Genomic DNA, 288,358 nt, shown 5'->3' with positions numbered 1-288,358 from the left:
AGACTTCTCCTTCTCAAAGCACTTATGTTTTGTTGAGACAGCACTTGAGCCTTTCTAAAAATCTCATGAGTTTCTGTTGGTAGAACAATGTAGTGCATATTAATGTGACTCACTTCATAATTGCATCCTTATTGTAAGTCCAAAGGCTTCTTGTATACCAGCAAGAACTCTAGGACCAGTAAACTCCAAAGTCTATTTACTGTACTCCAAAGTATGTTGATTTTCAGTGAAAATGCTTTTTTTTTTTTTTTTCCCCTCTTTCCTACAGCTTTGGGAACTCTTTTATAAGTTGAGATTTGTATATACCTACATTGCTCCCTGGCAGATAACATGGGGATCTGCCTTCCATGCTTTTGCCCAGCCTTTTGCTGTGCCACGTATCCTTTGTAATTGCTGATTTTTTGGGGGGGAAGGTATTTATTTATACATTCTGAATGTTATAATCATTATGTATTATGAGATATATCTCACGAATGAGCAGGTTAGTCCAATGAACATTTATGAAAAACAGCATGCTTTCTACCTTGCTACAATATTATAAGTTGAACAGCAGCAGACAAAGTAGAAACAGAATTCTAACATAAAAAGCATAGGAATTAAACAACTGGGAAAATAAGTTTTCCTTTGACGTTCCATTCCTTTTTTCAAGAGTCACTAACCATGTGATTTCAGGTTGTGAGTATTGTTTGTGTAGGCGGGATTGAATAGAGTATCAATTTAGTGTCATGTTAGATTTGGTGGTAATTATCTGAAAATTCTACAACAAATACCGTTAATTATTTCTGTTTTCAAAAGCAAAAGTAATCCCTTTGACAACTGGAGAAACTGTAAAGATACTTTGCTGCACAATATTTCTTGGAGTTTGTTTTCTTTTTTCTTACTTGGTGCTGCTGTATACTTCACGTATTGTTACAGAAGCTTGAGGAAAGTTTTTGCTGCTTTGTTTTCCTTAATCCTGTTATCCTACAGATTCTGCAATGTTATTTGTCCAAGCAGCTGTGTCAGCATTCTTCTCTACTCCACTGAATCCTTTCCTGGGAAGTGCAATATTTATCACTTCTTATGCCAGACCTGTCAAATTCTGGGAAAGAGACTACAAGTAGGTGAAATAAGACTTTTAAAGACTGTGTCCTTTGTTTTACTTAAATGTGGAACTAAGGCTAAATGAGTGTTCACCTTGAAGTGCTGCTATCTTATTTTTCCTGAAGAAAATTAGAGCACTAATCTTCTTTCTGAAATGGCATAGCAATTGTTTTTATTCTAGCAGCATTTACATTGGCTTCATAGGTAATTGCTACCGAGAGGTATGCAATTTTGGTATTGTTTTTTAAGCATCAAAATTATAGCTTTATAAAGTGCAATTGCATTCGAAGCATGAGTTTGTTTTAAAAAGACTGTTGGGAGAGTACATTAACTGTATTTGACTTCTCCTCATTATTGTCCATTTCACAGCTAAAACTGGTTAACCTCAATATAAAATCTTAAAATCCTTGCATGATCAAGATGCCATTAGAAGATTATTCATGTCAGATTACCTCTTTGTGTTTTATTTCTCTGAAGTCCCCCATTTTTGACAGAATATTAGTTATGTTAGTAAATTATTTAAGTGTAGTTGTCACATCTAAAGCTTTGTGATATCTAAGAAAACAGTTACACTTAGTTCTACTGCTAAAGATATATTGTGACTGCATACAGTGGACAGGCTTCATTAATTACAGAGTCATAATGCTATTATAGGCAGAAAATAGAATCGTAGAATCACCAAGGTTGGAAAAGACTTCTGAGATCATCCAGTCCAACTGTCCACCTATCACTAATGTTTCCCACAACTATGTGCCTCAGTGCGACATGTAAATATTTCTTCAAAGCTTCCATGGACAGTGACTCTGCCACTTCCATGGGCAGCCTGTTCTAGCACCTAACCACTCTTTCAGAAAAAATGTTTTTCCTAACATCCAACCTGAACTTTCCCTGGTGCAACTTGAGGCCATTCCTCTAGTCCTATTGGGGAAAGAGCTGACCCCCCCGCCTCAACACAGCCTCCTTTCAAGTAGTTGTAGAAAGCTATAAGGTCCCCCCCAAGCCTCCTCTTTCTCAGACTGAACAATCCCAGTTCCCTCAGCCACTTCTCATAAGACTTGTGCTCAAGACCCCTCAGCAGCTTCATTGCCCTCCTCTGAACAAGGTCTGGGGCCTCAGAGTTTTGAGTTCTTGAGTGAGGGACCCAAAGCTGAACACAGTACTCAAGGTGTGGCCTAATCAGGGCTGAGTACAGAGGGATATAAAATACTTAAAGAAGAAAAAAGAAAAATTTTTAGAAATATTTCACTGGGAATACTTCTATAAATTTCTGTTAGCAGTAGTTTCTTCCCATAGATTTTTGTACAGTAATAAATTTCATTAAGAACACTTCATTTTAATTTCAGCACGAAGCGTGTGGATCATTCAAATACAAGATTGGCTTCGCAGCTTGATCGAAATCCAGGTAGCTTTCATGTGTTTTTGTTCTGTACTTACTAACACGCTCACAAGGAACAAAGATACAAATGTTTGTTTCTTGTGGGATTTGTGGGATTTCCCAGTTTGTCTTCTGAGTTCTTTTTTGGTTTTTTGTTGTGTTTTTTTTTTCCAAACCCTACTGGACCTTTGTCATCTCCTGTTATTTTTTTCCTTTGTTATCTCTCTCCTTACTTCGTTGTTTCCTTTTCTATGCACTTTTCTTGTTTCTTTTTTTACCTTTGTGTATCTCTGCTTTACTTTTTCTTCATCTATAATTGTAGTATTAAGTTGTTTTGCTTCTTTATTCTTAAGCAACCAAAAAGCTAAACATTATTTGAGGACGTCTCAATGTTATGATGATGAGACCTATACAGCAGTTGTTGTTGAGATACTTTTGTGCATATTTGCTTTTGCACATTATTATATGGAGTAGATTGGTGAGAGATGCATGAGTTATACTGAAAGAATAATTTGGAAAATGGAGGAGTAAGAGGGAAAAATTTTTGTCAAGAGTATTGAACTTCACTTAGCAGTTATTCAGAGTAGTTGTCTTGAGAGCTGGGGTAGGAACAGAGGGCACGAGGTTGATAGCCTAGAAACAACGCTGTTGAGAAGAATGTAAGACTCGGTGTGGATTCATAATTGACATTCCAGCTTGAGTTTTTCTGCAAATGTAGATGATAACCAAAATTCAATCTTCCTGCAGGTTCAGATGATAACAATCTGAATTCAATCTTCTATGAACATTTGACCCGTTCCCTTCAGCACAGCCTATGTGGAGATTTATTGTTGGGTCGATGGGGAAACTACAGTACTGGGGACTGCTTCATTCTTGCCTCTGACTACCTCAATGCACTAGTACACCTTATAGAGATAGGAAATGGTTTGGTCACCTTCCAGCTGAGAGGGCTTGAATTCAGAGGTGAGTGTGTTGCCCTTCCTTAACTGTCTATACCACAAACAGGTCTTTTGGTCTGAAAACTTCAGTTATTTTCTGTTCCATCCTATAAATTATTCGCTTTGAAAATTGAGCTTCAGGGCCACTTTATGGTATCTGACCCGTGAGGAAAAATAACCTCTAACAGATCTGATGCTAAGCCTCTCTTCACATTTAATGCAATATGGCTATGATAACTGATTCATAACTACCTAATTAGAATGTGTGTGATCCTACACTGATAAATTAAACTATCCAAATCTCTAGTTCACTGTCAAGTAGTTAACTTGGTGTTGCAGAAAAATAATTGGACTCTAATATGATTTGTAAATTCTTGTAAATGCAAGTCAACATTAAAACAATTGTATGAAGCATTTAATTTTATTATTTTCTCTTTCCTAAGGAACTTATTGTCAGCAAAGAGAAGTAGAGGCCATCACTGAAGGCGTAGAGGAAGATGAAGGTTTCTGTTGCTGTGAACCTGGTCACCTTCCTCACATGCTTTCATTTAATGCTGCATTTGGGCAGCGTTGGCTGGCTTGGGAAGTGCTTGTGACAAAGTATGTTCTGGAGGGTTACAGTATCACAGACAACAGTGCGGCATCCATGCTGCAAGTCTTTGATCTCCGTAAAATTCTCACCACTTACTACGTGAAGGTATGAGTCAGATAACTATAAACTCTGGGGGAGCTAGGCTGGATTATAGCTGGGGGTGGTTTTGTGCATTGAACTTCCACTAGTTTTCATGGGTGTGATATGAATTATAGCTTTCTGAACAGCTTCATCAAAAGAGGCCAGAGTTTGCTGTACTGGCAATTATAATTGATATTTGGTTGTAAGAGCAGAAGAATGACCAAGAGGCTGTTCTTTCTTACTGAAACTGAACTAGAAACTGAAAGGCTATTACCAAAATGCTATAGCCATTGTAAATGAAATGGTAACTGGTATGACTCTCTTGGAAAGAGCCAAAGTCATTTCTTTCCTTTATTTTTGTTTTACTCAAAGAAGGATCCTATTAAATCTGCAAATTTTCTGTATAGACTTTAGGTCCCTTATATGATCTATTTCCCTATTTGTGATCTGTCATGAAAAAATTCAAGTTTAAATTTTTCTGAGGTACATTCACACAAAGTTTTTCTCCAAATATGACTATTAAGCTGCCTCACCTTTAAATTTAGTATTTTAATTACTTAGAACTATACTATCCATGTTCACTCAATTAAGAATTCCCATTTATGTGTTTTTCTGCAATTAGCCTGCTCCATCCATTTTTCTTTCCCTTGCTCCTTAAGTGTATGCTTTAAAAACTTTTGGGAGTCATTGAAAATATTAACATACACAGATCTATATTGCTGTTGAATTTATTGCATCTGGGAGCTAAGTAAGCTCTATTGTGTATCATTTTTCTTTGTTATCAAGAAAGTCTGTGAATGAGTTGAAAAATTTTAGGTTAATATTTTTTTTTATTGTAATAATACTGACTCATGGATTTTTAACTACTATTTCAGGGAATCATCTATTATGTCACAACTTCCCCCAAGTTAGAGGAGTGGTTAGCTAACGAGACAATGCAGGAAGGACTGCGGTTGTGCACAGACCGCAATTATGTTGATGTAGACCCAACATTTAACCCCAATATTGATGAAGATTATGACCACCGTCTAGCAGGAATCTCAAGAGAGAGTTTCTGTATGATTTATTTGAACTGGATAGAATATTGCTGCTCTCGAAGAGAAAAGGTAGGTATGAATACGTGAGGATAGGTATTCATTATTCAAGAATTGTCTCATTTCTTCCTTGTTGCCTCTGATTAGTGTTTTAATACTGATCTTTTAGAAAATAAAAAATGGAAATGTTATTTTGTTTTGATGTTCTACTCTAGATACGTGAATTTAATTCTGTAAGTAAGGAAGTGTACAGTGTGACCTGTCTGCTACTGCCTTTTCAGTTACCAGCTTAAAAGAATCAATTGAAATCTGGTCCACCATTTGTCTATGTAGATGATTCTATGATGTTGCATATTTAGATGTCACTGTCCACAAATGAACCCTAATATAATCTTGTGACAGGTTTTTATAAGATTGCCAACTTGTTAGTGATTATTACTATAACTTTGCTTTGGACAACTGGAACTGTTTGCTTGTGAAAGCGATCATCCCATCTCTAACTCTTTTCCCCTCCAAAGCCACCTTTTAAATAGGAACACTAGTGTGTTTGCAGGAGAGTGCTTTCACTGTTCACAAAAAGTTGTATGTACTCTAGTCAGGTAGTGTTTAGAAATGAGCAAGAATTGATTAACAATGAAGGATGGAATATAATTTGATTTCACTTTCTGCGTGAACTGTTGGAAGCTTCAGAATTTTTTACTTCTGGAGCTAAAAGATTAGGTAGCAGCCCATCAAAAAGGAATTAAGACTTAAAGGGTTTTGTAGTCAGATGACAAACAGCAGCCAAAGAAAATCATTTCCTATCAAGTGACTGTTTTGTGAAACGTATTGTGGACGTATTAAAATCCCTTAAATGCTGCTACTATCATGTGGATCATCATGCAGCTCCAAATGGCTTTGAGCTTAGGGTGAATTCCCCTGAATAAGCTGTAGTCTGGGCAAGTTTTCAATTGACTCAGAATTGTATACTCCTAACCACTAAGCAAGAATCCAGCTTTTTCACTAAGAATACTTTTGTTGTAATGTCATACTCTTGCTAAACAACAGTTTGCATACAGGGTGCACCATACCAATGAAGAAAGTGCATGTATCCCTTCAAATAACAATTCATCTTATTTAAAATATAATGTGTACATATCTATCTTTACAAATATGTAGAATACTTGCTTTTTTTTTAATTCATAGTGAAAGTCTGAATAGAGTAGCTGATGAGGTAGGTACATGTACAAGGCCTGTGTACCTTTGTATGCATTTGGGTGTTTTATTCCTTAGAGCAGTTTTTTAATGTCAAATGTTTAACTTTTTTTTTTTTTTTTTCTTACTGCAAGCCACTGGATTCAAGTAGAGACTCACCCCTGGTTACACTGTGTTACGGGCTTTGTGTTCTGGGGCGGAGAGCATTGGGAACAGCTTCACATCATATGTCTAGGTAATAAAATCTTGTTGTAAACTCTGCTTTCTCAAATTCCCTCTGAGATTCTAAATTATGTATTGGATGAGTACTTCAGGAAAAATGGTGAGAGTTAGTTAATTTCATCCTTCCTTAACCTGGGCGGATAGGCTGTGTGACCTGTCTTCATGTTAACAGCCAGTGAAACATAACCAAAGAACAGCACATGAGGTAGAACTAGAATTTGAGCATTTTGTTTTATAGAACAACTGGAAGGTCAGCTTTCTGATGTGGCTAAGCTCCAACGATAACCAATAGAAAAAAAAACTCGAAGCTGATGGAGTTCTGAAAGTAAAGAAACTGTTTTACTTCAGTTTGATGGAAATGTTCTTCTAAGTACCAGTGAGCTTCCCCAAGAAGATCTTAGAGATATGCAGTCACAAGAGTGATCAGAACGTTTGATTTTTCACTAGACTCCCATTAGCTTAGTAAAAGTAAATGATGTCACTAAGTATGAGTTATCTATCAAGACTTGATTTCGTGCTAAAACATCCACGACTGAGGCTACATCTTATTCTTGATTGGTCCACTGAGGTGTTGTACTCCCCAAAAAGCCTTTTCTTTTAATAATCTTCAGAATAAAATCAGGTGTTCCGTAGAGTTCCTGTTTACTCCAGTCCATGTAAATAGTCACTTGCCTATATAGTTTATTCATCTTCACTTTAGTGCATGTAGACACCTTGTGTCAAGACTTTACTTACACAAATGCTCACTTGTATTTTCCCTTCCGTCTTCTCTCTTATTTATAGAGAAGAGTGGTATGCCTTCATGTACAGCTTAGTATCTCCTTACCTTATTAATTATACGGACAAACTTTTTTTTTTCCTCAACAGTAATCTGGAATCCTTCTTGTATGGCTTGCATGCCCTTTTTAAGGGCGACTTCCGTATCTCTTCAATTAGGGATGAATGGATCTTTGCTGACATGGAATTGCTGAGGAAAGTAGTGGTTCCTGGAATACGAATGTCACTTAAACTACATCAGGTGAGGAATTTGATGGAAAGCTGACTTTTATTTCTGCACGTTCTTTCTTTTAAATGTTAAGTGCTGGGAGAGAGGCACTCAGCTCTTATTGTTTGCTTTGGAGGACTATTATTTTTCTTCCCTTAAAGAGATGTCTAAAAGAAGATGTGCAGATAGATAATGAGTGTATGTAAAGGGTAGCCAGTGTCATTGTCAAACCTTACTGCTGAGATTCAAGTTTCCAGGAAAGTTAGGGAGGTCAAAATTAGAATACATAGCTTCAGAAAGAGAGGAGGAAAATAAAGGGGAGGAGGTGTGTGGTAGAGGCAGACAACTGAAAATGAGTGAATATCCTGTCACATCTTTCATCCTTAGATGTTCATGGCCAAGCCAGATGGGACTTTGAGCTACTTGGTCTAGTGGAATGTGTCCTTGCCTATGACAGGAGGATTGGAACTAGGTGGGCTTAAAGGTCCCTTCTAAGCCAAACTGTTCTGTGATTCTACAAGTCTAGTGTAAAATTCAACTGAATAAATAATAGGCTCGTCCTTTGAATGATTTCTTTTCCAGTTAAAGGAAGCAAATTTTCCCTGAGGTGCAAGTTGCTTGCTTTTTATACATAGTTACACCTGAAGTATCAGTCATAATTTATCAATTGTTCTTGGAAACAGGATCACTTCACTTCTCCAGATGAATACGATGATCCTTCTGTTCTCTATGAAGCCATAACAACCCATGAGGAAAATCTAGTTATAGCACATGAAGGGGACCCTGCCTGGCGGAGTGCTGTTCTTTCCAATTCTCCCTCCCTCCTTGCTCTGCGTCATGTGATGGATGATGGTACCAACGAATACAAAATTATTATGCTGAATAAGCGCTATCTCAGTTTCAGGGTCATTAAGGTAAGTTTTGTGTATATTCCACAATGGTATAATTAAGATATACCACTACATACTTTTAACTCAGATAATTATTTTGGTGTCGCTGGCCTGTCACTGCTGGGGCAGCTTCTTCTGTAGTAGAAGTGTTTCATCAGGATATCAGTTCCTGACTTCAAATGTTTTATTTCTCATTCAGTTCTTACGCTCTCTTTATTCTTACTGTTGCAGGCTGTGTCCATCAGGTCAGCCCTGTCATGAATATGAATGGTTGTGGTTCTGTAGCACAATTACACATATGTGTGTAAAAGTCTACATATGGAAAGCAGTTTAGTCATGTTTTGCTTGCTGATACAGCGTTTTTACTTGGCTTCTGTCATTTATCTTTTGCAGGTGAATAAGGAGTGTGTGCGTGGCCTGTGGGCAGGACAACAACAGGAGCTTGTCTTCCTGCGTAATCGCAATCCAGAAAGAGGAAGTATCCAAAATGCAAAACAAGCTCTGAGGAACATGATCAACTCCTCCTGTGACCAGCCAATTGGTTACCCAATCTATGTCTCACCTTTGACTACATCCTATTCTGATAGTCATGAACAGCTTAAGGAGATTCTTGGAGGAGCTATCAGCTTAGGAAATATCAGAAACTTCATAGTGTCTACGTGGCACAGGTGAGCTGAGAAAATGAGTTCTCACAAGTATATGTTTGTGCTCTTGTATGTCATTAACTAGTCTCAGGCTAACATACATGCTAACCAGGGTGTAATTTTCTAGCATTCAGTTACATGCAAATAAATAAGTAAACTTTTATTTCAAGCGCATCTTAGAATATGGCAAGTGCCCTGGCACAGAGTTAGCTTTGAAGGCTTGTAAACATTAAAGCACAAACTGAGTGACAGCTTAGAAAAATTTAGAGAATAAAGTTTGTGTGCAAGAATTACAATTACAGTTCTTATTTCTGGTCTGATAACAAAATACAATCCAACTACTCCGTTACTTTTTTTGTTATCATTACTTTCATTACTTTTGCTGTCTTCACTAGGATGAAAGTGCAGTGTGCAGGTGTAATGTTGGTGTGCCTGTGCACAGCAACTCAAAACTTTAGTTATTGCTCAAAGTTTTAATGTATAATATATATATGTTTATCAAGGATGTCAGAGCTAGAATATGCAGCTAGTGATGTTAGTGTAATCCACCCTGCACATAACCTTCAGGTTACCCGGTACAAAATATTGCTGTGCTGTGTTTTGTAGACCATTAGAACTTTTACTTCTGTCTCCTTATGACTGTGGCTGTAAAAGCAACCATGGCAATTTGCATGGCATTCAGAAACATGTTCTTACCAGTTTCAGGAGCTGGTCCCATATTGGAATAATACTCTTGCTTTTCTATGGTCATGTGTACACATAGGCATCTACAGCACATCTAAACAGAACATATTGAGCATGTGCTACATTTACTGTAGTCTGTGGCATATGTCTTCTGTCACCATCTGCTTGTCTGACATGTGGGTAGAGCAACAGGTGAACATATAATACAGGACAGTATTTGGATCCAAGCTGTTCTGGATCCCAGGGGCAAAGGAAAAAAAAAAAAAAAGATTTATTGGTGTATTTTCAGTGGGACCAAAAGAAAAAAAAATGGACAGTAGGAATTGAAAGAAGGAACATGCTGTGTTATGTGTCTGTCTGAGGTTTACCAGTGCAAACAATATGGTGAAAATCTTGCATGATTATATATGCTGGAAAATGTCAGTTGCCATCTGAATGTTCAAAATTTGCAGAAGTATTTGATTCAAATAATTGCAACACATACTTGAAAATTATGTCACTGAAAGTAACAAGAAACCAAATTAAAAAAAAATTACTCCTCATCTAAATAAGTTTTTGCTGTATGAGAGTGTGTATGACTAGTATGTTAAGAAGCATGAATTAACTAAACTGTCGCTAAATAACAAGATATTCTTCTAGCATTTTGTATTTAGAACTATTGATTCAGAGGTCACTTTTTTCCTTCTCTCTTCCAAGGGCTGTTTTATCTCAACTCTTAGTTTATCACAGCTGTTATTTGAATGGCTCTCCTGAAGAAAATTACGATCTCCTAGAAAATGACATTCATACTTACAAAGCCTGTTCTGAGAAAATAGCATTGTCTAAAAAATCTAATTTAAAAAATCCACAAAACTGACTTTACAGACTGTGCTGAGTGTGGTGTTTCTTAGATTCCTTATGCTCAGATGATGTGACGTAATGTTAATTGCGTTGTGTTTTCAGACTAAGGAAAGGTTGTGGAGCTGGCTGTAACAGTGGTGGAAATATTGAAGATTCTGATGCTGGAGGTGGGGCTTCTTGCACAAGTAACAATGCCACTATCAATGAGTCGCAGAGCAGCGTGTCGCAAGGAGGAGTGAATGCACCTACAGGGCAGGGACCTGGAGCAGTACAGCACCCTCCTGTGGCACCTCATCCCGGGGCTCATCCCACTGCTCTTCCTGCAGCTCATCCACCAACTCATCCATCCACTCTGGGTAATGTTAAAATACAGCTATAACAATTTTTCGCAAGTACAATCCTGTAGCCAGAACCGGTCTCTCCGCTCTTTGGATCTGGCCTAGGCTAATAGGAAGGACAGAACAGATAGATGTACAAACCTTGATTATTTTATTAACACCTGCTTGTGTTCCTCTCACACAGCAGTGCTGTTCTGTCCCATGGAAAGTTTCCAAACAGAGACTTATCCTGTTAAAGTTTAGTTATTTTTGCAAAACAGGCTACATGACTTTGCAGCAAATCTCTACAGATTGATTCATCTTATGTCTTCTGCCTTGTTGATTGTTAACGTTAAGCTTGCTGGTTTTTAATGTATTTGTATTTTTCTTATGTGTACATGGGAGTGGATCATCTATCTCAATTGTATTTTAGCTAAATCCCAACAGAATGCTGATCTGAATCTAGTGAGGCAATAAGCAGTAAAATAACAACAAAAAAAAAAAGCTTTATAAATACTTCCTTTGATCAAAGAATATAAATGTGCAAGTAGCTGTTCACGCTGGGTTTTTTTTAAAGAAAACTTAAAGGTAGCATGAGTACCTCTGCAGCTCTGAAGAGGTTTATACAAGTTCTTCATTTAGGAATGACACTTTAAATATTCATAAACTGCTATTTTTTTACATTAAAATTTTCTTAATGCTTAAAAAATATGCTCTGTTTTCTGATCCAGTCTGAGTCTTTGAACATCCATTGAAGCATATTAAGAAAGAATATTTGCGTTTTTGAAACACTGACATCTCTATCTCCTGTACTGTCTTCAGTATTGGGAACTTAAGCGTTAATATTAAGAAACAAACTGCTAACGTGGTGAGAGCAAGGCTGAAGCATTTTTCAAGTGATTTATCTCACAGGGATTGGGAATAGAACAGAAAATGAGATTCCATGATAAAATGAGTGAAACACACTCAAATGCTCTGCTACATTAAGTGCAAGATACCTAATCCTACAATTCCATTGTTTTAGATGCTGTTGATCAGACCCATTAATTTTGTATTTAATTGCTAAAACGACTGTATATCATAAACCTAACGTGTGCGGGAGGTTTTATCAAACTCCTGATTCTGTATCTTTTATTTGTAGGCACCAGTCACAGCTCTCACTCTGTGCAGTCGAGCCTTGTCAGACATTCCCCTGCCCGTGCCTCAGTAGCTAGCCATTCATCCTATTGCTACGGCAGTCGTCATTCATCTCTTCGCACATCCACAACAGGCTTTGTGCCCTGTCGGCGCTCTTCCACCAGTCAGATATCCCTTCGTAACCTCCCATCATCCATCCAGTCCCGCCTGTCGATGGTGAACCAAATGGAACCTACTGGCCAGTCTGGAGTCAGCATGCAGCATGGTCTGCCCTCTTCCAGCAGCTCCAGCCAAAGCATCCCAGCCTGCAAACAGCATGCCCTTGTGGGCTTTCTAGGGACAGAAGGAGGGAGTAATGCAGCTGAAACTCAGTCAGCTGGTAATGCAAGCCCTGCAAATCAAATGCAAGCCAAAAAGGATGACGTTATTTACAGAATTCAGGTGAATAGTCCAGAAGAAAAAGTTAACTTAAACTTCCTTAGTCGTGTGCTTTTGTTAGTGTTATCTTGTGTGTTGCTGAAATCATGACTTTTAAGTATACACACAGCACTTGATATGCCTCTGTATACAATAGTTGTGCAGTTACAAGTGGAGGACTAATATGAGGAAATGCTTTTCTGGACAAGCACTCTTGCTGCATGTTTAGACATCTCTGTTTATATTACTTCCTTTATTTTTCTGTAGTACAGGCTTGAGAATGTCAGCTGAACTCAGTTTTTCTCCATGCTTAGTCTGGTTTTATTCATGACGATGCATAAAGCTAAAGAGCTTCACCTGCAGGACTGAAAGCAACTGGTGTTCTTTTCTACCAAGTAGATTGTCCTCTAAAATAGATGTTAAAAGTTCTGTTGCTTTCATTTTATATGTGTATGTGTTCTTTGGTTATTGCTGTAAGGGTGGCTTACTGAATAGCAAACAGTATTCCGTTGATTAAGTTAATTATTGGCACCTTGGGAGTTCTGTGAAAAATCCAGAAATATTCTTGCTCTTGTAGCTTTTAGTAGCTGCACATACATGTTCTTGGCAGTATTTTACTGGGAAAGACCAAAAAGTATTTAATAGGTCAGATCGTAACAAACTTGGCTTCACTGCTGACATCACCTCCTTTTAAGAATAAGTTGCATCTTTAGTAATAGTTAACTAAGTTAGTTAACGTAGACAAAGTTAACTAATTTTGCAGGTTTCTGCTTAGTAGCTTTTGTTTACAGACAAGGGCACTTCTATGAAACTTTCCTTCCTTTTTGTGAGGAAGGCACAGACGAGGTTGCTGTATGCCATGGGATACTGGATGTTATGCAGTTCTCTCTGTCCTTAAGTTGGAAGAAGTTTTCAGGAGTCTCAACAAACCATGCTAGTAGGAAGATAGCTTTTCAGCCACTAGTGAATTCTCTAAGCCCATGTTTCTTAAGGTTTAATTCTCTAGAAGTGATGAGCCAGTCCTAAAAGTCTGTTGTCACTCAACTCTTCCCTGCTACTGGACCATGTGCTGCTATTTTGTACTTTGAGCTGGCTCGGACTCTTCTGTGGACCAGTGCAACTGAATGAAGTGCTGGGGAAGGGAGGCAGGCAGCAATGAACCAGTAGATTGTCAGCTGTGTCTGAAACTACAGCCCAATTTCCATCATTTCTGCTGCTCAAGTATTTTTGGAGCTTGGGCTTGCAGCATTGAAATCAGATATCGATTTCTGTGTGGTCAAGTCAGTACTGTGGAAGTATGCAAAAGGCTACAATTAATTCCCTGTCTTTTTAAATTTTGGCTGAACTAACAGTCAAAACTCAATTCCTACTTATAGTTAATGGATCCCAGTCAAGTACTGGAAGGGATCAACGTGTCAAAAAGGAAAGAGCTGCAGTGGCCAGATGAGGTGATACGGCTAAAAGCTGGAAGAAACAGCTGGAAAGACTGGAGTCCTCAGGAAGGCATGGAAGGCCATGTAAGTTTTTTTTTTGTTTAGAAGTTGACAAGCTAATTAATTTAAAAGAAAAAAAGTGTCTTGACGAGGCAGCCTGTCTGGGTGTCGAGGCTAATGACATGCTACTAGTAAGTCGGATCAGCAGCTGTCTTCTAAGTCAGTGTTGCTGGAAGAGCAGTTCTAGAATCCTAATTTGGAGCAGAAGTATATTTCTGCTACTGTACTGAAAAGATACAAGACAATTCAAATGTTGTCAGCCACTTCTCCTTCCTTGCCTTCTTTCAGCTCTTGTCATGAACTGTTACCTCAGGCATTCTGCTTACTCATCCAGCCTTCGTTTTCCTTTCCTTAAACTGTCAATCCCTTAGAAAATACTGAAGGTCAGTTTGCAAACCAGTCTTTAATTGAATGGTTAAGAGTATTTGGCTTTTAAATTACTCTGAAAATTGAGCCAAATTATCTTTGTGTTTTTGTTTTGTAATAAGTACTTAATTGATGTTTCCTTTATGAAGGAAATAGGCTACAACTAAAACTTGCAAAAGCATATGACTTGAAACTCAGTCTCACTTTTCCCTAGGGATGTTATATCTGCATATGAAAATAAAAATTCACTGATTAGTTGGAAAACATCTCCCATTGTAGATTCTTCTAGTTTTTTACCCAAGGCATACTGTTTATAGATCTTCTCGTCTAAAAATTATGCAGTGAGTATTCTTCCAGTGGTAAATAGTACAAGGTAAGAGCTGCTGACTTTGTACCTGCATTGGTTTACTGATGCCACTGTATTTTCACTTTAAATGTGTCTGTTCTGACACTTAATAAGAATCATCTTTTGATAGTCTGCTTATTTCAGCTGGAGATGTCATTCAAATTGTGGGTACAGGACCATTACGTTAAGGTAGATTTGGAGTATATTGTTATGTGTATGTGAAGGAAGGGCCCTGAAAACAAGTTCCTTCCACAAATAACTATCACAGTTGACCACCCTAAGGGCTAATTTGTAGAACTAACTTGTATGTAATGTGTAGGAGAATGCTGTTGTAAATATTCATAATTTAGCTGGGATTAGACTGTATGCTTTTTGAGATTTCCTTATGAGCTACTGCAGATAAATAATGTCATAAAGATGATGAACCTAAAAGGACAAACTGAAGTGTATTCTGGAGTCTGAGTCCTTTTGTTCAATACTGGACAGTTTTTTACTTCTGTGGTTCTGCAGTTTGTCTTGCAAGCTGCACCATGCTGATGTACAGTGGCTGTTAACAAAGATTGAGAGTCAGTGAATGTTCCTTGTCTATTATTGGTGCAGTATACTGGCAGGGTTTTAGAAGAACATTTTTTAACCTTGGATGATCTGGTGCTTTCTCCCTTTCTTCTTATGTCTGATTGTGAGGAATGGATTTAACTTGAATGACATAGTTTCTGCCACTTGTTATAAGCATACATCATCAGTAAATCCATTACTTCTTAGGACAGTCTTCCCTTTTTAATCCTGCACCTTCTCCAAACACACAGAACTGATTCCTACCTGTTAGGCTGCTGCTCATCAAGCACTCTACCTGCCATTGTTCTATCAGCATCCCTGTATGAAATTCAGCATCAGAAAAATACATATTCTGGTAACAATTATGGCCACATTCTGAGAGGCATATAGACTTCACTACTGCATAAAAAGGGAAAAGAAGCAGTAGTCAAAAGCAAAAGAAAGCAAAAGAGGAAGCAGGACAGACTGGTTTAAGACAAGAACAAAGAGAAAATGGATAAGAAGCAACAGCCACATTGTCCCTCGTGTTTTTGTTGTTATGGGTTGTTTTTTTCTTTTGTTTTGTTTTTTGTTTTGCATAGGGATATAGGATTCAGGAATTTAATTATGACAGGCTTCGAGTCGTAATAAAAATAGGTATTCAGTGTCTGGTTTCTTGAACTGTAGAAGTATCTAAATGTGTTGTGAGGAGTAGGGTAGGTTGTGTTGATCCTCACAGCTCTAAGACCCTTAGTTAACACTCATCTAAGGGTGATTGTAAAGGAGAAGCATCTAGTTTGTGAGTACTGTCAATTCTCAGTTAGTAAAAATTTCTCAGTTATGTTGAAAAAGCACTTTTCCAAACTTTGCTTTTTATTTTGCTAAGCTGTGCTAGTATATCTACACAAAAACATTGTCGGGATTCTTCAAGGAAATGAAATTTAGCCATCTTCAGATTGGAGCTCCTTCTTTTTTTCCAGGAGTTTAAGGTTAAGGTGTATTCTGAATTATGTTTGTATGTGCTAGAGAGCTTTTGTTTTTTTTTTTTTTGTTTTTCCCCAACACTGACATGCACAAAACAACCAAAAAATTGATATTCAGGCCTTTGGAGTAATAGGCCGCCTTTTACTACATCAAAGACACTGGTTTCATGTTGGACAGCAAGGTTGTAGTGTTTGGACTTGACTGGGAAATGCTTTGCATCTAAGGGTGCTATATTCCTACTCTTGCTCAGTACAACAGCATTTCTCTTTGTAAAAAAATTTAACTTATTTTATATCATCTCTAAGATAGTTTTACAGGTTTTATGCCTAACTCCCGATAAACTTCATTCTGTGCTGTTGTGTGCTGCAAAATGCTGGGATACTTTAGAAGTATTGCGGCTTCAAAATTATGATTTCAGAATGTTCTTAATCTGTGTACAATTTTTTCCAATTGTTATTTACTTTGCATGGTCTATTCAGCTCTGATTTGGCTCGAGTTGTGTTAAAATCCAAATCCAGTGCTGAGTGCCCTCTGGTAAGCTGCAGATCTCAGCAAGACTGAGACAAATAGCTAATCAGAAGGCATGTGAACACTGAAAAATGAGCAGCTAAGTCAGTGTAGCCCTTGTGTTATTACTCCCTTTGCCTTGCAAGGGTCCTGAATTATCAGCTACAACTTTGAAATGACAGCTGTTCCTATGAAGCTCATGTTTTCTTGATTTATTTTATTTTATTTTATTTTATTTTTTTCCAGGTGATTCACCGCTGGGTGCCTTGCAGCAGAGATCCAAGTAGTCGGTCCCACATAGATAAGACCATCCTGCTGGTTCAAATTGAAGATAAATACGTTGCTGTTGTTGAAACTGGAGTCCTTGAACTTGGGGCTGAAGTGTAAATCTCTGAGACTTAAACTTCCCCTTCTCCAACGATTCAGGAAAGAGAAGGGTCCAGAAGCAGCAGCTCCAGGATGTAAAACTTTGGTCCAGTTGTAGGAGAGGACTTGAAACACAGATTTGTCTAAGTCCTTTTCCCCAAATAAACAAATGTAAGAAATTTTTAAGTTGTTAGCTGCTGAAGAAACATTTGCATGAAGGATAGATTTGTTGAGACATATCTTTTTGTTTATAAATTTTGTTTATGCATTGTGTAATGCTTTAAATCAACAAACGTTTCAGTTCTAAGATCAGAGCACCTCATATTTTTCTAATTGTTTTTGCCAAAAATTGCCATGTCTTGTCACCGAGTGTGTGGAATTCATCCACCTTATTTTAAAGACATTGACTACAAACATTCAGTTTGGTGAAACACAGTGTGAAGGTTTCAGGAGTGGCAAGAAGAGACTGAACAGATGTATAGATTCTTATTCCTTATGAGCTAAAACATTAATGAGAACTGCACTAATTTTTTACAGCAATGCACTAAAAACAACCCTGAGATTGCTGAGAACATTTATTTATATATATAAATATAAGTATATAAAATACCATTATTTAAATTGCCTTTGGGATTAATCCCCTCCCTCTCCATATACTTGTTGATGGTAAGGGCTGTGCCATGGGTTTGGTTCTATGTTCTGTATTTCGTACAAGTGCATTTGCTGCATCCTCTTCACAATAAATGGTAAAATAAGAAATACCTAGACATGTACCTGAGTATCCCTGTACTACATCAGAATCTATTGTGGCAGTGGTACCTCAAATCCATACAACACATCCAGCTTTAAAAGTGGACCCGAGTACACTATCTTTCATCTGTCCTCCCTTAGCTAGCTTAAGCTACCTTGCTTCTTTATGCCCAGAACTGACTATGTTGTTTCATTGGCTCTTCTCTGGCAGACAGTTGAGTTCTGTAGGGGAGATACTTGAAGGGGTTTTTTTTTAACTCTATCCAATTAAAAAAATAAAATAAAAAATAAATTAAAAAAAAAAAAAACCAACACTTTTAAAAGGCTTTTATAGAAGGCACAGCCCTAAACTTGTATCACTTCTTCTGCCACCTTGCCTTTTCTTTCCCTTCAGTCTTCATTCTTTTCTATGACTTGAATTTTATTTTCTGTGATTATACATTCTATGTAAGTGTAATTTGAGTATTTATAACTGTGAAGTTGAATTATTCATGTGTTACATATCCTAGGTTTTATTGTATTTTTTTAAATGTGTGTATTCAGGGAAACAAGTAACTCAGAACTACCGTGGGAGTGTGAGAGGGAAACTGGTTTGGTTTTGACTTGCGGTTCCTATGACTCCTCTTAATCCATAAGAAAAAAAAATGTACCTGTTGCAATTGTTTCCTGTTTCTGTAATTATGTAGGATTCTGTGCAGTATCTGCACACAGTCCTAGCTTTTGGGAGCAGCCATCTTCTTCCCAGTCACCTCTGCTTCTTTTTAGACAATGTAATCAGAAGAGGCTTCCGATGTACCACAGAGGTGGTTGCAGTTATTTCTCAGAGAAACCCTGTGCGTTATGTACCTAGTGTAAGAGTGAAGTTATGGGATGAGGGAGGAAAAAACAAAAAAGCAAGAAATGTCTACTTAAAAATTCTTGGTGTTCTGACTCAAGTCGCTGTATGCTTGCTAGCTACAAAAGGGCAATTCGTGTGCCTGGTAGCTAGACAATTGTTAAAACTCCCCAGTGAATTGCACTGGGGCCTTGCTTACATCATACACTATGCAAATTGTGCTCCGAGTGCTGTGCATTCTGCAGATGCATATTGCTAGTGGCTGTATGCACGTGCAGTTGATGCTGGTAGAAATGCACAGTTCTGGATCTGCCACCGTTGACACAGTCTTGCTGTTCCACGTAGCTCATCGTATGTGCACGCTGTAGTATAGTTAAATTCATCTGCTGTGTCTCAGGAGGTGTAGTACAGCACATGAACCTTGGTCAGTAGTCTGGTAATTTTGCTGTCAGGAATGAAGAAAATTTGTATATTTTAGATGGAAGATGTTTTGGTTAGGGTTTTATTCTGTCTTTCCCCGTAGGTGGATTGCAGGGTTTCCTGTATGACTAGGAATATTGCTTCATCGAGATTCTTTAGGAAGGAATTGGATCTTTGTTCTAGAAAGTTGTTTGGTGGTTTTTTTTCCCTGTACTAGAGCCTTAAGGTAAACAAATGACTGAAAAGAAAAATACACCCAGGTGGGTTTTTTTTTTTGTTATGGTGTTTTTCTGTTAAATTAATTGAGGCAACTTTCAGGAAGCTAACCTTGACTCTGCACAATCTATACCATTGTCTTCAATGCAAGGTAACAGCAGCGTCCACTGATGCTGATAAATGTGAAAGGAATTAATGACTTGTTAACATAAAAATTCTAGTGAATATGTTACTGGAATTAAACTAGCAAATAGCAGATGGGGGAGAAAGAAAGGCTTTTTCCTAAGGGATAAAGAGAGTTGATGGATCTTTCTATTTTATTTTATTTTATTTTTTTAATCTTAAGACTTTCAGTGTCTTGCCTGCAGGAGATGGATCTTAATGTGGCTGGATTGCAGGCTGATAGCTTCTTGCAGAGATACTCAGCGAATGCCTGCTGTGCAATCATTGACAGAGCGCTCCCACATGGTTGAGGTCTGCTCAACAAAAGTCACTTCTTGTGATTTTTACTCTTCCATAAGGCTTTGGAAAACTAGTATCTTTTCCCTCAGTTTTCCTGCATTCCAACCGCTGAAGATTGACACATGACTGCATCTTGGCTCCACTGTGAGTGTGACAAAGCATTTGTTCTAACTGCCCGCATGACAGATCTGTCCACGGGATGGAAACTTTTTGTTCTTGTTCTGTTCTCTGTCATTTCCATCTTGACGTAGTATTTTTCCCTTGTTACAGATGTAGAAAGGACGATGACTTTCCAGGTAGTCCTGTCAGTCTAGATTGAGTTCAGCATAGAACAGCATTGTTTCTTCAAAGCTTTCATGAGAACCCATAGATGAGTGCGTGAACTCTGGCCACTTTTCACTGTGTGATGTTCTGTTGCCGTAAGAAAATTCCAGTTAAGATTCCTGTTTTTAGATGTGCATTTATCCAAAAGTTATTTTTTGTTTCTCTCTTTTCTTTGAAGGTGATATCTATGTATACATACATAAATACATACATATTTACTGCTTCCCATGACAAATATTTGATGTCTGAGAAGTGCTTAAAAGCTCCCCCGATTGAATTGTGTCCATCAGTAAACAGGCTGATGTTTAATTTTAAGTCTTTATGCATTTTTCCAGCCTGTGAAGTCTTGAAAATGGTCTGAATTAGAAACAAAAAAGGGTATGTGACACCAGTGATGTGCCACTTACTCTGTACAATAATTGTGATGAATTCTCAGGGGCTCTCTCTTGTGATACAGCATTTCTGAAATTGTTTCAGAGTTGGCAGGAGAACAAGGGCCAAGATTTGTTTTTTGTTTCAGGTTGGTTCCAGATGTGTTCCTGAGTGTTGACCTGTTTTCCCACCTGCAATGTAGTTCATTTCCCCCGCCTCCCCTTCCTTACATCACCCTCATAACCCTGACAGGAGTAGAACAGCTCTTCTGATCAGCCCAGGTGACTGGTGAGCAGCGAGATGGAAACTCACAGCACAGCTCTGTGCCCTCGGCTGCCTGACAAGCAGCCATGGAGCTTTGTGTTTAGCACAGGGTGAGGGGGAGAAGGGGACATCCTACAATCAGATCCAACTTCAGAGTTTTTCTCTGATGATACACATGGCACCATGCAACCTAGGAGTGTAGATAGAAGAACACTGCTTGGACGATCTTTCTCAGTTACAGGACTCTCCATTCACAAAATGGAGCAGGATAGATTGCATTTCTTACAGTTAATATTATTCAGATATTATTCTACCTATATTGGATTTGGGGTTATACCACCACAGGTTTTATGCACTTATTTTTATTAAGGAATTTTATACCTATTATATAGGCATCTATTCTTTTGTTGTCTGGCTTTGTCTTTGATAACCTAAAGCAGTACATTTACTGAGGCTGGACGCTTTCAGAAACTAAACTGGCCATTACTGGTGCCTTAGTAAAAATGTGGGTCCATAACACCTTGGTGGAAAGTGAAGCATGTGGCTTGTTCACCCCAGCATGATATACATATTTCCCAGAAGGTGATTAAGATGGCTGCTCCAAAAGAGTGCAGGAGTGCACGTACATCACTCACAGTTCACAAGCACCTGAATAGGAGCAGTTTTTGACTTCTGCTGTGTACAGTTTGAATAGAGAACCCCAGCCCACGACCCTGGACGCTGGCATTGAGTAGCTGGGAATCTTTATGTAAGAAGTACCCCTGCAAAAGCTTGGCCTCGAGCTGCTGAACGGAGAGAGAGAAGAGGCTAATGGGAGGAGGAGGGCTTGTAATGGACAACGACAATATATATTGCCTCTACCAGCAACCAGCTACCTTGCCAGGCATAGGGATATACGTACCTGTGTGTCTGTGAGTGTGTATGTGTCTGCGTGTGTTACTGGAAACGGCCTGTAAATATTGTAGCTGTTGAAAATGGAAAAGGCAGAGAGTTTTTTTGCAACCTGGTGCAGCAAAAGGACAGTATTGACAGTGGAGAAACACTGAGAAATAAAAAACTTTTTTCACGTGTTGTCATTTATTGCACTGTTACGTTCTCCCCAGGTGTGACTCGCAGGTTCCCTGGCGGCCCCTGAGCTGTGGGCGTCTCTTCCCCCGTGCTCTTCCGGCGCTGTAGGCGTTGAGAGGAGCATGGTTTTCGGGTATTCCTTTTCTGCGGCACCGCTCCCGTTCTTAATGCCTTCCCGTGAGCACAGTGCCACCTGCGCCCTCGCTGCCGTTGAACAAAGATGATACAAACTTTTTAGGTACGGCTTCTGCGTTCCCTATGCTTTCCCGTCTCTCTCTCTTTTTCGTATCCTGCCACGCTGTTATCCCGTCTCTACGCTCGGCGCTTTTCTAGTGCTTCCCCGGAACCTCTTTAAGCCCGGTGTTCTTCAGCGCGCGCTTCCCCACGTCCTCCACCGGCGGGCGGAGCGCCGTGCGGCACAGCTGCCGCCAGGGGGCGGCCTCGTCGCGCCGGGACCGTGCGGGCGCTGCCTCGGGCCGCGCCGCCGTCCCGTTCGCTGAGCCGTTCCGCGGGGCCGCTCGGTGACTGCAGCCTTTGTTCAGCGGTGCCGCTTCGGTCTTCACGTCACCGCGCACGGGTGCTCTTCGCCCGCCACCGCCGGGACCGTAGCAGCGCTCCGTGCCCCGCCACGTGTGCAAAGTGCCGGGGCCTCCTCCGGAGGGGGAGCGGCTCCGTGACGGGAGGCGATCCCGTGGGCTGGGGAGGGACACGTGGGGATAAACGCAATGGGGAAACGCCGCGTCCGTGTTCGGGCAGCAGCGAATGGTTCCTCGGGTGCGCCCGTCCTGGAAACTAAGAACGAAGTCCCGATATCCCGCTGTATCTTACCTGCCCGCTGCAAGCCGGGCTGTGCTCTGAGCTCGGACCTCGCCTTCCCCTGTTTCACTGGGCGCGGTGCTTTTACTACCACCGGGGATGGAGTGAAGGGTTGCGCAGCTGACATCCCTCAGAGCTCTGCTGGGCCTGGCCGCTGCCGTTCTGCAGCTCAAGGGCAGCCTGCTTGAGCTGCTCCTCGCTGCCCTCAGTGCAGCTCTGCCAGAGGGCAGCAGGAGGGATGGCAGGGCTGCCTCTCACAGCCCAGCACACTGCACCGGCTCCCACGCCGAGGTTTCTTCCCAACAGGAGCCAAAATGCATGGATTTATGTAAGCAGATAAATAAAGCCAGGCTGCCTGCCCTGCGTGGCTCTCAGCCCCCCGCATGGGTGTCCCATAGCTAAGCTCCATGTCCTATAGCCTTATTCCACGTCCCCATCCCCATGTCTCATCCTGTGCCCAATCCCCCATCTCCATGTCCTACATCCCAATCCTTTGTCCTTCTCTATATGCTACATCTCAGTGCTGTATCCCACTCCCACCTCGATGGCCCAGTGAGAAATGTCTCTGGAAAATACTTTCATGAGAAATTTATAAAGATCCAGAGGGGCTGAGATTCTGTTTCAGTTGCAGTGATTATGCCCCACGACTGTAGCAAACATGCAGCCACAAAACGAACTGTGCTTCACTCAGTTCTCATATACAATGTCTGGTTGTTGGTGCCCATGTTCTCACTCGGGGCCTTGGCTGTTTCCCTCCAGGCAGGAAGGAGAGTGGTGACACAGAGCAATCTGCTGGCTCCTCCTGCTCCCGAGGCTCTGTGCCCATTGTGGAGAGGTCCCTGTCCCTGGGGGACACAGGATGCTTGGTGTGGATGGAGCCTACGCACTGCTAGCATGGCCTGTACAGTGAGCAGAGCCACCAAAGCCTTTCTGGGCCTGCGGGAAGCCTCTGGTTATCACAGGAGAGTCTGAATGTAAAGGTGAAACTCAAAGGGCCACAAAGATAGATAGCAACTGGGCTGAATTCCTTTCCAGCCTCATGTGGCAGGTGCTCTAGTTTAAAATCACCTTTCCTGAGAGAAGGAAAGAAAGGCTGGCACATGTGACTCGAGATGAACAGCTTACTCCTTAATGAGGTGCAGGCAGCTGCTTAAGGAAGCAGGAGCTTTGCTGGGAGAAGTAATGAGATTAATGAGAAGTCAGAAGAACACCAATAAATGTGACAAACGTGTTTCTCCTCTTTCAGCCCTGAAAGCCCAGCAAAGAGCAACAGCAACAGCCCTTGGCTTGTGGTTCCTCAGGACAGCAGTGAGGTATGGTATAGAGCCTGCCCCAAGGCTCAGCAGTTGTCTTTCCTTGGTCATGTTGAAGTCAGTGAGTGTTTCTGCTTTGTCCTACTTTTTTTTTTTTTTCCTGTTGTGACTTTTCCCAGAAGCATACACAGATGTGTGTGTTTATGACTGGCTCCTCACTGAGCATACAGTTGAGGTACAGCCTTCACTCTGGTGGTTCTTCGTGCTCTTCCTAAGGTCTGTATGGAAAAATATCTTGGAATTGCCAGAGGCAGCAGTAGGACTGGCAGATCTGTTACCTACTTACAGGCAAGCACTTGGCACTTCCTGCTTAGAGCCAGCTGCAAGGACTGAAGATGAAAGTAACCCAAGCCCTTTTCCTGCTTAAGTAGAGCTTCTGTGTTCATTTCTCTGTGCCCAGCTTAATTTTAAATAGACTGAGAAGTGGAGCTTCTGCCACTTTGCTCTGGAGAGATAATTTCACATATCTCTTCCTGATGCTCCATGTTTTCCTTTTCTGCCTTTATCCTTGAATGCTAATTCCAGCCTGGTCTGTTCTGCTAATTGGATCCTTGCTAGAAATCCTTCATAGCATTTAAATCCTCTTTGGTCTTCCGGGTCATCACTTTGCAATGAATGAATGACCAGGGGGCTGGATGCATGCTGACCCCTTCTGGAACCAGGGCTTTCAGATTCCAGCAGGGAATAACAAGGGATAGCTGGTGGCAAATAGCAGGTAGAGAGCACAGGTTTGTGTGGGCATTGCCCTTCCAGCAACATCCCTGTATGAGAGCCCAGTGAGGGATTGCTGTGATCTGGCTGTAGTCCCTCAAGCACGGGGCAGGGAGCAGTGGGCGCCTATGAGCCCAGAGAAGGGAAATGGGGCTGGAAGCATTCTGGTGAAATCTGTGCAAAATGCAGCGTGATGCTGAAGCATGGCAGATTGTGGGCAGCCCCGGGGGCAGGAGCACCAGTGGGTGCTCAGTTTTAGCAGCAATAGCAACGGCTGCTTAAATCTGCAGTGCCACAGACTCCCCCAAGATATTATTCTTTACTTATTTCCATGGTATCTGAGCGCTGCAGCGATTATATAAATAGATGCTTTCTGGAGAAATTCTCTGCTAGGCTACATTTTCTGAATTGTAGTCACAAGCCTTTTTGTTTTGCAGCAGAATGGTGGGCTAATTGAGATGACCAGGTCTTGTAGTCGGGTTTGGTTATGCTGATCAGCCCATTCCTGATGAAAAATGAAGGCCGTATTGATTGCATCACCTCTGCCCTGGTGCAGAGAACGGCTGATAGGAGGTGCGTGGGGTCTGGCTTAGCTCCCACCTTCAGGAGCAGCCCCCACAGCCCCCAGTCCCTTTGTGGCGATGCACGTGTGTGAGCGCCGGGCACTCAGTGCTCAGGTGGGCAGCAGGGTGCTGTGCTCCTCTCTCTTCCTGGGAACCACAGCCTTTGTTCTGGGATGGCATGTGGTGCACTTGTAATGGCAAGAGGTGGTGAGCACGTGGCTTGGTGCTGCCAGCGCTCTGCCCTTCGGGACCAGTGTGCACTGCCACCTCCCCAGTGGATAGAGGGAAGAAACTGGCTGAATGGGTTGCAACCACAGCAACCTGTAGATCATAGCGAGAGACATCAGGGTCCCCCTCTCCATCTACACCCATTGCTAACTATTCCTGTGAGCATACACAAGGGGAAAGAGCTACTCTGCTGCCCTGGGACGTTCTGCCTGTACTGGGTGAACAGTGAGCTGCGTCTGACTGCTAAGGGATGCTTAGAGCTTGGGAGTCGCTGTTTGTACGCAGCCTTCGCTCTTGGTTTTGTTCCAGTGCTTATGTGAAAAGGCACTTGTCAAAATTGCCCAGGAAATAGAAATCACAGGAAATTCATACTGCAGATGTAGCATTATTTTTGTTTTCCCTTTGGTGAAATGCACTTTACAGCCCTGGGGCAGTGCTGTGGATGACAGGCTCTCAGCTGTTAGCAGTGAGGTTTCCCCACAGGTGTAGAGCTGAAGGGAGTCATGGAGGTGACCACCATGATGCCAGTGTCTGCCTGGGGTGTGCAGAGCCCAGCGCTCCCTGCTGATCTCTTATGGTTCAGCCATGGAGGGATGGAGGGCAAAGCTATGCCTTCCTAAGCAGCAAGCAGGCTTGCAGGAAATTCCATGCGGGGTACTGCTGCAATGTTGCCTGCCAAGAAACTTTGGAATCCTTCCTTCGTGTTGTTTGAAAATTCACAGAGAATAAATTGCTTCTGGGATATATTAGTGACTTGGTATTTTCCTCACTAGAGAACGTTTTCTTGCAAAGTGTTCTGCTGTTTCTCCTCATGCCAGGAGGGCTTTTATTTGGTTCTGATAGGAGAAAGGCAAGTGGAAAACCAGAACTTTGCCAGCATTATTTCCAAGTGAAACTGAATGCAGCTCTCAGGACCTGTCTTTGCATGGGCTGAGGCTGAAGCCATGCCAGTGGCTGCAGGTGTGTAGGGCTCCTGCCCACACAAGAGGGATTCTCCACAGGCATCAGGCCCTTGCAGATGCCAGCTTCGAGGCTAGATGTGGGAGAGGAGGTGAGAGCTGCCCTTCTGCTTTGCTGCCTGACCGGCTGCCTAGCAGAGAAGCCTACCTGTGGCTCTGATGCCCAGACTTCTAACAAACTCACATCTCCACCAGCATGCTCCAGATGGGTTGATATGACATCACCGCTGCGTAAATAGACACCACTATCGAGTGGGTTTGCCAGAGTTGTTGTAACCTCAGCTCTAGCGCCAGTGTTCTGAGTCAACTGAAAAACCACAGATCTTCCATGATTAATAACTGTCGGGACTTAATCAGGGCTTTAAAGCAGTGATGGTCAGGCAGGGAAAGTGAGGGTTATCCCCCACAAGCAATACTTCTAGAGAGAAAAGAAAGAAAACAAGATGAGACAGCGCACAAGCATAGGGGCAGAGTGCAGCCTTGCTGGGTTTGTGATACCTCTCTAAGGATTGGAGTGGGGGTGCTTCTGTCTGCTTGTCTTGCCCAATGCATAGGGACTGAGCTGGGGTGCTGCTGTGCAGCCAGTGGGGAGTGGACCTGAGGAGCCACAGCAGCACCATAGCTGTATTTATGTGAGCAGAATGCAGCCAGTCATTGTTGTAGTGCTTCTGGGCTTTCCTTAGGCACAGGGAAAAGTGAGTTGTCATCTGAAAGGAGAAGCTACGCTTTGTGGTTGGAGCAGTGTTTCACAGCCCTGTGGTTAGCACAGTAGCGCTCCCCAAGGGGCCACGCAAACCAGAGGAAAACTGCACGGCAGGTGCAGAAGGACAGGAGAAGCTCTGTGGTGAAGGCATGCATCGGCCGCTTGGGTAACAAAAAGTTTTCTTCTCCTGCTCTGTGACTGTCTCTAGTGGACGTGGTACGAGTTTATCAGGTGGGTGCAGGTTTATCAGAGCAGGCAGCTCCAGGCACCTCCATGGCACTGTAGTTGGCTGCCAGGGATTGCCCTTCACAGGTGTCTTCAGACAGGTTGAAGGTGGCCCTGGAGGAAATGGTGAGGTTGCTGCGGGCACCCTGCTGGCGTTGCCTCTGCAGGCACCTGCAGCTTGCTCAGCCCAGCAGCACTTGAGCACCGTGAGGCTTTGTACTCTGGCAGAGCAGAAAAGAGTTAACTCCCCCTCAGCTCTCCTCTAGAAGAGAGAAGATGGAAATGTTTCATACTGTGCTATTTTTAAATCCTTCAAGAAATGCACTGCTAAGAGGAGAACGGCATAACTGACGTTTCCCAGAATCAGCTGATGAAAGTGCACAACACAGCTCCTCATGGGCAGCCCAGGAAAGGTAGAACACTCAAAATAGATTGCAAGTAGAAAGAAAAAGCAGGAAACCATTACAGATCTCTGTAGGCAACACCCCAAAGTCCATTTTAACTGTTAGCCTTTGTACTTAAGGCAATAGAGAGCAATTAGGCGAGGAGATGACTGGAAGGTTTGTTTCCCCATTGTATCCCAGAAGTGGCTCCGGCCTATTGCCAGTGAAAGGTGCCACTCTGATGTAGCATAGATCTCTGTAACGAGGGTCCTTGTCAATGTGAGAGGGTCCCCAGATGCTCCTGTGGGGCGCACATTTGGGTGATGCTGGTGTCTCCACCAGCTTGCTTCATAGGGTCCAGCCCGTGACTTGTGTCCTCCTAGCAGCGTGTGGCATAAATGAATGTGTGTAAATCACACTTAGAAGCAGGCACAGGTACAACAGCTCCTAATGGCTGTCGGTGAAGGGCTCTGATATGTTATGTGTAACAAAATAGTTGCAGCTGTCCTTAGGTAGCAGACTTAGAGCATCTTATTTCTGAGGGCTTATTATTTCTGAAGGCCGTTAAATGTAAGTTTTGCAGTGGTTATTCCTACTAAGTTTTATGTAGAATGAATTCAGACATGAATGAATCTGAGCTACTGAGTGACCTGCGTTAGCCATGCTGTGGAGCAGGGGCTGCACGAAGGGACTCCCAGCCTTCGGTGAGATCAGAGAGGAACAAGCTCACAAGTGCATGAGCAACGCAAGCACACTGAAGACGTGACTTAAAGTGCCTTCCTCGCTTACAAACTGCCTTGTGTAAATATTTGTGGTGAGCTGGCAGGGGACGGGTGATAATGCATGGAGAGGGGGAAATGTTTCAGTCACCGGTAGTAGCACAAACATGCCCTTGGCACAGTGCAGCTGTTAGGAACTGCCTGAGGACTTGGTGCAGGTTATGCAGCAAGCAGCTGCTATGCACAAAGCAGCAGGTTTGTTTTGATTCCTCCCTTCCCTGCAGGGTAGCCATTAGATATGAAGATAGATATGAAGAAAGATGGTGCTCATCCCATGAAAGGGATCGAGAAGAGTGGTGATAAGTTCAGCCTAACAGTGATATTAGTGTGTTTGCAGAGGGTACTGCCAGAGAGTGCGAGACTCGGTGCTCCTCTTTCAGGAGGCTCATCGTGTGCAAAACCAAAGTTTTCTTGTGTAGTATGTTTCTGTAGAGCATCAGGCAGGTTTGTGCAGGATGACTGGGCCTATTGCCCTGTGGATGGCAGAGCCAAGAGCTTCCAGGTCCAGCTTTGAACTCACTGCTGAGGTGATCTCCCATCCTAGGGAAGGAGCAGCGGGGACAGCTGAGAAGGAACAGATTTGGCGAACTGTGTGTGTAGGAAGAGAGTGAGTATATCCAACTTTATTCTGTAGTTTGTGTGTGCAGAAATGCAAGAAGTGGCGCAATTTACCTACCTAGAGGGAGGTTTCCACAACTGGAAATACTTAATTAAGTTATTTTCTAGTAGTACTTTAAAAGGTTATATACCCAATTAACTGTGCATTAGACCTAGCCTGAGCCCCATTTTGATATGCTCAGTGGACTGTGAGGAATTTACTGTCAGCTTAAGAGAGACAAAAAAAAGAAAGGTAGAAGTCAAATTGGTGGTAAAAGGAGATTCTGGCTCCTTGTCAAAGTGCCCACATGCTTCATTACCTTGGTTTAAAGCCAACAGACTAGCTTAACAGGGCCGTTTATTGCTCCCTCCCCTTCCACCTATGCTGAAAAGGAAGTCCTAGCCACAGATCCCCACTTTTGGCTAAGCCATACTTTTGTTGTTATGGACACATAGTGTCATTAAGTTTTGAAAAGAACTCTAACATCATCCACTCCAACCGTCCACCTATCGCCATTGTCACCCACTAAACCATATGCCTAAGTACTACATCCATACGATTCTTGAACACCTCCAGGGACGTCGACTCCGCCACCTCCCTGGGCAGCCCATTCCAACACCTCACCACTCTTTTGGAGAAGTTTTTCCTAATATCCAACCTGAACCTTCCCTGGCACAACTTGAGGCCATGCCTTCCTTCAGACTGCCGTGCCCAGGTGCAGCATTTGCACCCAGCTGGTGAGGGACTGCTTGGGGCCTGAGCCTGGTAGCCTCCCTAAATAGCACCTGTTCCTGCACCAGCTGCTGCTGCTGGGAACAGCTATGAGAAGAACTTTGCTTCAGGAAGGGAATTACCTGTGACATGACCTAAAATTCAGGTTTCCTAGAAAAATTTATTTTCAGAATGAGTGCTCACACTCTGGCACAGGCTGCCCAGGGAGGTGGTGGAGTCACCGTCCCTGGAGGTGTTCATGAAATGTTTAGATGTGGCATAGAGGGATGGGGTCAGTGGGCATGGTGGGGGTGGGTTGGTGGTTGGACTAGATGATCATAGAGGTCTTTTCCAACCTTAATGATTCTGTGGAATTATCTGCCTGTGTTACGTACAGCAAGTTTTCAGGTGAGGACAAAGGCATTCTACTACAAAGGCTGTGCAGATAGATACAGCCTCAGCATTTCATTGTGGTCTCTTGCTTATCTTCTCTTATTTCTTATCTTGTCCTCAGTGTTGCTTTTTACGTGCCAGCCACAGTGGAGCCCAAACCACAATGTGCAAAGAGTTACAATAAGGGCAATGATTGCCCTAGAACAGCACTGTTTACAAACTCCAGAACTGGGGGCGAATACACAGATGATTTTTTTATTTGGGAAAGTAAGGCCTGAAGAACAGGTGGCTGTTCAGACCCTTGCAGTGGGGGCAGGTGGAGCAGGACACAGAGGTGACTCTGCTCTCCTCACCTATTTCCCTTCAGTTTCAGCAGGGACTCCTGGCAGCTGCGAGCAACTGCTTCGGATTTTCCAAAGCATTGTGAAAGAATGTGATGATGTAGCTTTATTATTTTTAGCCTGTTTTGCTGAGCGAGTTATGCTTACACAACTATGTCTCTGCAGCCCTCCCTGCCCTGCACACACATGCACACATGGTAGCCTCCACATCCATAAGCCAATCTGAAACAAATTTGGCAGGGAGCACAGGACTTTGTGTGGGTTCAGACATGTGGGTAGACCAGAGACATGCTGGTGAAATGTTAGCAGCAGCTCAGCTTCAGCTGCTCCAGGAGGTGGCCCCACGCTGTCCTTGCAGGCACGAAGACAGAAGGGTGTGTAAGGGTCAGGGATGGGACACTGAGGAAGGCTGCAGGGTGTAGGAAGCAAATCTGTGTTGGACTGGGCTCCAGCAATGCTGGCACAGAGGGAGCTTCCTGATTTGTCTGAGGGCAGTTTGATGCCCTTAATACAGGTCTATAGAGGTTTGGCTGGAGCTGCTCTCAGTGGGAATTGATTTTGCTTGACTGAATTAAGGAAACACTGGTGGGACTTGCTCTGGCACATTTGCGGTCTATGTTTCTAGCACAGACAGGACAAAGAATAACCTGAACTGAGGGAAAAACAAGCGTGTGGGTCAGTTTTTCTATCTGTGGGAAGCAAGCTTGAAAATGTAAAAGAAAATGCAAAGGCTTGGAGTCCTAGGCTACATCTCCCAGGTGAAGCTGGCTCTCTTAATGTGCAGAGAATACCAAAGCTGTGAGATGTTTGTTAAAACACACACAAAGCCCCGTTGGGGTGAGAAGTAATTTGCACAGTAATTGCAAAAGCGGATAAGCGCGTGTGTGCCTGCTGCCTTGCTGGGACTTGTGCAACATGGCACGATAGCTGCCTGCAGCCACCTTCCTGCCTATGTCAGGAATGTCCCAAAATCCAAGGTCAGGAGAGGTCCCCACAGTCCCCTTGGCTCTTCCACAGATGAGAATGGCAACTGCTCTGTGGGGTTTGCAGGGGGCTGGTGGTGGCCATGTTTCACAAGGAGAGAGAACCCTCTTGAGAGCTTGTCTCCAGTTTGAGTATTTTCAGAGGGGAGCTGTAGGAAAGAAGGGGACTGACTCTTCAGCAGGGTCTGTTGTGATAGAACAAGGGGAAATGGTTTCAACTAAAAGAGGGGAGATGTAGATTGGTCACAAGGAAGACTTTTACAGTGAGGGTGGTGATGTACTGGTGCAGGTTGTCCAGAAGGTGGTGGATGCCCCATCCCTGGAGACATTCAGGGTCAGGCTCGTGGGACTCTGAGCACCCTGATCTAGCTGTGGGTGTCCCAGTTCATTGCAGGTGAGTTGGGCTGGATGGCCTTTAAGGATCCCTTTCAATTCAAGCAGTTGTATGATTCTAAGAGGAGGAGCAGAGACGTAGTAGTTGGAGGTGGGAGTTCCACTCTGTTCTCACACCCCAAGCCCTCTGTAATGTAAGGCCAGCCTATAAAGCAGAGGCACTGCCATTACATGCCTAACGTTAGACATTTACACTTAACATCTGCCTGAAGAGTGGTGGTTGTTAGACATAAGATTTGCTGTGTACAAAGGATGAAGAGATAGCTAGGTTCAAAGGGCATGTGATGAGTTCATGAGATAAATTGTTCAGTGTGACTACACACAGTATGCAGCATTGATTTATTAACCCAAGTAACCAATGTCATTTTTTTTTGCCCCTTGGGCTCATTGAGAGGATATTTCTTTGATAATATTGGGTACGAGGTGATACTTAAAGGCAGAGCCATGGCCAGTACTACATCTGATTGGATGGTGGCATTAAAGCTAGCTTGAGTATGTATTGTGTTGTTCTTTTTTTTTCTATTTTCTAAGTCACTTTTTCTGGTTACTGTGGCCAATAGCCAATCTTTCAACAATTAGAACATTATTTTGCTTCATCAGACATAAAGCTTAGAGGAAATTCAATTCCATTCAAAGCACTGTAGTGAAGAGAAAGAGATCCTGCCCCAAAACCAGAGTGCTGCTGACTGCCAGGAGACCGGCGCTGCTGTGGGGTCAGCAAGCATGTGAGAGCAGCACTCAGATCAAGCTCTTCTCCGAGTAGTAACCTTTCATTTTGAAAGTCTTGGTGTGCCTCTCTTGAAGGCTCTGATCTCTGTTGTTGAAGTTGCTGACAATTTTCAGAATCTATTATTTTTTGGCTGCTTCCAAAAGCATATAATCCATTTTTTCTTCCAGTTTTTGGCTGCACCAGCTTTATATAATTGTGCTCCCATGAATATATTGCAGTTGACTTTTATAGTTCTGAGAAACTAATAATCAAAGACAAATGTAAAATTACTAAGATATCAGCTCAGTTGTTATTTTTAAACTAAGGCAAGCATCTATGTGAGAAATGTACTTGAGAACATTCAACTCATTCTGACATGGAGATTTTACAGTGGGTCGGACGAAAACCCTATCAGAAGTCTATCGACAATGACACCTTGGTAGCATAAAGCTTAAGTGCTGTTTCTCAGAAGCTAAGTGAAGTTCAAAGGCAGCCCTTTATGCATTCAAATGACAAAATCTGATACAAAATTCTTTAGAAAACCAATCAGGATAAATCAAATCCTCTTTTCCCACCATGAGTGCAAAATATAATGACTCTTTTATATTTAGCCCATTTAGATGGTAAAGTGCCAACCACTGGACAATGCTATTCCAAGGAAGACAAAATACAAGCCACTTAAGTCAAAAACAAGCAGGTAATCAATGACTCAGGCAGATAAAATCAAGGCATTAACTAAAAGTACAATAGCTCATAAAGCCATAAACCACAATGAAGATGTTTCTAACCATTGTAGAAGGTGATAAAGGCTGAGAGCAGACATATATGCCTCCTGCTATCATTGCTTTGCAAAAGGGCCAATTCCCAAAGCAGCCTGGAAAGGGCCGTGCGAATGGGATCTCTTCAGGCAGTGGGAGGAATTGTGGTGAGGAGAGCTGTGGAGGAGCTTCTCCTCCATCTGCTGCACCAAACAGAAGAAGCCACGTGTTCCAGCTCAGCCATACCCTAGCACAAACCAAAGGCAAGCTGTGACTGCTGGCTGGGAGCATCTCTGAGCTGCACATCTAAAATTACCATCTTTTAGTGTGCATAGAAAAGGTGACAGAAAAAGCATGTTCTTCTTGCCCTGGTTGGTCCACCTGCTCCCATGCACTGTTGAGGCAGCACAGCCAGATCCAGAGACACCATTCCTGGCAGTGAAGCATCACCTCTGACAGCTCCTGGGGCAAGTCTTTTGAAGAGGAGTTCACCTTCCTTTTGCTGGGGAAAAGGGACATATTTCTTACTAATGTGGTATCTTCACTGGAATGCTTCAACTGTGTTTGAACATAAAATAAGAAAATCTCCACCTGCTCCCACCTCTATCTCCTAGAGAACAGGTTTGGCTCCCTTTCCCCTCTCTTACAGAAAATGCATAATTATAATCCCATCAGTAAAGGAGTAGGCTCATTACCTAGCTGCATAACGAAGTACGTTAGCAGGACAGATGGACAGCTGGCAGTAGAGGCTGAAACAGGCTAAAATCCAAAGTACTCTGAAATATGCCCTTGGGCTTTCCCCAAAGTGTATTTATTTTCTGAACATTCAGAAGTCCACAGGGAGCTTGACTGCATCCAGAAGGTGTCATTGCTCTGGGCACAGCGGCCCCAACTGCTGCTTGGGTTCAGCAGCACTTGCGAGATGACACCATTTCTTGTCCTGCTGCCAGTGGTGCCTGAAGGTTGCATCACCATCAGTACCCTTGCTGGGGCACTTCATCTGCCTTCCCTATGCTACAGTGGCCCTGGAGCCGACTGGCAGGGAACGCCTAGGCCAGCTGTCCTCTGAAAAAAGCTTCCTTAAAGTGGTCTCCAAATAGTATTTTAACATAAAATTTTTTTCTTAAGTGTTCTGGCAATTATCTGTGTTGTTATCAAGAGAAAAGGGATGTCAGCACTGACAGGCAGCGCAGGGCTGGCACAGACCTGGGAGTTGAATCTTGTCATCCTACAGACAGCCTACACAGCCTACAGTCTCTTTCTTGCTCTGATTATTTTGTTTTCCTGTAGCATGCAGCGATTTACTTGTAGCCTTCAAGGCACGCGAATCATCGTTCCTCGTCCCCTTAATCACTATATAGTGATGTTTCCTGTCATACTGCTGTTTGACTACACAGAAGGTGCCTTGTACAGAGATGTGAGGCATCCTGCACTGCCTACAGGTTCAGGATGAGCTGACTCAGCACAGCCAGCTTTCTGCACTGCACATGGTAAGAGGGTGTCTTCTGCTAGAAAAAGCTCTCTTGAATAGAAACTGTCCTGTTGAATCATAAAATAATAGAAGTTTGAATTGGAAGGGACCCTTAAAGGCCATCCAGCCCAACTCCTCTGCAGTGAACAGGGACACCCACAGTGAGATCAGGGTGCTCAAAGCCCCTCCAGTCTGACCTTGAGGGTCTCCAGGGATGGAGCACCCACCACACCTCTGGGCAACCTATGCCAGCACTTCATCACCCTCACTGTAAAAATCTTTCTTATGACCAATCTATATCTCCCCTCTTTCAGTTTGAAACCATTTCCCCTTGTCCTGTCAGAATAGACCCTGCTAAAGACTCTGTCCCCTTCTTTCTTACAGCCCCATTTAGATACTGAAAGGCTGCTTTCAGGTCTCCCTGAAGCCTTCTCTTCTCCAGGCTGCACAGCCATATGGTACCTCACCTATTTCTCACTGAAGCACATCCCCTTGAGGGCTGGTGGTGGACAACCCCAGTGCCATCACCTAGTTCCTTTACCATTATTTGACCACATGGCTTCTCAAATGTAAGTTCCTTTATTTCTTACTTCAAAAATGCTTCTTTTCATAGTGTTAACTTGATTTAGAGCGCAGGCGTTTCCCTACTTTAGCTGCCATCTGCATGTATACAACTCTTTTGTAGCTTGAATTAATTGGCTTATGTGGCCAAGTGGGCATACTGTGCTGTTTCATGGAGTGGCTGCAGGCTCCTTCTGCAGACCACCCATGGTCATCCATGGACTTCCCAGACAAGTTTCCAGGAAGGAGGAGTAATTTATTCCACAGTACTATTAAGCATCCTTACTGTGCATTTCAGCCTACTATGCAACTGAGGTTTGTGCTAGCTGCAGTCCTGGTGTCACACAAAGGTAGGCACAGGGCTCGTGGTGACCGCACAGTGCTTCTGCTGTCAGGGGTGCCAGACTGAAGGTCTGTGATGTAACTAACTCCCAGTCCACCGGGAGGACTTTGCATAGATACAGCAGCCAAGAGCAGGAATATCTCCATGACAGGTTTGTGTTATGTAACTGACTTGAGAAAGAATAAGAAAACAATAAGGAAATTAATAAAGAAGAAGAGTGCAGCACTTTATTTGTCAAAATAAGCCTACAGAAATACTGAGTAAAATGAAGTACTTGGTCTTGGAATTTGAAGGAGTGTCTAGGGCACTCGCTCCTCTGCCAAGTGTTTGGATGAAATCCTGAAATAATATAACCAGAAAAAAATGAGAAACTCTGTTTTCCTCGAGGGGGTGGAATCAGAGCAATTAGCCTGCCAGAGGCAATGCTCTTCATTACAATGAGTGTTTGCTGTTCCTGAGTGAGGTACTGGGGCGAGTACTTTGCAGGAGACAAAGATGAATTATCTAGAAGAAACAGCAGATGTTGGAGCTTATTAGAGAGGAGAGGGGTCTAGTAGTTTTATCTCCAGCTGGTTCTCTGCTGGTCTGTGAGTAAAGCAGCTAACAATTCAGTGCCACATTACCTAGTCCAAAGACAGATTGGCCACATTTCCCTGTAGTTGTGCATAACGTGGGATTCAAATGTCAGGAGGACAAGGGAATGACTCAGGGTGGTTTTTTCCCCACTTTCTTTGTTTTGATCTGTTTATGAAGTAGTTGTCTGTGTTCCAGTCTGCTTATATTGAACATGCTGATAGCAAGTTAAAAATAATTTTGGAGGAGGGTTTTATGGAAGTATCTGAAACAAAACATACAGAAATGTCACTGTAAAATGGCAGTAATTGTGTGGTGCTTTGTTAGCTGGAAATGGACAGGCTGCAATGAAGAACTGACATGCAGTTCATGGGGGGGGGGGGGGGAGTCCAACCTCTTTGGTATCACCAAAGGATTGATATAACTTACAACACAGATCACATATCAGGAATGAAAACTGAAATTCTCTTGCTTTTCCTTAAGAAAGGAAAATTTACTCTTGAAATATTGCCAAATGATGCTTTCAGAACCTCTCCCATAGTTCAGAAGCCAAAGTCACACTGAAAGTCGGTGAGGTTCAAGATTTTAACTCATGCCATAAATGTGATTTGAAGGCTTTGAGGCTGAAGCCTCTGTCCCTGCAGAGGATCTGGACAAGGCTCTCTTACCTTTCAGGTTCTGGGCTGATTGGTAGGACCAAGAGGTGGGAGAGAAGTCACAGAGGGCTCCTGCCATCTTGTGATATGCTGATCGTAAATAAGTTTTGGAGATGGCTGGATCCATTTTTACAGAGAAGGTTTCTCTTGTTAAGATCTGTCTGAAGATGTTGCTTGGTGGTTTTCCTTAATGTCGTGGTTCTGCAGAGAACTGCCTTGTTGAGCCCTTTACCTTAGGTGTGTTGTTTCCAGGATCGTCTGAATGTGGAGAAGAGTGAAGATGAAGCACAATGGCTCAGAAAGCACAGAACACAGTGCTTCTCATTTTAAGAGTTTGATAATTAAGCCATTAAAGATTGCTGTGACTAGCAATACCATGTCTACGGGGAGCTAATTACTTGTACAACTGGTAAAATACCATGACAACAATAAAGGACATTTTATAGACAAGGAACGCCGACAAGCTCCTGCCCTGAAGCGTGCAGCTGGAGGGCCCAGCCTGTACCCTCCTAAGTCAGTGGAATGTCTCCAGTGAACAACAGCAACTTGGGACCTGCATTTCTGCTGTCAATGTGATTAGTAAGTGAACACTAATAAAATATACAGAGTAGAGAGGTGTGAGCTGGTGAGGATACACTGCAGCAGTACAGCCTGTAAGGCTGGCTGCTGCCTCACTAGCAGAGCACTGGGCCCAGGGGCTTGCTGATTCACTCTTTCCTGTTTTTCATTTTGCTCCTACATGGAGATCGTGGTGTTGTCTCCTAGCCTCTACGAGGGCATCTGCTTTGGTGTTCTTTTTTTGCCTTCTCACCAATACCCCCAAAGGACTTCCACTTATTTCCACTTCTGTGCAGCAACACCAGCAGAGAGGCACTAATCTGTTTGCTGGAAGCATATTTTTGTGGTGAGAGTGGCATGTCTCCCTCTGAGACCTTTCAAAAAGCCCCACCTTGTATAATTGCAGGATTTCAGCTGAGGTCTGGCTGCTTGCAGATCCCTTTTTTATGCAGTAACCTAATACCAATTACATCTTCTCCTAACTATAAAGGCCTCGATTTTTAATTTTTAATTCATGTAATTTTTCCTCTGAGAGACCAGTTAAGGCATCTTTAAAATCTATAACTGTAGTTATTAGTTGGAAAATAATTCAAAATGAATTTCTGCGAGGCAAAAACTTAAATGACAGTGACTGGCAGTAAAACATCCAACTTCATGACATCTGTCCCTTTTGGTGACAGTACCAGTGGGTCTGGATAGCTGTGGTACCAGTCTCTGATACTGGCTGAAGATGCTGTTTGAAGGCGTAAACCTGGCCACTTTCAATAACCTGCTCTCCTTTGAATTTTCCCAGAAGTCCCAGTTATTAATCAGAGTGCTTTATCTATCTATCTAATAGTGCTATTGTATTCTTTGTTGTAGTTTGCATGGAAATAAATAGGAGGCATTACTTTTGGACCAATCTACATGTTACTGCAGAGCAGTCCCTTTGGCCTTCATTCCATTCCTCTTCCTGGTGGGACTGAAGCATCTGAATGGTGTATGGAGTATGTGTATCACTGTGTGCCAGAACAGATAGTGCAGAGCTGCAGCTGATGGCCTATCAAAACAGCACAAAATTCCCTGAGAGATCTACCAGAGGTATATGGATGCCTCTGCAGATTGAATTAGCCATTTATTCTGGTAGCTGCTGTTTTTCAAATGGTGTAAATAAGACAAAAATAAGCTTGAAAACCTGCCTTTTTTTTCCTTTTTTTTCTTTTTTTTTCTTCTTTTCTTCCCAGTATTACAGAAAAATTACGCTCTCTCCATATGGACGCAAGATTGCTGGACACCCTGTTTGAAATAAGGAATTTCTGGTCTTTGAGCCCTGGACCTCAGCCACTCTCTGCTGCTCTCTCTTCCTCCATACTCCTCTGGGCAGCACAAGAGATCCAGAGAAAGAAACACACTGTGGAGCCTAGAACCCCAGCTGTGAGCTCCTGTTTGTGAACATCAGCTGGGAATCTGCTTCAAATCAATACCAACTTATTTTTCTTCTACAGATGATCCTCCAAAAAGGTAGCAGCCAGAAACAGAACTTGTGGCAGTCTCACTTGGCTGAAAACCTGCCTTGTAGGTCTCAGGAGGGAGGCTCAGAACTGCTAGACAGAAAGTTATTGCAAAAACCACACAGTTTTCCTGGCCCACTCCAATGGATTTTTCCACCAAAGAAAGGCATGTGTTGGCCTCTCAGCAGGAACTTGAGGCTCTGTGTGCCTGACAAAGAGCTCTACATTCAGCCTGCCCTGCCTTCCCTCTGCACTGATAGGTGAGTTTCTCCCAAGTTCTCCACAGCTCAGGTGAGATGGGCACAGCCTCACAGACTGTGAGGTGCTGGTGTGCTTGTGCGGTCACGTAGGATGTGACACCCAGGTTTTACATCCCAAGTGAATATAATGCCTCTGTTTTGCTTGCTGCAAAGGATGGTTGGAGTTCCTCCTGGACTGGACTCTGCTTGGCAATGCTAGGGACTGGTGAGCATGACATGAACATGACATCCCATATATAAGTAGTTGTTCACAGTGAGAATATGCACTAGCATCATGAGGCCCCTTTGGCTTTGGAGCATGACATTTATGCTGCATAAGTAAGGCAGGTATTCTGTGTTATGTGTTCAACTCTACACAGTAGCATGTGTCTTAAAGCTACTATTTCACACTGCTGGTAGGCCTCCATAAAAGATTGGATGCAATTATTACAGCGGAGCAATTTTTGGTGAAGCTCTTTGTTTTCTCATAGGCTAGGAAGGATCAGCACTTTACTATTTAACCTGTGTTTAATCATAGAATCATTCAGGTTAGAAAAGACCTGTAAGGTCCTGGTCCTCTAGTCCAATTGTCAGCCCATCGCCATGCTGACTAACCACATCCCTTAGCGACACATTTACGCATTTCTTCAACACATCCAGAAATGGTGATTCCACCACTTCCCTGTGCAGCCTGTTCCAGTGCCCAATCACTCTAATAACCCAGAACCTCCGCTGGTGCAGCCTAAGGCCATTCCCTCTTGTCCTATTTCTGTTATCTGGGAGAAGGGCCAACCCCCCCTCACTACAACCTTCTTTCAGGTAGTTGAAGAGAGTTCTCCTGAGCCTCCTCTTCTACAGGCTAAACACCCCCAGTTCCCAATGCCTATACTGTTTCATGCTTATAGTCTTTCCATACATAGATCTGTTTCTTTGTGCTTTTCACCCTCTTGTTTGTTGGCTGCCGTGCTTCTCTTAGGCATTTATAAATATGTGTAAGTATATGTTACACCAAGCCTCTCTATCATGTTCTTTTTTTGTCTTCTGTCACCTTATGAGATGTATACAAGTTTTCCATCATCCACAGTGCTGTGAGAACCAGAGTGAGCAGCTTCAGAAGTCAGGGACAGCTGAAGGAAGACAACCATATGAAAAAGAAATCATATGAAAGAGCATATAATTCAGGAAAGGGCCACCAGTTGTGTTGGAGCTTAAGGCTGGAAGTTAGCTTTCCAGTAAAAACAGTGGAGAGAATTAACCAGAAATTGAACTCAAGCCTCTGTTTTTCATAATTAAAATCAACTCTTCCTAGTTTCAGGCTTTTCAACCAGCACTTAATCAAAGGAAGAGCCTTCTTGCATCCTCTCTTTTCTCATTCAAGTTGAGCGCTCCATGTTGACCACAAACTATTACTGTCACAGTGATTTACCTTTCTGGCATTAGTTATGGCCTTTGCATCCATTTCCAGCTCACTGGGTGGTGAGTTTAGCCTTCTGGCGTTGAGGGAACAGTCCAGTGAACATGAGTCTCAGTGGTGGCAAATACAAACATTAAAGGCAAAAGAATGAGAAGCTTTGAAAAGGGAGAGGGATTCTCTACATTTAGTTTCTGGGTATGAGCTTTTAGAGTTCACATTATCTAGTCTATCTTCTCAACTCTAAGGGCAAGAAGTACAGGTTTTGTGCTCCATCCAAATAAAATGATGTTATTCCAGTAGCATGATGTTGGTTAGCAAATCTGAAACAAAGCACAGTGGAGCACCCTGTGCTGCCTGCAGCTGGTGGGCATTGCACAGCAAGATCTCCCATCCTGGCACCAATGTTATGCTCCCAAGCCTGACCTTAGTGTGAGCCCATCGATTGCTGCACTGTGCCAGCACAGAGTTGAGCTCCAGTGGCTTGTGGGCGGCAGCACAGCCAAGAGCCTGCAGATTTGATTGCAAATATCATCCACATGGACAATTTCAGTTACTTGTGAACTCTACCATGACTGTATATTATTGAATCCATATTTCAAGAGCACTTTAATCTTGAGCTCTGTCCTGCTGGAGTGTGGGCAGCACTCCTGTGTCCCACGTCCTCTGCTGGACTTTGCAATCCATCTCTCTCTGGCTCATTCCTTTTCATTACAGCCTTGTCTTATTTGACCCTAGCTTTACTTTTATCATCGCCTTTCTTCACCTTATCTCCATTTTGAAAAGTAAATGTTATCTGCTTTCAAAACCTTCACATTCCTCAGAACAGAGAATCTCCACGCTCATTCTCATAATCAGAGCATAAAGATCCACATGGGGACTAAGAAAAACAGGGAGCTTGTTGGCTGAGAGCGTTGTGTATGCTGCTACACTTAGGTGTTGTCTCTTACCTTGAAAGATACACTATAAATAATGTGCAAGAAACAAGAAATAGGAAGGAAGGATGTAGTTTTTTTGTACATTTAGTCAAAAATACTCTGCAGAATTAACTACTTCAGATGGTTAGAAAAGCTGACACAATTTAACATCTGTGGATTTTTTCCCCTGCATATTAACAGAGATAGCAGTGATTGGCCAGGCTAAGCCCAGCCATGTGCGTGTCAACTAAATGCAGAACAGTTGTTATCTCTTGATATTTGCTGAGGAGAGGCTTTCTGAACTCCTACAAAAAGATGCTGACACAAATGTAGCATGCATGATAGCAAGTTCAAAGAATACGACATCATGCCCATGTCCCATATGCAGGCTCTTGCCATTGACTTGCTTTTTAATTTGGCAATTTGAGTCACTAGTCTTTTTCTCCTTTTGGTAAAGAGATTTGGGATCTCTACTTCCTACCCATAAAGTGCATTATTGTGAAACTGTTCCCTTAATTGCCCTTTCCACCAAGGCAGACATTGGCCTTTTACCAAAGGCATATTGTATTTGCATTGATCACACTGCTGCCTATATGACCTTGTCATTAGGAAAACATGAAACATAAAATATGAGTTACTTGGACTCCTTCTTCTAGCATTATTCATTGCTTTACTTTCTGATCTCTGAAAGATATTGCAGAGCCAGCAGGAGGTCTGTTTGAGACCTGTTGACACTATGGAATTCGTGGTACTTTAATTATCCAAATGATCTAAACAAAAGAAGTTAACAACTGAGTAGCATGTGATTGATTATTAGCTGCAAACTGCAAAAATAAATTTGGCAGCTGGAGCAGTGACACAAAACTCTGGTGGTTGCTCCTGCAGTCTCCTTCCACCACCATCCTGGGCAGAACATGAGACTGGATGTGCCGGATGTAAATTAGGCTGGAAACATTCACAGAAGATTGTTGTTATATGCATGAGCAACTTTTTTTTCCCCCACAGCTTTGCTGTAATGAACAATTCAGTCAATGTGGTAGGCATCCTCAGCTGTCTTCACACCAGCATCCAGCCAGTAATTGGGATGCTTCTGGGACCAGGAAAGGAAGACCAATATAAGATCATGGGAGGATCAGGATGGAGGGTAACCTGGAGAATACGTAGAGCCATAGACTAGAGCTAACAATCAGAGTACTCTGAATAACGTAACTCTGTGCCTGCCCTTTCCCAAGCACTCTCAGCATCCTTTACTAGCCCTGAGATACTGGATTTTATCTACCTGACCACTTCTTATGTCTCTATTCTTTCCCCCTTCACTCTACTACCAGGACTGCTCCTAGGAGCCAGGTCAGTGATGTTAGTTGATCTTTGCAAGGGAACGTGAGACCAAACATATTGATGCAGTTTAATAAAACGTTCTTTTCTTTCTGGAAAGCATGATTAAGGAAGCCAAACTGAGCTATGACTTGAGTGCCTGCTGTGATTTTCTTCAGACCTGGAATATGCAAAATATCCTCTCCAAAACCACAAGAAAATGCCATAATACAGCACTTGCAACAACCCCAAGTGACAGGGGTTGGTTGCAAGTGTTATTTGTGTATCTTTAGCACATAAAGAACACGATTGTCAAAGTCTGCAGTGTTGCCAATACATACAACTTTCAGCTCATCTTGCAGTACTGAGTATTTTCATTAGCCAGTATTACTACAATTGACTTCTTAGAAGAAGCTTCACTTCCTGAAAACAGAAACTAATGGGTGGTCATGAAAACTGAATTAAGGGAGGAGAAAGAAAGGAAAGGGAGGAAAGAGGAATCTAAAGCTGACTTGGCACAGATAATAAGTACTGGGAGCTAGGAAGACAGAGCCGACAAGAAGCCAAGATGCAAGTTGGAGTTCATGTTGCTTAGGAGAGGCAGCTAAGGGACTGGCTGAGATGAGTAATGAAATTATACAAGGTGCCCTGGGTGGGAAACTGGAAATTAGCCAGATCACGGGGAGAAGGTGACCATAGGAACACAGGTAAGGTCAGCAGGAGTTCTGGTTGAGGAGGTAAGGAGGAAGAAGACAAAGCAAGGATAATCTGGAAAGAAGGAACAGAGGCTGGAAGCAGGGCAGGAGAATATTTCTGTGAGCCATCACCTTCCTCAGAAGGTCCACCTGCACCTTGGGAAAGACTTCCGAGCACCTTCACTGCTCCACATTTCAAGGCTGATTCTGCAGTTGGATTCTTCTTGGTCCAGGTGACAGAGATCTCCATTGGGGACCTTAGTCTCCCAGATGATGTGCGTTCATTTAATGCCACGACAGGGAATTTCTGTTTTTATAATCTGGATAATTATATGTTACAATCTCTCCGTCTTCTCCCAGGAGATTTCAATCAGGCCTTCCAAAGCTGGCAATGCCAGGGTTAAGGCTGCCTGAATGCACATGTTAAAAGACCACTGTTAATTTGATGATCACACACCACTCGACGGGACCTTGCCTCACCCAGGTCTCAAGATGGATGGCGTGCACTTAATGAGCAGCTGCTTGGTATTTTTCGCTCTGTTGTTCAGAGTGTGTCTCCATGCTTTATTGACTGCATACTATCCATGCCGAAGACAATTACTTTCCTCATGAGTTCTTCTGTGCTGCTTATCACTATAGTAACTGCCTGCTTCACAAATACTAACTGATCTGTTCTCTCACTTCCCCTCTGAGAGAGCAGGCCCCTACCTGTGTTCATGACTGAGGAGCTGAGGAACGAAGAGCAGGAGCTGATGAGAAGTCACTGAGTTAAGCGTCCAGACACAGTGGGACTTCCCATCTCACAGTGCTGGGGGAAGTGCAATACCTGCAAGCCCCAGCTCCTGCTTATCCCACCCTTACTTCTACACCAGCTGTTGTGAGCACAGAGCCCCAGGTCAGGCACCTGCCAAACAGTGTGCACAGAATTCTGGCTGTCTCTGAAAAGCCTCACATCACCCACAGCATCTTTGTCCTGCTCCTGCAGCCTGACATGCACCTGCCCCCAGCCATGCCACCAGCTGGTCCCATGCCTCACGCACTGTGTAGCACCTGATGCTCTGCCGTGGACTGCAGGGGCAAGGAAGAAGCAGCTGATGAAATGGTACAGTGAACTTAAAACATTGCCAAATAAATGTCGCAAACCACAAAACAAGTCCATTAGGTATGTATTAACACCTGATTACTCTGCTTGCCTGCAGGTTTGTCTTTTTCCTCTTCTTAATTATGTGTTTTTTAACTATTTTGTGTTAAGACTGGGACTGTCATTTTTTGTGTAATTGCAAAACACTCTGCATATGCACCAAAGGATTCAAAGAGCCCGTAAGATAGGGAAATACCACCATGGGAGGAAAATTAAAGTGCAGGGTCTTATTTAAGTAAGCAAAAAAAGGAGAAAAGGGTTACAATGATTGCACGTGTCCAATTTGTACAGGTAAACAGGCTACCTGTGAGCATACAACACTGTTCCTGTGACAGGTTGGGCACACAGCTGGGCAGAAGAATGGGCTTCTTGAGTGCAGATGTGCAGAAAGTGTAAATGATTTTGCACATACTAGTTTTGGAAAATATAGATACATGCGATTCAATCAAAGTAATGTTGGAAATCAATCAATCTTCTCACCTAATCAGTATAACAAAGAAAAAATTGTTTCCCTAAAATAGCAAGCAAATAATTTGTGTGAGATACAATGCCTTAAATTTTGCTGAGAGCCTGTAAGTTCCACTAAGCACCGATGTTTTCTCACTTAATTAGTCTCCTTAGGGAGCTACATTGCAGGTGTTTTTCATTATTTTCAGTAGAAGTTTAGCAATTTCTCTTCACGTTGCCTCCTCTCAGGACAAATCTCTGCTTTCCAGCTGGGGGATCGTTTTGTTTCTAAATAGTTTCTCCCTTTATCTCTCCCACATCATTGAAGTGAAAGGCCCTTCCTCCTGTCTGATCCTCCACATGCATCTTCCTCGAGTAGAAAAGGCAATTGTAGGCTGAGGAAGCAGTGCCACTGCCTGAAATCTCATCTACTTGGATGCTTTCCACAAGGACAAAACAGCAAAGGATTTTTTATTTTTTGATCATCAGTAATAGCACAGTCCTGGCCAGATGCAAGGAGAAATAGGAGTGTCCCGCCAGAAGGCTTGATGGAACTCCTGAAAGATTATATTAAGCTGTTTTCAAGGGCTTATGTTTTAATTTAGAAAGTCAGACACTCACATGCCCAGCTGCCCCCTACTCATGCAGTGCAAAGTGGGTTGGATTACTTTATGTGTGCCAAAATGGGAGTGATCTATTTGCTGCAGAAAATATTTGGGGATGTAGTTACACAGAGCACAGTTGCAAGTTTTCCATGGGATGCGTGGAGCATGTTCAGCTTTGACTACTGCTATTACAGTCCTGCCCTCAGGGTGGGTCTCAGATACTCATTTTGTGCTGCCATTATTCTACTTCCAGGATACCTGATTCGAATGCTTTACAGCAAGTTTCAATGTAGAAAATGAGGAGAAAGGAAGAGTTACAGGGTGAGTTGTAAGAAATGAATGCCTTCCATTGACTTACCTAGAGGTTAGGTGCCCCTGAGGATGCTGCTCCGTGCCCCGTGTTTCCAGGCACCCAAACAATCTCAAATAACGGACCTCTTGAAACTATGGAGAGCAGCAAGAAGAGTCGTGGTGAATGCAGTGCATGAGCATAACCCTGTCTCTCCAGCCTGGGAAATTTTTGACATCTTTCCCAAGGCAGGTGAAGCTCCTGCAAGGCTGTAGGCAGGTGCGCGTGACACCAATACAATAGCTGTAGGCTCACTGCTGGCGGTGTTAGCTTTTCTTCCTGGCAGGGACAAAAGAAGCAGCTCTGCTCAGTAAACTCCCCTGTGGCAGGAGGAAATAGCTATACTGCAAGGGCACTTACATCCATGCTTTTGCAATCATGGCATGCATCCCTGTTGCAAAGAAAAGAAATGGTGGGAAAGCTTAATATAAGCCCTTCTTTGCCTGCTGGGGAAGGTGCTGGGCGGCCTCAGCCCAAAAGATAAAGATAGACCCTGACTTACAGATAGAGACTCGGATCCAAAGACATACATTATACTGGTAAATGCTTGATAGCTGCTTTGTCCACACTGTTACAATACATTAGCTGCTAATGCCCTTTCTGCATGCGAAGGTCTCTTTAAAAGCACGTAGACAATGTTCAGGGAATTTCCGTATGTATTTTCTTGGTTGTCTTATGGTAAAGGCATTGGGAAAACCTGGGGTCTTTCCTGTATGTTACGTGGGAAATTTGAAGGCTGAATACAACATAGGCAGTGTATGTATGTTCAGATGTGTTTAAATTAAGGTCCATGGGTTTATGTACACATCAAATATATATTAACTTAATTAGTAACAGAGCAGCAAGATTCACGTCATTTTTTTGAGATCTACTTTATGGGATTTATTTATGACTGCAGCAGCAGCCAGTCTACAGCAGCTAGCTTCCAGTGCAGCCAAATGAGTCATTTCCACCTACACTAACACATGTCAAAATGGCTCCTACTGTGTGTCTACCTAATGGAAATAAACAGAAAATAGTTATATCTCAACTTCTGCAGCTTCTTCTACCTGAACATCTTACAGCACCGTAGGTAGACATCCCAGCTCTGATGATAAGAGACTCGAGCAGTCAAATATTTCAACACAGTGAAATATACCATATATGTCTTCAGGTGAGGAAAGCAAGGCACAACGTAGTTCATTTGGCTCGAGTCTCATAGCAACCCTGCAAAGAGTAAAACCGGTTACCCTCTGCTCCCATAGCAATATTATCTACCCATAGGACAGTATTGCCAGGAAAACCCAGAAATGTATACTTTTTTGCTTTATTTCCAGATGGAAGTGGCACAATGGAGGATTTTTCCCTTCTGTTGCTTAGCTACCCCATGACCTTTGGACAGTCTCCTCTTGCTGAGAGCATGCATTTCCCTGCAGCTGCGGGATGCGGACGTGCCTCAGACCTCCCCTTCCAGCAGGATTCCACCAGCTGCCCTGCCCACACTGTTTGTTTCTCTTCCATCCCGCTGAAAGAAATTTTGTTATTTTGCCTCTGGCATATATCAAAGAGTGCCAGAAAGAACGCAGAAAAAACCTTCAAGATCAACATATACGTTATTGATTTGTTGTTTTACCTTACAGCTCATTGTTAATTAAAGCTAGCCCACCAATTACTGTGGGTCTTCTTCTCTGGACTTCCCCACAACCCGCAGGTCAGTGGGATTTCCTGCTTAAAGCATCTAAAATTTGAGCAGTTGAAACTGGGAACAAATAGGGATCCGAACATGGCAATTTGAATGGGCTCGGTCCATGACCTCACTGCTACTAAAAACTGGCATGAGGAAGTTACTGGATGAAGGGGAATAAAAGCTTTAATTGAGGCACTTGGCAATGTGACTTTCAGTCCAATGATATTGTGGTGTGTGATACCACTACTTCTATGGTTCGAGCCCTAAACCTACCCTCAGCTTTAACTCCTAAAACACAGGCAGCCAGAATAATCAGAACCTATTAGCTTTTCCTAGTCACTTTAGTTGGAATAAAAGCATCCCTTTGTGTTCACTGTATGGTAACTGTTGAGTCATGGCCTGAACCACTGATTGAGCACCTGGGGAAAGGACCCAGCCAGCCCTGGGAGCACAGGTGAAGGCAATTCAGGTGTGTGACCAGCAGGAGTGGAGCCTGGCTGTGCCTCTCTTAGACCCCATTTAAGGGCTGAGTGCCACTGGGGAAGGATCTCTGGTTGGAGATTCCTGCTTGGTGAAGGTTTCCCCTATGAATCTGCAATCATCTGATATGGGTGAGCAATATTTTTCCCTTATTTTATAGTGCCTTCCTACTGCACTGGACCTTCTGTCATCACACCTTTGTTGTTGCCTTTCCTGTTGTATTGATCCGTCTAATTGCTACAGTTTGCTCTTCTTTTTAAATATTTTGCTAGTTACCACTTCTAACAGAGGTGAAGCAGTGACTGGAGTAGTAGATATGTAGGAAAGAGAAGAAATGTGCCTTTCTGGGCCCCTCTGTTGCTTTTATTTGGGTTCATTAATGATGGAGAAAGAGATCAAATGGACTGTGTAAAATCTGGAATCTTATATTAGGAGTGTTACAGACAACATAAGGACAGTTTCCCTCTTTCCATGCAAGGCCTAAACCACCTGAGGATGGAGGTTCCTGTATTTGGTCAGTGGGGAAGTACTGAGAGTGTGTATGTCTTAAATCTAGCTCCCTGGGACTCTCCCAGGAGATGAGATCACTTGACTGAGATGTTCCATCTGTGGCCTTCTCTTAAGCAGCTGAGAAGAGGTCACTCATTTTTCCTAGCTGCCATATGGCATGGTGGTAGGATCTCTCCTTTATTAATGCACACTGCTGAAGAGATGGCTTTCCCTGAGCAGTGGGCACCTGGGGGTAATTCTTACCCCTATCACAAGTCCTTATAACTCTATCCTCACTTCCAGGCTGTTCAATAGTTGTCACAAATCACTCACTTGTGAGTGACTGAGCTTAATTCACAGGAATTGGTACAAACAGCTGAGATCTTCAGATGGAAGGCACTGCAGAACTGCAAGTTATTATACTTAATTTGTAGCTCTCTCAAGACTCTGCTCTTTGAAGCCTAGAGGCATTCATTAACAATGTCCTTGAGTAATGTTGAGCTCTCAGTCAATTGTAATGAAGATATCCTCAGGATGAAGAAGAGTGCTGTATTTTCTCTTTTGGAAGAATACACAAGAACTAGATGTGTGCTTCTAGCACATGCTTCTCTTCAGAGGAGGTGAGTTTGTTTATTTTTTCTGTTGCCAAAGTGACTTTACTAGAAACGTTAAGAGAACCTTGTGATCCTGCTGGTTGGGCTCTCAGGGCACTTTTATTTTTGTAAGAGCATGCGCCCTGCCTCCTAGTAGGCAAGCCCGTGGTCCCAGCATAGGCTTCCCTCCTCTTTTTAGGAATTCATCTCATGCCTTAAATTCAGGCTCCTGTGTTAACATCCTGTCTGCACCACAGCATGAAAAACCTCTTCATGAGGATCTGCTTTCCTGCTTTGAATTTGGTCCCCTGTGATTCACTATGCTTGCAAACCTGTCTGACACGAAGACCCTCTTACTGCAGTTGAATGTGGCACTTGTGTGCAGAGGGATACAGGGGACCTGCAGAGCACCAGCTGTGCTTTGACCTCCTCAGACCAAATGCCTGCAGATGAGTGGTGAGCTGGAAGCTGTCAGCAGCAGAGCAGTGGGAACTGGGCTCCATGTTTAATGCAAACCATGGGTTTGAAACCAACTGACAGCAAAGTGATTAAACAAAGGCTTGATCCTGTCTGCAGTAGGAAGCAGTGGCTCAACCCAGGCTAATGCAGACATTGGTAAAAACCTGCCAGTTATTTTCTTTTCCCTTTGTATTCCTTGCTCACCCCCCCCATCCAAAAAAAAAAAACAAAAAAACAAAGGCAGGAAAGGACTGTCGTAGCATGTTTGCAAATTCTCTTGTTATCACTCTTGTTTGCTTCTGTAAATGTTTCCAGCACCTTATTTCAAATACTGTAAACATGGAAAATCAGAACTAAAATGTGCTACTCAGGGAAGAGTCCCAAGGACATGTCAGTGCCAGTGATCCTTTGAAGCTGCAGGGTCTGTGGGACCAGAACTCAGTAGGATGGGTGTAGGTGCTCCTCTGGGAAGTGCAACAGGTAGTGCGATGCTCTGCAGAGTCTGACCTCAGGCTCTGGCAGGCAGGGTTTGGCTGAGAGTTATGCAGGGGGCTCAGTGAAGAGCAGCTGGGATCTCACTGCTGTCTGCTTGGGGCTGTTGTGTGCTTGTCCCGTAGCAGTCTCAGAAGGAGAGGCCTGCCTGTCTGCGAGGCTGGAAGAGACACAAGGTGGAGGTTCTGCTCCACATTTGCATTTTATTTCTCTCTTCCTTGTTTCATTTTTCCTAGTCTGCAATAAATCACCTGGCCTGCAAGTACATGTTTATCTATTTGCATTTGGAAACTGTTTCTCTAGAGTCTTACCTTAGCATAGAGTGGTGTGAGTGCAAGTGCTATGGGCTATTAAATGTTCCGGGAATTGTTCCTGGGGTTACAGGACACCTGCAGGCACACTTACTGAACAGACAGTGAACCAGCAGAGTGTGTAAAAGACTTTTCCAGGCAGTGGGGTGGTGAGCTGGATGGGGGCTGCTCCCCAGGGTAGGGGGAGGCCTGCAGCCCCACACCCATCAGTGCCCCAACACTGTGGGCACCCTTCTTTAAATCTCAGAAAATACCATTTTCCAACCTCATGGAAGTTATTTTCATGGCATTATAACTTACAGATGATGCTATGTGTCTGACTGGGACTCCAGTTCATGTGGTATTTTGTTGTGTGCCTCTCACAGTGCCCTGTGATGCCTGTGTCATGGGGTGATTCACCACAGCTGTGCAGGGATTAGTGAATGGGTGGGTAGGGTGCAGTGGACATTAGAGCCTGTCTGTGCTCTTGGCAGGCCCAACCTGCTCAACCTTTGTTTTCCTTAGGCAAACACAGTGAGTTTGCTCCAAGTGGGTGGCAGCAGGGTGTGTTTTGGATGCAGCCTCAAACGTGGTGTTCTGAATGGTTGTGTTGGAAGCTCATGGCACATCCAGCAGGAGGGCTGAGCTGGGAGGAGCTGCGGGGCTGTGCTGCTGAGGGGCAGCTTTGGGCTGGTCCACCAGGCCTTGAACTCTGCTGCTGAGACATCCAGGCAAGGAGCAATGCTCCTGCACAGTGCACACAGAGCTGATTCTTTCCCTGGGCTGCACCTTGCCTCTGCATGAGTGGTGAGGCTGGGAAGAAGGCATCTGAAACTGTTCTACAGCCAGCCCACAGTGAGGCAGCTGGGGCTTCAGAGGGCTTCTGTGCTTAACCACAGTCCTGATCTTCTCAGTGCTCTGGGTAGCCAGAATGGGATTAGCAAGAATTAGGGGGAATAATCATTTGGGAGCAAGAGTCAGAGCGTGGTCTGGACACTCTGGAAAATGGTTTCTGGACAATAAAATGATTGTTAAAATGAGAACAAGAAGAAATGTGATAAAAATAATATTAACAAGATGCAAATCCTCCTGCAAGGCAAGAAAAATAAGTGGGGGTGGGGAAAATACACCCACAGGAGGAAGAACATACAGTTTGGAGAAGAGAGATTAGAAGTATAAAAGCTAAGCAAGAGCTAATAATCAAGAATAAGGAGCAACAGAGCAAGGATTAATTCCTTAATGGTATGGAATTGAAGTCTGATACTTAAAGGGAAAGGACAGCTGAGTAGAATTCAGCTTTTTATCCTTCACAGGTAGGGAACTGGAGTTATAGCTGTATTTTTCTGATTTTTTTTTTTTTTTTTTTTTTTTTTTTTTCCCCTAAGGGTTCATAAATTTAATAATAATAAAAGCACCCTGAAATCTTCTGAAATGTTTGTTTAAAGGAATGGGCAGCCTCTGCCATCCCACCAGGGTCACAGACACAACCACAGCCTGCTCACAAGGAGCCCTGGTGACAGCCCAGCCCCCAAAGGATCTAGGCAGCTTCCCCACCCTGCTCTCAGACAGGAATTCTGCTCCAGTACTCTGCTCTCCCTGCTCATTTTGCTCAGGAGTCATAGTTGAGTCAAACCCACCAGGAAGATCTGTGTGAGTCACAGTGAGTTACAGTCACACGTGTTATATCCAAATTGCAAATGAAGGAGCCAGAATTGCTTCCACTGCTCTTCGTTCTCAAAGGCCTGCCGCATTTCATTACAGAGTGTGTGTGGGAAGAAAAGAGAATGAGGTAGAAAACCTGTAGGAAGAGGTTGCCCGAAGAGGTTGTAGATGCCCTGTCCTTGGAAACACTCAAGGTCAGGCTGGGTGGGCTTCTGAGCATCCTGATCTTGCTGTAGGTGTTCATGTTCATTGCAAGGGAATTGGACTAGATGACTTTTAAGGGCCCCTTCCAACTCAAACGATTCTCTGATTCTATGAAAAGCAGCTTGATGATCATATCAACTACCTGAGGGTCTGTCCTCTGAGCTCATTACCAGGTGCAGTGCTCTGTGCTGTAAGCTGGCCTCTCGCAATGGCAAGAAGCACCTGAGGAGCCAGGTATTTGCCATGGCTTTTCTAAGTTCATCTGTATCTATTAAATCTTTGGAGTGTTTGAAAATTGATGTTAAGCCAGCTTCCACAGCCTTTCCCAGCAACAACAAATTAAAAGAAGGCATGGTGCCATAATTTCCCATAGCTGTGTATACTGTGTCACAAATAGAAAGCAGCCTTGTTATTCATACTCAGCCAAATTATAAAATGTCTGAATCTCACACTTTTTTTACATGTAGGTTTCCTTTTATGGCTAGTTCTTTTAATAGCTATTTAAAGCAAGGTCATACTTTAAGATGAATGATGATCCCGCCTCACTGTACTGGCAATTACTTCACCAATTCTCCAAATATGTAATATACCAGCAAGTGAAGATTATATTCAGCCATGAGATGGACTGAATGCTGCAAGGGAAGTAATTACTTTAGAATATCATTTTGCAGATATTATGAAGTCTCTTTAAGATGAATGTTATCAGAGCTGATGTGAGCACATCTGTTACCAACTTTGTCTAACTACACAAACTGCTCAGTGATGCCACTTACATTACACTGACAAATATTTAAAATCTGCAATTCTGCTACTTAAGCATGAAGAGGTATCAGCATAATAATAAACATTTCCATTAAAAGGCAAAACTTGAAACTTTTTTTGAGGGGTTCTGATGATTACTGTTTTGCAGAAGAGAACAAAAAAAGGCGAGGTAATATGCCTTAATAGAATATGTCTGGATAGAAGAGACATCATTATAATTTGCTTGACTGGAAATCCAGTTTTAATAAGGGACTTGGTTTTGGCTAAATTTCTTAGGAAAGATGGTATGTGAAGTTAATTGTTTCCACAAAATTAAAAGCCAACCAAGAGACTTGTTCTGTGAGAATAGAAGGACTTGCACAAGAGATTCATGGAAAAATATAAAAAGGTAAGTGATCCTTTGGCGCACAGCTAGATGCAATCATATAAAAATGTTGATGATAACTCAACTCTTATGCTATAGAAATAATGGAAAGTACGTAGTAACAATAAGTGAAATTGACTGCCACATGAATGCACGTTGTCACCACCCTAAGCTTTAACAAACTGTGTAGGCTCTGGCATGGCTAGGACTCTACCTGACACAGAGATCCTGTAAGGAGTTTGAAGTTGATGAGAGAGTTGTTCATGTGAGAATCTGAGGGATTAAGAGGTGCAACAGTTCTTCACCTGATCACTACAGGAAGGGGCTTGAGTTATGTGTACCTGAAAATAGAGTGCTGGGCTCTTCCAGCCCCATATTCCTGGCTGATTCTGTGCCTGCTGGTGAGAAGCCTGCCCTTCCTTTGTCTCTGTAGAGGAATGAGGCAGTTACAGTTCTGATCTTCCTTTGAGTACTTTCTCCTCACTCTCCTTAGGTCCGCACTATGGCTCACGCTGTAGAGGAGGCTGCTTACCAAGGCTGCTGGTAGCCTAGCATAGCCTGCAAAGATGAATGCTTATTACAACTAGTAGCTATGGCACCTTGACCAAAACTGTAGAATCTTGTACTTTTATTTCTGGAGAGGTTCACGTCAGCTGTTCTCTGTGTTGGTTAGATGTCCTTATGTATCTCCACTATTCTGTAAGAAAGCAAAACAAGTCTGGCCTGTAACATTGTTACCTGGGCACTCCAGACTTCTGCATTAAATTTCTCTTTAGATGATGCTATTTGCTGTCCTTCCTCTGTTTGAATGCTTATCTCTGAAAATTATAGCACTGAGACTCCTGATGTTCTTAGGGACAGTATTTTTTTTTTTCTTTTTAAAGAAAGGGACTCTTCATCCAGTAACTACTTAGGTGGTAGTATTTGTGCTGTAGTCCAAAGAACTTGAGCTCAGATTCCATGAGTCATCTGTAATTTGCTGCATGTTGAGGTATATCTTGCTTTTGGGCTTTGGGTTGAAATGTGAGCTTTCTAATATAAATAAGCATGCAGAGATTGGCTTTATAACTCACAGGTCTTAGACTGTCACTAGCTTTGGATTACATCCAAGTGTGACATACTGTCGGGAACCAAATGCCTTTGAGACAGTATACCAGCACCATAATGCTAACAGCCTTCTAAATGCCAACAGTAGTAGACTTGCTACCAAAACTAAGATGATATCCTGTCAGAATATGCACACCAATAATACACACTGCCTGCAGTGACACCACTCAGCTTCATTTTGTTCTTGCTGTTCCTCCCCTTCTTTGCTCTCTTCTGCAACACTGGTGCCTACCTGTGGGATGGTCACTCCAGCAATGGGAGAGGATAGGGCAGACTAGGGCTGCTGCTGCATCTATTGGGTCTGCAGGTCCCTGGGGGGGCTGTGTTGAGGAAGTAGATCCCATAGTCTAGGAGGAGAGGTCGATCCTGCTGCAGCCTTCTCCAAGGTGTGAAGTTCTCCCAAGTTTCTGATCAGCTGCAAAGCGACAGCAAGGGAGAGATAAGGAAGAAATCCCCTGCCAACTTTCACCACCAGTGGAAAGTAAATGGATTCTGTCTGGAGGAGTTAATAGCACTGAGGCAGAGCTAGTGGTACTGTGATGCCGTGCCTTGGAGTTGTTGCTGGGAAAGAATCAAATGTTATTGCCTGCTATTACTTCTCAGTCCCTGGCAGGCAACACTCAGCACGTGACAGGAAAAAGACCAGTGATTCCAGCATGGAAAATCTGCAGGACTGATCTTTCCCATACAAGAAATAGAAATCCTAGTTTGAATGCCTTCTAGCTCCTGAAAAGTGTCTCTAGACATTACAGAAGTCAAGAGACTGACAGAAAACATTTCTTCTATGTGAGACATGCTGTTTTCCATGTGGCAGTGAGCCTCTCTGCTCACTGAGTACTAGGACATTTTGAGGTAGACCCACTGATACTGATCACAGAAATAAAATGGTGCTAAAGTAATAGACTTGTGCATACATTCAGCCCTGGATTTTTTGGTTATTGCAGCTGCTATGGTTACCAGTCACGCGGCTGGCCACCTTCTGTAGTAGAAGCACAGAGATTGTGCTGTACATTGTGTGAAGAAGTCAGATAGACCGTGGGGGTGTGCAGTGGGTGTGAGCTTCCACCCACTGCAGAAGGAACTGGAATTAAAGTTCTTTGAAGGAAATAATTCTCAGTGCTAACGCTGCCTGAATGCTTGTAAAGCCACTGTCTTTGACTGTTCTATTACTACTTCTAAGAAAAAAAAAAAAGACAAGTAGCAAAACATCTATTCACAACAATCACTCTTGTAGCTAATAGGATAAAAGGTAATGGCCTCAAGTTGTGCTAGGGGTGGTGAAGTCACCATCTCTGGAGGTGTTCAGGGAATTTGTAGATGTGGTACGTAGGGATGTGGTTTAGTGAGTGTTATTGGTGGCAGGTGGACTAGATGATTTGGAGTTCTTTTTTAATCTTGATGATTCTATGATTCTAAAGCGAATTAATGCTGACAACTTTGCCTTAGAGGAAGGCTAGAGTTAATTTTTTCACAACTGTTGCACTCAGAGTGAAATTCATAAATCTATGCTCTCCTGGAGGCTCTAGGGCTTCTGCAAGGAGCTCAGAACCTGTTTCCCAACAACCCTGGCTGTGATATGATGCTGCACCTTCATCAAAGACAATAGCTAGCACGTGTCTTTCTACCAGACATGCAACAATTTCTTTCCTTCTCTTTCTCTCAGCCTTGTGGTTCCAAGGCAGCTGGAATATGTTCTTGACTCTTTAGTGGCTTCTGTACTGAATAAACTGCTGAGTTGACTCTGCTCTGCTAATAAAGGTTTACTGCTGCTCTGGGCAGGGATGCTGCAGTCTTCTGACTGCACACAGACAGGAAAGGCTGTTTGGGACAAGCTGGCGTGGCCCGACAGCCCTGCACAGGCAGGAGGTGCTACCAGGAATATTTTTCCTGGCTTTAAGCTGGCAGCATGCAGTTGATGATAGAAACTTGGATTTTTTTTCTTCTCGATGACATTGCAGCTATTTACAACATCAGCTATTTCCAGAGAGCTCAACATCCTGGCTTTTGTTGCCATTAACAAAAGGTGCTGACACTTGTGCAGCTTTGACTGAACTTCCACAAAAGCTGTCGCTTTGGATGGGGCCCTGCCTCTGACTTTGTTCTTTGTTTGTCAGCAATTCCTCTGCTTGTGGCTTTGCCTCTGGCTCATAGTATTTCTTTGGGTTTCTGTGGCCTCCATCCAAATTTTACACCTGCCCTGACTTAAGTTCAACTGCTGGTGATGGCTTCTGTGAGCTCACTGCCACCAGCAACCCCACCAGCCTTTCCAATTCTTTCTTACATTTCCAGTTTCTTTACTAGGACGTTAGCAGAGTTAAAAGAGTCTTAGTTAGCATGATATTTAAGACGGCTAGCAGTAAACACTTGAAATCTTCTGAAAGATTCTTTGCTTTCTTACCCTACAAAGGATTTTCTCTACACATGCATGCTCACAAAGGCATGATTATTTAACACTTCTGCAGCTGCCTGATAATTAAGCTGGACCACAGAAACCTAAGCTATGTATCTTGCTAGCAAGTGTTTTACAGAGGCAGTGAGAGCCCTATATTCTAAAGAGGATGAAGGTGAATATGTAAAGTTATGTCATTTTACCAGAAAAATTACCTCAAATGTTGAGAGAGAAATGGTAATAAATCCAGAAGAATTTTTCTTTCATTTGTGAAATATTCACGTGCGTTCATCTTGTCAGGTCCTTCCCACCGTGATGATGAGGAAAAATCCTTCTTCTTAAAAATTTCATTTTGCAAGTTTATTTTCAAAAAAGCTGCTGGCAGGTTGTCACAGAAAGGGAAGATTATGATTAACTGAAATGTCATCAGCCTGTTCTTCTTCGCAGAGGCGATATGAATGGGAATTAAGCAATGAACTTCTGCAAACAGATGATAGGAGAAAGCTGTAAGTAACAGGCTGATTTCTTGGTTAATGCAGGGCTTTGCTGAAGGGATTGAAGCACTGAGGTTTTCCTTTTCTCTACTTCATCAGCTCCCATTATCAGAAAAAAGACAAATGTTTTGCTTGTCAAAAAGAAATCTCCAAGAACATATGGAAAGGGAAAGGTGAATTCCTTATTTAAACATCTTGCATTTCTATGCTTTGGGATTTAAGTTGCTATTGCTGTGGTGTATGTGCTGCTGATCCTTTTTCAGAGGCTGCATGATTAAAGCATTGCAATGGTACCTGGTGCTTCTTCCTTGTAGCACCAGCAGAAAGCTGTTTAATTTTATCCCATTGGAAGCTATGCCTGATTGAGTCAGGCATTCTTTAATGATTCTGTTGTTCTACCAAGGGAAAGACAGCGCATGATGTGTTAGACTATTATGTTACACATCATAACTGGAGATGAGTTCAAGCCATGGAATTTGGATACAGATTTCAAATTCCCAGAACAACACAGAAGTCCATTTCCATTATGCTGATCTGGCTGTATGCCTGGTGTTTGAACTGTTGGGGTGTTCTAGGTGTAAAGTTCCAAGAACGGGATGCCCTTCCTTACTGAAGAAGATTCTAAATTTGTAGATGCTGCAGCAGAGGCCGTAGCCCCGGGGACATGATGTGTGGTAGGAAACTCAGTCTCGGTGTATGGCTCTGTAGGTGGCATTCATGGAAAGCAGGTGGTGGTGAAGCTCTGTGAGGGCTCCCCGTGGCCATCCTCCTGCTGCAGGGACAGGGCTGCTCACACAGCTCTCTCGATGGCTCAGTGCCCAAGGACACGCTGCAGCTCTATGTCAAGAATGTAATATTTCTTCCCACCAGCTGCTACTGCAGATTTTTTCAAGACCACGAGTGGCCATGCAGGTGAGATGCAGGTCAGTGGTGACATGCATAGGCAGATAAGAGAATTCTGTTCTAATTGCTTCATATGAAATTTTACCATGACTATTATATAATAAACTCTTATAATAACGTTCTCAAATCTCACTGGATTCAAGTGCCAAGCTTGCATAAAAGGTCATTTTTTTTCTGTTTCTGTTTTTTTTTTTTTTTTTTTCTCTGCTTTCTTTTCTTCTACACTGCAGTAATTAGAATCTAAAGAAACTCCAGGCTGAATAGGGGAATTGAAATCTTACAGTTTCTCACAATCACATATCTTAGTACTTTGAATAAGCCAAATCAATTTGTGACAATGTTGTCTTTGTGATCTCCCCTAAATGCCTTCCCATCCTGCTACCAACCCTAGTGTAACTCTCTTCAAATATTTTCCTTTTCTTTGGTCTGATAAGTAATTTTACATTCATTACTAGCATTGCTTGCTAGTAATCAGAGAGCTGTTCCAGCAGCCAGCAGATGTTTAGAGACAGCGTCTGCCATCCCTAGTTAAACTGGGGAGGGTTTGATCCCAGATGTCCTAGCAAAATCAATGGGTCTGTCTGCTGTAAAAGCAATGCTCTGTGCTAGGATAGGTAGAACCAAGCTGCAGAGGTTTCAAGGGAGTTGCGCAGGTGTAGGAAAAAGAATTGGCACAAACTGATTTCACAACAGTAATTCACTCAGTGGTACTGATCTGAGAAAGCATTTCAGATGTATCTTGGAATAAACTGAGATACTGGTAGCATTCATTCCTGCCTCCTTCCTGCTATGAGAGTAAAATTGGTTTTGGGCAAAGAGCTCCAGTTTCCTATTTCTGTTTTAGTTCCTGCAAAATTACAAAAGAGGGTATACTGTAAAACAGCCTGCAGCAAGGCTGGGTAGGGAGGCTGTGGTAAACAGGGCTGTACCTTTGTAGAAGAGTGCCAGGCTCAGACACTGTACTTTTATATCCCAAGTGACGGTGGGTTCTGTAACTACACTCCCAGCAAGCTGGCAGCCAAGCAACTTCATGCCTGTGGCCGAAGTCTGTAGCATGCACTGCATTGCAGAGTGGTGCTTGTGTGCTTCAGTTGCTGAAATGTGCGATGCAGTGGGAGCTTTGAAAGTTGGCCTGCATAAATATGTGATGAGGGATTTTCACCCATCCTGGTCATGCAGATTCAGCCAGCAGAGGAAATGAAATACTATCTCCTCTAGAGAACCTGCCGAGAAGCATTCAAAGCTTTTAATATATATAATACGTTACACAGATGCCTGTTCCTACAGTTTTTAATAGCCTCCTGTGACCGCCTTGCAGGAATGTGACGCCCACAGGAGGTTTTCTTTAGCTGAACAGGATTTCTGTTAATCCAACTTTATGTTAAAGTCTATCTCATTTGCTGAGGGCCTAATACGTGACAAATATGCCAAGTGAATAATCACTAGGTACACTTTACTGATGCCAGATTGTAACATACAGTTCCAGAAGTGTGTTTATTCAAGTTTACTGCATCTTTATTTGCTTGTTGACACCTTTTGTAGTGGCAACCAGTCACCTGTAGGACCTGCTGCTCCCTTCTGTAGATCTATTTGTCTAATTAACTCAGATAAAATTTCCCAATCCCACTGCTCCCTTTCCTACTTTCACATAGTTTCTAGCCCAGGCATCACATGTACATTATGGATGCGACTCTTATAAAGACTGAGCTGTCCTTCTGCAGTGTTCTGGTAATGCCATTTATTTCCACTTTGCAGGCAGTCAGGACCACACAGGCATCTTTGTGTAATTGACAATCAGGGCCTGTAAACCATAGAGTGAGATCCTCCTGGCTACGGATGTGCTTTTAGGAGTACTGTAACAGAAATAACATGACACAAAACCAGCATCTCTTGGCTCATCCATGTGGCATAGCAGCTCCAAGTGGGAAAGCAGGATGCTAGGGAGACTGGATGTCAGTGCAGTGGGAAAAGTGGGCTCAGTGGGGTGGAGGGGTAATCAGAATGAGCCTTCCTGGCAAGTGCCTGCAGTTAACTAATTGCTGAAGCAGTGTTAAGGACATCTCAGGAGGAGATTACAACAGTACCAGTTTGCTGTAGTGGCAACAGCTGCAGCAATTTCAATTGGAAAAGAGGTTAATTCCTGCAAGTAGTGTTCTTAGATCTCTCACCTAGAGTAAGCACTACTCGCATTACCTTGTTCATAAGCTTGTCCAAAGAAAGCAGATTGCATGGGTGATTGTTCCTTCATGTTTCTCTGCAGCAGCCTTCAAGATGAGCCTTTGCATTTCATCACCATGCCTTGACTTAACCTTGAGCACACAAATTGCTGTGCTTAGATTAAAGCCTGGTGACTACTCATGGTTGAAATGAAGCATGTGTATGTTCTCTAGAGAAAGAGATGTGAGAGGATACCTGGTGGAGAGCCGTGAGACTTGATGTTTGATTAGCCAACAGAGACATCTGCAGAGCAGTGGCTCTTCAGATAGCATTCCTAGAATCAAACAACCAAAACCAAATGTCATAGTAGCTGCACAGAATGCTATCAGTAGACCACAAGGCCAATCCATAAATGCATAGTTAATGACAGTACTTCATGTTTCTCAGATATATCTTTCAAACCACTAGACATGAAAAATGGTAAAAGTCTCAAAAAACAGCAGAAAGAATTTATTGTTCTTGCCTAGTCCTAGGCTTTGATGTCGGTGTGACTGGCAAGCAGTGCTTTAGGGTTGCATCTAATTTTTAAAAGTACCCTGATACAATCAAGATTAGTTTCTTGCTAAGGTCAATAGCAAGGTTACTTCTATCATAAAGCTCTACCGTTTTACCTAGAAACCTTTTTACTGCCAAAAAGAAATTACTGTAAATGGTAAAGGTGTGCCAAGAGCCACAAAGCACTTTACAAACCTGAGGCTATTCCTGTCAGGGCTCAGATGAGTAGTGACTCCCTTTGAATTGAGCTGTGATATGCATTAAGCTGTGACAGTATGTGCATATTGACACAAAAAGGGCCTAGATCAATATAGCTCCCTGCAAAATGAAGGGTTTAGGCTGATAAAGAACTAGTATTATACAGTGTGAGGGAGGAAATTTGAGCTGAAGGCATTAGTGCAAATACTGAAGACAGCCCGAAGAGTTATGGGAAGTTTAATAACCTCACAGAATACAGCACTACAGTTCTAAAGGTCTCACCTGGATGATAACATCAGGAACATTTCACTATATGTGCCTCCATTAATTGTATGTTTACGCTTTTAAAAGGGCAGCAGGGACCTATCTAAAGGCAGACAGAAAAGAATCCTCTGCTGGCGAACATCTTGCTTCTAACCAAATGCGTTTCTCTGATGTTAGAACAGAATCTGATTTCTATTAAACCGGCATCAGTTGCAAAGCCCTCTGTCAGTCAAATCTTATTCTGGTGATGGATTTCACTGAACAACTTTTGTCCCCTATTTCTTAGAAGTAATAAAGAGAGAATGAAAGTAACTACTGGAGGATTTGTAAGAGGAGAAACCTGCAAAATTTTTGCATGTGCCTTTGCAGTTACCATCAGCACCACCATAAACTACTTTAGCTCTTGCATATTATTTTTTCCTTACATAATTGTCATGTTTGTTTCATCAAGGTTTAAACTAATAATAAAAGTGAATTTTCAAGCAGTGGTGTCTACTCCCAGTAGGAAAATCACATTTTTTTTAGGCTGTGTCAGTAAGTAATGAAGAAGTCATGAAGACATGAGATAGAGGAGAAAGCAAATTAGAAAAGGAGGCAAAAAAAATTTGTATGTGAAACAGAATTCCTATTATTTGGAATGGCCCCAGTAAAGGCTATTTAAGTATGCAGGCAAGAAATATTAGTTAGAAAAAATGCACTACTTTTGTTGCAACCGGCCTGTTCAGTTTGGAGGGCATTGCCAATGACACCACCTACAAGAAACTTATCTGCTTAATGATGAATTTTCTAATGATTACCCCAGGGCACCGACCAACTCATGGGATGGCCACGTGTAGGATGTCTAGACATCTAATGCTTACCTCGTTGTTACACGATGCTTATTTCTATTGAGTTCAGTGATCGTAGGAGGCCAAAACATAAAAGTTATTGATCCCTTAAAGTTCCCTGTTTGTTTTGTGAAGGGGTTATGAATTGCTGCAGCGTTGAAATACAGTGACTTCAGGGGTTATCACCAGATGTCTCCCATTAGTGAGTCATAGTTACCGTGATTCAACTGGGTTATGTTTGTTACAGAAAATGAATTGACTTCGCCATATAATATCACAGAAAAACAATTTGTTCACTCCAAATTTAACTGAAATATCTGCCTAGCAGGGCATGAATGGAAGCTCTGCGTGTATTCTGAGTACAGAAATGAACCATAAAATAAAATTGTGGAAGAAAAACAAAAATCAGTAAAATTTTAAGGAAAATGTCAAGACAGGAAGTCCTGCAATCCATGTGCCTCATAAATAGATCAGCAGATCTATCTCTGTCTTTAGATGACTGGAGAAACAGAGCAACTGAAAGGACTAACGTTGTTCTGCTTCGGGCGTTTGAAATTGTTTGTTTTGTAAAATGAAAGCTAAACATCTGTTAAAGAGGGTAATAATTCTGTTAAAACTTGAAACGCTCATGGAGATAGTGATGGAAATATTGGGTGGTTGAGGCCTTTCAACATGGGGGAGAATGTCAAGCACGTCTGGGGTAAGGGAGGAGCAGTGATTTCATTAGGGTGTCTCATTAAGACAGACCAAGATTTTAATCCCAGGAGGGGTTTCAAATAACTGAGAAAGAGACCTAAGGATTTATTCATCAGAAACTGGGACAGGGAATTCTACAGCTACAACAACCTGAAATAAAAGCATGTCGGTTGCTCTGGACCAGAACTGCCAAGAATATCACAAACTTTTCCTCCCCATTTTGACTGAAGGAAATATATACCTACAAATAAAGTAGCCTCATTAATTTCTGAATCAGTTTTGTAGGGCACTAGGTAAGGTTTTAAACTTCTCTTGAATACAAATTGTAGATAATCTTTTCTTTAGTTTAAGTAACTTTTGACTCTTGTTTTCCATTTAAAAAAAAAAAAAAACAAACAAACAGATCTCTGCTTTCAGTGAAATGAAATGTGCATTTTGGCAGTAGGACTTTGGCTGGCATTCTGAGATACAGTTCATTAGTCCTTTGGCAATTGTAGAAGATTGTTTTCTTAAAATACTGTCTCCAGGCAATTTTTTTTCTCAGCTCCCTCTTCCAGGTAATTACCAAAGGCCCCATTTCAGAAGCCTTTGTGTACTTTTTCTGAGTTTCTAACATCGCTGGGATTTGATAGTCCTAAAATGATGTCAGTGCCTCAAATTCCCAGAGCCCCAGCCTGGTGTTCATGCTCAGCAAGATCTGTAGCCATATACGTCTAAGGTTTACACGAGTACACTCGGGCTTCAATCTGTAAATAATTTCTGTATGATTTTATAAGCTAATTTAAAAGACATTCAGCATTCAATGAGCACTTGTACCAACAAACCAGGCTGCTGTACTTTAAAACCACACTGTACAATAGAAATTATTTTATTGATTCTGCTTGTGAAACTTCTGTGAGACTTGAATAAGGATGAATAGGCAAGACAGAGTACATGACATCTGAGGGTAAAAGGTTTATTAAGCAGGAAGAGGATATCCCCAGAGACTGTAGTTTTCAGGCCACGGGATACTTTCAAAGCCTCTGTGATTCAGCAGACCCGGAGGAGCGCTGTGCTAGGCTGGCCCCTCTGTTTTCCTCTGCAGCAGCAAAAATCTATACTGGTGCACTTGTGTTACTGAAAATAATACATCATACATATATGCTCACTGATTTACTTTAAATAACCCCTTGGTTTCTGCGGTTACTCTGGCTGTCGGTTAGGCTGATGTGTTATTACATCATAACGAGTTAACAGAAACCTTGCAACATTTATTTGTAACGTTACAGCATTGTTGAAGAGCTTATCATGAAGAAGTTCTGTGAAAGAAGATGAAGATACAATTCTTCCACTTTCATGTATTTCATATGAAATATAAACTGCAAAGGAGGAAAGAACTCTCTCTACAGACACCTGCAGCTATCCTTTAAGGTTTATTTCAGTTTCCTACATGTTCTTAAATTGAAATACAATTGCAGTTCTAGGTTGAAGTTCAACTGAAGTTCTAACCTGCTCTTTTTTTCAGTGGAGGTTTCTTTGGTAAAAACATTTGGAAGGTGACTTCAAAGCAGCTGAAGCTTGAGGAGGGTTCCTATAACCTTGTCACAGCAAGTGAGGCATTCTCAATTGTGAAAAGATTTAGCAATCTCTTCCAGGAAAACATCTAAATCCTGCAGTAAGATTTTCAGACCTTGTGGAGACAGCGAGGCTGACCTGGACCCTGATCATGCGAGAGTGGTGGCTGGAGGCAAAGTCACTCTTTTTGTAGAAACCCTATGGCACAGATATCAAGGGAGAGGAGACCCTGATTTTTTTCCCCATATCATCATGCTGACAGAGTTGACATGAGATGGGAAGCCCTTCTCCCAGCAGATAAGGTGGCATTCGAGCCTGAGTTGTACAGAACAATCTGGTGATTCCCGGTATTATAGGATGAGCCATGTGTAGCTCCTTTAATAATAAAGTAGTTATACAAAAATAGAAGTATAGCTGCTTAGCAAAACTGGCCTTATTGACTTCATGCACTTCATGTTGACTTTTACAGGGCACATAGTAAAAATAGGTGAGGAAACTCTCTCTCAAAAAAAGAACAAAAAAAAAAACCATGGAAAACAATCTCACGTTTTAGCCACAATCCAGAATCCTTGTGTCGGTTTTTGGATTTCAAGAATCACAATGTATTTTTCCCTCCTCCTCCTGCTATATGAAAAACTCAGACAAGCGACAGAATGACTAACACCCTTTGCTATGGAAAGAATGAAACTGAGCATTCAGAGTTGCCAAATGCAAAATAAGCAAACTGATATACCAATTTCCCTCTCTCTATCTATTATGGTGATCTCAGTTTGAGTTTCAGCATCAGTAGAGAAATCCTCAGAGATTTCTAAACAGATTACATCTCTAAACAGATAACATCTCTTTAAATGTCATATTAGAAGAAGCAACTTACTGTGCTGAAAAGTTAAAGCCACTGATACACAATATTACCCTCCCTTGGAAACAGTACCATCTCCTCTTAAGTAATCAGTTCTTCCACAACAGCTTTAGCCACAGAAGCCTGTGACTGCAATTTGTGATTCTAAGTGAGTTCTCGGAATATATCCCAGAACTTGGTGATTGGCAGCTCTGTAAAAACTGAGAGCTAGCCCAACTATCCATCAAACAAATGAATGGCAAGTCATTTGGAATTTCTCCCAATGTTATTCAGTTTTCTGTAGAATTTAATTCTGTTGTGTGTAGGAGAGATTTCCCAAAGGTTAATAACTATGTCATTTTATATTTTGTTCAGAAAACTGTGAGCTAGAAAACCATATTTCAGACTAATTGCATATAAAATAGTTCAGAAAATAGTCAACTTGAATGATGAAAATCCAAAAATGAAATGTGTCTGTTTCTGTTTTATATTTTCTTCAGAATTAATCATTCAAGTTGGAGAATTCTGCTTAAAATTACTAGACATTGCTAAAGGTACTGTTTATTTGTTTTCCTCTCTTTTTAAATAAGTCACCTATTAAAGTCAAAGATAACACTACGAGATACTTCCATTCTTTAATATTCAGAGCTTGGAATCTTTTGCTAAAGGTGAATGCTTACTGCAAATAGAGAGGTCACTTTCATTTTAAGATGCTGTCAGCAGAAAAGGAGCTGTTCTTTTCTGCCATAGTGGACAGAAGTTGTCCAGGATAAAGGACACTTGGGTTACATTTCTCTCGGGACCAGATGAATCTCCAGTGATGCCTCCCGCTTCCCAGGCACCTGCCTTCAGCATGCTGTTCTGTGCTGTTGTTGGTGGGAGTGTACTCCATCAGTTTGGTTGAAATTCTGCCATTTCCAAGAAAGAAAATGATTTTTTTTTTTTTTAGTGTGTGTGTGTGCATGCCAGTGAAAGAGCATAATATCAGTTTTGAGATACTGTTTGGACTGTTTCTGTGTACCTTCCAGAATGTGTTCTTCGTAATAAAGAGAAGCCACTCTTGTAGGAAGAATCAAAGCACACTTCCTCATTTCAGCTGACGTATCTTAAATGGTACAGTCATTTTCATAATAAAATGTCACATCTTTCTCTAGCTGTAAGCTGCTCTGGATGTGGATGTCTGTGAAGAAGAATGCCAACTTAGATATTAGATTTGAACACAGTGTACAAGCCTCAGTAGTGAAGAAGAATCCCACAGAAGCACTGAGAGGTTGGTCGTCTCAAGGTAAAAGAGCAGCTGAGCCAGAAATGAGACCTCTTCCACCACTACCGTTCCCCGTTCTAGCTTCTGTGTCTTTTTTTGAGTCTAACCTTACATGAAACTTCTTAACTAATGTGTTTGTGCTCCTCCTGCTAAAGCTCAACACTGTTATCCAGAGAATAAATGGCATCATCAGTAAAAAAGGCAATCCTGCCTGCCTGCCTTTCTGGCTGCCTGTTTCTGTGTCTTGTCCTCTCTTGTACAAAGGTATTAGTGAGGCCACAGTGAAAACAGATCAGGAAACTCATCTGACTGAAAGCTACTGGTATTTTTCCTGCTATGTTAGTTTCCAGCTGGATCAGTCCTCTGAGTCACTGCTGTAGAGTCATATAGACAGCTGTGAGGGACAAGGGCTGGGGCAGGAAGAGTTAGCAGCTAGCAGGGAGAAGAAGCAGGGTGTGGACAGATCTGCTTCTTCCATTAGCAGTGGCTGTGTTTGATGTGTCCTACACTGTCTCTTAAGAAGCAGCCTTCCTCCAGGGCCTGGGATTTGATCTGCAAAGGCATTCACAGTTACAAGTGAATTCCTGGAGAGCTGTGCTTCCTTGAAAAAATGTGCTAGCTATTTTATCTGGAAAATGGGGATAATATATCACCTAACAGGAAAGGGGTAACAATGCTTTTGTTACTGTTAGTGTAACATTCAGTTCTGACAAACGCTCTACATCAACTTTGTTGGCAATGCATTCTCCCATCTTGTTAGTGGACAAGAGCGTGCAAGAAAGGAAGATGTGGAGCTGCATTCCGACTCCCCAGGCTTCAGAAGAGCTGTGGAGAAAGTTGTGTAATCCTACAATTACAATTTATATTATAAAATGTGCGTGTCCAAGGAATCTGAAATAATGGCATAAGCAGATGGCATTTGGCTTTTATTGAGTGTTTCTGAGTGTCTGACTTTTCACCATCAATCTGTTAATGTATGGGAGGGGAGTTCTGTGTTAAATACAGTTTACAAAAGGCCTTTGGAGTTCTTCTGAATTGTGTTTGCTGCTTCTGTTACTTTTAAATATTTGAATAGCATGATTTGATGACTGATGCTGCATCACATCAACAGGAAATCTGAAACAACAGAACACTCTCTTCACTGAAGCTCCCTTTGCATTACCATTTTTTTTCAGGCAAAGATTTCTCTAATTTTCTGTATTTTCTTTCTCTTTTTTTCCATTTTCTCCTAAGCCCATATTATTACGACTACTCTAAACATAATGCTGAGCTAGTAGGCTTTGGTCTAACTGGGTACGTCATTTTTCCAGGTAATGAATTAAATACAAAACAATCTTCTATGTACACTGAATTCTATTTATTAATATTAGTCAAGGTTATTAACTGCATCTTTCCTGCTGAAAAGCCTTCTTGATTCATATAATTGATATCTGTGTGCAGTGGTGCCTCTGTAAATGTAGTCTTGTTCTATGTGTATGTATTTTGCAATTTCTTTTCTGAAGATGATATACGTACCTGCCTATGAACTAAGTGGTTCCCATTAGTACTGTTTCTGGGCCTCTCTTTCCTATTCCATGGCTTGGCAGTCACCTGAAATGTCAGAGAATGATGCAGATCCTTGCAAATTATGAGAAAGAGCCTACTGACCACAGAGCAAGACAGACAGGTTTGGCAGGAGGAAAATGAAATTGCATGTGTGCCTCCATGATCCCACAGACAGCTGGTAGGTCACAATTCTGGCCTGTCAGACTTGACACTGATCATTTAATTTTGTACTTCCTACTTACTTTGCACTGGCCTCTATACTCACTCTTACCTTCTTCCATGCTGCTGCTTTGTTGGAAATGCTCATGCATCTTTTCCTTCTTTTCAAATCCTTTTTGCAATAAATTCTTCAATATTTGTACTAAATAAAATGCACCACATTCAGAAACATTACTTTTATTTAAAAATGCATTTTCTCCAATTCTAACTGATGTGTGTTTCTCACCCTGAGTTTTAATGACTGCAAATATTTTATGTCCAAATAGCAATTACCCATGCTAATTAAATGGAACAGATTTACTTCAGAGTGAATTTTTGTGCACTGCAGAGAGGGTTTAAAATGTTGGTATCCCTCCGTTAGAGTTCAGAGTTGACCATACATGTTGCATGGAGTTCTAACTGGTGAAATCAGAGAGCATCAGTATCTACTTCTTGTCAGGAAAGTCCTGTCCATCAGTAAAAAAAAGAACACACAAATTACAGTTCACAAGAACATCTTTTGTGCCAAAGATGGCTTCTTATTCCTGCTCCCCCAGTGCCTCAAAGCAAAAGTGTCCTATGCTATGACAGTGTAATGGTTTATGTCTGTAAACTGTATCAAAGAAATCATTCATACTAAAGAGAATTCTCTAAAAGCCCTGGGCCACTAGTGCTAGAAAATACTCCAAAAACCTTCCCCATATACACTGACTTCCTGAGATGAAGAATGAGAATATGGACTTTTTCCATATCCTGAAACTCACTGACTGATCTTGGGCTTTTGTGAACAATCTACACGTGAATTACCTCATCTATTTTTCTGGTGCACTGTATATCCAAATGGTAATGCTTTCCTTCTTGGAAGAGAGTGTTGTATAAAATTTTCACATGTTCATTGTTCATCAGTGAATAAATAATGCATTCTGTTTCAGGGTGGTTCGGATTCTTAGTCAAATTTTCCCTGTGTTTCCAGGAGCTCTGGCCAGCCCTAATCAGAAACAGTCCTACTACTTACCCTTTCATAACACTAAGCCTACAGAGAGCAACATAAATGTTAATTAATTTACTCTCACCTCACTCCTCTGAGGTAAATAACTATATCATTTTCCCTTTCTGCTTAAATGAGAACATTAAAATAGAAACGTAGTGACTTGCCCAAGGTTACACAGCACATTAGTGGCAGAAGAAGGATTAGCATTCAGAAACTCTTAGGACTTGTCTACACAGGGAAACTGAAACGACAACTGTGCATCATTCATTCAGCAGTAGCCATTGAAGGAGAGGCCTATGTGTGTGTTTTCTAGCAAACGGAAAAGAGCCCTTTTATTCTAGAATTAGTTATGCCCTATTGAGGTATGGGAATTATTTTGGAATAAAACTGTTCTTATTCCATAATAAATGCCCTGCCACTGAACTGTTCTAGACTTGCCATTTTGACCATGTCCTTACTCGGGCAAGGACTAAACCGTAAATTCTTCATCCCTCTCTCCCACAAAACCAACTTAGTTATTACTTAATTACAAAGGCATAAAAATGTTTATGCTTCCTTGAAAAGAAAGAAGACAAGCTCAGGCTATCCTGAGGCCCGTGAGAGCATGCAGTGCTCCTGAGCATTGCTGCTCCCCTAGGTGTAGTGCCAGCACTGTGTGCAGGCAGAGCGCAGTGAGGGGAGTATCTCGGCCAGGCCCCATTTCCTGCAGCCCCACACGCCTGGCCTCAGTGGGTGCTGATCTCAGGCGTGGGGCCTGGGGAGAGTCCGTGGTGCCCAGAGCCCCAGCCTGTGCTGCAGCCAAGGGTGTGGGCCTCTGTCAGGGATGAGGCTCAAATGGTGTGTGCAGGGCTGAGGAATGGTGTCAGAGCATCTCTCCTTGCCTCGCCCTGCTGAGTACCTCTCACATCTTCGGACTGGACACATCAGAAGCATGCGCAGAGAGATCACAGAAAAGGATTTGGAAATGCAGTAGCCCCATTAAACAGCTTGCTAGACATGGCTTTGCTATCTGAATTCTTCTGATAAGGGCAAAATCTGGAATCACACACGCACCATGCTTCCTGATGCTGTGGTCACATCCAGCACTCCTATCAGGTATTTCTAGACCTGAAGACTGAAAGCCAGTTTGTACTTCCCTTGGGCTACCAGTAAGAAAAATTTCTCTTAATTTCTGTAAGATGCACTTAGCTTTTCAGCTGGGTGACATACAAAAAATATATTTAAATGCCTAAAGTGTTCCTGTTTGTCATTTTAGATTGCTAACCCTAAAATGTTCTGTCATTCTAGACTGCTAGCTCATTTTTTTTTTGCGCCAGAGCAGCACTGGGATTATTTCCTTTTCCATCTAGAATATTTCTCCTACTTGGCAAGATGAGATAGGAAATCTTTTGGTGACCCTGTAACACCTGCTGGAGTCGTGACCTCGGGATGAAGAACCCATAAGAGAGTGACTGCTCTTTGGAAATTCAGCCAGGTGATTTTAGAGTAGCTCTCGCTGGGGTATTTAAACATCAGTGCTAAGCATCCGTTAGGAGCATCTTCCAGAGCTCTTAAGTCATTTAGATTGGTGCAGAAATTTTCATCATCACTGTCCACATCTTCCTGGAAAGTGGGTGTATGGTGAAAGTGGAGCCGCAGCAGGGCAGCTGCTCACGACAGCTCCCTTGCTCCAGCAGCTATTGCCGTGTTGCATACTGCTGGAACTTCGCCAGTCCCAGTCTGAGATATTTTCTGGAGTGCCCTAATTTCAGAGGCAGCTCAGGAAAAGCTTCAGTTTCATTAGTTAACTGAGATTGCTAATGTTCTCTCAAGACAAGGGCAGCAGTGACTATCAGCACTGTCCAGAGAGAGTTACCATGGCTCAATTTGTTAAGCTTTTTTGCCATTTACAAACAGTTCCTGCAGAAAAAAAAAAAAAAAAAAAAAAAAAAGAGATGATGTTGATGTATGCTCCTTTTTTTCACATCTAACCACGTCATTAATTTGTTCTCTATGGCTGATATCTAGAGAGAGAATTCAATTTAATTTGGCAGTAAAAGAGCTTGATGTAATGCTATCTGCATAGCACTGGGAGGTTCTGCCTTTGTGCCAGTCACCCTCCTCTCCGCACGTTTCTGGGAGGCTGGAATTTGATCTAATGACAAAACCGATTAAAATTATATGAATATATATAAATGCAGAAGGTTCCGACAGGTGCTACGCCGAGGTGTACTGGGTATGCCCCGAGGAGCCCCTTCACCAAGCCTGCCATGTACAGGTAACTACGTGCAGCGGGAGAGGAGCCGCTAAGCACAGCCGCCAGCCCGGCAGCCGCAGCCAGTCCAGCGCGCTCGGGGCCTCCCAGTCCCTCACCCCTCAGCTCGCTCCGGGCCACGAGGCGGGTTGCATCCTCGGACAAAGCAAGGGCTTTCCCCTCCGGGGCCGACCGGCGGCACCTCCGCCCCTGAGCTCCCCGGGCTTCCAAACTCGCAGAGCCGGGGCCAGCAGATGTGCCCAAGGCAGCGGAGCGTGGCCGGGGAGCAGTGGGGGCGACGCGGGCGCGGGCCGCCCGCTAGGCCCGGCGTTTGGCCGTTGCTATGGGAACGCGCGCGGGCTGCTCGCCCCCGCCCCGCCTCTCCGGCGCGCGGGCGGCGGGGCAGGCCCTCTCGCGAGAGCTGCGGCGGGCGGAGCGGAGCGGAGAGGAGCGGGTGGCGGGGTGAGCTCATCCCGGGCGCGGAGCGCAGCCGAGCAGCGCGGAGGGTGAGCCGTCGGCCGCCACCGCGGCAACTTTCTTGGGTGAGTTGCGGGTGAGAGCGAACGGCGGGCTCGGCACCGATCCCCTCCCGTGGAGCCCGTGGAGCCGGTCGCGGAGCGAGGGGGTGCGCGGGGGGAGCGCGCCCGGCCCCGGGGTCGTCTCTCCGCTCCGCTCCCGCGGAGGGCGCGCAGCCCGGCGGGAACGAGGAGCGGCTGAGCTCCGCGGAGAGCCGCCCCCGGCGCGAGGTCTGCATGCGGGACTCGGTCAGTAACTTGTCCGTTCGGCGCCGCGAGTTGTACTTCTTTTTTTTTTCTTTTTCTCCCCTCGGCTCTTTTTGCCTGTAGCCGGCCGGGCTCGTAGCGGCGTTGGTTCTCCCCGGTGCCGGCAGCACGGCGCTGGGAGGCGCGGCGGTGCGGGGCGCGTGGGAGCAGCCCGGGCCGCGCCGCGGGCAGAGGTGCGGGAGGCGGGAGCAGGGCTGCCCCCCTTGTCTCCGCTCTTCCCCCGTGCTGTCCTTCGTGCGGTCTCGTCCCGACTTTCCCGTGCTGCATTTAAAAATAACTGCGTTATTGCACCGGGAAACTGCGATGCAGCCTCGGCTCGCTTAATGAGGAACGCACCCCGCTCGTGTCTGCGAAGCAGCGACGCGAAATGGGAATTGCTCAACTTGAGCGAAGATCTCCTTGTGTAACCTTGGCTACACCGCCCGCACGTTTCGGCTGCGGGAGGCACGGCTTTGCCCGGGGAGGAATACTGAGATGGTTCTGGGGATAACGCTGCCGACAGAATGGCTTTTTAAACCTCGCCGGCATGTAAAATCCCTCGGCGGTGCCGTACTGCCGAGCCCGGTGCCGCACGCCGAGCGGGGGCACCTGCACGCTGCAGCCCCTGCCTGCTGCACGGCCACGGCTGCGGGGCCGCGCTTGGCGTCTTCTCCAGACAGCAAACCTTCGTGCTGGGATTCTGATCTTCTTAACTGCGTTAATTAATTCTCACTAACTGTAGGAATTAAGCAATTAGCTTCCCTAAATCTAAGGCATAAATCAGTTTTATGGAAGGAAAAATCTTTTTTTTTTCTTTTTTTTTTTTTTTTTTTAAAACTCTCCCTATCTGTAGTGTTGGTTGTTGCCACTGGAAGCACTAACTGGGTAATATGCACCTGTACGTGTTCCGATGGGGAGTTTGGCTGCTGTTTGCTGGGCAGGAATGGCTGGGCTGGTCTCTGTTTGCCTTTGGCTGGAGCAGGAGCGGAAGGTGAAAGGAGCGAGGTGGGAGCTTTTGTGACGGCTGCAATCACCAGGAGAGATCTGTGAACTGTGCTTTGCTGTTAGAGCCGTCCTGCCTCAGGCCGTTGGGTGTCACACCGGCTATTAATCCAAAAAGGCTGTGGGAACTAACCAGTCATTCTTTTACTTGTGAAAACACGTGTGTTCAGTTCAGGTGAAGTTGAAGTTTCATGATTGCATGCTTTGTGTAAATATGATGTCTCCTTATGATTGATTTTTGTTTATAAGTAACTAGAAACGAGATTTTTTTTTTCCTATCCAGTTTTAATAGGGTTTATTTATGGTCAGTTGATTAAAAGCTACGCACTTGGTTACTCAGCAGTGTATTAAGAAGGTGTTACTGATGCTAATAAAATGTTGGTACTTGGGATAGGCGCCTTGTGCTCTCAGTTGTGGTTCATTGAGCCATGAGGTCAGGAACGAGGTGGGACGTCATCTGCAGCTGTGTGTGGGACTGCGAAGTGCTGGCTGGAGGGCCGCAGGTGTAGGGATGGGCAGCAGCACATAACTGGGAGGATGGGGCTGCAGCTGGGAATGTGTAATCCACTGCCTATTTTTTTCTGTGGTCAAGTGTATTATTGTCATTTCACTCCTGCATTCTAGCTTTGAGGAATTCTCATTTTTCTCAGGAAATTTTCTTTAAGATTTGGGATTGACTTCTGGATAGCTGTTGTTTTAATAGCCATGTCCAAGTGTGGCTTCTTCTGTTTTGTTTGTTTTTCTCTCATCAGGTTTTCAAGGAGATGTTTTATCACACAGCATTCTGTTGCTGCTTCAGGAGCTTTTAGTTTTCTTGTAGCTCTTCTTGTCATCTTAGTTTTGTTAATGTATGTATGCCTTAGATTTTCTATTTGAACTTTTCTTCTGTTTTGTCCTGTGTCCTTTTGTTGAGAAGTTTCCCCCGTGTCTGTATTTTAATCCCTTGCTTTGGAGGCTGCTGCTGGGCCGAAATCCCAGCTGCCTTCTGTGCTGAGCAGGCGGAGCTGCTGCCCTCATCTGAATTTCAGCCACAAGTTTCTCTTCCTAATGCTGATGCTTTCAGAGTTCTAAACTTATTCTCATTGATCCTGTGGGTCAGCCTGTTGGGAAATTGTTAGTATCTGTTGTTTCCTTGGCTTTCGTACCTTCATTCATTCCTCAGCAGCTCCTTTAATTAGGTCGATAAGGCATGATTTCATTGTCTATTAGTAACTTCTTGCATCTTTGCTTTGCTCAGTTCCTCGGTCATCTCATATATTTTTGCTTTCTTCTCTCTTGTAGGATTTTGTTCTTGTTGTGATGTGGGCTGAAGTTCTGCCTGCCTGATGTAAGGTTGCTTTCTGCCTTGCTCCTTGGTGGTGGGGTGGAATCACATTTACATCATCTCTAAAAAATCTTAATGCTTTTTTTTTTTTTTTTTTGATTCTGAAACCCTTTGGTTGAACTTCTTGTTAATAAGTTACAGCAGAAATGTGGCACTGGTGAGTGCAGTCACTGATTGATCAGTGTGTACAAATATATTGTAAAATGTGCTAGGTCAGGCCTTTAACCTGTGTGGTATGTAAAATTAATCATGTGTTAATTATCTTGTGAGTGAGGGTGAAATATATTATATTGTTCTGTGTTTTCTTTCCAGGGAGATGCGACTTCAGTGTATCCCTCTAAACAGTAACTTCCAAGCAGCCTGAGCTTTATGTTTTACTAAGTTTAGTGTTGGTTTGAGGACCATCGTGTTGGGTGGTACTCACAGTGGGATGCTGTGGCTCTGTGAGAGTTGAGACACTTTCTCTGTAACGGAAAGCAATTGGTGCTGAGATGGGAGCCATACCAGCAGCGGAGGCGGTTAGCAGAGGGCACAGTTGCAAAGCTGCAGAGGATTGCCACTGGGGAGATGAATGACAATAATTTTGTGGTTTTGACAGGCTCTGATTTCTTGATCAGCTGGCAATGTAGGATGAACACGATCTGTAACATTTTCAGTGTTGCTTTAGTAGTAATTGTGCACTGAACTCCAGGAAGCCCTCTAGGAGTTGCGGAAAGGTAATCTATTTCACTGTTTTTTGAACGTGAATCCACAGCTGAAATTGCTTTAGATGTCCATCTTCTAAGATGCAAAGTTATGTCATTGTCTCAGTCTATTTTAAATCCTGTGGCACTGGTTTGCTGGGTGGATTGCTTGATTTGGGTTCGACCACATGCCTTTTATGTTTAATGCAAAGCGAGAGACCAAGCATTTACATGTCTTTGTTTTCTTTATGGAAGCATGTTTTAGAAAGCACGTCATTTGAATGTGGCAACATAACACTTTCCATTGTCCTGATAGCTGGTGAATTGTGCCCTCACAGGGTATTCTTCAGTGCTGTCTGTGAGCTCCCAGTATGGAAGTGGGTCCTGTCTTGCAATCCCATGTTTGATTAATAGGATCAGCCTCAGTCAGCGTTATGGAAAAGTACAGTGTTCAAGGAAGAGCTGCTACAGAGAATGATGGTTAATGCTTCATCCTGAGAGACACTTGGAGGTTCTTGTTGATCTTAATAATTTTCTCAGACTCTATAGGAAGGCAGGAATGTTTCCTTCACAAGGATGTTTTTAACAATTAGCAAAGTGTTCCTGAAGACCAAGTTTAGTTCAGAAGTTGTCAAAATTTAAACAAGCTGCTGGTATACAGGATCCAGTTGTTCATAAAGTCAGATTGTTCATGATTCCTCGTGTTTGCCTCCACTGTTCAAAAGCCTCCTGGTGGTGTTTATTCCAGTGTTGTTGTTTACCTCATGGAGTAGCACCTTTTTACCTCAACATACAGGTATTTCTAGCTGGATGCTACTGCCTGGGAAACAGGTGTGCTGATGTTGAACTTGTACCATTCTCATAGGGAAATCCTTTCATGTTAATCTGTAACTGATGGTGTTACAATGGATTAAAAACCTCAACTAGTCAGAATCAGCAGAGCACAGTCTTATTCCAGTCTGCTGTACAGCACAGGTCAGAATTTGAGCATAATTAAGAGAGAAGCTACCTGCTGCCTGCTTGATAGATACTGGCCAGTGTGACTCGTCCAGCTCTGCTGCTTGCTCACCTCTCTCCAGTGTCACTCTGCAGCCGGGGCTGGCCCCACGGTGCTGGGGCTGTGGGGTCCCTGAGTTGGGACTCCCCAGTGGCGGGATGATCGCAGCACTATTGGTAACTATCCATCATCCTTTGACTTTTGAGTTTGAATGGCAGGCTTATTGTATGCTGAAGGGAAATGGGATTAACGAAGAACTTTTAGAATTAGTGTCAGATAGTATTTGTGAAATGACTGCTGTGGTTGCAGAACTTTCTGCACAGCAGTTGTCTGCGCCAGCAGCTCTGATGTTTGCCTGAGGTGTTCTTGGTGATGGCAATGCAAGCAGCTCTCTGTGAGGAGTTAAATGTTTTTAAACATCTGCTGTTGTTGGTTTACCTAAACGTTGCATGGTCTCAGGAGCATTTTTTTTTTTTTTTTTTTTTTTTTTACTCCTGGGACAATCTGAAATGGTGGAAATAATGTGAAGTACAAGAGTTCATAGTTTTGTTTTACAAACTTTTTTCTCCAAGTTTTGGCTCAGAGAGCTTTTTTTTTTCCTCCCACTAATTTCTGAAGTGGCAAATTGGTCGCTCAATCTTACTGAAGAAGCAAACGATTTGGTGTGGTAGAAGAAGCAGTGGTGCTAAGACCCCAGCTGTAGACCATTAGTACTTCAATAATTATAGCTAAGGCCCCACTTAGCCAGTCTGTTAAACCAGACATCTCCATCACGGATGGGATTTGTTGGTTTGGACCCTTATGGTTCTTAAAGACTGGACCACATTTGGTGAACTTTGGGGTGGAGAGTAGATTATCTGGTTTAGCATCGTTTTGAAGAAATCTAGTTTGTGCATACTGAAACAACCCTTATATGTTCTGGGTGGACAGAGCCATGGGTGCAGCATGGGGGCAGCCAGCATGGGCCAAGGTTGGCTGGCTGCATCCTGCTGGGGTCTCGCAGGCTGCTGGGTGTTGCTGGCTGCAGCCTCCAGCAGCAGTGAGCTGTGCTCTTGTACACACAGGTTAAACTGTCCTTTAAAAATCAACATCCTCGTAACCTTTTTTTTCTTTCTTTTTTTTTTTTTTTTTTTTTAACTAATGTGGAGCAGTTTTATGTCAGCACAGCAGGCCCAACTTGTCAGGAAGCAGAGCTGCCATTGGTGTGAGTTTATCTCACTTTCCTGGTGCTGGCTATCAGGTTGCAAACTTGCACCTGGAAACTCGATTTCTTTTATCTGTGAGCACTTAAGAAAGGCAGCTTATTTATTTATTTTCCTGGCAAGAGGCAGTGTAACAGGAAACTTACACGTCTTCAACACTTGTTTTTTGGCAGGACCATAGCAAAACTTTGCTCTAGATGAAGAAATTTTGTGGCAAAAATGAGCCTTTTTTTTGGTCACTGTATTCAAATGTCACGTGGCTTTGTCTGTGCTTTGAGGAGTGATGGTGGAGCAAAAGAAAAACTGCGGACTTAAATATGTTGCAAGCTCGAACCTGCTGGCTTTTTGCTGTTACGCATGTCATAAATAGTTCAGAGATAAGAACTGCAGAAGATCTTTTTGTAGACAGCGCTTTTCTTTTCACTTCCAGAATTACTAATCTTATTATTTAGTATTATCAGAACTAAAATGTTCAGCACTATGCTAGGACTCTATTGTTGCATGCATCACATAGAAGACAATGCCAGACCTCACCACCTCTGCCTTGGAGGACTTCCCTGCTTCTGGGTGCAGTTGAGATTTCTGTCAATCTGTTGCTTGTTTGCCAATTGAAAAGGCTGAAGTTGGATTTCATGCTTTCAGTTCATGCTGAAGAAATGCACAACCGTGCAGAATAATGTTATGCTTTAACATTCACATGTCTTTTAGATAATCTTATCTTTATGAATTGTGACACTGGCAATTATCTTTTACTTTGCAAATGTGTTTAATGGCTTGTTGCATGAATCATCGTAAAATAGTTCAGTCAACTCTGTGGTATTGGTTGTACAACCAAAATGAAGAGTGAGACCTGATGCTTTCCCTCAGCTTTAGTTGAAGCAAACCTTTAAAAGTGAGACTAGAAAGGCCATAGTCATGTAGAAGCTACTTACTCAGTCTGTACTTTCCTCGAATGTGTTTTTCTTTGCTCTTTCCCTTCCTTTGCAGTGGTTGAAGAAGGCCATGCTGACAGGAAGCCCGTTGTCTCAACCTTCCACCTCCCCTGCTGATTTCTGCAGCACCTTGCGTGGCAGTCATTGACTTGTACTTCACTTAACTCAGGAAATTCCCATGGTGTCTCCGGTTTTGTATCATGTATGCTTTGCCATACAGAAAGACTGTAAGGATGATCCTTGTTATGATGCCTCTGGTAAATACAGACGAAGGGAGAATCTGAGCGTAATCTCAAAATATGCCCTTTATGCTGAATTGAAGAAGCCTTTGTGGGATTTTGAGTTCTGTGGGTTTTTAGGGCATGTCTGTACAGTGAAATGAATGGCCCTTGATCTTCTGGCGAACTTCCCCAGAGACACTTTCACTCTCCAATTACAACTGTACAAGAAGCTCCATGGAATAATTTCGGAGGCTTATGTTAATTCTTGCCTTGCTGTACAGTTACTGCTCTGTCTAGGCGCAGCTGGAAGATCTGCAGAGCTCCCTCTGTTATAATGTATTAAACCTGTCAGGCCTTTTGTTTTAAACCTGATGTCGTAGTTAACCTTTACGTTTAGCAAAAAAAAAAAAATAAAAAAAAAAAAAAATCAAGGTTAATTAATATTCTAAATAAAGTTAGAAAACTGAAAAGTTGTTATTCTGACTCCAGACAACAGTATTAGAATAGGGTAAGAATGTGTAAGTGTGCACTCCGTGTTCCAGATCTAATCACTTGTATATGTACTGTTGATGCAGTAAAGACTTTCAAATTTGTTGGTAATTTAAAGTACATCTCCAGTAAGACCAAGGTATGATAATAACCAGTAATTAAATGCTGCGAAGGGTGCTCATCACTGTTATTTTAACAGAAGTTAGTCATTATCTGCTGATTGCTAGCATCATTAAATCTCAGTTTCTAAGCATGTAAGTCAGAGCTTAAGTATCTGAGGAGCTGAACTGAGGTTTTCTGTTCCCACGTAGTTGAAGTACTTGGGTTTTAAGTGTAATGACTTGCCTCAAACTGCCTACCAAGGGCAAGCATGTAAATGTGCTCTTTAGCTAGAAAATATAGTACATTTCTTCTGAAAACGCAGTGGTGATGGGTTAAAGTCAATCTTACTGAGAATGACTTAACGGTTGTGCAGAACTGGCCCCAAGGAAAGAATCATATGCAAAGTAGATTTGTAAAAGTATTGAGTGCCCAGATAAATAGATAGATATCTAAAGTGCAGAGGGAGGGAAACTTTGCTGTTCTTCATTTTGCTTGAAAACTTGTGCTTTATTTGTTAATTAACAAACAAAACCAATTTAGCTATATATATATAGCATTTGCCAAACAGAATTGTAGGATCACTATGGACGCTATGGATTGGAAGGGACCATAAGGATGGTGTATTTCTGACCCCCCTGCTGCAGGCAGGGTTGCCACCCACAAGGCTGCCCAGGACCTCGTCCAACCTTCTTGGCAGAACAATGAGCTTCCTTTAGGGCTGGCATCAAAGCATGCAGAATAAGCACGGTGGATAACGTACTTTTTGGTAGATACCAGTACTGAAAAATAAAATTTTGTAATTGAGTTTAAATATTGCATCTGCAATTGTGTGAACAATAAAATGGACCGTTTTTTTTTCCCCATTCTCCTCTTTTGCCTGAGTGTCGTAATTGAGACAGGAGGGGCTCTAAGATTTTATGATTCTAACTTAAAATGAGATAAGAATTGAAGATCTATTCAGTATTGCTCAGTCTAGGTGAAGCTAACTGCCTGAAATTCACTGTTTTCTTAAACATGAGTGGTGCTTTCCTTCTGACTGACTAGCTTCCTTGACAGCATCTTTGGAAAGCATGGCTGGAAGCTGCCTGGCGGTGCCGCAGCCTGGTGAAGTTTCCTGTGGGAACCATTAGTAAACGAGTAAGCATATTGATCTAAACACAGCTTAAGAGTTTTGATTAATTCTTACTTGAAACATAGCTATGAATTAAATCCTTGCTGCTCATGTCTCATAAGTACATTAGTGTAGCATAGGCAGTGTACCTGATTATGTGGTCTTCCACATGCATTTTCTTTACATGGAGAAAGAATCGAACTTGTGGAATGGTGCTCTGGTATTTCAGTAGCATTTTACAGATGGCAGTAAAAGCTTTTGGCTGTGCTGTGGTATGTGGGTGTTATGTGCTTGCATCTAATGTCATTCAATATCAGCTTTTAATAATACTTTTGAAAATGAAGTAATTTTATATGCAGTATAATGTAAAGTACCCTTAAGTAGCGGTTGGTATCTTCCTTACAGTGTTCTCTTGCTGGTGATAAAGGAAGTACAAAAACTGTTCAGTGGCAGAAGTCCAAAGCTATTTTGCCAGGTAGAAAAATTGGCTTTCTGAAGGTGGTGGGTTTGTTTCTATTCAAATCTTGTGTTAGTGCTGAGTGACTGTTCCATGTGCGCTGCAAGGATTTTTGATTTTCAAGTGGTAAGTAACAGCAGTATCTATGTATGTATCTATGGCAATCACGCCATAAGCATTCTTGGTTATCCTCCTAATGCTTAGCTGGGATGCCAAAAGCTGTTGAGGTGTCTGGAAGTGTCAGGTTCTTGTTTGGGAACTGGTACTGTGGGTCAGCAAGGTGTTGTGTTCTGATGTCTCTGTGCTCAAAGCTAGGAAGCAAAGGTGTAGGATATTACTGAAGTGCCACTGCCGTTCCCTTTATAACCACGGTAATTAGCATTGAATATCTGTAAGATGAGTGTGTGCTGTATTAATGAAGCTTCTTGTTTAGTTGTGCTCTCTCACTATTGTCTTAATGAAGAGCTGTACTGAAAAGCTGCTCAACTCTTCCCTTGGAATAAAGCTAGAAGGGCTTACGGGGTGGCCCATGAATCTGTAACCGTCCCTGGAGGCTGCAGCCACCTCTTCTGTGTGTGACAGCAGGCATGTGGCCACAGCTGTGCAAGGGAGAGGCTGTTGTAACAGCAGTACACGATGTAAGCACGCTCTCTCCTTGGGCATTTTTGCTATATTGTGAACTAAAAAGTTGTCCCAATCTCAAGATCGTGCACGGAGAAGGCAAAGGCAGGCTGGTGCTTCCAGTTGAGTCAATATGGTCTGATTCTTTCTGCGTCTTCCTTCCTGGGAATGAAAGAGTGTGAGGAAGGCTATGTAAATCATTTCTAGCACTGGCAGAACTGGTGATTATGTCTGGGGTGGACCTTGATTTTCCTTTTCTTGTTCTGCCAGCAACTGATGCGGTGCAGTGCGGTCGCATGATAATTATGCTGCTCTGCATTGAGTGCACTCAACTTCAATTGTTTGTGGGAACTAATGAGATTGTGTTTTGATGTGACATTACTGTAGGATCAGTACTTCACATTTATTCATTAGTTTACCTCAGTGACTTTGTGAAATAAAGAAATGCCCTTGAGCAAGTCATTTTAACATTGTGCATGAGAAAGCTGTACTAGTGTTCAGAACAGCAATTGTCTTGAGCCTTACATTCCATCTCCCCATGGAGGAATTTATTCACAACTAGAGCCATGCTGCAGGTTTGTGAGCCATATCTGAGCAGTCTGGTGGCTGTGTCTACACCCACCTGCAGAGCCCCATCCTGAGCCCCAAGGTCACTCATCAAATTCCCCCTATTCCGTGCATAGCAGTACCCAAGGCACCATGAGGAAAGCCATGCTGGGGAACATGCTGACTGTGTATTGATGTGGAAGGTTATGGAGTAGTGCTCAAACCCATGCACTGTCCTTTTATTTACTATTACAGTTTTAGCTCAGTGCGTCTGCACAGCATGATGCAGTAGTGTGCTGAGTTTGTAGCTCGTGCCTGGCCAACATTTACACGCAAGCACTGTGTGTGAGCTCACCTTCCTGCGCAGTAGTGCTTGCTATGTGCTGATGTGGCTGTGGGTGGTGGTACTATGAGCTCAAATGTCAGCATAAGAGCTGGTATGCTGCAGGATAAAGTAATACTTGGGCAAATCGGGTTCTCATTCTCTGCTAGGTATCCCTGTCTCAGCAAGCTCTTAGACGTCTTGATCTGTATCAGTAGAATAAGAGATCATCTGTAAAATTGCAAGGAAAATAAAACAGATCACATAACAAATGAATAAAACAATAGTGCAGAAACTGTCAAATCTAATGCTGCTAGGAATTATATATGAAGCATTCCTTTGAATTGGGGTTAATACTCAGTGTGGAGCCTGAGGCTGTGTTTAAGGAGGACTGTCTTCAGAACGTGTCCATGAAGAACTTCCTGGCCATGTCCATGGGTGCCACTTGTCTTAGGGACTTCTGCTGCTGTGCCTGGCAGTCAGAGTACCTTGTACTTTTACTTACTACTCCTGTGCTTTTCCATTCCAGTGGGTGCATGGATAATGCACATCGGCTCTGATCATGCTAAAATATATCTGCACTAAGTGGCAGTGCTGCTGAGGCTGCAATGGCTGTATCCTATGTATCTGTAAATAGATTTGAGGCAAGGTTGCCCACAAAGTTTCTGGTTTCCTATGGAAACCACCTTGTCTGATTGCACTGTGTGTACCTGCCTGTTTGCTGCTCTCTAACTCCTTTTCCTTCTCCCCAGATTCCTCTGCTTTTACTAATGTGATGGCTGTTGTTCTGGCCCCTTCCTGCAGACATCACTGAGATTTCAGATACACCTAGATCATGGCAGGCCTTGTAAGACCAGGCTGCTGAGGGGGAAAGGAGTCTCAGTTCTGGTAAGAGCTGCATGGTGGTGATTGGAGGAGCTGTGGAATTTATGCAATTGCAGAAATGTAAGCTGGAGCATCTGAGTTGTTAAATGTCAGCTTTGGTTAAGTGTGAGAGAGATCTGAAGGTGCCACCAGGCAGGTGGTAGGGGCACTGTCAGAAGAGGACATCTTGACATTTAGAAGAGGTTTGATCTTCTTTCATCGTGCTTTTAAATGTTGGACAGTGAGGCTGCAGGTAAAGCAGCGTTCGTAATGATTTATTCTTAAACTTTGGATCACTTGCTGAGTAGGTTTGTGAAGTGAGATCAGTCCCTTTTTAGTGAAGCAAAATGAAGTGTTTTATGCCCATCTGAGAGGGAAATGTCTCAAATAAGCTTTGTGTTGGTTGACATCAGTGCCTAGTGGTAGAGGCCTCACATGAAGCAGTAATGGGGCCAGGCTCCTCCTCCCCATCTCCCAGTTCTCAGCTTCTTCCTTTCTGTCTCAGCAGCTGCTCTGTGATGTGCAGTTTGGGCTCAGTAGGCCCTGTCTCTCTCTTCATCACTTCTCAGAACAGAGCTCTTTGATCCCCGTTCCCTTAAAACACTGAGGAAGTACAGGTCGCATCACCTGCGGTGACTATTTGTATGACCTGATACTAGACCATAAGGAATCATGACTCCTTTAGGTGAATAACTTGGTTTTTGTCTGCTGTAGTAGCACAGTTTTGCAGCTCAAGTGACAGTGGTCTATCATAAAGTTTGAGTCTTTGTCAACTGCTCTGCATTGATCAGTACTACAGGGCCTGCCCTTTCCTCTGGGTGGGAGAGGGGAGAAATAGAGCAGAGAAAGCTAGTTAGTAGGAACAGCATACCCAAACTTATGGGAAGGTTACAAAATTAGAACACTGGTTAGATACTGTGATCAGGGCTTTAGGATTTACAGTATTGGGTCAGAAGTACAGTGGTCACATGATGGAAAATATTGATCTCATGAATTATTGTTTGCTTTAATTAAAGGAAAAAAGAAGACACGTCAGGTACCAGCTTGCATATTTTATATTAGACATTATCTATTCAGATCACTACTATTTTGTACTGGATTAGATATTAGGCACTTTCCTGCCACTGATAACAATTTGGTATCATGTTCTGGTGCACCTGATAGAATTTAATTGCATGCCTAAGTCTCATTTGATTTAAACTTGCCTTGGTGTGTGATGTGGTAATGCAGATATTTGCTGTTAGGGATCATGAAACTATCATTTCAGTATCTTCTGTGACTTCTGGATGAGTTTACAGATGTTTAAAAAAGCTTACTTCACTTTTTTTTTTTTTACTTCTAAGTAATATAAAAATACAATTTATTTTTGTTCAACATTTGGATTATCAAGGAAAAGATGTGTGCATTGTGCAACCACTATTGTCTAAAATTGTGGAAGGATGCTTCTAGATGTAACGAATGTGAGTCTTTGTCACATTTATCTTCATTTTGTTCATCATTTATTCTTAGTGTTATGCCAAACCCTATTTCTAGTTTTGGAAAAAGAAAAAATAATTCAGCCCTAGTGAAGCAGATTTTTTTCTTGCATTCTCTTTAAGCTTCTTGATAGATTTGTGTGTTGTTTTTCTTTTTTTAAAAAATCTGGAGAATGTTCAGAAATAATGGGTCCATTAAAGGGAAGGATTTTAATGGGATCATAAATGTTCTGTTGGCTCTTTCTTATTAAACATGGTTTAGAAATTGAATCTTCTTCTGAAGCCATTTACATATTCTTCAAAGTTCTCAGTAATTGACCTGATTCTACCACAAGCTGCTGTTTGTCTTTCAGGATGTGAATTGGTTTTATCATCTTTTAAGTCTTCTGACCTTTCTTTAAATCGTTTGGAAAAGGGAGAAATGTAATCTTCTAGGGTTGTGACTAAGTGGAAGCTTTGTGATGGTTTTCTGTTCTACTCAAAAATGTCACTCAACATCTGAGGATGGTTTGTGACGGAAGGGGTTCATGAGCATGTTGTGGGTCGAAAGTGCTGTGAGAGACATGTTACCTGTGGGGAAACAGCTGTGACAAAGCATTTTGTTAAGGACTTGGTTTCAGAGCAATTTTTTTTTTTTTTAATTTCAAACTCTTAGGAATTCCATTTAAATTTTCTCTTTCTATAGTGGTGTTATCAGCAAAGTTTGGAAAAAGAAGGATTTTTTCACACCTGGAATTATGTCTTCTGTTTGATTTCTAGAAGCTGAAGGGCCTTTCTTTGGTGTGATAATGGGTTTTTAATGGCTTCACATACATTTATGATAGGATTGTCTGGAGGCATCATGCAAATAATCTGTATGAGAAGAGCTTAATTCTGCACGCTCATCCACCTGCAGACCGTCATGTGTTTATGGAGTCCCCTTCCCTGGCAGATGCAGTTACCCCTTGGCTGCCAGTGTCCTCCCATCGCAACGTGCTGCCCTAGGCAGAGTAAAGGTGCTTGGGACATTGCCCAGTTTGGGCATCTCCAGAAGTGAAAACTGCAGTTTTCCTGCCTGGCCTGTTTCAGAGTTGTTACCTTTGGTGACATTTTTGATGTTGGCAAGGTGTTTCTGTTGTTTAATGTGCTGTATTTCTGAATGCTGTTTGAACGCAGTGCCTGCCAGGAGCCAAGGGAAAAGGTTCTCCAGTATGCTATTCAGAAATTGCTTTTCATTGTTTGATTTCAGTTCAGTTTGTGAGCCATATCTCAGCTGCAAGCTGGAGCTATTCAGTGGATTTCTCCATTAGTTCAAATTGACTTTTTTGACCTACCAGTCCAATGTGTTAAGCCTTCTAGAAGCTTTCAAAGAATGCCACTTGTATTGTCAGCGTTCTGCTGGCTGGTGGGAACAGGTGGCATTATCCTTCTTCAAGTATGCACAGAGATGTCCTGTCTATGGAGGGTTGGCACACCTGTGCCTTCCGTCTGAAACTTGCTATTGGAGGATTAGTTTTCATGCATACATGCGAGTCACTCTGCTAGAGGCCTGTGGATCCTGTAGATCCAATGTAGTAATTTCGATGTTAGTGTCAATGTTTCGATACCTTGAGAAATCAGAAAGCAGCAGTAAATGTGGAGGTGAATTTTGATGGATAAACTGGAGCTGTAGGAGGTCCCTGAAGACCACCCAGTCCAACTCCACCTCTCAGTGCACAGCCTGTGTAAATCAGAGCTGTATAGTGAGAGTACAGCTGTGGTGAGTTTGGCTCAGTCCTTGCTGTAAATCTCCCTGGAGGGTGGTGTAAAAGCAAGGTGACCCACCCAAACCTCTGCAGAGTAAGAAACCCAGGTGTCCCAGCTCCACCACGTTTATCATGTGCTTCATCCTCAGCCGTGGGTTCTTTGCTGAACCGGCTTTGCCATGACTTCCTAATGCACTCTGAAACTGAGCCACTGTTGCAGGAGTGCTGAATAAAAGTGAGCATCACTTGTTGGGTTTAGATGGTGATGAGCACTGCAAGGCAAATGCTGTTACTTAATCTTTCCTGTGGTTTGAGATGATGTCCTTTCAAAAAATTTCTATTTTCATCCCTAGATGCATGAGGAATTTTTGACTGAATCATTTTTACCATATCACTGTTTCCAGAAAGCATTATTTACATTGTCTAGCTTGAAGGAGACTTTCTAATTTGTAGCCGAACTTGTTCCATGCAGCTGCAGATTTAATCAATATATTTCACTGCTCTTTGAACTTTTTTTTTTCCTTCTAAATTGAACTGGGTGGTTGCAAATCATTTTAGTTATTCTACTGATGTATTTTACTTGGTGTAGCATGTTATGTTGGTTTGTATTGTATTTCTTCAGCCCAGCCATCAAACAAACCATTGTGGTTGCCTTGACTTTCAGTGGAAAAATAATTTTCTGCCCACTTTATTCTTAGCATCTTAGTATCAGCTTTCAATTTATAAATTACTGTTTGCTTGATGTGCATGCAAAGATGCACTTTGCACCATGTTTTAATGTGTTGCCATTAAAATCAATAGAACTTATGCCAGAATAAATTCTTATGGCAGAAATGTGAAAGCAGGCATTTTCAGAAATAGTGAATAGGGACTGCAGTAGTGGTGGTGGGGAGCAGAGAGGAGACAGTGAGTGTACTGTTATCTGGGGTGGGTTGATCTTCCATGTGAAGCCATGAGAAAAGGCACTTTGTCCTTGCTGCTCCTGTCTCTTACCACAACACGTGTGACATCTCGCAGGCTGCGCACAGTGTCTGCAGAGCAGAGCTTGGTGTGGTGGGAGCTGTCACAGTGTAGAGCTGACTTGATGCAGAGCTCAGACCCTTAGCCTTGGGCTTGATTTGGACCTCTCATGGTAAGGCTTTGGTTTTTGCCAGTGACTAACTGCTCTTGCTAAAACTTGCTGGGCCCCAGAACCCACTGTTTTTTTGGCAGCTGCACTGCTAGTGCTTTGGGCTGGCTGCTGGCTGGCTCCATCACTAGCTTCATTTGTAAGGTGCTGTGCGGTGTTCTCAGGAGATGAGCCCTAACCAGCTTGCAGCCTATGCTTGTCACAGCAGTCTTGCCTTTCACCCCATGAGAAAAGTTTTATCTGGGGTAATTTTGTATAATTGAACCGCTCTTTCTGTCTTGCTAATGTTACCTTTTTCTGTAAATACATCAGTGGACACTGATGAGATAAAAATGTAAACTGCCTCTATTTGATTAGTTTTGTGCTGCTTAAATTGTTTCTTTTCATCCACCTTGAAATTAAGTGGCTTGTCATTTGGAATTCTAACTAGTTGTTGTTTCCTACCTCTGGTTGTTTATTTTATCTCCATGAAGAACTTCTTTAATAAGCATTTTTCATACAGGTTTTTATGTGCATTTGTAACTTTGTGTAATTACAAATGTGGACTTCCTGAGTGATGATTTATTCTTCTAGGATCGCTTGTATAAGTGTGCACTGTTCATGGAGCTGTTCTGTGTCAAAACTGTGGTTAAAGCTTTCTTCAGGTTTTTTTTGAAAACTGCAGAGCATGTTGTGTTTATTTCCTCCATTCATTTTCCTACCAAGTTCACATGACCTTTGCTGTTTTCAATTCATCTGAAGAAAAAGTTCATCCCAGTGTATGATTGCATGTCATGATTACAAACTTTTCCTAGTTTGAAAGCATTAAATGTGTTTCTTATGGAAACTTTACTGTTCAGGAGCTTCTAAAACAGTAATGGATGTAGACAAAGATTATCAACTTTGATAAGAGTGTGGCAAATGAGGGTGTCTTTTGCTTTTTTATCAGGCTTTATTCTTGCAGTTCAAATTCCTAACCTTACTGTTGAAACAGTAATAACAATATTTGTAGTGGAAATGGATGTACTAAAACTAGCTAGACCTGCAGTAAGCAACTTGTTGATTTATGTATTGTGGTTCATTTACACCTCAGGAGAAAGCAATGCTGCGTTTCTAGGATGGGAAGTCTTTGGGTTAATTTATATGAAATGCATGGCTTTTGGGATACTCTAGATACATTGCTTTTTGATGAAGATCTGATGTCCTGGATCCTGAAATACCAAACAGTATTTGTATTTTGAGGGCTGAAAGATAGGAAAAGAAATAAAAATGTTTACATTTCTGACTTGAGTTTCCTCTGTATGAAGTGCTAGTTATATGAATATGAATATGGAATTGCTAGTTAACATGGATAAGAAGCTGATGAATATTGTGGTGTGGTAAACTTGAATTAATTTTTCTCTTCTCATCATTCAGTACATTGTTAAATGTTTTATTAAAACTGGATTATTTTAGTGGCAAAATATTGAATATATGGATATTGGATATATATGCATATATATTGGATAATACTTGGTTTGCATCCTTAGCCAGCCCTTGGGCTGAGAGGAAGACACGCATACAAATGGGAATTGCTGTGAATGTGCTTCCTGCTGCTCTCCTCTAAGACAGCAGCCTGTGCTAGTTAAATATTGGTCTGTGCTGGGACTGGAATTTGCCAGATAGTAACGTGGGTCGTTTTGACTTTTGCTGAGAAGGCTGAATCTGAAATTCTCTCTGGCTGTTTTTCCATTTCAGTATAGTATATACTCAGTTCAGGTTTTATTATGGAAACTGAATGTGCTGGAAAGCAACTGTAGGCAAGGTGAGCGCAGCTCTAAAGTTTCCAGCAAATTCAAAGAATTAATCTAGCAGATGTGAATTCGTTTTTGAAATTCTTCACTATCAAAAAACCCAAACTACCACCACTACCAAAAAGCCAAACCCTTCTAAAGAACAAACCAAAACACACCCATCCTTAAGAGAACCTTAAGAGAAATTTATTTCCTTTTTGTAGAATTAAGACAGAATTAACCAAGCCATTGGCTGATGACCACTGAAACAGAAGGAACATGGAATGGGCAGTAGGGGTATGCTGTACCAAGTTGTCTTTGGTTGAGAGACATTACTAAGGAAAAACACTACCAAGTGCCACACTGCTTTATAGGCTGACTTCATTGTTTGCTGCATCTCCTGAGGGGTAAACATTAACTCCAGCCTCCAAAAGATGAAGCAAGAACTGATGGGAATGTGTTCCACCTATAATCAATCACTCTTGCTTATTTTTATATTGAGGTGAGTACTGTGTGTTGGGTTTTTTTTTTTTTTTTTCCTGCTATGATACGATAATGGTGTTCAGTTATATAATATATAAGATGTATTTGTGTATGTATATTTGCTGGGACATAAGCATTTCACTTCTGGAATTTTACTGAATCACAGTCTGGTCACTTGAAAACTAAGAGAGAAATCGACTTTAAAAAAAAAAAATACCCTGAAGTAGCTCTGTGCGTCTAGGTACGTGAGACTATTGTTGTAGCTCTACTGAGAGACTATAGCAAAGGATATCTTAAAAATAAGAGGAAAGCTTTTTAGAGAGAGAAGAAAAGCACAGAAAAACCCAATGGTGATTTCTGTTAATACGTATCTAGATCCAGTGAATTTTTCAAGTGCTATTTAAGATACCAACTTCTTCAGAATCAAGTATGTAAGTTGCTGTGAAATTAATGCCTCTGATTTACTTCCATGGAAATGAACAAATATACAGAGAGCACACTAGCACTACTTGAGAGGGCAAATTCTCATCTATAATACACTGTTTTCTGGCATAGTTGCCGTTATTACTTAAGCATTTTTGCCAGCCGTAGACAAGAGCCTGCATGCCTCACTCTTAAAAGTCAGCACCAACATAGGTGACCCACTGTTTCACAGCTGCTGTGGTGACACTGTTGCCACAAAAATATTGACTGTCCATCTTTCATCAGTCCAAACAGATGGAAGTCAGAAGGAACCAAGTATGGACTGTGCAGTCACTGGGTGTAGTAGGACAGTCCAGCCAAGACTGGCAGTGTGCTTTGTAATCTTCAAATTGGTATGGGTCCTGCTGTTCTCGTGTTGCAAGAGAAAGGTTGACTTCTTCTCTGGCCTGGATCTGGAAGTTCAAGCCTTCAGCTCATGATGCATCAGAGTTGATGACTTGTTGGATGGCAGGAAATCCAGAAGTATCACCCCTTTCCTATCCTAAAAGATAGTGCACATCACTTTACCTGCTGAGGGCTGTGACCTGAACTTTTTCTTCAGTGGGGAATTCACGTGTCTCCACTCCGTGGACTGTTGTTTTAACTCTGACTCACAGTGGTGACACCATGTCCTGTCACCAGTAATGATGTGATCACCTTCAGTTATGTATTGGTTCAGTAGACCCTGACAAGCTTGTATATGATGTTCTTTCTGTAACTGTGGGACCAACTTGGTGCAAACTTGTGATATTCCAGTATTACCACCATTATTTCCAGTGCATTGAAGCTGAAATTCATCTCTGTACACAGTTGTATTCTGCCAATTTGTGTGGATAAGCTAATTGAGACACCCTTTATTTCATGGTGTGACAGCCGTGAATGGCTAGATGGAATGTTGCTTGTCTTTCCTTTTGCTTTTGCCACTGCTGAATCACGCCACTCCCTAAGTGAGAGCCTGTGTTCTCACCCACTGTTTGGTCTCTGTAAATGTTCAACAAGTATCTGTGAATGACAGTAGGTGCAGATTTTACCACATGGAGGAATTCAGTGACACACCTTTGCTTCATATGCACTTCCATGTCAGACACCTTTCTGTCAGACCCCCCATCTGCTGCCTCTGTCATGCAGCACAAAATGCAATGGAATAGTTGGGGGAAGGTTCAACCTCTACTGCCATCCCACCATCATCACCTTTGATGTCATGGGCCAATAAAATAGTAGGCATTACTTTTGAAGCAAACCTCGTTGTTCAGAACTGCTTTACTCTGCGTGTTCAACTGGCTGTTCCTTCTGTGGGATGTGAATGGGGGATGAGTTCGGCAGACAAGTGTTCAAACTGATTGTTCAGCTAAAGGATGATCTTGCCAAAAGGGCTTTTTGTGTTCAGAACAAATTGCACAAATTGATTCCTTTTGTATACCTAAAGGAATATTGAAGCATATGGCGCATCCGTAATTGAACTTGCTGTGCAGTTACATTGACTTTCACAGTTCACTCTGTGATACGCAGACTGAATTGCTTATTTCAGGCATGTCCAGCCTGCAGGCTGCGTGTGGACTGGCATAGCTCACAATGCACCTAATGGAAGTGGTTGCCATTCTTGAATCAAACTGAAGCTTTACTTTTGCAAAAGCAAGGTCACATATCCCACTAGTTTTATGTTTTTGTTGTTCTCCTTTCTGTATGTTTTAATGGAAACATTAAAATTAGTTTTGTTACTTGAATACATTAGCTAGAGTATATATTTTCTAAGAGCACATCTGAAAGTAAAGCCTCCTATTTTATAATGTTGGCCCACTGTGTCAGAGGTGGATGTTGGTGGTATGGCAGTAGAGGTTGAACCTTCCTGACAACATTCTGTTACATTTTGGTGCTGTGTGACAGATGGCAGCAGAGGGGCAGTCTGATAATATGACATCTGACATGGAAGAGTGTATGAAGCAAAGGTGTGTCATTGAATTCCTCCATTTGGCATCCACTGATATTTATTGATGCCTGCTGAGTGATTATGGAGACCGAGCAGTGGATGTGAGCACAAGGAGTGTGGATGGTGTGTTTCAGCAGTGGTGACAGTGGATCGTCTCTGCTCGTGCAGATTTCTACAAGAGCAGCATGCAGGCTCTTGTTTGTTGCTAGTGAGTACACATAGCTAATGGCAATGACTGTTGAAAAAGAGTGTTTTGTTGCTGAGAATTTGCTCGATTCAATAGTGTTATTGTGCTCTTTGTATCTGTTATCATTTCCATGGAAATAAATAAGAGCCATTACTTTCAGAGCAACCTTCATAGATGCAGCCCTGACCAATTCATTTTCACTCAGCGTGGCCCAGGCAAGCCAAAAGGTTTGGTGTTCCTAGCATATATAGTTATAGATGTGGTTGAAATCTTCTTGGTAAGGTTTGTTACAAAAGAAGGATCTTAAATTTTCTTTTCTGTCATGACGTTGCTAAAAATGTCAAATCTCCACCTTCCAGTATGGTTAAGTGAAAAACTATCTTTGTACTTTGCACCAGATATAATCTTATCCCTGTCATAGTTAATAAAGATTTTTGTGAACCTACAGTGGTATTGAAGAATTGATGAGCAGGATAAGAGTTCACTGAGCTTGCATAAAACTTGTGCGAATATTTTGCTACTGTAACGCAGAATGTATTGCTTCTAGTGTGCAAGTGGAAAAAAATGAGGAAATTAGGAAGGGTAAAAGCAAGTCCAGCCTTTTTGTTTCAGCATAGGAAGAAGTGTTATTGTTCTGAATACTTAGTCTATGAATTGGTAGTGGGCAGACATGAGGAGCTTCCACAATACAGACCTTTGGTGACAGAACACTAAGTTTGTGGAGGGATTGTAGATGTATTTTCTGGCATCTGTTTGTTCTGAAATCTAAGAATATGAAGTGCAATACTGGCTGTGAAAGCTGTTGGAAGCAGAGCATTTTTAAAATTGGTTTTAGTCATGGCTGTTAGTATGAAGTAGATCTGAGGAGTTGTTTTGGTTTCAAAATATCCTCGAAGGATTTTCATTTGAGCTTGAAAAACTTTTTATCTTGTCAGGTCTTAAAGTTTTGGCTGATAAATTTTGTGCCACATAGGAGAAAGCTCACATTGTAAAGAAACTTGAAGTCAGTTGAGGAGGAAGCTTCCTGTTTCTTTTGAAGATGAAATCCATGGAGTGCAGTTGAACCACGTCTGGATTTTCTGTGCCATTTCTTATGATTTCTTTTGCTTCGTAGCTGTTTTATTATAATAGTTTCTGACCTCCTATTGTGGAGGAGTTTGTTGTTTATGGAACGGAAGGCAGAATGACTTCAAAAGACAAACAAACAAAATGAACCAAACAAACAAAAACATGAAAAAAATGATAATGATTTGGGAAGGCCTTGATGGACAGGAAGGATCATCTTACTGCAAAATAGATTTAGTACAGTAACTTTATATAGACTTTTTAAAGCTCTTTCAATTTCTGCTCAAGAAAACAACTTTTTTTCCATGCAGTTACAGATTGGATTTGGCTTAAATTTCTTGAGTTCAGCTTAATATTTTTTTAAACATAACATTTTTTCTGTGCTTGACATGATGGAGAGCAGGTGAAAGTGATTTGGCCTGTGTGCTGTATTTCAGCACGTTTCCTAGAAAGAGGATAGCTGAAGGAAGAAGGGGAGCTTTACGTTTATGTAATGTACTCCATACATTTGGAGTTCCAGATAGCCAACAATAGCTTAGGTTCTCTTTTCTTCTGAGAAGTCCTTAAAAAGGCCCTAGTGTATTGAATTCAGTCATTCTTCTCTAAAATGATTTGCACGGGTTCTTAGTTAGAATTTGTGTTGATTTTGATAGAAGAATTTTTCGTGAGTTTTCAACATTTCTGAGGTAGTTGTCACCTAACCTAAACTACTCAGAAGGAACCTGCATTAATCTATTGCATGAAGGAGGATCATTTTTCTGACTGGTAGTGAGCACATTTTGGATGCCTGAAGTAACAGAATGTGGCTTAGAGAGAAAACCTTTTTTCCTTCACTTGCTCTCCTTTGCAGTTTTGATGCAAGGCTTTGTTTCCTAAAACAATTTCTTTGACAGCTGAGGAAGAGGACTGACGACTTGCACAGTGCACTTCATGATGCACTGGAGTCCCCTACTTGTCAGACCTACACCTGAAATTGCATTGTGATAGGTGTTTGTCACTGAAGGTGCCTGCTCCATGAGCCTTGATTTCTCCTGCTCTGCATGGAGCCTGCCCCTCAGGTACATCGCTGTAGCGCTCTGCCTTCTGCCCTGAGATGTGATTGCTCAACTGAGAAAGCAGCAGAGAGGAGAGAAGCTGCAAAATGGTTGCTCATCAAACCACATCCTAAAGGTGGTGTGGCAACTTGAGGTGCGTGTTGCTGTCTCTTAAAGAACAGCAAAGCTGGTGATCTTTGGAGAAGTGTGAATCAAGCTGAAAATGAGAAGTCACTTGAAAGCTGGCATAGCCTTTTTTTTTTGTAAAACAAGCAAAATATAGCAAATATATGTAGCAAATACAGCTTGCAAATATAGCAAAGAAGCTGTCTCGTATTCTGAGTGAATTTACAACTACAATAACTCTTATGTAGTTTTTGTTTTTTATATCCGTATGTGTTCAAATGAGGGTGCTGACTGGGGTTGCTGTGGATCCTTCTGGACATCAGAAGCTGAGATGAGACAAACAGACCCTTTCTTTACACAATGTGCAGCTGCTAGATGAGAATGATCTAGTTATGTTTTAGGCTGTATTTGAAATCTATATGCGACCGATTCTTTGGTGCTTGTTTTTCTTTCTTTCTTTTTTTTTTTTTTTTGCCCCCTGCTGGGGTGCATCACTCCTTTCATTTCTGAGTGCAGTTCTTAGAAGAAAAAAGCCTCGAGCATCAGTAGTTTGATGTATTTATGATTTTTCTGCATGTTCCTGTAGTAAAGCCTACTGTTCACCTCTTTTTCTCTCATCTTTCAAAACCATATTACAGTAGCATGGCCATTGTTGCCCATCTGTGCAGGGCAGATTGTTTCTGTGAATGCATTCCAACAGGTGTGTTGTTTTTGTTTTCCTGCCATTTATTTTGCAATTTAGTACAAACACAGTACTTTACATCTGTATGTCAGTCCAGTTTGAACAAGTTCAGCTCAAGCGGTGGTTGAGTTGTGGTTTTGAAGGCATGACTGCTTGGCAGCCTATGTCTGTAAATGCTTTGGTGCTTTCAGCACATAATATTTTGGGGCAGTCATAATGCAATTGCATAATCTTAAATTATGTGCTTTACAAATAAGAGATGATTATAAGGATTGAATGTAAGCATGGAGCAGTTGAAAACTTGATGCATGAAAAGGAATCTAAGTTCTTGTCAGTACACTGTGCTTTTTTTAAAGAACAGTGTCTTTATGAGGGCATGTCTAGTTCAACCTAACATGAATCTTATGATGCCAGAGGAATGTGAGAGATTTCTTTCAGTTTTTGTAGGATTTCCTTAACACAGTACATTGCTCAACTTTGTGGCACTTTGCACTTCCTCTGCCCCAAATGATGGGCTGGAAACCTTTCATTTACTATGAGGAAGAAAATTAAGGGAAAGTTCCATTAGTGTTCAGTACATATTTTTCCATAAAATAAATGAAACTTTTTTTAGGATCTGAGAGTTGTTTTGTTTCTTATTAATGAAAGCTGTTCTCTCTGTGTCTGTTTTGGAAACCGCTCAGGTTAAGCCTTAGGTAGTGCTAAAGTGGTGGCTAACAGTTCTCCTTTTTCTCTATTTGAGAAGAAAATGTAAGAATTATTTGTATTATTGTATTATTTGTATTATTTATATAAAAGTCATTAGCAGTTTTTTTAAGGTGTTTTCTTAGCTTCAGCACTGCTGGAGTTGGAGATGACAGATTTGAAAATGTTGTATTAAAAACTGTCTATCTTCTGTGTATTTGTGCCACCACTGCTTGAATCAAAGTATAATTTTGGCCTCGATGTTGTCAAGTGGTTGCATTCATTATGCACTGTGGGGAAAAAAATGCTCTTAAATTTGTTTTTCAACATTATCTGTCTGGGATTTCTCCAATCCTTTCATGATGTAATGTCACAGATAATATTTTCCACTTGTGTTTTTACATTGTTTATGCTTTTAGCTCTTTTTCTTATCCCTCCAGAGCCATGAGTTCCCAGTAAGTTTCTTACAAGTTTCTTGTAAGAAAGCTGTACTGCATCTCGTTGGTGATGTTTTCTGTAGTTTTTCTGCCTGAGCAGTATGCATGGAGTTACAAACAGTAATCAGGAAGAGCTGCGGTACATCATGTATGGTGGTTGTTTCCTTTTTGTTTTCCTTTTTAAAATACCCCAATTTCTTCCCATGCCTTTTGGTGGTGTGAAGCTGACCTATTTCTGTGAGTAGTAACTTCAGGTCTTTTCTGGAAGGCTAAAAAATATGAAGTCTCATTATCGTGACAATGCACTTCAGGTTTACCAGTGTGGGTCCAGGCATGGACCCTGGAGTATTTGGTGTATCTTCTTTTTCTCTCCCCCGCTTACCATTTGAGAGAACTTATTGCTTCTGCTCATATCTCGCGTCAAGTTTGTTGATTTGTTATAATTTGCAAGTAATTTTTTCTCTCTCATCCTATGGTTATTTGGTTTCTTTAAGGCCATTTGATGAGGGATCTTGTGGAAAGCTCCTGAAGCTTCCTGTGTGTTGTTGGATGGGGTACATCGAGTAATTTTTTATGCTCATCGTCTCCTTTTGCAAATTGTGAGTGCGGATCTGTGAAAGTCTCAGTGCTTTGCTGTATACCTTCTTCCAAAGAAGTGATGTTGAGCTTTGAACAGGAAAGTAAAACAAGGTGAATAATAAAGGATATCTCTGAGCAGAGCCAAAAGGCACACCTTGAAGTTGTGGCAATGGCATGAGATAACTCTGAATGCGTTTTAACCTGTTTGCATTACGCTGCCTTCAGCCCGAGCTGCGGCACAGTAGAACTGGAAATATTTGAAAGGCACACGTTCCCTGCCAGTTGCAAGGCAACCACGCCCTGCCTTGGGTTTGCTGCACCTATAAAGGTGCATTCTTAATACAGTGTAAACAGTTCCTCATGGTTACTGCGTAATAAGCTGGTTTAATGAAGCCTTTTAAAGGAATAAATACTGTAAAACTCAGCTTTACCTAACAGGCTCCTTTGTTTGAACGCTTCCAGCTGCTGAATAAAATCTGCAAGAGCGGAGAAGCTGAAGCGTGCAGGAGGAGGAATGCTCAGAATAACTCTAGTCTGTTTGCCTGTGGAAGTATTTCTCTGAGACTTCTAGAATACATTAAAAAGCAATCTCTGGCTGAGCTCTGGGGTTTTAAATGCCAACTAGAATCTTGTGAAGCAGTGCATGAATGAAGTTGTTTCTGATAGCGTCTCCTGTGCTGTCTGCTAATTCTCGAATGATATGCTAAAAAATTGCCTGATAATCCTAATGTAATTAGTGTTTCAAAGATGATAATGTTCTTTGTAAGTTCATTTTGCCTTTGTAACAGTAATTGCAAATACAGTACGGAGCTCTTTGGTCCTTACTTCTAAGATAAGTCTGTTCTTCAGTACTGCAGAAAAAAATGTCATGACTGCGAGATAAACCAAGCAAATCCACCAAAGTTTCACAGTGGCATCCATAAAAAGAAAATCCTCTTTTCTGACCTGTTCTTGGGCTTGAGTCGTTGGAATAACAAGGGCATTTATTGCTTTTATTTGCTATTAAAAAGCAAAGGTAATGGATTTTTTTTGGTCAATGACTGCATTGCTTCCTATCAAAGCAGAGTCTTTTATTTATGGGTACTTTTAGAGTTAGAAGAATTCTTGATGGAGAAAATATACAAATGTTTTCTCAAGATGTGCTCCTAAACTTAATTATGGACCAGTAAACAGCGTAAGGACGTTTTTATAATACAGTAGTAATAAACTGTGGGCTGACTGTAAGGAACTGAAAAGGGACTGTGAATTAACTACTTTAACATGGAAGTTGCTTGGAGGCAGAATAGATTTTGAATCAAGGCCCATTTGTTGTGTTTCATTGTGCCACCTGCCCTTTTTATGTCGAGCAGCACTATGTTCTACTGTGTCTTTCTTCTTGAGGTTGGGGAGGAAGTCCAGAGAGTTTGATAGGACTAACCTACATTAAAATTAATTAAAACTGTAGTCGTATAGTGGCACTTTCCCGATTAAAAACAAACAAACAAAAAAAACAACTTACGTGTAGTGCTTTGTTGTAATTAGGTTAATGTAGGTAGCTAATTACACTTCCATTACATTTCTACAGAGTTTTAAAACCAGAGAGGCGGGATTATCTTGGTACACTGTGTTACTGTGTGTAATGAGGTGTAATAATAATTTGGATTTTGAAACAGTGCTCAGAATGATTTTTTTTGTTGTTGTTTTCGTGCATATGAAACCTTGTGAGCTGGTGATGAAATTTTAGTAAGATCTTTGCAGATGAGAAAGGTTTGTTTATTGAATTTGGTAATAACAATGATTTGAAATCAGGGATGTCTCAGATCAGCAGACTTAATCAGGAAAATAAACACAATATGCACACAGTGTTATAATGCTGAATGAGGTTGATCCTTACAAGATGTATGATTGTGGCAGTTGAAACTAGTTTTAACTTACGTAAAATGTGCTCTTGGGACTTTCTTTTGCAAGTTGTGGTTGGTGATTTGTGAGGTTGAAAAATCAAGTATTGCACATTTAGGGGCTGTCAAAGGATCGTTATTTTCTAGGTGTAGCTTGTGAAGGGCTCGGAGAATATGCCCTACGAGGAGAGACTGAAGGAACTGGGGCTGTTTAGTCTGGGGAAAAGGAGGCTGAGGGGTGACCTTATTCCAGCACCTGAAAGGTGATTACAGAGAGAGCGGGGCTGGTCTTTTCTCACTGGTGGCAGGTGACAGGATGAGGGGAAATGGTCTCAAGTTGCACCAGGGGAGGTTTAGGCTGGATATCAGGAAACACTTCTTTACAGAAAGGGTTGTTAAGCACTGGAGTAGGCTCCCCAGGGAGGTGGTTGAGTCACCATCCCTGGATGTGTTTAAAAACAATTTAGATGTGGTGCTCAGGGACATGATTTAGCAGAGGGTTGTTAGAAGTAGGGTAGTGTAGTTAGGTTGTGGTTGGACTTGATGAACTTTAAGGTCTTTTCCAACCTGAGTGATTCTATGATTGTGTGCAAACGGCTGAATGAGTTGGTACAGTGATTTTTATTTACAATTGTACATTGACTTTGATTAACATCTTATCTTACTTTATTGTTGCAAAATTGAGTTTTCACAACCTTTTTTCTCTAATGTAATGGACAAGCAGAATGTTGAATTGCAAAAATGAGTGCTGTCATAGCGCTTGTGCATAATATAATGGTGATCTCATTAAGCTGTGTGGGGAGAAGGGAGAGGGTGGAAAACACAACAGAGTGGATTGTACATTTTGTACAGTTTACGTGTACAGGACTCATCCAGGTCATTTATACGTCTTCTAAAGCTCCATTTGCAGAAGAAATTCTTGAGTTCACAAAAGGTGCTGTGTGTGTATTGAGCAGGAGACAAATGTGTTGGCTGAAAGGGAAAACTTTTACATGGATACCAGTGGACTGCCTTCATTAGCCTTTGGGGTCAAATGTGGTGCCAAAGTTCTCCCAAAGGGGTTATGGAGACTGAGCATCACATGTTGCTGCTCCTTTTCCTGCTGAGGGGCTAATGTCATGAGGCTATGAGTCAACAGGAGCTGTTCTGTATGGCTCAGTTCACTGCTGTGCTGAGCACCGGCCAAGTAACAGGATGGATGGGAGATGTTCTGGGATTGATTGGCATAAATGCATGCTATTTTGTGATGTGGTTCTCCTCGATCTGGAGCTGTTGCTGAGCTGTATCGGGCTCTCACCTTGTGTTTTATTGTGACAAATAGCTTGTGATGACCATGAGAAGTGCTTGGAGCTTTTATTTTTTTGCCTTTACTTTCAGCTGTCCGCCTTCTTTCTGCAGGGAAGCAAGTGGGTGGGGTACAGCCTTGTAGCTTGCTGCAGAGTTTTTTTATTTTGGGGTGTAGAGTAGGTGTAGGAGACCTTCTGGAACTTGAAAGTTTGATTCACATTCTTGTGGTAAGTTCCAGATCTCAGGGAGTCAGCTTTTGAGGAAGCAGGGGATCAGAGATGCTGTGGAGTCTCTGCGGTGCTTTGGTTTGTATGACTGACCCCTGGTCTGCTCTTGCCAGAATTGTGTTACTCTGCAGAGCTGCTAAAACTTGAGACGCTTCCTATGTGTTTATAAGGGAAATAGATAAAAAATTAAAGCACAGACTTCTGCTGCTGTTCTGGTTTCCAATTCTTTGTGGACCAAAAAACAATTCCTCATCTGTTTCCAATGTCAAAGGATAGACAAAGAGGTCTGAAAGCAGTAGTTACTTGAAGGAATGTGAGACAAATATCTTGGACTGGAATCTTCAATCTACTTTTGCATGTATTCTCCATGAATGGTCTTAATTTCTTCTCTACTCTTTAGTGGGTTTTTCCAGTTAAAACTGAAGTGTGAGTCCCTACATGCTCTCTAAGTTTGTTGAGTTAGAAGACCTTTGAAGGCTTTGCTTACTTATCAAATGAAATGAATTTCCAGATGATGGGTTCTGATGCTTGCAGACATTTTTAGTCCTAGGCTTAGCTTTGGGGCAATGTTTCCCTGGCATGTCAGTCACTGCACAGCACAGAGCTGCCTTGTATGGAGCATTGATGGCTACGGAGGCTGCCAAAAAGTGAATGTGGGCTGGCAGCATGGATGCCTGTGTTTGGGTAGAATTTTTGATGCCACAAGGATTTAGCCACAAGAAGTGAAGGGGAAATAATGATACTGAGCCTGTTATTTAGCACTAAAAAAAATAAATAGTAATAAGTACACTAGTCTCTCGGTATAGAGATGCTGAAATATTATAAAAAGCAAGCAACTGCTTGATATTGTCTGACATTTAGACACTTAAGCCTTTTTCAAAACACTTTGGAAAAACAAGGTCACCCTCATGCTTCAGGAAAAAAAAAAAAAATGTGTAGAATAAGGAGGGAAGTTTGGAAGTGAGTATTGTGTGGTGAGTTGACGTGACGTATTTTGGCTATTGTCTTTAAGTGGAATCTTGAAGTTACTAGGTTCAACACCTTTGAACTACTGCTCCAGAGAGAGTAATACCCAAATTCTTTTGTTCTTCACCCAGAGTCCTGTGGTAGTTGGGTAAGGCACTCACAATTTGTGAGCGCAAGAGATGGAGTGAAGGGCAAATTGCCGAAGTTGCTGCACTAATGCAATAGGATTTGTAGGATACTAATATTTTTATTAAATAATTTATTTCCTAACACATAGCTTTCTACTACAAATTCTTATTTCCCAAGTGAAAGAGCATTATTCTAAAACCATGATCACAAAAATAATTTAGCTGAAATTTGGCAGCGTGTCCTAAAATGAAGCCTAAAACCTGTATTGAAAATAAAATTTCAGTCTCTGTGGAAAGTTATGGAGCAGATGCATTCCAGCCTTCTCCAAATGCGCGTAGTGTTCAGCAGGCAGCTGAGGCAGTGTGTGCACTTCAGTGGATGCCCTGTGTAGTTTAGCTGGGGTTTTCAGCTAGAGACAAAAGTGAATCCCATTGATGAGGGGAGGCTGCGCGATGGATGCAACCCAACACTGTGCTGCTGCTGCATGCCTTCTTGCTGCTGGAGTATTCTGCGTACCTTCTTGGCCATGGTATTAGAAGATTTGCTTCCTAGACAGCGAAACACATCAGCTAAAGGATCTGCACAGACATTTTCTTTGACTTCATAGTGTGGTGTTTTTTGTTTTTTTTTTGGTGTGTGTGTGCTTTTCAGCCAACAGTACAGTGATTCACCTTGGGCACTTGGTGTGTAACTGGTGTGGACACAGCAGGATTGAGATTAAATGGCTAAAAGACAATATCTTTTGACAGCAAATGCAGCGTAGATGGTCCTAATGAAGTGAAATTTCAGTATTTTACTGCTTATTGTATAAGGGAATATCACTTTTGAGTATCTCTGTAATATAGCAATGTGAGAATCAAGCCTAATTAATTTAATTGTTCTGAAATCTTTGTAGAAAAGCTTCTAAACTGTAAATAACTCCCTTCCTTCCTTCCCTTTTCTCCTTTAAAAAAATAATCTGCACTGTTATCTGCAGTTCTGTTGCATTAACTTCCTTTCTGTGCCTGATCATTATTTTCAGGAAGCAGAGAGCTATGATAAGTTGATGTATTTCTTTAAAATTTAATAAAATTGTAAGATACAGAAGCATGTATCGGCTGGTAAGGCTTGTGCAGTTAAAATAAAAGTAAAAAATTTTTGGTTCTCATTTTGCAGTAGTGACAAATACAGCATATCAGCACAAAAGAGATCTGTGGCTTGTTCTGTATTTCTGAATGAATTTCTTCAAGAAGTTACATGAAGGAGTTGTATCAATATCTTATCTCCTTTGAGAGGCAGTCAGCTTTTTCTTCATGTTGGGTTCTTTATTGTCTTTATATTCCTGCGTGATATTTTGTTTTCCTTGTTTTAACTCCATAAAAGATGACCATATTACGCATTCACTAAACACCAAACATTGCTTTTTATAAAATGCATTGTGTAACTTGTTTGTTCCTGAGCTTCCTTATGGAAAGGATGTCCTGTGTTTGCTTACGTTTGTAGATTGCTGTACTGTCTTGTAATTTTTGTGAATGCCATTGCATTTTATATGCTAGCACATGTACAGCACGTAAGCGATTTATCAGATTGCTCCTTACGGAGATGGCTTGAAATGAGAACTGGACTAAAACTAGAAGCAGGTGTGACGTTAGCAGATAGTCCAAAACAAGTAGCATATCCGATTGGCAGGGTGTTCTGAGAGGGTAGGTGGTGTCTGCAGGAAGAAGGACGCACATAGGGTGGTTGAGAAAGTGCAAGCATGTATGTAGGGCTCAGGGAGGTGCAGGGGGTTATAGCAGCAATGGCTGAGCAGCCTCCTGCCTTCCTGCTCGTACTTCAAAACAAAGAAGTTGGATGATCAGGCTTTTCAGTAGGGTTTCTTTTAGGTACTTGAGGGTTCTGATTTGGAAAATCAGGATGAAAGGCTGCCCAGGTTTTAAGGCAGTTCTCTGTCCTGTGCTTGGAAGTGAGTGGTTAATGTGAAATCTTGTGATCCTGTGTTGGGAGGAGAGCATGAGTGCTGGGAACGGGGTACCGATGTAACTTAGGTGGAAGTTGAGTTTCTGCTTTGGAAGAAGCACGCATATGCAGGAAAAATGTTAGTACATGTTCATACAAATGATGAATTAATTATGAATAAGCAATTTCACTTGATTTTTTTTTTTCTTTTTCTGGAACTGCATTTCTCAAACTGCTGAAGTTTTTCTGCCCAGCCCTTTGGATAACCTAACCTTGTACTATTCTGCATAACTACGCTATCAGGCTGCAAAATAGAGAAGATTGAGATGGTTTCTAGATAAATATGGTAAAAATAATTTTCCGGGGTGTGGACATAAGTGCTACTGTAATGATCATGCAGATGCTCATGATTGGTTTATTGAACGTGATGTATTCTATCCTGTTTGCCAAAGTACCAACAGTGAAATGTGCTCCAACCCTGGCTTTGCATGCACTATTGCTTTAGGAATTCGCAGTTTTGCTTCGCTTTAGGAAGTAGAGCTGCAGCATGTGACACATCAGCAAACACTAAAGTGACTTTTGGATGGTGTGGGGCAGATGAGGCTATGTCCGGGGTGATCTGCCCTGTGCACTGGTAAGGAGCAGTAAGGTATGAAATCAATATACAGTGCTTAAGCTTGTTCTGAGATGCTCTTGTTGGTGAACTTTTCTTGTTTCCTTGGGTACTTCTCATATTCTAGCCACATTTTGATTAACTGTGGAACATTTTTAAGCTCTCAGTGGATATACTGCATCTTCAACTGCAGTGCTAACATTTAATAGCTCAGACTTGGATAATAGTATAACGAATGTTGTAATGTTTATTATATGTTTTTGAAGTTTTGTTAATGTGCTCAACCTCTTTGTTAGGTCACCATAAATAAAAGGGTGTTGCCTTTTAATTTTAAGTTTAATATCTGGTAAATTACTGCTAGGTATGTGGTTATTCTTAAAATATAAAACATTATAGAATGGTAAAAAGGAGAGTTTGTCTATAGAAAGCTTTATTAGAGACACTTTTGGCCTCTCCTGAGAAATTTTTATGGAGATGGAAGGGATGATGTGGTTTACAGTGCTGGATACTTTCATTAGTGCTGTGTTACGATTTTTTTTCACCTTAGGTGCTTGTGCAGGTGAGAAGTATGTCTGTGCCTGTTGGTGCATACCACTGCAGGATTTTCCAGACCCTCAGACAAAGGCATCATATCAAGACAGACCAAAGGTGTGGATAGATGTGGCCCTCGCTTATCCTGCTGCCAGGCAGTTTCCCCTCCCTGTCTTCACAGTTTTAGCTGGAAAGGGGAGTGTGAGGGCTCTGTCTCTAAGGAGCTGACTTAGCTCTTATCTGGCTGATTTTGCCCTGAGAAAGTTCAGTCTCACTTGTGAGGTCCTTGGTTGTGAGGGAATGCTTTGGGAACTAAGCATGTTCAAAACAGGTCTTGCCTGGGCTCTGAGTTTGTATGGCAAGATTTGGTTTGTTTTTTCTCTCCTGCCTCAAGTAGGTTCTCCTTTAAGTTCCTTCTCTAGCTCTGTAGGACACAGCAAGGGTCAAGTAACCTTGATGTACGCAGGGGTGGCATTAACTCTTCTTGGGAAGGCTGCAAAGTGCCCAGTTTTCAAGACTTCTTTTTCAAGAGACTTCTGTCTCCTACTGTTTTCACATTCAGGAATGGATTCAATATCTAGAGTTATTCATTTTATGTAGCGTTAATTGATAAATATTCATCAGAGTTTTGCTGAATTGAAACCTGCCCAGCTTTATGTTTTTAGAGGCATATTTTCATTCCTTCATGCTTTCAGGGGAAGGGAAGGACAATAAAATCCTCTCTTTAAAATGAAGTTAATATCCCTTATAGCACTTACAGCTTCTACAAATCTTGTGTGTTCCTGGGCACAAGAGCTTGTTTTAGCTGGACTGCTTTTTAGCACTGCTCTCCACATGTAATTAAAGTGCTTTGTGTATTGTGCTTTGGTCCTACTACAAAGAAAGCCCTGCAGCTTGTTTTCAGAGCAGCTTCTCTGCAGCCAGATTGGTCTTCTAAGCAAAGTGGTGTAACTGCACCTGACACTGTGTTTGTGTAGTTAATGTTTGTAGAGCTCTGAGGGAGACCAGAAGCAGCATCTGGGTGAGTGCACTGCACTGGGACACAGACATTGGGGTTCTGCTTAAGACAGGAGCACTCCTTTGTTTGCAGAGATGGAAACTACTGGTTCTTTTATAAGACCTAACTAGATGTTTGTGAAAAGCTTTGAGACACTTTTGATTAACGACTATGCAGTATGTGATTATATCACACATAATAATAGTGGGTAGGAGGAGACAGACTGGCAGTGTAATTCTTGCAGCATTGTGAAAACTTCAGGCTTTGTTCTTCAAACGCTGTCTTTGCATTTAAACACGATTTTTCTCTGCTGCTTCCCCTGGTCTTTATCTCCTCCAAATAAAAGAATAAAAATGAGAAAGCATTTATTTTATTTTATCTACCTTTATTTAAAAAAAAGAAAAAAAGAGGGAGTGAAGGAAGAGAAAGTGTCGGACTGTCTGCTGTTTTGGCTAGTTTAGTTGTATGATACTTGAATGATCAGTGCTGTTCTGCTATTACTATTGTCAGAGTCATGGTCTTCTCCTCTGAGTTTTGGGATTGAGTGGGTGATGGTTTTGAACTTCAGAAATTGATTTTTTTCCCCATTTTTCTGCTCTTCATTTTGCATGGTAACCTCTTGGCTGAAAGTTTTTAGGCATGAGGTTGCTGTAGCCTGTAATGTAGCCCAGGTTTTTGTGACAGAAAGGTTTGTTCCAGGGGCTCATTTTGCAGCTGGGGCTGGGGTTTGGGAGGAGGTGGGCTGTGGCAAAAGGGTCGCTTGGGAGCCTGGCAGCAGCTTGTGCAGGGATGCAGTTTGTTAAGTGTGCCCGAACATGAGATTCTTCTAGATGTCCAGCAGTGCTTTCCAGAAAGCTTACAGCTCTGCAGAGGAACTGATGCTGTTTTCTCCTACAGCTTCATTGAGATGTGGTGCTCTGTAGGGCTCACAGGCCTGTTTCTATGAAGGCAGGCAGGCAGCCTATGCACACTGCAGGCTTGTTGCTTCTGTTCTCCCCAGTATAACTTTTATTGTCAATCATTTGATTTATAAACCGGGATCCCAGGAGCCACGAACAGCATGCTGGTAGCAGAAACCAGTGGAAAGTTAGAAATTTACTCACTAAGATACAGTGTACAATGCTTTCCTAGGCAAGAGGCCTGTCGGAGAAATCACACATGGCTTGCCAGCTGGTTGGAGACTGCCAACAAGCATTTAATGTGTGTGCTCATGTTTTTTCATGTTGTTTCATGTTCTTTGTTACTTGTAATGCTGGACTAATAACTGGGGACGCTCATTTTTATGGGAGCTCACCTGTGTGAGGTTTGTGACCTGCAGTAGGCTTTCCTCTCCGGTGGTTCCATCTTCAGTACAGTTTGAGAGGGAAAGCAGGTTGTTTTGGTAGAAACACTAACTTATTCCCCAAAGGTCTTGTTCTTACAGTCTTTCTGAATTCTGCATTGGTTCTACCAAACAATAAATTTTTCCTTCCACTAAAAATTTGTATTTGTTTTCGAGAAATGCAGTATGGAAGCTGATATTATTGTTAGTGGGTGATATTACTGGTATCACTTACCAGTGGGTGAAGAAATTAAGCAGATTAAGCAGGTCAACCTCTTTTAGAAACGAACGTAACCACCCCCAGTGTTTTCTTGAGTACATGAAAATATGCTTTGTCTGAAGTGAAGTGCCTTCTGGTATTGTCACTAATGAAGCACACTTTCACAGACAGGTTGGCAGAGGGAATTTGAGTAAGAGCTGAAACCCTGTAATCTATAGATGTATTGTGGAAGACATTAGACAGTTGTGGATTGTATTTTGGCCACCTGTTTTTTTTTTTTTTTTTTTTAATATCTAAATTATAGGATTGATATTATATACATATATGGAAATAGATTTTGTTTCAGGCCTTCTAGGTTTGCCCATACTTGCTCTTCAGACTGCTAATCAGACTCAGAGTTCCTTAAAAGTTAATTCTTAATTAAAAAAGTTAAACTGGAAGCAATAGCAGTATACTTTTTTCAGAGGATACAGCTCCATTTTATGTATCTGGCAACACTTCTGTAGAATTCTGTACTATGAAAAATAAGACATCTTTCCACTTGTATGATGTATATAAATTCCAAAACATAGAATGTGGAATAAATATTTCACTTAGTATGGAGAATCTGAGCGCGAAAACAAGAATTTTCAAGTAACTGTGGAAAATAAGTGGCGAATGTTACAAAGGAGTGGAGAGTAAGATGAAAGGGGAGGTGAGCCACAAATGTAAAGGTATGGCATGAACTGCTCTGAAGGGAGCTCAGTGTTCACAATCGTTTTCTTTGGATTGTGACAACATGGCAGCTGCAGCAGAGTTTTTGCTCTTGAATGAGCTCCAAGCCTTCCTTAAAACCTGTCCATCTTTGCAAGTGATAGGTTTCTGAGACCTGGTGTTTCTGCTGTGCTGTAGTTCTTTGTTTAACGGACTGAGAAAGGGTTGTACACTCCTTTGAAATGTAGGTGAAAAAAGATTCCAGGTTAGGTTCACATTTTTGAGTCATAAAATGTATTCTTCGTTGCAGTAGAACATTGGCTGCTTTTTCTTACCAGTCAATACTTTCAGCTGTAATGAACTCTCTTTGTGGGGGAGAATAGAATAGCAGAGAATGCTCTGTTGTGAAAATATACGGGGTTTTCTATAGTAAGGAAATTTTGGTCAGTGGCAGGGCAATGTTTATAGTAATTACAGAAAATGAAAGACATCCATTTCTGATGAAAGATTTGGCGGATGTGTTGGAATTGTTGTATGCAGAGACCAGTGGTAATTACCAACTCACATTTCAAGTCATTGTACAATTTCAGTGATGCCAAAGTTTAGAAACTCTTGGCCAAGGGATGATTAGAAGTTTATCACCAACCATTTTAATGGGTTGGTTTTATACTTTTTTCCAGACTCCTTTTTTTTTTTTTTTTTTTTTTTTTTTTTTTAAACTATAATAATATTAAATTCAGTGAAATTGAAACACTTTATCAGCCTGGTCATTTACATGGTAACCTTTGGCTTCTTTTCCTTTTCTTTTGCTCTTTCTTTCCTTGAATGCCGTACTGAAGTTAAGTATTGAGTTTCATTAATTAGCACTCATTCTTGCTTAAATCTAGCTGATGTTAATCTGTGCTAAAAAAAAAAAAAAGTATCAATTATTTTCTAATGGGATAACTCCAGGTTAAGCGGCAATAAGAGGATTGACAGAGAATACAGTATCACATGAAAATCACTCACAGGCTTACCAACCTTAAGGTATACGCAACTTTATAATGTTTGCCCCTTTCCCCTTCAGTAAAAACAATGTTTTTGATACAGTGGTAGGAGAAAACATGCTCCGTGTGCATCAGCTGTTGATAAACACAACAGACTACATCTTGGTCACCAGTGATGTGTTTGGGGTAATGTCTTAGTAAACTAACTTTTTAAAAAATGAATTGTTTGCTGCAGGCAGGCAAAGAAGGATTAGGTTTTTTTTCTCACGAGAAGCTTTGGTGGCAGTGGTGTTGTCTTAGGCAGTGTTTTTTCTTTATGCTGTTAGAAAACTTCTCTGGCCTACTTGGAAAATTAATTTCTTTATGATTCTGCCTGTAATCTGTCTCACTGTTATGAAATGGAAAGGTAATGCTAGTATTCTCATCTTTCTAAAAAGTGTTTTTTTTTTTTTTTAAACTCAGAGTCCTGAATGCTATTCTGTTGAAGCATGTGTCAGAACAACAGCCTGTGATGTAATGGAGACTTGGAAACACTGCAGTTGTGCACTTTGAAAGTAAGTCAAAAAATTTCCAGTTTCAAAGATGACCGACTGAAAAAAAACCAAGCAAGGTAGTTAGCTTGTGCAGTTTTAACTTTCTGCTTTGAAAGCCATTGCTACTTGCTTTTTTTAAAAGTTTCTGGTTCTTTTTTAATCTTACATGTGTCAGCGTTGCATCTGTTGGTTCCCTTTTCATTTGTGGATTTTGCAGGATTAACCTGTAAATGATACCAGAGAGGCTGTTATCTATATTTCCTCTATATTTCCTATTTCCTCGGAAAAAGATATGAGTTTTTTGGTATTAGAAAGCAACAAATTCTTATGAAAGTGTTTATACATAGCTTGATTAATCTAACTTCATTTGTTTAGAAGTTAATGAGATTTAGCTGATTAAATTTCATTCAATTTGGTTTTTCAGTGTCTTCTGCAGGAGAAGAGTATGGCGAGAGTTAGTGCTGAAAGGAGAGAGTTAGTGCTCTCCCCCACTGCAGGGGGAGAGAATTGCACTATATCATTACAAGTGTTTGAAAACTTTAGAGTGTAGTGCAACTCTTACTTGCATCACGTATGGTCTGATACCAAAAGTATCTGAATATAGCTAAATCTTGTTGGCTTGTTCATATATATACATATATACCCAATAAATTCATTTTCATATATATGTATTTAACAATAATTTTGAGGAAATGCCACCAGCCTTAATGGCTCCATCACCAGAAGAGTGTTTGGCAGAGCTCTGGAGCTGGGTGTGAAAACTTCATTGCAGCAGTATAACTGTTAGACCATTTTCCTAGTTACTCTGCCCGCTGTTTCATGTGCTATCACTTGGCCAAATGGCTGCTGTCTGCATGTTATTTTGCATCTTATTAGATATAGAGCCTTACGGAGGCTGCGTGTGTGGGAGACGGTGGGGAAGTCTCTGTAGAACTGAAATGTGTCCTTAAAACTTCAAAGAATATCTTTTTGTAAGCGTAAGCTAATCTGTGATTTTCTCAGAGGGCATCCTGGCTTTCTCTGGAGTAAATGGAATTAGCCAACAGTGTTTATGGGGATAAGCTTGAAATGATGAGTTACGTGGTTCCTTTTAAAGGTTATTTTCTGATGGCTATCTTAAAGTATCGAAGGACGTAGGTTTTCTTTTTCTTCCTTTTCCTTCTTCTGTAAAAGTTTGTATATAAACAGTAACAGTGTGGAGTAAAAAGCCTGAAAAATAAATAGGACAGCTGCTACTTATAGCAGAGGGGAAAATGTGCTTTATAATTCTTGCTTAAAAATTGGTTCTCTGGGATTTTTCACTAATTAATATTGTAAAGTAATTTTGCCTTTGGGATAATTTTAGGGTGTTGTAAATACTCAGAATATTTGACTCAAATGTGTGTTTTTCATGTATTTGCAGAACTAATTCTTTAAATGTTCTCTTGACAGTTGATCATCTTGAATGGTGGTCATAGTCAGTATTTTGCTTTTTAGAGCTACTCTGCTGCACCCTTGTTTCTGGGAAAAAAGTAAAAATAGTCGGAATAATAGAACTGGACTGAGAAGACCTTGATGAGAAATTGTATGCTAGTTTTTGGGAAATAATCTGTTTTTTTTTTTTTTTTTAACCTTTCTAAGGCAAAAAAAAAAAGTCTTAATTGAATGGTTGTTGAAAGAACAGCTTCAGCTTCCTTTTTTTTTTTTTTTCTTGGAAAAGGGTTCAAATTTGAATAGTATGACAGATTAATTAGAGAATCTGTTGTCACCCACTGGAGGTGAGATATTTGCATATACAAAAAAATGCAGTGACATCTGTGTTACTGGGAAGTTTAGAAGGAGTTTGACACTTGAGTGTGATGCTTCTCAACCAAGCAGAAGCATGTAAGCTTTTAAATTATTTTCCCCTTCTTTTTTACTTTATATATGTAGAAACAAGTGCTGTCACACTTAGGGAATTGTTGGATTGAATGTACTGTGGTCCTGCTGGACATGTTCATTTTTTGGGGAAATGTTAGCTTTGTAGAAGTTCACCTTCAGGCAGCATTAGGTCGTGCATGGTATCTGACCTCATGACAGTCCTGGGCTGATCTTCCTCTCTCTGAGGACTTAAGGTGTCCTCAGGAGGCATTAGTGACTTTCATGTTAACAGCAAGTATTTGTAATTGTTTAGCCAGGGGTTGCCCTCGAAGGGAAGTAGAGATTGGCAGAGGATGGCAGGACATCTGCAGTGTGGCCCATGGAGATGGTGGTGCTTGAGAGTCAGGTCACGGTGCTGTGAGGGAGATCTCAGGGATGCTCTGATATACCCCAGGTACCTTTCTTTTAATAATCCACTCCTGATGTCATTTAAAAATAGGTTTGGTTTTGCTTTTCCCATTGCCAATCAAATATGAGTGTTAATAGCTGGCTTAGGCTGATGGAAAGCATTTCTGGTTGTTTTTGGAGGGTCTTAAAAGCCTGAGTATGCAAGTGCAGTTGTTGGTACAGATTTCTTTTACTTGTGGAAATGGTCATTTTTAAGTCACTTCCAGACATGGCTTTTATCTGCCTGCAGTATTTTGCCTAAGACCAAATCTTTTCTAGCTCAGGTGCATACTACTAGGGAGGCAAGGGGTCTGGCTGTGGCTGCAGCCACTTGAACTAGCTGGAATGTGGAGAATTGCATACTGAAGGACAACTTGACATAGTTCATGAAGATCAGAGAGAAACAAGCAATCCAAACAGGGCATTGCACAACAGAAAATGTGCATCCTTAACTATATGGCATCTTTCCCTCAGGCTGAGACAATGCAGTTTCAATGTTAATGGCCAAATGCTCACAGTACAACAAATAGTTTAGGTAATTATCTCAGGAGTTGTCTTTGTTTTTGCTGCACCTAATGAAGTAGGCTCTGTTTGTGGTTTAATTTGTTATGCACTATGGTAATAGAAATATTTCTAAGTGTTTAATTCATACTATATATGCTCGAAAATCACAATCAAGGGAAGTTTTTATGTCCTTTGAGGAATGTTTTGATGCTCTTATTCCTGAAATCTAAGTACTGTTTTGCAATAAAATACTAAGTACTATTTTGCAATAAAATTAAACACTTCGTGCTACATCCTGTATTTCATGCAGCTTGTTTCCAAGTGTAGTGTTTGTATCAGTAATTGTTCTGTTACTATTCAGATATGATTTATTTTATTTTTGAAATTTGCATGGTATGCCATGTCAATGCATTGATTTATCATATAACTGTCTAAAGACAAATTGCCTTCAGTCAGGTGGCAGAAATATCCATGGGATTTTGTAACTGATTTGGAGAGAGAAGCATCATCTGCTGTAGTTGTGCGTGCCCACATTCTCCCTTCAAGAATTTACCAGTGTGATTATATAATGAATTTCTTGGGTTTCATTGGCTCATTGAGGGAGACTTGGGCACTTCATTGTGACTGGATGGATCTGAATAATGGACAAGCCTCTCTTGCAGAGGGACCTGCAAGCTAAGCCGCTCAAAGTTGAAAGCAAATCTTTCCTCTTCTTTCTGAACTGACATCTGAAAGAAATGAGATTAGCTGAAACTTCAGCCATGTTTCACGGATTTTAAAAATAGAATGAATGAGGGAAATCCCTCCTTGAACCAGAGCTACATAAAGAGATTCTTCACAAGTAGCACATTATCCTTGCTCTTTCTACTCTATGCGTTTATGGTCAGTGTGAAGGTGGAAATGCTGAATGGAATGGCCATTTAATGCATTTTTCTCTCATACCTATGGAAACAAGAATTTAGATAGATAAATTAATTTCACTTTCTTCATATGAGATATTCACTGGTTTCAGTAATTCATTTGAAGTAGGAAACTAGCAGTATAAATGTTTAAAAGGAGAACTGTCCTTATTAATTCAGTGCTCAGAGGAAGGCAATATCTTACTTTTTTAAGGCATATTATAAACTTTTTCCTGTGAGCCTTTACCACAAGTACTTTTTATATAAATTTGTATGTGCCCATGTTTCAGGCTGGGAATGTTATGCCACAGAAAGTGAGAGGTAATCGCACACTGCCAACTGATGATATGTGAAATGGAAGGTGAAACTTAGGGCAGCTCCTGTTAGCTGGAAGCATCAGTTATGCTATGAATGTGTGCTTTAGGTTGGCTATGCCATTCTCTGGCTGCTCAGGAGGACCCCTAGTAGAGTGCTCTTTAGTTCCGTTTTCTAAAGAGCTGAGCTCTCCAGGCTATCTGCTGTGAAGTGACACTAGAAATAAAAAGATACTCCATGAGCTAATGTGATGGCAGTCACAGCTGGGGAACGTTACTTTTTAGATTATCTCCAAAATCCCCCATGTACCTTCTCGCTTCTGAAATGATTGTTCTTTCGCGGCCTTTATTATGTCAATCTTGGCTCACTTCTAATCTTCCCTTCTCACTTAGTGAAATAACATTATAGCTATCCTCTTAGGATCCTCGGAGTTGGTATTGTTCAAAATCTCATGTGACTTCTTTGTTGCTCCCCTTTCAGAGGTCAAGATAATTCTGCGTTTAAAAGCCTTTCAGAACTGTCTCTGAGTGTGTGCAGTTCTAGTGTATACAGCTTTGATTCTGAATGTAGGAGGGGAAAAGGGAAACAGATGCATGCATATGAATATGTATTTCATATATTCAGAGATATATTGATATATACATAGGATTTATGTGGATGTGTGTATGAAATCAAAGCTTCCCATAAAGCATGCAGCTACTGAGATAGGGATGAGTTATGTTGGTACAGGTTTCATTCATGCAACGATCTTTAGGAAGAGTAGGTATTTATTGGTATAAAAGAAAGCCTGTAGAACTATGCGTAATGATAGAGTTTTTGTATAGCACCATGTGGACCTTCTCAACAGCATTACATTAGAATTAGAATTTTAATTGCTTGGAAGAAACTTAGGCAAGCTGGAGCATGGACACTGTTTCTTCTTGTTGGTAGGAGTAGGGTAACAAACCAGTCAGCTCTCTTTTTCTCCTCTAAGGCTGTTAGAGGTGTGGCAGCAGCTACATTGATCCAACCTAAGAGGAAGTACTGACAAAAATATTTTCCTTCAAGGATGACCTGCTCCTATGGATTTGCAGTTTAGGTGAAACTTTGTATAGTGGGAAGCTGAAGCGTATGTTCATAGTAAATGTGATACCTCCCAGCAGAGACAGGTTTATTCAAAGCTGCGTCTTGAAATAGCATTAGGTTTGACATTCAAGGAAAGTACACACGTTTCCATAATTTCTTTGTTCTTTTTCTTTTTTTGGATGTTACAAAATGCGTCTTCATTGATGAAAAATAATAATGGAAAAGTTGAATTGGAAACAGTTGCTTTTCTGATTAGCTATGATAAAAATAAATTCTTGACCACGAAAGTGAGAAACCTTGAATCTAGATTTTTCTTCTTGTCTGTGTATCTCTTGCCCAACGTCTTGTGTTAATTGTATCAGAACTAATATTGCTCTCACCTCTCGTGTATACTGCTCCTCTCTAATGAAGAAAATAGCTATTAGTAATACAATAATGTAAACTAGGAAAATCCATTGTGAGTAGTTGGATGAGAGAAGTAAGTAATTATTGTGGTGATAAACTTACGGTACTAGAATCAAAATAGTTGTAATTTTTGATGCGTTTTTAAAGTGTGGACTGGCAATCTATTGGACAAATTGTAATTACGTGAAAGTTTACTACTAGTCTGGCTAATACAGAGAAAGATGTGGCTTGTTGGAAATATATTTCTATCGGGTGGACATTGAAAATTCCTATGTTAAGTGATTTGAAGGGACCACTGGAGGTCGTGCACTTCAGTGCCACAACCGAAACTGGAGGAACTTGGAAGTCAGGCAAGGCTGCTCTGGACCTTTTCTAGATGAGTGTCAGCTATTTCTAGGATAAGTTCCACCAGGCTCTCCAGGCAGCCTGTGGCAGTTCGTGCTAGGTGTTTCTGTGCTGCTCAGGGAACAAGCTGCTCTGTTTTCTTTTTGTGCTTGGTTTCTGTTTGAGTAATGAAGACTTCTGAATCTTGAGTCTGGAATAACTGTCCGGCAGGGTTCTCTGCTGTTTCTTTTTTTTTTTTCTGCTGGAGCTGAGGAGAAGGTAGCTATGACAGACTTCAGAGCTCATAGGTTTTCTCAGTGCTGGAAATGGTCAAAGCAGGTATTTCATGGATAATGCAATGAAAAGATGAAAAAACCTGACAGAATTGAAAGAAGTTGATTATCTGTGGAATGATATGTTGAAGTTAAGGATTATTTGTAGTTAGAACTTTTCCCACTTTCCCAGAACCACACTTTTCAATCTTTATGACCTCGTATTGTCCTTACTTTTGATATGATATACGCAATATTTATGATACAAAAATCTAGGCTACCTCTTTTTTAATATTCATAGTCACTCCCTTTTACTACTTCTCTTTATTGTTTGGTAATTAATGCTTGACTTAACTTATTAAGAGTTGGAACAGTCAAAACTGAGATTCATGTCAGAAATATATATCTAATTGTTCACTAAAGGTTTCCTCAGCTTTGGTCTAAACCTACTTGCATGGAAAGCAGCACTGTCCTAATGACCTGCTGCTACTCCTTGGATGACTGCTCCTATCACTTGTTAATCCAGAAATCATTGAGGGGCAGGAATGTCTGTTATTTAAACTAGTAAACAAGAAAACCCCTTTTTGTTGTGATTTAGTGGTAGTACATTTGCTTAAGGTAAAGTAGTACTTTTAGCAATAGTAAGTTGCTAAGTTTGTGTCCTGGATTGGTGGTTTTGGGCATACCTGTAAAAAGCATGAGACCATAAGTGTGGAGAACCACACCGCTCTGGTTGTGAACTGCCAGCAACTGACTTTCTTCTTTCTGTCTTGGCAGAGAGGATCTGTTGAGACCAATTTGAGTAGTACTTGTGTTTGAATGGTTCCTGTCTATCTTGGGTTGTCTGCTAGAATAAATTGCAGAATTGTGCTATTATTTGTTAGGCATCCAATTGTGTGACTTGTACAACAGTCAAGTTGAGACTGTCCCACCAAAAAGCCATTCCTAACCTTATGGTGAGTCTCCCATCTGAATCTGTTTGCATTGCCACGTCCAGCACAAACACTGCAGCTCTTGTTCCTGTTCTCCACTGCAGCATAGGAGAGCAGCAAAGCCTGCCCAGCTTCCATAGCTGTCTGAATGCAGCAATGTCAGCTGTAATAGCCAAGATGAGTTCCAAGGGAAAGGAAGCTGCTAAGCTGGAAAATTTAATTTGGCAGTAGATTTTATGTTGGTATTCCTAGGGAACTGTTAGCCAGCATTATGGGGGAGTGGGTAGGGCTGGAATTGCAGTTTAGGAAATGCATGGAGCTTTGAAATATAAATAATAAGAAAACCAATCACCTCTGTGACCTGAGGTGGGTGTGCAGGTCTAGGTTTAAAGCTTAGTCACGAGATGAAAGAAGCCATCTGTCAATTCTTCCAAAGTCTGATCATTCCTGTAAATCACTGCTGGAGCCTGTTCTTAACAGGTGACTGAGCTAAAGCTCTGAAGGGTTCTGTTTAAAATAAGTACTGCAAAAATGTATCTGTAATCTAGATTTTATCGATTTCTAAATACATGTTAAACTTGTAATGCTAGGCATTGTGTTCCCATCTGTTATTGTGATTTTGTAGACAATAACTTTAAAGAGTTTTGGCTTGAAATTTAATCTTTAAATGTTATTTCGTAATGTTTGATACTCACTGTTTTTCTAAGAAACAGGAATTCCAGTATTTAAAAGGACCTCTTTCCCAGGTCCTTTCTGCCACTACCCACATGTACAAACTCACAAACTGCCCATTCTTTCCTCTTTTCAGTGGGGTTCGTACTGTCGAGGCTTCTCGTAGGCTGCCTTGTTACTGTCAAGTATTCCTCTGAAACTGAAAAATTTTTCCTTTTTTTTTTTTTTTCAGTATGAAAATGTGTCTTAGTTTCAGGGTGTTCTAATCTGCTTTTCAATTAAAATGCACCTTAGATACTGCCCTGACTTTCCCACTTTGGCTGAAGCTTTTTCCTAGGAAACATTCAGAAATCATCAGGTTCTTAAGTGAAAGTGAAAGCAACTGCAAATCAAATGAGAGCTAAACTTTTAAGGGGCTGCCCCGCAATACATTGTGCCCATGTGTCTCATGAAAAGCTGTCCTGGTATGTTTGCATTTCCAATTTTTGATTCCTTTTTGTTAAGGAGTGGGTTCCATATTTGATCTACGGGTTATTTGTTTGGGGCTAAAGTTTGGTAATATTATTTAAACATTCAAAAACTTAGACATAGTGTTGGTCTCTAAACTGGCCTGTTGTTTAGCTTACAGTTTTGTGTGTCTCTGGTTCGAATAATTAAAGCTGTTTCATCTTTAGCTTTTTCAACATGAAAATACAAAATAACTCCTTTTTCTTTCATATCTTTGAACCCAATTTGCCCATGTGCATTACAAGTTGGTCTTATTGGAGCTCTTTTTGTAAAAGAATTGTCACTTTTATGTGTTTCTTATTTTGGTGAAAGGCATACCTTGTTGCCCATCAGTCTGCAGCCTGTGTTTTTTTTTCCTGCAGCTCTGTGTTCTTATTCACTGTTTGATACAAATAATTTAACAGTGCAGTAATAAAATTGGGAATAGGACTGCTTTGTAGGGTTTTCTTCAGAAGGATACGGAAATGCAGGTAGAAGGGAGACTGCAGTAAATACAGTAGAATGGTCCAAGTAACATGGATATGAGCAAAGCTAGGTTAGATTTTAGGTCAGCCTAACCGAATGGAGAAGAGAATATCTCACAAGTGGGGACAAAATCCAAGTTAAATAAATACCTGAGTTAAAATCATCTGTTGTACTGGTAATAGAAAAAATCCAAAGTTGATGGAGGCTTCAAGCTAAGTGCTTGGGGTATCACAATCCAAATATTGATTATTCTTGCTACCTGCGTTTTTGTAGTTAGATACAAAATGTATTAGAAGGACCAGAGATGTTGTATTTTAACATGTTAAAATCTCCATTTTTGAAAGATACCTGCTCTCCTTTTAAAGTGAGATTGAAATACCAGCGTATAGGCACTTAGTATCTACAAGTTGGGTCATTTATGGTCAAACAGTTGTATTTATTTGTTTCCCTAACCTGTTTGCTTTTTCTCTTCAACAGAAAGGGAATTGGAAATGCATGACAATCTCAGAGAACAAGATAATTTCAGTGACTCATTTGCTTATGCTGAAATTTACTGTGAATAGGTTCAGTGCTGGTTGACGTGGCATGACTTAAGTGAAATTCTGGCTAGTTGAAAACTGTAGCTAAAAACAATTAGCATGAGGTCTGGTTTTGAGTCTACAGTATATGTTCCACCATGTTACCAGAAGTAACTTTCCTCAGTACCATTAGGAGCGCTTATGCCCCACTTCTACATCTCCTTGTATTAAAAAATGTTCCAAGGGTGAGGCTATGAAAAGCAATACTGCTGTCTCTGTTGCTTCTTTTCTGTCCAACCACAACAGTTCTGCTCTTGAATTCTAGATCAAAACTGCAGCCATAGGGAGTGCCAGGCCTGAGTGATGTGATGGACGCACCCAGGGCGTATGCTCAGGGAGTATCAGGTGTTTATAACTCCTACTCACTGTGTTTCACTGGTTTATCTTAGAAGAGAATAATATCTCCTAACTCACCTTTTTTTACCCTTAGCTGCCTGAAAAAGGAAATACCAAAAATCTTCTAGAAATGCAAAATCTAGAATTATCAGTGGGAGAAAAAAAGGTCAATGCCCTGAAAGTTTTAACTGCATTGGCACTCAGCTGAATCTTATTGGTACAGGGTGTGATATAGCTGCCAGCTAGGAGAGGACATGGGATAGGGGAAGCTGTTTGTACGTGAGCCAAAGCAAACAGCTGCTGCTCAGGTGATCCTGGTAGGGCTGCATGAGCTCTTCTTATACCACACTAGTGGACCTCTACTTAATTGAGTGTGTGTCTGGGATCAGTAGCAGCATGGTATTGCTGAAATTTTTTTTTTTTTTTTTTTTTGCTAAAATTTATTTATTTAAGAGACATGCAGACTTCTACATTTAGTTTTATTAAGTAATAAAGTGTGCTGCTCATTTGGTCTGGTGTGGCTAGTGAATAATTACACTAGAAGTGTCTCCACTAGGCATATCGGGAGAGACTTGGATGGATAAGTGAAGAGAGATTCCTTGCTTTGTTTGTCAGTTAACAGTTATTATAATAAGAGCTCTTTTGTATTACCAGAATGAGTTAGAAAGTTTCAGCCTTTCATGAGAGATCCACCATTCACTAATGTTTTTTGCAGGGTGGTATTTGGATTCACTGTGGATTTTTCATTTACAGTTTGTTTTTTTTTTTAATTTATTAGTCTTTTTTTCCCCAAGCCTCGTATTTGTAAAGGAAAAGTTAGGCAATATGCTTGAGATTATTTAAAAAAAAAAAAAAAAAAAAAAAAACACCAAAAAAAAACCAACAAAAAAGTGAAACAGAAAATCTGAAACAAACAGAAACCAATGAAAAGCTAACCTGCCAGCCTATCTTATTTGAGAAGGACACAGACTTGAAGTTTCTCAGGCTAGTGTATTCTGTGTCTTTCCCCACCGCCACCCAAATTGAAACTTCGTTTGGACCTGCATGATCTCTTTATGCATCAATTGTATGCATAAGGTGTCACTTTTTAATACTTCATAGGCATCATAAAGGATCAAAAAAGACAGGAATCTCTTGGAAAGAGTCCAGCGGAGGGCCACAAAGATGATGAAGGGCCTGGAGCATCTCCCCTATGAAGAAAGGCTGAGTGAACTGGGTCTGTTTAGCCTTGAGAAAAGAAGACTGAGAGGGGACCTGATCCAGGTCTATAAATATCTAAGGTGTGGGGTGCACAGTGGCGAGGCCAGACAATTTTCAGCAGGGTGTGGAGACAGGACAAGGGGAAATGGCCAGAAACTGCAGCATAGGAAGTTCCGCACAAATGTGCGCAAGAACTTCAGAACTTCTTTACAGTGAGGTGACGGAGCACTGGAACAGGCTGCCCAGGGAGGTGGTGGAGTCTCCTTCTGTGGAGATGTTCAAGACCCGCCTGGATGCCTACCTGTGCGACCTACTGCAGGGAACCTGCTTTGGCAGGGGGGTTGGACTCGATGATCTCTGGAGGTCCCTTCCAACCCCTACAATTCTGTGATCAGCACGTACTTCTATGAAAGCTCAGACTTGTGACCCGGTACCTAGTTTATGTAACCTAGATATACCTTGCTTGGTACAGCAAAGAGCAACTTGAGACACTTCAGAGTGTTTCTGACTTGTAAAACCATATTCACAGCTTTTAAGCCACAAATATTTGAATCTCTTCCGGATGAAAGTGGTAGACGTAAGCACATCTGTAACTTCTTAACATCATCACGCTTTTCTAATTTTTCCTTAACTCTTTGTGGTGAATTGCTGTTTACTTGTTGGACAGTGAAGTGAAGCTGACAGTCTGCTGCTGATTGTTTGCAAAAGATTGCTATGCTCTGAAAATTATGTGGTGGGATATTTGTGTCAGGATTTGCTATTAATGCTGTGAAGTATCTAAGAACAGTGTATTGCATTTCTCCTACTTGTCGCTGGAATGTCTTGAAAATTTATCTTTGAGTAAAAACGGATTTTTGCATTCCTGGTGTAGGTTTAGAGAAATAAAATGCAAGAAAATAGAATGGTAGTTGTATTTTATGCTCACTGCATCTTAAAGATAATGTCTCCTGGTAAATTCACTGATTTAAATCCTACTGCAGAGCTTATTCATTCCTGAAGTCGACTTGTGCAGTCTCTCAGTGAATACAGAATTGGGAAATCATGGGAATGTTTTTAATGTTTTATCTGTAGTACATTGGTGCTGATGTGTGAGTGATTGTGTATTCAGTGGTAATGGTAATGCAGAAACAGCGTTGCACTACAGTTGCTTTTTTTATTCCTTCCACAACCCCACATATGTATTAATTTAATATGAAATTACTAACTTTGTCATGTATCAGCTGCTTCCCTGCAAGTAACTTTTGAGCTGCATCTCTGGCGTCACTTCTCATTAGATGGACTAAATTCCATTATATTAGTACAGTGTGAGTAATATTGGAGAACAGAGAAAATACCTTTTAGACTTACTAAGAAAACAGCAACTAATTTTTTTCTTTGAGTAAAGGCTGATTTTCATGAGCGGAGTATTAGAATGCTGTTGCAAATTCCTGATACTCTCTAGGGCTTTTTGTTTCTTTTTCCTTCGTGTATTTCCAAATTACCTGGGACTGTTGCAGAAAACAACAATACTTTCCTTTGACTAACAGAAAAAAGCAAATTGTTCCGTTTTAAAGTATTTTCTATTTTATACAGTTTAGCAGGAATTCTGTTTTGCTGTAAGAGTCATCAGCAAAGCTTAACTAGAATGAAAAGCATGGAATAGTTAGTACAGTGTATTAGGGTGAGTTAAAGGTATTCCAGACAATGTCCATGAGAAGCTTTGAAAGGTCAGCTTTTATGACAGCCTTGTGATTTCTTAAGTCAATTATACACCTTTTTTTCTTATTGTCTGTTGATTCACAGTTTTTTTGTTTGTTTTTGTTTTGGGTTTTTTGGAGAGACGTTGATGTGTTTTTTACAAAGCACATGCTGACGTGTTCAAATCCCATTATGATAATTTTATGGTCAGCTTTAATATTTAGTGTAAATGAGTCAAGCTGGTGCAAGGCAAATTGATAAGCAGATTAAGATTGCTATTTTGGATGTTCTATATATACCTTTTCCCCCCTTCCTACTGACTTTTTTTTAAGATCACAGAGAATTCTCTAAGCTCAGTTTTCCTTTGATAAACTACCTACCCTGGGGATAATGTTAGTTCCTGAATGTGACGGCACTTGTGAACACTCTAACTAACTTCAGAAATACTATGGCACGTCTGTTTTTCGGTCTGGTATTTTAGTAGTTGCTTGTCAAGGGTGAAGTAACATTGTTAGCTAAGATTGTCATAGATGGGGAGATAACTCCAATTTTGGCTGCTGGGAGCCCAAGTTTGAGAACTGTTAATGCTTTCTGTGTTCTGTTCTGTATTTAAGTCATTAGTAGGACCACAAAGATCAGCTGGCAAGCAGGTCTCTTTGAGCCACTCACTTCCCTAATTGCCAGAAGGGAAACAATTTTTTATTCAGTTTTAATCTGACATAAGCTGAGTGTGCAGTTCTTCGAGCCACAAAAGCTAAAATCCTGCACCAGCCTTTAATGTATATTCATACATAAAAGCTGTTTAATTGGTTTTGTTTGCCTGTGTCAGAAATTAAGTGCAAAGTGTCCTGCCTTATCCCTTTCTGATTAGATCTGCAAATCCAATCTTTTATAAAGGGTACATTCTAAACAACTATGATTGCTGCTTTGGTTGCATCTTTTATGAAAGCTTTGTTAAAAGCAGGAGGGCTTATCTTAGATTTAGTTTTCACACATGTAGCAAGTATCTGTACCTGCTTATGTTTCACAGCTTGCTCCAATTTAACCTTAAAGGCTTGTCCCCTTTTCTCTCAGCTGCAAGCACCTCCTAGGCTGTCAGCATGTAGTGTGCTACCAGTGGGAGGAAAAGTAAAACCAGGCACCTTATTCAAAATAAGTTCTTACAAATATCATAGTGCACAAATATTTAATCTCCAAACTGGCATCCCCCGTAAGTCTGGATTGTTTTTTTTTTTCTTTGAACTTGATTGCTAGTTGCTTCCTCTCTATTTTTCTGGAAGTTTGTTTCCAAAATCCTGCTTGACTTTCTGTGCATTATTGCCATCAGCAGGTTGGTTGATAGTGGCATTATAAATGTGTGATAGGCATAGATATCAGCGCCTCTGAATATTTGTATTGTACAACTGTAAGTAACTTTGTTGAACACCTTTGTTTGCCTGCAGACGTGTATAGCTACACAGAGTGGCATGCCATGTAGTGTGGGATTCTTGTTATGCCAGGTAAAGTGTATGTCAAGATGCAAGCAACTATTTTTTGAAATACCTCTGCACACTGGAGTACCCAGTTATCTCTGCATTGGTATAAACGATACTTTTGTTGACTTTCTTTGTCCAAAGAGGCTTTGGACTTTGTCCAAAGTAGTCTTACCTTGTACCTTTGGTTATTATAGACTTTCTAGATCTGACATCAGCCTATGGTGTTTGCTAACTCTGTCAAATACAGCATTTGCTGCTATGACTTTATTTTGCTTTAGTTCAACATTTTTTTTTCTGCTTAGCTTGTTGAGTAGAAGACATGGTAAATCAGCTAATGTAATGCCTTTTTTTTGTCTGTCTGTGTCCGGGATTAGTTAAATTATCCATGTTTTGTTCTCTGCACAGCAAAAGGATGCATTTTCAATAGACGTATTCTTTGGATGCCTGATTAAAGGTTAGAGTGACACAATCAACCTGAGCTGAGAAATCATGTGAAATTTCACATTTTGCTGATACTTAGCCATTTTCCCTCCTGCGTCAGAAATGCTTGTACCAGTGAACATATTATGAATGAAATTGATCAGATTGCATGAGATTTCAGGTAACTGCATTTTCCTTCTTTCCCTTCTGCAAAAGAGAAAATAAGTGGTAAAAGTGAGCCTCTGCATTGTCTTGCATTGCCCTCCAAAACTAATTATTTATTGATGTTTATTTTATTCTGTAAATATAAAGGAAGGCAGCATTCTGCTTATTTGTACTTAGTAAATTTAGTGAAACTAGAAATAAGTGTGAATTTAAGTCAGTGTAATGTAGACTTAGTTAGAATTAAGAATTGGGAAGAAGCTCCTTTTTATAAACAACTTCTTTGGATTATAAAAACCAGAATAATGTGAAAAGAAACTTGCTTTTGTCCATTAGGTGAACTGGCAAATGATGAACCCATAACTTGTATTAGGAATATGACCTAAGCTCTGAAGTGTTTTTGCTTCTGTAATCAAAGCTGTGCAACCGTGACTGCGTGCCGTGGGTACTGCAGTTGTGCCTGGTGCCCCAGAGAATTCAGACTGTCATGGTGGGAACTTTAAGGAGGAGTGTTTGGAGCATCAGGAGAAGTAGCCTGAGAAGTCCTGTGTAGAATTAGTTCTGTTCTTTATTTGAAAATGTATTTATGTTTTACTTGGTTGCATTTTTCAGTCTGCAAATAGCTGCTTTCACCTGCTTTTCAGAGAGGCCATCCGAGACTCAAAGCTTTTGTCAAACTGGCCTTTATTAGTCTTTCTTTTCCTCATTTGAATTTTTTTCCTTCTCTTCTGTTTCCTGAAGAATTGATAGTTGTAGAAAAGTGTCATAAATAGCAGGCTGCAATTTAAACCATCATATGTAAATAAATGGATTTCCTAGGAAAATCCCTATTTAATGCATAGGGACACACGCCACCTTTTGGGATATACTACTTTTCCAAGTGATGACCAAGAAAAGAACCACAGAAGATTGTCCTGACTGATGCTGTAGATGGCTGAGTATCTTCCAGTGGCAGTTCTCCTCCCTAAACATTTGAAAGGGGAATAGCATGGTCACCACAAATGACTCTGGCAGCAGTTGCCACATGAACTGCAGAATGTAAATGAGCTGTGGATGAAATGTCTATTGCACCTGGAATACAAACCGGTATCCACCTCTTCTAGACTGACAAGTCAGCATCTTGTGTGCATGCATGTGCACATACATATACGTATATATATGTATCTATATGTGTGGGGTTAGAAATGCAAGCAGAAGATATCTGAAAGAAACATCTTTGTTTTAGAATTGTGAAACTGGATAACTCTTTTTCTAAAAGATGCACTGAGTACTACACCTCCAGCACCCCAGCTGAAGCTGCAGCTCCTGTCTCAGCGTGAAAGCCAAACTTTCACCTAGCAGCACGCTGGGAGATTGCACTTCCATCTCTTTGGCAACGTTTGCAATGAATTTATGAAGCCATTTTCTTATGCTTTGTACAGGTCATTACTGCTAACTACCTGAATTTGTTGCCTTTAAAACGGAACAAAACAAATGCTGATTCATCATTAAGCACTGGATAGGAAATATTTGGATACAGGTGTGAAAGTATAAACAGTGAAGTAGGAAAAACTTAAATTGGTGGTCAAAACTTCTGTTTTATATATGCTGCAGTCTTTGCATGTAAAATAATCCAGAATGATAAAAAAAAAAAGGGTTTTTTTTTTTGAGTTTCTACCACAGTTGTGAGATTGTTAGTATTTTTAATGTCCTGCTTCTATGTAAATGACTTTAAAATAGTTCCAGGCTTTATATGCCCCAAAGTGTTATTCTTATCCTTCAGTGCTTACCTGTTTTCTTGAATCTGGCAAATATACTGGGATGAAATGCTCTCAACACCTAACCTTAGAATAAGGTAATGCAAGATTCTGAAGGGTATTTGCCAAGACCTTGTGCATTTAATGACAACTTATTTTTTGGTAAGCTATTTTTCATGTAAGCTACACGTCTAGATTTTACTATTTAACTGTATCTAGTTAAGGAATATGGGATTTTCTTCATTTGTGTAGTGTTTGTGATGTTCTGATGTGTCTTTTTTTTTTTTTTTTTTTTTTCTTTCCGGAGCACCAATAATGCACATAACTGAACCTGTCATATTCTCTTTTGATGCACATGACAGTCAAGTGTTTTCAAATGTGTCACTTGTCAGTATAAGTAGAATTTCTTTCTGATCTAAGCCCTCTATTGAGTATACTTGCAGCAATGCTTTAAAATGCTTATTAAACTCAATCCTCTATAACTTTGAAATATGAAAACAATGCTTACTTGCCTTTTTTTTTTTTTTTTTGCTCTCTGCATGTCTGATTTTTTAAATCTGTTATTCTCTTTAGGTGCATAGATGAAGATTGAACTGTATGTGTGTCTCTGTTTATTTTGATTTCTGGAAGTAATTCTGGAATTCTGTTTCACTGATAAAGTGGATGTGCTGCTTAGGTGGCCTTCCATATCTTTGTTACTGCAGCAACTGTGCTCTTAATTGTTTATATTTTTAAAGCCTAAAATCTTCCCATTAATTTGCTTTCCTTTGTATGCTAAAGTAAGTCTTTTAAAGATATAACTTCTATTGATAACTTGAGAGTTAGTGATGTATTCTTGATGCTGTGGCACTGACAAGATGTGACTTATTTGGAAACTTCTTTCAAGAGCTTTGTGTCATCACATAGGAGCCTGCATGTCACTTACCTGTTTCATCTGTCTGTTGTTGATGAAATCAGTAACATGTTAAACTACTGAGGAGCAAATTGAAATCCACTGGCATTATATGTATTCCTTTTCACCACCCCCACTACCCCATACGGTATCAAGTCACTGTATACCATTATAAATTTATGACCTCTTCAGGACTTAGTAGTCTTTGATAAGATCTGTTTTGGTCTACAGGGAAATTACCAGTATTTCAATCAGTAAGAATGATACCCGGTGAGAAGTATGGTAGTTATCCTTACTGGGTCAGAGACAATTAAAAATCATTAATACTTGTTTCATTTCCCTTGTTTTAAAAACATGAATTTGTTCCCTACACCAAAGTATGTTAGGTATTTATAGTTAGCATGCCTTGTACATATGACAGTGAAGTCCCTTTGAGAAAATGTCTATAGTAGACTCTGAAAACTGGAGGCATAATCAAAGCGGAACTGAAAACTACTTTGAGAGTCACTGAACATATTGCCTGTATGATTTCTTCCTGATTTAGTATATATGGCTGAAGGTTTTGGGGAAGTGTGTTAATAAAATAATAGAATGAGCCAAAGAAATATTTTAAAGGGAATTTTAACATCTCATAGAAGAGAGTCTTGAGTAGACAGCTTTATGAGCAGTCAATTTGTGGATTGTCAGCTCAATGAGTAGCGATTGTCAGTCCATGTAGGTTTAAAAAAGAAAAGAAAAGAAAGAAAATGGAGAAAAGGAAATTGATTGCATTCTCCCAAACCTAATAAATGCCTACTTACTCTTTATAACCAGTTCTACCTCCTGAACTTTTGACTACTAATGTCTGTGTTAGTTGTGTTTGATGTGGGTCAAAGTCTTCATGTGTGTTAGATATACTTTTACTAGGCTTTGGTGTCATGACTGTGGATGTTTTGGATTAGACCCTGTTGTACGTGTTGGGGTAATAGAAGAGGATCTTGTTTGAAAATCCTACTTTGATTTTCTTGTTTAGATGTTGTGCACATAATTGAATAGGAATGGAAGCTTGAGGAAAATGACTTGTTGAGATGTAAGTGATTAATATTGTGCTTCCTGGACAATGTTAATGCAGCATGAATGGATCTGAGTTATTGCAGAGAATTGTGCTCTTCTAAACTGTTGCACATTCCCATCTACTATTCTGCTTGCAGAGGCACTCTGGTAGCTATTCAGTGAATTGGCTAAAAATTGTTCTTTATTGATGTTAACTTGGTAAGGAAGAAATATCACCTTCCCATTGCCTTAGTGTTCTTAATCTGGTTCATTGCATCACCAAGTGACTCTTAATCAGAAAGGGCTGAGAGAGTGGGAGAAGACCGGATGACGTTCCAGACGATAAAGTATGCATGGAATTAGACTGGAACAGACAGTTTGACCCTTAAGGGCAAAGCTAGAGTTTCCAGTACCACTTCAGTGTTTGTGTCCAAGTGCTTTTTTAGGCAAGTGTATCCTTTGGCATATTCAGACCTTAGTGTTTTATTGTTTATTTATTTTATTTTATTTTTTTAAGATGTTTGTTCCCTTTCCAGTAGTGAGTAATTGGAGAACTAGCTGAGATCTTGTTAAAATGCAGCAACTCAAAACAGTGAGATTCCCTAGCAGTGACAGTTAACTCGCATTTATTTCAGTGTAGGGTGCTGTGCAGTGATGCAGTGACTGTCTTGGGGGGGGTGCCTGCAGGGGCTGTGCTCTGCCTGCTGAATGACTTTCACCCTCAACTTGTTGACCTCAGCTATGTCTCTAAAATGAAAGAATTGTTCTTGTTTCACGCAAGTGTAATAAAAAAGAATACTTGAAGACTTCAGTAAGGAAGCTATATGTAAAATATGATTTAGTCCTGTGCTTCAGTGTTGAGCAATGCTTTCCATAACTCATGCAAAACCAATATGCTTATGTATTGTTTTTTTTTTTCCCTGTGGTTGGAGTAATAAAGACCATGCAAGTTAGACTGTGACCCAGTTAATTCATTTACCAGACTTGCATTTTGTCTTCAAAAGAAAAAGAATATTTAATCAAAATTGCAATATGAAGACAACTGGTAACTTGTAAATATTTCACTTTCAAACTCATATATCACTGGCAGCTGTTTACTCTCAGTGTTGCTGAGACTGAGAATTTTAAATAGTTAGAAGAGATCAAGTTAAAATTGTATTTTGGGATTTAGAGCTCTATAAGAGTAAGAAGGCATCTTTTCATATGTACAGAAGAATACCGAATATTTTCTGATAGCTTTAATAGAATGAATTACAAGTTCAGTACTTTGTTTACTGAAAGGCATTGTCATGTCTTGCTACTATACTGCCAGCATCTTTAACCTATGAAGTTGGTTGATAAACATCCTTCTTTGCTATAAACATCCTCTTGACCATCTGCCAACTATGGCCTGAGAGAAAGGAGGAGAAAGGTAGAAACTTTTACTTAAGAGCTTCTTTTAAGGCATATATCCCATTATGTGTTTTGCAGAGAAACAGATGGCTTGAGAAATCAACTTACAAATGGAAAAAAAAAAAAAATTCATTTGTGCCTTCTGCAGCATGCTATTTGTCCTATATTCATAGGACATGTTATTCATAAGCATGTTAAAAATATTAATTGTAATAAAAGATAAATTGTTTGAAGACATTAGGTTGTATTTCTCAAATCTAAAGTTATATTCGTAAACTTTCTGTAGTCCACAACATTTATAGGAAACAGCCTGCTCAGGCAGTTATATCAAGACATTCTGTCATTCTCCCACTTCTTCCTTTATATTTCCAGCTCACGACACAATTATTGGTAAATTAGTGAATATGAGCCATAATTTTATTTGGTGGTGAATTAAGTGTAAACTTAGCACTCACATATCTGTAGATGTTTTCTAAGAGGAGTGTTCCTATGCTGTTTTCTTAGTAGTTATCCCTATTTTTTGTTCATTATTACATATCCCAAGTAGCCTTCCTCTACTAGCACATGTAGGAAAGTTTTGAGAGGATCTTTGTTCGGGACTGGTGTTTAATGTTGGCATCACTCCTCTGATGGGCGTTTTTGTTGTTATCTTTATTTTGATGGGGTGTTTTTTTTTTTTTTTGTTAGAAATGCTGACGTTGATCACTTACCTTTATTTGTAGTTACAGCTGTGTCTTTTTCCTGAAGTGATAGTTTCTTGTGGGCATTGGTTGTTTTCCTCTCATGACCTGCCTAGTCAGTGAAGGTTTGATTGGCAAGATGATAAGGTTTGTTTTCTGTAACTTGTGTGACGTGAGTGAGTACCTATGGGGCTGTGCTCTCCTGGTTGTGGTGTGGTGTGTTTTTGTAGGCTCATTGAGTGGGATTGCTGCATGCATGGCAGGAGAAGGTGAGCATTTCCTTCCTGAGATGTGTGCTGGTGAGAGGCAGGTGGGTTTTCAGGAGAGGCTGGTACTAGCAAGGTTCTTTATGTGTTTAGTCTAGATAGGAGGGAAAGAAGCCTTGTGTTTCACTGTGCTATCTGTGCTGGGCCCTCCCCAAATAGGGCAGTGCTGTTTTCTTAACACTTTTGTGCTGTGTAATTGTGGTGGTTGAGACCCTGCTGATGGGGAAGCCCTTTTAGGTCAGTATAGTTCAAAGTGTACGACCCACTGGAATGTCATAGATGTGTATGTTAAGCTTGAAGCTGTTCTCTTGGCAGCAAAAAACCTTCCTGTTTTTTCACTGAATCATAACTACAACATGTATTTATTCTGTACCTGAAGACTGAAGTGATACTTGGGATGGACCTCTATTCTGAATTTCAAATGCTTTTCAGTGGAATATACTGGTAATTTCTATTTGCAATGTTTGAAAATGGGCACCAAACTATTCTTGTATGTAATTGCTGGAGAACCATTTCTGACCTGTCTGAAAACTAGCTTAGCAGAGCATTTTCACTTATGAATTATGAGAATATGTGCCCCAGGTCAGATTACAATATGTTAACAGGGTGCATCAGACTGGGCTTACTTGATTTGTCTCCCATCTCTGGGATATGAGTGCAGAGGCCCCTCATCAGTTCCTGTCATCAGTCACCCTAGAAAGGGAAACCACAATATGTGGTAACTAGATCTGTGGTGTTTCTTTCAAATGCTTCTGCTGAATCTCTTAGACTAAGTCAAACTAAATGATAACCTGACTTTAAAGTGTATTGGTAAGTTTTGAGCTTACTTGTGCCTTATGAAATTAGTATCTTGAAGTTCTGGTATTTTTGCCCTCAAAATTGGTGAATAGCTGGGTGAGGTAAAGTCAGGGGTAACTACTTAAGCCCAGGGGATAAGATTTTTCATTTGTGTGTCTCAGAGCTCAGCCCTCTGTCTTGGCAATTGCCTTTTTAGTAGTCTTGGACTGAATCTGTGCTTTTCTACCAGCATTGAGAATGTTGCTTCCAGGAAGCTCAGGATGTGGTGGTGTGGCCATGCTGGTCTGGCATGAGTCTGTGGAGTCCCTGGGCAGATTCGTCTTGCTTCCATCATCCCCTCTGTTTGGTGTGCTGTGCCTTTCTGCCTCTGGATGTTGTTCCGTACCCATTTGCAGTGGGCTGGGACCAGAAGTTGATCCTGCTGAAAGCCAGCTCTTGTGAAGACAGGGGCACAAGAGCCCCCCCGCGAGCACACGCATGCTTTTATAATGGAATCAAATGCTCTTGTATGGGCCTTTAGGAGGTTACGGAAATCACTTGCCACTTTTGGTACGTCTATATATTTTTTTTATAAGCAGAATTTATTTAAGTTCTGCTTGTGCCACATGTTCCTGCTCTAAGTTGTTTGAATTCTACGTAATTCATTACTGATGTTTTCTTTCTCATGCTCTTCCTAATCCTGTCTGAAGATTACCACTGTGCAGTTGTAACGGCTCTGTCGTGTTGTTAGATTATATAAAAGCCTTTAAGACCTGTCTTTGCCTCTTTGTGGTTGTTACCTGGGGAGATGAAGGATCATGTAATAGCCCTAAAGATTTTCAAAATAGGTATTTAAATACATGGAAAGAAAAATCTGCTGCTGGTTAATTCAAATGGCCACAGTACAGCTGAGAGAATCTTTTCTGAAAATGTTTTCCTATTTTGTAAAGTTGAAACTGTTCTCAAGACAGTGAGTATGAAAGCTAATCTTAAAATTGTTCAAGAAATGCATTTGAAACTTGAAGAGTTTCACAGTAGGTGCACAGACAAGCTTTTGTAGATAAGAATAATGTGGACAGTACCTCAGAATGATAACTTGTTACAAGGACTGCTTGTTTTGTTCAGTGTAAGAGAACAAGCAATTATTTTCAGATGTACTGGTGTCTGTAGATATTCAAAGATGCCCTGACACGCGCAGTCCATAATTTCTATCTAATAGTGCTGCTTACTAGCACTTTTGTTAGGATAGCTCACTGAGCTCTGCAAGTTTCAGTTCGGCAAGTAGATAACCTTGCTGTTTTGTTGTTATTTTAGTTTTCTTTGTAATTTATTTTCCTTTATTAAAAATTTCCTTATCTCAGTTTCCTTCATGATATGGCAGTTTCTTCAGAAACAAGGGTGCCTGGATTTTGATATGCTCATTTAAAATCATGAACTGTTGGGTAGTGTATCTTCCTTTGTATTCAATGCTGTTAACTCAGAAGCGTTTCAAAGAGCAGCGTTTTTGGGGAACCAAATCTGCTATTTTAGCTCCCTCTCTCTTGTCTAAAATAGTGGGAACCCCTGCCAATTTGTTTTATATCCTCACTTGGGTTCAGCCTTAGATCTTGTACTTACCTGATCTACCTTCCGGTCACAATGCTTTTAAAAATGCTGCGTCCACGGACAGGTTCTGCACCAAGATGGACAAAGTCCAGTAACTGCTCCTGGTAATAACTTTGGCAGAGACCCTTTTTCAGAAGATTCTTCAATCTTCATGAAATTTATTACAGACTCCAGAAATTAATTCAAAATACCCAAAGTGTATCTATTGGAAGTAGGCCTAATTTCTTGGTGCTGTGTGTATGAGAAGAGCAGGAAAAGTACACATTTCTGAATGAATGGTCCTATATGATTATGAACAAGTGAATCTCCTATTTCAATATGAGACTTTCAAAATTGCTTTGTTTTTAATGAAAGAGGTAAGGGCATGGACCAGTTGTCTCACTTATAGCCGGTCAGCCTGGGCACAAATGGTTCTGTAATGGCAAGACCACCTTAAGAAAAGTAAACAACCAGTTATGTAGAATGAGGGCTGCTCTGAAAGTAATGCCTCCTATTTTTCTTATATTGCACAAAGTGCTATTATGCTCTATGTTATTAGTCCTGGGTTCATAAATACTTTAATACATTTCTTTTTTAGTTTAGATTTATTAAAAATGATAAGTACAGAATATTACATAATTCTCTTCCCTTTTTTCTCATGGATAAATGAGAACTGAGTTTTCAGAATGTTACATCTTGGTTTATTAGTGAAACTGCTGCAACTTTGGAATGGATGAGAATCAATTCCGAAAGTTGATGTGTGTTCAGATAAAAATCTAACGTTGAAGAGGTTTGGTATGCAGTTTGGGAGAAATTATATTAGCATTGTTTCCTTTATTGTGTGTAGTTTTGTTAATATTCATGCAGATGCAAAAGTAGCTGGTTCTGCTGCAACTCAAATATTTTCTCATTTTAAATTAATGTAAAACGTGGTTTGTTTTTCCTTCATCCTGTGTACTGAGATGCATGGTATTGCATTGTGTTTTAGGCTCAGGATCTTCATGGACTATAATTATTTGGCCGCTGTGAGCGAGATGTTTTCATTAAGGGGAAAACTTCAGAACAGAAAAGTAAAATTGCTTGTTTGAATTATTTAGAGCTCTTAGATATATGGTCAAATTGCTGGACTATGTCTGTTTTCAGTAAATTCTTAACAAAAATTCATGTAAGCCTTAGTAATGCTAAGCAGGTCTACATGTGCTTTTCTGATTTTTGAATTACACAACTAAAAGCATGACCGTGAAATTTTGTTTACAGAACACTTTATCTTGAAATGCAGATAGATGAGCTTCTCTTTGAGAAGAGTACAAAATAGTTTGTAATTTTCTTGACAAAGCATGCAAAGAACCCTCTTTGGTTTTTATCTTAACCTGGCAAAGAACTAACTTTCTGCAAAGAAAAAGTGATTTTTAAAAAGGCAGTATTGGGTAGCAACAAATAAGCACGGCTACTTCTTTCAGGAAGGTGTATGATGAAGTGGGTCCTGCATTTGTTGTTGGTTTTTTCCTTTTCGAACTTAAGTATTTGCTTTGCTTACTTTAGAATGCTAACTGTTGTCACTGACAACATGTTTTCACAATTGTTCTGTGAGTACATCGATGTTTCAACTCAATTGGTTCCATCACAAGACAAAAGTATTAGCTAACAGATGAGAAGCTTTTCAAGCCACTGGTACTTTCTTGTACAGATACTAGTGAGAAGTACAATTATGTTAAAGGTCAATGAGAAGTCTTTTATGCTATTATGCTCATGTGCTGTGTAGCTAGAAAAATCAGCTTCTGAAATTGTAACCCATTGTGATTGTGAATAATCAGGACGGGTTATGGCTTACAGCATTAGGATGATGTGAAATGAGAAGAAGCCTTTTCAAATAAAATGAAAAAAGGAAATTTTATTCTGCAGTCCATTTTGAGAAAAACGCTAGGAATTACAGTAATTGACTCCTGTTGACAGAGCAGTGAAGTGGTTAATGAATTAAATGCAATGTTACTAATTTTGTTTTATGCTTTATAATTATGATGTTTAAACCCGTATTAGACCATAAATCTGTATCAGGTTTCCTTTCTTGCTTTGGTGAAAGTAAATAAAAAACAAACAACGCAAAATGAGAGAACTCGGAACTACAGCTTCCCAAATGTACCAACTTGGAATGAGTCTCCAATCATTAAAAAAATTGAAGCATAATTCCATTTCAAATCTATTTCTGTACTGCTATTGCTAAAAAATAAATGAGAGACTAAAAAGGTTTTACTTGCTCAGCTTTCTTCATTGGCAGTATCACTGTAGAAAATTTCCTAAAGATTCTGAAAAAGCAAAAGGTAAATATCCTCTGCATTTCAATGTTATTGGCTGTGGGAGTCCTTCTGTTGAGTTTTCTTCATTCTTAATGGTTGGTCTCAATGGAAATCTTAGCACCTGAAGGTAGAAGGCAGCCTTCCACATTGCCTCCAACTGTTCTGTAGAATGCTAAGAGAAACTGAAACATCATTTTACCTGAAAAATAAAATTGTGGAAGAATGCAAGATATCAGATCATTCTGGCAGTAAGCCTCAAAGCAAATGTTCTTTAGCTTGACAAGCTAAGCATGAAAGTATATGCCTTATTAGGATGCAAATTCTATGTATATGACTCATTTGTTGTGTAATGTTTTCTTGCTTTTTTTTTTTTTTTTTTTTTTTTTTTTTGCTTTATTAGAATTATATATGTATTACTATATAGAGAGACTTTTAAATGACTCTGTATTTCACTGTTCAAGAGGATGAAGGTCAAGGTGACTATAATTTCAAAGTTTAGTAGCAGTCTTGTATACCTTCTTTTATAACACATTACTCCAGTTTTTGCCAAATGAGGGATTTTACTTCTTACTACTTCACACATCCCATTATTTGAATTTGTTTCTCCGTTGCCTTATTTCTTCTCTTTCATAGTTGTTTCAGATTGTCTCTTTCTCCTGAGGCTCTAATGGTGATGACTTTAACTGCTATTGGTATTCCTATTAACTTGGGAAATGAATGGACTTGGAGAGTGCTTAGGAAGTGGAGGAGATGATTTTTAAGGCATCTGAGAAACACCTGAACTTCTTGCATCTACTGTCAAAAGTTCTGAGTACTGTTAGATTCTGATTAGAACAAACATTGCTAATTCTTATTATTTCTAAAATTTAATTTAAGAGCTGAAACATTCTCTTTGTTTTCTGTGTGTGTGTTGTGTTTTTATTTTTAAGACTTTAGATGTAATTTCAATACATTCTGACGTTATTAATTATGAAAGGCTTCTGGAGCTTTGAACTGTTATTATGCAGGTGAATTTCTGATCTGAGAACAGCTTTTGTGAGAGGTGGCAGAAAGGAGGGGAACTGCTTTTTCCCCTTGTTTGGGAAGCAGGATTCTGGAATGAGGGAGGAGATGAAGCCACAAGGATTCCTCAGTGCTTATGGTGTTGGTATTGACATCTGGAAGGTAGAAAACAATCTAATGAATGCTGTTCAAGTAGCACTTTTTAATTCTTTCTAAGGTGATATAAGAAAATAGCCTTTCTCAGTAGAACCGAGTTCTTTCTTCTCTCCCCCTATGTACGCCTACACCAGTGTTTTTTCAGTTCTGCAAGTGTGTTTTTTCTCACTCACCCTCTGGTGTGTAGGTGGCCTTCCCAATCACAACTGAGCTTCACAGGCAATCTCTTTTTTTTCTTTTTTTTTTTAAAGTCATCTTTACACAGCAGGTCTATAATTTAACATCAAAGAAAAAGAGAATTGAGAGCTCTGGTTTAGAATTATGATGTGTCTCAGTAATGGCTGAGTGGAAGAAGTTCCCCCTGAAGAAAGCAGGGAAAATTTTTCTTGACCAGAAGGCCACCACCTGTGGAAATTTACTCACCTGCTGCCAAAATGAGTTGTCAAACTATCAGAAGTGCAATCACAGGCAGACTTTAAACACTTCACTTGTGTCATTAGACTGAGTTGGGATTGAACATTTCTACTTCAGATTAGAATGTGAATCTACTTGCTTGAACAGGCTTGGTTTGTTGGTCAGTAGAAGTTTAAAAGTAATTTTTCTCTGCCTGTTACTTTTAAAATGAGCTCCATTTATAATTGAGATTAGGCTGTAATTACTTCCGCAAGCCCTGATAGTGCTGCCTGGCACATTTTAAAGAGTTTTGGTCTACACTAATGTTCTTGCTATGAGTATTCAAACTTAACTCTTGAAATACTGTTGGGAGGGTAACAATAGGTGGGTGACTTGAATTCTTCAGCAACCTGACGTTTTGAAGATCACTGTAATGAAAGAACTAATGCTTGTGCCAAGGTTATACTGCAGCTGAAGCTGGCATTGCAGCTGACAGCAGCTGTCCTTGACTGCTTGGTCTGTCCCATGCTGTCTCTACTTTACATCAGTGCAAGTGCTAATGTGGTCTTGCAGTGAGCTGCGATTTTGGGAAACCAGATTGGAGAAATGATCTAGGCCTTCTTCAGGCTCCTTACTTAGAGTGTGGTTTTAATCCTCCTCTGGCATGATTCACTGAGCATCTCTACTAACATATGAGTGTGGTGAGAGCTGAGGATGACAACATTCAGCGGCAGTTTGTGATCCAGCTCCTGCTTGTTCCTCCATGGAGTTCCTGGGACTGCAGCATCAATCTCCATGGTTACATCTGCTCACTCAGTCTAAATATAGAGGGCTCCCTGCATCTACGGATGCAAATTTTTTTTGTAGCAATAGACAGAGATCAGATGGTAAGGTTAATGCTGAAACAGTACAGGCTTTATTACAGTGCAGTGTAAATAGGAAGGACTAATTTGGAAACTTTTCTTGCTGCTCTTAGAGACTTCTTAAAAGTCTGCAGTTGGTGACTTAGATAAATTTGCTCCTGCTGTCCCTTGTGCTTGACGTGTGATTAGCTTTGTGCTGAATAGTGAGGAAAAGTGGGCCACAGCACTCAGAAGTATCCTGGTTTTTTACGTGTAACCAAATGTTTGTTTAATCCCCAAATGTTTGGCAGAATATGTACCAAGAGAAAATCACTTGATTCAGAGAAAGGGTGATAAAAGAAGGTTGGGATTGTTACAGTGAGAAACTTCTCACCTAAGCATGCTGAGAAGAGGGAATCTTAGCTGCAGAAACTGAAATTTATGGTATTGCAAATCTTTGTGGTTCCTTCTGGCTTCTGATATTTCCTAAATATCCCTTTACCTTTTGAGAAAGATTTCACCTTTTGATTTCCTATTTGAATTTTGTTCCTGTCTGTGTGGTCTTTCTGTTTCTGAGTCACTGGCAGCTTTTGTTTGAGCTTTCCTTGTCCCTTCAGGAAGCTGAACAGGTAAGAATGCATGCTCTTACTCCGTGCTGATGGTTATCCTTTGCAGCAGTGCTCCTTGCCATGTGATCAGTGTTGGCTTTGCAACTGCTGACAGAATGCACTGTTTCAAGCAGTGTGGGAGGAGGGTGCTCTCCAGAAGGGTTAATGGGGTAAACTGCCTTCCTTGGAGCACCAGCCCATAGCCACTCTGCAGCTGAATGCACCTGCTCTGTGTGAGAGCTTTCTTCATGGGGGAGATAGGAGGGTACTGGATGATTGCTCCCTCCTCACTTCCTGCTAGATGTTGTGGGTGTGTTCCTGAAAGCAGGTTGTGCTCTGTTCAGGCAGTTACAGAATGCATGGCTTTGTCACATTATCAAAAGCACAGCAGATCTTGTAGGTGGTTTATTTTTATCTACCTGTGAAACTGAACTCGTTGTAAAGAAAAAAGGGATGGTTATTCTGAATATGCCTGCTTGATTCTTGGATCACAGGCTAAAAGCCAGTCTCTGCCATTCTTTCACTGAACCTATAATATACTTTTAGGGAGTTAATGAAAAGATAAAGATGACGTTGCAAGCATGAGATACTACAGTTCTGTCCGTTCAGCCTTGCCATCTGCCTAGTATCTGTACAAACCCATCACAGGTGTGCAATGGCTCTGGTTCAAGAAGGCATAGCAGGAAGATTGAAAAATTGCAGAGCATGGTTTTGGTTTTTGCCAGGGGTTGGGGAGTGGTGGTGGTGGTGGTGGTGGTTTTGCAAAGACAGACGGGGTGGATTAGCATTCTCACTGAGCAGCTTCCTCATCTAACTCAACATGTTGCACAAGTCGTAGTGCTCCCTGAAGGGAAACAGCCAGGGTACTTGTTAGGGACCATAGTGAGAACAGCATTGAGGTCTGGATGAAGATCAGTTGGAGCTGATTTGCAACCAGGCAAGTCATTGTCAGAAGTGCTGTTATGGCCCCCTCCTCCAAAAACATTATAAAAACATTATAATGATGTGTTTATTGACAAATGCTTAAATATACAGATGTGGGGTATGCAAAGGAAGCCCAGATTTGGAAATGGCAAGCACTATAACAAACATTGCTACTAAAAAAAAATAGCCTATCTTGTAACCATCAGTGTGTGGTATGTTTAAAGAAACAAACAGAACTTTTATTTGAGAGAATTAGTTACGCAACTTTTGTTCATTATTTGAAATTGTTTCTGGAGGAATTGTTAAAATTGCTGAATTCCAGCTCCTAACAGCAGTAGTTACAGTTCAGTCTATTCCACTAGCAACTTTTCTTATAAGATTTATATTCCTGTACGCTCAGACTCATATGCTGAAATTGATTAACAAGTTAACCATAACATCAAGTAACTTTTCCAGAAATTTAGATGTGCTCCAAGAAAGCTGAATTTTCCTTGTTTTTAATACCTTTACATATCTGTTTATATTTAGATGGAAGGCATTCAGTAGCTTTAACTTATTGTTGTCTTTAATATTTTTGTGCCATTTTTGATAACTACAGCTTCTATCTGTAAATGGAATGGAATTGGGGAAATGCCTGGTATTCTTACAGTTCTCTTTTGTAAAATGCTGCAGAATTAATGTTACTGATGTTGTCGAGAGATTAGTTGTACTGTACTGGGAAACAATTGCAACTGGACCCTTCAATTGAACAAAACTTGATAATGTTCTTAATAGCTAAGTGTGCCCTTAATAATAGGAAATATGTTCATGAGAAATCTCATGTTCATTTCACTGTGTCTGAGGCTGAATGAAATGTATATTATTTCAATTAAGTGTATGAGAGTAAATTTTTGAGTAGCCGTAAGGATTTTATGTTTAGATCACTGTTCTCTGTTGGTCAGGAACTGCAGAGTGGGTGGGATTGGCAAGGCCAACTGAGTCCAACTGCCCAGCCTTTGATCCAGCAGGGATACCCAAAGCAGGATGCCTGGGGCCATGGCTGTGCGCCTTCTGAACATCTCCAAGTTGGAGACTCTACAGCCTCTGGGCAGTCTGTGCCAGTGCTCCATCACCTGCACAGCACAGATACGTTCCTGGTGTTTAGAGGGAACCTCTCATGCTCCACTTGTGTCCGCTGCCTCTTGTCCTGCTACCCAGCGCCTGGGTAAGAGCCTGGCTCTGTTCTCTTTGCACCCTCCCTTATTTGTTGCAACAAACTGATACCTCCATGACTGAAGATAGTGTTACTGAAAACAATGATTCATTTTCTATACTGCTGTTGGCACCTGTTGGCTAGGTGGGCTAGGAATGAGGATGCATATGCTGTCTCCGCAAACTTCCCAATTTCAAAATGGTTAGACACGCCTGAATTAGCTTTGATCTAGCTAGCCTGGATTAAAAAAAGATTGTGTGGATTTAATAGCGTGGATTTTAGCATAGCCTGTTTGAGACTGCCAAGCGGTGTTGGAGCTTAATCTCTGCAATCCTGTGCCCTGGAAAACAAATGGTTTTTGTAAGGCTTTAATGTTAGAGAATTCTGTAGCTCACATAGATGTGGAGAGCTGTGACTTAATGTAGTACATGTATTGTTTGCCGTGTGTGACTTTCCCTGGCTTATCTTTAACAGATGGAATGCAGTATACCTTAGAACTAGCAAGTATTTACTTCATACTGTGTAGAATCATAAATTTACAGTGATTACCAAATGAGATGTTTACTGTGATAGACATTTTGTGGGACTGACTGGTGAAGCATTAGCAACCTGGGTATCTCTGCAATACTTAGCTTGCATGTTACAGGGGCTGCTCTGAAAGTAATGCCTCCTATTTTATTACATTGGCCCATGATATCAAAGGCGGATGCTGGAGATATGGCAGGAGAGGTTGAACCTTTTCCCAACTGTTGCATTACATTTTGTTGCTATATGACAGATGGCAACAGAGGGGTGGTCTGACAGAATGGCGTCTGACATGGAAGTGTGTACAAAGCAAAGGTGTGTCACTGAATTCCTCCATGTGGGAAAAATGGTGCTCACTGACATTCGTCAGTATTTGCTGAATGTTTATGGAGACCAAACAGTGGATTTGCACACAATGAGGTGGTGGGTGGTGCGTTTCAACAGAAATATGCTTGATTACTTTGTGTTTTGTGAACAAAAGCAACTGCTACTACCACAACTGCATTGACCATAAAATTTACTAAATTCATGCTTGAAAACAAATATCTCTAGTTGAATTACAGGATTTATTTGGGAAGTATCCCATTTGAATGAAAATATTTCTGGGAATTCGGCAGCGGGCAGTCCTTAAAGGAATTCTTAACTCCCCAAAAGCAAGAGAAGCTTCATTGTAGCCTGCTAGATGAAAGATCAAGTTTCTTCCCCCTCTTACTCCTGACATTCTTCCTGCAGGCAATTTATTTTTTCTTCCACTTTTTTAGAATCATTCTTGAATTGCGAAGGGAAGAACTACTTGTAGTTTCTTTATGCCAAAGTAATGTAACTGTTTCGCTCCCTTTTTTTTGATAATCTTGTTTGTTAAATCATTAGTGGATTGGCCACAACTTTGTGTTTTGAGTTTTCTTTTGCAGATATGATAGATTCAAGGAAGCTAACTAATAAATTGCAGTAACACACAAAGCTGTCACCTGTGAAGATCAGAGTTCATTCTTTCCACTTGAGATCAGAGAAGATCAGCTTGCTTTTCAGTCTAATTGCATTCACTGCTTATGCATAATGCAAAGCCACAACTTTAACTCTGTTCTATGTGATGAAAGATAAAGAACAGTCTAAGACAATATGATATTAGCTTTTCAGATCCCATAGTGTGAGTTATGTCTTTTTATGTATAAAACATAACATATGCGTACATACACATCACAGTGTGAATGATGCCATGTAACTTCAGCATAAGCAGCAGTGCAATTAATAAATAGCATTTCCTGTTGGTCTTAAATTGTTTAGATTTTTTTTAGTGTGTTAATATTCATGTATGTTATTAGAGGATGGTCATTAATTTATATAATTATTTCCATATTTGAAGGCTTAGTACTAAGGTGCAGTTCTTTAGAACATAGAAGCTCTGCTATTTTTTGTGCTAATTTTTTTTATTAGCACTAATATTTATTTGCTTTTTTTTCCCCCAGCATATGTGAATGACCACATTTTTATTTTAAAACAAAGAAAGCTTATTAGCAGAAATTGCAAACATTTTCTAGGTTCAGGTTTCTGGAAACTCATCTTTGGTTTTGTGTGTGGTATATTGGAAAATGTCACAGAATAATTTTCTCCAAATTATCCAACTCAGAGTGGCAAAGTCTCTTCATGTTGTGGAATAAATTGGATAGTATAAAAGGTGTATATAAAGGTGGTTTTGGGGGTGTGATGTGGTGCGCTTACTGTTCTTACTGGTGAGTATTTGTACATGAGCAGGCCTTCCCAGATCTTATGAGCGTGGCCCTCTCATCCATCCCATCACTGTCTTGTCATCAGTGAGGCTGAATCCCTGGATCTGTCTGGGGCTTTCAGCTGTCCAGAACAGAGCTGGCCTGGCTGGCCTCTGGTTTGAAGCCAAAAAAAAAGCAGCTTCCTCACCTGTTTGTTGGATCATCTTATTCTCTTGGTCTCAGCACATCTGAATTTGTTTGCAAACTTCTGGTTAGGCAGCTGTGGTACAAGAAATACTGCAGATGACCTTTTTCCCTCTTTTCTTTTTTATTTTTTTGAGTTTTCTAAAGTCTTATTATTCCTATAATGTGGCCCTTAAAAATCTTCACTTCTTAATATGACAGTCAAATGTTGGGGCAGGAGCCACTGCTGTTCTCACTAATTCATGCTTCTGTGAGGTCAGCAATGTTTGTGAAGATCACAGCCCATATTGCGATGTGTGTGTGTAGGGCATACAGGAAAGATATGATTATTCATAGTTCGAGGAAGTACTGAATAATTATTGTTTAAACTCAAGTTCAACATTTGTTTTTTTTCTTCTTGCTCTTATTTTCTTCTTCTTTCGAGGTGTTCTTCTTCAGAATAACTTCCTCCTTCCTTTAGTACCTCTTCTACTCTCTTCTAGAACCAGTGCTAAAGGTCTTTGCAGAATGGAGGAAAAGTTGATGTTGAGAACCAGCACGTAATTCCTTCTTTAGAGGTGGAGAATATACTGCTACAGCCTTTTTTTTTTTTTTGAAAACAATTGGCTATTGGGAGGAGGTTGTTTGGATAGAGAATGAGCTGTGAAATAACTGGAGACTGAATGTCTTCCCAGCTGGGATTAATTTGGAATCAAAAGTTTATAGCATTCTTTAAACGTTTACATGCTAGGCTGGGAGGGAGTAAGTGGGGACAGGCATACATTCCTTGCAACTCTGCTTTTTGCTTCTGTCCTTGACTATAAAAGGGAAGCAGGAATAGGTATGGTAAGATTTGAAGGAGAGGGAAAGGAAAAAAAACAGAAAAGTTAAAGGCAGTGGCTATTTAATATCTTTACTGTGAAATTAAAATTTGGGCCAAGTACTCCCTCTGGGATTGTTCTGCAAAGAAGTCATCGTGTCTTCCTTCATTGGTAAAGGCTAATCCGGGTTTTTCAGCTTTGCTTTTATTAAAATGGCTTGGATGTAGAGAGGAATGTTGATACTCGTGACCAACTTAAAAGAGCAGGTTAAATATTTGGACAAGTTGGATTCGTTTTCTCATACATTAAAATCCTAGCAGTTGTCTTTCATCCAGAAATCACATTATAGCTAGTTTATCTGCTTTTGGTTAAATCAAAAGTCCCGCTGGCTAGTGGTGCTGCCTCTGACAGAGCCTGGCAACAGTTGTACGTGGAGGAATATGGGAATGATTTGTAGGCTTACTTGGTGACTTCTGGCTTAGGAACTGAATCAGGGCTTTTTTTTACTCTTCATTGCCTTCCTCGTTCTCTTTTTCATTTTTCTTTCATTTGGAAAGAACGGCGTTGCATTCAGTACTCAGGGTAGAAGTTCTGTGCAGTGACATGACAGAGGACCAGTGTTCTCTTCGGAATAATTCACAGTGCTGTGTGAGCACAATACAGGTGTGTTTTGTTGTTGCTGCCATTTTTTATTTATTTATTTATTTATTTATTTTTCCCCAAAAACAAGGGATGTTTCCTTCTTTCTCTTTCAGGAGACATCGTTCTTTCACCCTTTTTTTTGATAGAACCAATTCTTGAAGTAAGAATTTGTTCTGAGTGATCCAGCTAGAAGCATTATACAGACTGATGCTCATACTGTTGCCTCAACTGCAAATACCATGTATCTTTAGAAGAACTTAATTCTGTTTTAGTATCTATGCAGTGACGATCAGTTCTAAATTGAGTGGTTTAATGTTGGAATAGTACCTCTCGGCAGTCAGATTGCCGGCACATCTCAGGATCACACCAGTCATGGTCTGTGTGAATTTACAACATCTTTCTTTTGTGCTTTTTTTTTTTTCCTTAGCTGATCTGTCTGGACATGAAATACAATTTTCATTTTATTTAATCAGAATTTGTTGGCTTTTGTGCAATTTGACTTTGTGGCTTATACTATCAGTTTATTTGTAGTGCAAGCACATCAGACCAATAATATCAGATTTAGTGTTTGGAAAACAGTTTTTGTCCAGTGAATACTTTTGGCAAGGAATTATGGAACTATATTTGAAATGTTTTTAGGAATGAGCATTATAAAAAATGAGAAACAGCTATGTCAAGATTGATGTGCTTTGCAGTAGAGCAGCTTATGTGGTATGGAGTTTCTTCTTACTTTATAGTACCAAACTTTAAAGCTTAGGGGGCACGGAGTGATTATGTTGTACCATGCTATACTTTGTGTTACAGAAAGTGGTCTTTCTTGTTCCTGGGTTGAACAGCTGATAAACACCCCCACCTTTTATTTTTCTTTTCCTTCTCTGTGCTAAGGAATAGGAGGATCCGCCTTCATTCTGAAATAATGGTGAAACCATTGGAGATAATGTGCTGTTAAGTAAGTTTAAGCTTGTTTAGTTGAAGTTACTCGTTGTATATTTTGAGGCTGAATCATTTTTGTTCTGAACCAACTCTTGTTTTCTATTTAAGATAATGAAGAATTCTTTTCCATGGTGCAGCCTTACTGAAAGGAGAGAAGAGCAGCTGTGTTTACTGAAAAAACAAAAACAAAAAAACAATTCCAGAGATTTGTTTTCATGCGTGGAAACAGTGTGGCAAGGTGTAATGTTTAGTGGTGATCGTATCTTTTTGGTATTGTAGTAGTTCAGAGATACTCAGCTGAAATATTTTTGTGATGGGCAGAAATACGCTTACTTTGTATGTACATACTGTTTCTTAAACCTGCTTTAATGATGACTTGCCTTTCCTAGCAGCTTTAGAACTTGCTGATTTCAATCATGTTTGGTGGATAGGTGCAAGTGTCAATTATACTAAGTTCCAGACGGCTTGTGCAGGATAGTGGCTTGAACGGAGTTGTGTTGCCCAGCTGGAGAGTGCAGTGTGAGCACTTCTCAGGCAATGGACCCAAATATATTAAGCTGAGTAAATGAGGTGAGAGGAAGGTCCTTTGAAACATAGTACAGTATTCAGTAAGAAACCAAACCCAACTAGGTTTCTTTCGTTAGTCTTGCTATACTTGGTTTTTATTACACTATTCTTACTTTACATTGACCAAACAATGTGGCTCTGCTTGTAATCCAGATTTACTCAGGGATATCTGTGAAATTACTATTTTTATTAATGGGAAATATGCATCTGAATGATCTTGTAAAAGATTTGGTTGTATAGGGTACTCTTGAATAACACACAGAAAGTTTTTCCTTAGGGATTTTGGAGATGAGACAGTTTGGATGTTGATTTGAGGAGAAATGTATGTAGAAATTAGAAATTCTGATGAAGATACAGAGACCTTGGATTGTCAGGTAATGGAGATATTTAGGGAGTACTTCAAAGTTGATATTCCTTCATCATCTTGTCATGTGCAGATCTGTGCTCCTGATACCTGATGCTTTTTAAACAAAGGCAATTGTTTCACTTGTCATCTTTTGTTGTAACGTGATCTGTTGGGAGTTTACGTGGATCGAAGATGACCCAGAGTATAAGATAATGTTGTCCTTACCTTATTAGTAAGAAAGTGTTTTGTGTTATCAGCTAGAATTAGTAACTATTTCAGTAAGTCCATTTTGTTAGTCTGAGAATCTTTATAATGTGTTCTAGTGCATTCATTATACTTGTAAGAGTAAACAGTGTAATCATAGATCTGTCACAAGCAGGAACAGAGGCTACTTCAGCATAGTTTCCTCTTTACAATATCAACAGGATCAGTATAAAACATAACACCTTTCGGACCAGTGTTTGTTTTGTATAAACCAGATGGTGCTTTCCTGTATTTTGATGGATTCTCACTTAGAAATTCAGTAATAAACTTCTGTGAGTCAGAATAGGATTTGATGTATAAGCATCTTCATTCTGACCAAAAGAATGTAAACAAGTACGTGAAAAAGAAGCATAAGTATCCATCCTCTCTATCCTTCAAAACAAAAGCAAATCCCCAAAATACTAGGGAGTTTTGTTGATGATATCAAGGTGCCTCTGCCTAACCTATTCAAGAATGAAATCCCTCGCAGTGATGCAGAATTTCTTTTCTGGACTTCAAAAGATGTTTAGACAGCTGTTTATACTCTAGTGTAATGTTTTATTTTATTTTAGTACTCCAAGTAAAAAAGGGCAGATTTTTAAAAATTTACCCACTATGCAGACCAAATCATTGTCTAAAAATGGGAATGCTGGACCAGGAGTCACAAGTTTTGAACTATATTGCGGACTTTGCCACAGATTTCTCTTTTAATCATCAGTCTCTCCATATAAAGCAGTTTCTTGCCTTTTAGAGGCATTGACACTTCATGGATTTTGCACAATGACCATGTAACTTGGCAGCTGTTGGTGGCAAAGACCTGTTGGTGAATAAGGTTGGTGGTTCAGTACTTAAGAGCTCTCTGCTGGTTGTGCAAGCTTGCAAGATCTCAGAATGTAGAAGAGAAATACTTTGAGAATTGTTTTCTGATGGAAAACACTATGCAAGGAGAGCTCATCTTCTCTAGGATGATGATAATGTTGTCCCTATTCTCTATTGTACTTGCATACCAACAAGTGCTTGTATCCCTTTGGGAGTAAGTGGTGTTCTTGTTCATGTGGATATTTCTAACTTGTTCTCTTTTACTACATTGTTGTTTTTTTCCAGCTTGCTGGATTCCTGATGGTGGTTTTCCCCCCCCCCCCGCGCCCCCCCAAAGTAAAGAACTGTAGGAGTTTGAAGCAACCTTTAGAGATAAAGTCATACTCTCCTGCTAAAGTAGATTCTGTACCACAGGTTGCACAGGTAGGTGTCCAGATGGGTCTTGAATGTCTCCGGAGAAAGAGATTGCACAACCTTTCTGGGCAGTCTTTTCCAGCATTTTGTCACTCTAACAGTGGAGTTCTTCATTGTTTTATGTTGGTGTGGAGCTTCCCATGTGTTGGTGTCTGGCTGTTACCCCTTGTTCTGTTGCTGCATGCTCCTTGTACTGTTAAGTCAGCGCCATTGACTTAATTCCCACACTTCAGATATTTATAAAGGGTGATGTCTCTCAGCCTTCTCTACTCCATACTTTGAAGAGTCCCAGGTTTCTCAGCCTTTCCTCATATGGGACTTGCTTCAGGTTCCGAATCGTCTTTATTACCCTCTGCTGGACTCTTTCTGGGAGATCCCTGTCTTTTTTGAAATGAGCCCAGAAGTGGACACAGTACTCCAGATGTGGCCTCAGTAGAGCAGAGTAGAAGGGAAGATGACCTCCCTTGACCTGCTGGCCACGCTATTCTTAATGCACTCCAGGATACCATTGGCCTTCTTAGCTGTGAGTGCACAGTGCTGGCTCATGGCCAGCCTGTTGTCCATCTGGGCACCCAGATCCTTCTCTGCAGAGCTCCTCTTCGGCTGGTCAGCCTCTAACCTGTACTGATACCTGTGGTTATTCTTCTCCAGGTGCAGGAGTCTACACTTGCTCTTGTTAAACCTCATTAGGTTACGCTCTCCCCAACCCTCCGGTCTGTCCAGGTCTTACTGAACGGAGCACAGCCTGCTGGTGTGTCAGCCACTCCTGCCAGCTTTCTATAATCAGCAAACTTGCTGGAGATGCAGTCTATCCCTTCATCCAGGTTACTGATGAAGATGTTGAGCAAGACCAGACCCAGTACCAACCCCTGGGGAACACTGCTAGGCCTCCAGCTAGACTCTGCACAGCTGATCACAACCCTCTGAGCTCTGCTGGTCAGCCAGTTCTCTATTTTTTTTCTTCTGTTAATGCAGATGTCAAAAGAAAGAGAGATGTTAAGAGGATTAGTTAAAAACAAAAACAACACATTTATTCTACGTACCAAATTAATAATTACTGTGTTTTTAGTTTCTGTAAGTGGCAAGTTAGTGTGCAACTAAACCACTGCATTCTGTCCACAGAGTCAGAGAAAACAGTGTGGTATATATATTTCTTTCTGTCCAAATGTCAGTGGTTACTTTCTTTACTTCTCTGGCAGTACTGCAAGTACCTTTCCTGGAATTGGGTTACTTCTTTCATTCCTTCAGGAGCAGGTCTGTTGGATCAAGAAGTCATGTTTTAGTTTCACAGGTAGTTTAGCATAGTTCTGGAGATGTAATCACAGTCTTTTTCTATCCTTCAGCAAATATTTTCACATAATGTGTAAAGAGTCTTGGGTTTCCAAATGGCTTTGCATGTTATTCCATCTTTTCAATTTCTGAACTAGTAAATATGCATGCTTTTGTAGAAAAAGAAGAGTAGTGTCTATCTCTAGTTTTTTTTTTTGTTTTTTTTTTTTTGTTTTGCTATTGTCAGTGCCTGTTTGCCACTGTGCATCCATCTACCAGATCACAGAAGCTGATCTGTATATGTGAAAAATGTACTATTAAATTTTTCCCAGCTAGGAATGTTGATGAAAGAACTAGGGGTAAAACCTAAATAAGAGTTGATTAAAGTCTGAATTCTGTGAAAAGCTGAAAGATGGTGTCACATTTTAGTATGAAGCTGTTAACGCTTCCACTCTGATAAATGCTTTGATTATCTCTATATTTATGTAAATTTGTGCCAGATTTGGCAAAGTTTGAGTTGGAATATTTTTGATGTTTCAAAGGAAACTTGAAAAATAAAATTGGAGCTAAAGTACATCTGTGTATGGTGCTAAAATACATGTGTCCACAGACATCTGGTAGGTAAAATCCAAATTATTTCATATTGAAGGTATATATACAAAGTATGATGTGTTTTGACACTTTGAAAAAGCAAAAAATGAAAACCTTCCCATTGAAACCAAATTTCAAAGTGTGACTGCATGGAATACTGCCAAATGTGGAAAAAAAAAGTGCAGATAGCGTTAAATCTATTGCGATTTTCTGATATCTGCGTTGTTTAATTCTAATTAAGGTATTTCAAGTTAGGTTTACAAGGAGAAGAGCTTCAGTTGGAAGGTATTTGAGGAGAGGAGGCAAAGAGAAGACTTATCAGTTTAGATGTATTGTCACTTAAAGTAATTCACAGAAATGCGTTTGTACTTAAAGGCCATAAAAAAAAAAGCAAGAACTTTATTTACTTTAAACACATCTTGGAAAACCAGATATGCGTAACTATATATTAAGAAGATGAGTTTCTGTTTGTGGCTGCTTTCTTTGTTTTTAGTAACCTTAGAAATAGATTTTAATATATATTTCTCAGAATGCAGAAGAATTATCTGCATGGTATTTCATAGCTAGGGCTATTTGTTGTGTAGACTTACAATATTTCCTTTCAATTCTCGTGCATCATTGTCTCTGTACTTTCCAGAATGATATCTGCCTGAGTGGAGCATCATGTTTATGACTTACACAGCCTGTGATCCAGTACAGCTGAGTTCTTTTCTGCTTTATTACTCATTAGTTGACTATTTCCTTTTTTTTTTTTTTTTTTTTTTTTTTAATTTGTTTATCTCTTTCATACCTATAGTATTTTGTTTTGCTTTCATCTAAATAGACCATATGTTGTTGGCTTTGGAATCTCTGATTTGGCAGCCTCACCTTTAATTGCAACTATCTCCTATATGCTCCTTGGTCCCCTGGTTTGGTGGCACTTACAGATTCTTTCAGTATTCTCCCGGTTGGGTACCCACAGTATTAATGGAAATATGAAGCAAAACTTGATACAGGACAAGTTTTAGCAGACTCAACCTGAAATGCTTTAATGCTTCCCCTGTATTTTTATTTTTATTTTAAACTAAGCCGCAGTTTCAGTTCTCTGAAAGATTATCCAGCAGTTACACTCACATACAGCAATTATTTCAGATACATGATCTGCAGATCATGTTGGATGGTGTCAGAGGCATCACTTACATAAATCGCATGTGCTGCTCCCCTTAGACATCTGCCCAGTCAAAAGTGAATATTATACTTAATTTGACTGTAATTTCTTTAACTTAAATTGATTTCTCCCTTGTTCTTTTTCCTCCAGGGATATTTCCAAATCTGTCTTGAGTATCTGAGTTATTGTATTTGTCCTATCACTCCTTAAATTCACTTTCTCCACACAACTGTTGTTGAAAGACACATATAGTATTCTGGAATCTCTCAAAGCAAATCAGTAATGCTATAGGAATGATTTAGACTAGTCATTTATATACTTCAGGATAGGTTATTGTAAGTAAGTAGGTGGATTAAACTGTTCGAGTTTTCGAATGCACTGGTAATTAAATAAGCAGGTAAAGCACTACAGATTAAAAATGTAATTCGAATACATGTGCTGGAAGCTGAAACCACTGTGACTGGAAACTGTCCTGACATCTCTAATGCCTCCTTTCATAAATATTTGCTGTTTGACAAGTTTATTTTGTGAAATACTGGGCTAGTATTTGAGCATCCTTTAGTGGTCCTGCCAGTGATGTGACTCAGACTAAAAACGCCTACTCTGAGAAGATAACATCTTTCTTACTTAATTCCATTCTATGGAATAGAACTAAATTTAAGCAGTGAGATCAAGATGTTAAAGAGCAATGCAAAGCTAAATAAACTGATGTGGATTCAGTATGGCTTAGTAGATTTTTTTCCATGTAAGTTTTCTGATAACTTCTATTTGAAGAACAGGCTTCTGTTTAGTCTGTCACATCTGGGAATGCACTCTAAGTGCAAAACAAGTAGAAAATAATTCCAAATAGCTGAAAATGTAGTTGCACAACAGAGCTTAATATTAGCTTGCTTTTTCTAACTTGAATGAAAATTTGAGGACATTTTCTAAAATGAAAAACTGCAAGGCCTAACCCAGTAGAATTACATTACTGACTATAGGAAGATATACTGCTGAGGGAAGGTTGATTTTCTTTTCCATCTGTGCTCTTCTCTCCATTCAGTGGGGATTAATGAACAGCTGGAAAAATCCATGAAGTTAAATACAACGTCCTGGATTATGGCATACACAGGATTTCACTGAACGTGTTTACTCGGGTGCTGGCTTTGAAAGCAGTGGTGCTGGCACCACCGTGTGCTGACTGGGGTTGGTTGAGAGGCCTCACACCACAGGGTGGGAGGGAAGAGGCCTGAGCTCCAGTGTGAAGCATGCGTTGATGCTGCATTGAAGTGCATGGTGTGTCTTGGCTACCTTGCTGAGTTTAGCTAATGAGCTATATATTTCATATAAATAGAAGAGAAATAGAAGGAGAGCTGTGTTGCACCAGAGGTTTTGCATGCTTGTGGGTAAACCTGTCCTGTGCATCAAAAAGCTGTTCAGGGGGTTCTTGACCTGTACCAGTTTAAGCCTTTTATTTCAGTGACTTTTAACTTGGGCAGATGTTTACACATGATTTAGTTTACTGCTCTGACTGTCAAGTTTGCTGAAGAACGCACAGTTGGCTTCACTGCCTCACGATTTGCAAACATGGCTACACTTGGCACATGGTAGCAGAGCACCTGAGCCTGCCCTGGCGTGGCGCTGCAGTGTCTGTGGGTCTTGCACTCTAATTGCTTTTTTCAGAAGTAGGTTCTGTTAGCTGCAGGTCTCAGCACTGAGCGTGCAGAGACAATCTGTTCTGTATACGTGGTGTTTTCTCTGCTGGCATCAGTGTGGTGTGGAGGGAGGAAGCGCTTGTGATTCACATACCAGAGGGCTGAAGAACAGAAAGAAAAAGATGCTTGGCTGGGAGACAGAAGGACAGGCCACTAGGAGGAGAGAAAGAAAAGAATGTAAGAGCAGGAAACCGTTGAAAAGAAAAAAAAAAAAAAAAAAAAAAAGGAGGGGGGAATAGGAGTTTGAGTAAAGAGAACAGAAAAGTGGGAGGAATGGATTCATGAGCAGCAGAGGTTCTGGGAACAGCGAAGTGCATGCAGTTGTTTGGCTTTGAAATGTATATGTGAAAGTACTGCTGCTTGATAGCACTGCTGATACAAAAACCTGGGATTTTGTGGCATTTGCTCTTGGTAGGAGGCTTCTTTGTCAAGAATTTTGTTCTCAGACTCTTTGGCTGCCTAGCTCTTGAGTTAGTTAACTCTGAACAAGAATATTTTATCTGTATATTTTGCTTAGTTTTCTCTCTATTTTACCAGCTGCTACATCTTTGAAGAGAGATTTCCTGTGCCCTTCCTCAGATGTCTGTGATACTACCAAGAGGAACTGTCTTTCTGTAAGTAGAACTCTTCTGTGAATAGTACATTCATAATCTGAATTAATTGAAAACACTCATAGTAATGTGTGTTTGCAGAGAAGTCTGAACAGTTTAGTATGTAAAATTATTTGTCTTATATTCCGATTGTCTTAACCTCAAATTATGTATGATTTTTCATGGCTCATAATTGAGAATAATGATAGATGCTCAGGGGAAACTCCTGTTATTTTTTTTGCTTTGGATGTTTGAAATGCACAGTAAACTTCTATTCTTAGCTTAGACAGTGATAATAAAAGCAGTACGTGTCTCTGTCAACATTGGTGAAAAATAAGTCTCTGGGGATTTTTGAATGTTTTATTTAATGATGAGAACTGTAAATCTGTCCTGTGTGGTGTCTGAGTGAGCTGTCTTATATCAAAACATCATTAATTCATTTTTATACTTTACAGCAGTGTTTTGGGAATAAGTACTGGAATGAAAGCCAAAAGCTCCCCTCTAGATTGCAAGAATCACATTGTAGGGATTGTTGAGGGGTTGATTTATATTTTTTGGTTTGGTAATTTTAAACAGGAGGAAGAGGGGATGGTCTTGAGCTGCTTACTGAGCTTGGTTTGGCAGTTTAATCATGGTAGTGCAGCCATCAGACCTGTGCACATATTTGGGCGCTTGAAGATGGGGCACCCAATGAGATCTTGATTTGCATTTATACTTAATTACTTAATTACTATCAAATTGTGGAAGTAAGGACTTACAGAAATTGCATTTGTTTCTTTTTGAATTGAATTTGAACTTGTTTTTATTTGAATAGTGCATTTGTTTCTTCAGTAATACAGATTGTTACGCTGTGGACTCTTGATTTTAATATAGTTTGAGCCATGAGTTTTTTTTTTTTTTTAATATACATGTGTTGTATTTGGCATTTTTCTTAAACTTGGAAAGTGTACACACATCCCTCAAGTCTTTAGGATAATAATGGACTTTGTTGGAAGTCTCTGAATGTGTTTTGCAGCTGGTAGCTTTATGTTACAGCTAAACAGTACTGTGAAAGATGGGTGTCTTGCTCCTGCTCTTTCTCTCCCTTGTTCTGGCACTTACCTGAGCCTAAGCTGATGTGACACATCAGCAAAAAGAGGCTGGTTTTGTTTTTGTTGGGAGCTAGTTTTCTACTGTTTTCTACTATGTATTTGTAATGCAAGGAAGTAAGCGTGTGCCTGGAAAATTGAAGAATGGAGCAAGGGCAGGAAGGAGAATGAATCTCCTTTCTCTTAAGCCCTTAAATCTCATTTCTGGAAGCCAGAGAAATGCATCTGCTGGATATGCAGGAGGAGATGAGTAGGGCCAACACTTGGAAGCAGGAGTTGGTTTAGGCATGACATGAAGAGCAGCTAATCTGGGAGTTGCAGGGATGGGGATGGAAAAGGCAGAGGGGTGTGGAAGACTGCTTGGCTCATGCAGCCAGAGGGGGGACTGCATGGCCCAGGTGACAGCTGCTTGGAACAAGCCAGAAACAGCCCCACGGTTCCCCATCCCATGCATGAGGGGAGTGTCAGGGAGACATTTTCAAGGGAGGGAGGCTCAGAATCTGCTGCGGTGATCAGTCAGTTTGTAGAATACTCAAGCCAGGAAAACTAATGGGCTGCCTGTACTAAATGCTTTCTGCTGAGAGGGAACAGTGTTGCAGTTATAAATGCAAGTGTAGGAATCGAGTAGACACAGTAGTGGTACCAACAAGTAGCAGTTGTGAATGCTTTTACTTCTTACGTAACTCAAATTTTGAAATTATCAGGGTTTTTTGGTATGCAGAATTAATGGCAAGCATGGATGGCTTATTTTGTGAGCCTTTTATTGCTAAAAACAGCAAATAATGAGATTACTGGATCCTATGTCACAAACCTTTGACATTTGTCTCCCCTCCAGGAAGGAAGGAAAAAAAAAAAAGAGAAAACAAACCACCCATCTAATATCTCCTATTTGTCATTAGTTAAAAAAAAAAAGTCAAAGCTTTGCTTATTGGTCTGATTGCTCATACTTAAAATAATGTCATAAATTAGAACATCTAAGTGATGTTTTAGGTGTAAAACTGTAAGAAGAAATTTGTGAAAAGGAACTTGACCTATAAGATGCTTTAGCCTTTATAATCTGGTGTAAGTGAATCAAGCAAAAAATTGGAGAGCTTGCTTTTTCTCATACCTACTTTACATAAGTGTTCTTTACTGGTACCAAAACTGTATTTTGTTTTCATGAATTTAATAGTCTTTCCAGCAATTTCATCTGATCATTCACTGTTAGGTTTGTGGTTTTTCTTTTTTTTTAAAGTATTAGATTTATTTTTAGAAGTTCAGACTCTTAGGAATGAGACGATATCACATGAGTAGGCCAGTTACTGGAGAAAGAGCCATACACAGTGCAAAATATGAAATAATGGGGCTAGGAGCCTGTGCTGTCCCCATTCAGTTTAAGATAGCTGGAAATATAATAAAGTAAGCAAATTATTTGATGAGTTAGCAGTGAACCTAGCTATAACAATTCGAACAGAAGCAAGGATAGCCAACAGCTTGTCAATGTGATGGATGGCCCCCAAAGTTGTGTGTTTTTTTTTTTTTTTTTAAAGGAAATCACTCAAATCTATTCCTTTCATAGGATTTACCTGTGTGTGTGTGTGTGTGTGTGTGTGTGTGTGTGTGTGTCCTCAGCTTCTGGCTTGGGAGTCACCAGTGGAAAGTAAAGCCTGTCCATCATCTGTGAACTGAAGTATTTTCAATAACCATGCAATTGAGCAGTGGAAGAGGAATAATTAAATGTCTTATAAAATGCTGAAGAAAACAATTAGCAAACAGAAAACTTGGAGGTCAATGTAGAAGCATTTTCCTGGTGGTCCCCAGGCTAGGCAGCATGGCAGTTACCTCTCTAGCTTTTCATAAGTGAGGCTACCCCAACTGATTTCAGTTACAAACATCCTTCCTTGCCTATGCTGTTGCATCACACTGTGCAGAAGTCGTTCTGTGTGCTCTAGTGGTGTCTTGGCTGCTGGAGTTGTTTGAGGTCGTGCATGCTTTCCCTCCCTCCCCAGCCACGTAAGTCTCTGTGATGCATTTGACAACGTTGCCCTTTTAGATGCTCATGTCTGATTTAATGAGGCCAGGGGTGTTGTATCAGAGCTTCATGGAAAAATTGCCTTGAAGGAAGGCGTATAGTGTGCCATGAGCTGGTTCTAATTACCAGCTTTGTCCCAGAATTGTCCCAGAATTTTCCTGGGAAAGAGAGGCTTTACATCTTGAAGTCAGCCAGTGAGAGATTTTCATAAACCGAGTGAATGTGGCTTTGTGAATCTGTAAGTGCCAAGTGAAGACTTCTTTTTGCTAAGGTAATGCATTTGTGAATGGAAGTTGCTTTGCGTATGAAGATACGGGATTGGTTTTTGTGTTAAATACCAATATCAATCTGTAGATGATTGTCATTCTGCTTCTCAGTTGCTGTTAGCTGAGACATCGAATATATGTTAAGGGTACTTAAAATTGCTCTGTTTAAGAATACGCAAACAGATGTGTCCTGGGGATGCACTCCTAGGTGTACGAATTTGCAAGTTACTGTAGCCAGTTGGTTACAAGTTACTGTAACCAGTAATACCTGAATACCCTTCTGAAACAAGAACCAGTGACAGCTGAGGAGTTTATGCTGGTTTATGTGTGTGTGTATATATATGTATATGTATATTCCCCTCAATCTGCCTCCAGTTCTATTTTGGAACTGTTCAAAATTGTGGAGTGGATGTGCCTTACCTGCCCCTGAATTTTCAATGCTCACAGTGGTGTACAATATTTAGCGAAGTTCAGAACAATAGTGCTACCAGTCCCTCAAAGCAGGGTTCAGTAAGAACACTTGTACTCTGGGTGCAGATGATTCTTAGCAGCAACATTTGTTGTTGGAGAAAGTGATTACAGCTTCAGCATTGTATTGTGACCGTCATGCTCACCATAACTTCACGTGTAATTGGCTATCACCAAATACTGCTGATCTTTCAATAATTTTTAGTGGACATCTTTCTTATCTTTCTTTCATCATCTTTCATCAAATCTTTTCTTTATGAAGACGTGCTGGCTGCTAGAGTTATTCGGATGTTTCTTGAGGTCTTACTGTAGCTCTTTTAATGTGTGCATGTTAAAAGTTTGTGGTTTGATTTTTGTTTGTTTGTTTCTCAGCAGAGTATTTAAAAACTTTCTGTATAGGTGCCATATTATCAGAAATGCTGTCTTACCAGTAGAATTTGAAAAAAAATCTTGAAGGAAGCACGTGAACAAGGAATTCTCCTGAAGAAAATAAGATTGTTTCTTGGACAGATTAATGTATTTTAATCTGTTTTCTCTATCTATAATCAGATTTGGGAATGCAGTTTTTCACAGTATACCTGCACTTTTTTTGACCTGTGCTTAAAATACACAGGCAAAAGCTACACCTAAACAGAACATTCTCTTACCTCACATGTGAGGATAAAATGTGATACAAAGTGTGCTGTCACGGAGGGAAGATATCTGAGTGGTGCCTAGTGAGTCAACACATCACAAGTCCATTTCTTCCATGTCTGTATGGGAAGGGAGGGAAGGAAAGTGATGTTTTGAGTGGGAGGCTTCTTCCAGATTTTTCACTTCATTTTAGGTGAAGTCAGTGATTTACATTTGTTAATGGCAAAAGATCAGTTCAAGAAATGGTTTTAATTTAGTGAAGCTTTTATATCCTTGATTTTTTTTTTTCTTCTAGTACAGAATATTGTTGCAACAATTCTTTTCTTACACTTTTTAACTAAGGAGGAGTAATTACCAATATGCAGTCAGATTTTTGATAAAATAGTTGATGTATTCTTTCATGTGACTTGAGTTCTATGGAGTTCCCCTAAAATGCTGTGAATACAAGGTATTTCCAAAATACCAGTGATTGTTTTTTAGTTCAGATAACTTACTGTAAGATAGTTGGTTAAGAAGACCTGTGGTCTTCTTAAGAACAAACATAGTGGGTCAGGCTGTGCATTCATTTACTGTAGCAGCCTTCTTTAGATTGTCATGCTTACTGAGTGTCACATGCTTAGAGAAGAGCATGAGAGCAGGGGAAGCATGCAACGATTGGTCTTTACTACCTTCTTCACTCTTTCAGCAGACTCTTGAATCAGTGGAAACGTATGTACATAACATGCTATAGTAGATTATGCTTTTGTTTATTCATGTAGCAAGAAATGTTTCTAAAGTCTAGTAATATTCTATTCTGTGTTGCTTGTACAGATACTGTCATTGTTTGGAAAATTGTATCTACTATTTGCTGCCCAGTGTATCTTAGGAGAAAAAGCGAATGACGATTTCCTATGCCTCTTTTCCATGTTTTCCATGATTTTATAGACCTTCTGTTTCTTATCAACTGTCTGCTTCAGAGCAAAGGGCTCTTAATCCCTGGCAGACGCTGAAAGAACTTCCTGCTTGCCTGTTCCTGCTTCCTTCACTGTCATTAATGTTCATACAGTCACACGGAGACACAGATTGAGGGAACAATCCAGCTATAAAGTTCTTTTCCCCATCCTTACATACTTCTAACAGTTCAGCTTAGCTAGCCCATCCCAGTGTGTGATGCATGGGCATGTGATGGCACGAACAGGAATAAACAGATGGAGACATCCTTAGCTATGTGGGCTTCAGCTCTGTCTGCTCTCTGAAAACTTCTTGGAGGTATTCTCTCACCTGGCATTAAATGAAGGTTGCTTACTTTATCATTGATTATACAATTTAAAAAAAAAAAAAAAAAGGTATAAGGAAATCGTTTCCAAGCAGTAGACATGAAGTTAAATTGATCTTACACTGCAACTTTTTCTTTGGTGTTGACACTAGTTTGATCTTTTAGCTATCAAACTGCCAACTTGTCATTAAATTTTAGGAATACAGCACCACTGAGACTTCAGAGTCTTATCCAACTTGGTCAAAACTGATGTATGGGTAATTGGTTTAATTTATTTGGAGAGGAAGGGTAACAACTATGACTACTGAAGTCTGACTTGCTTAGGAGAACTGGAGGCGGATGGGAGGAGATGAATTCTTTATTCAAATCTCAGATGGCTTGTTTTGGAGAATCTTCTTGTGCTTTTTCCTTTTCCTCTCTATATTGCTTTCATTGGTTTTACCAGTACAATAATCTCTTCAGATCATGCTGCAAATTGCCTCTAACATTTATCTAAACATGCTGATTTCTTCTGGTTCTATAAATTTCACTGTACAGCTGGAATAGCTGTGCTCCGCTAACTCTACATAAAACAGAGATGCATTTACTAGCTCCATAACGTTTATGCTTCTGGAGCTAAGTCATCTTTGCATTTGGTGGAGTTTATAGAGGGCTGTTTTCTCAGTAGAGAGACTGGGGAAAATACATCATGCAAAATCTTCAGGAATATTATTTCCAGTAAGTCATGAATGAATACCAGATGGCTTTGAAACCTACTTAGCTATCTGTTTTTGTTAATCTTGCTTTGCTTGCTTGAGACCTCAAAACTTATTTTCCCCACCTGCTGATAAATACAGGGTCATAGGAATCACCGTATTGGGTCAGACCATCTGTTCTTTAATTAGGACTTGTAACAGATGCTTCGGATGACTATGCACAAGAACCTACAATAGCTGTTATGATATTAATATACTCCAGGGAATCTCTCTCTGGGTCCTGTTAGTTCAGCTTCTTGTATCTTTTCCAGGTCTTTATTTTTAAATATTTTCTATTGTGATGGTGTTTTATCTTTTGTTCTCTCCTTTAATGTTAGCAGGCTTTCAGCTTTGCAATCCTGTATCCCTCAGCAGTGAGTTCCCTGGGTTAAGGTATGAAGAAGTATCTGTTTGATTAATGGTGAACTCACCAACTTTCAATTTAGTTGAACACCTTCTCTGGCTCTGACAGTATTCTGGGAAGGTAACACTTGATCTACCTTTCCTGTTCATTTTCTTGGGAAAATAACTTAATTCTTGCTGCTTTCTCACTGCACGTTGAAACTTCTGTGCTTCTGGTTGTTCTTGGTTCCTGTCTCTGAAAAGCCTTCAACTGAGCTGCTTTAACTGGATGATTCAAATTTCCCACCAAGCTTCAGTTGAAAAAACACTGTTCTTGCCTGTAAGAGAAAATTTATCTTCTTATGCTGCTGGAGGTGTGTAATTCATAGGAAATACTGTTAGTATTTTAGGTTTTATTTGAGGAAGATGTGTTGTGTTGTAGTAGTGAAGATGGCCTTGCAAGGGAGATGTCTAAATCTGCTATAACGCTACAGCAAAGAGAAGGGTTCTTACACTGCATGTTTTCAAAGCTGCTTTCAGAGAGCATGGCACTAAACTAAAAGGTGGGGAGAGTTCCTTTTCAGGGCTAGGGGTGTGCCTGTGTTTTCTTTGACAGTTCTAAATCCAGATCGAGATGCAGCACTTTCCTACTGCAGTGTGAGTGATATTGAAAGAATTGTAAACTGGGGAGCAAATGTTGTTTGCTGGTAAGTAGCATTGATGTTAACATCTTAACAGCAGCTGCCAAGCTAAGGGTTGTGGGCATGGGACCTCAAAGAACTTAGTGTGCTCAGCTTTTTTTTTTTTTTTTTTTGTTCTGTATCCTGTGCTGATCTGAAATAAAATTAAGAGCAATTGATGTAGAAACCAGTTGATATAGATAAAGATTATAATTTTAAGTACCTGAGCAAAAATGGATCTTTAGCTGTCTTTGCCTTTTTCTTTTTTTAATGGGGCCTTTTTTCTCTGTGGAGTACTGTTTGTGAAGTACCACCCTCTTTATATCACTTACATTTTTCTGTACAGATTCTTAGAAAACTCAATAAACTTCAAGCTGATTGTAAGTTAGTATCTGAAGGAATCAATAAGTTTTGAGTGAATGGATGTGAAGGGAAAGGAAGAGGGACAGATTGATGTTGGATACATTCATTGAAAAATGAGGTGTTGCACCTTATCCTGACTAGCGAGGGAATGCTAGAGTGGGAAGCCTCTGTTATGTTGTGCTCAGGTTTCCAAGGAGATGTGAGATATTTTTGAGAAATTGAGAAATCACGGAAAGAGGAATTTTAAGTTGCATGTCAAACCACAAAATGCAGTGGCAGGAAGATTTGCAATATGAAGTATTTTAAGGGTAGAGCTTAGCTCCTCTGTAGCTGAAATACTTTTTCACCAATGGTAATGATTAGCGTTTAACTGAGAGCTCTTTTAGTTTGATAAACAGCATTCTTTTCATTTTTAACTGCTTGGAGAGAAGACTAAGCACCAAAGATAAATAGACTTTATTTATCCCAACGTCTGGAAAAGTTCTTTATTCAAAATTAAAAACCCTAAAAGCTTTCTTAAAAAAAAAAAAAAAAATAAAATTGAGATGGTTGAAAAATGCTGGAGATACAATTCTTGAAATAGTGTTTGGCTTGAGAGTGTTGAACGGGTAGGTACTACAGACAGAGCAGTCAGGAATGTACTGTGTCTGAGACGCTAGAAGCTACTTAAGATTATACAAAGTGTTTAAGTCAACTTCTTGAGCAAACTGGAAATTTTCACTTGACAATAGCATGTGTGTAGCATCCAGCATTTTTGCAAGCAAGAGATAAGGCACAATGTGATAAAATCTACTCAAATATGCTTTGGAGCTCTGGGTAGCTACAGTAAGTCCTTTGAAGCCAGAAGAGCAGACTAATGTTGCTAATTATATACATGTGCAATGTTCTGTGAGAGAACTTGCAAATTAGTGATCAAGAAATGGACTTCTTTGTGCTGCCTTGACACTCATCACGTTCTAGAATATTTTAGTGCAGTGTTGCTAAGATTTAATTCTGCAGCAGGCTTTCTGATACAGAGAGAGACTGAGAAGCACCTGTGCCTAGGTTACTCTAAGTATATACTTTGTGCTGCATGTTATGTATAGTCTTAAGATTTGTCATTGCTGTAGATGTATTATGGTTCTTCTGGCTTTATTTCTGTTTCATCTGTTAATTTGAATCATGTCTTCACTTCTCTACTCATGTTGTCACAAGGTGGCTGATCAGCATCTTCATCACTCTTGTATTATTTCTGCATCTCAGGTTGGCTAGTGGGCTGGTAGGACATGTAGCAGGCAATTTGGGAGAATGTCTGAACATCTGAAAATTCAGTGGGATTGGTAAGTGGAAACTGCAAATGCTGTCATGAGCAAATAGTAAAAAAAAACTTGGTTGTTTCTCACAACTGCACTTCCTATTTCTGCTCATAAATGAGTTGATCTTGACTTTGAATATGTATAAGTGGTGAAAGTAGAGGAAATAATACAGGGGTGAAGTGGAGAAGGACAGGTTTTTTTTTCCTGTTGGTGTTGGCACCTGGGTTACGTAGGGCACAATGAGCTCGCATGCCTCAGTCAGCACTTCAACTGTGCCGACTCCTTTCAGGCCTGAAGACAGCAAAGTGAAGATTGTTTAATAAGCAAGGTTCCAGTGAAACCTCAAAGATGAGAGAAATTCCAAAAGGAAAATAAAACGCTCATCTGTCAGGATAGATTTGCTGGCTGCCATTCAGAACAGAAAGCTGCAGAATGCTTGTGGCCAGCTACGTGAATATGACCATGTTGAACTTTTCCATCCCCTTGCATGCGTAACAGAACGTGCTTAAATCAAAATGATTTAGGCAGGCCACAGTTGGTTAATGTGCACTTCGTGTTTAAAACTTTTTTGAAAGTAAATAGTTGTTTTTTATATCAGTTTTATTCTGAAGGATTTGTGAAGTTTTTACGGTGCTGAGGATTTGTCTCTTCAGTTGTCTCCTATATAAAACTGTCATTGAGTTTCTTTAGAAATATGGTTTTGCTGCTATAAACACTTAGTTTATCAAAGCATGTGGGAATGGCCCTTCTTACATGCAGGAGTTTTTTAGTAATTTTATTCTTCAAGACTAACGAATAGGGTATCTCAAAGCACAGGGATCTTGTCCAAGGAAAGGTCTTCACTGCAGTGTGTGCTTTGATGTAAAGTCAAAAGAATTACTATCTGCATAAGATTTAGCAATGAAAATAGTAATCATGATTCTGCAAAAAAGTTTTTTTTTCTTTTTTGCTTTAGAAATCAGTATTCTGAACTCACCAGAGATTTTGCAGGAAGAAGTGGCCATCTAAGGAATTGATTTAGGATTTATATCAAAGTTGTCTAAACAGCTTCCAGCTAATTGCGTGCTGCAATTTGCGTGGCACTGTTCTCTTTGGGTCTTGCTTCCAGCAGCACCCCAGAGCCATGTTGCAGCCCTTGTTCTGCATTGGACACTTCTGCTCATTTTCTCTTCTCCCTCGTCAGCTGTGCCAGCGTGGAGTTGGATCAGGAGTCAGCTTCAGTTTGTCTTAATGAAGCAATCTATTAAATGCATTCTTCAAATTCAGACCAGTCTGTCTGCCTTTCGCTGCAGGAGTTTGGCTCAGCGAGGCAGGATTGCTGGCACTGCCACACAGCTAGGCACTGTGACACTCAGAGCTGTTCTGCCTTGGTCAAGCTTTGCTTATTTTGCAGAGCCTTTGTAGATACAACTTTAAAGAATACCAAAGGGAGTAAATATCTTTTTTTTTTTTCTTTTTTTTTTTTTTTTTTTCTCTCCAGAAGGATTTGAGGGGAAACTAGCCATTTTTTTCTTTGTTCCCATTGAGTGGTGTTTGGGCAGTTTTGCAGGTAGTTATCATTTATCACTGAAATCCTCCTTATCTCTTGCAAAAGTCCACTTTGAAAGGACAAGAAATCAGTTGTTGGATTCCTGTTCTCATGTGCAACTCACTGGGAAGCAGAAATCCTTAGCTGGGGTGCTTCATAAGCTTTTCTGTTTACAGTAAGGTCTTTGAGGCTGGCCTTTACTAGACATCGGCTTTGAAAGGGAAATACCAATGCATGTTGAGAAGAAATGTGCCTGCCTGTAGAAAAACATGCTATATGAAGTAATGGGATGCCCATAGGACAACGTGAATATGCAGTTAATGTGTATAAAAGTACTGGTGAAACAGCATTGCTTTCTTAATTAAGGGACATTTTCCCCTTGGAGATCTTAAAGGTGGAGTGACTGCAGTGAGACATCTACACCTGCCTTTTCTCCTTGCCAACCTCCTTGAGGCGTTTCATTACTGTGCTGTTAGGGAGTCACCTTTATGGTGCTCCATGCGTAGCATTACCTGTACTGTTGGAATTATCGTTCAGTTTGTGAAATGAGAACCTTGCAGAAGCCTTTGGAACTAATTAAATGCCATCCTCCTGGGGGCTGTCCTCCGTAAGCAGGAACAACAGAAGCACGGTGCTGTGCTGAGCCCCTGAGAGGCTGAAGCATTTCCCCAGCTGCTGCTTCTGCCTGGGCTGACAACTTGTAGCCGTTTTATCACTCACATTTACATGGCAGAGCTCTAAGCAGAAACCTCAGGGCACACTACTGCTTAATGTATAATAAATAATATTTGCTGTCTTTAAAAGACTAAACGAAATGTGTATTCTGTGCTTTTAACAAGAATCTCTATAAACATTTTGTACAGCTTCAAAATCCATCTAATCTTTAATGGGTTGTTAAGAGATCTGATTAATAAAATGTATTTTCTTAGTAATGCTGTCACCAACGTATTTAAATAAAAATGCTGTGGCTGAAAGCTTTTAAACAATAAACAATTTCCTAATGGAGCGGTGTTGAGAATAAAACAGAAGTGCTCTAGAAGGCACAGTGTTTGACAGTTTGAGGAGGCCAAAGGAAATTTGTTAGTGACGCTAAATCTGGAAGGTGACTTATGCAGATTAGGACCTGGTAAGGCTCAGGGAGCCTTTTGCTGCTTGTTTGAGTTGTCTGCTTCCTGAGAAGTTAATCTGATGCTTATGGCTTCTTACAGCTGCTTGACTTGCATGAGCTAATTTTAGCTGCTTTATGCTATACAACAGGCATGTCACATATTACTCTTATTTTTTTTTTTTCCCTTATATTTGTGGAGGAATTAGGGAAGCATTTCACTGAATGATAACTAATTCTCTGAATCAAATCTTTCAACAAAATATTAAAGAACAAAACGCAGTTTTATTTTCCAAGTTTTTTTCCTTGGATATTTAGCTTTCATCAATGTGCTGTTTGCTATCAGTCTTCCATTCAATACAGTGTGTTTCAGTTGTTAATATCAATAGACAGTGCAGAAGGCATTTCCATGGCTGTGCATCTATTTCTTCCTATACTTGAAGAGAGGCATTAAGATCTGTGTCTTCAGTGAAGCTTTGAAAAAGTGACTGAGACTATTGCTCCACTCTAGGGAAATGATGTTTTCATCTTCTGCTTTTAGCTCTGTGTCATGCTGCTGTAAGAACTGCTCACTGTTATCCCTGTGGGTTGCTCTGGTGAAAGTGTGTTTGTAGGACAGGCCCACAAACTTTTAAGTGTGTGTTAAAGGAATTGCTGAGGACGCGTTTCAGGTCCCTTTCAAAGATACAGCATGCTTCATCCACAGGCTTTCAGTGTTTGAAACCATAGATTCAAACGAACAAAATGCCCTTCTATAAAGTGGGTAATGTCTATTAATGAATGCACGTGTAGTGTCACAGTGCTAAGGAGATCAGTTTCACTAGATGCTCAGCTGTCTCCTAGCTTCCAGCTGCTGCTTTCCCTACATTTCACACCCAAATTGCATGAAAAGTATTTATGGCAGGAGGGAAGGTGGAGTTAGGTGCATTTGGAGCATCTTGGGCTAAAATAACTAGATATTTCTTGTTGGACTCTTCAGAATAGTTTAATCTGAGTGCATTTTGAAATGGCACTGTAATATTAAAAGAAAAGCAGTGCTTACAGTAGGAAACCTCATCCACTTCTTTTGATCTCTTGTGTAATTTCTTCTAGTGTATCTTGCTGTGGAGTGTGTGTGTTTTGTTTTTGTTTTAACATGTATCATTAAAACATCACAAAAGAGCTTATTGTCCTAAGGGCTGCGTATGTGCACAATATCTGTAAGGGTCTTAGCTTTCAAAAAAGTCCTGTATCACATCTCCTCTTTTTTCATTTTGTTCTGTGAAACTTATATTTACATTATTCTACTCCAAAGCTGCCTACTTTTAATGAAGTTTTCATATGAAGTGGTACGTTTGTGCTTTCTTTGACCTCAGTTTTTTGAGCTCTTAGTCTAGTACAAAGGTGTCTGTAACAAACTCACTACTGTATGTGCTGTTTCTATGATTCTATTCTCATTTGTTGTCATGAAGAGCTGTGGAGTAAATAGGTAAATGTATGGATTAGTAATGGCTTTAATGATAGTTTTTCATGAGTAGCATTTTTACAAGGGAATTCAGTTCAGTAGTGCTGGTGCTCTAACTTGGTCTGTTCCAACAGCCGTTACTCATAGTGCAGTTCACAGCGCAGCTGGAAAATGAGAAGGGACAGCTCCTTGTTTCACTGCAAATGGCTTAATAAACATTATGATCCACACCAGAACTTTTAATTGAGCTCTTTGTAAATAAGTGTTATTAATCATTCTGAAATACTGGCAAAATGAAGAGGAAAATGAAAGAAACTACTTTGATTTTTAGTTAAATGCATGAATTTTTCTCATACCCGTCTACTTGGCACGCTTCCATAGAATGCTGCATTCAAAGGCTCTTACCAGATTTTGGGGATTCTCCCTTTCACTGTCCAACTAGCATTGTAAATACATGCATGAAATGTGTGTTTACAAATTATTTGATTTTTTTGTGATATTTAGAGAGAAAGGTTCTGAAATTGTGTGCATGAGTTTGTATTTGGTGAAATCTGATGCTGTTTTTTTCTTCCTCATAAGCAATATGTTATTATTTTTCATAGTGATTTGTGAATACCATCCTGTACTGAAGTTGTAGAACTGCTGCAGCCCAGTCTGTCTTGGCCAAAATTTTCTTCTAGTTTAACATTATTTTTTTTTCTCAGTGAGCCAAGTGGGACATCTAACTGCATGTGGATAGTTCAGTTTTGTGTGTGACCATAGTATCTACATGGACATATCTGCTGTATAATATAATATAATGTTCTGGTTATATATTTAAAGGTTAAATGTAATATTTTAAAAAAATTTAAAAAGGTCTTGAATTGTCATCTTCAATCATTAGTTGTTTTTTTTTCTGCTCAAAGTTTTCCCAGGAGTTGCAATAAATGTCAGAAATCTGATGTACAGGAAGATGGGAAATGACGAGAGCAATTGATAGGAATGAATTTTTGACTGTTAGCACCTAGCTTTAAGGAATCAAAATCTACAAGTGCTTTTGCTTGAATTGGAAGTTGCTCACAGCTGAGATGAGGCTTTATAATTCAAGTATTTGATAGTGTTCATGATAGATGATATTGATGTCCCACTTTCAGTATTGCAGATGTATTCTTAAGATTGTGTATCAGGATGGATTATGCTTAAATGGCTGATGAAATTCTTGATGAAAATATCAATATGTTTAGTAGAATACAATGCTGGATGGGCCTGCCAGCATTTTATGCTTGTGGAATTTAGACCTACAATTCTTTATCTTTAAAAAGTAGAGTGTATCAATGAGCTTAAGAGTTTTGGTAACTTCAGAGAATGAACTTTTTTCATTAAATGGCTGTTATGGTTTTCAGATTCACCTAGTGAAAGTAACTGTATTTTAAAAGATCTAGCACATTTTTTCCACTGCTGCTGTGGAGCTGCACAAGTAAACTGCTATTCCAAATTCTTCTTGCTACTGTTCTAATATGTAAGAAATCTTTCTGAGTAACTCTTATTGCATGGAATACCCCCGGAAAGCAGCTGTGGATAGAGTGAAGTACTTCATACTGGCATGCAAGTAGTGCTGTACTTGCTGAATAAATTGGTGCCCAGCTCGCTGTGCTTTCTGCTGTACAGCACCTAGGCCAGCTAGAACAGAGTCTGTGCCAGGGTTAAGTCAGCTGCTTGTTCTGCCCTAACTTGTGTTGTGCCCATCTTGTGTTTCCTTTACCATTGCCTTCTCTGTGAAGTGCTCTGCTTGTTGCGTTTCATCTCTTGCTGCTTCTCAGCCCTTTTGTAGGCTGCAGAGCTACTCACCTCTGTGTGCGCTCACTCCGTACTTGAATTCATCTGCCTGCCTTGGATTATCAGCTGTTGGAGCTGGAGTGGGAGGAGTTATCCAAAAGGGATGGTTCTGTGCTATGTTTGTCTGTGCGTTTTTTTTTTTTTTTTCCAAGTTAATAAACCAGTGTATGATATGCTCTGTTACATTTCAGGTGAAGATTGTATAGTTTCCAGTTTGTGTTCAGATGTTTTGTTTGAAATGAAGTTAATTCTGTTGATGGAAACTGTTGGTAATTTGGCATCTGTTGTACATTTGTACTGTTTGTTTTAAAAGCAGTTTCTATTAGTGCCTTGCTGTGCTGAACTTGAGCATTGTTCTAAAAATACAGGTTGTGTTTTTTTGAATGTTAAGGATTGTGTGATTCTATAGTTGTCTGTATATAATTGATTGCTGAAGAAGATGCAGTTGGGTTGTTTTTTTTTTTTTTTTTTTTTTCAGTTGTTGATGAGTGCAGTACTTTGAACTGTGCTGTATACGTAGGGATGGAAAATGACCTTTTGGGGTCCTATCTGGAATCCTGGATCCACCACAGAAGCAGTGGCCTGGCACGAATCAGTTGAGCTTAGCTGCCCAGGGCATTGCACGAGTGCATTGACAGGGAAGAGGGTAGGAAGGAAGACACCAGCTACCTGTGGTTCCTTCTCAGAGCATGCAGTTAGTCTTAGCATCACCGCTTTGTGCTTCAAGGGCCTTCATAATTCACTTGACAGTGAATATGTTACTTTTTTCTTCCATTGTCAGGGAATCTGCTAATTCCTCTTGAAAACTGTATCAGGCTGAAATATTCCCAAAGCAAACTTTTTGATGCAGGAAATTTATGTGATCTGGGTATTGGATCTTTGAGACATACAAAAGGGTGTAGAGTATAGTACAGATTATCTTTTCTTTATGAGTAAATATTTCTGATGTCTCAGATGGATTGTCTATTATGAATATTTTTTGCATGCCTCGATTTGGCCCATTTTTGTGTCTCAAGTTTCAGGGTCTTCTGTTTCAAGAGTTTGTTGTAGTTTATTTTTAAATCTGGAATTCCAGTAATGAGAAACTTCCGGCGATTGTTTTGGAGCCAGCAAAGCTCTCCCTTGGCTTCATCTCCTTCTCCCCTCAGGACTTCATTTTTGCGGAGCAGAAGTGGTTATAGCTTCTGATAGCTCACAGGACGACAGCATCATTCCATAATGCTGGCTTAAAGCATCCATCTAATTCTGTTTACTTTCTGGTTGGACTGAAGCTTTTGCCTCAGGACTGCTAGATTAATGAATCTGGCCCTTCTTAATTTAGAAGAATGACTTCAGGTTTGCAGAGGCTCATTGACTCTTCTTTTGTCATTTGAAGAAATTTCCTTTCCTTTGAGTGAATAAGAGACTATTTCAGCTCCTCTCGATCTCTTCAGGACTTTTCTCTCATCTTTCTGATATTCGCTAAGCCTCATTGAGTCCTACATTTCTGCATCAACGTGGGCAAGTCAGTTATGCAACTACTGTTTTATTAACACGGCTCTAGAAAATCTATTTGTTGATCTTAAAGCACGTGACACGTTAATGTTCTTGGAAACGTATCTTTAATTGATCATTATATATAATAAAGCTTCCAATGGGCAGAAATTTAATAGTATGCCTCAGTGAGTTTGTCTGTCAGAGGAAGTCAGTTCGTTATGTAATTCAGCAATTATTTCAGTCTTTAAGTTTTCACTTTATTTGTAGAAGACCACCCTTACCTCTTCTGCTACAGACAAAAATCAGTTGGGTTGCTCCTGGGTTTGAATTTTTTTTTCATCGCTAACAAAGTTTTTATGGTTATTTAGATAAGTACTAAATTGCTTCAACTTTTATGTTTTTGACAGAAGAACAAAAATTCTTGCTTAGTGAATTTTCAGTGCTAATATTTAACAAACAAGTATGGCTCAATTTTTCCGAGCTTGATTTGCATTATGTAATAGACAATGCTTTTCAAATCTGCATAAGGGTATTTCAGCAAATGAAGAAATTTCAGGAGGTGCTTGGGAGTTTCAGCTCAAGCGGCTCTCCTAATCTGATAAACCATTTGTGGTTTTATGATGCAGTCCAACTCCTGTGGTTTGTGGAAAACTGTATTACGTGGCTCAGAGTTTAAGTAGCTTTATTCTTTTTTGCTGATGGTTGTTTGTATCAAGAAATAGGTAGCAGTTACATAACAGTTTTATCACTTATCTTTTTGAAGATTATCTTTACCAGAAATGTTTTGTTGAAGAAAAAAAATGAAATAAATATCTTGTTTGAGAAGGGAATTAAATGAAACATCATATTGCAAATTGAAGGGGAAACAGTGAAACATTTATCTGTAGCATGGAACTGCAGTGACTGAGAGCGGACGGTCAGGATGAAATCTTTCAATATCTCAGTGATGGGCAGAAGTTATTTTATTGGTACTGTGTTTTTATATATTGACGTTTTCTCTTCAGAGCTTTGAGAATCAGCTTAGTTCTTTGAAAATAATTGCATTGTAAGATTGTGTCTTTAGGGAGCCTGGGTCAGTTAGTGATTTCAGGGAAAAATGAAATTACCAAATAATAATCTAATAGATTTAGATTTTTAATAGTCAGTGGACATTGCTTCATCTACTCAGTGTGATTTCATGTGTATGTAATTGTCTGGACCACCAAACAAGTGGGTGACAAGTTGAGTGCTCCATCCAATTCTTAATGCACCCTTTCAAATACAGCTGGCATTAAAAAAACAAACAAACAAAAAAACAACCCTAAAAGAAATTAGCAAGTCTAAAAGGCTTTCTTGAACTCTGCCTCGTTTGTGGGCTTTAACAAGATTTGACACTAATGCTGACAATAAGTAAACATATATCAGTGGTCACAGAATACATCTGAGTTTATGGCAGATACAGTGATTGTAATCTTCTGAACCACAGTGATAGAGAGTATCTGATGCTTTCTGTTCTTCAGTGTTGGGTCCAGCAGCATAGTATCTTTGCTGAAAGCTTGACCTCCCAGTTGAAAATACTTACAAACATTGCTCTCAGTGCCTCTGCTGTTACCCATTGCTGAGTTGTCGTTTTCCTCAGTTACCCACTTGCAAAATAAATTGTGGTATGAAGAATGCAGAGTGGGAGTATATTTATAATCTCAGTGAGTATTGCAGAATGGCTCTTCTTTGGAATTTGTACATTCTGATTAAGATTTGAGTCAAATGTTCTATCATAAAGATGCAAATTTTACATTTTCACTGTAGTCGCTGCGAAGAGAGGAGAAAAGGGCAAACTGTAGTGGCTGCATGAATGGTCAGGAGAAATTTCCCTCTGGTAATGTCAAATTATTAATTAAAAACTTCTTCCAAGGTCTTGAAGGATAAACTCTTCTAGATACAAAATGTTTTTAAAGTTCCAAGAGTTTTTTAATGAGTCTCATCATCAGCCTAGGCGAAGCCATGAAGTAAATTGTTGATGTTAGTGCACATAGGCTTTACTGCAGTTTTGTGTGTTCTGTAAAGTGAGACATTAGCTTTCTATTAATAGTTTTCTCTTACTTTTGTGTTTCAAGGTTGTACTTGCCATTAGCATTTTTCAGTCTGAGTTCCAATTACTGAAATATCTTAAGGACTGTGATTAGATATGATACCTATTTTTTGCCCTAAGTATATTTTCTGTGGCACACCTTACCTACAGCATACACTGTTACAATATTTTGGAAGAAGCTGACTGTATTCGTAGTGATGGCTCTGTAGTCAGATCATTGAATGACAGTAAGAAAAGCACAAGTTCCAAGTATGTTGAAACTGGCCTAATACCCCAGATAGATTGGTTGACTGAATGTGCTGGAAATAGTAAAACAAATAGCTTTTTTTTTTTTTCCCCTTCTGAAGAATTTTAATGCTGGCTTGGTATAGATGGAGCAGGTATCAGAGGACTTTATAGATGACACTAATGATTTGACTTCGTGGTTTTTGCAAGATTAGTTAACTTTGGTTGTTTTAGTTTTGTTTGAGAGTCTTTACTGTAAATGCTGAATTGCAGTCCCCTAAGTATTTCACCTGAGTTCAAATATGCCAGGAAAATTCTAGCAAAAATGATCCAGTGACTTCCAAGAATGAACTTTTTGCATGTGTGTTTAAAATATATACTGTTCTTTGAACCTAGACTGTAATTGGAAGAAGTTGTAATGGTTGTGGCTTTTTTCCCCACTAATCTTAAGTGTTTTCCACCCCTCCTCCCCCAGCCCCAAAATACTGTAGTCTTTGAAAGCCTTCAAGAATTGTCTGCATTTACCCAGCGAGACTTTCAAGAGGTGAAACAATGCAGCAGCAGATGCAGGAGCTCTCTCCAGATCCTACTATTTGATTGACCATTCTGTGAACCTGACTCCCTTCTGCAGGAAATTGAGCAACTTTCCTCTTCCGTAGCTATGCAGATATGTTTACTAATATTTGTGTAACAAAAATGTTCCTGAAACTTGCTTTAAAGATACAAAACTTAAAACCTGATGTTTCCAATATTAAAAAAAAAAAAAAAAGAAAAGAAAAAAGACACTCTCTCAGAACTATGAAACACTCAGAATGATTCTGGATCGTGTAAAACAAATATTTGTGGTGGCGTTATTTAATTCCATAAGTTCTTGTCCCCTTCCACAGCTGGTGATAAATATGGATTCAAATAAATCTCGTTGACTCTTAGTCTCAATTCTTACAAAAAAGACTCTCTTGCTTTGCTTTGTATTTTGTTTGCTAGCTTTTCTGCTTGGACTAGAAGAAAAATTTCCCCAAATCTTCTGGAAACAGGAATTCACAGGGTGAAAGAGAGGTCTTACCTTGTCGCTCTTCCCTCTGTGGTATCCTGTAAGAGAGTAATTTTGCCCCATTGCAGATGTGTTAAGCTCTCGTTGCATTTTCCAGCTTTGGGCTCTGGAGAAACTGCATGTTCCTTGGGAGTCTCATAAAGGATACCTGCATGTGGATATTCAAGAGTCTCGTTGTACAGTTGGTTTGAGCAACCTCTCTTCTTGCAGAGGAATCCAATTTTATTTTGACTTTACTTTGGTGTCTTCACTAGCATTATGAAATGTTTACCTACATCTCCAAGGCTTTGTGATGCTTAGAGCAATACTTTCCTACGTTTATTTGCATGTACAGCAGAGGAAGGTGTGTGTGTGTGTGTGCATACAGAACTTGTGGGAGGATTTGCACTGTCTTAATCTTTTTTTTTTCCCCCCCAGAGATACTTAGTTACCATGACAACACAAGGTAATTGTTCAATGCAAGCTGAGGGTTCTTTTTTTTTTTTTTTAGTTATTTCTTTGCTGCTCATGTTTGAAAGTGTATTATATGTAGAATGAAGTCTCCTCAGTCACGCAGAAGTAATATGATATTTCTGTTAATGGTTTTTATTCTGGGACTAAAATATTGAATTGATAAACATGAGCACATATTTAGAAATAGCACATTGTTTCTTAATACAGTGAAGTTAACCCATGATGCATATTGGTGTGTAGGTCTCTATTGAACCCAAACAAACAAAAAAAGAGGGCACATGAGATGTGTCTGGCAGTCCTTGATAAAAAGTACAGTTGAAAACTATCTGAAATGCTTCTGGGTTTTATGTAGCCAGATCATTGCGGCATATTGCAGTTTGCTTACTAAGTTCTCTGAATGTGCTTTACAGGAGTGAGAACTGTGGGTCTAAAGTACCTGTCCAAGGAAAGAGAAGAAATAGAATTCCAAATTTACTGCAACTTCCTGTGCATGTTATCTGCTTGTGTATTTTAGTGTGCTAGGCTAAAAATTGTAAATAACGAACAATACATGTTTGCTGAAAAGCAAACATTTGTGTTTATATACTGAACTCTGTCTCTGGCACTGAATTCTGAAAGTGAGGGAAGCACAAATGTTTACCAAACTTAACAGTAGTTAAACAATCCACATCTTGATTGAGCGGAGTAGAATACGATGACAGGAAATGCATCTGTTTTTCTTTGTATGACTTTGTAGTGGGTAGAAAGCTCTGTATTGGCTTAACTTCAAGCTCCAGAAAGGACATAACTATTTAGAATTTAAGCCAGAATGTGAAGTTATTTCTGTATGAAAGTTACATTGCACTTCAATTTGTGGGGTTGCTGAGGCTAAAGATCTGACATTTCAGCAGCAGAGTGATGTCGTCTTAGTGATGATGAATACAGGCTGAGTCATATAATCCTCCGCTTCAAAAATGAAAATTAATCTGCTGTATGTCAAGTTTTTTCTTTGCTGCCAGCCCACTCCGAAAATACAGTTACACTGTATTTGCCAGTGCAACTGCAGCAGTTTGGGCTGGATTTTCTGTTTTTGTTTGTTGTTTGGCTTTTGTTCCTCTCTTTCTCTCAAAAAGTGTTTCTAGCAACTTGCCAACACTTCGTATCTAAACGATCATGTCACTTTTTCTCCAAGTGACTGTCTATGCCAGTTGTTTATGATGTTCAGACTTTTCCTCTTACTGGGTTTGATCAATGTTTAAAGCCAGCTCATCAGAGTCCAAGTTGAACGTTTTCTCTTTGTAGGTCAGTTACAGTAACTTTGAGGTTAAACAGTAATGTGAAGGCTTTTTTTTTTTCTTTTGGCTCTCCAACTTTTATTCAGATTTTAAGCAAAAATGCTTTGTTCTACCTCTAGTTCAATGATTTGCTTTCCTATGCAAAATAGGAATTGGGGGACACCTTTTTGGATGGTTATAAAATACAGTGAAGGGAATTTCTTTGCACGTACAGCAGTATTTTCATGAGGCAAAAGCAGAGGCAGAATATCTGAAATCAATACAACTCTTAGAACCAACGAATGATTTTTCATGGGTGCTAAATAATCATGTGGGAAACATTCATTGCGAACAAGCTGGTAGTATTTTTATTCCACACAATTCTGGAAAGAAATTTGTGGTAAGAGACTTGACATTTGCCATTTTGGTCTTAAATTACTTTTTCCTCTCTGCTGAAATGTAGTTTGTTCCAATGGTGATTACAGTTTTATTCTATCGAGTATCTTTTTATGGAGATATAAATGCTAGCCTTGCAGATCACTTAAATTGTGTTGTTTTTCTATTGTTCTGGTTTCTTTTTTTTCTTCTGCCCTTTTAATGGAAGGAACTTGAAGAGGAGAATCACATGTAGAATTTGGCTTTAAAATTTCCCCATAGTTTACATGAGAAGTGTGAGTAGTCTATGGCATAGTTTGTTCTGAAGCTGCCTCAGTGATGTTAATCAGGGCTGAAGAGATCAATAAACAGCTTGCTGCCAAAAGACATTAGCATCATACAAATGCAGTTTATTTGGTTGCTATTGCCTAAGTGTAAATACTGAGTTATTTATTTATAGCTTAATTGTTGCTATGGGATTGAAACATACATAGAATAAATAATCCCTACTGTGTGATACCTTTGTTGTGAGGCTTTCCTCGAATGAAAGAACCTCTTTCCATGATGCATTAATGTTAAATGTTAACTGTCTAGGTTTTGATCACTTTCGAACAATTTTATATTGAATAAACATTTATATTGAAAATATTACTAAAATACTGGAAGTAAAGCTAAAATCTTTGCCAGCTATGAGGTAGAGAAAATGTGGCTTGAAAAAAAGATGTCTTTTTAACAGGCAATGATTATTAAATCACGAAGAGATGTTGTAGCAAAAGGAACATTCCTTCAGTCTGTTTGATGAACATTTCATCTTGGGGCTGAAATGGTGTGGCATCTCTCACTTAGCCTACACATCAGCTGTAGGAGGTGAATGATCAGCATAATTGAGCCTGAGCTGGCAGAGGCTCAGGGGCTTGCAGCCCTGTGAGCCCCATTTCAGATGCCATCTGACTCTGGTAGTGAGTGCCAGAGTTACTGATGAGTGGGATGGGCTCTGCCATCCTGGTGAGGAGCAGGCACTGTCTCTGCTCGCAGCAGTGGAGAACAGGTCTCTGAAGAAAGCTGAAGGTGAGTTTGCAGTGTGCATCAGTGTGTAGTGACCTTTTGCTCCACTGCAGCACAGCATCCTCTGGAGCTTAGAGGCAGGTAGGCCTCTGTGATGTTTTAATGTTTCTTTCCACAGGCTGTCTGAAAATGCACACAGAGATGTGAGTAAAGCAGAATAATAATGAACTCTGAAATGCACACTTTCACTTCATTAAAGAGGTGTTTTTAGAAAGACCTTAATTTTTGCATGATTTTGACGTGAGCTACTTGTGAGGAAACTTTTCATGGTCTGTGCTGTTACCAGCGTAATGCAGTGGAGTCATGAAGCACTGAAATAATCCAGGGGGAATTACAATTCTTCTTGTTCTTTGAGCCTCCAAAACTTCAGTACCTGCTGCTGAATTATTCCCCACTACAATAATGTAAGTATTATTACTACTTGCTAGGATACAGGCTGTAGATCATCCTATCAGATTGAACAAAAAATAATCCTGCAAGCCACCATTTTAAGGAGCCATCTAAATCTCTAGATTAAATGCTCTGAAGTAAAGCCTGGACATCAGCATGCCACGAGATTGATTAATAACGCTTTCTGTCAAATGGTGCATCTCTCAGGCACCTCACTGTAGATGCTAATCTGCTGTATTTTTAGTAAACCATTAGTCTCTCATGGGGGGGGAGTGTGGGAGTAATTGTCAAAGCTGGTAACGGGCTGCTATTAAGCTGAATTGCTGTAGCAGGTATTGGGTGAGATCTCCTTCACTTCCATTAAATAGGAATTGGTGGCCTCACATTTAAAGGCATGTGAAAAGCCACCCTGTCATGAGAACATTTCCTAGGCTTCATTTTGGTGACATGAGCTTATCTTCTGACAGGTATTCCTTTCTTAATTGTTGGTCTTTGTCAATGTACATAAATGTGTACAATGTAAATCCTTTCTGTGGTCTTGCACTTTACCTCTGAGAGGATATTTTGTGTGGATCTACATTTAGCATGGGGTTCCTGCTTTTGTGATCAGGCTGTCCATCCTTCAGTCCTTTTCATTTATTTTTCCTCCTTAATTTTTCTCAGTTTTGATAGAGGGACAAAGTTATCAGGACTTAGCAAATTTTTGTAAAAATTGTTGGCATGGAAGGGGAGGCAAGTCCAAAATCTCATGGAGAAGCATTTGGGCAAAAGCTAGGCCTGTCCTGAAGCTTGGCCAAGCAGGTTGCATCTACAGACTTGGTAACAACTGTAGAGTTTGATGTTGGAGGAGGGCTGTATGGATATTAGAACTGGAGGGAGGGGAACGTGAGGCACAAACACAGTGGACCTATTGGCCTTGGCAATTGTTGGTAATGTGAATTGCGTCTATGGAGAGTAGATGACAGTTTGGCTTCTTTCCATCCTGCAAGTACCCTTCGTACCAACATGTGTTCTTTCTTTGTCAATCTTTTTTTTTTTTTCCAGTCTACTTCACTCTTCTCAAACACCGCTGGCTTCAGGAATTTATTCCTTCAACTTAATGTGGAAATTGAATTCTATGGCTCTCTTAAACCTGTGGTTTTGTAACTCGTCAGTTATCTTTGATCTATTGTTGTTAGAACCCTACTTGGGGAGGGGAAAAGAAATCCTACAAAAAATAGCTTAAGAAATTAAAAACAGGAGAGGAAACATGATGTAAAGCACAATTTGGAGTAATTAATTTGCTGCTTAATTGTAATTAATTGTAATTAATTCCTAGTCCAGTAGTTTATCCAAACTGCTGCTGCTGCTGCTTTGGCTGGTAAATCTCAACCAGTTATATTTGACAAGACACTGCTGTAACTTCATCAGTTTATTTTTTTCTGCCTTCTCAGAGAAGAGAGACCTTGCAAATTATGGAATTCTAAGTTCTTTGCTTGTAAGGACTTGTATAAACAATTCAGTTTGGAGAAGCATGGAGGTATAGGTTGAATCTTCTGTCTGGCAGTCAGAGCTATGGATGTTGGGTACAAATGTGGTTGATAAAGCTGTGTGTTGATAATTCAGGTATGTATTGGATGATGGCCCCAACGTTTGTCTGTTACTTAAATTTTGCACGTGAGTTTTATGCAGTTTTAGTGGTGCACAGAACTTCTACTTGAATTTCTTGAATATGTGTAGCAAATTCTTTCTCAGCCATGGCAAGTAATATACTTCAAAAAGTAGACAAAAAAAATGTTTTAATGATGGCATTCTTCTGTTTCATTGGTTTTCCCTCTGCATAGCTGTGAGTATATAAACTACTTTACAGCTTAAGAATTTTCTTGTCTCCTGTCATGTATAGTGGATCTGCAATGATGAAATCATGGTACAGAAGCACTAGAAACTGAACCTAAGAATAAGGATGTATGTTATATGTCATAGCAATGCCCTTATAATAATATGATTTCAGCATCATTTTTATTAAGTTATAATAACACACTAAGGTAGTTTGTTTGTTGAAGCAAGTTCCAGGTTGTTTTTGAATCTTATCAGGTTAGTCAACTAAGAAGTAACTATGCGAAGACGTGCATTTACTGCAGTATATCTAAATACCTGGTTTCACAACATGAGACAAGAACTTCATTCGTGAAGTTCTTTAGATGATTTAGTATGGACAAACCAGTATTTTCTGTATTCATTTCATAGTGTTCTGCTGCTGTGTTTAGTGGGGTAAAAAAAGAAAAAACAATTTGGAAGTAATAGACAAGGTTACATTTGGAATTAATTGCTCCATCTTGCATCAAATGCATGGTTGTCATATTTCTATTTTTATTTTTGGCTTGATAAATGAATCAGAATGGTTCTGCAGTATGTAGCAAAAAGCTGTGATATATTCCTATGTGCATTCTTGAGAAATAGCATGGAAAGAATACTGGTTATTGTGCAGATCATCAGAGCCACTGGCTAGAGTTTCCATCACAGCTTCACTAGAAATACTCCAAGGTATTCTTGATTTATTAATGCTGTGTGCACACTCCCATATGGTAATTGTATTTCTAGGGCTTAGTTATTTTCTTTTCTACTGAGGATTACACTTAGCTCCATCAAATATTTCATGGATTTATTGATCAGCTTTGGCTATTGATTTCAAAGAAAAAGGAGTTACGTTTTGGCTTTGAGATAATGAGAAGACCGCTAAAAAGAAACGTATGTTGAGTGAACTGATATGTTTGTTTTGTTAGGGGGATAATGAACATGTGCATCATTTCACAATGGATTTTGTCAGTGGTTGATTTATTTTCTTCCTATTTATAAATAAAAAGGATTCTAAAGACAGGTTTAGATCTTAAAGAGAAATCCATGCTGCTAAGAAGTCTCTTTTTATTTTACCTAATGATTTCATCAGGGAAGCAATGCATACTGCATACCACAGTAGTGGTATGGCCAAAAACGTGGTCTGTCCTTAACATAAGCTCCTTATTCGTAAATATTTTTTTGTTTCCTTAAAGAATGTGATGATACATATTGCCCTGCTTCTGTGGCACAGCAGTATACGCTGTTTGGATTAGGTGTGTACAAAGTGATTATTTTAGGTAATTATTTGACTTAGAAATTATTTTGGCAAGAGAGGGGAAGGAAAAAAAAAAAAAAAAAAACAAAACTCAACAACAGCAAAAACTTAATAGAATGCCTATAATCTCCACCCTAGTTACACTCTTGAAATATGAAAGTGGAAATACTTAGAGTCTGATTTGCAAGAGTCCAAGGGAGTTTTTTCAAGAGTTTCTATTGTATATGAATTGACTTTAACAGTGGAATATCATAGTAATATATTGTTTATGTGTTTAAACGATATGAGATATGAATGATAATTATTTACATCTCTAACGCAGAAAAAATGTTACATATTTTTCTTTTTTACTTACCTCTTTTTTTTTTATCCTCCTCTCTTATTTTGTGCCAATAAGTCACTATGCGCCAGCATTACAAGATATCTGGTACTTCTCTGTATACCCCAAAGCCTATCCTCTGCTCATTTTCTTCTCTGCTGATTAACTATTGATCATTAGCTGCAGGAATTATGTGCTAATGCTGCCTCTTAGCTGGAAGTTAGGCTGTTGAACTGAAATAATATTTGTTAGGATCAATATCCTAAAAATACAGCACTAACTGCTGTCACTTCTCATCAGTCAGCATCTGTTCAGACTACTCTCTGGATTGTTACACCATTTATATATTACAAACAACTCAAAAAACAATTTTGTTTTAGTAATTCATCATTCACTAATTCTATGTTTTTCAAATATGTGGATGTAATTTTTTTTGGCTCATCTATATAGGGATGATGATAAAAGTGATAAGTTTGTATGGTGTTTTAACATTTTTCAGCTACTGAGTTGATACGCAACTGTTTCAATCAGTAGGAGAGGGGAAAAAAAAAGGAAAATCATTTTCTATTGAAGCCTATTCTATTTAGGAACTTTTTTTTTTTTTGTGCCAGATTTGAAAATAGGAGATTAATCTTTCTAGATGTACTCACACTGTTTCACTGTTTGAATTGATCAAAAGATTTTAAAATGCGGTAGGGAAAAGCAAAGCTAATTGCAAAATCCAAACCTGTAGTTAGCTTGCTTTTCAGAGGCTCTTGTTTACTGTCTTGCACAGTAGGTGTTTAGACAATATCATACCCATTTGTATGCCTGGATGGTAAATGTTTGTGTGCGTGCTTTAATAGTCCTCAGCTGAGAGATGGAATACATTGCTGCAGTCCCTCTTACGAAATACTCTTATCTTCATGAAAAAAAACTTCTTCTTTGTGTCTGTACTAGGAGTGTGAATAGTTTTTGAAGGGCTCAAATGTAACCAAGCTCAGTAAAAGCTAATTCTCATAGGAGTAGTAACTGTCACATTTGGTCCATGAACTGGAAAATGTTGGTGACATGTAGGTTTTTCCTTGAGGTCAAGTAAAACAGAAGTGTAGGGTGATGCAATGGCTCTGTAAGAATAGGTATTATGATGCCAGTTGTACAACAGTGTGGTTTGAAAAATGGCAATATCAATGTTCTTTCCACACTGTGCATATGGTTCGTTCATAGTATGTCTACTCTCGAAGTGTTCTTATTGTTACTGGAACAGGACTGTGATGTAGTAACAGTGCACAACTTGTAACATTTGGGTTATGCAGATTATCTCTTTGAGATAGGTACTGTTAACTTGGTATATAAAATAATTTTGAACTAGAAATCAAAGCTTTCATTTCTGTTTTTAAAAGGAAGCTTTCTATTAATCTCACTTGCAGCTGTGATGAGTGAATGAGAGGATAAAGTAAAAAAGCTGTTGTGTGTTTTGTCTTCCTCTGGCATGTCCTTTTTGTTCTTTGTTTTTGTTCTTATTATTCAGATCCTCCTAGGCGAAGTAATCTTGTACCTTTCTACTCTTGTGTTTGGCTTTCATCTTACTGTTATCTTACAGGGCTTTGCCAAAAGGTCTTCTGTTGGGGAGTAGCAGGCAGAGTGCTATTCACAATAGCTGATGCTGCCTCACTGAGTATAGTTTCTGTGGACTTCGTGTATAATAAATGAAGAGAGATTCCAAGTCTCTTTTAGTGGGGAATTCAGAGATTATCCATGAGAGGTGTTCATTTTTTAAATAGGGGAAAGATAGATGAGCTTTCCAGTGAAAAAGCTTTTTATTAGACTGTTACTGTGATAAGGAGAGATAGCAGTAGATATATTTCTCTTACCATGATTGCATACACCTGCAACTTGCAAAATACATAAATAATAAATCCTTGTTTTAGTGATTTTACAAACAGCCTTGCCAGTAGCTGACATCTGAGCAATAGGTCTTAAATGAGTGTTTTGAAATCAGATGAGTTCTGAAATTAAATTAGTTTCCAGAAGCTGCAGTAGTCCGTACTTCCTTAAGCCTGCTGTTGGCATCTTTTCCTAATACAATTGTTTTCTTCTTTATTTCTTTTTTTTCTTCCTACCAAGTCCCTTCATTGGAGTAGCATGTTTAGTTTATAAGGCAGTTAGCAATAGCCAAGTTTGTAATTCAAACTTTGAGACATTGCAAACGTAGCAGTATTAAGGGTTTTGCCTTCTGCTTTTTATCTGAAATAGCAGTATGAGTAGCATGTACTGCTTTCAGCTGTTTTCTCGTGATAACACTCCACAGTTTAATAAATCTTAGGTAAGAGCGTAACAGTAGCAGTTCTGAATCAGCCAACTGATGTCTTTCTGTGTGGAACAGGAAAAATGAAAACAACATATATGTGCATCTTACATACCACTTGTGGTGTATTTTCCTAGTCTGTAGAAGTCTGAGTGAAGAACTTCAACAGCTTCTTGAACTATTTACGCAAGAATTTCTTTAATAGGGGAAAAAATGGAAGAAATTACAGATATTTTCATTGTAAGCTTTTTTGTTTCTAAATACTTGTATGATCCTAGAAATCTGTGCTCGCTAGACAGTTTTAAAACTCTTTTTATTTTGAGCCATCTCACCACTCAGAAATCAATTTTTTGCCTCGTTGAATTTGGAAAAGGTTGACTGGATGGTTAGGGTGAAAGACAAAGCATTTAAAAAACAAACCAAAACAAAAAACCAAAAAGAAACAACAGAGCAGTGTATTTTTTTTATAGATATTACAGCTTTTTTCTGCATGTGACCTTCTCCAAATAGATGCATCTGCTCTAATCACATCGCTGTGCTCATGGTAGGCTTGAGGATTAAAGGAGGTTTAGTGAGGGCTGCAACCCAAAGTGAACTGACAGAACCTAATTCCCAGTCCTCCCCCTCCCTCCTGCCAGTACATACGTGCCTGTAAGTCAGCTTAGTTATACTGGCATTTTTCTGTAGAATTCTGGAGGCTTAAATTTCTGTAGGTATTGAAAAAAGGATTTCCTTCACTGACAGAATAAACCATGTTCAAGAGCTCTGATTTCCCCGTCTGCTTGGTTTCTGTGCTTTGAAAATCCTCCTTTTCACCATACCTATGGCAATGGAGGAGTAAATTTGGTCTCATGCCACAGGAGGCGTTTTCGTGTTTCAAACTAGATTCAAAGGCTGTAGCTTGATGCTCTGTCACTTTACTAATGGAGCAGCAGTAACAGGAAAGAGTTCTTACATGTATGCAAAAACAGAAATGCAGAACTCTGCTGGTAATCTTATCTCCAAGATCAGTTGAAGCACTGATTTGTGCGTGGCATTCAACATTTGGCTGTATTCCAACCCCTCACACGGGGTATGTTCTGCCAAAGGGTGCTTGTCAAAATAGGCTGCTGTTGTCTTAACCAAGGGAAAATTTTGCTATTTGGTGAATTCTTAACAGTGCTAACATTACTTGAGTTACTCAAGTCAGCTACTAAAATGGTTATGATAGACAAGCATTTTTCCTAAAGGCTGTCACCTGAGAAGAACTGCCTTAGAATTCTGTTCCCCTGCAAATGAGCTCATTTCAACAGTAGTGGTAGCATGGTGCAAAACTTCCTTGATGTAAGGATATGTAAAACCATTTCTTCTTTATAGGGTGAAATCAAGACCTGATAGACTTTGAAATGTAGTGAGCAGATCGTAGCAGGTGGGGAGGGGCCTGGAACATCTCCCTTTCCTTGGAGAGGGCTGAGAAGAAAAGGCTGAGAGGGGATCTTATCAATGCTTATTGGTATTTAATGAGTGGGGGTCAAGAGGATGGGGCTGGGCTCTTTTCAGTGGTATACAGTGACAGGAAAAGGGGCAGTGGGCACAAACTGGAGACCAGGGAATTCCATATCAGCATGAGAAGAAAAAAAAATGTTTACTGTGAGGGTTCAGAGCATGGGAGCAGGCTGTCCAGAGAGATTGTGGAGTCTCCACTGGAGTCGTTCAGAACCCTCCTGGGCTTTTTCCCGTGCAACCTCCTGTACGGGACCTGCTTTAGCAGGAGATTGGACTTGGGGGATCTCCAGAGGTCCCTTCCAGCTCCTACAGTTCTATTTGTGTGATTATCATACAATAGCCATCCTTTATAAATCATACTAAGAAATTACTTGTGATGCTACACAACTGCTGACAATTATCAGGTAGTTTTCGGATACTGGTTTGCATAACAGGTAATGTGGCACTGATAAGATTCCAGTTCGATAGTGATACAAGAATATAAATACCTGATATAGGCATGGGCACTTAAGAAAATGGAGCCCTTTGAATTGAAAAGGACATATTTTGCTTCCAAGTCCTTCAGATGGAGCAGAGCTGTCTCCAGCTGGTGCAGAGGAGATGTACTAAGCCTTCAGGATCATCTTTCCATGGAGGCTCTGTGGAGTGCTGTGGGTTGCAGTGCAGCTGTAGCCAGTGCAGGGATTGGAGCCTTTTACAAAGTCGCACAATGCTGGTGGAAATGCCCTCCTCATGTGCTCTTCTCAGGGGCAGAATCGGGTTCAAGACTTCTGTTTTCATTTTTCAGAAGGGTTTAAGAAACATTCCTACTGAACTGGCATCAGCATGATTTTATATAATAAACCATAATCAGAAATAGTATGCAAGGCTGATTAAGGCTGTTTATGCAGTGAAACTGGAGTACACCCACACATGTACTTTCTGTAGGTAATTTGCTTTTCAAGGTTTAGTGTTGGAGTCTGAATGATTTCATATCTGTTTTCATTTTATAAAATGTTTTGTATGTATGTAAACCAGGAGCAGATGTAGACACTTCCCCTTACTGACCATAGCTGTAAAAATAAAACTCCATAACACAAAAAGTCTTTTGCATGGTATTTGCTAAGTTTTTAATGCAAAAATACTCAAGTTGATGTGCTGGACTGCTTTTGGGATTCAGTTAGAAAGTTAAAAAGGGAGTTTTCTTCCAGAGATTATAAGCAATTTACAGGAAAGACAAAAGCTTCTAAACAAAAATTTCACTTGAGCTAGAAGGGTGATTGGTAGAAGAAACAGTGTAGTGAAACCTGAGGTGCATCTGCATGGACAGGTGGGCTGGTCAGACAGAAATGAACTTCTTACACTTCGAGATAAATAGCAACTGCCAACCATCCACCTAAATTCTGCCTTTTCTGTTTAAAGATGTCTGGGTGAAGTGCCAGTACTGCTGGCATATGTGCACTTGTAATAGACTGATTCTTATTTAAATTGCAGAGTGTGTTTTTTAGGTGTCACTGCCACCTTGCTTGCTCTTTTCAGTTTGTAGCCTGCTTTGCCAGCATGGCTGTCTGGATTCGTGACTAGAATTGTTTATGCTGCTTCTCCCTGGTATTATGCTTTGCTTTATTTAGGTAGCTTTACACAAAGGCTTTTGCATAAACTCTCACAATCAGTTTTTAGCAATTCATACTTATGTCCACCTAGATATTGTTTTCCATTTGTAGTTACAAGAGATAATTGAGTGCCTGTTGTAGGTGATTCATACAGGTATTACAGAAAATTAAGTGCTGCCTATTTGGATATTTTCAATAGTTCTAACATGCTACATAATACAAGCTACAGGAGAGGGTCTTGTATTTTTGTGGGAACAAATCAAAGGCTGCCTGTTGGTCATTATAGATGTATCTGTGCAAGAGAGTACTTCTGGTTAATGAAAGACCCTTTCTGGACTTTCCTTGTAGGAAGACTTCTTAATCTACTTAAGTTTCTGAAATCCAGCCTGAATGTCAACTCCTAGTGCAGTGCTCACAAGAAATGAATCAACCAAAATTTTTTTATCTAACTTTATTACTTTCTAAACCATCAGTGTTTCAGTCATGCATCATGGAGATTTCTGCTGAGTAACTGCGTATTTTTGAAAGGGTTTTTATTCCCTCTTTCAGCTTTAATTCCCCTTTCTTAGGACAAACTTTTTTTGTCCTTTTGTAGAATAAATATTTGATATACCTTATACTGTGTCCTGTGAATGTTCACAGATGCAAAAAGAGAGTGCAGTTAGCACAGTGCAATGCTTGTACTCTGTTCCCAGGTAGTTTTTTGGAGGTACTGACTGATTTATCCATCTTTCATTTTTGCATTTTGCATTGAAAGTTTCATACAGCCCTCAGTTTTTAAGTTTTATTACCAGATCCCGCGTGTTCAGAAATTCATTTTGGTTGTTTACAGATCATCATCCGTTTTTTTCTAATAGATTTGCATACCCTCAAATTCTGTGTATGTTTGCTTAAAATAATGTTTGTTTTTGATTGCGGTTTTAAAGAATGTTGGAAGCATCCACAAGAAAATCAACTAGAAAATTGGCATAGTGCTGTGTGGAGGTTGTGCTGTTTATTCCTCCGTAGCCAAAAATGCTATTTTGCAAAATAGACATGTGATTCGTGAGGTTGTCAAAGAACAAAAAGCTCTTTACTGTTTCTGAGGCAAGATCCATATGCTGAATTATCCCCAGGGTTCTCTAATGTCATGCTTGTTTATGTTATATAAGAGTTAGATGCCTAATGCTTTTTTGGGATCTATGGTTCCTCGTAAGTTCAGATGTGTACAGCATGTGTGACAAATTTTAGCCTAAGATGATTTTCCTTTTTGGTCTGTGAGATGATCCCCTTGGTTAGCTCTGAAAGGAACCAAACATAGCAAATAAATGTATTTCTCTAACAAAGGTTCCAGACTTGTTGCTTTAGAAGCTGCCTTTGTATTGGAGGAATTAGAGGGGGTGACATGGGCGCCAGGAAGTGACTTTCTGAATTGCTCACTGTGACATCTTTGTGAACAGTGTAGTCTTCCACAGAAGAATGTTACTTCCTGAGTTTGTAGTTTTTATTTGTATCTGTGCAGGCTTCAGCAAACGTGAACATCATTTCAGAAAGAAACCCTGTTCACTTTGCTTCTTTGGGGTGGAGTATATCAGAAAAATCTTTACCAAAAAGTGGTACAGTAATCCAGCAGCAGCAGTAGAGTCTTGTGGTGGTGACTATGATTTAGAGCCTTTTTCAAATTAAGCTAATTTGGCAGCCTGTGTTCCTATGAAAAGATGAGAAGACAGCTTGTAAAAAAGAGTTGTGTATTGTTTCAATAAGTGAATGCAGGCAAATGAAGTTGAAGTTAAGTTCTAAGAGAAGTATGAGAAGAACAGAAAACATGAGAAAGTAAGGAGCTGGTGGAAACTATACTTGCTTTTACATAAAATCTGTTTCCTTTTTTATCTTTGATTAGTATCTAAATTAGTATCTAAATAAGGATACGAGGAATAATCTTTCTCAAACTTAGTTTATTATTAAGGATTTTTTTCTATTTTATTCTACGCTTTTTAGAGAAATTAATTACTCTGATACACCAGTATTCTTTTGAGGGCTCGTAAGTATGGTAATATACATCTCATCATTGAAAAAAAATATAACGGCACGCAGTTGAATATGATGTTAATGAGTTTTATGGTTTTTGTTTCATTTTTTAAAAAAGGATTTAATGTGGAAGGCTATGGAAGTTTCAGCTGTGGAAGTTTTCAGCATTTTCAGCTTTCCAGTTGTCCACGATGATTTAAAGAAAAAAAATCCTTTCTGAAACACTTAAATTTTTTGCTTACAAGTCTGCTTGTAAACTCTTCAGAGTTTTAATTTACTAATTTTCTTTGTGTTGAAGGCTTGGCTGTATGCAGCAACCATTTGAACACTGAAGTTCTGCATGCAAATTGTTGAAGGGTTGCGTGCTTCCGTATCTGCTCTAACATGTGAATTGCTAAAAAGATCTGTCTGCTGTTCTCTGTAATCCTTGTATTACCTTATAGCCTGGTCTATCGTTTTTGTTATCTGTATTTTTAAGCTGCCTTTATTTGTCTGAAACTTGAATAATTATAACACATTTCTGCTGTAGAATCTGCTCCAACTTAGTAAGTCAATATTACCTATGGAAACTTACGGTGAAAATTCAATGGTATTTGCTTTAAATGTGCACTTACAATTTACCATGCAGTAGTACATTAAAAGCACTGTAGGTGCAGAAGGAAGGACCATGGGAATGGCTGGAGTGCCAGCAGCTGGCCTTGAAGCAATGAGATGGTATGTGACTGCACGCTGCAGAGACCCGTGGGACTGTTTGGAGGAAACACGGCCACACTGGGGAAGTGAGAGGTGTTGGCAACTGTGGCAATAGGGAATGTTTCACGTGGCACTCTCTAGGTGTGCCAGTGGAGAGCAAAATCTGGGTAGATGATTTGAACAGGGAAAAGGAATCACCCGTGACACCAGAGGGGAGGAATGAGGAGTGACAGGAGGTGTAGACATGGGATAAGGCACTGTGTTCACACATACATCCTCATATGGGAGGATCATTGGGAAAGAGTAATTAAGAAAGCTACGGCAGGGGAGATTCAGGCTGGACATGAGGAAGTATTACTTTTCAGAAAGGGTGGTCAGGCACTGGAATGGACTGCCCAGGGAGGTGGTGGAGTCACCGAGCCTGGGGGTGTTCAAGGAAAGACTGGATGTTGCGTTGAGGGACGTGGTTTAGTGGGAGCTACTGGGAATAGGTGAACGGTTGGACTGGATGATCTGTTAGGTCTTTTCCAACCTTGGTGATTCTATGATTCTAAGAACTTCTATTAGCAAAAAGGAGGAAAGACAGCAGAAAGGAGGTAACAAGGTAATTTTGAGGAAAGATGAAATCCCTGTCTTCTTCCCACCTAGCTTCAACAAACACGGGATGGATAAGCCTTTTTTCTTTTGAATAGATTTCTTGCCCCTCCGCTGTTCGTGGCTTCCTTGCTTTGTAGAGTGGAAAAGTCAGATCATTAGTGTTTTATATTGAAAGAATTAGCTAAGAAATTGGAGCTTCTTTAAGGTAAGACAATGTGATAGTCACCAGAGATGTCGTTTTCCAACCTTCTCTTTAAAAACAAACAAGAAAAAATCCAACAAACTGCTAAAACAGTGGCTTATGAAGAAGGATCTCAAAATTATGAATGTCTATAAAACAGGGTTGAAGCATTATTGTGCTAAAAAGAATTCTATGTGAGTATAAGACTTTGGAGAATCCCTTCATGAAAGCTGTAAATGCTCATTAAAGTTAGGGAATTATTCAAAAGTTGCTTTTTATGAACAACTCCAAAAGTGGAATTACCTATTTTCTGGCAATATTATGACAAGGCTCTGTTCAGTCAGAAATAGCAACTGAATTGCTCAACTTTAACTCTGGCTCAAGCAAAAATGCCAAAGACAGTGACTTCCCTGTTGTCAGCCTGCCTTTCTTGGGAACAGTTATACATGCATTTGGTTTGGGAAATATTAAATTCCCATGTTTGCAGGCTCTGATGTTGAAGTCCAAATAAAGACAGGTTCTGATCCTTGCAGTTGCAGTTTCTAATGCTTTGAGGTAGGTCAATTAAATCAGAGAACCTTTAAAGAAGTGTGGAGGCAGGGAGCAGAAAGAGGGAAGCAGATTTATTTCCCATGTGGAAGCGTCTTTAATTTTGAGGTGTGAGGCTGATGGCCCCATACTGGTGAATATAGGTTTGGACCCAGCAGCCAGCTTCAGGGGTGAACTTGTCTTGAGGAAGCTGCAGAGTGCAAGATCAACAGGTTGTCAAACCACATGGCAGGCTTGCCAGTAGGAAGTAAAACATTGGAGATTCTCAGTTCTTCTTCCATTATAGTGGAAAAAACTCTGAGCAACCTTGACAAATTCTGAGCTTGGCTCTACCTTCACACAGGCAGTTAGACCAGATAACCTTTTGAGGTCTCTCCCAATGTAAATGAGCTTGTGATCCTCAGCTGGGTATGGAAGATAGCCCTCTCTTCTCCCTCAGCCCGTGCACCCACAAGCCAAAGCTGGGGTTAACACTGGGTTGAATGTCCACTTGAATGAGCCAGTGAATGAGAGAGTGATAATAAATAAAATGTCCAATTTTATTTCCATTCCGTAACCTTCTCTTGCCTGCTACGTTCCTGTTGAGTTGCACAGCTTTTTCATCACTTTGCAAGGCGATCTAAGGAATAATTCCTCTGCTCCTGAATTCTGCTATCCACTGCTGCAGCAGCCCCTTGAACTCAGGAGCGGTAATTGTGAGAGCATGTTTTTCAGGAACGTGTGGTAATGTGAAACTGTGTCAAGACGTAACGGCAGCTGTTGGAAATGAAGCCTCTTAATTTTAGGTGAAACTTAACTTTCACTTTTGAAAAGTTGCTTTTCTTTCTCCCTGAAGCACGTGATTTGATAATCAACCTGTAGAGAGGCAGCAGTCTGTGGAGGCTTCGGAGCTTAAGGACTTCTCACAAGGAGAGCAGAAGAGCTCCTTGCAATTCTTTGGCCAGATTGTGAGTTTAAGGAGACAGTGATAGATTAAAAGAATAAAAAGATGTTGAGGGAAAAAAACTGTGAACACCAGCAGAAGAATAATGCCTATTTTATGTATCTATAATATATATAGCAATAATGGTTCATATACCATTATATATATATATATGTGTGTGTGTGTGTGTATGCTTATATGTATACATAATATATTGTTATATGTATTAAAATAAGCAATTACTAAGGTAGTGATAGACTAAGTCTAGCACCTGGCACAGAAAAATTTAGCTGTAATGGTTGCCCTCAGGGCTGCCTGGAAGCAAACAGGAGCTTTGAGGTAGTAGGTAGCAGCTACTTTTCCCACTATTCCCAGTTGAAGTCCCTCTCAACTCTGATGTTGGTGGGATATCTCAGGATTGTTGTGTGGGGATGACTTCCAACAAGGCCCACGCAATCAAGTAGCAGCCCCTTTTCTTTTGGGTCTTGCTTCTTTGGAACCACTACCAAGGGGTGCAATGTATCAAAAAGAAGAAACAGGTGAGAAACATCTCTTCAAAAAAGAAAGTGTGTGTTGATGGGTGCAGAGGTGTTATTGGAACTCTTCTCTGTCAGTGCTGAAAATTTATGTTCTTAAGAGGTGGTGGTACCTGGGAACTCGAATATTTTACTGTCATGTTTTGGACCTGGTTTAGAATTGCTTCTTAAAGAATAGTAGTGTCAAAAATAAACTGTTGCTGTTAACCATTTCTTTCCAGGAACAGACTACAGTGTAGAGTGCAATCAGACTCCTCAGTTTTTTTTTTTCTTTTTTTGGCTCACATAAATCAGTTTCCATTAAAGGGATTCTGCATTTACTTTACTATATGAGTGATGCTGGTACCAAAATGGAAAGTGTGTTGCAGAAAGAACCACCATGTGCTGTTTTCTCTCCCTCCTCCTTTCTTTCTCTATTAAAAGAACAGTTTAAAGGGTGTTCTTCAGCAACAGTTACTTGTATATGTGAGTATTTTGATATTTTCTTGATTAATCATCACAAAATCAGTGTGAAAATAGGGTGTAATTCTGGCTTGAGGTATTCTAGTGGTTACTGAGCAAAAGGTGCTGAAATGTACAGAATTGCAGTTTCCTGCATTCCATGCCAGTCTCAATGCGGTAGCTTTTTGTACATCTCATTTACCATCCTGTTCAGTGGTGAGCACTTTACCACTGGCTGGGAGTGAACATGATTACTGTGAGTGGCTTCGTCATCTCTTGCAGAGAGCCAGGCTGGCTCTGGACTGACCACTGGGTTATGAACGTGGCCCGAAACCTGAGCTAGCAAAATGCTGCTGAGTGCTACAGCATTTTTAGCTCAGCCTCCAGCTGTTTCACAATGTGGCAGAGCAAGCAGAAGGCATCCTGCAAGTATGCAAAAACAGACAATGGGGCGTATTTAGTAACTTCAAATGAACTACTGTTACCTCTTAAAATCAATGTGACCTTTCGTAGTTCATATATGTTAGTTTGAACTACTCAGCAGAGCGTGGGGCCAAGGATAACGCAGCGTTGAGCTCAGCAGATCAATTCAGGTGATCTTCTGCATATAGCCACAGATGGCACTCGATCTCCTGAGACTAGAGGTTTTCTTCCTGAGGTCAGGGAACAATGAAACACAGTGAAAGAAGGCAGAAGTGCAGATCTGCTTATGTGTAGATCAGTGGCAAATGCTTTAGATAACATAAACGTGTGGCTAGCTGGGTTACCTTGATTTGGAGGGGAATGAAAATTTAGGGGGATCTGTCTTTCATTCTGTGCAAATCTGTACAATTGTCAAAAGTTCAGTTAATCCCAAACCAGCAACTCCTCCAGTATAACAAAAATAAAACTGATAAGCTAATAAAATACCAAACACTGTTTTTCAAGTAACTGTACGACTGTAAATCTTCTGAAACACAAGCATTTTAGCTTTCCTTCAGTTATAATGATGAAGGTATTCATGGAAGAACAGAATTGAGTTAATTATAGGCAACCACATAAAGCCAAGTGTTACTTAAGATTAAATTAAATTTTTCTCTTGAGAAATTCATTTTATGAAATTAGATGTTATTTTGTTTATTATTAATCAGCTGATAAATTAATATTTTCCTCCTAGAATTTGATCTGAGGTATAATTCAAGCAAGAGCTGGTGACACAAATAGAAAAGGCTTTCACATATAAAACACTTTTTGATCTCATTTATTTTTCTGATTTCAGAGGAGCTGCTAGTTTTAAGCTTTTATGGCTATGCCAGTTCTTTTCCCAGTGAAAGTTAACAAGAGTTACCACCAGTAACTTGTCTGTGTTAGACAGAGTTTCCCAGGCTGGCTAAATTTCAGTATAGTCTGTGAAATGAAGATGATTTCATTTACATTTTTAAAAGCTACTTGCTGCAAGATGTTATTCTGGGTTCCTCATCCTACAGTTTTCAGTATTTTAGAATATCTTTTGAAAGTGCTGCATTTACCATCATCATATTTTACTGTTTTGATATTTGGGGATGAGGGAAAGAGTAGGTTGAGAGGGAAGGGCTGTGGAGTTTTGGCAAAAGTGAGACTTTTCTAGAATTTGAAAAGTGGTGCCTTCACCAAATCTTTTGAATTATAAAATGACACTTCTTAATGAAGGCTGACAGTGAAATATGAAGTCTTTCCTCTGGAAAATTATGAGTCATAAGTAATTCAGTGCCTGCAAATCAATCTGTGTCACTATCAGAGGATTAGCATCATTAGCATCTGTGATTTGACAATCCTAAATCCAAGTAGGTAACGGTAACCATGAAATCTCTTACAGTGAGTCCTGCTTGCAGGCAGAGTTGCTGTTTCCTTTGTAAGGGAAAAGAGCATGATCCCACTTAAACTAAATCTAGGGAATGATGGTAGAAGGTCTCTGAATTCATGCATCTGGCTTAATCTCTGTTTTTCCGTTCATCTTAAAAAGTGCATTTTGGATTATCGTATTCTGCTGCCTGAATCCACTATAGAGACTGATTAGAGTACCATATTTTGTTTGTGCTTTGACTATTATGAGCTAATTTAAACCAGGCATTTCTTAATCAAGTGCTTATATCTGCTGCTTTTAATTCAAAGGCCTCTGAATGAAATCTTACTGTTAGGTCATCCTCATTTTCCTGGTGACTAACTAAGTGTGAGGAATAGCAAATCAAGATCTCTTATCTGCCTTTTAAAAATGATGTAGGATGAAAAATCTCTCTTGGAATCCATCTCCAAACTCTTCAGTTTTGATTAGAACAGGCTGTTGTACAGCTAGAACCCCAGTTTTTGAGGAGGGATCAAACTGATGAAAGAGGTAGAAACAGAAAGGGAAAGAATGAAAACAGCTTTCTTTGTAACTCATTGTGACTTGAAAATAGATACAAAATATTCTGTTTCTCCTAAAATGTACTGACTGTATTTTGTCCTAACGATTTGAGAGACCTGTTTTGAACAGATCCCAGCCCTGCTTTGTTATTTGCAATCTGATAAGCAGATTGTTGGTTTTCCAAGTTGTTCTCTTTATGACTTTTAAGTTGCAGTTATCAGAACTAAATTTCAGTGTGCCTCTTTTTGGAGCTTTTTCATGTGGTTTCTATTTGTCTTCTAAATATGTGGCTGCTTTTCTGCATATTTTGTTGGCTCCCTCAGTAAGTTCAGACAGATTGGAGAGGCCTTCCTTTTCCTGTAACTAATTGCAGCAGACAGTGTATTTTGAGGTCTATTAAAACCTGTGTCTGTTCAGCAGTTCTGCAACTAAATATTTAACTTCTGCAGAGTTTCCAGCATGTAATACCATCCAGTTGTTGGTAACTTGTGATTATTTAAGTAAAGCTTACTTCACACTTTGTTGCTATCCTATTTTGCTAGTAATTAATATAAGAAAACAATGGAGTACAGATTGCAGTTCTTATTTTCCATTAAATCTATTACACTGTGTAACTAGAATCTAAACTTGCTGAGTTTTTAATATTATCATGCATGATGGTCTTGCTTTATTTTGCTTAGAGCAAGTCAGGTCATGCTGTTAGGTCTCAAACAAGACACCAGGAGCAAGAAACTCTAGTGAAACAACAACAGAAAGGTACTTACAGTCTCAAAAAAATTTAGTTTAAGTGATGTAATTAATATCAACAGAGACATAGACAAGACATACAATTCTTCAGAGTGTTTCATTAACTATGTCCTTAATCGTTTCTTATGCCACCTGTATATTCCAGCTGCTACAGCATATGAAGTAGGACCGTTGCAAAAAAAAAAAAAGAGGAAAATGGAGCTGCGGGTCTCCAGAGTAAGGCATCTTCAGTGCTGACTCAGAAACAGAGAAAGTGCTTTGTTTGGAAAACGTACAGTCTGGTCGTGTAACTAATGAATGTAGTCAAGAATAACTTCTGCAGAATGCTTAATTTTTTATGTATATAGTATGTATTTATGTATATAGATTACATCATACACATGTCCTTAATTATTTAGAATAGTTGTCCCTGTGGGGTTGGGTGGGTGGATGGAATGGACTTGAACAGAAACTAGCAGCGTTTTCAATGTTTATATGGTTAACACCAAGCTTGGGAATTTATAGAGCTATGCATGAACTTCTGCCCTTGAGTTAATGAGAAACTTGTACAAGTGGGTTATCAGTTTCTGAGATCAGCATTTGTTGGGGGGGAAGCAAACATATATTTTGCTTCATAGGTACTGATGATAGAAGAGGAATGGTGAGGGCAGAAAGTTTGTATGTAGTTACAGGCTGTGGAGAGGAGTTTATGAAAGTAGACAGCTGTTCATTGTTTGGAACGCTACCATCAGTTTAATCCTTCTCTCTTCCTTGTAGCTCATCGTCCTCCTCTTCTGAGTTTTCTGTTTATTTTTTTTTTCATTATTCTATAAAACGAATCTATATAGACCTTTTCAAAGGGCTATACAGTGCGTAGAATTTATTGCATAAATATTTTGCTACAGCATAGGCAGAATCCTCAGTTATGTACAGGTGCTTTGTTCCTCTAATCTATAGATGAAATTTCACCAGCTTCGTTGCTTCTCAAAGTGGACTGTGTTTGAAAATTATAAGATGCTTAAAATTTGTATGGCTTCAAATTCAGTAATTTTGCAACAGCTACATAAGTAGACAATCTTTCTAATGTATTCTAATTATTTAGATGGAAAAAAAGCCCCATTATTCCATAGTTCTTGCAGCAGAACCAGAAGGAGAGTAACTGTTCGTGTGCACTGCAGTTAGCTTACATTTGGAGTATTCCTTGTATGTGCAGTTTTATATGAATAGCAGCTATTGTTTCCAAACAGTGTAAGTTATGGCTAGTGAAGTTAAAACGTGCTGTCTTAGAAGAAGAAAGTGCCCTGGCTTGATATTTTCATTACTGTAGAGCAAAGTCCTATACAGTTTTGAGTAGAGACTGCAGCAAGCACTGGTTTCTGTGGTAGCATCAGAAAGCCTTGATTTGTAGACAATACTGTACTGTCAACATGCTGCTGGTTCAGCAGCATCTCTGCATACGTGATTGGCAAATATTTAAAAGGCCACATTTTGTGTAATTGGTTCAGCCTTTGACAATTATTAACTTCTTTGTATTAAAGGATGTGCACAGCAATGCAGGATTTTATCGTGACAATCTCATGCTTTTGTCTTCCACCAGCAAGGGCATATTTGTGGTTGGTTTTTTTAGCTCCTCAAAGGATGGTATAATGCTTTGTAATCACTTTGGTACTGATGAGGTATGGGAAAACATTTAAGTTTCATAGCTTTGTAAAGCTGGATTATACAGGATCTGTGGCAGATGGTATTTTGTTATCTGGGGAAATAAAGGAAGCTTTTCATATCAAGTTGTTTAAAAGTATGTGTTTCTATTTAGCTTTAGTTTTCATATACATTGTGAAATCTGGGCGGGGGAATACATGCTTTAGGACTATCCAGTTAATTTGCAAATAAGGCTGTCTTAAAACAGAATAAATGTTATTCTTCCTTTTGTCGCTTTCTAATCTGTTTGCTAATTAGCTTCCTTCCTTTTTTGTTAGCGTATGATGATTGTTTATATTAATGGAAAAATTGAATAGGCGTTGTTAATACCTCGTTGCAACCAAGGATGTCTGACTTGCAAATGGTAATTATTTTGTTTATAAACTTTTTAAAAAATTTGGATTCCTGATCTGTCTCATTGATAGATTGTACAGGAAATGGATGTTACACGTGTCCTTCAGCTGTGGAAATAAGTTTTCTACTTGTGCTTTGTATAACTGTCCACTGTAAAACGTTTTTTTTTAAGAAGGCACCAATATCCAGAAATCTCTATACTACTGCATAACACAAGCATGCATTTTTGAATAATCATTGAGATTTAAAAGCATGTATGTTAGAAATATTAATTTTGTGTAACAATTATTCTGATAGCTACAGTTATGAGTTGCATATAAAATGAATAATGCTTTTATATCCTTTTTTCTCTGTTCTAGGATTAAAGGAAGCATAAACAACTGGATTACTGCTCTGATGTTTTGGAGCACAAGTGATGTTAAAACAACTTGAATGTATTGGAACATGGCTACTTCTTAAGATGCAAAAGTTGAAAGAAGTTGCTACTTCTCAAAACCTACTGAATATTTGCATTTTCTAGAGGTTTTGCATTTAATTGTATCCTTAAATGTCCACGGTTAAGATCTCATGCAACCATTTTATGTTTTGGAGTCTATTCTCCAGAAGAGAACTGTGCATTTAAAAAGCCGAAATGACTGTATTTCCTTTTGGAACTTACTGAGGTTGAACATACTGAAAGATCATGACCAGCTTGAAGCGGTCCCAGACCGAAAGGGCTGTTGCCACTGGTGTGTCAGTTGGAACAGATGGCACCACAAAAGTCCACTCGGATGATTTTTACATGAGGCGCTTTAGGTCACAGAATGGCAGCTTAGGATCCGCAGTCATGGCTCCAGTTGGACCTCCTCGCAATGAAAGTTCCCATCATGTTACCTCTACTCCTGGAGTCCCCAAAATGGGGGTCAGGGCAAGAATTGCTGATTGGCCGCCTAGGAAGGAGAACATCAAGGAAACAAGCAGGTCTAGTCAAGATATTGAAACTGCCAGTTGTCTTGACAGCATATCTTCTAAAAGCAGTCCTGGGAGTCAAGGAAGCTCTGTTAACCTGAATGCTAGTGATTCTGTCATGTTAAAGAGTATTCAGAACACACTTAAAAGCAAGACCAGACAATCTGAGAATCTAGACTCCAGGTTTCTTACACCTGATGGCTATCCCAGTTCCCCCAGGAAAGCTCTTCGCAGAATAAGACAGCGCAGCAACAGCGACATTACCATAAGTGAGCTTGATGTGGATAGTTTTGATGAATGTATTTCACCCACGTTTAAATCTGGACCATCTCTGCATAGAGAGTATGGCAGCACATCTTCAATAGATAAGCAGGGAACTTCAGGGGAAAGTTTTTTTGACTTACTAAAGGGCTATAAAGATGAAAAGTCCGATCAGAGAAGCCCAGGCACAACTAAGCTCAGTGAACTTCTGATTGCCAGTGGAAGCAAGGGTTCAGGCTTCTCTCTAGATGTGATTGATGGACCTATTACTCAAAGAGAGAACCTGAGGCTCTTTAAGGAAAGAGAGAAGCCACTCAAGAGACGCTCAAAATCGGAAACAGGAGATTCATCCATTTTTCGCAAGCTGCGTAATGCCAAAGGTGAAGGGGAGCTTGGGAAATCTTCAGATCTTGAAGATAACAGGTCAGAAGATAGTGTCAAGCCTTGGACTTGTCCTAAGTGTTTTGCTCATTATGATGTACAGAGTATTTTGTTTGATTTAAATGAAGCAGCGATCAACAGGCATAATGTTATTAAAAGAAGGAACACAACAACAGGAGCATCTGCTGCTGCTGTAGCATCACTTGTCTCTGGGCCCTTATCCCATTCTGCAAGTTTCAATTCTCCAATGGGCAGCACTGAAGATCTGAATTCAAAAGGAAGTCTCAACATGGATCAGGGGGATGATAAAAGCAATGAACTTGTGATGAGCTGTCCTTATTTTCGTAATGAGATTGGCGGGGAAGGGGAGAGGAAGATCAGCCTTTCCAAATCTAATTCAGGTTCCTTCAGTGGATGTGAAAGTGCCTCGTTTGAGTCAACTCTGAGTTCTCATTGTACAAATGCTGGAGTGGCAGTTCTAGAAGTTCCCAAGGAGAATTTGATTTTACATCTAGACAGAGTGAAAAGATACATTGTTGAACATGTAGACCTTGGTGCATATTATTACCGAAAATTTTTCTATCAGAAAGGTATGTAGATTTTGTTTATTCTGGTGCTAATGGTTATGTTCAATCTGATGTTAATGATAATGTTATATTAACCAACATATAAAGTTAGGCTGACGTATAAGAGTAACACTTGCATGAAGTTTATATATGTATATATTATAAATTGTACATATGTGTGTGTGTATATACATATATATAAAATTATATATATATTATATATATATAAAATTGCTACTTAAACATTTTACCTCTTTGCTTCTTCGATCAGAACTTGCTTTATCTAATGGAATTTATGTCTGAAAATACAGAGTATGATTGTTTTGTTGTGTGATTCTGTTGAAACCAAGAAATATCATTTCCGTTGGATGTATGAAGGAGACAATAAATCAGAACAAAACTTCCATTCCATAGGAATGAGCAAAGCCCAAACATGATCCAGATACCTCCTCACCAAAATGATTCTGGCACTGTGATGCAGATCGGACAATGTTCTGTTCTTGGGAAAAAAAAAAAAAAAATCAAAAATAATTGCAGACTAAATTCCCTTGAGTTTAAAAAAAAAAAAAAAAAAAACCAGTTCTGTCTGCAGGACTGTGCCTTGCTATTGTGTCTCATGAAAGACAGTGTTGGCTTAATGAGTGACCTGACAAATGTTTATTCCTTGGATACTGGTGTCCAGGATTGGGTTTCATTTGCTTAATGAAGGCAGCTCTAAAGAGCTTGTTTCCTGCAGATTAAAGCAACAGGAATGCCTAGTTAAAATAAGTGGATGGTCATTCCAGAGAAACTTCAGCTCATTAACTGTGGATTACAGCTAATGATCTCATCTCCCATTTTTCCCTTGCCTCTTGGTGTATGTCCGTCTTCTGTCTCTTCTTTCCTGCGTTGTCCCTTGGCTGGGTGGTTCTTGTCACATCTCTTCCTTCTGCAGTCTTTTAGGGCTGAGAGACAGACACTGCTAAATGTTTTTTGAGGGTGCTGGTCCGCATCATTTGAAGAGAAAAGAGTGCTGAAAAATATTGATTACTTCTAAGCCAGATGCATGGAACAGGATGAAGTATGTTTGGAGGGGAGAGTCTGTGCTTAGAGAGCTTTGTCTGCAGTCCCTTTCATATACGCTCCCTCTGACGCAAACTGATTCCTCACTACTCTGGTCAGAGTTTTGCAGTCAGCAGCAAGCAGTGCAGCTTTGTGTTGTAACTGACCTGATGAGCTGTGTTTCAGCGCTAAAAATAAGGCTTTATTCTTGCCCCTTTCTCATACCAGTCCTCTTGTTTTCTCAAAATGTGATAGGGACAGTTCAATCTACATACCAAGCAGAAATCTTGCCATTATAATAAATTCCTCTATGTATTGTTCAGGTTTTTTTGTTTGTTTGTTTGTTTTTTTGCAGTTCTGGTGAATCAGATCAGGTTTCCTCACAATCAAAAATGCCAAAAGCCAGTGCCAGTTGAGCAGAGAAAGCAAGTAGTATGACAGGAAGAAGGTATGAGCAGGGTCACAGCACTGAAGCTATTTCCAAAGGGAAAGCACACCCTCATGCTAGTCTCTTGGCAGCCACCATTATATTTTCATTTATTTCTAGTAGCTATTAACATGAATTAGATGAACTCAGCATAATCTAGTCCTAAGGCTAGCTGTGAGAGGTAACAGGTATTAGTGTCAATGTTGAGGCTGAGTGGAGAGGAAGAGCTGTGATTTCTTTTTTTTATTAGTTTTATGGCTTAAAGAAATTAAAAAAAAAATGGCTTTTACCTGAATTTTTAAGTGACTATGCTTCTGCTTGTTTATAGAATATGAGCCAGGGAAATTTTTTTTGCCAGTGATTTTGTTGTGTTGGCTTCTGTAAAAAGGCATCCTTCAGATATGTTGTTAGATATGCCAAAGCCCCACAGTTATAAAAATACCAAAAACATTTTTTTTTTCCTACTGTCCTTCCCCCAGAGGCATGATTGTGATAGAACTTCAAGTAGGTCATGAGGAACAAAAAATCAAGTAAAATTGGTTCAAATTGACAGTTGTCTCTAATGTGAAACAAGTGATGATGCAGAAACATCTGTATGTGAAGAGAAGGTTGCATCTCTATTATGAATATCACTGACAGTGAAGAAAGGTGGCTTGGGTAGTCAAGGCAGCAGGCCCTTTTAATCTTTGTGTTTTTGAAAAAATAAAAAGGCTACTGAATGAAAGTAGTTTCATAGACACAGTCCATTTTACTTTCAAGGTAATTTGGTGAGATGCTCATGGTGACTTGGCTGGAATCTATAATTATGTGGAAGGAATAGATTATCGTTGCAGGTGTTGTTATTGGATGATAGATGCAAAAGAGACTCTAGTGTAATTTTTGGACTCTTTTAGTAGGTATTAACAACAACTTTCCTTTGTTTCTCTGGCATTTTCTGTTGTGTAAGTAAAGGTACGTATATATTGTGCAGTATTTTTAATCCACCAAGTTAGGATGGAGGTAGCAAAGCTTACTCAGATTTTGGAAGCTGCAGACTGTGCTGAAGGAAAATTTGTCTCAGGTGGAAAGTTGGTCTTATATAGAATATATATACATATATATTCTCAGTGATTGTTCTTGCCTCATTCTGCAGCAGACTGTTTGAAGAGTTATAAACATCCTGGGGTGAAAAAATATAGGATGTTAATAGGACGTCTTGGATTTTTAAACAACAGAAATTCTCTGTGGCATCTATAGGGCTTTTATCAATTGAGTGATATAAAGATTTCATTAGGCTTATGTGTATGCTTTAACTTATTCCTGATTTCCTCACTTAGTACTAATTCGGTCGCTCAAGACCCATGACAATATTTACAGGTTATCCTACAGGATAGAAAAAGAATTTTGAATGTTAATGACCTCTGTGCAGGGTATTGGCTCTTGAGGACTTATAGAGGAATTCAGTAGAAAGCACACTTGCTTTCTTTTGGGTCTTTTATGCTCTGAAATCTTTGAATGGAAAACACTGACAAAAGGCAGAATGATAGTATAGAGACCTGAGGGATGAACAGCTCAGCCTTTCTTTGTGAAAATAAAGGTGTAATTCTAGGACATGCATGGCTTCACAGAGAGAGAGAACCTACTTGAAAAGTGTGGAATCTGCTGGAGGGAAGTGTAACAAGAATCGGCATGGATAATTAAAAGAAATTTTTTTTTGAATTTTTAAGATAGTGATTTATGCTTTGGAAAAATTACTGCCATTCACTTGGGAAGGAGTGTGTTTTGCTATCTATTTTTAGTATATCTGTAGATACATTTCTTGATGGTGATATTCAAATATTTTTACTTCATCCCTGCAGAACAGAAGTGATAATTCATTTTGGTTCTTTTATGAGTAACTAATAATGTGTATATGATGGTGGACAGGCAGTACGGTTAGATCTCCTTTCTTGTTATCATTCCAGGGAGTTTCACATTTCTTCTTTCAAGTGTTGAAATTTCAGATAGCTCTGAATTTCCATTTTTGTGCGTGTATAAATTCATTCATATATGCAGACATGCAGCATATGGAATGGGATGATGTAGGACTTTTTTCTTGTGAAATGCTTCACTTCTATTTTTTTACATTCTCTTCAATTTTCAAGTATTGTATTTTTAAGTTCAGTTGTTACTTCAAATATGCGCAGCTTTGTTTATAAGTTACTGAATTCATGGTAATGTGACTCCACCATCAGACAAGATTCGAGGGTTTGGCTTTATAATTTATGATTAAATAAATACAAAAACATACATCAAAAACCCACTACTCAGCTAGTGAACAATTTCTCCAACCTTGTGTTCTCCTCTCTGCCATCACCCCAGCTATACTAGTTTTAGACTCAATTCTTAACACTTAGCTGTTAAATAGCTATGTTTTTCTTTTTGTGTCTGTGTTTTCAAGTTTAAAGACACCTTCATCTTCTTCTTCAGTTTTTCACCTTTCTAGTAACTTATAAGACTATCTCTTCTTCTGATGCAGAAATAAGTAACTTAAATCTTTCGAACACAACTGTTTACTGCTCATGTTTTTAATGTGGAGTTGTGAGTTTCTCACTTTGCTGTGTTTGGTTCCCTTGTTTTTATATTTTAGGGAGGAAAATTTAGCTCAGTGTGTATAACATGGATTTGACTTTAAAAACCAATACAAATCCTATTTTAGTTCTATTTGTAAAAATGCGACACAGAATTTCAGCCTTTTTGTGCACATGCAGCTCTTTAGAGAACAGAATGACGAGAACAAAATCCTGGTACCAGAACTGACTCTAGTGCAATAGGCAATTTGTTTCCAATATGACAACTCAGCGTGAAAATGCAATTGGAAACTAAGTCTGACTCTATCTGTTTTGCTTGTTTTTAATATGCAAGAACACTGGAACTATTTTGGGGCAGATGAGAACCTTGGTCCAGTAGCTGTGAGCATAAGAAGAGAAAAACCAGAGGAAATCAAAGAAAACGGACCTCAGTACAACTACAGGATCATTTTCAGAACCAGTGAGGTGAGCAGTTCAGGCACAATTTAAAATGAGACTAGAAGAGAACAGGCTAAATCACGTGGGGTGTGGTGTTTTTTTGCTTTTCCGCGTGGGTAGATTAGTCTCCTCGTTATGTACGATGCAGGAATTTCCTAATACTACAGCTTACATCACAAATACTACGGACAGGTATGACAGTGAATTGGTAATTTCAAAATGTCCAGAAGGAAAACGTGAAGGTTATTTTGGTTAAAGTTTGAGGAAATTACTAGAACTATACTAGCTACAAACAAGATAAGTGTAGGAAAATTACTTCCTTCAGTTTCCTGTGTGGCAGGTGGTTAGACCTGAGGAGCACACTTTTATACTTTAAAATGTTCCACTGGAAATGTTACTGCTATTCTTTTCCAATTAATGCTTTTTTCCTAAAATAAAAATGTGAAGAATTGTGAATAATTTGAAATATTCTGAGTACTGTTAGCTATCAGGATGAGTGACATTTTGCATGTTGGTGTCTGTTTCATGCAACATAAAGTACCTGATGTCCTCATACTCCATGGAGAATCATGGAAAAGTACATTTTGCTCCAGTGCTCTTGTTAATAAACCTTGATTCTGTGCGTAATTCAACATGCAAGCTATTTTTGTTCTCTGTGTTTAGCTTATGACATTAAGAGGCTCTGTGCTGGAAGATGCTATTCCTTCAACTGCAAAGCACTGCACAGCCAGAGGACTTCCCCTAAAAGAAGTGCTTGAGTATGTGGTTCCTGAGCTGAATATTCATTGCCTAAGGCTGGCCTTCAACACTCCTAAAGTCACAGAACAGCTTATGAAGCTGGATGAACAAGGGGTAAGTACAAAGCTGTAGAATGTCTTAAACTTTCAGATTACTGACAGAATGGCAAAACTACCTATAGTTTTAAGTGATTCAAATCAGTTTATTAAAATGTCCCATTAAAACTCAAGTTTGTCTATGGGGAGAGTTGTGTGTCTTTTCTCCCTAGTTTTGCAGTATATTTGGTTTTAGTGAAATCACTTACTCTCTAACTAATCACTCACTGCAGGAAGTATTCTAACTTTTTATATTAATGTTATGGCAGTTGTACAAAGTAATTTACTTTTAAAGAAATTAAGTGATTGTTTTTCAAAGATGGAGCAGGGAGTTGTTTTCCCCTGGAGTTATTGCTTTATAATGAAAACAGTAATCTCCAAAGTCACCAAATGATTTATTAGAATATAGTAACATTGTATTTGGCACAGCCATTATATTGGTATGCTGCCTATGGGTCATTTTTGGCTTTTTGAAACACATTACATGACAAAATATTCTAAACCTCTTTATGTAGATGATTTTCAGTTGAGGGGTAGTCCCCTGTTCTCTTTTAAAATGGAACCAAGATTTATTAGCTGTATAGCTTAGGCTTAGCAAAATGAAAGTCTGTGTGTAAAATGAATTTTATTAAAAATCTTGACAGTGATGTTTAACAGCTCTATTTTTGAATACTGAGACAGTTGTTGTCTGTCTTCTGGTCTTTTTTGCTACTTACAATCAGCCTTTTCTGCACAGAATTGAAATCTGTTACTATTTCTTCTTGCTGTCAGTCTGACATTTTCAATTATAGAATGGCTATATTTCAAAGATTGAATTATCTGCATCACACAGGGGACAGTATGGTTCTTATAAAAAATATTGGTGACTACCATTCGTTATTATTTGGTCAGCTGTTCTGTACAAGATAGAGAATCCTCAAATAAATACCTGCTGGAAGGAAAACAAGCTAAGCTTTCTGCCCTCTAGTTAGTTTTGTATGCTCGTTTATTTCAGAAAGAGCATGCCATGATGTGCTGAGGAAATAGGTGGCTGCTGAGCATCCTGGATTAGTGGCTCCTTGAGTGGGCGCTGAGATGAGCCAACAGGTGTCTTAAGATGAGGAGAGATGAGCTTACGCAAAGCGTGCTAAAAGAAGGAAAGAATTTTTAGGAATTTCATATTCAGTATAACTTTCTGCTTTCACACAGTCAGAAACTGATAGGTTTGAGGCATTTCTTTTCTGCGGCGTATTAGAGCAGTGTTTACAAAAGTGTATTTAGTATTAATGAGTTATTCCTTGAGACTAAAGGAATCTGCTTTTCATCCAGAATCAAGTTTGTCAGACAATTTGAACCAGGTACATCTCTGTCTCTTCCCAAAGTTTTCTTTTTCAGCAGGGAAACAATGGTGGAATTTAATCTAAGATGGCTCCAGAGATGATCTGCTGGATTCTAAGATAAGGTCCTTATGGAAATGCCAGCCAAGTACCTCAAATTTAAATAATATTGATTGGAAATCTTCTCAAGGGAAAGAAAAAAAAAATCAATAAGATAATTTAAATACATAGTGAAAATATTTCTATTGGATTCCTAATTAGAAAAGCTCTTTTGCAAAATTACTTCAGAAAGTTACAAAGTTGAAGATGAAAATATCCTTACTCTGAGTCCTGGATGTCATTGCAACCTACAGTATGTTGTAGCATGGGGTTGTTTTGTTTTTTTTTCCTACTGCATAAACATTTGAAAATTATTAAGGGCAGGTGATAGTTAAAAATGTACTTTCTACATCAAAGTATCTTCCTGTTTTTGTGGTAATGAAACAGTTTGACACTTCCAACAGCAAAAGATAAGCACACTCTGTACTAATTAGAAGCTGCATTTTTTATCAATTTCAAGCTAAAACAAATTTGGGTAACAGCTGCTCCACTAATTAGGTACACAGACTGTTTATCACTTTTTCTTGCTGTGTGTGTCACACTGTTTTATTACTACACGAACAGGTGCCTGTTTGATGTAGCAAGTAGGAGGTTTTGTTAAGAGTTAGGGCTATAAGGTGACCCTTGTCTGACTTAGTTAATTTCACCCAATATCCCCTTACTTCTGACAAATTTGTATGCTTTAATAAAACTTATTTGCCAGTTTTGATTAAGCTATGGTATCTTTTTTTAAAATATTTGAATGAGATTTTAAAGCAATTGTTAGTTTTCATATTTATGAATTTTCACATATTGACGTTGATCTTTCAGTTTCTAGACTTTTCTTCTGATATTTTTCTCTGCTGCATCTTAAGAGTCATTTTGGTGTGAGATTTTTTTGGTGAAGGTTTTTACATGCAGTGATTAAATCATCTGTTGGTCTTGTTTATGATAAACTAAACAGATTGCACTTTTCAAGTGCAACATGCCTGCAACATATTTTCTCTAAATTTTGTATATTTCTTTATGGCTGAGCTCTCTCTACTAATCTTTCAATATCATAAGAAAGTAGATATCTGAACTGAATATGATGTCCAGTTTCAGAATGGAGATATACTGCAGAGGCTAGTAGCTCTGCTTGGCCCAGTTCTTGCACTGGTGTTTTATGTCAAGTTCTGTGTCCCTTACTTCCCTCAGATTGTTAATGTCAATGTAGCATCTGCTGTTCTTTATATACAGCCCACATTGCTCTCACCTAGCTGTTCTTTTAGTGGTGTTATTAGAACGTGTTCTTTTGAATGGTTCTATATAAAGAAGCAATCTAATCAGTCTGTATGGCAATGGTACCTTCCTGACTAATTAGGATCTACTATTTTTCTTGAATGCATAGTTCATGGTAACTTCAGGTTTGCGTTCTAAGATGATTTAAAAATTTGAATATCAGGGTAGTTGCTGATTTATTCCAATAAGAATTTATGGAAATACTGTACTATGTCACTTGGCTTTTAATGTAAATCTGTATTTATATTATAAAATTGCTGACTGGTTAAATCTGAGATGTGCTTTCTGCTGTCTTTCAGAGCGTTACATAGATACTGAAAGTGCATTTCTCCCCCATATTTATATATGGAAATGCTTCCAGATTATTAAAATGAAGCTGCTTCTCCAGAAGCTTTACCACACTGCAGTTCTTCCTTCAACTCCTCCTTTCTTATTTTGAGTTATACTTCTTAAAAAACCTAGATTTAGAAGGAGAAGTTGTATTAAGGGGGCTGAGTGTCTTTCTTCCAGCAGAGCTTTATTTTTCTATAGCAGCTTGTATTGTCCTTAGGAATTCTGTTGGTTTTGGTTTTGTTTTAATTTCATCAGATTTAATATGGTATTGTACTTTTTCAGCATGGTCCTTAACTCTTTGTGCTGACATTTTCAAAGGTGCAAAGGGCAGCTATTGCATTGCTTCTGGAAGTTGAGGATCCCTTTTATGCCCTGGAAAATCTTTCCTTCGTTTAAAATTGAGAATTAAATAGTGTAGGTGTGCTTAGTCCTAATTTGAGTGAAATTTCAGAAGCTTGCCATTAACAAAACAGCTGAAGCATTGTGGTTCCAAGAAGCACCTTCACCCATCGGATTTCCCTCGGAGAGGGCAGAGAGCACACATCTGAACAATGAGTATTCCTGGACAGTCTCTGTCAGGGACTCTGCTGATAATGTGGGAAGTGCACTTGTAATTTTGGAAGTTGGCCTGTGAGTGTTTCTTCCATAAGTAATAGATTGATAAGTATTATTACTTATATTATAGTAATAATAATAATAATTATTATTATAATATATATAAGTATATATATATTACTTATATATTATAAGTAATAGATATTTTGTAAGTAGTAGATATGCTGTACTCATATTTTCACAAAAGAAATTAGGCATATTTAGAAGATAAAATTTTAGTAGTTACTGTGTCAGAGGATAAAAGAAAGAATGTTTTGTAGGTGGCCCAGAACTGTGACTTATTACACGTGCTCGATTTCTCCAGCCAGAGCAACTAAGCCTTTACGTTTCTTCTTTCCCCTGCTTGTTTTCTGATTTTTAATACTTTGTCACCATTCCTTTTAGATAGTAATAGTGTTGTGCTTTTTAAAAATTTTAAATTTTAAAATGTTTCATTTAGAGAACGAACAGAACCATTTCTGAGGACTTTTAAAATGTCTCACTGTAAAAATAATAAGTCAAAGTTAGTGAATTTTAGTTGATTTAAGTTTGTCCGTGTCACCTCAGCAAGTTCCAAGATGCTGTCTGGTGACCTATTTCAGGAACTTTCAGAGCAAATCACAGTATATTCAGATAAGTTTCCTTCCAGAAAATCGGAAGCTTTTGGAAGTTAGACTGATTGTTGGCATTTCTTTCTTAGTTTATTAAGGGTTTAATAAAAAAACAATCTGAAGTGGATACAGTAAATGAGCTATTATATCAGTTGTCCTACGTACAAAATTTTGTCTTTGTCTCTTTGCAGTTAAGTTACCAACTTAAGGTGGGTATCATGTACTGCAAAGCTGGGCAAAGCACAGAAGAGGAAATGTACAATAACGAATCGGCAGGTCCAGCCTTTGAAGAGTTTCTTCAGCTCTTGGGAGAACGAGTTCGGCTCAAAGGATTTGAGAAGTATCGCGCTCAGCTGGATACGAAGAGTAAGGAGTCTTTGTTTTCTCCTATGGGAACAAAATAAATAATACAGTTACTAATCAATTTTTTTTCCACAGCGTTGTTAAATGTAGGCTCTTTGCAATGGGAAGGACGCTGTTCACTGTTGAAAGTGAAAGCTGAGCAAGTATGTACATTGACCCAGACACGTATGGTCTTGATAATTATTGGACTTGGAATTTTATACTAATTTGGTGTGAAATTATCACTAAAGCTGCAACAAGAAACCAGTAGACTGTGGAACTGTTATCACCATTGCAAGCCCCTCATTACTGTGTTGTGTAATGAATTATCAAATCAGTTGGTATGTCAGGAATTTCTTGAATGATGTGCTAATGAACTGGCTCAAAGTTTTGGGATCCCAAATAATTCCACCTTGAGAAGTTGATCTATTGCTTTTATGCTATGCCTGTTGCAGGAATTTCTTCTCTAAGCTGTTTTTTCCTGCTATCAAATGTATTTTTGCCTGATTTTTCTGTAGATTTATAGAAATTAGACTATTTTTGACAGTTATAGTATCAACTTAAACCATAAAACATTAAATAAAACACAAATGCTGTTGAACAGTGATTTTAGGCAACAAACTATGAAGGAAATATTTTTTTTTTTTTTAGTAGAGTTTGTGAAATACGTGTTATCAGCTACTGCTAGTTCATTCCATTAGTAAATACATATAAAGATGCTCGAGACAAATTTGGTCCATCTTCCTTTCCTTCAAATATTGGAACTAACCAATTCCTATTGAAATTTTTTGCTATTTTATTCGCTTGCAGCACAACATCTAATGTTAGCCCATTTAAGGAAATGAGTCCTAATAGCAGAAAAGCATTCATCAACTTCAGTGCATCAAAAACTGCTTTTGCCATGATTATCCTATCACAAATGCAGTAAACTGCTCTGCTTTTACCCTGTGTGTTTGGTGCTTGCAGAAAACCTGTTGCCATCCCCTCATGCTATTTTTGATCAGCCTAAGCATCACTAATTGGAGGGTTAGAAAACTGCCCGTGTTTTTAAAATAAATTTAATGTGTTCCTCATGTTTACCATTGAGCTGACTTTGTCTTTTAGTTGCAATACTTGAGTTTCACTTGCTGCACTTATTCTCTTGAGCGCATTTAGATATTGCAGTTGCTTCCTCCGTGCTTTACTGATGTTAACCCTAATAGACAAGTTGTTTTTATTGATTAGGAGATGTGGATTTCTCTACTTTCCCCATGCACAGTATTGCCCGGTAACTTCCTTTTGTACTTATCTGAGTTTGAATACAATCTCATTAATTTTAGTGGCCAGAACTACATATACTATTCCAAATGAGGTCCAGGACAGTTTATTTAACATTTTCTTTCCTTTACTGGAGGTACATCATATGTTATATGCTAGGGTTAAGATTCCTTTTTTGCAGCACTGAAGTGTTAATTTGCCATAAAAACAAGCCAAGTCAAAATCAAGGGTACAGAAAATGAAAAATATTATTCCTGATTTCATAGCTTCTGGCTTTATATTGTAACCTCTTTTTCCTTTTAGTAGGTACTCTAAAATAGTGTCTTCCCTTTCTTTTGGTCTAGTTTTTGTAAGACATCTGAAAAAAACCTTTGGATTGTTACCAGCTTCTTTGGTGACAGTCTGCACATTGATTTCTAGCACAAGAAATGCCATATGATGAGGAGTTGATTCATCTGATCAGATGGACTATAAAAGCTACAACTGTCTTACATGCTTGTTTGAAGTTTGCTCTTAAGCGGCAGAATTTTCCAGCAGTGTTTTAGTACTTTCTTGTTCCTTCTGACTTGGGGAAAGAATTTTGTCAAATTTTGTTTGTTTGTTTATGTCCACCTATTGGGTGGACGTGGAAATGGAAGAAAATAAATGTTTTTGAGGACACAGCACTAACCTCTTTGGGGTAGCTTCATTTGGGAACCGTTACTGTGTATTCTGTATAGACACAGATTGTTAAAAAGAAACATCAACTTAACAGAAAGTCTCCAAAGTAAATATTGGGGCTGCTATAATTGACTGATTATTTAATTTGATACAGCACTAGTAAGCAGCAGCACAGGGTGGAAGGAAGCATGGTGCTGGGAGTAGCTGCCCGGTGATAGAAGAAGAAAACCAAAACTTTGTAGTGTTTGTTAAATGACAGTATCCGAAACCTGTCTCCATGAGAACAGGACAGAAAGCCATGTGAGACATACTGAACAGCCTGAGGACATCTATATGAATTAAAAGCAGGTTTATCCAAGAGTTTCAGTGAGAGTTTTATTCCTTGATATTTTGTTAGGAAATGAAGTTCGTGGTAACAGAAGTAGCTGTTTTGGGAGCCCCTGCTGGTTCACAATAGTATAGCCAGGTCTTTGCTATCTGCAGCCCTGAGAAAGCATGCTGTCTTGCTCATCATGAGGTGGCCAGAGCCTCAAGCAGGCACAATGTGTCAGTCCTGAGGACTTGCAGGTGGCTGAGGAGCTGAGTTCCTCCCTCTCAAGAGCAGCTGCATGTTGAAAAGCCCGTCATTGCAGATTTCCGCTGCTGTCGTCTCCAAAGATCTGCATTCTCAGCTGAGGAAGAGGTGGAAGGCTGCTTGAACTTGCTTCTTGTTTCTCTGAATGCATGCAGGCAGTGCATATTTGATAGTTGCCCTAAGTAACTAACCTGTCTTTTCTGCACTTGTCCTCACATGCAAAGCCTGTGGAGCAGAGGTTGTGGTTTTGCCATGACTTAGGTTTATAGGATTTTGTTGGAATTCCTGTGGTATATAGAGGCCTGCAGCCTAGGAAGCTAGCTTCTGTCTTCTGTTTCTGTGCTCTTGTGTTGCTAGAGACCACCTTCATGAAATATTTCTTGTGCTACCACCATGTGTAGTTCTAGTTGTTCAGGACATTTTCCTGAATAAAATTTCTTTCATGCCGAAACAGCTGATTGTGTGATGCTCTTAACAACAGATGATTGTTCATCAACTTGCAAGCAAGGTCAAAGCTATGTGGGCTGCTTTGCCACTTTCTATGCTTTTGCAATACTTTGCGACCTAGAAAAAGCAGATGCATGATGCAAGGAGGACTTTCTCTGTGTGGAGGGAAGCTGATTTCTACGTCTACTCCAGAAAAACTCACAAAACTTTTGTATTTTATGCAAATTAGGAGAAGTAAAGTTGCTATAGTAAAACACAATTTCAGAACAGTCGTTCTTAGAAAATTCTAGAATTATGGGCCTAATTGGCAAGTATCTGTAACAGTGCCAGCTTTTAAAAGAAGGAATCTTATTCATCCTATTAATGGAAAGGCTATTTAAGTATATTGGATCCTGTAGGAGTTTTAGCTTTGGATCTCTGCCAGCGCAACGGTGGAGAACTGCTACTTTTAAAGTTTTGTTTGTGTGTTTCTAGCATTACTGCAGGGGAAACAATCTATCTTCTGGCAGCCTGAAGACTTTGGATAGGAAATAGAGCTTGAAAATGTCACCTTTCCTACAGTTGCTAGGGAGTTCATAGGCATCACTTTAAAGTAACAAGCACCACAGTAATCTTTTGAAATTGTAACTTCAGTCGTTTGGCTTAATTTTCCAATTGTACCACGAGTTATTTCCCTCCCCCTTGCTCAGTCTTACTTCTCAGTGTTTTAAAATAGTAAATTAAAGCAGCTGGATGATGCTGGGCCTGGTAACCTGAGCTGCTGTTCAGCAGTGTCACAGTGCCTGTGGTTCAGGAAATAAATCTGCCTGATGAGATTATCAGTTTAGCTGATAATGATAGGTTTTTGTATTAGATATTCATATTCCACGATTTTTTTGTTTAAGAGTTTGGAAGAATATTAAGGCAGCATAGAATATATTAAATAGGTGAAAAGTGTAGGAAATGGATGAATTTCAAACTGGCATTCAAATCAGGATTTTTAAACAAACAGGAATGTTTCTAATGAAATAAACAGATTACTGTGCCCTTCTTTGTAGCAATTTGTAAGAAAGAATATTGGGTCTGAGATATTCAGTGGGAGTCTAAGGGTGAAAAATAATAGTGATAAATAAGAAAAAACAATCAAACAGTCCTGGACTGTTTTAAAAATGGGAAAGGAGAAGGAGAAATTTGAATGTCTGCATTTGTGTTACATGTAAATGTTTGTATGTTACAAAATAAAGGATTCTGTTCTGTCCTCAGAAATGGTATCTGAAAACAGCATGACTGTTAAAGAAATGGAATTTGAATGCTCAGTGTTGTCCTCGTGTGTAACAGAAAGGCAGACAGGTCTGATAGGTGCTGACGTTGGGCCAATAACTAGGAGAAAATAGGAACAAGTCAGGACATCTTGACAGCAGATGTAAATGGGAGCAATATGAAGCTCTGAAGCATGTAGTTCTTGTGCTTCTGTCTTCTGAGCGCTGCTGCAGTTTGTTGTAATGACTGTTCTTTCTCCTGCCCAATTGGAATCATTTATTTTTTGTTTACCTACTGTTCTTTGCAGCTTGTTTTCCTTCTAAATACTGAGTTGGGATTTCTACTCTTACTGCTTCTATGAGGTTTTCTTAATGTACAGTTTCGGAAAGCTGCTGTAGGAGTGTGCTGTCAAAGTCACACAGCTTCAGTAAGGTTCTGCTCGAGTTTATCACTGATTTTTGTCAATAATGATTTTGGGCACTGTTTGTATTGAAAAAATCATCTAAATGGGGATCCTGTTAAGATAGTCCTTGTGTAAGTAACTAAAAAAGCATTGGAAATGCAGACCAATGGGAGGGATTTTTGAAGTTGAATAATGGTGGAAGGAAAAGTCTGCAGCTAAGTGAGCACACCCAGTACTTGGACAGGGCTGAAAATACAGCATCCATGGGTATACCGTAAGGAGATGACAAGAAAGCATGTCCCCAGTGTAAGACTCATGAATCTGTAGGACCCTCAGGCCTGTATCAAATACGGGGGAATTAAAGGCAATTGCAGTGTTGGCTGACAGTTCCCACCATGGAATGATGGATACTATTCCAGTGCCCAATCTTTGATTTTGCTGCAATGGCATTTCAAGCAAATATCAGTAATTATTTTACTGTGCTTCGCTGGTCTTGCAAGAAAGAGGAAATGCGAAGGGTGAAGAAGATACACAGGTCTGTATTGGATGTGGACTTCTGTTTATATTGAGTTAGAATAGGAGGGATTTAAGCTGTGGAGTTCAGGCAAAATTATTGGAATAATTAAGTTATTAGGATTGTATTTTACTGAATTTGCAGAATCAATACTTCTGTGAGATTTCTGTGCACTTTGAGGTGGGTAGGACAGCAAAGAAAAAACCTTTTTCTGCCCACAACGAACTTCACTCATGAAAGTTGGAAGTTTGGCTTAAACACCTATTTGTTGTTCCAGAGTATTATTTTTAATAATGAGTCAGAGTGCCCCCCGTTCCTCTGCATTCTCTCTAATATTTCTGTCACTTCTAGCAAACATTAAGTACGAAATTGCATACTTAGGAAGGGAAAAAAAAAGACTGAGTAAGGAGGAACATTTGTGTTTGGGTGACTTTCAAGTGCATCTGCCTCCTTCAGCAAGCACTGTCGTGATCAAGCAGATGATGCAAACTGCTGCAGACTGAGCACAAGATGAAATGACTCCACTTCAGCTTTTGTAATTAGCATTAAAAAGGAAATATTCAGCTGTTAGCTGATGGTTGTTGTTTTTTTTTTATGGCAATGTTGTGTGTTGAAGAAGAGAACCCAAACTCTCTGAAGCGTTTAGTGAGGTTTTTTTATAAGATTCCTGGAACACATTTGCTTTCTTTTTCTCTTTTTATTAAATACTGTTTAATACATTTGTAAATAGATTATTTACAAATGCAAAATCTCCATGCAGTTTATGATGTAGACGTTTTTGCATTTCATTTTACAGATGATGCTGCAGTTTTTAACTGATAGCAGTGCTACCTTTATCTTTCCAAATTTGACAGGAAATCAGAAGTTTAAGTCAAAGTTTATTTACATAGATTATGGTTATGATCAGTGCACATTATTGTAAATACTTCACCAACAGTCATTTCCTTAGTGACATGAGTTCTGCTAATGTGAAATATTCCAATGTGCAGTATATAAGGGCTTATCAACTTTTTTTTTGCTGTAAGTGGCTGAGATTGTATAATGTAATACCATGTTTACATTACAACTTCAGATATGCAGGATGCTTTTTTCTATATGCTTTTTGCACTGTGGGTAGCTGTTACATATAATGGAGTATATTTACTATTTCAGCTTTAAGATGTGTTACATCTTAATTTAATTTAATGTTTTCAAGTTTTTGTTCTTTTTTCTTTAACACTTCATAAACTTCAATGTTATCCCCTTCTTTTTTTTTCTTTCTAAACTTTGTAATCCTAGTTATCTCTCCACATGAAGGTCTCTCTATCCATGTACAATTATTTTTGTGGCCTGTTTCTGAATTCCTTCAATTTCTTCTATAAATTTTAAAATAGTGAAAGTACCTTTGATTAATATACCAGCAGTATGGCATTGCTGTGGGCTTTTTCTATCATTGTCTTATAAACATGCAAAAATTCTATTTTGATTGCTCTTTTCCATTTTTAGTATCATTTTTAGTGAAGACTTTATCTTACTCATTAAATTCAGATTCCTGGCATTTATGTTTAAAATAATCCATTCTCTTCTTTTTGATGTTGTGTGTTATACGTCCATCATTGATTACGCATGAGATCACAACACCTGTTGAAGTCGTTTCCACATTCTGTACCATTCAGTTTCATTCTGATTAGTTTGAGATGATAGGTGGTTTCTGAAAATGATTACATCTTGTTACTCGTTTTTAATTTCCAGAATATAAATGAACTTTTTGCTTTCCCTTTCCAAAGGAAGAATCACTCAACATACCAAAATGCATTTTATTTTCTGTCTACTTTGAAAGTTGGCTATTGGTTTATTCTGGTTGCTTAGTGTTCTGCAAAAGTACTTTTCCATTTCTGGATGAGATAGTGACAGAGTTGGGTTCTAACCTCTCTCTCCACCCCTCTAAAAATAATAAATATAGTTTTTAAAAGCATTGCCTCAAAAAAAAAAAGAAACAAAATCCAATCGATACAATTGTTTTAGAAGTGAATCCCCAAAGAAGGGTACAAAAGCAGCGCCCAATAATGAGGAAGTGACTTTCTAACCATGCAGATCCAGGTGACCCGCTAAATGAAGCCAGAATGCTCCCTTAGTTTAACACTAAGTAGGAAAGTTTTTGTTTACTTTGTTCTGTGTAAACTAATGCATTCCCTGTGAGGAATGCCTTTTTTTTTTTTTCTTCCCCTATTGCATGACTCTATCTTAGTACCTAGTACTGATATATGTATGCTAATAGTGTATGTATTTCTGTAGGCTTATACCCACATGTTCATACATATATATTTGGCTCGTGTTTCTTCTCCACCTTCCATTAAATAGACTTTTTTCACAATATTCTGGGAAAAATTCCCTGTTCCTAGCAAACTCATCACTGACAAAAGTACGTCCAATTATACGTGCAGCCTATATATTTTGCTTTGACAGGTGAACAAATTCTAGGTAAGTTTTTATTTTGCTTTCATGTAAGCTAGGATTGAGGATGAATAGGAGTTCTTGTCTTGTCTGGTGATTTTGCTTGATAGTAATGAAACCTTATTTTGAACGTGTTTTTTAATAATGCTCTTATTTTCTCTTTCTTTAACTGAAGCTGATTCAACAGGTACTCACTCTCTATATACAACGTACAAGGACTATGAAATCATGTTCCATGTTTCTACTATGTTGCCATATACTCCAAACAACAAACAGCAGGTAAGATGAACTGAGACTGCTTACAATTAATTTTTCCTGTCTCAAAAGTAGGTGAAGTAATGAATAATTATGACAGATGTTATTTGTTACAAGCAAAGAAAACACTGGCCATCTGCATCACAAAGATGAGCAAGGCAGGTTATTGTAGGTACACTGCAGGTGTCTAGCTAGATTTTTCTCCGTAAGACTGTTTTCTGTCTTATTATCCATTATTTAGTAAAGCTTTAAATGAAAATGTGTGTTATAATGTCAGTAGTGCATTTGTATTACATATGTGCATACATGACAGTTTTCAGCCTTGTTCGACAAGGTCAGTCATGCTTTGATTCAACAAACAGTAATGTGTGCAGAATCAGAGGTGACAAGTGGGAGCCCAGAACAATGTGCAGCCACTTGAAAGATATTTTTGTATGTTTTAATATACTGAAGAAGCTTGTAGGCTGTCCTGTTTTGTTATTTTGAAGTTCCTGGTCTTTAAAAGGAAAGAAAAGCTAATCAATTAAGGTGACTGATAAAAGCAGCCAAAAAAAACCCCAAAAAAACAAAAAAAAAACATTTCTTCCATGCTTTCCTTGGACTACTGCAGAGTTTAATTTGAGGCTATCATACTATTTTTGGAGAGAAATAGTGACGTTTTCCTTTATCTCAGAGAAAAGCCAAAAACCAGTGAGGATCCCATCACACCTTTTTCAGGAACTGAGCTGTTAATCTAAGTGTCCTGTGTGCACATGAATTCCCTTTCTGATACAATTGAATGAAGTTCATTGCATTTTTCTTGTTGAGTCCTAGACCATCTTGTTGACTATGATGTGTATCCATTTTGTTCTAAAGACTCGGTTTGCATTTCTGCAAATAAAATTGACGTTTCCTTTAATAATAAAAAAAAACCACAGCGTTCTTTGTAGCTTCCTTTTATAGAGTAAATACTATGCTATAATTTACCTTTCTTATTTACTGTAGTCTTAGATTTGCTGAATGAATACTGCGTAAGAGAATTGTTATAGACTGTTTTAACAATGGTAACAATTTTAACTTGAAATTGAACCTTGTAAAGATGTGTGAAGTGGGAAATGTTTTCCAGCTTCCATGTATTACTGGTTGGTGAGTCCGATTACATACTAGTCGGTGTTTGTTATTGTTTTTCACGTTTCCATTTAGCTTAAAATTTTCATGTATATATATATATCATCAACCATTTTCTTTTTCAGCTTGAAACACAGAACTGAACAATAGTAATAGGAAAAAAAACCACTAAAGACTTTAAAAACTGTGAGAAAAGTTTTAATGTGTGCTTCCTTGATTTCTTTTTTCTTCTTTTTTTAGCTTCTGAGAAAGCGACATATTGGAAATGATATTGTGACAATAGTTTTCCAGGAGCCTGGAGCACAACCATTCAGCCCAAAGAACATTCGATCTCACTTCCAGCATGTCTTTGTCATTGTGAGAGTGCACGGTCCCTGTACTGACAGTGTTTGTTACAGGTAACTATCACTGGTTTCACTAAAAACATGGAACTGAATGCAGAGGGAGGTGTAATTCCTCTTTTCTCAGTAGGAAAATGTGATGAAAGATTGAGGTTGTGGAGGTTTTGGGATATGTGAATTTAAAACATTGTTTCTTAAAAAGTATGTAGGCACACACAAGTATCTGAAGGAGCCACGTTCAGTGAGGAAATGGATGTACTCATTTTACTCACTCTCTAGTCAAGCATTCACGAATGATTTTAAAATTTAGTTCTCATTTTTCTTCATAGCTGTATTTGAGAAGAATTTTTCCTCTGATTTTTACAAATGCACTTTTTGTTCCGATAATTCAGGCATCTAAGCATATATGCCCTTTTTGGAATGCATGCAGTGAGGAAAATATGAATAAGCCTTCAGAAAGAAGCTACATTCTTGGAAATGTTTTGTCTGAAATACCTTTGGCTCTTTATTAGTTTCTCTCCAAAAATACTATTCCAGAGCATTATGCAGCGTATACAATATAGTGTAACCTTACTAAAAGAGAAAATGCTAATTGATAGTGACATATAACAAGGAACTGCAAAATGAGATTCCTACTTAGTGTAAATTTTGTAACTATATTAAGTGTAGAAATAATGCTTTTGACTTTTTTAAGTTCAGTCAAACTTCTTACCTTTGTTACATCCTGAACTCTTGCTGTATTTTTAAAATCTCAATTAATCTCAGCAAATTCTTATTTTTTAACTTAAAATAGGAAATGTCAGAGCAGTGGATTTAGAATAATCATCTGGAAAGGAGGGAGCCTTAAAATTGTTTTTACTGAAATAGAAATGTGTCACTTCAGTCTATAGAGGAAGAGCTAAGGCAGTTGGGTGCAGTGTCCTTGAGATGATATATTCATGTTTTTCACATAATTATGTTAAGGTTTGAAGGTTTTTCCCTCCCCACAAGCTTGTGGCAATGCTTCTTGAAGCAGCAGTACTAGAAGCAATGCTGAATTTTGTATGTGTGTTACACTTTACTGAAGTAGGCATGTTTATATTGATAGTTGCTGTAAGGCAGGTTGTTGACTGTGTGTAACTGGACTGACTTCTTTTATCCTGAGATTGTTTCCTGACCCTTTATACTAAAAGACAACAAATTGTGAACCATTTCAGTTAGAATGTTTGAGAGGTTGCTTGGGTTTTAAGTTTGCTTACATCTCTCATTTTGAGTTGCACTTCTGAAGACAAGCTGCTACTTGGTTTATGTGTACACATGTTCTTAAATTTTGTCAGATTGATTTTGAGGGAAATAAAAAGTAAGAAATCCTAGGAAATCCACAAGGACTATGAATACATTTTCCAGCTGAATTTGTCTATGTACAAATACAGACAGATCTGCATTTGCTAGCTGTTTTAAATACTGTGGCTTGTGGTTTCATGTTTTTTCATTATATAGAGCAAGGTAAAGATTTATACTCTTTATACTACAATAAATTGAAATATCTCTGGACTCTACATCTAGCATAAAGACTTTCACGTCTCTTTCTTTATTTTTTTTCAAATGTTTGCAACTGAAAAGGATAGAATCTTACTGATTCCTAGCAATTAATATAATTATTTGAAAACTACAGCTTTAGTGACACAGATCTGGATTTTAAGGGGAGGAGAGAGATGGGGAAAAAAAAGTGTCAGTATTGATTTTAGAATTGGCTAGGTGTTAAGTGCCAATTTTGTGGTTTTTTTCATCATGTTGGCCTTCAGTCCTGTGCACAGATGAGACTGACAGATGAGATGGATACTACCAGCGCATTATATGTTCTTTGTACTGTCTTTAAAGTCCTTTCAACTTCTTTTCTTTAGCCTCTCGTCTCGGTACAAACACTTGATTTAGATTCATAGAATTCCATTATGAAAAGCTTTTCTAGGAAAGTTTTCAAAGTAACTTTGACCTCTTTTTCAGTGGATTGTTGGGAACAGTCACATTGATCATAATCCTAGACTAAACAGGAAGCAATATAGCATAAATTTGTACTGGAATTTGTGTAAAGAACTGCATAAAAGGAATAAAATCAAGCACTGTTTTTGCCAGTGGTTCTCCCTCCCATGTAAGATAAAGAACATTTCAGAAGCCTGAAATCACTTCAGGATTTCAGTAATTGTGTTTAAGGAGTCAGACAGGTTAGAATAAAGTGTAAAACTAGTGACAGCCAACCTTCCAAGGGAACCATCATATACAATTCTAGTGTATTTCAAAGTGTTTATTTTCCTTATAAAAACTCCATTACTGTGATGTTTTGGCCAAAATTAGTTAATACTTTTTCATGCTTTGACCAGAATATGATAGATCAGGTTAGAACTGATGGAGTGGTGGTTGTTACAAAGCTGTTGCAGTGATGACCTCTACTTAGGACAGACTACTGAGTGAACGAGCCTTTCAGCAACTTAATTGTCTAAATTAAATGCTGGAGTAATAGAACATGTCAGAAGTTTTTTGGTTATAATAAGAAGGAGCAAGAATCAGAACTATAGTACCAGACTGGTTATTTTATCTTTCCCCTCAAGAAGTGCAGGATTTTGCATTTTCTCTTTAAGCTGAGATACTAAGGATGGCTCAAAAAATTCCTAGATGCAGAAATATTTGGCCTTCTGTTTATACGCGAAGGAAGATGTGGTCTGCAAACTGGCAAGATTAAAATGTAAATAAGGGTATATTACGGGGAAATTAAGAAAAAACTTTCAGGAGTTATGGAAAAAGGGAAATATATTTATGTATTCAAAAAGTGCTGAATTCACATACAGTCAAACTCTCTGCTTCTTCCTTATTTTCATATTTCTTTTAGTGTTGCTGTGACAAGATCCAGAGATGTACCATCCTTTGGACCACCTATTCCAAAAGGCGTCACGTTTCCTAAATCAAACGTGTTCAGGGACTTCTTACTAGCCAAAGTCATTAATGCAGAGAATGCTGCTCATAAATCAGAAAAGTTTCGTGCAATGGCCACCAGGACCCGTCAAGAATACTTGAAAGACTTGGCAGAGAAGAATGTCACCAACACACCTATTGACCCTTCTGGCAAATTCCCCTTCATCTCACTTGCTTCAAAAAAGAAAGAAAAGTCCAAGCCTTATCCAGGAGCAGAGATCTATAGTTCTGGTGCTATCGTGTGGAGTGTCCATGCAAAAGACTACAGCAAGGGTATGGAAATAGACTGTCTCCTAGGTGTCTCTAACGAGTTTGTAGTCCTCATTGAACAGGACACAAAAAGTGTGGTGTTTAATTGCTCCTGTCGAGATGTAATAGGTTGGACTTCAACAGACACAAATATAAAAATATTCTATGAGAGAGGTGAATGCGTTTCGTTGGAGAGCTTCATCAGCAACATTGATGACATCAAAGAGATCGTCAAAAGGCTGGAGGTTAGAATGTGTTCTCTTGTTTGCTTCCTCTTTCCTTTCTCATCTCCCCCCACCACGAAGGCTTCAGAGTTGCATCAGTGTTTAGGATGCCTGAAGCTGTCCTATTTGCTAATTGTTAAATCTACACAGACTTTCCTGCTTTTATTTCTCAAAATCCCTTACTGATCTGATATTGTTTTATCAGCCAACATTAACTGGCTCTGTCAATTGTCTCTGTATTTTAAAAACAAAATAAAACCAAACAAAAAACAACAGGGCTTTCACATGCATAAATTGATCCTGCACAATAGATACTGATGTCATCATTTTTCTTTTGTAGGTTTTTCCTTATTTTCTCCGGCTTATAAACTTGTTGAAACTTGTTTCAAATGAAACTAATATCTTTGTCTTATTAATGTGCTAGCAGGGTGCAGTCCCAATTCATATTGCAAGCTTAAGATATTCTCTCAATATGATATGATAACATAAAAACACAGTGAATCATGGTATGCAGGACTGCGACAGGGTAGCACGCTGGTGGAGTATGCTCATTTTTTATCCAATTAAGTCACGAAAGAATGTGCTATATTTCACTGTCTTTCCTTTAATTTTACAGCTTAGCTGTATAATGACCAGGAAAAAGGGAAAAACGTGTCCTGTTAAATTATTCTTAACTGTATTTGTGTTCATGGTAGACAGACAAGTTGGCATGGATTACAGCTTACTATGTCTAGTAGCTTATGCCATTACATTATTATTCTGTTTGAAAATAAACTTGCAGTTTACTAAAACAGCTGGAAATCATAGAATCATAGAATAGCCTGGGTTGAAAAGGTCCTTAGTGATCATCGAGCTATGAGCACAGTTGCCAACAATTAGACCAGGCTGCCCAGAGCCACATCCAGCTTGGCCTTGAATGCCTCCAAGGAAGGAGCATCCACAGCCACCTTGGGCAACCTGTTCTATTGTGCCACCAACCTTTGTGTGAAAAACTACCTCCTAATATCTAGCATAACCTTCCCCCTCCACCCCCCGTCTCAGTTGAAGACCATTCCCCCTTGTCCTATCATGTATAGCATGGTTGATTAGTTACCAAAATGTATAAGATAAAATAGACACACTTGTCTAAATCCATGTTTTATCTGTTGCAATCTGCTTTGTTGTTTTTTTTCCTAAAATTCTTGTGGTTTTGATAAAAACTTCAAGGCAAAACATGGATTACCAGACTTTACTGAAAATACCAGTTTGAGTGATGAGATCATTTCACTTGATTGTGTACCCAGGACTTAGATATATATTTTCCCCTATTGTATCCTATTAGTGTCCTAATCATTAAATTTCCTGTTTCAATCCACAGCTCATGACTAAGGGATGTGAAACAGTGGAGATGACTCTGCGTAGGAATGGTCTGGGTCAGCTTGGCTTCCATGTAAACTATGAAGGCATTGTGGCAGATGTTGAGCCCTACGGGTACGCGTGGCAGGCAGGACTGCGACAGGGTAGCAGGCTGGTGGAAATTTGTAAGGTGGCTGTAGCCACTCTGAGCCATGAGCAAATGATTGATCTTCTGAGGACATCGGTAACGGTGAAGGTTGTCATTGTCCCTCCCTATGAGGACTGCACGCCACGCAGGTACTGTGTGATAACTGCCTTCAGTCAGAAATTATGTTTTGATTTGGGGGATGGTGGAGGTGGGGGAAATGCTGGAGAATAAGCGTTAACCTTCAGAAACCGCTGCATGGTTATAAGACAGCATCCAGAGTTCTAAGGTGAAAGAAAAGCTAAGGAAAATTTCTAATATTCTGGGCCCTGCAAAATATTTATTATATGCTGCTGCTTAATAAAATGTCAAAATAAGCTTACGTATCCTTTAAGCTATATTGATCTGGAAATCAAACAACATATAGAGAACTGTGTGTTTATATGCATCAAAAATGTGCATTTCAGTGTCTGTGGATGTAGTTCTGGAAAGCTATGAATAGACATATAGTTTTCTCCTTTAATGAATAAGTTAGGTCCTAGAGTCTATCAAATATGTGGATCTGAGCAGAGAAATTCCTCTAAATTGCAATTTTTTTCACTCCGTAGAAGATCTTGCTGCATGTCTCTAACTTCCAATTCTTGTTAATCTTGAGGCTTGTATTTTTGCTCTTACAGGTTTTAAATGTAGTCAGAAATAAACATTAATGCATGCTTTTATTCCTGAATTGCATATTATCTGCATTTTTCCAGAACTCATACTATCTAAAGTTGTTTTTTTTTTTTAATTTTTTACTGGTCCCCTGAACTCTTCAATTGTCTGTAGTTTCAACCACATTCCCAGTGTCTTGTGTTAATTTCTTGTAAATGCTATGTGATTAAAATGGGATAATCTTTGATGGACTAAGTTTGCCCAGTGGCTAGCTTTAGATTTGTTAGGTTTTCCAAGAAAAATGTGTACAGTTACACAAGATCAATATGTTTCTTGCAGTCAGACAGTAGGTTTTGCACTGTTGTGTTCTAATCAGGTAATACCTTTATAGGGATGGATCTTAAATCTTTTTATAATTAGGAACATTAGAGCTAAACTTAAACGTGCATTTATTACATTAATATGAAAATACAGATCTAAGCAAAGACATATTTACATAAACACTAGAAGAATTCATATTTGTTTTCACTGCGAGCCATTCTGAACCCTGTTGTAACTGGTAGCAAACAGGAAAGAAGTTTTATTTGTCCCCTAGTTGTCAATGGAAAATTGAATACGTCAGGGATTAAAATGCACAGTGGCATAAGGTCACCCATGAGGTATTTGGAAAGCTTTTGTACAGTGTTTAGTAGCCCAGGCAAATGGAATGCTCAGCTGCAATCATAGCAAAAGGATTAGAGCAGAAAAATCTGTGTGGAAAGCCCAGATCCTATTATTTCTGAACTAAATTAAGTGCAGCCAAAAGCAGGCTTAGCATTCATGTATCCATATGCACAGCGGGAAGAGAAATTACCGCACTTTTAGAAACACTGTTCTCAGCAGTCATGGGTTTTGTTTTCTTGCATGACCGAGTGTTCATAGTAGTTTATTACCTAATTATAAAATTTTTAAAAGTTATTGTTTATCCTGCTTGCTTTATCCAAAATCATTAAGATTTAGGAACTGTGTATTGAATTGGTGGTTATCCTACATGAATCACTGAAGATTTGGCTTAGATCTTTGCACAAAGCATTATCTCTTTGGCAGTCAATTTTTCAAAACTTGTATCCTTCACTGTGTCCTCTGGAGATCATTTAGTATTTCTACTACAGTAGCTTATACAGACCATTAGCTAAAATGAATATTGGTATAGTACATTCACGTGAGAAGCAATTCCTATCCAAATAAATTGATTGACATAAGTTTGGAGGAAGAGGAGGAATGCAGTTAAGGTGAGACGACTTGCCAGCAGTCACGTATGCAAGGTTGGTAGCAGATTAAAAAAAAAAAAAAGCCCCACCCACATCATAGAATCATAGAGTTGCACAGGTTGGAAAAGACCTTAAAGATCATCAAGTCCAACCGCAACCTAACCGACTACCCTTTCTAACAACCTTCTGCTAAACCCTCCCTGAGCACCACAAATTGTTTTTAAACACATCCAGGGATGGTGACTCAACCACCTCCCTGGGGAGCCTATTCCAGTGCTTAACAACCCTTTCTGTAAAGAAGTGTTTCCTGATATCCAGCCTAAACCTCCCCTGGTGCAACTTGAGACCATTTCCCCTCATCCTGTCACCTGTCATCAGTGAGAAGAGACCAGCCCTGCTCTCTCTGTAATCACCTTTCAGGTGCCGGAATAAGGTACCCTTCAGCCTCCTTTTCCCTAGACTAAGCAGCGCCAGTTCCTTCAGTCTCTCCTCTTAGGGCATATTCTCCGAGCCCTTCACAAGCTTTGTTGCCCTTCTTTGGACCTGCTTCAGCATCTCAATGTCCTTTCTGTACTGAGGTGCCCAAAACTGAACACAGTACTCATGGTGAGGCCTCACCAGTGCTGAATACAGGGGCAGGGTGACTTCCTAGTCCTGCTCACCACACCATTCCTGATACAAGCTAGGATGCCATTGGCCTTCTTGGCCATCTTCGCCAAGGTCACGTTTATTTTCCAAATCACTCTCCCTGCATCTTACATGAACTGTGTTAGCTTGTGTCCTATCTTAGTCCAGTTTTTGTGCTGCTCTGTTCATGTTTTATCCTTAGGAAGGAGGGGATGTCTTCTGTTTTGGCATCTACAATTATTAGCAAGTGTTGTATTTTCTACTATGATAACTTTTGTGCAGGTTTTTTTTTTTTTTTTTTTGCTTTTGTAGCACAGTAATCAGATGAACTTGTTAAATACATGTTTATTAAAAGAAGGCTTGCATCTTCTCTTTCTTGTAGTTGGCTCAACTTCTGTCTTCAAAATTTTATCCTTGTAGACAAAATATATTTGTTTTGCTTTCCAAAACAGTGTTTTTTATAACAACATTTTGTTTTGTTGTCCTTTTTCTTTTCCAGAAGTTGTTCTGAAAACTACCGTATGCCAGTGATGGAATACAAAGTGAATGAAGGAATGTCATATGAATTCAAATTTCCCTTCAGAAATAATAACAAATGGCAGCGAAATGCAAACAAGGGACAGGGACCTCATGTGGCTCAGGTACCATCCCAAGTTCAAAGTCCAGTGCCATCTAGGATTGGCTCAGGGAAAGGAGAAGGGAAAATGCCACCCCCAGAACGAGCAGCCAACATCCCACGAAGCATCTCTAGTGATGGGCGCCCATTGGAGAGCCGGAGGTACGTATCTTCTTCACATATTGCTTTTTATTGCTGCTCAGAATTCTGTCTTGAAGAAAGCACAATAGGCTTATCTAAGCATCTAAGGACTGTTTTCTTTTCTTGTCTGTTATTAGTCAAAAGGCAATATGAATATGAGTGAAACAGCCAAAAGGAAATACGTTTGCTTGGCTTGACTAACCAGAAAAAGAAGTGCTACTGGATTGATAGGATATGTTTCGCTGCATTGAGTGATATTCTAAAATTCCTACATTTTTGTTTAATGTTTAAGAGAGTGATGTCAGAGTTTTAGATCTAAATTTTCCAGAACCTCTGCGTTTTAAAGAAGTGAATTTAAAATTCATAGCTTGTTTAGAGGCTTGGTGGAATAATCTAAAGCTCCTGAGGTAGAGATAGCATTTAACACTGTTCAGTAAGGAAATACCAACCTGTGCAGAAGGCAGATTTATCAACTGGGACACTTTCAGACTTCTTAGGCTGAAGAATAGATTGTTTTAAATTTGCATTTCTGTAGAGGGAATTTTTTGTTTGCTTTTTAAGAAAGAAACCAATTATTTAGAAAGATATCAGACATATCCTGTCACATTTTCAAATGAACTGTCATTGTTTTGCTTATCTGTACAAATCTGTTGCATTTCTGCATTTACAAAGAGACTTGTTGAGGGAAATGAGCTCATGCCTCATGTTTTGGAGAATTCCCTAAGAAAAAATAAAGTAGAAATAACATGTATAACATAGAAAATTTAGAGATGCAATGAAAGAAGGTCAAGCATTTTTTTTGAATCAAGAAGAACTGAGGTTAATTAAAAAAAATAAAAATAAATCAAAAGATGGTAAAGCCAAGACCAGAGAACTACCAACGTGAAATCATTTGAAACTTGTGTAGGCTAAATATTAACAAGTGGCACTAGTTGGTAAAGACGTTATTTTCTTGCTTAATTTTTCATTTAATATTGTCATACTTCTGCACTTAAACTGATTAGTTTGTATGTCTCATGCTTCCCTACCCTTGTAGCTTTCTTATAAGCTCAACTGATGTGTGCTTAGAAATTGCATCATCAGAAAATTGGAAACTTTGAAATTATTGGTAATATATGTTATATGCCTAGATACTGTATGTGTGTGTGCATATATGTATGTATTCTTTCAATTTTTCTGGTAAAGTTATTTGTGAGGGAGACTGCAAAAGCCAGTGAGGCATTGGACTTTGTTCTCTCTCTTATGGTATGTTTGGACCAAGATAAAAATTGCATGGCTTTGTGCCGTATTCCCCTTAAAGCTGGAGACAAATAGGTGATGAATTTGAAGGAATGGGAGTAGGTCTGTTTTGTCTTGTTTTTGGTGGGGTGTGGTGTTTGTCTTTTCTTCCTGCCTGTCCAGTGCTGTAGAATCTCACTCTGTAATTACGGGAGGCATAGTAATACCTGGGCAAAGTTTCAGGGAGTGGCAGGACATCAGATACAACTGAACTGCTGGTTTTTTTTCCCAGAAGCATCTGATGCTTCATGGCACTAACCAGAGAGTTTTGTCCAGAATCTTGAGTTGTTGCTTTCTTTCTTTGTGTGGAGGAGGGTGAGGCCCTGACTGCTGAGAGGTGTGGTATTATTAACTGTGCTTTTCTTGCACATAAAAATCCTCATGGACAACACAACACCCCTAAAGCATCCAAGATTTATCCACTCAACTTCTAGAAGGGAGTTCTGGCCTGGCCAGTGTTTTGCAAAGGGAAGATTGCATTTCCGTTTATTTTGTATTTGTTTCCAAAAACTGAAACTTTCCATTTCTTTCATTTTCAAAGCATGTTAGCTGTTTTTTTTTTTTTATTATTGTTGTTTTTTTTCTTTTTTCTCCAGACATTCTTTGGTTTTTTTTTGGTTTTGTTTTGTCTTCGGAAGGGCTGTAGTGGATTTTTTCATCCTGAAGCATATATTACCAAAGTAGCATTCTGTTTGGCAGGGTTGTTTTTTTTTTTTTATATTTTTTTTGGAATGCCAAAAAATACATTTTATGTCTGCTCTAAACATGTTAATCTTGGCTGGATCAAGTCTGAATATAACAGCAGCTGCATGAGGTTAATGTGTTGCCAGTTAAAGTGAATAAATATACTGTTACATCATTTGAAAGGAATATGGAATAGGGAGGGAACAAACCAAACAGTAAGATTACTTCAATAGGATTACTCTATTTTTCATTTTCTGCACAACAAAAGCATTGCATTTTAGAAAGCTCAGATATTTCCATTGTTATTGTGTAAAATGTCTGAAATGAATCAAGATGAGACTTTCATAGCCCTCTTACTCCAGCGTAGCCCTTTTTGTGTTCCCATTGGCAGTGATCTCCATTAATGCTCAGGGTAGGGCTGGCTCGTTTTGTTTTTTTCAGCAATCCACTATTGCCTCACTAGTGAGAGTCTAAGCTGAAGTTGTTACCAGCCTACCAGGAAGTAATTTTATTTTTATAAAACACCTTATCATTCGATTGGTTTTCACTTACTTTTGTCAGCCATCTGTCGAGAACCCAGGAGAGAATCAGAGGAGTGTTATAGGTCCTTATTATGCCTCATTAGCAAAGCTGTGCAGATTGCCTCTCTTTCCTTACTACCATTAGTGCTTCACTTTCCAAAGGAAAGTGCTGCCTAATTGTCAATGGGGCTGGAAATTTACCTGTGAGAACCAAAGTCATTAAGCAGTTTCAGAAATGAAGTACAGCTGTGCTCTAGATTTCACTAGCTATCATTTCTGTTTCTTCAGTGCCAAACCCCATGTAAGACTTGCTGATGTCTGACCGATTTTAATGCTTGGTTTTTTTGAAATTGAAGGTGACATATATGGTGCCTTGTTCCTGCCATTGACAGCACGTTGTTTATTGACTGCAGGTCAGTCAAATAGAAGCACTGTAGTATTTCTGATTTATCAGGCCTTACACGTTGAAAGTGTAACTCTTTTTGAATTACCTGCTAGAAATATTTGACTGATGATTGCTTCATACAACTAGTTTCTAAATACAGATACTTAGTGAAACAAATTTAGATTTTTGCCTGTTATTTTTGCTTCAGCTCATTTATCTATGTTAAGTAAAAGCAGATTATCAGTCCTGCAAACAGGAGGATTTCAGTTTTGTATCACATAAACCTGTTGGCATCATGAAAGACCTGCTACTGTAAGTGGAAGAGTAACTTACTTGACAGTCCCTGATGGATGGCAGGTCAGTGTCTAACCTGCAGAGTTCTTTTTGCCTTTACTGAATTGTCTTCATGCACACAACTCATTTGCACAGACTTAAATTCTCACTATTCCTCATAGTGTCCTGCATCCTTGAATGTAGTCATGAGTGATGTGCATGTTTGTAGTAGCAGGAAAAATAATTAAAGACTGTATATATCTTAATATCTAATTTTACTGTAATATTAAGATTGAAAGATGTCATAATATATATACAATAAATTCCTTTCACGTTAATTAGTCCACATGGGACACTGTGCACTCTATAGCCCAGAATAAATATCAGATTAAGACGTGAAGGAAAGCAGCAACAAACCACATATATGAAGACTACTCCATAAGTAATGCCTCCCACTTTAGTATGTTGGCCCTCAGTGTCAGAGGTGGATGTTGGCAGGTACGGCAGTAGAGTTTGAACCTTTCCACTAGTATTGCATTATGTTTTGTTGCTGTGCTGTGATGGCAGCAGAGGGGCAGTCTGACAGAATGGCATCAGGTGTGTAAATGTGTCTGAAGCAAAGGGGTGGAGTTCAGTTTCTCCACATGGAAAAAAATGACACCCATTGACTTTCAGTTGTTGAACATTTATGGAGACCAACCAGTGGATGTGAGTGCAGTGAGGCAGCGGGTGATGCATTTCAGCAGAGGGAACAGCAACAGTGCATCACCTCTGCTGACAGATTTTTACAAGTGCAGCATCCAAGCTCTTGTTCGTTGCTGGTGAGCATGCACAGCTAATGGTCATGACCATGTCGAAAACATGTGTTTTGTAGCTGAGAACTTGCTCTATCAAGTCGTGTTGTTGTGTTCTTTTGTATCTGTTGTAGTTGCCATCAAAATAGACAGGTGACATTACTTGCAGATCAGCAACTTACATATATTTTTAAGTATACTAGAGATTGGAGAAGATGTAATTTTGGATTTACTTATTTTTTCCCCCCCTCTCACTATTTTGAACATTTCATCCAGACTTTATTATGAAGATTATATTGGCTTCCAGACTTTATTATGAAGAAAAAAAATATGTGAGGAAAGGTTATGAAATAGTGCTCGGTGGTAATCTCTTCTTAACTTATCATAAACTGAAATTAGTCTTAACTAAAACCTGACTCAATAAACATTTGAAAAATGTGAAAACAAGTGAGCAGAGCACCCTGGGGAACTAGACTGGACCTCATAATGTGATTAAGTGCTGCACTGAATGGAAACTTGAGACTCTGACTTGAAAATACATGACCACGGTCAATATTTCAAACGAAATAATGAACTGAATTATGGCACGACTGCAGTCAAGCAATGGCCACAAAATTCCACAATAGAGAAATATTGCAACAATGTTCATTAAGAGTGGTTTAATTCTAACTGAGGACTATGGAGTGCAGTTTGGCCCTGAAACTTCTTCATTCTTCAAACAGTATTTGTTAATAGTTGGTGGCAGTAACTGTGTAACAGTTTATAGGCTAATGCCTGCAGGCAGATTCTAGCTTAAATGATTCCTATGTCATAAAAAAAGCCTAATTTACTGTTGATTAGCTTGCATCAGTAGCTTTTTTCATAATACAAACAAGCAAGCCTCCGTGCCCATCTCACTGCCCATTGAATGAACGTTTTCTAGCACATGCATTTTCTTCCATAGTGATTTCAAGTTTTCTTAACGTCCCTCAAATTAAAATTCAAATTAAAATGTGTTTTCTAGTGACGCTAGGACCTAGAACTGGATATAGCAGTGAAAAAACAGAAGTCTGTTACAATTATTATATCTTCAGCCAAACTCACATTCCACAAATTTCTGAGAAGTACCACATTGTTTGTGATCAAGAGCTGGTCTCTTGTTTGACAGTGGCCATTAGCAGGGACCAGGGAAAAGCAAAAGAAATATTCTTGTGCTATTGGCATAACTGTAAATAAAGATGACTTTGTACCAGATCCAGCAGTCTCCTGGTTATCTGTAGTTTAAGAAATTCCAGAGTTGGGTGCATCCATATTGTAATTTAACAGCTGTGGGTGGTATCTGGGTGCCTTTACAGTTTACAGTTCTCCTGTCCATACTTTTGTCATGAGGAATGATGAATAATGTTTTGTTTGCTTAATCTAACGTAATTCACATTTGGGCAGACAACAGGCAGAAATGATTAAAAAAGAAACAAAAACAAACAAACAAACAAAAAAAACATCTGAAGCCTGTTCAGTTTATCTTTGCACAGAACCTATTCTGTACCTCCAGTCACTTTCTTGTCTCCCTTTGTATCTTCCCTTGTACTACATATTTTCTGAAATGTGATAATCAAAGTGTAGAAAAAGTGTAGAAAAATATTCATGAAGATATGCAGTGTGGTGTGAGAAGGTACAATATGATGGCCTAATTGTATTTTGTTTTATCTGTCCCTTTCCAGACCTGCTGATGTACTTTTATCTTTTTCTTTTTCTTCCCCTTCTAAGCAGTTTGTTTCCCTTTTTAACCTGAGAGCAGGCAGTCAGTGTTTTTAGAGAAATGTTGCGTGCTTCAGTACGATTAGGACTGTAAAATCAAGTTCTTGGAAAGTAATTGTGCCAGAATTAAGATTTGCTGTGCGATTTTATTCAAGCTCTTTATGTAACCATACTTTTTGATACTTTCCCTGATTAAATTACAAGATTTTTTTCTTAACGGAGAACATCTGCCTCTTTCACTTCACACAGTTGAAGTGAAATTGAAGTGAAGCTCATTACAGAACAGCTATTTAATATTTTTCCTCTTCATTACTCCATCCTTTATTTACTGGATGCTATTCAAATCCCACTGTAAAGATGCAATTATTAATTCCCCACTAAGCATTACAGTGGTGCCCATTACTGTAGTTTCTGAATGCTTCACACGTATTAATTAAACTGAATTTTCAAAATGTCTGTCTGAAAATAGATTTCTTTGGACCTCTTCAGATTAAGAACAAAGGTAGAGATAGAAATTATGTTCTAATCATTTCTTACGTTCTATTTTGAGCATCTCAAATTTGGAAGTGTGCCCAGCATTGTTAATATTTTATGTATTCAAATTACAGCTTCAAATTAAAGCTTCAGCTGCTTTGGTAAGTTCTCAGCGCAGAAGTAAATCAGGCCTCAGAATCAAATAAGGCCTTTGGGAAACTTGCAATTAGTGACAATGAATGAAAAATTGTCTTTAACGAATACACCAGTGATCATACAGGACTGCTGTAGCAAGTGTAAAATGAGAATTCAGTTTGTTAAGTCAGCATGGAAGTGCCTCTAATATAATGCCAGCCTTTCCCTTCTGTCAGCCTGCACTTCCTGCATGGCTGTGCAGTTCTTGTAGAAGTTGTTCAAGGACAAAATAAAACCGTATGACTGAGAGGAGACCAGGGTATGATCTTATGATTAAAGAATGACTTAGGCCATAGACAAAAGCATGCTAGGCTCACATTTTTCCTGTAATGTTTATATTACGTACATACGCAAGCTGAAGACTTGAGAAAATTACAGCAAATTAAATTAGTAAGAGCAAGATGGATGCTTTCAATGTCTTTGTCATACTGAACAAGTATATGCCCATCCCACTCATTGTTTGCATAAAAGATGTTTTCTCCCCATACACAGCAAAATTCAACTGGTCCTTTCAGGATGAAGTAGGTCTCTTAGAGCTAAATCATGCATGGTCCAATCCCAGTTCTATTGACTGTAATTTATTTGTATCTTTCTAATGCAGTGGTCGCTTGGCCTACTTTTAAGTTCAGTTATGGAACTCACGCACTTAACCATTTTGGAATTTCTTCTCAAATTTGTCTTTTAAAATAGATAATGGTCTCTTTTAGTTTGCTATAATTATATATAAAAAAACAAGCATAGAATGTCATAACTACAAGGCCATACTGCTAACAAATCCTTTTTGTCTTGAAGTGATTTTCATCAACATTTCAAATCAGCTTAAAAAGTCAATTTGAGCAGATTTACTTTCATGTTCTTCTGTCTTATTTGCTTGTTTCATGTAAAAGGAAAGTCTTTCCCTATTGATGTTTTTCAGCAGTGCTTAGAATTTACCAGTAAAATGTATTACCATTTTAAATAAATAGGATGTCCTTCCTAATTGGCTGTTCCTTGGTGCTGCTCAGATCACATTTATAACAATTTTGTTTGCCCTTGAGGTCTTTCAACTTTGTAAATGAATTATAACTCCATGACACAATTCTGAAATCCTGACATTCCTTCTGAGCAGTGCTGTTGCTTCTGGGTAAGGCACAGGGAGTAAAGAAAAGGCACAGCTGATTCTGAAGTAAAAGTATAATCATTTTTTCAATAGAAAAAATAATTTCACAGAAATTATTGAAGGGTTTCCTTGCCGTTGATATTAAATTAAATGTATGTGCTTGATATAGACTTGTGAATGCTATTGAAAGCACATATTTTTGTTGGCCAGACTAGGTTTTGGTTGTTTTTTTTTTTCTTTATAAAAATGCCTCTGGGAAAATGAACGCACCACTCCCCAAATTTTCAACTTTTGAACTGTTTACTTTACAATCAAATAATTTCAGAAATGTTGCTTGATAAATGTGAAATAAAGTAAATTCCTTTTGGTAGACTAGAAGGTAATTAATTGCTCGTACTTGTGATGGTCAGGAGTTGAGTCGTTCATTTCTTGTCTGGGAAAGAGTTACTGTTACTAGTTTGTACTTGGGGAAACTGCAGTCAGGAAGTTGGGTTCTTGACTGTCCCATTGCTTTTTCTCCCTTTTTAAGATTTAGTTTGCTGTTTGTTTTTGTTTTTGTTTAAATTGTTTCAGTATACATATACTGGAATGTACACACAATAAGCTGCTGGTGTATCTTTTTAATTTATTTTCAGAAAAGTTTTTGAATTTTAAAAGTACTTACAGTGAGTGTGAGTGAGAGTCTGTCACTTGTTTTCAAATGCAGGTTAAGTGAGTAGGCTAAGATCTTGTGAATCTCTGGGCCCAGTTGGTGTACTGAGACAGTCGGCTGTGTGTTTCTTTAGAGTTAATAAGCAGTTTTTAAGCAGTTTCTAATGTGTAGGTTGCAGGGGGTTTTTTCCAAGTTAGAATGAGGAAAGATTTGTATTCACAGTAAATTTTATTGCTCATGGATGGCATAATTCAGTCATCTTAGCTTGCTGCAGAAGTGCTAAATGACTCCAGTCACCGCTGAGTGGAACAAAAGACTTAATGGCAGCACTGAATTCAGTTGGGGCTTGGGAAACAAAGCAGAAAATAATCTAGAAAAGACTTCAACTGCAGAAAAGGATATACAAGTAAATCGTTATAAGCGTGTAGCTTCCAGCCCAAATGCATTTTAGCCAATTTATTTGCTGCATTGTTTTTCCAACAGACTTCATAGAGCTCAGGTCTGTACTTTCAGTGACCTCTAATATTTTATATGAGAACATTAAGTTAGGGAGAGTTTAAATATATTCTTAAATAATATTTCATTTTTAGACCTTTAACTTGAATGTGGACAAGTTTGGCGGCATAGGTGTGTAAGCTTGCTACTCTGAGTTTGCATAGACAACTTTAAATTCCAGGCAAGAGTTTGTGCTGAAAAGTAGAAATAGATCGCTCTATTTGGTATTTGGGAGAGGAATGTCATGCTTCATTATTCCTTACAATCAATCTGCGAAAAGTAACTCAAGACTTCAGAAAACGGGATGCTTTCCTAGTGTGTGCTGAGATTTCCTTCCCTTCACACACACTTGCCTCTCTTCATTTGCTCCTCTACATCCCCCTTCTGTTAGCTGATTTTCCTCAGTTTCCACAAGGAATAGATTTACAGTGACTCCCTGCTGTCTCCCTGGTGCCATGTTCTTAGCTGCTCTGACAGTTTGCATTAGACAGTCCATCATGCTTTGCATTACGCTACTGCTGTTTGAATTGCTGATGTGACCGATTCCTCTGCTCTAAACAGGTTGTCTCCTGGTTCTGATGTCTACGTGACAGTTTCATCCATTGCATTAGCACGATCGCAGCAGTGTCGCAATTCTCCAAGCAACTTATCAACCTCAAGTGAGACTGGCTCTGCTGGGAGCACATACAGACAAAAATCTATGCCAGAGGGGTAGGCACTAGACTTCTTTCATATTCTTTTTTAGGCAGCCTTTTGTCTCCGTTCCATTTGTTGTAATGTATGTTAAACTGAGGGAGTGCTTACACAGGCTCCTGCCAAAATGTTCTTTAAACGCATTAAAGCATGTTTGTACTCAAATATAATTGTCATGCCTGCTGGAAGTTGCATTTTAAAATACTTTGCTTCCGCCTTTTGCCTTCGTGCCCTAACATCTATCATCTCAATCCACAACAGAGCTCAGGTTGAAAGCTCATAAAGGGACATATATATCTCTCTAAAAATCTAAATTAAAGGTACTGGTCTGATGTTGCAAATTACTTCCTTTCGCAGATTTAGATTCTGAAAGAAAGTAAATAATAGGTTTGGGGATTTGCAGTCTATGCTAATAGTTGAAGCAATATAGCGGTGACTCCAAATGTGTAGGCACAAAGGTGCTGAATAATACATAGCTAGATTTTTTTCTGTGTATTCATAGCTGCCTTATTTTACAGCACTCTCATCCAACTTTTCTCCAAACTCTGAAGTGATCCAGTGTCAATGTAAGGAGCAATCTGCAGAGGAAGAAATTATGTCTCTATCATTTTCAGAGAACACTGAAAGAAGCAATAAATCAAGCTTCTCTGAGTAGGGGAAAAAAAATAATTGGTAGTAAGAGAGCTATCTACCATATTCCAAATTATTTCCCGTTGAGAAAAGAAAGGACAGAAGTGCTGATAGTTCACACCGTAAAGCTTTCCTGTGAAATCTTGAGTACATTGCTTGTCATTGTGTGTAATTAATTCTATTTTGCATCTTTTATAAAGTAGAATATCTTTATTTAAAAAAAAAAATAATCACATAATTACCAAGATTAAATATCGTTTCTTGGAACTGCTTAGTACGAGCTACTGCTCTTTTTATTTATTTCTTTAAGCACAAACAACAATCTTTTGCCTGTTTAAGCATCTAGGAAGGAACAATATCCAGTATCAGCCCAGGGAATGCTTTTCAGGGCATGTATTTGAACAGGTGTTGCTCATTGTTCCAGAGCACTGAAGATTTGTCCTCCAAGTATTCTCCTTCTAGCCTGGTTTTAGTTTTTCAGAGGAAGCTATCTCTTCCCTGTTGACATGTTCATGACAGCCTTTATTTGTGAGACTATTACTGTTCCGGCCTGCTGACATTAGGAGATTTGCTCAAAACCCATTGATCTTTATTTTAAGCAAATGTACAGAACTCTGTAGCTCAGAAGAGCACTTCAACTTTTTTTCTATGCTGCATCCTTCTGTCTCATTCATGCCAGCAGCAATTGTGTTGTCTTCAATTCTGAAGAGCAGCTTGTACTCTCAGTATGTTGTCTGCTTTTTCCAGCTACGTCATTTGCTCTAAGAAGAATTGTTGCTGCCGTACATCCATAGACCATAACTGCTTGAGTAGGAAGGGATTTTCACACGCTGTGTTTTCATTTTAAATTGGCCTCATAGCACACCAGCACTGTTCCTCAGCCCTTTTCCTTCTTTCAAGAACTGTACACATATGTTCACTGCAGCATCTTTGAGCATTTTGCAAGGTGATGCATCCTGGAAACCTTGCATACACAATTTGTTTTTCAAGTTTTAATTTAGTCCAAGTGAACAACAGTTTAATGGAATAATGAAAGAAGTATTTAATAAATGAGCTTTGTTACTTAAAAAAAAAAAAAAAAAAAATCATTTATAAAACTCCAATGATGTGACTTGTCAATTCTGTCCTTAAAGAAATGCACATTGCATCTCATGCTGTCCTTGTACACACAATTAATGTTTACTCAAGACTTCCCAAATCTTATCAGCCAGGCTAAAGAGAAAGCACAAAAAATATCATTAAGAATGAAATTTTCCCATGCTTCAGTAAGCAACGGAGCATTTGTCACCTTGCTAAGAAATTCATTACAGTTCCTTGTGCATCTTTTCCTGAAATGTGTATGAGACTAAATTCCAGGCAGCCCTGCAGAGGTGTCTGCTATGCCAGATAGAGCTGGTCAGAGAGTAACCCATATATATTGCTAACTAGGGGAGAGATAGTGTCATTCAATTGTTGAGGTGTCAGAGTAAATACTTGTCTGAAGAGGCATCGTGGCATGAAGGTATTCTTCCTGATGTGAAGCTCCATGTGCTCTGGGTATGCCAATCCCTGTGACTTCCCAGTGCAGAAAATCTCATCCACAGACTCTGTGTGCATGTTTCTTTCTCAATGCGTGATATGATTGATTTTGAACAGTTTGTGAAACTTAAAATGACTGAAAATGTGGGTGTAAATCCAACGTTTGTCAGACATAAGAGTAGTAATTGCTGCCTCTTCTACATTATGGGTCCGTATCCTGACTTACATAGGGATATAAGCCCAAACTTTGATGCCTTCAAGAGTATCCAAATGGGTCTTGATGTATGTATATTTTTTCATATATTCGTCCTGAGCTTACCTGAAGGTATGTACATGTCATAAATGATAGCAAGTGTAGTGAAAATACTGAAATAGTGAGTTTCTTCTAAAGACTCTGTATTATAAATGTGTATTTAAGCCATTTCCCTGCTCATTTAGTCTATCTTGATTTCTGCTTAGTATATAATAAGAACTTATATTCTATTAATTCAATTAATATAAGAAGTATATAATATTATATAATTATATATATATTCCTTATATATATATATAATATATATTATTCCTATTACATACTGATATATTCCCCTATATTCAGCACTAGTGAGGCCGCACCTCGAGTACTGTGTCCAGTTTTGGGCCCCTCACTGCAAGAAAGATATTGAGGCCCTGGAACGTGTTCAAAGAAGGGCAACAAAGCTGGTGAGGGGTCTGGAACACAGGCCATATGAGGAGAGGCTGAAGGAGCTGGGAATGTTCAGCCTGGAGAAGAGGAGGCTCAGGGGAGACCTTATTGCTCTCTATAACTTCCTGAAGGGAGGTTGTAGTGAGCTGGGGGTCGGCCTCTTCTCTCGTGTCATTAGTGATAGGACCAGGGGGAATGGTTTCAAGCTACGGCAGGGGAGATTCAGGCTGGACATGAGGAAGTATTACTTTTCAGAAAGGGTGGTCAGGCACTGGAATGGACTGCCCAGGGAGGTGGTGGAATCACCGACCCTGGGGGTGTTGAAGGAAAGACTGGATGTTGTGTTGAGGGACATGGTTTAGTAGGAGCTATTGGGAATAGGTGAACGGTTGGACTGGGTGATCTTTTAGGTCTTTTCCAACCTTAGTGATTCTATGATTCTATGATTCTATGATGGGTTATATATTTAATCAGGATAGTATATGGCACAAAGTTGCACTTCTGATATCCACTTTTAAACAGCTCACTTCATGTCATTGCATTTTTATTTATTCATTTAATAACATATTTTGCTTTTCAAGTAGTAGAGCAGTGGTTTTAATGAAATAAAGCTAGCAATGTGATATTTTTCTTTACGATGTCCAGCTATTTTTAGAGAGAAAGTATACAAAATGAAAAAATAACTCTTCATATATATGAATGTATAGGCTTTAGGTAGGAACCACATATGGAAAGTAAAATATGGATGCAGCGCAACTTGGTCAAACTAAGATTTCCTGGATTTGGGGCTTTTTCTTTTATGTACCAATGTCTGGTTACTTCACAATGAAAACACACTGCCCAGAATGCTTTGCAAGGCTTAGAAGCTTGGAAAGTACCTGAGATCAGTGTTTAAAATATACCAGCTTTTAAAGTATTGTCTTTAAGGCTTTTTATGCATTTATTGAATTGGCAATAATTCATCGTATTTAATTTAAGTATTTGATTGACTGAACTTCTAGCTGTAGCGTATGTAGAACTTGGATGGATAAGGAAAAGCTTGACCTACATAATGCAATTTCAGTTTAAAGTGTTTGTATTCACAGGGTAGGTGTCCAGATGTTCTTGACTTTCTTTTTTTTTCAACAAATCATATACTGGCTATGCCAGGGGAGATGAAAAAAGGGTCCTGTTTGTCTAAAAAAACAATGGAAGGCCCAAGTTCAAATTTTGACATTTTGGAGCTATGCTGGGTGTACACACATATTCCAGCAGCTTATCTTTAAAGGTAGGAGTGTGATTATGTTCTTCTGAATTACATAGTCTTTGGGTTCTTTTGAGTTCGTGAGTTGGAGAACTTTCAAATGGGATCACAACACTGACGTACTTCTGATGATTTGGCAGATGTCATTTTTGTAATAGAGGTCATGCAGGCAGTCTGTAGCTATTGATGTGAGTAGAAATCAATTTGGGATGTTTTATTTTCTGTTACTATGTCAAGCACTGACAGCTAGAAATAATACTTGATATACGGAACATATTGGTTGGAATTCTTTTGGGTGTTACACTTTGCATGTGGTTTGGGTTGTTTTTTCTTCCTCCAGAGTATGTAAAATGTTTTTGTTTTTTTCTTTAAAGAAGAGAAAAACATTATTCTTGAAGAACTCTTAATGATTGACCTCCTAATTCAGAACCCAACTATGCAATACAAAATTATAGCTGTAGTTCTTACAGGCGTTGCATATTTGTTCAAAAATCCATCTGACTAACAGGATTTTCAAGTCTCATCAAACTCACTTTTATTTTGCTCTTCATGCTTTCTTTCACAGCAATAGATATGTGTCCTTGTTTTCTGCCTACTAGATTTGGTTTTTGCTAGTGAACTCAAGCTTCTTAATGATCCAAAAACTTTACATGAGAACTCATACCTCCTAGGTTTTGGGAGTCCTTAACCAACTGTCAGCTTTGTAATATCTTACGTAAAATACTTAGCAGTATGATATTGCCCCAAATAAATATGTGTTTGAATCTGTGTGTGCGTCACTCAAGTGCTGCCGTAATATTCTTTTGCTTAGAACCAAAGACAATGGCAGAACTGCCCTAATGAACTTCTGATACTAATTGGTACTAGATTCGGGGTAGCAATTTCTTATTTAAGGGGATCCATCCTTGAATTCCACTCCCAGTAAATTCACTTCATTCCTCTATGTGACTTTTATGTAAGCTTTCACGTTTTACTTGTGGTCAATTTTTGTAGTAATGTAAGTGCCTTGTCACCTGCCTGTGTAAACAAAAGCTTGTAATGTTATTCCTGAATGGTTTGGATCTAGTTTTGACTTGTATATACTGTGTAACCAAGTGTTCTTGATGAAAAATGCTCAACAAAATAATGTATACTGTGTATCTTATTAAAGGTACTGAATAGGTCCTGAGCACAACAATTAAATGGAGAAGGAATAGTGCTATGCGTTACTGTGGCCTACAGTTTCACACTGGCTTCTTATAAGTGCTCTTTTTTCCTGTACGTGAGATCTATGCATATTTAAAATCACTATCTGCTTTGTTTTTGGGATGTTACAACAGGTTTGGAATTAGCCGTAGATCCCCTGCTTCCATTGACAGGCAGAGCACGCAATCAGATACGGGTGGTAGCGGCAAATCCACACCCAGCTGGCAAAGAAGTGAGGATAGTATCGCTGACCAGATGGGTAGGTAATTAATTCTTTACAGTGAGCAAGTCGTGCTAACCACAAGGTGACTTTGGCAGTATTTCTCTTCGTGCAGAGGGATAACCCTCTTAAGCACTGTGTCTTTGGAAGTTTAACCTTGTTCATCAGGATGAATAATTAGATGTTGAGCATAGACTAGCTTCTGCAGTCTGTGTCCTTGAGACCTATGAATATCACCTGAGGAAGAACTCATTTCAGTTCTGTATTTGGCTGTGGGACTAGACCTACCTTAATGCTTTTACCTTGAAACACTGTGTCCTTTTAGAAGTGGTTGGGTAAGCGCACTTATTAATTTGCCTTGCTCTTAAGGACTTGGTTGACCTCACCTGCTCTCCTGAGTGACTTAACTTAGTTTAATTTTTGCTTAGGTTGTCTAAAGTGTTTGTGATACTCCCTTTCAAATGGTGCTATATAAATGCAAATTGATTGTTTGATCATTGAAGCTGTAAAAATACCACGTACAAAATGAGAAAAAAAAAATGCAATTAAAGTCTAAATAGTTGGGTAAATCTATAGCTTGGTAATCACCTTCCACCAGTGTATATATTTTCATTGCACTTGGCAATTAAACTGTCAGTTGAGAGAACATATTAACTATACGAAACAGCTGGGTACTAAGGATTTGCATTGTTAAGCCTTCATTTGGAGTTTCTGCACATAGACCTTTTCCCTACAGCAGTGCCTTAGCTTGCATGGATACCAATGAGGTTGACACCAGTGGAATTGTACTATCTTCAAAAAGCATTGATCCAACATGATGAACGTGGTCAAAATTTCTAGACGTTTTTTTTTTCTAACTTTATTTTTACCATAAGTTAAACAATTCCATACTTTTTTCCATCCTTGTATACACAGATGATTGTGCTGCATCACAGCTCTCTCTTTGTTTTATGTAAGTCAAGTTCTGATGAAAACAGAGTAAAGTTCAGCAAATTTAGCAGTACTTTAGTAAGGGAAATGTCATCTTCAGGTTCTGGAGATGCACTTTGTTCGCATACCTTCACAACATCAGTGAGCTATTCCTTGTTATTGAAACCATCTGTCAGTCCCTCCCTCACACCTCCCCCCATACTTCTCACTAAAAAGCTGTGATTATACCGATCTGCAGTTCTCATTTTGACAGAACAATTTTTAATCGCATATGTTTTGATACTGTTGTGATGGTAACGACACATGTAAAACCGATTCTTTTCTCAGCATTACTTTTGCAGACCAGCAGTTGTGTGTTGATGCTGGCACTGAGAAGAGCTGCCAGCAAGATCTGTTCTAAAATGTCAGGAGTCACCATATTAGCAAAATAAATAAGTAAGGCCAGAAAGAGTAGGAAAAATTGTGTGGTAGATGAAATGGCTCCGACATTTGGCAGAGGCTGAGAAATGTGTGCTGACGTATAATCCCTGCATTTTATCTCTTGTGGATTGTCCTGCGTTCATAGAGTGCCAGTTGGAAACCACATCTCCGACTGCAGACTTTATTGCCATTCTGAATCTAGGTGAAAGTTTGGTTTAATGCCAAATAAGCACATTTCCACTTGGGGTAATCTGTATCAGGTTAAATAGGGCATTAAGTGCAGTGAATTCACACTCACTCCTTCCTGCCCACTCTTAGCTACAGAAAATCTGTGTTCTTTGTGCACCAACACTGCTCATTACTACTTGCCAGAGGAAATCAAGTTCTTTTTTTAAAATAGTAATTTTGAAAGCTAGTTATATTGCAGATCAAGATGAAGAAACCATAGCTGTACTGAGAAAGCTTTAAAGAACTGCTAGTAACAATGGCTGTTGTTAAACATATACTCTATTTAAATGTGATATTTCTAAAAATGCAAAGTATTGCATAAGCACAGGACTAGAATATCTATATAAAAAGCTAAAAATAAGATTATTTTGAATTGCTGTTCTTGGGCTCTGAGAAAGCAGTTACAGGGCCTAAAGGGTCATCTGAACATCTTCTAGACCCCCATAATTATCTCCTGAGAAAAAAAATAAGCCTAATTGGCAAAGGATACTTCTGAAACTGTCTATGTAAGTTGAGTAGTTTGATTTCAGTACATTTTTTCCTAGGTTAGTAAGAATTCAATTCTTTTGAACATCTGTGCAGTTTGCACATTCACAGCCATCAATTTTTACAGGAATATTGTGATTTCAACAAATTTTGCTATTTCTGCAGCTAGAAAATATTTACTTAGTTCACCTTAATATTTACTTAGTTCACAGGAAATTTGTAGTAGTTCTGTTGGAGAAAAACGTATGAATTTCAGCAGTCACTTTAGACTTTTGCTATTGTCCTGCCTTGCATAGAGTAATACCATGTAAGGAAATGCAATCTTCAGAATTTTCTTTTATTCCTATCCTCAGGCAACATGCATAATAATGTACAATGCCAATACACTGTGAATATGAATATCTTCTGTTTTAATATTCTGAAATGTTGCTATTGGACAAGGAGTGTGTGGCACTGCTCAAGTTGTTTTAAAAGATAGCCAAGTTTTTGCATTTTTTCATGAAGTCTTGCTGATTTATGCTAGGCAAAAATGGGCCCTCGGTTTCTTGCCTGTGCTTTGTCTCATGTATAGTTTTTATGTGGAATAAATTTCACTTTGGTTTTCAAAGTCTTTAGCTAATGGTAGCAGTGGGAAAAATTGCAGTGTGAAATCAGAGTGCATGTTTTCTTATTTCTTGTGCTGCATAGGCTTTTCAGTACATTGTTGTATGCTGTATTGCAGAACCAACGTGTCATCTGCCAGCAGTATCAAAAGTACTGCCATCCTTCAGAGAGAGTCCCAGTGGAAGACTGATGAGGCAGGATCCTGTGGTTCACTTATCTCCAAATAAGCAGGGTCATGTAAGTTATTCTGAAAAAGGGATTATTTAATATTTTGCTCATTTCAAATGCTCTTCATACCAAGTATATTGTTCAAAACTATATTTAGAATGTCAGTTGAAGACGGATGGAAAAGAAAAAGAAATCCTCAAGCCCTGTTTTCTGTTAAACTTTGGAGGAAGCGATGAAACAGATGTTACTTCCTGAACCTCACAGAAGCTACCCAGGGCACACTAAAATATTTATTAGTTAATAAAGTTTTGTTGACGGATGAACAGCACTTTTTTGTCTGTTATCTTGTGATAAGGAGAGGATTTATGGGAGTTTACAAAGCTATTCCTAGGCTTCGCATGGGAGACATGAAGTTGACAAATACATTGTGTGTTGCAAAACTCAGAAAGCTGCTTCTTTGAAACGGACTACAAGTCTTGCTTTTCTTTAAATTTCCTTCACTTTCCTCATCTGCTGTAACTATTAATTCCTTTCCATAATCAATCTTGCACACTGTTGGAAGAGTTCTTTTGAAAGGCCCACTAGAATCTGCCTGAGAAGTCTCCTATTTATATTTAATTTCTAAATGGCAAATTCTACCTTTCTGCTTCAATAGTTAAGTGTGCGCTTTGTTTTGGAGACTGGCACTTCCTGATTTATATACAGAGAGACAGATTAACTGCAGTAATATTCATGAATTAGGAATATCTTGAAAATTAAGTCCCTAGAACCAAAGAAAGAAAATACTCTGTAATCTGCTGTTTGTTATGCCAGAGGATCGTCTTTATGATCAGCTAAAATATAGAGTTGTGCTGACTGATTACACTCAAACTATGAATTGCATTTATTTAGATCTTTCGTTTACTTCTGCCTACCAGCATTCATCTTTGAATGCAATTTGCAGTGTTTCTTTTAGATTATTAATTCAGAACAACATGCCCTCATTATTTTAAAACAAACAAAACACCTGTCTTCCTATTCTTAGGAGTTTTTGTATTTAGATTGACTTGATTTCTGTGTGATTCATTTGACCATATAATAATGTGATAGCTACATCATTAGCTTGTGTGCAAAATATAACACTGGATTTACCGATGCTTGCATTCTTCTCATTTAGTCTTTGTTATTGTAAATCTTTATTATGTAGACAGATGGATGAAGGGAGTGATACAGTTACTAATGAAGAGCAGTAACATTAATTGGAGATAACTAGATCAACTTAATATTCTTCCTGTTTTTCTGTCAGTTCTTGATGTAATATAATAAGCAATGTGGATACTGAGATTTCCTCCTCTGGTCATCAATCCATTCTCTTTCTTCCCTCTTTTCCAGTGAGAGTAGAAACAGTATCTAATCTTTGATATTCTATATGCCCATTTCTCTTTGGTAAAATTCTGCAAGTAGGCAAAATAGAAAGGGTGGTTCTAAATGTCCTTTCTGTCTCTTCTGTTATTTCGGGGCCATCTCGTCACCAAATAAGTCCATTTCATAATGGAAAAACAAGTTTTTCAGTCTGGTTGCTTAGATGATCAGAACTTAGATGTGTTCTTTGAATGGGAAATAAAACTAAGAAATAGAGAGGAATATAAATACTTGAAAGGTGAGCTACTAAGTAGAGATGAGTATAGCAAGGAATTCCTTCTGTAATGGGTTATTCCGCTGATGCCCACTATGGAACTGTGGACATCATTGGAATTCACTTTTTTCATAACAGTTGGCTGTAACCAAGGGCAGAACCCACAACCCAGCCAGAAACTGCCATGTCCAGATGGGGCAATTTCAAAGCATTGAAACAAAGCTGCTTTTCTTGCAGTTCTGCCTTTTGGAAAACAACTTACAAGTAGTTAAATGGCATTTCAGTGGTCCTTTGCAAAGGATGGTCCTGCTGAGGAGGAAGTAAACTTGCCTACTGCAAAGGGATTGGAAGAGCAATGGTTGTTTTTCCCTGTCTTAGTTTTTTGTTATGCAATTGTATTGTTGAAATAATGTGGATTATGTATCATGTTCTAAAACATTAGACTGTAAAAATTAGAATATCTTTAATTACAGTAGATACAAAACAAGTCAAAGTGTACACAGCTCTGTCAGTTTCATTGGTTGGGCCTGAGTAGAATTATACTTGAAAAAAAACAATGTGAAGTATTTTATGACAAAATTATGAACTACTCCGTTTTTCCCTGCATGGCTGAAACATGGCTTCCACATCCCTGTGAAAGCATCTTATGTGCTCTGAGAACAGACCAATACTCACTGGGTTAGAATGAGTTTCCAGAGCTCTAGAGTCTCCTGATTGTATCTATCCAGTACCTGAAGGTAGAGAAATTTCTACTGTACAGTGGGAACTTTAACCCTTTACTACTCTTCTTCCATTGCCATAATTATGAAGTAAACCTACATATTTGGGATTTTTTTTACTGTTGTTTCTTCTGTAGTCTGACAGCCACTACTCCAGCCATTCCAGCAGCAATACTCTCTCCAGCAATGCCTCCAGTGCTCACAGTGATGAGAAGTGGTATGACAGTGGAGAGCGCACTGAGTCAGAGCTGAACAGCTACAACTATCTTCAGGGGACTTCGGCTGATAGCGGCATAGATACCACTTCCTATGGACCTAGCCATGGCAGCACGGCTTCTCTGGGAGCAGCAACATCTCCCCGAACAGGGCTAACAAAGGAAAAAGTGACACCACTGTGGCACAGCTCCAGTGAAGTGGTCTCCATTGCAGACAGGACATTAGAAAAAGAGAGCCACATTGACCGAAAAGCTGAGTCTTCACTGAGTCTGGATATTCACAGCAAGAGTCAACCAGCCTCCAGTCCTCTAACAAGGGAGAACAGTGCTTATAGTCTTAGTGATGCTGTCTCACATACAAGGTAATTTTCACTGCTTATGTGATTGACACTTCCACATTCATTTTCATATTCTCATTCTCTAGCCTGATAAAAGCGAGCAGCAGTTGTTTAAGTTGAGGCTTCTATTTGACCAGTCTATTGACCAGTGTTTTGAGAGATCTTACTGTGCAGAATCTTTATATATTAAGACCATTTTTAGTCTTTGTGTCTGCTGCTATATCTAACGCTAATTTCTTTGACAACATATTCCATATTACTGCTATTAAACAAGACAGAGGAGTGCCTGATGTGTTTGTAAGAAATATTTTGCGAGATCTGCAGTTGGTATACCAATTAGATCAGTACCTTTTAGTAATGCACAATTTATTCTGAATTTCTTTTTTTTCAGTCTTGCAAGTCTGTGTTTCAGATGTCTTCTGCTTTTTTTTAAAAAATCTTTTTGTTTAGGATTGTGCTTATAGTCATTATGATCAGTACTGAGAGCAAGTTGCTTGAGAGTGCTAGCGTGTACATTTTAATCTCATTCTGAAGCAAGCTGCGGGTGTGACATGTTACTGTCATATCCCCTCTTTCCATTAGTTTTGCAATTTTTAAAATTGGATACACCAAGTATGGGTATAAAGCACCCAAACATCTTAGATGGAAGATACCCTCTTTATGAGTTCGTTCGAGTTGCTAGAGACAGACAATATTTTAGACCATTTTTCTAAGCCATTTCCAAAAAATATTCAGGGTACATTTTCAAAAATACTTGATGTTATATGAAAAGGAAGAAATAGCTATTTTAGGAAAGCGTATGGTCATAAATATCTGTTGCTTTTACAGAGACTGACTATTGCATTTTTATTCTTAAGGATGAAATCTTCAAGCATTATTTGCTGTTCATTTTGAGCGAAGCTACATTTAGGCAAGGATAGGTGTTTATCAGGCAGTTTAACAGTTCCTCGTATAATAGCTGCAAATGGAGTTTGTTATTGAGATTGCAGTGTAATGAACTGTCTCCATGTACTTCGTCATGGTCATTCTTAGTAATTATCTATTAGTGGTGATCCCACTCTGGTTTTCTGTCTCTTTTTGGTTGACTGTTTTTGGCAGTAAAGCTCATGTTATTCTATCCAAGTCTTTGAGACAGGTGTTTCCGACAGCTACGTGTGCATGAAGGATTTGAGCAAATCTTTAGAAAATACTATGGAAGGCAATTTACATAGAATTTAGGCAATCTTACCACTTTCCCCTTTCTTGGAAGAAAAATCCTGTGGTGGTTATCTACAGTGTTATAAGTTTTATTTTAAGACATGCATTTATCAAAAAGAAATATGTATTTCTTTTTGATGTTCATTAGAATTTATCAAGTGCCCCACAGTACTTGTCTGAATGTAACTAGCAGCAGCAACATGCATGTCTTCACTCTTCCAGCTCTTACCTTTGTCTTCTACAAACATGATGTTTTCTCTGGTTGACTTAGTCCAATCTAATTGGTGTTTGTGCAGTGACACTGAAGTAGTCTTCTACATGGTTGTTTTTCAAGCTAAATAAAATGAAATTTCTTGTTCGTTTAAAGATCAGCTCTTCACAAAGAAGAGAGGTTGTAGCAATTTGTAGAGTACGTGGGACATGATACCTATGCTGCAAGCACTGCATCCATACTGTTTATTCTGGTGGAGATAAGGACAGACTGACGTGAAGATGAGAAAATATGTTTGATGCCTTACAATAAAACAAAGGCACAGTCTGGGCTGACTAGCTTCTGTTTTGTTTCTCATGGAGTCCTCAGTTGGTGGTTACACACTAAACAGCAGTGCTGATCTGAGGAGACCCTGGGTGCAACTGTCAGCTGGCTGACCAGGGTAGATGGGCAGCAAGGGCATGGCAAAGAGCAGGCAGGGGCTTGCTAACCTGGCACTTCCAAGTGTAGCCACTGCTGCCTGCTTCAAGGAGAAGGAGAATGAAGGGTGATCCTGAGAAGGCTGCTTTTGGTGAAAAATGAGAAGCTTAATTGTTGTCTCTCTGTCAGCTTCTAAATTGCTATCCTTTGCTGCTTCTCACACTTTACTTTTTGCCTCGTTCATACCTGAACACCTGTGACATCTTTAGAGTTGGGTTTCTGACAAGAAGAGAAGGAATTTTGGCCCTGAAAAGAACTCAGTGACAAAAGAAAAGAAAATAGCCACAAATTAGAGTGTTTGTGTCTATAGAAGACAGGAGCAACAATTAGTGTTATGATCATTTGGTGGTACGTAAAAGAACTTGTACCTGAGAACTGGCGGCAAAATGTAAATTATAGTGATTAACTTTTACAGCAGAGCTTTTGGCTAGGTTCTTACTTCTCCACCCCCATTCTCAAACTCCTTCCTGATGATTGTGCGTATTTCTCATAGCATCCCAGGAGAACTGCATTATGTAGGCCAGTAATTATACAGAATCATTACAGCTGAATGTCATTAAATGAAGCCATATGTGCTGATGGCATTAATTCCCTAGGAAAAAATAAATAAATCAAACTTTCATTTCCACCTAAAATGGGTGGTTTCTTACGTCCCTTTTAGCAAAACTGAAATTATGGATATTTCTAATCCAATATATTTTGATTATAATATTTTTAATATATTTAGTCCAAAACGATTAAATAGTATTTTACTTTTATGAAAGACTCAACTGAAATTCTTGCAGATTGTCATGCGGTCTCTGAAATATTCCCTGATCTAATCCTTCTTGTCCCTGTACTTCAGCTGGGAGGTGAGAGACCACCAGTGTCAAAAGGCTCTCGTCTCTCTGTCCTGGGACTGAGGCTGAATTCCTTCCAGACCTAAGCAAGCTGGTCCAGCTGTCTGTTAACAGTATCCATGCTTCCTGCTGTCGAACACTATATAACTCATCATCAGTACCATAAAGCTTCAGCTCCAATTTATCTTAGGGTTTATCCAAAGCCTTTTGCTCTCCAAAAATGCTCCCAGTTAACAAGTGTATCTCTGTCAGTATGCTGTTGACTTGCCTTTGTTAGTATGAAGAAAACTGCAGGCATTTTCACAGTTCTGCATATAGTTCCTGAAGCTGTGTATCATCCCAAAATATTATGTTGTAAAACCACAGCTCAGAATATTCTACTCACTTTAAAGAAAAGTATATTAAAAACTATATGCTAATTTTCTTGCTCATCCACCAGACTGCTGTTGTCATGTGTTCTGCATGACATGCATTATAATATTTAACCAATAGTGCTATAATATACAGCATTTATATGCGGGATGATATATAATACGATTATTAAATATGTGCACATTTCATATATATATACACTTATATATTTATATTATATCTCTATGCATTTCATGTGAAACATATTGAATGTCATTTTTTTTGTTCTCTACATAGAAATATTCAGATCAGCACTACCAACTTATTAATACTTTTTATCAATATTTTTTTCTCACAAATAACACTTCCTTGAGATTGACCCAGTAAGATTAAAGTATTTAAGTGTTAACTTTTTTTTTTTCTATGCTGAGGCAACTTCGCCAATTCTTGGATGCCTTTAGAAGGGGATAAGCATTAAAATTAAAAATACAAACCAAGGCGCCCCCCCCCCCTCCCCCACCCTTTTTTCTTCAAAGAGGTACACCTTCCACAAATCTTGCTGTTTTAATTTTGCAGTGGTGATGCCTCACAGATGGGCTGTTTTGCTCAGCATATGTAGGAGTTCTCTTTTCAGTATTGAAAACAGAAGGAGGAATGGAGAGAAATTTACTGCCTCTTCCTCTAGCTCCTATTTTTCCCTGTTATTCTTGCTATAAATTGTTTACTTGTGTTGTAAATAAAGGCCATGGTGTGCAGCAACCAAATGTATGGGATTGATGGACAGAAATATCTCTTCCTTTGCTTTCCTAGTCTGCCATCTTTTGTGAAGGTCTTCCAAAGGTACAGATGAGGGAGAAAAAATGGAAATAAAATCTGTATTATTATCATCTGATTTGTGTACATACAAGGAGATGCATCTCCCCTCTAATATGCATTGCCATCCTCATGTACACTAGGTGAGAGTGTGGGCAACAGCAGGCGGTGCTGTTTGAGGCGGGAGGCCTGCCATCAGTGCTTGCTAAATCCACATTCCTTAGCTGTTGGGTCCTCACTTCTTCCATCTGAAGGAGAAAGATGTAGTTGAAGGTGACTTCAGATGCCATCTGTTGTCAGTAGAGAGGAAAAACTGGAAAGCATAATTCTCCCTAGCTGAGACAACTGGTTGAAGGTGAGGAGAATTACCTGCAAGGGTATTTCCCTCTCCATTGGCTACAACAGGAGCCAGACAATTGGCATAGGTTATCTAACCTATTTCTGTAAGGTTGAATGCAAGTGAGATTATTTTTCAGGGAGCAATATTAATGTAACTTAAATATTTTCTCTTTTTCATTAGCAGACAGACATAAGAATGGATTATTTTATCATGACACAAAAACAGCACTGAAGAATCTTCTATTAAGCTAAGAATGGGAAATTATTCAGTGACTTTGTTCAGCCTCCCAGCTAACGTTTTATTTCTCAGTCAGAAACTATTCTTTACCACAGGGCCGGCCGTCTGTTTAAAATTCCTCTTTGCAATGTTGAATACATGGACAAAAATGTGACTAAGTTGTGAGGAGAACTGGTGGAAAACTGGTTTATACATATTCAATGCTATTTCAGTACTGTGGATGTATACAAAGCTTTGCTTTATCACTAGAAGTGCCTGACCTTTTAAGGTTGTTGAAGTAAATATTGTTTTAAGCACTAGTGCTCCTGATATTGTGCAGATTGCATAAGGTTTTAATATCATCCTATCTGAAGAATAGCTCCTATTTAAAACCCCCCACTATCACCTTCTTCCAGTGATAAGTTGCAGTTAGTCACCTAGACAAATTGTGGCATATGCAAACTGAGCAATTTTACTAAGTCTCTCTCTCTTTTTTTTTTCTTTTTTTTTTTTTAACAGTAACTGCTTTTTAGGTAAAATCCAGGAACCTCTCTTTTGAAAGATACATGGGTATCTTCTAGGCTTGTTGTGGAGTCTCAAAGGGGGACATTCCCTGTTGCTTAACTTCCTTAGCAATATGTTTTGTTCCACAGCCAGGAATTCTAGCAAGAAGTTGGACTTGGGTTCTTGTTTCAAATTCAGTTACAATGTCATGTGTTACTTTAAAGCTGCTAATCACAACGAAGCTTAGATTCCTTATTTGTAAAGGAGGGAGTGGGGCAGCTTGATATGTTGTTTCCTTAGAGGTAACAAAACTTTTTGTGACTGTATGAGGTACTTTCAATAAAACGTAGTAGAGCCTTAAGGAGGCTGAATCGGTTTTGCTTCTTCACTTACTATTGATAAGTGCAACATCATGTGCTCCGAATTTTTCTTTGCAAATGCATATATGCACATTAGAGGCAAATTTTGTCTTTGTTTCTCTCCCAGTACCATGAGCTCACGACACTCTGCCAGTCCGGTTGTTTTCACCAGTGCCAGAAGCTCACCTAAAGAAGAGCTTCATTCTGCTACTTCTCCTCAGCTTGCACCTTCTTTCTCCTCCTCCTCTTCCTCTTCATCCGGTCCTAGGACTTTCTACCCTCGCCAGGGTGCTACCAGCAAGTATCTGATTGGATGGAAAAAGCCTGAAGGGACGATAAACTCAGTGGGGTTTATGGATACAAGAAAGTAAGAATGATTTTTAATTCTCTTCTTTGGTTATTGGGTTTAATTGTATGGAAGCGTTAAAATCTGTGACATTTCTCTGTCTAAAAAAGCTCAAGGCTATCTAATAGAATGCTTATTCTACAGTAGAACTTAGTCTCCTAATGAGTTCTGCAACTGGGCTTAAATATTTGATAGTTAGCTAATCTTATTCCCTGATAAGATGCTTTTAAAAATTATTATTTTTGCTGCACAGTATGGGTTTCACTTCTATTAAAGCTTATCTTTCCTTGGGACTTCTCGAAGGAGACTCAAAATGTTATTTCAGCAAATATTAAAAATCTTCTTAAGGTAGAGGCTGAGTTCTTTCCTAAGCCTCTCACTCATGTAGTAGTACTGTGCACGGTATGTATTAGCTCTGTGGCTCTCCACGTTGCTCCCAGCATGCTGTCCAACTGGCTTAAAGCAGTGTTACAATATTCAGCCAACTCTTTCAGAACAGAAACAGAGAAGCAACTTTCTAGTGAAAATACTGTTTCTTTAAGTCTAACTTGAGTTTGAAAGCAAGTGATTTGGAAAGCCCACTTCAAAATCTATCCTTTGTTTATCCTTTCTTGACTTCTACTGAGTCAATGCAGAATTCCAAGATGATGCCAGTAACTGATTATCAAAATGAGATGGAATTTTGTGAAAGTTGCAGTAAAAAGGGAGAGAGAAAAGTTTAAAGGAACTTGCTGATATGTTGCTCCTGCACTGACTTAAGAAATATATTCTTTTTATTTTTGTGCAAAATATGGATTATTTTAGCAGATTTGGTCCCTTGTTGAGAAAATGTGTCACAATAACTTCAACGTTATGTCAGTAATTGATTGCTTCAACAGGTATTCATTAAGATGAGGCTCTGCTGTATTAGGGAAACTCCTTTCTCCTTTCATGCCCTCTACCTATGCTCTTTCTTTTTGAGGATGCTATAATTCTTGTTTCATCCATGCCTCCTGCCCCAGGGCTTTGAGACCTGAATGTGTCTGTTCCATTTCATTTAAGGCGTCACCAGAGTGATGGCAACGAAATGGCCCACCCCCGGCTGCGTGCATCAGCAAGAGATCTGCGAGCATCACCAAAACGAGCATCAAAGTCCACTGTTGAAGAAGACTTGAAGAAACTGATAGATCTTGATAGTCCAACACCTGAATCCCAAAAGAATTTCAAGGTATGTTGACAAGTCTGGATACTTGTTGTCACAGCTGAGTGAAATCTGAGAATAGCTTAAGAGCAATGCACACATCCTGTTTTGATTCAAGTCATAATTCTGTTGACGCAAAACACAAATTTGTAAAGCTGTATTTCAGGGGAATTTGATGAGGAAATTCATCACTGCCTGGACACATCACTGATACAGGAAAAGGTGTCACAGTTTGGAAATGGACGAAGGCTGTGAAGCTCTAAGATATCTGTGTACAAAATGCTGAGTGCTTTCAAGGCAGCAGAAACTGAAGTGTTCTGTGCTCAGTACTTTGCATTAATGGCTTCTGAGTTTCTCAAATAGGATCTCTCCCATTCTCACCCATAATAAGAAAATGAAACACGAGACGTCTGAATTATCATCAACAGAAAGCAATCTATTTGTCACAGACTGTTCTTGCGAGAGGAAAACATTTAGGGAATAGCTGCATTCTTCCAGTCACTGCAATATTCAACTGTGTACTTAATTGCAAAGAACATTTAGGACTGTTGGCGTATGAGCAATCTTGTGATGTTGTCTTGTGCGTTTGAATTGCTCTTCTCTAATTGCAGCACTAAACTGCAACTTGTTGACAGTACTGAAACTCCTTGCAATATGTGTGCTTTCCCACTTCTCTAATCCTGTTCCTTAAGAAGGGCCAAGAATGCTCCTCTAACTTAAATATTTATATAGAATAGTTGTGCAAACATTTCCTGAGGTGTTTGGTATTTGTGTATAATAATCATAAAGTGTATATTTTTAAGAATTTATTTTAAGAATCCATCATTTTGAAGAGAATCTCTTGATTTCTACAGTTTCCATATATGTAGAGTCAGTGCATCACAGCTCACTTGCCTAGATGGTTTCCACAGCAACTATGCAGAAGAGAGAGCTTGCACCTTCTTTCTCTGCTAGCAAAAGCCCAAAATGGCTTAGTAAAACTTAAAAGTTCTAGATTCTATAGACATACTATTTCAGATGTTACATTTAGGGCAGGTTAGATGAAGTCAAAGTAAAATAACTTTCTCTTAGATTTGTGATAGTTCTACGTGTTGAGTGAGCCACAGGCTCATCCCGTTAGTTGTTTTTGAGCAAGCTGATTATTGTCATTCCAAGAAATTCCCTTCTGTTCAAAGAGGTGACCTATAAAAGAGGCCTATAGAGGCACTATAAAAAGTATGAACATTCCAAATTTTATTATTTTTTTGCTTTGTGTTGAGTGAATCCATTCTTACCTTAATTCTAATTTCTTCATAACAGTAACAAATATGTTAACTGAGGTTGTGCTTTTGATAAATTTCAGCAGATTACCAAGACTATCACACCAATAAATAAAATGTTCTGTGTTTTAAACTGTCATTTCTGCCCACTGCAGGATTTATATTTCATCTTACAAAAAAATTGTTGCTCTGAGAAAATGTTGACAGTTGGAGGGGAAAAAAAAAAAAACAAAAAAAAAAAACAAGGAAAAGTATGATAATGCCTCTCATGTGTTCACTGCACAAAGGCTGAAAACCTCCCTCATTTCTGCTGACTGCTTTGTATACTAGTAGAATTTGTTCTAGGCTATGACTTTGGGTTGTTTTGCTGTCCTACCCAGTCTTTCTCATCTTCTTACCTACTCCTAATGCATTGTGTCTTCTCAGATAAGTCACCCTTCTTTTTCCTCTCTCCTAACCCTATTACCTCTTTTTCTGACTCCTTCGGTTGTTTATACCTGTGCAAACTTTTAATCTTAAGGTCTGGTATTAATTGTTGGTTCCAGCTCCTAATTCCCTGGTGGAGTTTGAATTCCTTAGCACTATGTTAACTATAGGACCCTCAAGTATATGACGTAACAGCTCTTTTCTATTCGTTTGCATCTTCAGAGCAAACGCTGGGAGTTTTTAACAGATCGTAATGTGCACCTGCTGATTGAGCTTTTCAATTTCAGACAAAAAAAAAGCCAGCTTGATCCCCAGCATAATGCAGTGACAGCTGTGTGCCAGAAGTTGTCATTTTTGTAGCATTAATTGCATATGCAAGGTTCCTACTGGTGTGGCCATGAGTTCTGTCCTACAGGAGGCAGTGCAGAAGGGAGAGGTTTACCTAACAAAGCTGGCCTGGGACGTGACTTCTTTCCTTTCTTGTCTTTCACTATAGCAAGTTTTTGAAAGTAATCTTAGCTGTTCTAATCCTTAATCCACGAAAAGCAAAACCTACAGCAGACTTCCAAAATTAAAATTTGGAATGCTTTGACAAAACAAATCTGGCAGATCATTTTTCACGGTACAGTACCAATAGTCCTTTCTCCATGTTCTTCTCCCACTTGTAGTGTGGGTTTTGATCACAGGAATAGAGTACCGTCTGTTTAACATTTTTTCCCCTTTTTCTGAGGAGAGAACTGTTTTTCTATGCAGATGAGTAATGCTTTATAATGTTTAATCACACTTTCCAGAAATTGAATTCTTTCCTGTCTTGTTCAAACATGTTTACAGAGCAGATGAGGGTGGCAAGGTCTTCTTCTCGGGTTGCCATCTCTCCATGAAAGCCTTTGGACCGAATTTCAAGCAAACCATAAAAAATGTTGTGTCTCAGAGGTGGTTATATTGCCACAGGTTTCATGAACATTTGTGGCTGGTAGAGTTGAAGATTGGTGTCTGGACTGGTGGGAATGGTATGCATTGTTTGAAAGCAGCTTACTAGCACTGGCCAGTGAGCATGTAGCTTCAGACTAACCGCAGCATTGCTTCCTTGTGTGCCAAGCTTGGAGGAAGCTGGGATTATGAAGGGGGTGAAATTCAAGTTCTCTCATGAGGTGACTCATTTAATTTTCTTTCAAGTAATTCTAAAGAACTGAAGTGGTAGTGTTGTTCCTGGTTGTTCAATAAGATGAGACTTTTAATTAGTCGGTGTTTGTTGGTGCTCTGCGTGCAGGAAAGCAGCCTCCCCAGGTACAATGAGGGCTCATTTATGCAGCATTTGGTTTGTTTCTGCAAACATAATCTTTGCTACATGAGAGCTCTAGAATTCATGAGGGAGGCTGAGATTTACTCCTTAGTGAAATCTGGAAGAATACTTAAAATCAGAATTGTAAAACAGATTGAAAAAGACCTAAATTGTTATCTAGTTATAATCACCCTCAAAGCAGATTCCTTTATTTTCTCCTTCCACGTTGAGGAAAAAAAAAATCAAAACAAAATGATGCTAACATTTGCTTTCTCGTTAAAATAAAAAGTCTTAAAAAATCACTTCGTACATTTCAGAAGTTTCTGTATTGATTTTTTTATTTTTATTTCTTTTTCTTTTTTTTTCATGAATGTATAGTCACACACTCTGTCCTGTCAGTCTCCCTTTCCCAGCACTCCTACCACAAGGCGTGCCTTGCAAAGGACTTTGTCAGATGAGAGTATTTACAGTGGTCAAAGAGACCACTTCTTCGCCTCGCGGGCCTCGCTCTTGGACCAAGCCATGCCAAATGATGTCCTGTTCACCAGCACATACCCTTCTCTCCCAAAATCGCTGCCACTACGGAGACCGTCGTATACTTTGGGAATGAAATCACTACATGGTAAGTGTTTCTGATTTTCCTATTTTCAAAGAAATCCATCGTAATTATGTCAAGGAAAGTGGTTTGTTACAGCCATTAGTACTTCCGTCTTGATTTTGCTGAAATGAAGAGTCAAGTCACACCTGCCTGGAAATACAAAACAGATACAGAATTTTTTTCCTCGCTTCAGTGGGTATGAGGTTGCATGACTAGCTAGTCATGTAGGGATCTTGTGGAAGGAGCACAATAATTGCCTCACTGGCTGTAAACTTTTACCATTTTCTTGTCATCAGAATGAATTGAACCAATGGGTAAATAATGTGTGCTTGATTATCTACCAATGACAACTTCAGATGGCATTTACTTTAGAGTGGGATTGTGGGAAGAAAATGCTTTTAGGGAAATAATGGTATGAAAGCGTATAAATGCTGGTGGACTTCTGAATGTATGACTACACTAGAAACAGCTTTTATTACGCCAACTATTTTTCAGTTCCTCTCACTTGGCTATTCATCTTACAGGATTTGACTTACTTAACTTTGGTCACATTAGCAGTTCTTCAAGGGAGTTACTTGTTAAACTGTTGTCAAGAAAGCACTCAATTTCCCCAATTAGTCTACTGAAAAGTCCCAACAAGATTTTGGGATAAGCTGTGTTACTGTATTTGAATTTTCTCAGCTGGTGAGAATGGGAAATTCACAGATTCCTGTTGTATCTTATAACTAAATGTGCACTAAGCGATTCTGCAGTATTTTTTTAAAGGGCTTTTCAGATTTATTCACATTTTCATGTTTCAGTGCAAGACTGTCAATAAATTCAACTCATTACAGTAGGCATTAAGCACTGTCTGTACTGTTGTTTCCATACAGCATGTTAGGAAGCCAAACTCTTTTCAGTTTTTATATGTGCTAAAATGACTTTGTGGACTTGGTCATATGCATAACTGACTGATAGACTTAGCTTCTGAGAGTTTGGGGTCAGAAGATTAATGATGCCATCTGAGTAGAAGAGGAAGGCAGCATGTGGACTCTCTTCATTCAGATGTCTGTATTTTCTAAATTGAAAAACCTTCTCTCACTGTCATATTCTTGTCCACGGTGAAATGATTACTCCTTCTAGCACATAATCTTTGTACTTTTGCCAACAAAATAAGACATTTTCTGTGAGATGTAGGCCTGCATGATAAAAGCCTGGCTGGTTGAGTGACACATGAATTGTGTTCCCTTCCCCCTCCCCACTTGCCTTTGCTCAGAGGAAGGATTAAGTAGTGTACTGGGTATTTAATGCCTCTAGTATTTGTTGGCTTCAAGTTATTCAGAGTTATTTTAATTCAAAGATCTCAATAACAAAGACATTTGTCGCAACTTCCTTTATGCTTCACCAAGCCCAGGGCATGAGGAAGCAGGCTGTTGCTGCTTCTGAGCTTGCATGTGTGCTAACTGACCAGGCATTCTGTACTTATTGATTCACTGGCCAGCAAATAGAAATATAACAGGTAATTAATTGCGTGTTCAGGGTTTGCTCTTTCTCTCACTAGTGGCAATAATTTAAATATTCCACTTTTTAGGCAAAAGATTACACAAAAATTACAGGAACTTTATTTCTTTATCTTTTTTCAAGCTTGCCCATACGTTTGTTGTTGTTGTTTCTCTATCACAGAATCACAGAATCACCCGGGTTGGAAGGGACCCCAAGGATCATGTAGTTCCAACCCCCCTGCCTAGCAGGGCCACCAAACATACACATTCAGGTCAGGTTGCCCAGGACCCCGTCCAACCTGGCCTTAAACACGTCCAAGGACGGGGCATCCACAACCTCCCTGGGCAGCCCGTTCCAGGGCCTAACCACTCTCCTTGTAAAGAACTTCCCCCTAACATCCAACCTACATCTTCCCTCCTTCAACTTAAAACCATTTCTCCTAGTCCTGCTGTTATCAGCCCTTTTGAAGAGTTTACTCCCCTCCTGGGTGTAGGTTCCCTTCAGGTATTGATAGGCTGCAATGAGGTCACCCCGCAGCCTTCTCTTCTCCAGGCTGAACAAGCCCAACTCCCTCAGCCTGTCCTCATAGGGGAGGTGCTCCAGCCCCCTGATCATCTTAGTCGCCCTCCTCTGGACCCTTTCCAAAATCTCAATGTCTTTCTTGTACTGAGAAACTGTCTTTCTTGTACTCTATAGCAGGCCATATACCAACTCATGGATGAGCTTGGGTATTTTTCAGAGTTACCTTGTTCTGAGATGTTTTGGTTTGCCTAAGTCTGCTCCCACTGGCTTACAATATTGTAAATAGAAGATGAAGGAGGAAAACCACAATCTTGTACTTTTTAGAGCAGCAGATAGGTACCAGGGAGTGGAGAAGCCCCCAGCAAGCTGCAGCACCCTCCAGAGTTCCTTCAACTTGTGCAAAGGCGGGAATCATTGGGTAGAAGAGCACTGCCCCCACCTCAGTACTGAGAGGAGGTGGAAGTTGACTGTTTAAGTGGTAAACTGTAAAGATTTGAGCAGATTCAGAAGGAATTTAATGTTCTGGTGAGAGGCACAATCTCTGAAAATATAACATGCTCTGACTGGTTAACTATGGTTGATCAAATGTTCTGTTGAGTTGTTTAGATCTAGAAATGATATCTTCCGCCAAAATGAAAAGGAGATACTTTAGTATTAGGAAAGGAACTCTGTTTTGGTTTGGATTTTTTTGGTTATTTTGTTTTTTATGGAGCTTACCTTTTATTCTACATTACTCTACTCTAGGAGAGTTTTCTGCCTCTGACAGCTCCCTCACAGATATCCAGGAGCAAAGACGGCAGCCCATGCCAGACCCTGGTCTTATGCCATTGCCTGATTCTGCCTCTGATCTGGACTGGTCAAATCTGGTAGATGCTGCCAAAGCCTTTGAAGGTAAATTTTCAGAACATAATACTTAGAAAGCTGATCTTTCTGCGTGCTTCATAAAGGACTGTTTTTCTTTTGGAAGGGGGGAGGTGTTTGACCCTTAATTTTATTGGCTTTGTTGGTGTGAGTCTTTAGCTCTTTTAAAACAGCGACTCAAGGCTTAGCAGCCTAGAACTTTGTTTGCACGTATAAAGTGTAATTTCTTCATGCTCACTTCCTTTCGTTGTGCTGCAGTTTGGCCAAATATCTGTGAAACTGGCTGTTTTTCATGTCATGTAAAGCAATTCCAGACATTACAGCTCAGAAAAACATCTGTTGCAAGTGCAAGGTTGAGTCAAAGAGCAGAATAAAAAAGCATATGAGCATATTAATGATTGTTTGCTTACTGCATGAGCAAGAAGTTTCTGTAGTGCAGCTGAAGTGCAGTTCTCAAGGTAATTTGGGAAATGTGTCTTGTTGGTATATAGTTTTTGCCCTTCTGTATGCCTCCACATACTCCAAATACATAGACTGCACATAGGTGTCATTGCATCCTGTAGCACTTTCCACCTCCTTGACCCTTAGTAAAACTGAGATAACTGTAAGCTGCCTAGATGTATTTGAATTTAAAATGAAACACTCTTCTGCCCAAAGGGAGTTGTTACAATCTGGTGGAATGTTCTTCTAGGTGCATTAAACAGAAGTACCTTTTGCTAATCTTTGCACAAATGCTGACCCACCTTCATGAGAATGTTTTCACTGATCTTGAATCATTAGAACATTACTCTGCATGGCTGGAGAATGCTGTGGGATAACTTGTTTTCTTGTCTGTTCTCTGCTAGTAGTCAGACACACCATTAAGGTGTATGTATAAGTTAGCATTCAAGACATCATTTGTGCTCTACTCTGTTGCCATGTTCACAACAACATGGGGATGAAACTCAAGTTTTAATACACCGCACTGTGTCAGTTTCTGTTCAAATGATCTCCTTTCTTAATTTCTCCTTAGATTTCACTGCCCTCATCAACCTAAATTCCTCATTTCTGTAGACCCCAGGCTCATTTGCATTTCTCTTTAGAAGTGTGAACAAAGTCAGTGTGGTGAAGGTAACAGGCTGACACTCAGAACAAGAAGAGCTGGGGTAATGTGTTTGCTGGCAACCTTATCTCACTGGTATAAAAACATATTCAAGATTTGACATGGAGAGGGAGCAGCTGTCTGTAGTCTATATAATCTTAGTCCATAGTCTCTGCTAGATGCCACCAGGGGCTGACAAGCACTAATCAGTCCCATGCACTCTCTTCTGCGTGGTTGATGTCTTTCGTACAAGCCCTTAGAGTTGTAACTAGCGATACCTGCAACCAGCTGGAACAAAATCTGCTTGGATTCCTGCAACCCTTTTGTCAAAGGGAAAAAGAAAGGAACAGGAATCACTCAATCATACCAGTGCCTGTTAATATGAGCCTTGGTAAAAGCACACAATAAAAATTCGCCAAGCACAAAAAAAAATAAATTTCTGTTTCCAGCATGAGATCAACAGCTGGGGAGGGAGAGAGGTGTTAATTTATTAAGCTAAAAAGCGTTCACATTTCTGTTTGTGCTAGGAAATCCAGGGGCAAGGGCAGTTGCTGACTGCAGTCACACCACATGGTAGTGATTTAGAGATGTGTTAAAATACAGCGAGGGAGCAGTTATAGGACAAAAAATTATACAGATGTAAGGCAGGAAAAGGATTTCACATTTCAATCTGAAAAGATTTTATAATAAGGCATAAGGAAAAAAACCTTGCTTCTGAAAAATGACAGTGGTCTGTTTATTTTTCACATATAAGTTATGCAGAGTGAGCTTTACTTTTCTTACATTGTTTTCTGAAGTATGCCACAGACAAGGGAATGTAATGCAATGTTTTAGGTGTCTCCTTAGCAGTTTGTGCTTGATTGCTATTGCTACCTTCCCATACATTACAGAGAGTGTGTCTGTAGTCTTGAGACAGACTTCTTGGATTGCCCTGAGATCTTGTAGTGTAGCTATTGCACGGTGCTTGAACAAATCTTCATTACTGTGGTGTCATTGCTGATCTCTGTGTGTGCCTTTTCAGTTCAGCGAGCTTCATTCTTTGCTGTTACGGATGAAAACCACAGGCCTGTGAGCGCTGCCTCCAGTGGTGATCAGGCTGAGGACCAGCTTACTGCACAGATAAAGCCTTATACAGGGTAAGCAAGTATACCACATGAACACGCATCCTCAGTTACAAACTGAGGGAAGGAGTACAAATACCTTTGTCTGGAAGCTGTTTCTAGCCTTTGTAGAACTCTTCACAAGTTCTCATGATGTTGGGAAGTGAAAACAGAAGAACTGTAAGTACAGCTGAACCTTTTTGCAGGTTCCTTCTTGTCTGAGGTGTGTATATGAGGCTGTCCAAAGCTGTGGTAACTCAAGGCGGGTGTAATGAGCGGGAGTTGAGATAAACTGTGTGATGGGATGGCAGCACTTAATCATGGGTTGAGTTTGTTCTCCTCGATAATATGCTGCACATGTTCCATGTGCTGTGTTAGGTATTTTTTCTTGGTTGTGTGAATTCATGACATACCTGGGAGTACACTTACACAGAGCTGCTTGGTACAAAGAAGGCTGCTAGATGCCCTATGTGAAGATGGTAAAATCTGTGAGCACTTATTCTTGTTTCCTACTTCCCATAGTAAAGAATCTCCTCCAACTCTCGCCTCTAAAGTGGACCAACTTGAAGGTTTGCTGAAGATGCTGCAAGAGGATTTAAGGAAGGTACATTTTTGAGCTGCAGAAAACCTGTAAGGCATATATTTGGTTCTGATAGGTGATACTAATTACCACGTAATTCTGCTTTGCCGTGCCTGAGCCTGTGACAGTCTTTTTGTGAGAAAATGACATTTTTTTTACTACTTTTGTCTGGCTGTGCTTCCAGTTATGCAAGATGAGGGTGCAGTGCCTAAACTGTAGGCATCTGACTCCTCTGCTTAAATTAGGAAAGTGATTCTGAGTACCTACACTCCTAATTCAGGTGACTGTTAGTCCATGTAAATACATACTGCTGTGTAAATATATCCTGCCAGTGCTGAAGAGTGAGACTGTTACTGAACCATGTAATTTCTACTGTGAAGACTTTTAGCGTTATGTTACTACCTGCTTGGTCCAAGAAAGATCTGCCATGGTTGGGTGAAAAGTCTTTTAGCTAGGGAAATATTTGCCGAAATGTGTCCTATCCTTTATTTAATTAGCCATCTGCAGTTCCATATTTTGTTCATACAGAGCAGGGCATGACTGATTTCACTTCACCACTTGGAGAGGCAGCTGCAGCCCTCTGCTATTTGAATTTGCTAATAGACAAACCTTGACAGTTCAAGCAAAAAGTGAGGAATGAAACATAACAAATCCACCTTAAATGTAAGACTGTCTATTACTGCACATAAAATCTTTGCACAGTGTGAGACTCGTGCTCGCTGAAATTCCTGCCACTTCATGTAGATAGGAAGCATGCTTCGGAATTATCACTAAGATCTGTGTTTTTCTTCATGCCCAAGGAAAAAGAGGACAAAGCCAATCTTCAGGCTGAAGTGCAACATTTGCGGGAAGACAACTTGCGGTTACAGGAGGAATCCCAGAATGCGACTGAGAAGCTGAAGAAATTCACCGAGTGGGTTTTCAACACAATTGATATGAACTGAGAGCAGCGTACGGGGAAACTATCTGTATTAATCCTGGGACTTAAGCTTTAATGCCACCTTAATCATGACATGTGAAAGTATAGTCAGAGCACTTCCCCGTCCTCCATCCTCCAGTAACCCTTTTTTGCATCTCTGCGCGCACTCCGAACAATTGCAGATCAACAATCAATGTCTGCCTTTTGTAGAAAAACAAAGTAAATAATTTTAAAGAGGTAAAATAAAAGTTTAACTGCTAAAATGTGAATGTCTATTTTTTGCACATTGTTTCTTTATCTGTTACGTACAAAGCGATTTGGAGGCAGGGTGGGGCTTGCTGCTCCATCTGCCTCTGGTTCCATTATCTCCTTTCTCTCTGTTTCAGGTAATCTGCTTTTCCTTGCAGCTTTGGCAAATATTATGACATCTAGAAAATTAGAAAGAAATGTTTATTTTACTGCTTTTCTTACATTGTTTTCTGAAGTATGCCACAGACAAGGGGATGTAATGCAATGTTTTAGGTGTCTCCTTAGCAGTTTGTGCTTGATTGCTAGTGCTACCTTCCCATACGTTACAGAGAGCGTGTCTGTAGTGTAGGTACAGTACAACCAGCATCACAACACCTGGAGAGAGATGAGAGACCTGAGCCGTGGGTGAGGCACATTATCACACATCTGTTGCATTAGCATTTCTGGCAGCCTTTGTTTCCTGTGGAAGCGATGGCTGCAAGTGACTTTACAAACAGCAAAACGAGGCATGCTGCGATTGGTACCATGTCGGGCAGGCTGAGATACCAAGCACTGCTGCTGTACCGCTTAAGGATCGTCCCCAGCCCTTCCAGGGGAGTCTGTTACTGTTGTATGTGCAGAAGACTTAGGCTGAAGTTGTAAAGAGATTGAGATTTCCTCTACACACCCCAAAACATTTCCATGAAAATCCACGTAAGCCATCTCAGTGCACCAGCCCTCCCGTTTCATTTCTCCACTCTTCTCAAATCACTGCAGATCTGAGAAATGTTTGCTAAGCTTTTATTCAATGACACGGGAGGTCTTTAAATCCTTTGTGGCCACGAGTGGAGGAATACGTAATGGTGAAATTAGAGAAGTACATTTTTCCTAAGTGCTGGGATAGGACTGGAGCTCTGAAATCCCCAGTTCCCAGTGAAGCTGTCTAGCGTGAGATTTCCCAAACTGCCTCATGTCAGGAAAGTTAATTTCACGTTCTTTGAAGGAAGAGCCGACTTGCCACAACATATTACCTCTCCAGAAAATACCTTTTAGGTGTAGGTGCTGCAGTTTGCACAATCATTGAGCTGTGCAGTGTGCTGAGAAACCTTTTCTGTTCCATTCTGAGTACACAGTCACTACCTTAAGAAATTTGCCTTGCACAAGGTGCAGCAAATTTGGAGTGAACTGCAAGAACAGACCTCCCTGCCCTTTACCACATTGTTAGACAGGATAAAATCATTGGGCATAGGCTTGTCACAGAAACTTCCACGCTCTTTTCAAATCCCCTTTTCATACTCTTTAATTTTGCTCCACACAAGTGCACACTACACTCCAACCTCAAACTTCATTTCTGATGCTAATCCCCATGGAGTTCTTCTCTAATGTTTTGTCATGGAAATGGATCTCTTTGGAACTATTTCTGGAGTGCTTTTGTAAAGGTTTAGAATGTCTTGGGTTTTTTAATGACTTGTATGAAGGAGATTTATATAATGCCTGATATAATTTGTAAATGGGAAATATTGCTAACATCTCTGAGCATCCTGAAGTCTTGCTTTTATTCTCTTTTATTTTTAAGTTTGGGTTTTATTTTATTTCAAAAAATATTTTGGGACTTGGGGCAGACTATTTATTAGAGTTTTGCAACAGAGTTCTTCTTGTATGATGCCACTGAAGGCTACTTGTAAAATTCTGACAATAAAACTCATTTTAAAGGCTCTTCTAAACCATTTTCTTCTGATTTTGTTGGGTTTGTTGTTCAGAACTTTCTGGAGTACTCATTTCTTCCTGCTTCCTTCTTGTACCTCTTAACTGAGTGCTTGGGAATGGAAGGGTTTTGTTCTCTAGTTTTTCCTTTTTATCCCCTGACAGGCCTTTATTTGGTTATGTACATGCACACTTTGTCTACTGGTTTTGCTCACGTTACTGCACAAATTCTTCCCCCATTTGCCTTTGACTGTATAGCTGAGTTTTGTAGCCTGTAACAGGTCCTTGGTCTTCACCAGGCGAATAAAGGATGGGCAGGGTTTTTTGTTTTTTGTTTTTAATGATTCATTACTTCTTGAGATTCTAGTATTTATGGTAATGGAAGCCAGTTTAGGTGAAGCCAGCCCTGCACACCTGGTTGGGGGATCACTCAGCTTTCAGCATCTAGGAGCCAAATCTGTAAGCACTGAACATCAGGTGTAGGGAAGCCAGGTATTTCCTTTGTTTTGTTTTCCAGATCTTATTCTTTGACCCAGGGAATTATCTTGAATGTGTTTTTAAGTGACGTTTCTCAGCCCAGTGAATGAGTGTTCTGCACAACAACGAAAAAAAAGCAGAGCTGGATTCCTGCAGGTGGAAGAGCTGCCCTGCCCATAGCCATAAGTAATGTACATTGGTGGTTCCCACGCTTCACCTTGCAGGGTAGGTCAGGCTGAGCACCGGCACACCCTGACTTGCAGACATCTGCAGCCTGGGGCAGCTACTGCCTGGGCAGGGGGATGTGGGAGCAGCGTGGAGCAGCGGCTGCCCTCCTTTTCTGCACCCTGGGTGATGGGTTCTGCCAGAAGAGCAGTGAAGCAGGTGTGGGTGTGGGGTCAGAGGGTGTAGAGCTGCTGTGAGGTGAGCTGGGGCATGCAGGACGTGGGACTGAGAGGAGAGGATGGTGGAAGGACACAGGGTGGTCAGCTCTGGGCGTAGGGGAGGTGCGCTGTGCGATGAAACGCGGTGCATTGAGGCTTTACTCCTCCAGAAGTGTGATGTTGCACTGTATTGCACTGTGCTTTCTACAGAAAGCTGAGATGTGTTCCAGACCTGCTGAATAGGCATTGTGAGACAGCCTTTTTTTCCCCAGCTTTTCCCTTTGTGGGAAAGGGCACAGCAAATTTTCCCCATGAAACCAGGCACGGTGTGGGGGCTGATTTGTTTTATAAAGACCTTTATATAATCTTTCTCTCATCTCCCAGTGGTTAACAAATCCTCCTCCGAGGCGTTCTGCTGTCTCCTAGCAGACACCCCAGTATGGTGACAGCCCTGTATGTGAGCAACTCGCTCTGCTGCAAGACAACAGGGAACAGGGGCGGAGGCTGTTTACAGCCCGCATGGCACCTAAATTTGGGTTCCCTGGGTGAGAGGGGATGCTGTCCCTCTCCCACTGCTACCCTTATGTCAGGCTCAGGCTTTGCTGAGGTGGTTCCTAATGGGCTGGAGCAAGATGAGGAGGTTGTGAAGTCCCTCAGCTCTAAGCTATGGTGAGGAAATCCTTGCTGTGCTGTTGGTGAGGTGAAGCTGGTGAGGAAAAGAGGTAGAAATAGAAATATTTACTTCAGAGCTATTCAGCAACAGCCACTTTCCCTTGCAGGGGTTTCAGCTTTGGCTAGAAGCAAAGCTAAAGACTGTCAAGGCCAATCTGCATCTTCTTTGCATCTTTTGTCCCAGGCTGAGTTTGCTTAGCAGGAGCTGGGAGCTCAGCTGATAACTCGCCTGCATGGGAGGAACAGGCTGTGCCGTGCCCAGAGAGCCATGTGCCAGAGATAACGTGCAGCAGAAGCAGGTGCTCGCCTGGCGCTTCATCACTTGTGGGTTGTGGCTGTGCCTGCAGAGCTCAGCACAGCGTCCCACACTTCCGCACTGCACCGCTCTGCACAGACTGAGGCCTGAGGATGCTTCAGTTCATTTCCTCCCTGACTCACCGCACCTGATCGTAACAGTGAGAGAACATAAATGCAGGTGAAGCTGTCTTTAACATTGTTTGCAGAGTGCCTGAAACCTTCAGTTGAAGAGGTTGCATTTTTCAAGACGAGCAGCAGACATCTGATGAGTGCTGCTCTCCCCAGCAAGTGCCTCACATCGGTAGGCCGCTGTGCCGCCGCACTCCTTGCAGTGCTGCTGGCAGCCTGAGGGCTGCGATTCCCTCACAGCCATCTTGGCCTGAAAGCAGCGCTGAAACCAGCTTTGGTTCCAGAGTTCTGCCCTGACTTTCCAGCTAGTTCTCTCAGCTGATGTCCCCCACTCAATGCTCATGCTTGATTTAACTGCAGCTTATTTAAGGAGAACCCCCTTATTTAAGGGTTTTTCTTGGGTTCTGCATATACGCTTCTTAGATAACTTGCTGTATTGATGAGTGTAAAGATGTATTCATTCTCAGATATCTCATAGCACCAAAGAGTGATGCTTGCAACCAAACATGTCTCTTTGTATTGCAATTACAATATATTACTGAAATACATATTACTGTACATAGTTGAACAACAAATGTTTTCATTCTTATGTCAGAAAATGCTGGATGCTTCTTCTTCTTCTTCTTTTTTTTTTTTTTTTTAAATTGGATTAATTTGCATTCCTGATGTCAATTTGCACTGAAACAGTACAAGAGAGCACCTTATGATTTTTTCAGTTAAAAAGAATAACATGAAGTGACATTAAGTAACCAATATTTTTTAAGAACTTAATTTCTGCTTAAAACGAGGAAGTATTACCCCTTTTGTGGTTAACCACTTTTGTGGTTAATCAAAGCAATGGTTCCAGGATCCAAGATCCCTTAGCTTCTGGGATTGCTAAATATTGTATTTATTTTCATGTGGAATAGAAGAAGAGGGGGACAGCCTTTCCTCTTCGGTTTCCCATCGGTCTCCCAGCTTTACATAGAGCTAATAACTGCATTACACTAATTGGAAAGCCAAAATAAAGGAAATATTTTTTGTATTTTCAAGGGGCACGTATGGCCAAGAGAGTGCTGTAGAGCTTATCCTGACATTCTCCATTCTGTTCCCTATTCCTTCCCAAAGTGTTCCTGACACTTCATTTTCTGCTACCAAACATAAGCTGAGCTGACCTTATTCCCAAGAGCCAGCTCAAGAGCCCATCTTGACGTAATGAGGTCAGCGCTGCTTTTCCCATGTCCATTATTTTGAGTTTCTGGGTTGCAGTTTATCTACTCTTTTCTCACCTTGTCACTGGGTAGCATATGGCTGTTCCTCAGCTCTCCACAGGTATCCCTTGTGGTTTTACTCAGTATATCCTCGTGGCACCATAAGGTTTCTCACTTCCACTACCCACTCATTTTCCAGGTAACTTACCAAGTCCACTCACTGAGCATCAAAGCCTCCGGCACTCATCCTTCCCAGGCTGCCATGGTGACCTTCCTCCATTGTGAAATTTTGCAGCTTGTTTCCACCTTTTATTTCCTATCCTTTAATCATTCATTCCTTCCTTTATCACATTAGAGCTTATTTTTCTGAAAGACTTTTGGGGCAGAAGCTTGCCTCAGGGCCCTTTTGTAGGATCAGCAGATGCTTGGAGGCAGTGACTCCGTCTTGTCTGCACACTTGATGGCTGCTTCACAGTCCTCTGACTGGGCTCCCAGCTAGAAGACAGCCTGGGAGGTGAAAAAAGGTGCATACAGGAGAAAATGCTGCTATTACCTCCCTTTTGCAATCCAGCCTGGTGTACAGAATTTGTGCAGGGTGCTGCAAGGCTGCTGAATCACCTCCTTTGTCCAAGGGGACTTGGAATTGCATCTCCCGGGAAAGCACACCAGGTTACCAGCTGGATCTGTTTTATCCCAGCTTTTCTTGTTAGAGCTCTTCATGTATTGACTCAGAAATCTATCCTAGCAACAGCCCTTCAGGTTACTTTTATCCATTCCTGTTTTGGTGACTATTTGGTTCCTTCACTTTGGTTCCCCTACACCTGAGCTCCTATGATGGGGAAAGACACAGACCCACAACCCTGCACACCACATGTCCAGCAGGGAAGCCTGAAGGAGAGACTCCAAGGGAGGATTGCTAAATCCAGCACTGGTCTTGAAGGAGAAATCAGAAATCCCACTGAAGGTAAAGAGGGTGAGGAAAAGGCAGGATTGAGGCATGCACAGCTGTCAAGGGGAAAAGACCTACAAGTAGTTCCTGGATGATGAAGGCTGGGAGCCTTCAGGTAACAGCATTCACAGAATTCAGCCTTTCAGTACCTAAAGGGGAGCTGAAGGAAAGAAGGGCACAGACTCTTGCAGCAGTGGTGTAAAAGGAGAGAGCACAGACTCTTTCTACCAGCCAGAGATGCTGCTGTGGGGTGCAGGCAGCTGCCAGGCTGTGGTGATTCTCCCCCATTTGTGGGATTTCCTCCCAGCTGGGGTGCAATGGGGTGGGTGGCACACTGCTCGCTCCTCTGTGCTCTTGCAGATGGAATTAATTGTGAGTCTCTCTAGGTGAAACAAAGCACTTGCACACGTTCTACATAGGCTAATCCTTCTATGTTTCCCAAGGGCAGACCAAGCCCAGTAAGATCTTTTCTGTATCTGATGTCTGTGATAAAGACAGAAATCCTTAGGTATGGTATTAGCTGACACAGGGATACTCTAATGTACTTTGTAACTCACTTTGTATTTATGAGGCCTGACAGCTATTTCCAAAATGTTCTTCAGGACTGTCTGGTCTCCTTAGAGAGATTTCTTCTTGCAGTGTCAGGTACTTCGCTATCAAAAGACAATGATAAAAATGTGCGTAGCAGCTTTTCTCTGTGTTTTGAATACGGCAGAAGCAGCAGTAAGATATTGCTGAGACAGTCGGGAGCTTGGCTTTGGGTTTCTCTTGCTCCTTTCAGCCTCAGATAATAAGTTGGGCCTCGTCACTTCTCCTGTCAGTGCTACAACTTCTTTGGAGGTACTCAGAGCCTTTGGAAGCTGCCCGATCTGAGCAGCTTTGGAAGACACCACAAGGCTCCCTCTGCAGAACTCCTTCATTCACTGCTCTGGTTCTGGGGAGGGTCTGCTCATGGCTGGGAGCTGCTCCAGCAGGATGAAAGCCTCTTGAGCTGGAGAGGACTTTCAGCAGTAGGGAGGTTTCTGATCCTGAAGCTAACAGAAAGATTTGCTCTGGACTGAAGATGTGCTGGCTCACGCTGGATAGGATTTTTGGCAGCTCACATGGCTGTCAGATGACGACGCTATGTGCATTCAGTGGCAGACAGGAGCTGGGAGAAGCAGAGCAGATTGCAGCAGCCAGGAGGTAGCCTCATGCAGGGGCGGTGGGAGGCTCAGGCGTGGCTGAAAACACAGCTTCCATAGAGATGGAGGAGGAGGCGGATAGGAACTGTGACAATCCCAACGTCATCTTCAGCACGTTTGTCTGCACTGGGAGGATGAAGAGAGAAATGCTTGACATTTTCCCAGCCATTTCTGTGAATTATAAGGTTTAGGAGGTGCTAAAGATGTTGCTAGATGATGCTCTCCTCTAAGTGCTTGTCCTTGGTTGGAAAGGTGGCAGCAGGCACTCCAGACCAGCACACAGGGTGCCATGTGCTCTCTGTTCCTGTGGCAGCTCAGTTAGGGCTTCTCTTCTAGCCCAGCTCCACTGGACCACCAGAAATCAGACCAGGTTTCTCTATAAGTCCTATAGTTGGACAAAAATAAGGTGACTGTCTCACAGTTGTGAGACAGTTTTAAATAGGAATTGTGCTGTAACACAGGCTACTCCTGCTCTCAACTCCAAAAGATGGCACGGATAGATGAATTTCTGCAGGGCTTCCTGCTCTGCTTGTAGCCATATGAGCATCGCTCAGAAGTGGCTGCATCAAAAAAGCTGTTTGTAGGTGGATGGCCCCAAATTCTAGAGCCAGTAGCTAATGTATTGATCTTGACCTTGTTCTGTTCATCCTGCATACGAAACACCTGAGTTTCTAGATAGTGCAGAATTACAGGAAATACGAAGCAGTTTACCCATAGGTGCCCCCTTACAACTAGGAAGGCTGAGAATGGCATTAAACCAGTAGAGGGGAGATGCAGGTTAGATGTTAGGAAGAAGTTCCTCACTCAGATGGTGGTGAGGCAGCAGCACAGCTGCCCAGAGAGCTGGGGGTGCCCCGTCCCTGGAGGTGCTCAAGGGCAGTCGGGATGGGGCCCCGGGCAGTTGAGCTAGTGGGGTCAGGGTTGCCCACGGCACAGGGTGGGCGCGACTCATCTTGGAGGCCTCTTCCAACCGCAGGGGCGGCCATACCGTAGCCAGGTCTCACCTCCAGGTGGCACTGCTGCACATCGGCAAGGGCTGCAGGCACCTTCTCTGCTCCAAACGGACCGAAATCACACGGTAGCAGGAGGCGCGGTCCGGGCTCCCTCTGGCGGCCCCGCCGCTCTCTGCAGACGGACAGAAGGGATTTTTTTTCCCGTTGTTTCCAATTATTTCAGACTGATTTTGCGCAATCCGATTCACGCCTCCGCCTCGGGTTCCCGGTGAGGAGAATCGGCTCCGCTTTTCCTGTGAACTGTTTTGAGACCTGCTCTGTATACATTCACTTTTTCAAGTCCGCACTCCCCCGTGGTATGTCATGCATAAAAGTTGTGAGATGTTTCTTTAGGGAATTGAGGCTGGCTTCTCTGGTTTTGGAACTGCGGCTCTCAGGGGCAGCTGAGTGTTTCTCAGCTATAAGTGCCATCAGCGGGATACAGCTGCCATGGGAAGTGCAGGGTGTGCTGGTAGCCGGGCAGGAGTCTGCCAGTAACGGTGTGTGTGCCGTGTTCTCCCCTGCCTTCACACCTTTCACACACAGGGCAGCAGAAGGTGTCACTGGGTGCTATTTTTCCTCGTGGAGGAATTCAACGACACGTTTGGTTTCATCTGCATTTTCATGTCAGATGCCTTTCTGTTAGACTGCCCCTCTGCTGCTGTCTGTCTCATAGCAACAACTTGTAAAGAAAATTGGTGAAATGGTTCAACCTATTCTGCTACACCACCAATATCCACCTGTGATGTCATGGGCCAACATCCTAAAATAGGAGGCATTACTTTTGGAGCAACTCTCCTAAGTGGCAGCTCTGCTCATTCCTTCTGCTTCCCCTCCCATCTTTTTACAGTTGTAAAGTGTTTTAGCTGCATAGTTTGCTTGTCAAAGTCCATTTTGCTCCTGCTGTGCTGAATCAAGGCTGCAGACAGTGGAGCTCCCTCTCAGCAGGTGGCTTCGGTTGTCAAGTGATAAGAGCTGCACAGCTCCTGCTTGTTACATCCACTGTTGTGGGCTAATGGATGTGGCTGCTAAACTTAAAGCGGCAGCTGATGCAGAACAGGCCCCAGTGTGCCCTATGGTTTCCTGGGATGGAGCTTTTAGTTGTTTGGATGGGTGGAAGATGGCAGTGGGTTCAGTTTAACCTTTAAACACCATTTGTTCATCGGCTAAAAGAAATCTGCTTACTGATTTTTGATGCTTTCAGTGTAGCTATGCAGCCATGAAAACAGCACGGGAACCTTCTCGGAGTGAAATGCGTAGTGTTGGTGCATGAGGATTGGTTTGCTTGTAGGACTTAGAAAACAAAGCTCTTGCTGCCATCAGGACACTCTCTCCTCAGTCAGCGGGCAGCTCAGCAGAAGCAAGGAGGGAGCAGCACAGAGCAGTGTGGAGCTCTGACGGTGGGAGCAGAGTTGGCAGTCCCATGGGACACACTGGGTAATGAAACAGGGCACTGAGAGGAGCTGCATCCTCTAGAGGCCTGCTCTCCAACCCACGTTTTGAGAAGTAGCCTGGTCTTCCTCCTGGATGTCCTTCTCTATTGTTAGCAACTCCTTTCTGCTCTTTTCCTATAGCAGACTTCAGGGCTGAAGTACTCAGCTGTGCCCAGCTGGGGAACCTGAAAAAGAATGAGCTGCTTGATATGCAGGGAAAAAGTTGCTCTTGCAGCTTTGGTTGAGAAATAGTTCATCACCACAAACCCTCCAGGGCAAGTAGAGTAAAGCCAAGATGCAGGATTTGGTCACAGGGCTGTGTGTAGCACACTCTAGTCATCCTAGCAACAAGCAGCGTCAGGGACAACACTGCATCTACTGCTGCTGGGCCTTACCCTTCTCTGTTTTATGTGCAGCTCTCTCATTTCTAATAGAACCAAACAGAGACTGGCATATTTTAGAGATTTGCCCAGAGAGGCAGTGGGTGCCCTATCATTGGAGACATTCAAGGTCAGGCTGGAGCGGCTCTGAGCACCCTGATCAGCACCCTAATCTCACTGTAGGTGTCCCTGTTCATTATAGGGGAGTTGGGCTAGATGGCCTTCATGAGTCCCTTCCAACTCAAATGATTCTACGATACCAACAAAAGCAGACTCTATTCCTACCTTTAGAATGAAGGTGGGTGAGCACTGGCCAGCAGGCAGACTGCTGAGCCAGTGCCTCCCACTCCTCTTCCCCTCAGATCTCTCAGCATTTGAAGCTAGGCTACAAGGGCTGTTAGCCCCACATGTAATTCATAAAGCCAGCACTGGGCAAGGTTATGATATAGAGAGCAAGCGTCTGCTTGATTGCAATTAGCAAGCTTTACACTTCCAGCATCTCCTCAGCACAAGGGAGATGGAGGAGGTGGCTGCAGTGACAGTAGGAGCAGCAGTGCTTGCCAAGGCCCCTGTGCACTAAGGACTGAGAAGAAGTAGTCATGGAGGGCTCCCACCTCCATCTCTGGGAAGCCATGAGGCACAGTTGTGCTCTGCTAGGTGCTATCCTGAAGCTCCGGATGCATGCTTTGGAGAGGGGAGACAGCAATTCTAAGTTTATGCAGCAGCCTGCACAACCCCAAGTGAGCTTCCCCCATGCTCTCACAGCTGTTGTAGAGTAACGCTATCAAATAATAGCAGTAACGGCACTCTGTTGTATCACAGGAACCAGGGCAGTGCTGCAGACGCCTGTCTAAAGCACCACGCTCAGCTGAGAGCTGCTTTGCCCTGTGGCTGCCCGCTGTGGCTCTCTCAGTCCACCAGTTCTCCTCCGGGTTTTGTGCCTTTCTGCTGCTGGTGCCCGCTGGGGGGAGCCGCTGCCCGCTCATTGCTGCTCCGGCAAACGTCTCTGAGTAAAATCGAGGTGGAGCAACGGCCACCATGGGCACCTGGGAGCGAAGCGGCTCTTTCAGGGCCTTAGAGCCCCTTCCGCTCTGTTTCTGAAATCAAGTAAGCAAACAAAAGCCTCCGAGTTTTCCTGAGAGTGACCTCTGTAAGCCCCCAGGCAGCAGTTCACCTGTGCTGTGGCACTGTGGCTCTGCAGCCGGTCAAGAACAAACAGCTTTAAAATGTACTTCTTCCTTCCACAGCAGGGGAAGGAAGACACCCCCCACGTGCCTCCTGACACAGGCAACAGTATCTGAAGGATGCTCGCAGGTTTCCCAGTCTCTTTGCTTCCCTGCAGAAGAGCCTAGGAGGAGGGAATGATGCTGCAGCCGCCACCAGCCCACAGGGAAAGCATCCTGCAGAGAAACAGCACATCTCGGCATCCCTGGGGCTCACTGAGCTCTGCAGGATCAGCAGTTAGGAAGTTAAAGAAACGATACTTCCCTTTCTTTGGGTAGAGCTGCGCATCTGTTATGTCTAGACCTCTTGGAACAGTCCTCTCTTCTCCCACACCTTTCTGCTGAAGCAGATCAGGTTGCAGGAGAGGTTGTAGCTTTGTGGGGGTAAGCTGTTCCATTTTATCTCTGTCCTCAGTGCAAGTGAAAGATGCTGGAACCCACACCTTTACATGGGCACTTCTGTACCGTGACATATTATGAGTTCTGTAGTTAGTTTTCCTGAACAGGGAAGTAAAGAAAAGGTATAAATCACGAGCAGTCTATGCGGGAGTGAATGAACATACAAAGAGAGTTACTTAGTGGTAGGATGCAGATGCATGTGTAGACAACAGCCTTTAGCAACTCTTAGCTGAGTCCCTCAGGCAGTGTGCTGGTATGGAAGGAGATGGAGTAAGAGGCAGAAGAAGGCCTGGCTGCCAACTGCGAGGAGGAAGGTGGTGTTCTGGGAGCTGCTGAGCAGAGGGGACGTAGTTCAGAGGCAGGCTCGCTTTATAGACCCATGGCATCCATCATTGCCTGTGCAGAGAGAAAGCAGAGCTCCCACGTCACTGAATGATCTTCTGATCAATAAGCATATTCTCATTGTTGCAGAACACCTGTGTGTCAACACCTTCCTTCAATGCTTGTTCAAGACATTTGGCTTCTTGCAGAGTGCTCCTGGCACAGGTGAGGGAGGACAGCTTGCTAATGGTCTTTTGCTGTTGAATTTCTTTCAGCAGCTTCTTCCCTGAAGAGCTTCTAATGAGACTGACCTTTATTAGCTAATTAGGCTCATTCAGATGACACAATCCCATTTAGTGTTTCATGGTTGTTGGTTTTTTTTTTTTCTTTTTTTTTTTTTTTTTTTTTTTTTTTCCAGTATTCTATATTTGGGTCTCACCCTTAGGCAGGTTGGGAGGGGATTGCCTCCATGTGCAGAGCAGAGCCCATGACAGCTCCCTGCCCAGCTAACACTGCCCAGCTGCCAAGTGAGCACAGGCACTGTGGTGGCACTGGCTTCATTCACTGTTTTAAACTGCTTCACTTAGCAGCACTGTAACCTTCTCACCTTGCATATCTAGTTATATTAACAGTTTTCTGCATGAGAAGGATGTCTTGTAATAACTAACATTAATATCAAAGTATTCCAATGAAGAAAAACTGTTAGAAAAGGAAATCACAACAACAAAAGAAAAACTTAGCAAATTACTTCGTAGTAAGTTCCTCTGATGTAGCATACACATTAAATGAATCTTATGAGGATTGATGTAACTTGCCAACATCCCAGACTTTCTTTGCAAAAGCAAGCTGTGGTTCATTAGCACTTTATAGGCATGGAATTTCTTCCCTGCCTCGGTCTCTGCTGTTACCACCTGTGCTGTGGTCTGGGTTTGATGCTGCCCTGTCAGCCAGCCCTCACCAAATCCATTCTGAGCTGCAGGGCTGCTATGGGCTGAGTGTGAGGTACCACACAGTTACAGTGCCTTCAGCTGCGTGCATTTACTGCAACTAAGCTGCTAGAAAGCTTCTGTTACATTTCCCTTACAAGACTGATTTTCCAGGGAATAGAAGCCATTATGGAAGCCTTCACAGCAATTTCCTTGCTTAGCAGGTTAGCTCTTTGGAAAGGCAATGAAAGCCTTGCATTCAAGGAGAGGGCTGAAAGCATCACAAGGCTGACAATAAATGCAGACCTATTTATGTCAAGATCCAACAACTGTAGAAACCACACAGACTTCCAAAAAAAATCCTGGCAGAGATCTCATCCCTGAAACAGAGGAGAGAACTACAGCACTTTCCAGAGCCTGTGGCTAAGGCAGGGCTGACCCAGGACAAGTAGCTTCAGAGCATTTTGCTTACTGCTGGCTAAAGGGTGGAACTGTTCCACCTTTGCACGTCCCCCAGGAAAGGGGAGGGCTGGATTAATGCTCAGGCATTATGATCTTGTAACCACATTCCCTTGCTGGGAGAGAAAGTATATGGGAACTGCTGAATCATGGCCTGAACCTCTGATTGATCACCCAAGATGAGCCATGAGTCAGCCTCAGGAGCAGAGGTGAAGGCAATTCACCTGTGCTGCCGGAAGGGGTGGAGCCTGGCTGCATCTCTCCTAGACCCATTTAAGAGCTGGCTACCAGTGGGGAAGGATCTCTTCTGGAGATTTCTTCTCTGGAGTTTTGCAGTGAGCCCAGGACACAGGTAAGCACTCCATCTATTCTCTTTTTGTTATTAAAACTTGCTTAGCCAAACTCTCTGGTTTATTTCATAATTATAATATCTTTATATTCATTGATTACACAGAGGTGATCTGATCTGAATATAAACTAGCTCAGAGGTAAGCACTTGTTATTTACTGTCCTTCTTGGTACTTAGCAGAAAAGGCAGATAGCCTCTTATTTAATGAGTGCATGGTAACTGCTGAGTCACGGCCTGAACCATTGATTGAGCACCTGGGGAAAAGACCTGGTCAGTCCTGGGAGCACAGGTGAAAGCAATTCAGATGCATAACCCAAAGGGGTACAGCCTGGCTGCACCTCTCTTAGACCCTGTTTAAGGGCTGACTGTGACTGGGGAAGGATCTCTTTCTGGAGATCTCTCCTTGATGAAGCTTTTGCCTGTGAATCTAGGATCTTCTGGTATGGGTGAGCAATCTTATATTATCTTATATCTTAATATGGGAGGGTGGTTGGACTAGATGGTCTTGCAGGTCGTTTCCAACCTTGTGATTCTGTGATTCTGTGTCCCTGGCAGTGTTCAGGAGGCGCCTGGATGAGGAGCTACGAGAGATGGTTTAGTAGCTTGTGGCACTGATAGGAATGGAAGGGTGGTTGGACTAGATGATCTTGCAGGTCGTTTCCAACCTTGTGATTCTGTGATCTTCTTCCTTTATGGCACCTTTCTATTGCCCTAGTCCTTCTATCATCACATCTCTATTGTAGTGCCTTGCTAGTTGTATTGGTCCGTCCAGGTGTTATAGTGAGCAATGTGAAAGGTCTTTTCCTGTGAGGTCAAGTAATTGGGTGGGAAAGGATGGTTCCTGAAAATAGAGAGAATGCAGCATAGACTCTCTCTCATAATTTATGTTCTTTGCTTGTTTTAATTCAAATTGATTGTAGTAGCACACAAAGTCATTGCCCTAGGACTATGCTGTGGTAGAATTAAATCATTATTTCATGTTCCTTTGGTAACAAGTACTCTACTATGGCTGTGATAGACAAGGCATTATCCTGATCTATGCTGTTTGTTGCTGCTCTTTCTACAGCTGATGTTGTTCCTGCTTGTGACCAGAATCTTAAAGCTTTTTCTTGCATATAATCATGCAGCCTAACTTATTAGTCCAGAGACCAGACAGCAGTTGGACCTACCTGCTGTTCACTGCACTCCATGAGCACAGTGAATCTTGCTGCTAGTATGTATCCTGTTGGTACTGAGCTCTCCTGAACGATGTTGGCACTCCTGATTTTATTAAATGTCAGCTTGATTGTCCACACCCTCATCCTCTGGTTTTTACTGCTTTAGTGAAGCGCCCTGTAGGAAGAGAAAGATGGTCTCCTATGAAGCTGAATTATCAGTAGGTATAGAAATTTTCATTGCTGATGGAAAAATCTTTGTGTAGATCCTCTGTGATTTGCTATAATCACATCATTGCTAAATACTGCCTGGGTAAGGAGGAGGTGGAGTGGAGAGCTGGGTTAGAGGACACTTGTTAGAATTTACAGCATTTGTGTTGTTACTGCAGTAACTCCCACTACAACGTATGTGTGGATCACAGTAGATTTAGGAGGTGATAGCCTTTGTTCTTGCTCCCTTTCTCGTTGCTCCTTCACAAAGTCTGTTAGCACCAAGCCCTGAAATAGGCAGAACTGTTGACTGCAGGGAGTCAGGAGCTGCTACTTGTAGACAGAGCAAAACAGCATGTGAACTCCCCTGAGCACAGAGCCTAGTACCCAACACAAACTGTGCTCTGCAGAGGTCTTAAACTTTGCAGTAGAAGTCCTCTTTGCAGTCTCTGCTTTATTCTATTCTGCTTTGTTTAATCGTTCCCTTCCTTTTTGCTGTAGTTGGAATGAGTGTTACTGATTTTGCTGTGATTCTAAGTGGCCTTAGGCTTTGGTCTTCAGTTAGTACTTCAGCATAGTATATTTGCTACATTTTAAATTTAAAATCATCCAGGATTTCCTTTCAAAACTGCACAGCAATATTGCAAGAATGTTTTTGAAGGGGGTGGTGGAGGGGAGAGTACCAGAGAACTTACATCAAACAATTACAGATCAGTATTTGTCCCTTGTGTTGATAAAAGCTGCAGAATGCTCTGGGTGCTGGAAGGGTTGAGGGGAAAAGGCCATTTTCCTTTCCTTAATTGTCCTCGCCTGTCTCCGTGACTGTCAGCTGGTGAGAAGATGACACAGGCAGTCGTGTAAAGGGAACCTGGCCCTAAAAATCACCGGGGTTTGATATGCCAGTGGTGGCAATGCAACTGGAAAATGGAAAGCTCCTTAGGGATAGGTTAGAACAGAAAGACTGTCTCCTGCCAGACCTTTGAAGGGGCATTAAAATCCATTCTCTATCCCATTTGCCACCACCAGCTGGGATAATGCAGAAACAGAACAGAAAGAAGACTGTGAATCAATTTAATTAGGGCACTAATGCTCAATAAAAGAGCAATGCAGAATAAGTGATCTCTAGGTCAGCGACTAGGAGAGTTCCCAGGTATTCCCGGAATGAGAAAAGAATGGTTGGAACTTGCTTTCATCTGTATGCTGCTTAACCCTGTGGTCCCAGTGTCAGACTGTCTTCTCCCAGCAAACTGACAGTAAGCCTCACTCTCTTCCCTGCACTGGCAGTAGTGGTGGCAGTTCCCGACCACCAGCAGCAGATTTGGCAGGTCTGAGGAACACCAGTGCCAGGGGGCTGCTCTGAGGCTCATTGCTGGAGAGGTCTCCTCACACTGCTCGGGATGTGGCTGCGGTACAGGACTGGTGTTGTACCTACCTCTTTGGGCAGGCTGTGGAATTTCAGCGTCAAAACCGAGGTCTTTCTCTTGGTATCATCTCTGCTCCATAGGGTAGGATACCTGTCACCATCTGGTGCTACAGTACCCAGGGAACTCTGTTGATACGGGTCTTGCTGCTAGTTCATCTTGTATTGCCTCGCTCTCAGACAGTGACTTCTTATATCTGCAGTTCACTTCAGAGAGGACCCCAGCAATTTCTGACCAACGCTTTCGGGAGCAATGTGGTTGCCTGTGTGTCAAAGGTAGTGGTGGTGAATAATTAGTAAATATTGCCCAGCAAAACAAGAGGTTGCAGTCTGGGTGGACAGACAAGCTTGTCAATACCTTTACTGTCTTACCTTAATACCTTAAAAGGTATTAATTTGTTTTGATGCCCAGCTTTCTAGGACTGGTTTCACTTGCTTTAATTGGATTACATAGAGGGAGAACTTTGCGTTCAAGAAGATCTGCTTTAATCTACAAATTTCAGCAACAAATTAGAAGGAACACCTGCATGACCATGGGTAACACTGAAATTTATAAATGTTGACACCACATCACATTTATGGTGAGTAAGACTTAGAGTTTTCATTTTCTGCAGTATGGGACTTTTCTTAAAAACATCTGTCTGCTTTCCTAGCAGCTGAGGAGTATGGGTGTACCTGCTGTGGAGCCTTCCACTGCTCCTACAGGGGGTAATAAATGGAGATGCTCGGGTCCTTCTGCCAGTAACAATCTGTTTCCTCAGGTCTGTTTGTTTGTCTACATGGTCTGTAGCAGCATATTCTCTTTTAAGTGACTTTTCCTTCAATTGCAGGTCCCTCCTGGCAGGTTAGGCCCAGCTTGCCATAAGCTTCCAATGGGGACCTGCCGAGTGATTTAAGTTGGGAGTTATGGAAGAAAGGTTTTTTTAAAAAAACCAACAAACAAAAAAAACTATAAACAAGACTAAACAACAATTTCCCAGTACACTTCCAGCAGCACAGGGCAGTGTATCAGTCTCAGTAAGAAATGAAAGTAAATATTAATTCCTATATGATTACTTCTTAGTTACAGCAATCTGTTGCAGGTTTTGTCCTTTGTGTATTTCTAGAACCTTCGTTTTCATTCTTTTGTGCCAGATATCATAGTTTTTCTTAGCCGTTTTGTAAAGACATCAGCTGTTACGTTGTCCTTTGTCACTCACAGAAGACTCAGTGTGAAGGAAGACTCCTTTCCTGGGAGCACAAAGACTTCTGCTGCCATTGCTACTGATGCTTGTCATGCAGCTGACTCCTGAGGGTTCACAATGTGGGATTTAAAAACTGAAAATGGGCATTCCTGCCATGCACAGAGCACTGAATGTCTCATACAGGTTGGGAAAATTCTTGCATCTCTCATTTGCTTTTGCCACGTGCATCTGGGCAACTACTGTATCATATCACCAAAATCTTTTTATTCAGTACTTCTTTCCCTTTCTGTAATTGTTTCTTTTCCTTCTTTGTTCATGGATAATTCCATAGTGTATACATGTTCCTTGGGACCCTTGACAACATTTTCTGCCTCTTCCACTGCTATGCATCCAGACCTGATTTCTCCTCCTGCAGTAGCAAAGTTTGTTTCCTAACAATACTGTAAACTCTTCAAATAACCAAACTGCTTGTAAAGCATCAAGCCCAAGGCAAGAAAGTGGAAAAATATCTAAGAAGAAATAGAGAGAAAATAATGTAAGACCCATAGTTTTTTTTCTTCCATGGCAAAACAGTGGTAGCAGGTATCATCTGCCCTAGTTTTGTGCCTTGCACATTGTTGTGGGACCTTGTGGCATGCTGAAACACTTCAAGAACATGAATTAAAATTGTTGAGAGATCTTGAATATAATTGGTCTTGTATGGGCCAGGAAGATGTATTACATTACTTACCTGGGTCCTTCCTAAATGTTCGGTGAGTTTACAATCCTCTAACAAGTGTTATGGCTTTTGTTAATAGAAGGTTCCAGGAAACAAGTTCTCAAGCAGACTTTCTGATGAAATTGTTTTCTGCTACCAGTATGGTGAAGGACAAAACTCAAAACTAATCTCCAAACCCTTGAAATGAGGTGATGAGTTTCTTAGCAACCTGCTCTGTGTTTGAGATCAAAGGTCACCGTGGTCTAGAACCTGAGCAGAAAACAAAATAAAAAGATGCACTTAATGACTTACCAGCTGAAAAATGACTTGTGTTCCAATTAGAATGAGACACCATCCATGTTTTCTATCTGCAAGTGGGCATTAGGAGAAATGCTGACTCCAGAGATTGCTTTGTGTGCGTTTTACAAGTGATGAAAACTATTTTAATTTATTTGCAAGAATTAATTAAAAATGATTGTAAAAGCAGTATTGCTTCTTGTCTTGCTCTAGTCTTCCTTTTTATTTCTCTCTCTCTGCTAGTCTCCATGCTAGTGACAGCCATTCTTGTTTTCTGTGCCATGAAGGATTAAAAAAAAAAAAAAAAGACTCCTCATAGACTCAATCATTAGCAATTCTCTCATCTTCTGATGTTCCCACCTTCCAAATCTGCTGAGGCATCCAATGTCATCACAATTGCAGTCATCAGCTTCATGAGTCAGAGTCCACAGACTGTTTTTTTTTTTTTTTCAAATGACCATTCACAGGCTTGCTAGTTCTTCTCTGTCCTGGGTTCGTATATTTTTTTTGTGTGTGTTAGCTTACATAGAGATAATGCACTGGGGATGCATGGATTAATGCTGACCTGGGTGTGGGAAAGTAACTTGAATATCCGTCATTATTCTACATTTAAAATTATAGGTGAAAGAAAACCGAAACAATTCCTTTCTGTCCTGGTAACAATAGCCCCCTGTTGTCTTTTCCTGAGAGGCAGAAAGTAAAGATTCTTTCTAGGACAGAAACTACTGTGGTTTCTTGTGGTACACAGACAGCTGTCATGTTAATCCCACCTATCATGGTTTTACTCTTCAGATATTTCTGTGAAGGAGAGAGTCATCTTATAAACCCAACTCACTCATTTTCTTTTACTCTTTGTATGCATATACATACATAGATGTGTCTGTATATACAGAAGTATATATGTATATTTGCCCTCCCCATGGGATGTTGTCAGTAGCAGTAGCAGAAGTTCCCCACTCTTTCTGCTTGAACTTCTCGTGAGTCAGTATGTCTTGGCCATGTTTGTTCCTTGTGCTGATGGAAAAGCCACAAGCGTTGTTGGCTAACAAAGCTGTTTGTATCACACTGATATCTGAATGAGGGTTTAAAAAAAAAAAAATTAAAAAATCCTAGTTTTCACTGGTCAGAATTAATGTGTTCTGGTTGACGTGATGTGTGAGTTATTGATGAAATACATGCTGTTTTTATCAGAAGAAAAGCAAGTCTTTGCAGCAAGGGATGGAGGAAAGGAGAAGGAAGCTGGAGGAAAGCATGTGTGTCTTTATTCTCTACAACATGGGATCTTTTAAAGAAGAACAATATTTTTTTTCTTGCAATTGTCAAACACTGGCAAATAGTGACTTCAGTACTTCAATTAACTCTGAATGTTCCTTCCATAATTAGGAAAAATATCTTCACTGAGAGAGTTGTGAAACATTGGAACAGCCTACCCAAGGAAGCAGTTGAGTCACCGTACTTAGAGGTATATAAAAGTTAAGTGGATGTGGTACTTAGGGACATGGCTTAGTGAGAGATGTGGCAGCACTAGTTCAACAGTACAGTGACCTTGGAGGTCTTTTCACACCTATGTGATTTTGTGATTTACATCTTGAGTTGTGTAGGGATTTTTAGTCTCCACTTACTGCCCAGAGGGAAATGCCAGAGTGAGATCAGTCACCACGATCCTGTGCTGTCTGCAATTCTAAGAGGCAGCAACTTTGTCCTGTGAGCCACCACCTTCCATTGGTGCCTGTGCTGCAGAGCTGTGCAGCTTCTCATCTTGCCAGTGCCTTTTTTACAGTTGATGGATATGTTCCGCCTGCAGACAAGCTTGTGTCTGGGGTGAAATTCAGTTACAGCAATTGTATATTGGGTGAGTTCTGCATAAAAATAGTTAACAAGGAGCTACAATAAAAGGCTATGTTGTACAGAAATTACATCTGCAAGAAATGTGAGCTGCCAGAGGCAGGAGAATCTTTTCTTGAGTGAAGCATAACTACAGCCTTTTCCCAAAAAGACTTTTTGAAAACTTTTTATTAAGTTGCTATGGCTGAAGCAGACCTCAGTGCTTTCTGCTCAGAGATCTGGAGCATGCCCTGGGGTGCCATGCAGGTCTCTCCAGACCAAGGAAGAGCCACGTGCAGCTGCTCCATCGATGGAGGACCAGGGTCTGCCTTTAGGGAATGCACAGAGAAAGGTGCACTGCACAGGCACATGCTGGGGGAAAAATGCCTGATGTTTACTTGCTTTTAGGTCCATTTTGAGTATTGGAGGCAATATATGCAAGTTTTTGCACCATGCTGGAAGTAACTTGTTTTTTTTTACTTGTGGCAAAAAAAAAAAAAACAAAAAAATTCAGTGCTGCATGTATAGAGCTATGTATGCACAAAACCACAAACTTGTCTGTTTTTTAGATAGGAAGGACCTATGTGCTGACCTGTAAAACCACTCATCTTTAACACTTCTTTACATCGTGTCTTCTCATCTAGCTCTTAGAGGGATATTTGGGTGTTCTGCCTATCTGAACAGATCCAGGGATGCTGTTTGCTCCTCTTTTTGATGAAGGTATCCTAATTATCTGTAAGTGTAATTTCTTAACTCTGAATTCTTTTTCTCCTTTTCGTTCCCTAGAGAAGTGTTCAGGTTTGATACAGTTTGGTAGCATGGTAGATTAGATGTAATCCTATACAGCTGATAGCTTTTCTTCATCTAAAGTATACTTAAACTGTAGGTTTTAAAGTTCTTGGTTATGTAGGGCTGAAAAGAAGAGTTTTAGGTTACTGGACTGAAAAGCATATTCATTTTTTCCCCGAGGCCTGGTACAGCATCTAGTTTCTGAACACATTTTTTAATGAATGGAATTCCAGCGTCTTCCTGCAAGTGTTCTGATTGTATGTTTATTTAGTCAAATGGTGTTATCTCATTCCATGGTTATGGGTGTAGAGATATATTTTAGGTGAATGAGGAACAGATTTTGCACTCTTCAAAAATCTCTTCTGTTAATTTCAGCATCTTGATCAAAGATGTTTAACTTAATGGTACAGACACCCCAACCCATGGCTGACCTGCCTTTACTGGATAAGTAGAAGGAAAAAGTGGCAGGTGCATGCATTTCCAGTGACATGCCACTTTACCTGAAGTACACAGCACTAGGTGACTTATTGCATATAGACATGACGTGTTTTTTTTTCCATGGTTAATGTGTATGTGCTGAGTGGCACTTTGATCTTTTTTTGTTCCTGGGTTGTGTTATTGCTTGAACTCTACACACAGATGCTTTGAATCTTCTTTGTCATGTAATTTGTGCATTTGCTCAAACTATGGAAAACAGGGTTTAAGCAAATACCTACACAGAACTTTCTACTTGCTGGATGGAGGTCATATCATGCACTTGTTTTGAACTCTATTTGCAAAGACAAATATCAAAACATGAAAAATTATGGAGAAGCGGGTAGTAAATCTTCTTCTATTAAGCATTTCCCATTGGGTCATTTTATTACAGTCTTCAGTGCAACATGCAGCTGGAGTGTTTGATTTGCTTACTGCCTTCAGGATTGTTGTGACTTCCCTGCATGCTTTTAGCCTTTAGCTCCTGGTTCAGCCACCAAAGAAACCATCTCTGCCAGAAGGCTGGTGCTTCTTCCGGAAGCTCTCCAAAAAACCATCTCCTAATCACCAGAGGAGATGAGGTGAGATCATGGCAGTCTCACTGCACCTAGTGCTCTCTTTGCTGGTCTGTCTTCCTCAAAAGACCTGCGGCTAGTGACCCCTTGCCATGACTATTTCACATGAGTAAGCTGCCTGATATGACAGAGATAGGAGTAATTGCACTATTACTAACTATATAATATACTATAACTATATATACTAACTATAACTATATTAATATATATATATTAAATTCAGAGAGCTAATTTGCTGTTTTGCAGGCTGCTTACCTTCTTATTAAGGGGAGGAAAATAGGATTCCCAAGCAAAACTCAGCTGGTAAATTGTGCAGAGAACTGATCTTCAGTGGTTCAGTTCTTAGGTGCTCTGCTGCCCAGGGAAATGAACAGCTTGGGTAGATGGAGGTTGAAGTGACCACTGAATGCAACAAAAGCCGTTGTGCAGAAATAGTCTCCCTAAGGTGGTCAGGAGCAAATGCGAGGAAAGGAACAGGAGGCACATGCTGGATTTTGAGTGATAAGATGCCTCCTGTAATTCAGGCTGCTTATATCTAAGGCATTGTGTACTTGTCAGGTCCTGCATGTATCTGTAATATTCACTTGTGTATGGGAGCTATTGAATTATGGCCTGAACCTCTGATCGCCTGAGGCAAGCAATGAGTCAGCTGTGGCAGCACAAGTGAAGGCAATTCAGTTGTGTGACCAGAAGGCGTGGAGCCTGGCTGCACTCTCTGAGACCCCATTTAAGGGCTGACTGCCACTGAGGAAGGATCTCTCTGGAGACTGCTCCTCTTGGAGGTTTTCCTGCGTGCCCAGGACGTGGGTAAGCTTTTCCATTCATTTCCAATTTCATTCCCTTTCCAGTGTGATAATCCTTCCAACTATATGTTCTCTAAAGACCAGTATATTTGTCTAAAGATATAAAACTGTATATTTGTCAATCATACATCTGTGTACTCATTGATTAAAGAACTTGGTCAGTGAAATCCTGCTCCTGAATGATTTAGATGAAGGATTTGAAGTGCCAGAAGATCCAGAAGCGGCACAAAGATACCACAACCAGCTCTTCTGGGTAGTTTAACTGCCTTTATCCCTGACTTACCATCCCACCATCCCTTGCCTGCAGTTTTGGTCTGTGCTACCTCTGGGTCATAGAAATTCCTAACGGATTGTAGTTAGCAGATATATCTGCTGAAAGAGAAATGCCTTATTTGCAAATCCCTGTAGGACTGAAATATTGAGTTATTCAGCACTGTTTGGGCAGGCCCAGAGGCAGAAGCATAGGCAACCAGAGAGCTTTACTGATGGGATCTTGGGCGTCATGGGAATTTAGCCAGCTCCAAAGTTAGGTAGTAGCTGAGAAGGGGGCTCTGAGGATTTGCATTCTGAATGAAGGAAGAATCTCTCTGTAGATTTAGTCTGTGTAGCTGTGCAGGATGGGAGACAATGGTGAGCCAGCATTATATGATATTAATTATGTGAGTAAAGTGAAGCATAAAATTCCCCACAGCACTCTTCTTCAGTCTGTAAGAGTTCTTGTTCAAGAGTGGAAGACTGTTTAATTTTGAAACGCATATGCCAAAGGCCTCCAAGATGTGCTGTGTATTGCATTCCTCCCCTGGAACTCAGAGACCTGGCTGATGGCGATGAATGGGACTTCACATCATGACCTTCTGTCTCTCTGGGTTTGGATACAAGACGTGCACTACACACTGACATACACATATCTGCTGCAAATTGATTCCACTGCACAGAAACTTAACTGTTTTCTTTAGCTCCAGTCTCCTTCAGTGCAACTGTGTTACTGAACTGGGAGTATTCCTGGCATTGAAAGACTTTAGAGGTTAATAGAAAGCTGAGTATGAAAATCTGGACTCCTGCAGATGATGACTGTGGAATATAATAACTAAGCAACTAATAAGCTTTGCAGGGTGGTTAAAAAAACAAACTAACCAGAACTCTTATGTGGAAGATTCATTTATATGATACAGTCTTTGAGTTCTCTGACTATTTAGTGTCCAGCTGATCTGTTTCACTAACTGGATTTTTAAGAGGAACTTCTTCTGTTAATGTAGTCCTATCTAAGTGCTAGTATTGGGAACCTAAAAACAGGAGGGCCCACCTTCATGCTTAAAATAAGATTTTTCTCCTGCACCTTTCCCAGCAGGGGTAAGGATGCCAGGAATGATGGAAACTGAGCCAGCCGGTCTCACTGCCCACACTGACAGCAGCACCATAATAGGCTGATACTGACAGGGACGAGCGACCCTCTTTCATACGGATGAACGTAGTCTCCATTTTAATCCTTAAAAGGTGAGTTCTCTGTGAATGAGTATCTTCACCTCATCATTACCACTGTCATTGTTACATGTCACCATACATTTTTGTATTAAAGATCTACAGTTGCTCCTTGATGTTTTGATTTGCAGTTGCAAAGCATCAAAGTTCACTGTGCTCAGGTGGTTGTTCCTTGATGTTGTGCTGCTCTGCGGATGCTCCTGCAACATGGAATCTAAGAACTCTAGGACAGTTACTGTCTTGCATACTGTTGGCAGTCAATGCTGCTTGAAAAATGTAGGTTGTTTTCCTATGGAATGTACATAACTCTTATAACTTATTGTTCTGGCATTTATCCTCATCTTAAGGCATCAGTGAAGCATGAAGAGGTTAGTCCATGTGTTCAGGATTAGGTTGGCACCAAAAGGCAACCAGAGATGTGTGCACCTTGTTGCTGAACACCAAAAGAGGGGCCTCTAGTTATTGGAAATGAGAAATGATGGCTGAGTATTATCTGAGCAAGCGGGAGCAATAGAGATTAGGTCAAGAAAAGAACAGGAGGCTGAGGGAAGACTGAAAACTGAACATAGATCCCTTCCTAATGGATTTTGATTGAATTTTGGAGCTCAATGCTTTTCCATGGAATAGGCCAAAACTAATGCCTAGAATCAATATGTGATCAATCCCAAACATTTGGGATTTGGTTTCTTAGGGAAAATGAATGATTGTATCTTTCCACCTATGTCAATCAATAGTAGGGTTTTTTTTATTTTTATTTTTTGCAAAACCAGTGTTACTACTGTACATGTGTTAGAAATTTAATTCAAAAACCTTATGAATAAAGGCATGAAAAATACTTTGTGCTATCCACTCAGCTTTAGGAGCTCCAGTATCTGCTTTAATTAATAATGATGTATTTCTTCAAAACAAGAATAAACCCCAGACCCCACTATCAATTCTTACTATGAGTTTTCAAACCATCCATTCAATATTAACTAAATATAGTGTGGAAAAATAGAGAAGAAATGTGTTTGTTTATATTCCCTCATCTATGAAGACATTATTCTGCATTACAGCAAAGATTTCCTTTCAAATTCACCTGATCTAAAAGGTAGAGTTTCTCCTGACTATGCAAGTCAGCTGAGAAAGTGGCTGTATTTTATCAAATTCAGCTGCTCTTTTCCTACCAAAGCATGTTCAAAAACCAACAGATCTATTTTTGTGATTCATTGCAGTCCATTTTGCTGCTGTTCCACTGAAGGAAGTATAATTTTTGTAATTATTCAGTAGCAAAGCTATCCAGTTGTTTAGTGGTGAAAAAGTTCCAGTCATTTCTATGATGAAGGTTGGTAAATGGAACCAGAAGAAAATTGTTTCTCTGTAAAAAATGAATGGTTTGGAAAGGCCTGCATAAAACTCTGAAGTAGCACTGCAAAAAAGGAAGGTCTCTACTATGAAGTGAGACAAAGACTGCCTTTTGCAGATGTTGAGGCTTTTGCTTCTAAGTTATTT

At 40.0% G+C, this 288,358-nt stretch overlaps 2 protein-coding genes and 1 long non-coding RNA gene across 14 annotated transcripts in view; all 3 read left to right on the top strand.

Annotated features, from left to right (window-relative positions):
- The window catches only part of PCNX1 (pecanex 1), an 86,255-nt gene extending 64,517 nt beyond the window's left edge, over positions 1–21,738 (top strand). For all 7 annotated transcript variants that reach the window (XM_042873520.1, XM_042873508.1, XM_042873498.1 and 4 more), the window contains 14 exons: positions 269–377; positions 970–1,099; positions 2,427–2,485; positions 3,206–3,421; positions 3,840–4,093; positions 4,945–5,175; positions 6,432–6,532; positions 7,387–7,537; positions 8,188–8,418; positions 8,788–9,062; positions 10,665–10,918; positions 12,021–12,457; positions 13,810–13,950; positions 16,910–21,738. In XM_042873520.1, the coding sequence (XP_042729454.1) occupies positions 269–377; positions 970–1,099; positions 2,427–2,485; positions 3,206–3,421; positions 3,840–4,093; positions 4,945–5,175; positions 6,432–6,532; positions 7,387–7,537; positions 8,188–8,418; positions 8,788–9,062; positions 10,665–10,918; positions 12,021–12,457; positions 13,810–13,950; positions 16,910–17,050 (2,730 nt within the window). In that variant the 3' untranslated portion in view covers positions 17,051–21,738. The remainder of the gene's footprint in view (positions 1–268; positions 378–969; positions 1,100–2,426; positions 2,486–3,205; positions 3,422–3,839; positions 4,094–4,944; positions 5,176–6,431; positions 6,533–7,386; positions 7,538–8,187; positions 8,419–8,787; positions 9,063–10,664; positions 10,919–12,020; positions 12,458–13,809; positions 13,951–16,909) is intronic.
- A 50,455-nt stretch (positions 21,739–72,193) lies between these two features.
- On the top strand, positions 72,194–264,218 carry SIPA1L1 (signal induced proliferation associated 1 like 1). 5 transcript variants are annotated; one of them, XM_042875831.1, is made up of 23 exons: positions 72,194–72,292; positions 109,377–109,468; positions 152,149–152,225; positions 195,784–197,604; positions 201,932–202,062; positions 202,699–202,887; positions 207,273–207,447; positions 215,126–215,229; positions 216,553–216,710; positions 219,517–220,093; positions 221,430–221,704; positions 224,580–224,858; positions 233,986–234,135; positions 239,513–239,637; positions 242,384–242,502; positions 244,905–245,344; positions 250,758–250,997; positions 252,018–252,183; positions 255,523–255,745; positions 258,470–258,616; positions 260,689–260,803; positions 261,290–261,371; positions 262,148–264,218. In XM_042875831.1, exons 4-23 carry the CDS (start codon positions 196,107–196,109, stop codon positions 262,289–262,291), a joined length of 5,337 nt encoding a protein of 1,778 aa, XP_042731765.1. In that variant the 5' UTR covers positions 72,194–72,292; positions 109,377–109,468; positions 152,149–152,225; positions 195,784–196,106; the 3' UTR covers positions 262,292–264,218. The 5 variants fall into 5 exon arrangements, with proteins under 5 accessions (XP_042731765.1, XP_042731510.1, XP_042731679.1 ...); XM_042875576.1 differs by having other exon boundaries at positions 255,502–255,745; XM_042875663.1 differs by lacking the exon at positions 72,194–72,292 and adding an exon at positions 75,163–75,553 and having other exon boundaries at positions 255,502–255,745.
- An 11,711-nt stretch (positions 264,219–275,929) lies between these two features.
- On the top strand, positions 275,930–281,079 carry LOC122179069. Of its 2 annotated transcripts, XR_006178525.1 has the most exons (5): positions 275,930–275,964; positions 276,067–276,100; positions 278,949–279,021; positions 279,158–279,326; positions 279,947–281,079. It is a non-coding gene; the product is annotated as an uncharacterized LOC122179069 (long non-coding RNA). The 2 variants fall into 2 exon arrangements; XR_006178526.1 differs by lacking the exon at positions 276,067–276,100.
- The last annotated feature ends 7,279 nt before the right edge of the window (positions 281,080–288,358 follow it).

Source organism: Lagopus leucura, unplaced genomic scaffold (genome assembly GCF_019238085.1).
Source record: "Lagopus leucura isolate 7727_CA_CO unplaced genomic scaffold, USGS_WTPT01 Super-Scaffold_1, whole genome shotgun sequence".
NCBI classification, from domain to species: Eukaryota; Metazoa; Chordata; class Aves; order Galliformes; family Phasianidae; genus Lagopus; species Lagopus leucura.
This window is presented reverse-complemented; position numbering and strand designations above follow the sequence as displayed.

Coding starts and splice junctions, on each gene's coding strand:
- SIPA1L1 (XM_042875745.1), top strand. CDS start 196,107: ATGACCAGCTTGAAGCGGTCCCAGACCGAAAGGGCTGTTGCCACTGGT. Junction 202,063..202,698: donor TCATTTTCAGAACCAGTGAG/GTGAGCAGTTCA, acceptor CTCTGTGTTTAG/CTTATGACATTAAGAGGCTC. Junction 258,617..260,688: donor TGCTGCCAAAGCCTTTGAAG/GTAAATTTTCAG, acceptor GTGCCTTTTCAG/TTCAGCGAGCTTCATTCTTT.